We start from the raw sequence: 217,718 nt of genomic DNA, 5'->3' as shown, positions 1-217,718 counted from the left end.
GTCTCTACTAAAAATAGACAAACTAGCCAGGTGTGGTGATGCATGCCTATAGTTTCAGCTACTTGGGAGGCTTCAGGCAAGAGCATCACTTCAGCCCAGGAGTTCAAAGTTGCTGACAGTTAGGATGATGCCCCAGCACTCTACCCAGGGTGATGGAGCAAGACTCTGTCTCAAAAACAAACAAACACCCCCCCACCCCCGGCAAAAAATCCTCAGTAGCTCTCCCCATTATGTAATTAAATACTGGTTTATAAGTCTTCTCCTTGTCTGGCTTAATGCCTGATTTTACAGATGTGCTTCTTACTGGCAGATATGGGAGAAGAACCCCCAGTACCTTTTGTTTCTCACTCTGCCTTTACATCATCTCCATGTCAAAGGGCTCGGGACTTCTCTTTGGGTGGAAGACCCCTCTGAAGGGGTAGCCTAGTGACTTGGTGGAGTAGCAGCAAGTGCACAGGCCCTGCAGCCAGACCACTGGGGGTTAGATCCCAGCTTAATTCATTTACTGTGTAAAATGACCTGGGAGAAATTACCTAACCTGCCTAAGCCTCTATTTCTTCATCTGTAAGATGGCAGGATGATGATGCTATCGACCTCATGGAGTAGTTGTGGGAATCAATGAATTACACATGTAAAATTATTAGAACTAAGGCTGGCACACAGCACTTGGTCAGTTTAGCTGCTCTCTGCCTTACAAGTCAGCTTGAAACCTGTGGGTGGCCCACTGTGAAGGGTTCCCAAACTCACCCTACTGCAGTGTGAACTCTCCCCACTAGGTGTCACAATTCAGCAGCACTGTCCCTGAAACTTGACTTGGGAGGCTGGCTGGAGATTTTATTTTTGCTTATTATCATTTTTGATTTGATTTGGTGATTTCAAGGGGATAAACTGACATACTATCTTTTGAAGTCTCTGGGGATCCAGAGATTCCAGCAGAGTTGCTGACATCCAGGGATGGGAGGAGCTGTTTGGAGTCCTGGCTTTGTTGTTAGATAAAGTGGCATATAATTTATTGGCCACATCATGATATTTTCAGGGTGAATGGGGGACTATTAATAACTATGCCAGGACAAGAGAAATAAGTAGGATATGCCCAGGAACCTGGAGATAGTCATCCCACCCATAACTAAGCTGATATATGGTATTCCTCAAATTTTTCAGAATCTCCAGGACAGGAATTCAATGACATTTCTTAGAAACCTGGTACAATAAACTGTTACCTCATGCTTTGGGAGTTCCTTCTCCAAGGCTGTCTTGCCTCATTGTCAGGTTTATTTGAGTTTCAGTCCTCAGTGGACATGATCAGTGTGTCTGCCTCACTAATCACCTTGGCATTCTTTATGCTGAATAATCCCGTCTCCACAGGCCTCCCTCTAGTTGTCAGCCCTGCAGAGGCTCTGAGGCCTCCATCTCTGGATGTGTTGAAGGAGGTGAGCTTTGTGGCCACTTTCTGGGTTACTGCTGAGGGGATTCTTGTAAGGTTTCATCTAATTCCAAGATTTAGAAATCTCATTATTTCAGATTTGCTTATCTTTCTGTAAAGCGCAAGAGGAAGCTGGCCTTGTCGAGCACTCACCATGCACCAAATGTTTTGCTTGTGTCTCCATCATCTTGGTCAGCCCATAAACCCTATGGAATTGATATTCTTATCCCCCATTCCCCAGGTGGGGAAACTGAGGCCTACAGAGGTCATAGCCTATTAAGAGACAGACAGGGTTCAGACAGGTGTGTCTGGCTCAAAATGCCTGGGGCTGCCACCTCACCAGGCTTTCTCTTGCCATCTTTACCGTGAGATGATTCACTGACATACATCATTAGCACGTCTCTTTCCCTCTCTGAGCCTCAATTTCCTTTTCTATAATCTCAGCAGTGTTGGCAACATGTGCTAAGAGGCTGCTGCAGCAACTAGAGAGATCCGGGCAGGTGGGAGTTAGTCCAGGAAGACTTTGGGGCATTGAATCAGGTTTTGAAGGAAGTGAGAGTAGTTCACTTGGTGAGAAAGGGGAGTCAGAAGAAGATGGATTATAGGCTAAGCCTGATAGACAAAAACAAGGTTGTGTATGTATGAGTGGAAAGGGGGCCCAAGAAATGAATGTAAACTGTCTAATTAAGAGAAAGCAAAGGGACCCTTGGTGATTATAGTCAAGTTTTAAAAATTTGTCTCAAATCACGGAGGGCTACTGTGAGGCATGTTGGAAGCACAGAACGCATTTTAGATGACTGTAATGAGGAGGCGAAGAGATGGCGTTTTAGTGGTTTCTTTGGAAACAAGTCTGGAAACTCTGGTTTCAAGAATCCTGGCCTAGAAAAGTTTATAGAAGTGCTAGGCCAGAGATGTCTAACTTGGAGTTTCCCCTGCTTCAGGTCAGCCCCTCCCCACACGCAGTGCCCTTCCCCAACACTTGGAGGCCTTGTGCTTCTGGGAGGCTAAGGCTCCTCCAGCAGAGATATCTCTGCGCTGTATCTAATGCACACACTCGCGTTGTCAGCAACTCAACTAGTCCTTCCCAAATACCAGGGAAGGATTTCTTAGGTGTGTGTGGGGGGATGGGTTAGACCAGACAGCCTGGCAGGAGGGAACGCTGTGACCTTGGCCAGGGCGGGCCTTAGGTGCCATGGGGACGCGAAGCCCAGGAGCACAAACTGCCCGGCCCCGACCTCCTCCCTAACCCTGCGGGTGCTGAGTCCAGGCCCATTCGGGGTAGAGAGAAGAGCCGCCGATCCGGGAATCCGGGTGGAGAGGGAGGCTTCCAGAACCCCAAGAGGGCGCCCGTGCCCCGCGGACCCCGCGCTCAGACCTCCTTCCCTCCACCTCTAACCCCGGGGGCTCGGCCAGGGGGTGTAGCAGGCTCTAGGCTGCCGCGCCGGTTCGCAGCCCCGCACGCCCCTGGCCCGCCCTTTCTGCCCGCCAGAGGCCCAGCTCCCGGGCGCCGCGTCTCACCCCCTCCGGGCCGGCTCCCCTCTCACCGGACTCGGGCCCGCTCGGTCTCGCCCCGCCCCCGTGGCAGCCCCGCCCCACGGCCTCGCTGTTCGCGGGCAGGCCCCGCCTCCCGCCGCCAGCCCCCGGCCCCGCCCCCCGTTTCCGCTGGTGGCGGTGGCGGTGCGGGAGCTCCTGCGGAGTCGGGACCCTCAGTCCTGCGAGCTCGGTGAGTGCGGCCCCGCAGCGGGCGCGGCGGCAGGCGACGGTGGAGACTCGGAGGGTGGTGAGTTGCGCGGGCTCGGGCGGGCGCCGGGCGGGCAGGGCAAGCCCCCTACCCGGTTCCGAGAAGGGGAGCGGCCGGGACGCCCGGGAGAGGGGGCTCTCGGAGAGGCGCCGTGGGCAGGGCTGCAGGGGACCAGAGAACTAGTGACGTAGTAGGCGTCGTTGTTGGGGGGAAAGTGGGCCTAGAAGGGGGAGATGTGTGTGGGGCCCGGGCACCGAACGGAGTGAGGTCTCCCAGGGGAGGGGCTCGGAGGCAGACCTTTTGGGAATGGAGTTGCAGGAGAATGGGGAGAATGGACCGCGAAGCCCAGGCGGAGGGGTGGGAGGTCTGTGGGATGCAGCGGAAAGGGAGACTGACCAGAGCTGTCAAGGGAAGTTTCTGACTGTGGACGAGCGGACCGGCTTGGGACAGTCCATACAAGGCCCCCAGTGTGAGGGTCAAGGGACCTTAAGGTAGGGCTGGGATATGGCCTGCAGCCCCCTGAATTCCCTGCCACTTCTTGGGCCACTGCTGGGAGATCAGCACTCAGAGTGACAGGGCTTTGGCACACCCCGAGGTCCGAGATGTAGCCCATCTGTGCATTCAAGTTTGGGACTTTAAAAAACTTTCTTGTGGTTAAAAGAAAAAAAAAATCCAAACAAGAAACTGGCTTGTTATGAGAGAAGATTTGTACTTGGGCATGTCAGAACTAGAGCTTTAGATCCTCTTTCTTTGACAAAGTTGCTGGTCTTTTCTACATCTTCTCCAGAACGTCTGTAGTGTCTAGGGAAGTTTGAAGCGTGGGATAGTATGGGTTCCCCTGAGTTGTGTTGACCTTTCCTCCCCATCCTCCAAAGTGAGAGGAGAAGGCAGGGGCTATTAACCTCTCTTGGGTCCAAGGAGCAAACTCTTCTTTTGTGAGGGGGCCTTTCTGCCCTTCAGCTGTCCCCTTCTCTGGCATGGCTCAGTTATTTCCTCCTCCAGGAAGTTTTCCTGGACTTGTGGAGAAAACTGAGGACTCCTGAGCCAATCTTTATATACCTGCCCACTTAGCTCCCTTTTCTCTACTAAAAATAGCCACAGAGAAAGTAAAGATATGCAGTCAGCTTGCCATCATCGGTAATGGGGAAGGGAGGAGGGGGATTATGGATAATTTCAAACAATGGCCTGGACAAATCATTTATATTTAGCTAAGGAATGCAGCCAGAGAGGCAGACAATCACACCGCTTCCTACCCTCAGCCCGATCCTGGCATGGCCAATGCAGCTGGGCTGTGGGTTGGGGGAGAGGGAGGGAAGAGGACTTGAAGTGTAATTCAGTTCTGCTCTCACTCACTAAAAACCTGCTGCGTGCAAGGCCCTGAACAGCTGAGGGTGGACCAGAAAGGAGTGTGATTTTTGTTTGTTTGTTTGTTTTGTTTAGTCTGGCTTAATCAGATTTTCATCTTCTGGTGGGGCTCTTTATGAACAGATATTTAATATTAACAACAATAACTCGTGTTGATATAGTAATTTTTAGTTGGCCAAGTGTTTTCTTTCTTTCTTTTTTTTTTGTGGTTTTTGGCCGGGGCTAGGTTTGAACGTGCCACCTCCGGCACATGGGACCGGCGTCCTATTCCTTGAGCCACAGGCGCCGCCTGGCCAAGTGTTTTCTTTGCACACTGCTGTATATAATTTTGATTCATATATAATCTTCTGCAGTTTATGTAACTTTTAATTGCTTTCTTATAGGTTGGGAAAATAAAGCTTAGAGAGTATAAATATCTTCTCTAAGATTACAAAGCTTGTTAAGTGAAAGAAGCTGGCTTCTGACCCCTACGCTCCTTGCCTTGTGCTTTCTCCTATCGGGGGTCCTCAAACTACGGCCCGCGGGCCACATGAGGCAGTGTGATTGTATTTGTTCCCGTTTTGTTTTTTTACTTCAAAATAAGATCTGTGCAGTGTGCATAGGAATTTGTTCATAGTTTTTTTTTTTAAACTATAGTCTGGCCTTCCAGTGGTCTGAGGGGCAGTGAACTGGCCCCCTGTTTAAAAAGTTTGAGGACCCCTATCTAAGCCATCTGTCCCTCTGGCTCTCTTCCACCGTGAGCCTTGGCTTCACCCTAACATCGCTTACTTGTGCAACCTTGGGCAAATTATTGCGCATTTCCAACTCTCTGATTTGAAGGGATAGTGAATTAAAATGTTTTTAGAGTCTGTTCCAGCACCAGATAAATTAACAGAATAAGATACTAGCAGCCAAATCAGTCAATAAGTGTGCTTTATTAAAAACATTTTAAATTGTGGCAAAAAAATATAAAATTTACCATCTTCAGGTGCATTAATTATATTTGCATTGATGTGCAACAGCTCTCTAGAACTTTTTATCTTGCAAAACTGAAATTCTAGATCCATTTTCCCTTCCTTTTAGCTTCTGGCAAACACTGTTCTGCCTTCTGTTTAGTGCTCTTTATTAAGCTGTTACTGTCTGCTTAGGAAATGCCCCATTTAAGGAATTAATAAGGAGAGTTGTGAGAAGCAGTCCAGTTTAAATGGGGAGTCCTTGGGCCTGGGGACCCTTGTACTATAAAGGGAATGAGGGTTTTGGGCAAATGCCTTCAAGTCTTTTAGGCTCAACTTCCTGCTTGCAAAATGAGGATAACAATACCAAGTTCTCAGGGCTATGGGAAGGAGCAGTGAGATAATGTATGTGAAGCGTGTAGCTTAGGGCCTCATGTATAGCAGGTGTGCAGTAGATGGTGGATGTTATTTATAACCTAGCTGGGGAGACTGGACTAATATGCTTGGAACAAGAGAGGATAAGACTTCTTTTCTTCTTCCATGAAGGCCCTGGCCTGCTGTGCTTGTCATCCCTCCTGACTAAGAGGGTGTGGATCTAATCCAGGTGCCTTTGCCTGGCACTGGGAATCCGTCTTGTCCGGCCCCAGCCTGCCTGGCTAGCCTTGTCTCCCACTCTTCTCTCTCCAGGAACTCTTGGCTGTGGCCAGACTGATTTCCTAACCATGCTTTGCCCATTCCTTGTTTGCTCCTTAGTGCAACTTCTTCCACTTTCCTGGAATGAATGCTCTTTCCCATTCCTTCCTTCCCCTCCTTCAGGACCCTGCCAAGGAACTGAGGCTCCTTTCATGGAGCCTTCCCTGGCCACCCATCCTAAACTTCTTTTTCCTCTGACCTCCTATTCCACTTGTCTGTCTTGACTTGCCTCTTGGCTTTTATGCACCTCCTTGGGTGATTCTTTTTTTTTTTTTTGTAGAGACAGAGTCTCACTTTACTGCCCTCGGTAGAGTGCCGTGGTGTCACACGGCTCACAGCAACCTCCACCTCTTGGGCTTATGTGATTCTCTTGCCTCAGCCTCCCGAGTAGCTGGGACTACAGGCGCCCGCCACAACGCCTGGCTATTTTTTAGTTGCAGTTCGGCCGGGGCTGGGTTTGAACCCACCACCTTCGGTATATGGGGCTGGCGCCCTATTCACTGAGCTACAGGCGCTGCCCCTCCTTGGGTGATTCTTTAGTGAATTCCATAAACAGTGTATGTGTGTGTGATATATACAAGAGTCTGTGCCAAGTGCTGATGGTACACTAGTAAAAAAGGTAAAAGTCTTTGTCTTCATGGGGCTTATAATCTAGTAAGAGGTTAAGAAAGGAGTTCAGGCTGGACACAATGGCTCACGCCTATAATCCTAGCCCTCTGGGAGGCTGAGGCAGGAGAATTGCTTCAGCTCAGGAGTTGAAGATCAGCCTGAGCAAGAATGAAACCCCATCTCTCCTAAAAGTAGAAAAATTAGCCAGGTGTTGTGGCAGGTGCCTGTAGTCCCAGATACTTGGGACGCTGAGGCAGGAGGATTGCTTGAACCCAAGAGTTTGAGGTTATAGTGAGCTATGATGATACCACTACACTCTAGCCTGGGTGACAGAGCGAGACTCCATCTCAAAAAAAAAAAAAAAAAAAAAGAAGGGGTTCAAAAAATGACAATCTATAGTGCAAGGCAAGTGGCTTCTGAGAGCACAATGTTAAGTAGGTTCAAACAGGGGATCAGTCACCCTGGTGGGGGAGCAACACTTTATGCAGCAGGTGGCGGTGGACACTGATCTTATATTTTCACAGAGTGAGGGCAGATCAGCCTGAGGACAGCACTGAGAAAGTCTTGGGGTGCACAAATGACCCAGTGGGCCAGTGCATGGGATGTGTACAGGGAAGCTGATGGGGAACAGGCTGGACAGGTAGACAGTGATCATATTGTAGGTCATCTCAAATCTCCAGCCAAGAAATTTCATCTGTCCATTCATTCATTCATTCAAGAGAAATTTGCAAGGCAAGGTGGCTTACATCTGTACTCCTAGTCTCTGGGAGGCTAAGGTGGGAGGATTCTTTCAGATAAGGAGTTCAAGACTAGCTTGAGCAAGAATGAGACCCCTATCTCTACTGAAAACAGAAAAAATTAGCCAGGCACCTATAGTCCCAGCTACTCAGGAGGGTGAGGCAGGAGAATCACTTACAGTGAGCTAGGCTGATGCTATGGCACCCCAGCTTGGGGAATAGAGTGAGACTATGTCTTAAAAAAAAGAAAGAAAAAAGAAATTGGGTGCTCATCATGTGCTGGCATTAAGCTATTACGGTGGGGACAGCCGTCAATCTAGGGGGCCTTGGAAACTTCCCAGGAGTTGAGTAGGGGTTACAAAAGCAGGGCTGGGCTCAGGGAAAGTGAGTCTGAAGAGGGAATGTCAGGTGGGGAGAGTGGCCAGGTAGCTGCAAGAAGTGGTGAGCGGCAGTGAACCTGAGGCATTTAGAAGTAGGGTCAGGACCATTTGTGAACTGATTGAGTGGAGTAGTGAGGAGAGGGTGAAGGGAAATTGAAGCTGGTTCTGTCTGGGTGACTGAAAATGTCATGCCCTTTGCTGTTTCCAGTCCATCCTTCTCCTCCTTTGGGACCCTGCCCCATCTAAGCTCCTTTCATGAAGCTTTCCCTGGGCACCCATCCTAAATAAACCTCTTTTTCCCTCCAAACTCCTGTGGCACTTGCTGTCATTTGTCTCCTGGCTTTTATGCATGGCCTTGGGTGATTCTTTAGTGAATTTCACAGACAGTGTCTGTGTGATAAATTACAAGAGTCCAACCAGATTTTAAGCCTCAGGGCATGAATTCTAATTGCCTTTGGTGATCTCTTTGACCTTGTACTCACTGCTGAGAGGCACAGAATAGAGTGGGTGCAGTGTGGGCCCCAGATGTTTTTACGAATCGTGCACCTTTTAGAATCCCAAATTTGCATCCACAGCAATATTTGTATGCTGCCCTAGCTTTCACTGGAGTCATGTTTCTGCAGAGAGTCAAATGTTCCCTGTATATATTCTCACACCCCAAGTAAATTGCCCTTTCAACTTCTGCTGCAGTTTTATCTCTCACTTGATGGCCATTTTCCACCAAGTTTTTACTGTTCTGCGAGAGTAACTTTGGATATAGTAGAGTTGAAAACAGCAAACTGGCCTGTGCCTTCACATTAGCCTCGTAGCGAGGCTCAACACATATCTCAGTAAAGTTACATACTTTTACATATCTTGAAACTTTGGGTCACTGGTGAGTGGTCACAAATGTAAATGTTAAATCCTTTGATGCCAAAGGTGTATCCCAGGGACGGCAAATAAGTGGCGTGGACACTATTACTTCTTTAACTGCCCCTAGCAGACATCACTAATCAATTGCAGCTGTCTTTCCTGCAGAGCCAGGGCTCGGGTTCTTCTACTCTTAATGCTTTGCTTACCCACTACCAGCTGAGTGGGATTGGCACAGCAGCTGGGCCCTGTTTGCCATTTTTGGCCTTCTCCATTTCTTGAATGAATGTGTTCTTGGTGGGAAACTGCTGTTCCAAAGAGTGGTCATTGCTAGACAGAATTCACCTTAGAGTGGCTTCATACCAAAGTGATGACCTAATTTTTTATTTTCCTGCAGGAATATCCTGGGATCTTCTCCTGTTTTTCAGCAGCCAAGGTGTTTGCAGGAAATTGAGAGAAAACAGGTCAGTGTCAGTCTGGGTCTATGGTGTGGTAGGGCTTCTGAAAGTCTGTGTGTTAAAACCCTGTGGCCAAGCACAGGGGTTCATGCCTGTAATCCCAGCACTTTGGAAAGCCTAGATGGGAGGATTACTTGAGACCCAGAGTTGGAGACCAGCCTGAGCAATATAGTGAGACCTCCCCCATATCTACAATTAATAAAGAAAGAAATTAACTGGGCATGGTGTTGAGTGCCTGTAGTCCCATCTACTTGGGAGGTTGAGGTGGGAGCAACACTTGAACCCAGGAGTTCAAGGCAGCAGGGAGCTGTGATTGCACCACTGGACTACAGACAAACTCTGTCTGAAGTCAGAGGATCTTCTTGCCCTTTCACTGTGGGTTGAGGAGGATAGAATAAGATGTTGGCATTTCCTGGGTGCCCTTCTGCCCTCACTTTGACTTTATAAGCTCCTTAAATTGGGCTGGGAGAGAATGACTCTCCAAAATTTTTCATTGTTTTCCTTTTCCTTTATTTTTTTTTCTCTCTATGGAATCCTCCTCATTTCTAATTGGTGACCAATGGTACTCTTAGATTCTTTCTTGGCCTCCCCATTTTTTGTGGAGGAAGCCCAGGGAGAGGCTTGTAACTTCCTGCTTCCTGTCTCCTCCCAGCAGGCTTCGGAGCAAGGTTGGAATGGCCTCCCAGCAGCAGGCCAGAAAAGAAGCCCTGGGAATTTCGGCCAATCCTCTGTGCCTCTATTTCTCTGTATCTAACTGTTGCTGCAGGAATGCCCCAGAGTCCCCTCCCTGCTCTTCCAGGCTCCTCCTAGGCTTGTGCACCCAGGCCCCTGCTGAGCTAGAGTAGGCCGAGTTTCCAGGTTGGGTATGGATGGTACAGATTCAGGTTCCTTGGGGTACTGCTTATGGACCTACGCCTTTTTATGTTTTAATTCATGTGCATTTTATCCCCAGGGCTTCTGCCTGCTGGTTACTTTGTCAGTCCCTTACCTTCTGTGAACCCAGTGGTATGACTGGCAATGAGGTCGAAATGGTGCCAGCTGGTGGTTTATCTGGTCTGTGAGTTCCAGCAGGGACTACTTGGTGGCCTAAGAGTGGCCTCATATCTCTTACTGTCCTGCTACACTTTGCATGTTATACTTAGAATGCATGTTTTTATATTTGTCATCATCATCAGCCACAGTTTTAGACCCTTTACATATGTCCACAACTAATTTAATTTCATCGTATTAAATTGCCATTTAAAGCTCATTTAATTTTCATAAGAGTCCCTTGAGGTGGCTATCATTTCTTTGTAGCGGCAGCACCTAAGGTCAGGAGCGCCTTTTTAGTGTCAGGTGGTTCTGACCAGGTGCTCTGACCGAGGTGTTTGCCTTTCTTTCTTTCTTTTTTTTATATATAAAAATATATATATTTTTATATACTATATTTCTATCATAATTGTACATATACAATATTTCTATCATAATACTCCATTTCTATCGTGTTTGCCTTTCTGACTGCAGACTTGTGGCCTGTTCTCATCTGCTCTAGGTCCCTCCCTGAGTCTGCTTGTGGCAGGAATGTGTGAGCGCCCGTTTTAAGTCCTTCCTCCTCCCACCTCCCTCTCCCTGGGGCCTGGATGGGTGTCTTCTTTCATTCTGTAGCTCTGGGATTTGGGGCACTGCCTATCGTTGGGCTGTGCATTGCAGCTGGGCTCTCAGGCCTGAGCCAAGGAAAATCAGATTGGTGAAGATCAGGAGGCAGGGAGGGAGGGACCTGAGGATGAGGCATGGCAGTCCTGCTGCACAGCACAGTCTGTCCCATCCCAGGTCCTGTGGGGCCTGTTCCTGGTAGGCCCTGCCAGACAGAACTTGGTAGAGAGCTCCCCAGGAGGCCTGTCTGGCCCTTGGGAGATAGCGCCTCACGTCACCAGCCACTTCTAGTCAGGTGACTTGTGTCCTTCTGTGTGCGTGCATTGGAGCCCAAGGGAGGGAGACCTGAGGGAAGGCCTACACACAGCAGCTTCTTCTCTCTGATGCCTGTGGCCTCTGAGGGCTTTGGTTTTGCCATTTCTTGTCATGCTCTTGAGCCTTTGGAATGTTGACCTGCTCTGGGGTGGGAGGTTCTTCTCTTGGCTCCTTCTCCTTCCTGTAACTGCTGTGTGACCTTTGGCAAGTTCATTGCTTTCCTTAGACCAGTTTCCTTACCTGCAAGGCTGGAGGCTGCCGATCCATTGCTGAAGTTCCTTCTGGCTATGAGGGGGACTGAGGGAGCATGCCTGAGTTTGTGGCTTCCAATCCCAGGACTTTCCTGATTCTTTTTCCTCTGGTCTAGAAGTGGATGGTACTGGAAAGACCAAAGTTAATGAGTAAACCAGAGGCTCTGATTTCTGATAGGGGCCAAACAGGGCAGGGGTTGGGAGCAGAGGTTGTTCACAGAGATGATTGCCCACCAGTGAGTGGCAGGTTAGGGTTAGGGGTCTCCTGGCTGGCTTCGTCCTGTGCTGATGGCTCTATTGCTATCTTCATTTTAACTCTCTGCCTCCTGCTCCTGCCAGATGCAGTGAAGAGTTGGAAGCCTCCCTTGCTGGACTCCAGCCCTACAAGTTAATACTTCCAACTTCGGTTATAGACACAGCATAATGAAATATGACTGCCTGGTGCAGTTCGGCTTCCTAGCCCTTTGCTTGCTCTTGAACCAAAACAGAAACTCAGCCTGAGCTACGCTGGGGCTCTTGAAAATGGGCAGCAGACAGAAGAGGCCCTCTGCTGGCTTCGTAAGCTTCACTCTCCCCGTGTCTTAGTCTGTAGCCTGGAGCCAAACGTGTTCATAGATTTTTTAGACATTGTTTGGTGATACCTGTGTTTTGTGTTCGCTACACCCCTTCTTTCTGTCTTGCCTCATACCCCTCTTACAGTGGGTGGCTGGAAATTGATGATACATTGAATATTCACTTCCTGAAAGTCTTGTAACCATTTCTACTCTCAGTGGCCAGGATTTGTTAAAGCATCTGATCTTATGATGGCAACGAGAAGGGATGGGGTGGAGAATAGTCATCCAGGGTGTCTGAAGAGGCGGGAAGCTCAGGGTGTTCCCTCGGAGACCCTCCCCCCTTGTTGGAAAGGCTTGTCTGTCGCTGTAGGAAGGCTGGAGGGTCCCGTGGTCTCTGGTGCAGGATCTAGGTGAGGCCTTCGCCCGGGCCCTAGTAGCTTAGGGCTGCTGTTAACCCACCGTAGCCTTTGTACAAATTTGGAAAATGGCCCTTCTTCAGATTACAAAAAAAAAATTAAAGCAAATGCAAGCAGTTCCTGGGTCATGAACAAGATAGGTTCTGTAGTTCGTTCTTAAGTTGAATTTGTATGTTAAGTTGGAATAGGTACACTTACTTAATACCTGTGATAGTCTCCATTTGTAAGTGCTATACGTGTTCCAGTTAGATATTTGTATCTTGGGGACTTATAGTAGCTGCCGTTCGTAAATGTGAGTTGTACATAAGTCAGATGTTTGTAATTCGGGGACTGCTTGTATATTATTGTACAACTGGAGCAAAGTCCAACTCTGCGTGGGGCAGCCTCCTTGGGTAGTGACCCCAGCTGTGTGCCCACTGTGGGCACACCTCCCCCGTCGTAGGGTGTACTTGTTTCTGGCAGCATACATTGTCTGTTCCTTCCGCTCCTAATGAGGAGTGTCAAGTTCAGTGTTGGGGAGGGCCTTGAAAGCAGTGGATGGTGAGGGAAGTGATGTCAGGGTAGGGGAGGGGTGGTTGGTGCTCAGAGCAAGGTTGGAAAAGGATATGGCCTTGCACACTTGTGAGTGTATGTGTGCTTCCCCAGTGTGTATGTGATTGTGTGAATGTGTGTGCTTGTCCTCGTGTGTGTGGCTAGGTGTGCCCATATGAGTTTGTGTGGGAGGGTGATCTTCTGCATTGTTGTGGGACTCCGTGGGGAGGCCCCCTGTGCCCTCTCCATAGGTCCATATATCCCTGTGATGTGAGTGCCTCTTCCTTAGAGGGCAGGGTAAAACCCCAGCACAGTACCTGGTGACCCTGCCTGTGGCCTCTCCTCTGACCACCTATCATGGTGTGGGGACTCAGGCTTAGGGTCTCCAAGAAACTCCCTAACAAGCCTGGGGGTCATGGTGCCAGGGTACAGATCCTGCCTCTGCAAGTCCCTGTCCCCCTCAGGGCCAGGCCTGATGGGAGGGCTTACAAGGGCAGGGTGCTTGTCTGGGTTTGAATGGACTGTGTATTTCTGGGTGTGTGAACATGCAGAGTGACATGTTTTGTTTTAGAGAAAATGAAGTAGAGGTCTGGGCTTGCAATTTTCCACTTGTCTTAATCCTGGGAGATTCTAAACAGCTTTGTTTAAAAACTGGACATGCAGATTGCAGAGACCTGAGTGAGGAAGAGCTGTTGGGTCCCCCAGGAAGGCAATTAGGTTTGAAGCCAGAGTTTGGATCTGTTTGACCATTACAAGTGCTGTCTATAGCATGTGGGACTTGGGGGCTGGGGGGTGGGGCTGACAGCATCACCCATGGCATGAGTCACTCTAAATTAGCTGCCAGTTTGAATTGGCTTCCACTGACTTACCGTTGGGGATGGGTGGGGTTGGGGAGCAAGCTCCAGCATCTTGGCTCTGGGCAGCAGGGGGGTGGTGGTGGTTGGAACTACCTGTCTTGGCTCCCCGTACACCTCACAGCTGGTGGCTGTGACAGTCTCCTGTAAGCAGCGGTCAGTGGCCCAGTACAGGGGGAATAATGCAGGAAATGGTTCTGTCAAGGGCAAGGTTGGGTGGAACTTCATCCAGGATTATAAAGAAACTCAGTAAAGGTGGGGCTGGGCCTGAGGGAGGGGTGGGATTTAGGGATGTGAAGGAAGGGGCTCTCTGAGTGGTTGCAGGAGTGGCTTGGGAAGTTCAGGTCAGGGTGAAGACAGGCATGGCCTGGGTAAAGTGGGAGGAGTGTGGCTGCAAGGGAGGGTGAGCTACCTGGGGGCCCACACTTTGGAGGTTGCCAGTGGGGAGCTCATGTTGGTCCCCGAACAGTGGAATGAGAGGATGAAAGGGGTGTTACAGGAAAAATTAGCTTGTAGCAGAATTCAAGGTGAATTTTTTTTTTTTTTTTTTATTGTTGGGGATTCATTGAGGGTACAATAAGCCAGGTTATACTGATTGCAATTGTTAGGTAAAGTCCCTCTTGCAATCATGTCTTGCCCCCTTAAAGTGTGACACACACCAAGGCCCCACCCCCTCCCTCTTTCTGCTCCCCCCACATAACCTTAATTGTCATTAATTGTCCTCATATCAAAATTGAGTACATAGGATTCATGCTTCTCCATTCTTGTGATGCTTTACTAAGAATAATGTCTTCCACTTCCATCCAGGTTAATACGAAGGATGTAAAGTCTCCATTTTTTTTAATGGCTGAATAGTATTCCATGGTATACATATACCACAGCTTGTTAATCCACTCCTGGGTTGGTGGGCATTTAGGCTGTTTCTACATTTTGGCAATTGTAAATTGAGCTGCAATAAACAGTCTAGTATAAGTGTCCTCATGATAAAAGGATTTTTTTCCTTCTGGGTAGATGCCCAGTAATGGGATTGCAGGATCAAATGGGAGGTCTAGCTTGAGTGCTTTGAGGTTTCTCCATACTTTCAGAAAGGTTGTACTAGTTTGCAGTCCCACCAGCAGTGTAAAAGTGTTCCCTTCTCTCCACATCCACGCCAGCATCTGCAGTTTTGAGATTTTGTGATGTGGGCCATTCTCACTGGGGTTAGATGATATGTCAGGGTTGTTTTGATTTGCATTTCTCTAATATATAGAGATGATGAACATTTTTTCATGTGTTTGTTAGCCATTCGTCTGTCATCTTTAGAGAAAGTTCTATTCATGTCTCTTGCCCATTGATATATGGGATTGTTGGCTTTTTTCATGTGGATTAATTTAAGTTCTCTATAGATCCTAGTTATCAAGCTTTTGTCTGATTGAAAATATGCAAATATCCTTTCCCATTGTGTAGGTTGTCTCTTTGCTTTGGTTATTGTCTCCTTAGCTGTACAGAAGCTTTTCAGTTTAATGAAGTCCCATTTGTTTATTCAAGGTGAATTTTTAAAAAGCATCTTTTTTTCCTTGCAAAAGTAGTACAAACTCATTATAATATTCAAACATTATATAAATTGTAGAAAGGGAAAATCTCCCATAATCCTAGCCTTTTGAGATAATCACTGTTAATACCTTGGTTTGTATTCTTTTTGGATTTTTTTTTTTGTGATAGACTAGCATCCAGCCATCCATCTATTTACCTTCTTGATTTCCATAAATAGAATTGTTTTCGACTTACTGTTTTGCCACTTCTTTAGTCCTCTTCCCACATCAGTGTGTGCGAATAACCTCATTCTTCTCGATAGCTGCGTAGACTTGCTGAATGGGTTTTGTTTCAATGATCTCTCCTGCATAATAGACCACCCCAACATGTAGGGAATTAACACAGCCACCCTTTATATTGCTCCTGATCCTGTGTGTCAGCCATCTTGGCTGTGCTTTGCAGTCTCGCATAAGCTTACTAACTCTGTGGCAATCTGCTGGTGGCTCTGCAGGCTGGGACCCTCCAAGAGAGCCTCCCTCACATATCTGGTGGCTGGTGCTGGCTCTCAGCTGGGCCTCTCCCTTGCTGTGTGGTTTCTCACTGTCATGGAAACTATACTTTTAGGTGAAAACAGAATCTAGAAGACCTCTTAAAGTCTAGGCTGTGAAGCCTCACAAAAATAGTATCTATTGACTACAAATCCCAGGAGTCCCGGGACCCAGCGAACCTCTGGGGTGAACAGAGTCTCTACCTCTTGGTGGGAGGACAAGTCACGTCACGGCAAAGGGATGTGTGTTCAGGGAGGGGAGAGCATAGGTGTGCAACCCCTCCCTGTGCTGCAGAACAGGAGAATTAGAATATTTGCAAGTAGGTCTTTGGAAGATAGTGTAAACTCCTTTTCTTCCCAGCCCGTTGCTCCCAGATGGATCAACTAAGGAAGTTGGTAAGGGGAGGACGCGTATCTTTGTGTTGGGTTGGAGTATTGTTTGAGGTGGCTTCAGGGGTATGTGTGTGTGATGGGATGCTAGTGCTGGCAGAGGCTCAGGCTTTGTAATAGCCAGTGTCTCCTGCCCTCGGGCACCCAGAGCTGCAGCAGTGGAACCTTCCTGCCCTCTGAAAGCTGTGAAGAGCAGCTGCTGATTTTCATGGCATCTCTGAAGAATGTGAGTCAGTGAGTAATAGGTCATTAACAAAGCCAGTTGGGTACCCTAGGTCCAGGCCTCTGCTGGGATCTCATTCATTCATTTGTTGTACAGATACTGCGTGGGCTGTGCTCATGGCTCCTCCCTATGTCCCCAGCCTCAGCTGTGCAGTGAGGGGGCCTGAGCCTATGGGACTCACAGACTTCACTTTCCTTCTCAGGCAACTCCACAACAGACCCGACATTTTGACCTCCGTAAAGTGCTCATTTTTATAGTTTTCTCTTCTCATCTGCCGTGGAGGCTCTTCCCTTCCTGCGAAAAGTCACCCAATGGCAGGAGGAGGTAGGAGGCGACCAGTTGTTAACGAACCCCCAAATCCGAGTTTGGAGGATGCTGTAGTGGAGCTGCTGGTGGAGACGTTCTCCCCAGCCCGGTCATTCATCAGACTTCCCTCTCCCGGAGGATCTCAGGCCGGACTGATAGAGTCCACTGTCCTCACATGACATTGTTCTTTTGCCTGTCATCTGCCTGGTGGTTTATGCATTCATCGAGTAAGAACAAAGGCAGAGTGGGCTTTTACATTTGAAAACCTTGTGATGTTTTATTATCTCCCTACTCTCTTTCAGCATCTCTTGGAAAAAAAATATTTTGTGGCTGAAAAGGTTCACTATGAAAGCGTCCTGCACCCCTGTGGCTCAGCCTCTGGGCTGCTGCCCTCAACTCTGCTGGGGAGAGCTGCCGGAGGGAGCACAGTGAGAGGGGTTGCTGAAGGCTGCCACGGGAAGGGAGCATGGCCTGGCCCTGTGCCCCACTTGGGAGCTCGCCGATGTATCCAGGTGACTTAGGGGGCCGGCGTTGTGCTCCTATTGCAGGATTAATGAATCTTACCAACTTCTGGGCTTCATATTTACCAGGGGTGGATGTTGAGGAAAACAATGCAATGCTGACTCTGCAGACCTTTGAAAAATCTGGCGAAGCAAAGCAAGAAATCTCAGCAATTCCTTTTGGCCAAGGGATTGGAAAAACCAATGGAGAGCCTTAGCATACTTGAGCTACACTAATTTGAGGCACATTCTAGGTAAATGCCCTGTAAGCAGAGACCTAGGGGCCCCTCTCTGATTCCTGACTTCTCTGATCATGTCTCTACTCCCCCATTGCTGGTTCTTATTGCTGCGAGGTGGATTGAAACTTCAGCATGCTCAAGGATCGTTATGTCACTGATTCAACAAGTAATTATGGAGCATTTTGATTCCTCAAGGGCCTCGAGATGTCTTTTGGCCCAGGTGCTCTGTGTGATAGCAGCTTCAGTCAAGTGTAGGCTTAGGTCAGTCCCCAACCCTCTGTGTGCCAACTGCCTATTTCTGTTTTATCCATTTCTCTCATCCCCCTGCCGCCCTGTTTGGCCCCTTGGTACTGGTGACACCAGGAGTGGGCTGTGAAAGCAGCAAGCCAAGTAGGAAGGGGTAACATTGCTGTCGAAGCAGCCAGAGCCTTCCGTGTAGGACCCAGAGGAGATGCCTGCCGTGACCCAGCTGGGGAGTCTCACTGCTGTACCATCACACTGATTTGACATAAAAATGATGTTACCCAGTGTCATCTACCTTACCCACTGCTTCTCCAAAAGGACTCTCCATTGTTTAACCAATTTGGATGTCCCATAGGGACAAGGATAGCTCTCCCCTGAGCATGCCCAGGGGACTATGCTTGAGGGCTGAGGACTTTTCTGGGAACACAGCAGTGACAGCATCTCTGGAATAAGTGTGTGGCTTTCCCAGAGGGGTCGCTCTGCTGGTGGAGAGGGAGGTTAGAGAGGGGCAGGCAGGCCTCCCTGCCACCACTCCAGGGCTAGATGAACTGGTGGGTGCTGCTAGCCTGCTTGTGGCCTGGATGCTGCAGGCTGGAAACGGTGGACAGGGTGGGCCTCTCTCTGCAAGGAGCTCACATCCTGATACTCCGATTGAGCCTGCTGAAGGGGGAGCACTCAGAGCCTGGGGCTGGAGGCCCTGAAATGCTTACAGTGTCTTCTGCAAATTCTTCGAGGGCCGCTGGCCCTTGGGGAGCTAATGCTACTTGTATGTCACACTGGTTTCCTAGGTGCATGTTGCAGCTGGTACTGGTGCTGCTGTACCCGTCAGCTGAGGTAGATGGACTTGACTTTCTTTTTGTAAGCCAGGAGTTGGGGGGCAGTTAGTTCTTTTTTTGAGACAGAGTCTCACTTTGTCACCTTCAGTAAAGTGCCGTGGCGTCATAGTTCACAGCAACCTCAAACTCTTGGGCTCAAGTGATTCTCTTGCCTCAGCCTCCCAAGTAGCTGAGACTATAGGCACCTGCCACAATGCCCTTCTATTTTTAGAAACAAGGTCTCACTCTGGCTCAGGCTGGTCTCAAACCTGTGAGTTCAGGCAATCCATCCGGCTCAGCATCCCAAGTACTGGGATTATGGGCGTGAACCACTGCGCCTGGCTGGGCAGTTGGTTCTTGTAACACTTCCTCCCCCACAACCCTCAGGCAAGGGAGTAAGTAGAGGGTGATTCTTTAGACAGCAGGGCCTTTCTTTGATAGGGGTGGGTAGTATTCCCTGAACCAGATACATGAAGCTCTATGCTCTGAGGTTCTGGCTAGTGGGCTGGAGGAAAGAAGAAATTAGAGAGTGGGGTCTGGTCTCCAGTCAGACACGGAGCACCTTCAGGGCAGTGGGGAGGGAGTCAGCTGCAGACCCTGCTGCAGAAGTTGAACAGGGGCTCAAGGTTGCCTGATGGCCACCCCCTACCCTAACCACGAGCTTCTGTGGGGGAAGGAGGATGGGGGAGCTAGTGTCTTCCTAGGGGATATATGGCACACCTCCTGGACGAAAGGCTCAACTACAACTTGCACTTTACCTAACAAATGCAAACATTGTGACCTAATCATATGTACCCGTGTATCAATCTGAAATTTAAGACGAAATAGTCTCACATGAAAGGAGAAAAACAAAATTTCAGCTTCCCAAAGTCCTGCCATTAGGAATTTGTTCTTTTGAAGGCTCTCTGGTCTTCAGGGTTCTTCTCTGTGTGTGGAGCTATGGCGGTAGCTCAGCACGGCTTTGGGGGGTGACGTCTAGCGGTAGGGCTGGTCCATCCTCAGCCTCCTGCCTTTGCCACACCCTGCCCTGCATTGCCTCCAAAGGAGCAATTCCCCTGCCTTTTCCTTCTGCAGGAATTTGAGCAAAGAAGACTCTAGAGACCTCCCCACCCCCTCCAGAGCCTGACACTTACAGAGGAGAAATCCTCATAGGCATTTGCAGGACAAACGTGCAGCTTTAATGCAACACCTAAGAAGGCAGTTTCTATTTTGTGATGGTGGGTGGCTGTCTTACATTATATATCTCTAATACAGTCTAGATTCATGGCCAGAACTGAAACTTAGGTGCCACTGTGTCCTAGATTCAGTGGTGAAGGGGCTTCTCTGTGGACCCTGGTGTTTCTGAAACCCTGCAGCTGGGACTTCCCACCCTCCAGGACTCCTAACTGTGTCCTTGCTGCGTACAGGAGAACTGACTTATTATAGGCCCAGGGCTCTGCAGCCCTCACTGGCGTCCTCACATAGGCAGGGACGTTGCTAATGTCTCCCTTAAATCTCTCTGGCTGTACATTATCACTTTATTCCTCTGAAGAGCAGAGGCCTTGATTTCCCCTTCCCTGGTACTTGTTATCTTATTGCCTGGCACCCGATGGACATGCCAATGTCTTTTGAATGAATGAATGCCACACTTGTGGTCTAAAAAGATGTGTTCCTAATCTCATCCATTTCTCCAGGACACTTAGGGCACTGGCTTGCTTTAAAACCATCTATCTTCATAATTGCAGGAGTTTGAAACGCCTTGGGAGAGGAGGCAGGGATCTTTTCGTAAGTCAGGAGCTCCTTGTTAAAGTGTGCTTGGCTGTGGGAGGGGATGGTTATGCTGCTTTCCCCAAAGGAGGCAGAGAGACCTTGGGGGAAGGAGGCTCTGTTCAGCAGTTTCATAGCTGAGAGGACTAAGGCTGGATTGCCTTGTGTTTCTGTGCAGTTGAGCAGAGGAGACTGGAGCCAGGCTTTCTAGACTCTGACCTGGATTCTGGTGCTTTTGTCTCCCTCTCCTGCCCCTGCCTGTCATTGTCTTCCTCAACTCTGCCTCAGGGTGACCTCACAGAGCCTGTGGGCAGCTTTGGTGGAAAACATGCACGCACCCAAAATGGCCAAATCCACGAGGACTTGAGAGACGCACATGTGGGGTTATTTTGGGTTTGGTGGGCCGGGCTCAGATCTCTCTGGCATTCCGGGCCCCTGCCCTCTGAGAATTGACCAGAATGGAAGGATGATAAAAATTGAGGCTCCCAGAATAGCCCAAGGATTTGCTCATTCTTAACCTCTAGGAAGAAGTTTTGCCCAACCCAGAGCCCATTGGGAAGATGGGGCTGAGGCAGGGAGTGTGGCTCGGAGGGGGTGGGTGAGAGAAAGAAAGTTCAAGTCCATTTCCTTTTCCTTCTTCCTGAGACTTTCCCGGATGAAGGGGTGGTAGCCACAGTGCATGGCTCAGGGCCAATCTGATAAGGCAGAAGGATTTGGAGCCCAGAGGAATGCCCCCGCCCCCATCCCTGCCTCTTGGCCTCTTGGGGAGTTGCCTGGTAACAGCCCTCAGCTGGCTTGGTGGGTCAGTCTCTGCATCTCTCCACTGTCTTTATTTTTCTGTTCTTTTCAGAGCAAGGTCAGGGTGAGGATAGGATAGCTCTGGCCTGGAATCCTTGTCCATCCCTGATCCCTTCCTTGCTTCTCCAAATTCAGGTGGAGAAGCACCCGTTGTTCAGTGCACATGAGGGAGACTGTTGAGCACCCCCCCTCTGGAAGCTTGGTAGCTCAGTGACACTGGGAATCTGTCTGTGCCCTTGAGCTAGAGGGGACATGTGGAGACAGCAAATACGGACATACATAGATGCGTGGCGTGGACCAGAGCAGTGCAGAGTACCAGGGTGCCATGGGACTGTGACAGACAGAGTGGATCAGCAGAAAGCACAGCCCACTGGGAGTCAGGACCCCCAGCTGGCCTTGGACAAGTCATGTTGCTTCTCTGAGCTTCAGATTTTTTCATCTGTCAAGTGTGGGGTTTATGATACCTGAGGTCATTTCCAGCTTAAGAATTCATTTGAGGCGGCGCCTCTGGCTCAGTTGGTAAGGCGCCGGCCCCATACACCAAGGTGGCGGGTTCAAACCCGGCCCTGGCTGAACTGCAAACCAAAAAATAGCTGGGCGTTGTGGCGGGCGCCTGTAGTCCCAGCTACTTGGGAGGCTGAGGCAAGAGAATTGCTTCAGCCCAGGAGTTGGAGGTTGCTGTGAGCTGTGTGATGCCATGGCACTCTACCGAGGGCCATAAAGTGAGACTCTGTCTCTCCAAAAAAAAAAAAAAAAAAGAATTCATTTGAATCTTCTGAGATGGGTAGGATGTTTTTGTTGCAGAGGAGGGTCCACCTTGGGGCCCCATTTGAGCTGGGTCAACCTCTTATGGGGAGGGGCAGGCTGAGGGCCCAGATGCCACAGCTCGATCTCAAACCTCTCTTCTGTTCTCTGCACCCCCCTGCCTACGAAAACTGCAACATCTGCCTTTAGGTTCAAAAAATCAATTGCACTTGTCTGGTATGGGGGGTGGGGGGTTCATTGCTTGGCCTGCTAGGGGAGGTCCGAGGGAGTGCTCCCGTTGGGCCTCATTGTTCCTCTCGGAGCGCCTTTGTCTTTTTTGTTACTGTAATGCCAGGGTACTCATTCTTGTCTTTGGTGCGGTCTACCTTTCTTGAAATGCCTCCATCCGTCTTGCATTCCTTTATCTGCCTTGTTTTTTTTCTTTTTTTTAGCAAATTTGATAGTTCATTCAGCTGTTGTTTAAGAATTTTTTCTAACCCCATTTCTGTCTTTTTTTCTTAGAACTTCAATTAATATGTATTTTAGACTGTTTGATATTATCCTGTAGGTTGCAGAGCTCTGTTAATTTTTTTGTCTTTTTTCTTTTGGAGCTTCATTTTGAATAGTTTCTACTATTTTTTTTTTTTTTTGAGACAGAGTCTCACTGACACCCTCGGTAGAGTGCCATTGCATCACAGCTCACAGCAACCTCAAACTCTTGGGCTCAAGAGATTCTCTTGCCTCAGCCTCCCAAGTAGCTGGGACTACAGGCACCTGCCACAATGCCCAGCTATTTTTTGTTGCAGTTGTCATTGTTGATCAGCTGGCCCAGGCCAGGTTCTGGGCTGGCTTCTAACCCACCAACTTCGGTGTATGTGGCTGGCGCTGTCACCATTGTGCTATGGGGGCTGAGCCAGTTTCTTCTGTTATATCTTCAAGTCTTCTGCGGTGTCTAATTCAATGTTAATTAATTCCCTGAAGTGTATTTTTCTTTTTTTTTTTTTTTTTTGTAGAGACAGAGTCTCACATACCGCCCTCAGGTAGAGTGCCGTGGCATCACACAGCTCACAGCAACCTCTAACTCTTGAGCTTACGCGATTCTCTTGCCTCAGCCTCCCGAGCAGCTGGGACTACAGGCGCCCGCCACAACGCCCGGCTATTTTTTTGTTGCAATTTGGCTGGGGCCGGGTTTGAACCCGCCACCCTCAGCATATGGGGCCGGCGCCCTACTCACTGAGCCACAGGCGCCGCCCCCTGAAGTGTATTTTTCATTTCAGATATTGCATTTTTCATCTCTAGAAGTTCTATTTGAGTTTTTTAAAAAAACATCTTTTCTTTCTCTCCTCATCATGTTTACGTCTTTCTCTACATCCTTGAACATGTGGAGCATACTTATAATACTTGTTTTTCATCCTTAAATACTACTTTTATCATCTCTGTCATTTTGGGGTCTATTCTATTAATTGATTTTTTCCTCCTGTTTATGGGCTAAATTTTTCTGCTGTTTTGAATGCCTGCTAATTTCTGAATGCCTGCTGGACATTGTGAATTTAATGTTGATGGGTGCTGGGTTTTGTTATTTTTCTTTAAATAGTATTAGACTTTATTCTGGCATACATATAAATTACTTGGATCAGTTTCATACATTTGAGATTTGTTTTTTAAGGTTTGTTAGGGTGGATCCAGGGCAGCCTTTAGTCTAGGGCTAATTTAACCTAGCTACTAAGGCAACACCCTTCTGAGGACTCCACCGAATGCCCTGTGTATTATGAGGTCTCTCTGCTCTCACTGGTGGGAATGTGAGTTCTTTCTGGCCCTTTGTGTGCTCCACAGATTGTTTGGCTTATTATTTTCTAGTGGTTCTTGTCTCAGTCTTGTGGAATTTCACCCAACAAGTACGCAGATCAGCCAGAGGTTCCCAGGCACTCTTCTGCAGGGCACTCTGCGCTCTCTGTGCAGTCCCGTCCTCTCTGGCTTTCTGCCCTAAACAACCCAGCTGTATGTACTCTAGCTTCTGTCTCCTCAACTTGGTGAGACCTCCAGACTCCATCTGAATCTTTCGTCTCTGAGCTGCTGTCTGGAAGCTGCCTCTAGGCAGTAAGTCACTCCCTTTCTCTCAGGGATTGCAGCCTTGTGCTGCCTGTTGTCTAATGTCTGAAGTAGTTTCCTGTGTTTGTTACAGTTTTCTAGTTGTTTAAGGTGAGAGGATAAATCCAGACCCTTCTGCTTCACCATGGCTATCAGCAGGAGTCCTATATATTAAGACTCAACTCTAGGCATCATCTCCTTTCTTGGTGTCATCCTTCCCCAACTAGGTGGGTGCCTCTAGTAAGACCCCTTACGCAGTATGTTCTTTTCCCCATAATTTTTTTTTTTTTTTTGAGACAGAGTCTTACTCTGTCTTTTTTTTTTTTTTTTTGTAGAGACAGAGTCTCACTCTATGGCCCTCGGTAGAGTGCCATGGCATCACATAGCTCACAGCAACCTCCAACTCCTGGGCCCAGGCGATTCTCCTGCCTCAGCCTCCCGAGTAGCTGGGACTACAGGCGCCCGCCACAACGCCCAGCTATTTTTTGGTTGCAGTTCAGCCGGGGCCGGGTTTGAACCTGCCACCCTCGGTATATGGGGCCGGCGCCTTACCGACTGAGCCACATTATGGCTGTCTTTATTATGGCTGTAGTGCTGTGACATTATCATAGCTCACAGCAATCTCAAAGTCCTGGGCTTGAGTGACCTCCTGCCTCAGTCTCACGAGTACTACCCTGTTTCCCCGAAAATAAGATACCCTCTGAAAATAAGACCTACTTACAGGAAAGATAATACGTCCCCTGAAAATAAGACCTAGCGCATCTTTGGGAGCACACTGTCTTATTTTCGGGGAAACAGGGTAGGACTATAGGCATGCGCCAGTATGCCTGGCTATTTTTCTATTTATTTGTAGAGGTGGGGGTCTCCTCCTTGCTCAGATTGGTCCTGAACTCTTAAGCTGAAGGGATCGTCCTGCCTCAGCCTCCCAGGTGTGATCCACTGTATCCAGCCCCTTTCCCCGTAATTTTATCTGGTTTTGTTTTTATATGAGTTAGCTGTCTCCTTGAGCAAAAAGATGACATGACATTTTTCTCATTATCCCTTGTACCTAGCTCAGTGCTTGGCATATGGTGGGCAGCTAATGTTGTTAATTGAATACATAAATGAGAATAAATGGAAGAAAATATAAGCTAATCATACCATGTCATTGCTAAGAAGAACAATACCATCCTTGGTGTGGCACTTGGCTCACAAGAAGTCAGACCACATCTATAGAACTGGGTTTACTTAATTCTGGTTGGGACAACGGCAAATCTGAAGTCATCCAGAGAGGGTGGAAATTACACTATATGGAAGTAGGATGAAAGATTTGGGAATGTTAACTTTGTTTGGAAATGACTTTTATGGAATGCTATGGGAGAGGGCATTATGAAATAGTCTTCTAGCGTATGTAGCATTGATGGCCAAACCTGGGACCCATGGGTCATCAGATTTGGGTCCTAGTCTGAGAGGAGCTTTCTAACGGTTAAGCTATCCAGCAGAGCAGTGGGTACCCAGGAGATACTGAGCTACCCGTTGATGCTGGGATTTAAACAAAACCCCTGTGTCTATTGTTCATAGACGTTGTGTTTGGGATTGTAATGTTAGCTGTGATGTTGCATGAGACAACTTCCCAGGTACCATTCTACCTAATTCTAAGTCTTGCTCCTCCTGCGATCATCTCACCTTACAGACTCCCATCCCCAGTCTGCACATGCACATTCAGAAGCACACCTGGAACGTGCTCCTTACCAGTGTTTTGTGAAACAACATTCCCCTCCCTCTCCTTCCTTGCCTGAAGTGATTTTTTCCAGGGCCTCGGGGTTAAGTCACAGCCATCCAGTGTCTGTGTCTGTCGCCATCATTCTGGCTTCAGCCTGACTAGCATCCTTGATCTGGGCTGGCCCTGTGTCAGCACATTGTTCTGTTGTCTGCTGTGTCTGGACACACAATGCCTTTGAGACAGAAGACGATTCTGGTTGGCTCATTGTTCATGCACCTTCTCACCCACCTACACGGCAACCCAGGAGTCTCCCAGCAAAGGTTGGCTCCCCTGCTCCAGCTATGTCAGTGTTCAGGAATATTGCTCTGCCACTTGTGACCTGTTTATTTGCTTGTTTCTCTGGGTCCCTTTCTCTGGGGCTTCCCTCTTCCTTTGGGCTGGAACTCCCAAGGACGTGTCACCCCACTATGTGGAGGACAGCCCACTGCACACTGTGGAGATCAGTTAGCAGTGGTGCTGGCAGATTTCTTGAGAGAATTTTCGTATACCTGCCCTTTGCCACTTTTGAGTTGGCTTCCAGAGAGCTCCAGATAAGGTCTCACCCAGGAAGGGTGGGTGGGTGTGCCGTGAGGTGGCTGGAAGTGGGGAGTGGAGAGGCTGCCTCTGAGAAGGGGTCATAAGACTAGGGACCCTCTTGGTTGGGCCCAGTCTTTTGCTTCCCTGAAGCAGTTGCCCAACCTCTTGTGGAGGGAACCTTTCTTGGGTAACTTATGAACCGTGGTTGTTTACTAGGGAAATACATGGTGGCGCCTTTCTACCCTGCTCAGTGTTTCGGCATCAGTTTGCTTGGCCCCAGGGGTGGGGAGTAAAGTCACAGCTCAGGGGGATCTGAGACAGGGGTTTTGCAGATAGCAGGCCTGACGGAGGGAGTTCACCATGAAGGACCTCCTGTGAACCTCTGTTCCTGGCAGGCTCCTCTTTCCTTCGTTTGGCTTAGCCAGGCATGATCGTGGATGTGAAAGAGTGCTCCTGAACTGGGGTCTCAGGATTCTCTGGTCCGCTTAGCTTTGGCCACCAGACAAGTTGACATGAGTAAAGTGTCCATTTCTTCCTCTGCAAGATGAGAAGGATACTCGCTTCTTGGGAGCTGGAGGAAGGGCTCATGTGCAGGACTGTCTTCAGGGTCAAGGCTCCTGGCTTCTTGGAGAGGCTTGCCCTGTCCTAACGAATGTGGACTTGGCATCTTTCTCAGCAAAAGCTCAAGACCTTTTGCAAACGAGAGTCCTTTTTCCCGTAGTTACTTGAGGGCTGAATGTTCTGAGGTGCTCGAATGCATTTGGGCTCACAGAGGGCGCTCTGCCATTTGTATTCACTGCTGCATGTCCAGTGCCCAGAAAGGCATCCAGCACAAAGCGGTCACTCGGCTGATACCTGTGGAGTGAACAAGTGAGTCCCAGAGAAGGGAGTCCCAGCATCCAGGTGGCCACAACGGTGCTCTGCTCGCCTTGTTCATTTTATGGACGAGGAAGATGAATTCCCACGGTGAAGCACGTGGGAGAGGCTGACTTAGAACCTGGGCATTCTGCCCCCTCATTTCCAGCTTGTTCCAACAGTGGGTCAAGAAAATAATAAGAACAATGATACAATTACAGCCAGTATTGACTGAGTGCATTGTCATGAGCTGTGGAGTCGCAGTTTTGGCCTACTTCTTAAAGAGAAGTTTCCTGAACTTGTTCTCCATCCCCCTTGGTTGTTTTTACCAATTCCCTAGTGTCTTCCTCAGAACACATTTGGCTCTCCATGGGATTATAATTAAAATATATTCTCTGTTTTTGTCAGCCTTATCTGTGGTAGTTGTTGTCTGCATCTTATTCTAGGTCAACTAATATTTAATTCAGGATTTTTATATCGGTTATCTTTCTATTCTCTCCATGGTTATCTGTGTGGGATTTGTTCATTTCTGCTTTTGCCAAGCATTATTTGAATACTTATGATGTGTGCTCGCATTTATGGTGGGCACTAGGGATTCAGTAGTGAACAGGATTGGGTGTCCCTGTTCAAGGACCTCAGGCCCAGCTCAGCTGGACTCTTTAAGGCAGGAACTGTGTGTCTGTGAATCTCTCTGTGGTTATCAGCATGCAGGGCCCACAAACTGGGACTCCAAGTTGGCCTGAGGATGCTGCTGGGAGAGATAGTTTTGGGGGCTTTCATTTCTGCAGGGCTCCCCACCATGCCAAGCATGAAAGTATATACTTAGTCATTGTCTTACTGTTGTTATCTCCTGACAGTGACCTTGAGAAGTGTCTGGAATGAGGACTGTCTTGGTCAGAGGAGGCCATCGAGCCTCAAAGGACTGATGCCTTGTGAGTGGGAAGGTTGGCCTAAGGCTTGTGTTCCGGTCCTGCCTCTGCTCCGTTCACTCTTGAGTGTCCTAAGGCTCATTCATTCTACACATGTTTGAAGGGCTCCTCTGGATCAGGTGCTATTCTAGGCTCTGGATCTGCAAGAGTGAAGAAAAATCCCTGCCCGCAAGAGCTTGTATTTGGTTGAGGAGACAGATAATAAACAATGAAAATCTGGGGTATATTGGGTGGTGGCAAATACTATAGAGGAAAGAGAAGCAAGGAAGAGGGCAAGATGAGCCAGGGGTCAGGGAGTTCAGAGGCCTTACCTAGGAGGTGACATTTAAGGGTGATGGGAAGAAGGTGATGGAGTGAGCCTGTGAGTGTCTGGGGCAGGTGCCTCCCCAGGCAAGAGGTGCAAAGGCCCCGAGAAGGAGAACAGTGAGACTTGTTCTAGCCAGTACTCTAGATGGGATGGTTACAGACTTGATCACATAGGGCCTTGAGGGCTGTCGTAGGGCTGTAGCTTTTTATGGTGGGGAGTTGGGAGTCTCAGATGGATTTGAGCAGAAGAGCTGCGTTGCATTTCAAAAGGGTGGCCTGGCTGCTGGGTGGAGAACCAGCTGAGCAACAGCAGCAGTATTTGTAACTGTCACCCCCCACGTGTTGATTGAGTGCCTGGCGCGGTGTGGACTCTTTTATGTGTACGTCTGGCTTAATCCTCACAGCCACTTTATTGCCATTTTACTTGGGAGGAAGCGGAGCTTCAGAGAAGTTAAACATTTTGTCCATGGCTGCAAAGCTAAAAGGTGGCAGAGCCGGCTGTTAGTTTAGGTCAGCCTGATTCCAAAGTCTGTGCTCTGGACTCCTGCCCCTAGTTCCAGGGGGAAGGGACCCATTGTTTAGGACAACAGTGAGCAAATGTCTGGGTGTGACGGCTAGGCTGACCCTGTGCTGGGGCTTGGCTACTCTCAGGTGTCCTACTGGTCACCGAGGTGGGGATGGCATGGGGAGAAGCCCTCTCTTTTAGCTCACTTGTTTGGTGGAAGGAAAAGTAAATTGCTTCCAGATGAGGGAAGGCTGCTGCGTGGAATTTGCCCTGTCTGTAGACAGCAGCCTCTGTGGACCCGCAGAGCCCTATGTCTTTGTGTTGGGCCCCCCAGACAAGCCTGCTACTAGAGTCCTGAGCTGTCAGCTACTGACTTGGGCGCAGCACCACGAGGCAGGCAGGTGGAGGGCCGCTGCAAGAGAGCCTTCTTCTCCCCCGGGACAGAACCTCCCTTCATTTCTGAGTGAAGTCAGGGCCAAAATGCCCTATCTTATCCCTTTTCTTTCAAGTAGTTCAGATCACTTTCAGAATGTCACGTCCATAATCCTCATATTTATGGCTCCCTGAGGAAGTAGGGAGGATTTTTTCCTTGTCTTTAAGAAATATGCTATAGTACTACGGGGTGGGAAAGCTGGGGTCAGGCACTGAGGCTGGATGGAGCCCGGGCTTGAGTGCAGCTTGCCTTGAGAGGGCCAGGTAGGGAGGAAGTGAGTCAAGGGGAAAACTGGGCCTTCTGGATTTGGGGGTTGTTCCTTTTTTTTTTTTTTGTAGAGACAGAGTCTCACTTTATGGCCCTCGTAGAGTGCCATGGCCTCACACAGCTCACAGCAACCTCCAACTGCTGGGCTTAAGCGATTCTCTTGCCTCAGCCTCCCGAGAAGCTGGGACTACAGGCGCCCGCCACAACGCCCGGCTATTTTTTGGTTGCAGTTTGGCCGGGGCCGGGTTTGAACCCGCCACCCTCGGTATATGGGGCCGGCGCCTTACCGACTGAGCCACAGGCGTCGCCCGGTTGTTCCTTTTCTATTAAGCATGTGCTTTGGTGGGAAACGGGATGGGGTGGGAGCAGAGCTCTCTTCTTTACTTAGTAGTGGTCTTAAGGAGTGAATGTGGCCTTTGGGGGCCCAGGCCCTCTCTGTATAGCTCACCCCCCAATACCTTCTCTCTCTCTCTCTTTCACATACACACACACACACTTTTCATGCTCATGTACACTCTCACACGTGCCACACTCCACGTGTACAGTGCCCACTTTCTACCCTTTCCCCAGCACACGTATAGCATGCACACTCACTCTTGCACACAGGCTTATCATGTGCCTGCTCACACGCTTGCTCTGTTCAGCCTTGCATATGCCCTCTCGTACCCGCAGGGAGGTTCTGGGGTGCACACAGCGCATGTTTGTACCAGCGGCTGGCATGAGAATTTCCGATAGCAGTGGAGTCCCCAGAGTACTGGTGTTTAGCCTGCCACATCCCATGTCTCAGTTTATACCTCTTGTGAAAGAACATGAACTTGGTTCAGTGTTCTCAGATCTGCAGACTGAGAGGTATTGGATCTATAAAACAAGCAAAGGCGGAAACTGGCGGTGTGTCGCAGGGGAGATTCTTAAGAGAGAAGGCAGCCCCTCTGCTGGGCTCCCTGGCTGCATGGTGCCATCCTGGAGCTGAGTTCTCCAGCGCTGAGTGCTCCTCGACCTTGAATGTCTACCATTAGCACAACCAAGACCTTGGCAGCAGAGCTGTGGGGCCCTGGGGAGGGAGGGCGCATTGTTCAGCAGGGCGAAAAAGGATCATTTTGGGAAGGAAGGGCTCTCTGTTAGCTGCTCAGACCCCAGGGGGTTACCAGCCACAGAAGCAAAGCAGACAGGCCCCTGACTTTGTTTCTGTTTCAGAATCCTTGCTGCCTCCACCACTGCAGAGAACAAAATCATGGCAGGGCTGTGGAAACGCAATTAGACTTGAGCCGAGGGCGGCTTCCCCCTGTAGGGAGTAGGGGAGAGGAGACTCTATCTAGAAGTCTGCCTCCATAAATTTGAGTTAGAGTGGTGGAGGGCCTGACTATTACTCGTCCGAGATGGTTTCTTCTGACCTCGAAGTCCAGCAAGTAAAAATCTGCACGAAAACCTGAGGCGTGCCAGGCAGCACTGCAGGGAGCTGGGTGGCCTGGAGACGTATGGTGTCCCCAGCACGTTTGACTATCTGGCCAAGTGACCCTGGGCCTCCATTCCCAGCTCTGGGCTCAGGCTTTCATAGGTGGGTGTGGGGAGAGGGGGGACCATGCCAGGTGACCCCAGGCCAGCCCCCACATCCCGGGTGCCCCTCATCGGTGCTGCAGTGCCTGCCTCTGGTTTGTCGGGCTCCCCCTTTCTGTTTCAGGCATTGGCTTCATGGTGGCTGGTGCCTTATGGGGCTGGCAGGCTACTCTAGGGACTTTAGGTCACACCCAGAGCCAGGCTTTGCCTTAGTGTCCCCATTCTTCATTTCAGATTAGTATTTTATTTATTGTATATCACCTTGTTCTAGAAAAGGTGATTAAACTAAATCCAGTTACCTGCTAATATCACTGGAGCTACTAGAGCATGGATTTGCTCCTGCCTGGCTTGAGTTTCAAATGTCAACTAGGACTTGTTTGTGGTCATTGGACTGATGGATTGTGACAGGTCCCCAAGCCTTTGCACATACTCCTGCTGCCTGGACCCACATTGTGCCGTTTATCTTTACTTATCCTGTGGATTCAGTATAGACGTCACATACGCTGCTCCCCCCTAAGGTCCCCTGCCTCCTCCTCACTCCGCTGGGAGCCTTTGTTCCCATATAGAGGAATCCTACCCGGTCTCTACCCCAGAGCCTAGGGGGTTAGACAGTGGGCAGTCTGGCCTTTACAGAGCAGGGTGATAAAGGGGTAATGCAGTGGACCACGTAGAAGGTACTCTGTTAATATTTGTTGGCCTTGCAAATCTGAAAAAGGTGTTCATTCTATGTTCAAAATATTTACTGGTATTTTGGCTTTGTACAGGATCCAGGCTGGGTTTTTTATTTTTATTATTTTCTTTAATTCCAAGGTACTGTGGAGAAGTCTAATGCCATTCTGATTTTAATCCTTTGTAGGTAGCATGATCCTTCTCTCTGGAGTCCCTCGTGTTCTGTGTAAACAGTCTGCTGTGTCTCTAGTGTTCTGAAATGTCACATACAACGTGCCTTCGTGTGGATTGACTTTCATTTAACATGTTGGGTATTTGATGATCCTTTTAATCTTGAAAGAAATGTTATTTGGTTCTTGGAAATTTTCTTGTTTCCCTGATGAAGCAATTCAAGAAAATTTCTCCCTTTTCTCCTTTCTTTTGAAACTCCTGGAATTTGGATTTTAATCTCCTGGGTTGATCTTATGAGGTCTGAAAATTAAGTTTGCAAACTCATCCTAGAAAAAGGGCTACATACTTCATTGCTGAATACCTCTATGTCACGTTCGAGGTCCTCCCCTTGGGAAGCTTGTGCAACAACACCAGTGCCCGGTCCACCCTTCAAAGCAATTGTGGAACTCGTTTTCTGGAAGGGCATCAGAGTTATCGTTGTATGAGGTCTGACAGTTAAGTCCTCAAATTCATCCTAGAAAAAGTACTACATACTTCATTTCTGAATATCACTACGGTCACCAGATGGCCAAGGGGAGTACTTCAAAGATATCTGTAGTGCTATTCAGCAACGAGGTATGTACCCTGTTTCCCCGAAAATAAGACAGTGTCTTATTTTAAGGTGTGCTCCCAAAGACGCGGTAGGTCTTATTTTCAGGGGACGTCTTATCTTTCCTGTAAGTAGGTCTTATTTTCGGAGGATGTCTTATTTTCGGGGAAACAGGGTAGCACTTTTTCTAGGATGAGTTCATGAACTTAATTGTCAGACCTTGTATAATTTTATTGTCTTTTCTTCTCCCCTCCTTTCTTGGAGATTTCTTGAGCTTTATCTTCCTCCCTTCTATGAAGGTTTTAATTTGAGTTAGCATATTTTTAATTTCTAAGAGATTTTGTGTTTTCTAAATATTCTTCTTTTCATAGCACCCTGTTTTGGTTTTGTGGATACAATATCATCTCTTATTCCTCGGAGGAGATTAATGATAGCTTTATTTTGGAGAGGAAGCATGGTTCTTCACTGTCTGTGTGTATGTGCATGTGTCTATTTTTTTGTCTTTCGTCTGAAGGCTTTCTTTAGATGTGTCATGATCCTTGGAAATCTGCTTACATTTGAGGGAGGCATTAATAAAGTAATTGGAAAGCTCTGTGTCTGTGGTGTGTGTGTGTGGCTTGTGGATTCTGGGCGGGTGATCTGGTTGCTCTGTTTTATTTAGGAACCTAATAAGTTAATCTCCTGGGTACTTTCCTGGTACTCTCCTGAGCTGTTAGGATTTCCTGACTACCTGGAAGATCTAAGACACTCCCTGTGCCCGGGAGCCTGATGGAGGAAGAGTATAAGGTCTCACTTTCTGTACTTAAACCCACCCTGTCTTCCCTGTGTCTGGTTTCCCCTGTCTACAGATGTTGGTGATTCCCACTCTGCAGATGTCCTATCTTACCCTCTCCAAAGAAAGGAAGTCCACTCCTGGGTCTTGTGCTGGTGTGGAGGAGGGACATTTACCAGCTAAGGGGAGAGGGGCAGGGATCTGGGGAGTGGGACTGTTTCTCAAGCAGATATTTAATTTGTCTTCCTGTTTGCAACTCTCCTGTGCTGCCAGTCACTGAGCCTTTGGTGGGGGGCCTCCTTGGTGCTGGTGCTTTGGGATTCAGCTAGCTTGCTTTCTCTTTTCTTTTCCTTCTTTTTTTTTCCTTTTTGTTTCTTTCCTTTTCTTTCTTTCCTCTCCTCCCTTTCCCCTCCTCTCCCCTTCCCTCCCCTTCTCTCCTCTTCCCTTCTTGCCTTCTCTTCCTCCTTTATTTCCTCTCCTCCCCTCCCCTTCCCTCCTCTTTCCTTCCCTTCCTCCTTTCTTTCCTTCTTTTCTTTTGGGTAGAGACAGTCTTACTTTATGGCCCTCGGTAGAGTACTGTGGCATCACACAGCTCACTGCAACCTACAGTTCCTGGGCTTAGGCGATTCTCTTGCCTCAGCCTCCCGAGTACCTGGGACTACAGGTGCCCACCACAATGCCCGGCCACCTTCTTTTCTTTTCTTTTTTTTAGGATCTCTCTCTGTTGCCTAGGCTGGCGTGCAGTGGCATGATCATAGCTCACTGTATGCTCAAATGTCTATGTTTAAGCAACCCTCCTGCCTCAGCCTCCCAACTAGCCGGGACTACAGGGGCACACCATGTTGTCCAGGCTGGCTTCAAACTCCTACTTCAGTTTCCCAAAATTTTACAGGTGTGTACCGACAGATCCAGCCAGGATTCAGCTTTCTTGAGCCTGTTAACATTTGTTCTTCTACCCGCCATTCTCTAAAATCTCGTTGGAATCATCAACTTTTTTGCTCTCTTTGAAATTGCCTTAAAAAGTCTCTTTACTCTTGATTTAGTGAGGTGTCTGGCTAGGTCTTATCTTAGGGAGAGTGTTAGCCAGAACACTGTTGGCACATTTAGTTGTTTTTAACAGCCCGATGGGTATTTTTCTTTAGCCTTCATGGAACCAGGAGTAAAAGTGCGTTTTGTTATGTGTGTTTGTTGTAGGTTCAAACTCTGCTCTGAGGTACTGCAACTCTGCACCTGTCATACAGGCAACTCTCTAATAACATTGTTTCTGGCCAGTGGTGGGGACTTGCTGACTTTTTCCTGATCCTGGTTTATTTTCTCTGGCTGTAGCAAGCCTGTGTCATGTCTCTAATTTTTAAGAAGGAGTTAACTGGGGCGGCGCCTGAGGCTCAAGGAGTAGAGCGCCGGTCCCATATGCCAGAGGTGGCGGGTTCAAACCTAGCACCGGCCAAAAAAAAAAAAAAAAAGGAAGGACTTAACTGAGTCAGAAGAGGAAAGCACCCAGTTTAGAATGGAAGCACCCGCCAGTGCCGGCTGCGCCCACAGCCTTTTGCAGTCGCATGGAGCACTTTGAACACAGTTTCTTGTTGTGTAAAGCCTGTGGTTGGACTGGAGGCATCTAAGGTTTCAGTGTTAAGTCCATTGTCATCCTCTCTTGTTTGTGGCACAACAGTATAAGCTTCTTGTAGAAAAGAACTACTCCCACTTGTGGGGCCCAGAAGGACTTTCTTCCACTGGTCATCTGGATTCCTGTTTTTTATTTTATTTTATTTTATTTATTTATTTTTTACTAAGTCTTTTGTACATAGACCATAAATACATTTATGCCCATTTCAGTGTGTTGATTATTTATACAAATTGGAGTGCTTACATCATACTGACGTCATCTGGATTCTTGTACCCTCTTCAGCCCACAGTTCAAGTCCACTCCCTTCATGAACACTTCTCAGCTGTGGCAGTACCTGCCAGCTTGCTTTTTCTAGCCGCTTTCCTTACTTTTAGTTTGTAGTTGAATATAGAGAAAGGACATAGACCTTGAGTCCTGTTGGTGCCAGGCTTGAATTTCAGCTGTCACTTACTATGAGACCTTGGACAGGTTTCCTCATCTGTTCAAAAGGAACTTGTAATAAAACTATCTGATGGGGTTTATGTGAGGATTAAGTGAGATATGTATTAAAAAAACCTTTCCGTTAATGTGTTACACAAAATAAGTAATAAGCAGAATCGTTGGCGTTTGCCCATATTACCTTATTTACTACAAAATGGGTATGTTTAATATTTTCATTTCCCAAAGAAGAAACTGAGTCATAAAGAAGTCATATGCCACTGGCACAAAAACAGAGACATAGACACTTGGAATCGAATTGAACACCAAGAAATGAAACTAACATCTTACAACCACCTAATCTTTGATAAACCAAACAAGAACTTACCTTGGGGGAAAGACTCCCTATTCAATAAATGGTGTTGGGAGAACTGGATGTCTACATGTAAAAGACTGAAACTGGACCCACACCTTTCCCCACTCACAAAAATTGATTCAAGATGGATAAAGGACTTAAATTTAAGGCATGAAACAATAAAAATCCTCAAAGAAAGCATAGGAAAAACACTGGAAGATATTGGCCTGGGGGAAGACTTCATGAAGAAGACTGCCATGGCAATTGCAACAACATCAAAAATAAACAAATGGGACTTCATTAAACTGAAAAGCTTCTGTACAGCTAAGGACACAATAACCAAAGCAAAGAGACAACCTACACAATGGGAAAGGATATTTGCGTATTTTCAATCAGACAAAAGCTTGATAACCAGGATCTATAGAGAACTCAAATTAATCCACATGAAAAAAGCCAACAATCCCTTATATCAATGGGCAAGAGACATGAATAGAACTTTCTCTAAAGATGACAGACGAATGGCTAACAAACATATGAAAAAATGTTCATCATCTCTATATATTAGAGAAATGCAAATCAAAACAACCCTCAGATATCATCTAACCCCAGTGAGAATGGCCCACATCAGAAAATCTCAAAACTGCAGATGCTGGCGTGGATGTGGAGAGAAGGGAACACTTTTACACTGCTGGTGGGACTGCAAACTAGTACAACCTTTCTGGAAGGAAGTATGGAGAAACCTCAAAGCACTCAACCTAGACCTCCCATTCGATCCTGCAATCCCATTACTGGGCATCTACCCAGAAGGAAAAAAATCCTTTTATCATAAGGACACTTGTACTAGACTGTTTATGGCAGCTCAATTTACCATTGCCAAAATGTGGAAACAGCCTAAATGCCCACCAACCCAGGAATGGATTAACAAGCTGTGGTATATGTATACCATGGAATACTATTCAGCTATTAAAAAAAATGGAGACTTTACATCCTTCGTATTAACCTGGATGGAAGTGGAAGACATTATTCTTAGTAAAGCATCACAAGAATGGAGAAGCATGAATCCTATGTACTCAATCTTGATATGAGGACAATTAATGACAATTAAGTTTATGGGGGGGGAAGCAGAAAGAGGGATGGAGGGAGGAGGGTGGGGCCTTAGTGTGTGTCACACTTTATGGGGGCAAGACATGATTGCAAGAGGGACTTTACCTAACAATTGCAATCAGTGTAACTGGCTTATTGTACCCTCAATGAATCCCCAACAATAAAAAAAAAAAAAAAGAAAGAAAAAAAAAAAAAAAAAAAAAAAGAAGTCATATGCCCAAGGTTGTTGCAGATCAAAGACATTTAGCCTTTACGTTTTCATTAGGTGTTTCGTGTTTACATTTATTTATGAATATTCATTGAGAACTGACTATGTCAAGTTGAAGTGCTGGGAATACAGCAGTGAAAAAAAATGAATTTTCTGCTTATATTCATAAGCTTATATTCTTGTGTGAGAGCCAGTCAAGGAATGGGCAGACATGTGTGTCTCTGGCAGAGAAAAGCGTGAAGGAACCGGGAGGAGGGTAAGGGCAGAGAGTGGTGGGGAGGGAGAGCTTCTCAGGAGGGTACATTTCATGAACACCTCAAAGGATCACCGAGCAGTCCTGATGGATACCTCGGGAAGCACATTCCAGGCATTGGGAACAGCAAGTGCAATTGTGTTCGAATAGCAGGACCTGGCTCTGGTTGGCTCCTTGGGCCATGGTGAGAACTTGAGCTTGTTTCCTCAACTTGCTATTTTTTTCTTTGAGTTAAAAGATGACATCTGTTTTTTCTTTTGCATCCTGTACAATATTGGATAAAGAAAGGGATGGGGACTTTGTTAGGTGATCAATACTCATTTTTGTGTTGATTAATTCTTCCACCTTCCAGTTTTCTTAGGCCTCCTCGCCCGGGGTTTGTGTGCAGTTACACTCTCAGGTGGTTCTCAGCCCCCTTCCCACATTCTCCAGGGACGTGGGCCTGGGGCCGTGACCCCCCTCTGTGATGCTGGCTGCCCTGCAGCCTCATCCTCTAGTCCTTCAACCAGCTGCATGCCCTCCCTCCTTAGGACCTTTGTGGATATGGCTCCCTTCCACTTCTTCAGGTCCACAGTCAAGTTCTTCTGCAAAGAAGCCTTCCCTGACCCCTTGTCTGGGTCAGAACCCCTTATTCTGAGCGCTCACAGGGCTGTAGCTGCTTTTCCTTGTAGCAGCATTTATCTCCATTTATAATTGCGTACTCATCTGTACGATCCTCACTGGGGCATAAACTCCGTGAGGACAGAGGTCCTGACTGTTACTTCTCAGCCCTTTCCCTCCCCTGTGTTTCTGACATCCAGCACAGGGATTGGCAAGTTTTGACTGTAAAGGACCAGATTGTAAGTATTTCAGGCTTCAAAGACCATATGGTCTCTGTTGTGACTGCTCAACTCTGCCCTTGCCGCACCAGAGGGACTGTAGACAATACCTGAATGACTAAGTGTGGCTGTGCTCCAGCAAAATTTATATATGGACATTTATTTATTTAAATTTGCATTTCATGTAATTTCCACGTCATGAAATACTCTGCTTTTGATTTATTTTTCAACCTTATAAAATATAAAAACCATTCTTAGCTTGCAGACTATACAAAAATAGGCAGTGAGTGGGTTGGGTTCCGACCACAGTCTGTTTGCTAACCCTTTGTGTGGGGCAATGCAGGGCTTCTAGCATGTTTTAAATAAATATTGTTGAATGGTGAATGAGATCTTGAACACTGGCAAGAGATGGTGAGCTACTGCCTTCTCTTAATCAACTCCATAACCTCTGACCTTTGCCAGGTTCCCTATAATCTGTTAGCATTAAGATAGCCAGTGGGTTTGCTTTATTGAGATGTAATTTACATACCATAAAGTTTGTCCGTTTAAGGTACATGATTCAGTGGTTTTTCACGTAGTCTCAGTGTGTAACAGTTATCACTGTCAATTTTAGAACATTCTTATCACCCCACAGAAGAAACCCCATTAGCTGTCATTCCCATCCCTTCTCTAATTTTTCTCCCTGCTCTAGATGACCATTAATGTACTTTTTGCTTCAGTGGATTTACTTATTCTGGACATTTCATATAAGTAGAATTATACAATATGTAATCTTTTGTGACTGGCTTATTTCACTTAGCATAATGTTTTCAGGGTTCACCCATGTTGTATCATGGATCAGAATTTCATTCCTTTTTCAGGCTCAATAATATTCCATTATATATGGATAGGCATTTTAGTTATCCTTACCCATTCATCAGACATTTGCAGTATTACCATGCATATGCAAAATACATTACTGAACTCAGGCAAAATGCTGCTATGAACTTTACTGAGGAGTGGAACTGCTGGTTCCAAGCCTTAGCTTGGGCTGCGATAGCAAAGTACCACAGACTGAGAGGCTTACAAGCCACCGAATTTCTGTTGCTTAACAGAAATTTATTTCCCACAGTTCTGGAGGCTGGAAGTCCAAGATCAGGGGACCAGCATGGTTGGGTTCTGATGAGGGCTGTCTTCTGGGTTGTGGACTTACTGTTGTACAGTGGAAAGTGGGTGAGAGAACTCTCTGGAGGTCCCTTTTAAACAGAACCAATCTCATCCAGGAGGGCAGTACCCTCATGACCTAATCACCTTCCAAAAGCCCATCTTCTAAGATCATCACCCGAGGGTAAGAATTTTGGGGGAACATAAACATTGTGTCCGTTACACTGGTTCATGTGGTAACTGTGTGTTGAACCTTAAAGGAACAGCCAGACTGTTTTCCCAAGTGGCTGTACCATTTTGCATTCCCACCAGCAGGGTAAGAGCATTCTAGTTTCTCCACATCCTTGCCAGATGTTATTTACTTAACAACACTTTTTACTGTCTTTTCAGTTGGCTAACTGGTGCTTAAGTTCAAGAGGGTGGGCTGAACTTGAATATTTAGATAAAAGTTTATAGATATTTATAAATCTATAAATACATGTTTATTAGAAAATGTTTGGAAAACAGAACTTGGTACCTGTTAGTGATATCCTTGTTGCATTTGGTCACAGCTTGCCAGCTCTCTCTCTCTTTCCTTTCCTTTTTTTTTGAGACGGTCTCACTCTGTCTCCCTGGGTAGAGTGCCATGATGTCATAGCTCACAGTAACCTCAAACTCTTGGGCTTGAGCAATCCTCTTGCCTTGGCCTCCTGAGTAGCTGGGACTACAGGCATGTGCCACTATATCCAGCTATTTTTTTTTTTTTCTATTTTTTTAGTAGAGACGAGGTCTTGCTCTTGCTTTGGCTGGTCTCAAATTCCTGAGCTCAAGCAATCCACCTGCCTTGGCCTCCCAGAGTAGCCTGCCAGCTCTTTAACAGGTCTGGGAAGACCAGGGCAGCCTCCCCCATAAACTGCACAAGGAATGAGGACTCAGGTGCTGAGGGCTCAGTCTGGGTTGCTGTTGCTCAGCAACTTGACCTTGGCAGGCTGCTAATCCTCTCTCAGCTGCAGTTTTCTCATTGTTAAAAGGGATTTTTTTTTTTTTTTTTTTTTGGTGGGGGACCTGCTATGAGGGAGGCATAGCACCTGGGTTATGGTGAAGATTAGAACCAAGCAGTGCATATGAAGTGCTGAGTATGACGTGGGCACTTGGTAAACACTTAAGGGATGATAAAAACCAGTAGACCCATAAAGACTGAAGGTCACCCAGCTCCTTAGGGCTTGTAATTGTTATAAGGTAGTGACAGACCCTTGGAGGAGGTCCTGGTAGGCTATTCTGTCTACTGGTCCCCCACTCTGGGTTCTGGTCAGGTGGCTAGACTTTGACCATTTTCCCTGAGGAGAGCTGTCCCTCTGGAGCCATCCTTTGGCCGGCCTTTGCCTCCAGGGCCTGGGAGAGCGAGCCTGCTCCTTCGTCCACATGACAACCTGGGAGTATTTGACAACAGCTATCCCTCGCCTCTTCTCTAGTTCCATCAGCTGTTTCTCAGATCACTTCATTTCTAGACCCCAACACCCTGGTTGCCGCCTTTGGACACACTCCAGCTTGTTGTTTCCTGGACTGAGCCTCAGCTTAGAGGTCGATCTGAGGAATGGAATGGCATTCCTGCTGGAGATGCCTACAAACCGAGGGCTAGAAGCCTTCGAGGGTGATAGATCTTCACCTTTACCAGCACCACGGTTTTTTTTTTTTTTTTAATTTTTTTGTCATTTTTAATGCTAGACTTTTTTTTTTTTTTTTTTCAGTTTTTGGCCAGGGCTGGGTTTGAACCCACCACCTCCAGCATATGGGGCTGGTGCCCTACCCCTTTGAGCCACAGTTGCCACCCAAGCACCACGGTTTTATGCAAGAGAATGCTCAGCAGCGTCTTTCTAAATTATGGGAAAAATAAAGTTCCAGTGAAGGCTTGTCTAGTGTCCCCTCTGTTCCGAGCTCAATCTAGGAAGCTTGCACGGAGCCCAGGCTTTCTGCTGGGTGTTGCCAGGGCGACTCATTCTGCTGGAAGGGTTTGCAATTGCAGGGTGTCGAGTTTGACGCCCCGTCACTTCCGATCCTGATAGGGCAGAGTTGTTGATACTTTTTTTGGCTCTATTTTATAAGCTGCAGCAGATTGTGACCAGCGACCCATTTATAAAAAGCACTACAGAGGACAGAACAAGGGAAGGGAGAGGAATCAGTTGGATCATTTATCTGATTTTTGTGTCCTGTCCTAGGGCCTCTTTCATCTGTTGGTGGGAGAAATTCCAGTGCATTTAGCAATCCCTCTGCTGCGGCCCATGGGATAGGAACCTTGTCATTTTGTAATCAGGAGCAGCCTGGAAACCCACAACAGGCACAGATCTGCCCCAAGGCAGGCAGCCGTGGAGGAGCACTCATTCTGGGTATTTCCTACTTCCTTAGGCTGATTTTTTCTGAAAGGCTGTGCCTAATTTTCTCTAACTGTGTTCCAGGCCGATTTGCATAACTTTATTCTTCAGTGGTTAGTTACTCACTCAGAAATTACCCTGTCCATCCGTTCTGGGATTCTGAGTCTGTGGGAACAGAATATCCCAGTAGAATCCTGGCCTCCTTCTCCTACTCTGTCTCACCCGTGACTGGAAGCAAGAGGCAGAGCAAGGACCCGAAGTGTTCTGAATAGGAGGAAGCACCTTGGTGGCAGCAGTTGTCACAGGTCCTGGGACTGTGAGCCTGAGAGTTTGCCTGCCAGCCTGTCACCTCGCAGCCTGGAGGTAGAGGAGGTATGTGTGGGGAGGTGGTTAGCACCAGTCTCAGGGTCCCATCCTGACTCTGCCACTCCCCCATCCTGTGACTGTGGACAGGCAATTTAAGACCCTCTTCTTGTCTGTGAAGTAGGGTCAATAGGGCACCTGTTTTACAAGGTTATTCGAATGTTGGGTGATTTACTATGTAGAGCATTCAGAGCCCTGCCTGGCTTGTGGAAAGTACTGTGTGTCTGGTAGTCGTGGGGATGAGATGATCATGATTGCTCTTTCCTGTGGTATTCCCTGATCCTTAGTTTTTTAAATTTATTTTTATTTTTATTTATTTTATTTATCTTTTTAAGACAGAGTCTCACTATGTCACCCTCGGTAGAGTGCCGTGGTGTCATAGCTCACAGCAACCTCAAACTTTTGTCTTAAGTGATTCTCTTGCCTCAGCCTCCCAAGTAGCTGGGATTACAGGTGCCCACCACAACACCCAGCAATTTTTTTGTAGCAGTTGTCATCGTTGTTGAGCAGGCTGAGGCTGGGTTTGAACCCACCTGCCTCGGTTGTATATGGCTGGCGCTGTAAGCACTGAGCTACGGGTGCTGAGTCAATTTTTTTTTTTTTTTAAATGGAACAAGGGTACCGGTTCCATTTTGGGAAAACTGTCTGGGCTCAGCCTCACCACAGTTTGCAGCCCTTGGCTTTCTTGGCACCCCTGCCTTTCTGCCCAGCAGGTCTTTACCTTGTGAGAAAAGGCCTCGTGCTGACTGCTGGGTAGCAGCAATCTAATTTTCCTGCCTCGGTTTCCTCATCTGTGACCCATGGAAGACATTTTCTCCTCCAGAGTTTGTTCTTTCTGTGCCCCGTCCTCTCCAGAGATGTGAGTAGGGTCAGATGACATGTGTTAAGCCAGGCAGGCAGGCTACGAAGACAGACAGAGCTTTGGTGGACAGTGGGAAGCTGTGGACACAGGACTGAGTTCATCCTGTCTGCAGGAGTCCTGGGGCAGGGTTCGGAGTAGGATGAGGATGGAGCTTAGCATGCCCCTCAGGGTGCTATGAGCAGACCCAACCTCTTGAGCCATACTCTCACAGTGAGGGTAGGTGTGGGATATTGTTTAGAAAGTCAGTCCACAAATGAATATTCTCTGAGCCCCTCAGGATGCTTATAAAGTCACCATGGGAGGCTTAAATGCCAGGAAGATCTCAGTGATGTGAATGACCATCAGTTTCCGCCTTACTGTTCCTGCCTCTCTGGTCCTCCACCAGGCGCCTATTTCAGGGATGAGGAAAACGGACTCAGAGGGCTTCATTGGCTCTCTAAGATCATACCATTTGGAAATGCCAGCTGAGGGATTTAAACTCAAGTCCGGGGGATTCCGAAGTCTGTGCCCTCTCCAGGTGGGAAATCCTGGTTCTGAGCCCCTTGAGGCCTGCAGGAACTCCCAGGTCCCTCCTCTGCCTGCAGCAGCGTTCTTGGCAAATGCGCCATCCTCCAAATGATGTTTGTGCACTTTTTCCTGCAGGACAGTCTCTGTCTCCTCTCCCCACCCTCAGCCCTGCCATTCCTTCCCGGTGGGGTACTTGGGCCATGCCTTTCTCTCCTCCCTTCTCTCAGCTTAGCTCCTGAGATTTGGGGAGAAGGGTGAGTCATTAGCAGGTGAGAGAAACTTGGGCGAAAAGGTGTGGTGACCTTGGGCTTTTGCTAGGAGGTGTAGGGGGTGGCTTGGCAGACTGTGCTGACTGTGGCTCCTGGGGTGTCTCCAGGTAGAAAATGAGGTGGAACTTGGCGACTGAGGAGTGGGGTGAGTGCAGGGCGCCTGGGTCCTTGGGCACATCACTCTCCCTTTCTGGGTCTCAGGGTAATAGGAGGGGTTTGTACCACATGATCCCTGAGGCTCTTTCAGCTGAATTGTTCTAGAACTCAGATGACTTGTTAGGAAATACGTCTCCCAGCTCCTTCCTTCTCCCTTTCCCAGGCTGCCTCTTTGAAGTGGAGGTTTACTTTTCAGTAGTGTTAATTGGAAAACTTTAATATATGCTTTGGAATGAGCAGGAGGAATTCCAAGGCCATAGCTCCCTGAGCCCTCAAGGGTAAAAGGCTTTCCAGTAAGAACAAGTTCAAACAGGGCACAACCTTGAGGTACTCACTCACCTCCGGGGACATGGCTCCGTTCTTTGGAAGGTGGCTGGTTAAATCTGGAAGGACCTACCCCACATGCTGACTAATTGTTACCCTCTCCTGGTGGAAACCCAGGCCCCCTTCAGCCTGGGGACTCTCACCCTGCTGGTGGCCATAGCCTTCCTGCTCAGCGCAGTCCCTCTCTCCTCCAGCTGCACCTGTCTGCGCTCTGGCCCCAGGTGCACTTCGTGTCCTCTGCCCTGCCCACCTTTGCTCAGGCCTTCCCTGCCCTTCCTCCGTTTCTTTCCCTATTGATGTCACCCCTTCCTTTCATGCTCAGTCTCCACTTTCCACCAGTCCACTTTGAGCTAGGGCAGGGAACTGAGCTTACACAAGGTGAACCTGAGTGCAGGGGTGGGGCGGGTGGGGAGAACTGCCAGTGATAGTTGGCTCATGTTGACTGATTCCCTGTCCCCTGCCTGCTATGGGGCTGAGCTCTTCGTGGGAGAGCAAAAATGGGCACACAACATCTCCTTTGGGGGAGCTGCCCATCACGGTGGGGCGACCAGCGCTCATGAGGGACTCTTGCACAGTGGTAGGTGATGAACAATGTCTGTAACCAGGAGAGGCTGCTCAGGTCTGTGGAACTTAGGTGGGACTCAGCCCTACTTGTGCCGACGGCTCCTTTGCAGCCCACGAACCAGCCCCAGGACCTCTCTGAGGATTCCTGTTTTGTAAAGTGAGAAAGTTGGGGCAGATCTTCCTAAAGTCCTTTCCAACTCTGTTTAGTTAACAGTCACCATTTATCAAGTGTTTTTGGTGTGTCCGGTGGTGTGATGTGCTCTCATTTTACAGATGAGGAACCTGAGGTTTAGAGATGAGCAAGTGCAGTGGCCCTTGGGTCCATCCAGGTCTCAGAGGTATTTTGTTTGGGCTGCACTGATGCTATTGTTCATTAGAGCCAACATTTAAACATTGGACAGATGTCTCCAAATTAGGGATTTTGGCTTTTTTAAGTTGGAAGGGCTAGTTACATGGAGGCTGCACTGCCTGATGCCATCTGTTGGCTGGATCTGAGTCTCAGCCCCCACTCCCTGCCAGGCCTGTGCTTCCTGGCCCCTCTGTCTTGGCACAATGGGGATGTGCCTTATACCCAGCTGGCTTCATGGGCTCATGTTTTCCACCTGGCTCCTGCAGGCACTTGAGTTTGCAAACCTTGATCAAGGCTGTGATGAAACTGATGGTCTTTTTGGTCACACAGCTACTAAATGTGAGAGGCAGGATTACAGTTGGGTCTGTCTGACTTTGAGCCATAAAACACCCTCTTGCTCTTCTGAGTTATTTCTAAATCCCAGTAGGGATTTTTGGATCATCTGTCTGAGCCTGGGAGATACAGTTCAAGTCTATAGATAAGGAAGGTGGCAAGAATCCCTCTTTCCTGAGAGGTTTGCGTCTCCATCTCTGTTGGAATGTGCTGTTTCAGTGATGCGGCACCTGCTTACTCATGTTTTAATCCAGGGAAAACTATCTCCTTGCTCTGCAGTATGTCCTTTCTGAATTAATTAAATGTAATTGTTTTTTGTCTACTGGCTGTCTTCTGACCTTGGTTTCCTTTTACTGGCAGGTTGAATCCAGGTGACCCCACATCCCCACTCCTAGGAGAGTTGCCAAGAAGCCACACAAAGAGCTTGCATTTTGCTCCAGGCAAATGGAGGCAGGAAACAGGGATGTCTGTTCAGACTGTTGGATGTGTTGGGGTTGGTCAGGCATCCCTGGGGGACGGGCAGGCAGGATGCTGGGCCTCCCAAACAAGGAGGGGCCTCAAGGGGAGCCCTGGTGGAGGTTGAGGTTTCCTGCTCTTGGTGTCGGTCTGTCCAGCTGCTTCCTCCTGATAGAGTGGCTGGACAATGCCACAGTGACTCAACTCCAGCATCGTCCATGAACAATAGCAGATTTGTCCAGGGTCAGCTAGGGAGCGGTACCTGAGCCTGTCAACCTGCTCCCAGGCTCCTGGCTGGGAGGAGCCAGTGGCACCTTGAATCAGTCCCCTTCTTGCTCTTGATGCCCCAAAGCCCTGTCCTGGTTGGGTTGATTTCAGACTGTTTCTGGCTTCTCTGTAGCTTGTCCTTACCCCTGCTCTGTGCACGGCTAATCTAGACGTTCTGTGGCTCCACACTGACCAGCTGCCCACCCGCCATCCCAAGTCCAGCTTTGCCAGACCTCCCTTGCCCTTGGCCTGAGGCTTGGCGGGTTTGGCACAGTCCCTGGAGGTTCTGAGTCTGTCCCCAGGCATCCAGGGCCTGGGCGAGCTTCAGATGGGAGAGACAGCTGCATGATTTGTTAATCTCCTCTGGCGTGTAGAGGATTAAACAATTTTTTGGTGGGTTTGTTACTGGGTATTATGATTTGTTTTTCACAAATGTTATCTTTTATTGAGTGTCTTCTAGGTTCCAGTTATGGTCCTAAGTACTTACATGCGTTATGCAGCTCACTCCTTCTACTGACCGGTGCCATCACCCCCTCTTGGCAGACGAAGCTGAAGTGTAAGGGGCTCTCAAGAGCTGCCCTAGGTCTCAGACCCTTTTCCGTTCCAATCCTGGGATGTGTGACCTCCTAGAGAGGTATGTGGGCCTTTGGAAGAATTCAAAAAACAGTTTGAGAACTGTTGATGGGAGATGAGGGGTTTGAAAGAAGCTGTGTGGAGAGGCAGAGGGGAGCAGGGCTTGGTCCCTGCCTTCTGGGAGTGCACAGCAAGGTGGGGGAAGCCAGCATGTCACCAGCTTCCCCCAGCAGTACGGTTGGTGCTAGCAGTGGGGCCACCAGAGTGATTTGGGGTCATGTCTTCAGCTGGTATGTGAGCAGCTAGCAGAAGACACTTAAAAACAGAAGTGGGAGGCTTCCTCCCCACGAGAGGGGTTTAAGCAGTCAGCATGATCTAAACAGGTTCATGTGGAAAATACTGAGATACAGTGCTAGTTTATATCTGCATAACTAGAATCGCAAAAAGACAACGTTGCTTAGAATTGTCGTTTTTATTATTTATTTTCTATTTTTTAGAGACAGGGTCTCATTCTATTACCCAGGCTGGTGTGTAGTGGCATGATTATAGCTCACTGCAGCCTCAATCTCTTGGGCTCAAGCGATCCTCCTGCCTCAGCCTCCCTAGTGGCTGGGACTACAGGTGCCGCCACCACACCCAGATAGAATTTTTATTACAGGTTTTTGGCAATTTCTATCAAGAACTTTAGAAATATTCCTTCATAATTCTGTTCCTTACAATTTATACGAAGGAAGTAATCATATCTATTAATCTTATTGGAGCGTTATTTATAAAAGCTAAAAATTGGAAGCACACTAAAGATCCAACAACAGAGAATTAGTTCCATAACTTTTGATACATTTGGTCTACACTCATGCCACCCTGAATGTACCTGGTTTTGTGTGATCTCAGAAGGTAAGCTTAGTTAGTGCTCAGATGGGAGACTGCCTGGGAATACCACGTGTTGTATGTAGGCGTTAAAAAATAAATAAATAAAAACATTAAAGACATTTTAAAATATGATTACATGATGACTGACTTAAAAATAATGTCCAAATTTTATATATGACTCAGACTAATGCTTATGAAAAAATGTTAAGCAAATACTGTAAGAGATATAAAATTGTATATTATATGAATTCTAAATTTTTTTTTTGGAGACAAAGTCTTACTCTGTCACCCTGGATAGAGTGCTGTGGCATTATCATAGCTCACAGCAACCTCAAACTCTTGGGCTCAGGCGATCCTCTTCCTTCAGCCTCCCCAGTAGCTGTGACTATAGGCGCCTGCCACAATGCCCAGCTAGTTTTTCTGTTTTTAGTAGAAGGGGATCTCGCTTTTGCTCAGGCTGGTCTTGAACTCCTGAGCTCAGGCGATCTACAGGTGTGAGCCACTGTGCCCAGCCTGACTTGTAATTTTTTTTTAGAAAAAGTGAAGAAGTACTAGAGGAAATATAGCAAAAATGCTAATGGTAATTAGTGCTTATTAGTGATTTTTCTTTTCTTTTTTACGTTATGTATTTTCTTTAGTCAGCAATAACAAAAAAAATTAGAAATGCTTTGGGTGTCTGAGAGGATCTGGGGTGTTCTGCTACAAGGCTGATGCACCTTGTGGAGCCAAGTGAGGGTTCCAGCACTATCCAGGGCAGGGGCTTACCAGCGTTCAGGTGGCTTCTCTGCCTTTGAACTCTCACTTCCTTTCCTTCTCTACTGCATTCTTCACCCTCCAGTTTTCCCCCCTTAATTGGATGTAAATTTACAACTGAAGAATGTTTTTAAAGATGTATGATTTTTACTGGCTGTATTTCCTGAGTGTTGTGACAAGGGAGACATTTTGTATTTCTCGTTCTAAAGAAAACCCTAATTTAAGTCCTTTCCACTCCTGCTATCCTGATTGATTTTTTTCTCTGTTGTTCAGATGGTCTTTGTCAGATAGGAGAATTTTCTGCTCCTGCCTTAAATGGCCTTGGAAAGCTTAATTTAATATAATACCTCCTTGCCGGGCCCTGTTGGATATAAACAGAGCGGCCTGATTTCACCACAGAGGAACAGGGGAGAGGGAAGCTTGCTATTTGTTAGTGAAATTTCGTGGTTGACATTAAGTTGGAAACTGACCCTCAGTGAGCCCACAAAACACTTGTGATCATAACTCAAGGGACAGCCTCTTGTTTGTGTTTTGTAGATTATTGATCAGGACTTAGCACGTCACTTGGCATTTAAGGGCTCAGTACCTGTTGTTTGGATAAATACTGGCCTTTATAGGGGTATTCACTCCCAATAATAGAGACACCTATTGAGTTTATTAAATTAAAGTGTCCAAAGAAAATGGCATCCTATAGTGGTTAAGAAAATAGTTTTTGGGCCAGCTGCGATACCTCATGTCTGTAAGGTAGGCTAAGATAGGAGGATTGCTTGGGCTCAGGAGTTTGAGACCACTGAGCAAGATTGATACCCTGTCTCTACTAAAAGTAGAAAAATTTAGCTGGGTATGGTGGTGCATGCCTGTAGTTCCAGCTACTTGGGAGACTGAGGCTGGAGGATTGCTTGAACCTCTGCAGAGAGTTATAATTGCACCACTGCACTCCAGCTTGGGTGACAAGAGTGTGCTGTCTCTTAAAACACACACACGTGCCAGGCATGGTGGCCTGTAATTCCACCACTTTGGGAGGCTGTGCTGGGTGGATTGCTTGAGCTCAGGAGTTTGAGACCAGCCTGAGCAAGAGAGAGACCCCTTCTCTACTAAAAATAGAAACACTATCCAAGTGTTGTGGCAGGCACCTGTAGTCCCAGCTACCCAGGAAGCTGAGGCAAGAGGATTACTTGAACCCAAGAGTTTGAGGTTGCTGTGAGCTGTTATGCCACGGCATTTTACTGAGGGCAACAGAGTAAAACTCTTGTCACAAACAAAACACACACATGCACACACACTTTTGGATCAGAGATGCAGATGATCCTGGCTGACCAGCATGGTGATTGTGAACACTTCTTGGAACCTCACTTTCCTCCTCTGTAAGATGAGTATAATGTTAAAACTTCATAGGGACGGTGTAAGGATTAAATGAGCTAGTGCTTATAAAATACTTAACAAAGGATCAATAAATATGCAGTCATATGTTGCTTAGCAGTGGGGCTACGTTCTGAGAAATGAGTTGATGGGTGATTCCCTTGCTGTGCAAACATCATAGTGTCCTTATACAACCTTACTGTACAGCCTCCTACACACCTAGACTGTGTGGTGCAGCCTGTTGCTCCTGGGCTACACATCTGTACACCTATACTGTAGGCAGTTACAATACAGAGTTCAGTATTTTTTGTTTTTATCTAGTAGGAAATATATTTTGGTTATTATTTATTTTATTGTTTCAGGTTCATTGAGGGTACAAAGAATTAGGTTACACTATATGCATTTGTTAGTTAAAGTTTCGTTCTTATAGTTGTGTTCCCAGTGTTAAGTATTTATGTATAAACACAGGTAAACATAGAAACGGTGCAGTAACATTACCATATAAAAGATGAAAAATAGTACACCTGTATAGGTCAGAGGTAAGTGGCCTGTATACAGGTGTACTATTGAGTCAGTGAGTGGCGAGTGAATGTGAAGGGCTGGGCTGTTACTGTGTACTCCTGTAGACTTCATAAACACCGTACAGTTACAGGCTACACTAAATTTATGAGAAATACTTCTCTTTAATAATAAATTAACAATAACTTAGTTTTAAATGCATAAACTTTAACAATTTTTAAACTTTTGGCTTGGCGCCTGTGGCTGAAGCGGCTAGGGCGCCAGCCACATACACCAGAGCTGGTGGGTTCAAACCCGGCCAGGGCCTGCCAGGCAACAATGACAACTATAACAAAAAGAAGAAATAGGTGGCATTGTGGTGGGTGCCTGTGTTCCCAGCTGCTTGGGAGGCTGGGGCAAGAGAATCGCAGCTTGGGCCCGAGAATTTGAAGTTGCTGTGAGCTGTGACGCCATGGTACTCTACCAAGGGTGACATGGTAAGACTCTGTCTTGGAAGAAAAAAAATTTTTTTTTTTTTTTTTGAAACTTTCGACTCATGTAATAACAGTGACCTTAAACACAAACACATTGCACAGTTGTACAAAAATATTTTCTTTCTTTATATAAGCTTCCTATAAGCTTCTTTGTTATTTTCACATTTAATTTTTCTGTTTGTTTTTACTTGTTAAACTTCTTTGTTTTTTTTTTTTTGTAGAGACAGAGTCTCACTTTATGGCCCTCGGTAGAGTGCCATGGCATCACACAGCTCACAGCAACCGGTTGCAGTTCAGCCGGGGCCGGGTTTGAACCCGCCACCCTCGGTATATGGGGCCGGCGCCTTACTGACTGAGCCAGAGGCGCCGCCCCGTTAAGCTTCTTTGTTAAAAGCTAAGACACACATACACGGTCTCGGCCCACACAGGGTCAGGATCATCAGCCTCACTGTCGTCTGCCTCCACATCTTGTCTCTTTGGAAGGTCTTTAGGGGACTAACACACATGGAGCTGTCATCTCCTATAGAATAGTAAATATATAAACCAGTCCCATGGTCATTTGTTACCATCATCAGATATACTGTCAATAATTGTGCTAGACATTTTTTTAAAGGAACAATAGCTTATAATAGACATTTATTTATTTGAGACAGAGTCTTACTCTGTTGTCTAGGTTAAAGTGCTGTGGCATCAGCCTAGCTCATGGCAACCTCAAACTCCTGGGTTGTGATCCTCCTGCCTCAGCCTCCCAAATAGCTGAGACTGTAGGCATCCACTGTAATGCCCAGCTAATTTTTTTTTATTTTTAGTAGAGGTGGGGTCTTGCCCTTGCTTAGGCTGGTTTTGAACTCCTGAGCTCAAGGAATCCTCTACCTTGGTCTCCCAGAGTGCTAGGATTACAGACATGAGCCTCTACACCTGGCTGACTTTGTTTTTTAGACACAAGGTCTCACTATGTTGCCTAAGTTGGACTTGAACTCTTGCTCAAGCGACTCTCCTGCCACAGTCTCTTGATTATCTGGGACTACAGGTGCAGTGGTGCACCGGCTTGTGGCAGACTTTTATAAGACTGGCAGTGCAGTGAGTTTGTTTATACCAGCCCCACCACAAATTCATGAGTAACGCATTTTGCTGCAATGATGTTAACAACAGGTTTCAATGGCTACAGTGTGATAGGAATTTTTCGGCTCCATTATAATCTTATGGCACAATGTAGTTTGTTGGGTCTGTCGGTGACTGAAATGTCATATGGCGCGTGACTGTACTACTGATACTAAAATATTGCTTTTTTGTAGGAGAAGTCTCCCTCTCTCTGGTCTCAGTTCTCAACTTGCAGACTGAGCAGGCCTGTGGCCAGTGGTCCACTAGAGCATGGATCCAGGGCCCTGACCACTTTCTTTCCCCCACCTTCAAGCCTCCCTCCTTTTGGACCTGCAGACATAGAAGGGCTGATGCCACCTACTTTCTCAGATATTCAAACTTAGTGGAAAGTGAACTTTCAAAACATAGAAGGCCGATTTCAGATTATCTTCAAAGGAGCCTTAAACACAAATGGCTGAGTAAACACGTTCTCCCAAGAAACGTCTCTCTGGCTCTGTGATCAGCTCCCTGCCTCCCGCAGCAGGCTGCCTGGGTCACTGCTCTCTCTGTTCTTCACTGGTTAAAGCAAAGACTAAACATTTTAGTGTTCAGCAGGTTGTCACTATCACCACCATCATTTTTTTTTTTTTTTTTTTGTAGAGACAGAGTCTCACTTTATGGCCCTCGGTAGCGTGCCATGGCATCACACAGCTCACAGCAACCTCCAACTCCTGGGCTTAAGTGATTCTCTTGCCTCAGCCTCCCGAGTAGCTGGGACTACAGGCGCCTGCCACAACGCCCAGCTATTTTTTGGTTGCAGTTCAGCCGGGGCCGGGTTTGAACCCGCCACCCTCGGTATATGGGGCCGGCGCCTTACCGACTGAGCCACAGGTGCCTCCCCACACTACCATCTTTTTTTTTTTTTTTTTTTTGTAGAGACAGTCTCACTGCACCGCCCTCGGGTAGAGTGTCGTGGCGTCACACGGCTCACAGCAACCTCTAACTCTTGGGCTTACCCGATTCTCTTGCCTCAGCCTCCCGAGCAGCTGGGACTACAGGCGCCCGCCACAACGCCTGGCTATTTTTTTGTTGCAGTTTGGCCAGGGCTGGGTTTGAACCCGCCACCCTCGGCATATGGGGCCGGCACCCTACTCACTGAGCCATAGGCGCCGCCCTACCATCATTTTTTTTTAAGGAAACCTTTTATTGTAAAATATACATAACATAAAAACTACCATTTTAAAGTGATATTAAGTACATTCACATTACCTGACAGCCATCACCACTATCCATTTCCATAACTTTTTCATCATCCCAAATAAAAACTCTGTACTTATTAAACAATAACTTCCCATTCTTCCCTGTCCAGACCTAAGAACCACTATTTAACTTTGTCTTAATGAATTTTATTATTCCAGGTGACTCATATTTGTCTTTTTGTGTCTAGCTTATTTCACTTAGCATATGACTTTATATGTGTTGAGACATGTCAGAACCTCCTTCCTTCTTTTTAAAATTTATTTTTATTTTTTTTGAGACAGAGCCTCAAGCTGTCACCCTGGGTAGAGTGCCATGGCATCATAGCTCACAGCAACCTCCAACTCCTGGGCTTAAGTGATTCTCTTGCCTCAGCCTCCCAAGTAGCTGGGACTACAGGCACTCCCCATAATGCCCGGCTATTTTTTGGTTGTAGTTGTCATTGTTGTTTGGCGGGCCCAGGCTGGATTTGAACCTGCCAGCTTTGGTGTATGTGGCTGGTGCCTTAGCCGCTTGAGCTACAGGCGCTGAGCCAGAATCTCCTTCCTTTTTTATGGTTGAGTAATATTCCATTTTATGTCTATTCCACTTTTTTTTTGGTGAGACAGAGTCTCATTATGTCACCCTTGGTAGAGTGCTGTGGCGTTGCAGCTCATAGCAACCTCAAACTCTTGGGCTTAACCGATTCTCTTGCCTCTGCCTCCTAAGTAGCTGGGACTACAGTTACCTGCCACAATGCCTGGCTATGTTTTGGTTGCAGTTGCCATTGTTGTTTTAGCTGGCCCAGGCTGGGGTCAAACCCTCCCACCCCTGTGTCTGTGGCTGGCACCCTAGCTGCAGCTGCTGAGCTACAGGCATGGAGCCTGTACCAGATTTTGTTTGCGCATTCATCTTTTGATGGGCATTGGGTTGTTGCCACTTTTTGGCTCTTGTGCACCATGATATTTTAAAATTGGAATTCCCACCCCCTCCTTCCCAGTTGGACCAGTGGCTGTCAGTGAACGTCACATGTACATGCACTCACAGGACTTCATGTAATTGCCGTGATGGGTGCACATCTTGAGTAATGTCACCTGTATTTTCACAGGTAGCTTTTCTGTGCATTGGGTCCATATATCCCATTTTCTTTATCTAGCTGGAATTGCTCTGAGGCTGGGAACTATGCTTAATAATTCCTTATACTAGGTCCCGAGAGTCTGTTTCAGGAAGTGGTAAAGGCTCTTGGTTAAGAGTGTGGCTGTGAGGTCAGAGGTTGTGGGTTCCGGGGTTCGCATCCTGATTCCACCACATGCTGACTTGTCCTTGCCTGACTCACTTAACTCTTCCATGCTCAGTTTGTCCACTTGTGAAATGGTGATGTTGGTCGTAACTACCTTGTAGGGCCGTTATGAAAAGTCACGGAGATAATCTGTGTGCCGGGTTCAGCGCAGTGTCTGACACCTCATGAGCCTTTAAACCAGCGGTTCTCAACCTGTGGGTTGTGACCCTTTTGTTCCATTTGTCACAACGTGACAATTAGGAAGGTTGAGAACCACTGCTTTAAATATTAGCTTAAGAAAAGATTAAGATCTCAATATCCTTTCAGAATTTGCCTCTTCCACTGTCTTGATTTCCTTGCAGGGGGGCGGAAGAGGGAGCATGGCTTGGTTGTCTCTGGGCAGTGGTACCAGCTCTTTGGCTCCTTCAGGATAGTGCCGCTGGGGTGGCCAGTGGGTCACTTTCCTCTGCTTCTGCTTCCCTGGGCTGCTCTGGGGCACTGTCAGCTGTGTGCCTGTGGCTGGCCCTGTCATGAGGACAGTGCACCACAGGACCTGGGTGAGCGTTTGGCAGCCACTCGAAGGACCCTGTGGTTTCTCCCTAAAGCTGGTTGAGATGGTGAAGACAGAAGTCCCCCTATTTTTTTCTCTAGGTTACAAAATTTTCCCCGGTATTTACTAGCTCCTCTCACACCAGTTTCTAGCTTCAGCTTGCTGGCCCTGGCTAGGTGAGGAGAAGGCTTCTGCTGCCGGGGGCTGGAATTCTGCTCAGGAAAGACATCTCCAGGTGTGACTTACGGCTGAGGCGGGAACTAGGCAGATGGAGCCTGACGCTAAAGTCAGGGGACTGAATCCAGGTGACAGGGCTGCTTGGGGCTGTCCTGGGAGCATGGTGGCCAAGTGGGCACTTCCTAGCTGTGTGACCTCGAGCAAGCTTCAGCTTCCTTCTCAGTGGGACGGGGATAATAACAGTACTGTACACCACAGGGATGTGAGGATTCACTGAGATAATCTATATAAAATACTCAGCAGAGTGTCTGGCACACTTGGGGATGCTCTAAAAACATAAGTTCCTTCCATTTTTATTGGCAAACTTTATTTTTGCTGTTCCCAGTTTTTTGTTTCTTTACACTTTTTTTTCTTTTCGTGATAACTCTGATTCCTTGAGGATCCCTATGCCTTTGGATTGCTGCCGCCTTCTCTCTAGCACAGCCACTTCCAGTTTCAGGGTCAGAACCTTCAAAGTCGTCTGGGCCAGTGCCCATCTGACATTCTTCTTGCTGACTGGCTTTCCTCACCTCCTCACCTCCTCTGATGTTGTGCTCTTCACCTGCTGAGATAGTCTAGATTCTTTCTAATTTTCCCCACTTTTGGGAAAAAAAAAAAAATGGAGCCGAATGTTTCTGGAGTCTCTCTCTGTTTCAGGACCTGACCGTGTTGTTCTCATTTCATTGTCCCAGCAGGCCTTCTGGGTTGATGGTGGTGTTACATTTCCCACAGAGGACACAGAGGCTCTTCGTGGCTGAGGTCACATGCAAACAAGTGACAGTGGGGCTTGATTGAGCTTGGACCTCCTGATGCTGGGGCCTGTGCTCTGTGCTGATGGTTGTGTGTGGTGTGGTGGCTAAGTGTGCAGGTGTTCAAGTTTGAATCTCGGCTCCTCCGGTTGTCAGCTGTGGGCCAGTTACCTACCTTCTCTGAGCCTCAGGCTCTTCACCTGAAAGTGGGGAGAGTAGTGGCATCTAGCTCTTAGGGCTGGTGTGGGTATTACATGAGAAAATGCTCTACTGCTGATAGAACTTTGGCACCGTGCCTGAGACGTAGCAGGTGTGTGGTGGGTGCAAGATTGTGATGTTGGAGTTTGACTTCTGGAAGATCCCACACTCTGGGAACTCACAGAACAAGTCTCATCTTCTGACCACTACTGGACGTGCTTTCAAATATTTGACACTGAGTATCACGTTCCTCCCAAAGTCCGCTCCATTTTTTAAAATAATTTTTTTATTGTGATAAAATGCATATAAAATGTATCCTTGTTGTCTATTTTATAGTGTATGATTTGGTGGCATTAAGTACATTTATCATGTTGTAAAATATCACAAGTGTTCCATGACTTCATTATCCCCAAAGGAAACCCCATCCCCTATGTAACACCCTGTGCCCCTCACCACTGGCAGCCACTCTTCTCCGGTCTATGGAGTTGCCTGTCTGGATAGTCCACATAAATAGAATCATACACTATTTGGCCTTTTGCATCTGGCTCCTGTCACTTAGCGTGTCTTCAGGGTTCATCCATGTCGTAGCAGGTATCTGTGCATTTTTTTTAAGGCAGACTAATATTCTATTATATGTATATACAACATTTTGTTTATCCACTCATCTGTTGATGGAGTTTGGGTTGTGTCCACTTTTAGACTATTGTGAATAGAGCTGCTATGAACATTCATGGACGAGTTTTTGTTTGGACACCTGTTTTCAATTCTTCTGGGTATATACCTGGGAGTGGAATTGGATCATATGGTAATTCTGTGTTTAACATGTTGAGAAACAGCCAAACTGTTCCCCACAGCGACCGTACCATTTCATATTCCCACTGGCAACGTATGAGGGTTCCAATTTCTCCACATCCTTGCCAACACTCGTTGTTTTCCATTAAAAAAAAATTATGGTCATCCTAGGCGTGAAGTGGTATCTCCTTGTGGTTTTGATTTGCATTCTCGGATGCCCAAGGACGTAGAGTGTTCCCTTTCAGTCTTTACCTCCCGCTTTCTCTTGGCCCAGTTCTAAGTGTCTTCCCCGGCTCTGTTCACACTTCTCACCATGTGGCCCCATTTGTCTAGATCCTGTTTAAAAGTCTGGATCCCAGGGTAGGCCTCCCGCTAGTTTGGGACCAGCCCAGGAGACTCCCAGTTCCTTGGTTCCAGATATAGAACTTTTTCTTATTGTCTCTTCTGAGTGGCCCATCCCTCCCCGAGACCACAAAGCTCTTTGGGTTTGGATTCTTTCATTCTGAGTGTTCCCATTGCTCTCAGCCTCGTCCCCTGACCCTCAGAGGATGTGCTCTCTCTTTGCCTGTGGGTCAAGGTGAGGACAGGTGCTGCTCTGCAGACTGCCACAAAACTCCCCCTCATCACTTCCGGGGCAGTTATGACTCCACCAGGTCCTCCTGTCCCTAGCCTGAACTTTCCTGCGTCATCTGCAGTATCATTCTGGGAGATCTTGTAAGACCCTCACTTGCGTGGGACCACAACTTTGTTCCTTCTGAGTATGAATTGAAGGCTCCATTTTACATCTCTTGGGTGGGTTTACGGTTTCAGACCTATTTCTGACTGTGGAATCAAAGTCTGTCCCTCAGTTAAGGAATTTCAGGCATGAATGAGCAGATGGATGAAGTATTTTGGGGAGCAGAGAGTTTGTCCTCGTGCTTGAGAAACCACTCCACCACCTGCCTTCCTACAAGAGACCCCACCCCTCCCCATCTAGGCCCCGTCTTAGGAGACCTGTCCTGCCTCACGCACACTATCCTGTGAGTGCTCACTCATGTCATCTGCCGTCGGTCTATCTGCGGAAATTGTTCAGTTTACTTTAACATAAGACTCAATTATTAAATGAAAATCTGCTTGCTACAAAAAAATAAAATAGGGTGGCACTGTAGCTCAATGGGTAGGGTGCTGGCCACAGACACCAAGGCTGGCAAGTTCGAACCTGGCCTGAGGCAGCTAAAACAACAATGACAACTTCAACAACAACAACAACAAAAATACCTGGGTGTTGTGGTGGGCGCCTGTAGTCCCAGCTACTTGGGAGGCTGAGGCAAGAGAATCCCTTAAGCCCAAGAGTTTGAGGTTGCTGTGAGCTGTGACACCACGGCACTCTATCCAAGGTGAAAGCTTGAGACTCTGTCTCAAAAAAAAAAAAAAAATAAATAAATAAAATAAAATGACAGAAAGGTAACAGTAAAATGTGAGGGTCCCTGTTTGCACACCTCTCCCCTAATCCCAGAGCCCTTTCCATGGGAAATCACAGGTAAAACTTGTCCTTTAATTATGAACAAAGTCAACTCCAGCCCCAAGTGTGTCACGGTTGCTGTCCTGACCCGTGGGTATCAGGCTCCAGACTAGTGCTTTCCCTCCTGTGTCAGCTCAGCATTGACCCTTGACCATTGGCCTTCCTCATTGGCCTTTCCCCTGTGGGCTGTGTCTAGAGCAGAGCTAAGCAAGTCCAGAAAATAGCGATCTTACCCTACCGTATGGGTGTTCAGTGTTTTTATTATATGAGTAAATGGGTCATGGGTTGATGTCTTCTCACTCAGGATGAGTATTGTGGGAACAGCTATACAAGCTAGCTGTTAAAGGTCAGCGACACCCTAGTATGAATTAGTGTCATAGCTATATTGACCTGCAAGGAACCCAAGAGGTGATCGGGTGATCTTTCATTGTAAAAATGGCGAAATTTCAAGATTACAAGTAAGAAACTTGCCAGGCATGTCACATAGCCAGTTAGGGGCCAGTGAGGGCTGGAGCCCAGGTCTCTTGATTGTCTATCCAGCCTAATATATGTAAAAGCCTGCTTGCCTCTGCTCGGAGTTGCTGCTTCAGGCTGGAAAATCACCTAGGTCACCACAGGCAAGTCAACAGACACATGGGCAGGAGGGACAGAGAGAGGTCTAGGGACAGTGGTGCAGCAGATGGCTGGGGCAGCACACATCCAGGGCTCTGAGATCCAGTCTGGGCAGGCCTGTGGAGCCAGCTGCTCAGCTCAGCTCATGTGTGCGACAGGGAGCTGAGAGCAGGGGCTAGCTCTGCTGGGGGAGTCACTGTCTGGGGTCGAAGCACCCTCGAGAGAGGGTGATGGCATACAGCATGGAGGAGACAGTGGTGTCTGCACAGACAGATCGTCCAGGAGTGGAGGGAAGAAGAGGAACATGTGGGGAGAAGCATGGCACACCCAGAGGCTGGATAGCTGTGGGGCACTTGGGGGAAGGGGAATGAGAGGAGGAGAGGGGAGGTCGCCCAGGAAGGTTCCTGAGGTCCGGGCTGGCATCTGGTTTGCCTGTTCCTTCTTAGCACCTTTGCAGTGCCTTGCCCCAGAGTCAGGGTACCATTTTTTAATGTTGCGTGGATGTGTGGACTATGTTCTTCCTTATCAATTCCTGGCGGGCTTTGTTTTTTGTGGGATTCTTTTTTGCACCTTTTTATCCTTAACACACCCCCTACTTTTTTTTTTAATTTAATTTAATTTAATTATATTTTTTGAGACAGAGTCTCACTATGTCACCCTGGGTAGAGTGCTGTGGCATCACAGCTCACAGTAACCTCAAACTCTTGGGCTTAAGCAATTTTCTAGCCTCATAGCTGGGACTACAGACACCCGCCACAACACCCGGCTATTTTTTTTTGTTGCAGTTGTCATTGTCGTTTAGCTGGCCCAGGCTGGGTTCAAACCTGCCAGACTCAGTGTATGTGGCTGGTGCCATAACCACTGTGCTACAGGTGCTCAGCCACACCCTCTACTTTTCGATAGATTCTGCTTACCCAGCTGGTTGCTCAGTCCTGCTCCAGGCTTGTAGGGGTGAACAAGGTCTCTGGTCTCTATGCAGGTGGCCTTCTGGCTTATTGCTTGCTCTTCTGTATTTGGCCACAAGATGGCAGCAGGAAACCTATCGATTCCCAGTGCTCTGCTGGGTCACTTAGATGGCACGGGGCCTCAAATTCCATGTCTCACTGATTCCAGGATGGGTGTGAAGGGGACTGGCACGAAGCCAAGGTAGCTGTTTTGGATGTACCTGGTGTCTGAGTCTCCCACCACATTCTTGAGAAGCTGCGGTCTCCGCTCAGACAATCCCAGGTCTGGGAGATACCCTCTTAGGATACCTTAGTGTGACCTGGACTCTTTCAGCAGGGCTCCCATGGTTGCGAAGATCTTTATCACATGTTCCTGGCTGGGTTTTCAGTGCCTTAAAGGGACCAGAAGCCAAGCCCCAGTGTCACCGAGGAAAGTACAGTTGCTTCCAGGGGGTTCCCAGCTCGGTGGCCTGTGCAGGTACTAACAGGTATGGTGGTAGGATTAGGAGTGCTCACTTCCTCTTCACACAGCCCTTTCAGGGGCAGCGCCTTGTCCTCACTGCTCACAGCTGGGAACAGCTGAGCAGGGACTCCATCCTAGGCAGGCTAGCGCCACGGTCCCGGTGCTAAGGCACGTGCCACTCCCCTGGGCGCTCTTCAGCCATTCCGCGGCACTGGACAGCTCTCATTCTTCTTCATCTGTGTGGCCCCACTGGTCTTCCTGACAGCCCTTGGGTCAGGTACTGGTGTATCCTCCTTTTGCAGTCAAGAAAATTGAGGCCCAGAGAAGTAAAGAATGTGTCCAGCGTTGCAAAGCCAGGATGCTAAACCTGGTCTTTAGAGTCTAAGTCTAGGGGCATTTTTGTTTTCTCTTCCTTTTTGTAGTGAGGCAGGTCTGTGTGTGTGTGTGGGGGGGGTTGGCAGGAGGGAGAGAAGCACTTATCTGGATGTCCAAGGTCAGGGTGACTGTCAGAGCATCTGTTGTTACTCTGTGGTCACAGCCCAACACCTCTGTAAGAACAAAGTGTGTGCAGGTGCTGTGGGAAGCCGGGGAGTCCAGCCAGTAAGCAAATAGCAATTGGAGGAGCAAGTGAGCCAGAGTGAGGAGGTGGTCACCGCTGCTGCCTCCAACCAGGTGTTCCCTGAGCCAGATGCAGGAGTGTGGTGGGTGGGGCGAGACAAATGGCCCCCACTATGTACCGTGGCACTGGCGGGCAGTCCCAAACCTTCTTTTACTGGCCATTGTGCCGTGAAGGCTTTGGGCCTGGAGGGGCAGTGTGTTCTTGTGGTGAGAACTGAATTCCAGTTGACCTTTCTAGCCACCATTGCTGCTCTGAGATCAGCTGAGGCAAGTGAACTTTTTTTTTTTTGCAGTTTTTGGCCAGGGCTGGGTTTGAACCTGCCACCTCCGGCATATGGGGCTGGCGGCCTACTCCTTTGAGCCACAAGCACCGCCAAGGCAAGGGAACGTTTGTTGGGGGCCCCTTTCCAGTTGGCCCCCTCCATGGTACAGAACCTTCCAGACTTGGAGGCAGTAGGGAGGATGGCTCCTGGGTTTCTCCTTGTCTCTTTCCTGTACAAGATGGGTCATCTCGGCTGACGTCCTGGTCCCCCCATCCACATTCCCACCCTGTCTGGGCTAGAGATGCATGGCCTGAGTGGAACTGTCAGCATCCTCAGAACTCCAGTAGTTGGGTGGCATGGGCCCTTTGGCTATCTTCTCTTGGCCAACCCAGGAAAATCCAAGTGTCTGTCGCCAGAGCCCAAGTCACTGTGTTGACTCCCTGCCCATCCCAGCACCCAGCCTCCCTCATCCTGCCCCCAACCCCTGCCTTGGCCTTCACAGCCAGTGGGTTTGGCAAGTAGGTACCGTGCCAGTAAACGCAGTGCCCGTAGGCACATGCTCTGCTGTGCCTGTCCATATTTATGCTAGGCCCAGATTTGGACCCCAAGGGAGCATTGCCCCTGAGTTGCCAGTTCAAAGGCTTCTGCTTTTGATAGATGGGGAGGACCCATTCTGGCTGCAGCATCCTGCTTGGCTGGTCGCCCTCCCCCTGCTCCAGCTGTGGTCTCCCTGTTGTGCTTCTGGCAGTAGCCTGCTGGGGGTGGGGGAGGGCCCTTTCCTCTTGGCCTCTCCTCTCCGCATTACATCAGCTTACAGCCAGATACCCCTGGGGGCCAGGGAGGGAGCGTTTTTTATTAACATTTTTTTTCCAGAGGAAATAATTCCACTTCTTGTCACCCGGATTTCTGCATGCAGTTCTTCAGGGGCTCGACTTCCTCCGTCATCCTACCGTGGGCCCCTTGGTGCTCAGGAGAGAGGAAGCTTTGCTTCCTTAGTTGGGGGCTGCTGCTGCTCTGCACTCTGAGGAAGCTGGTGTGGGAGCAGGGAGTGCCCTGAGCTGGGAGTCGGTGTGGGGCTTGGCTCTCCTCTCGCTGGCTATGGGATCAAGTTGGGCCCTTTCTTTCTCTGGGCCTCTGCTTCCTTGTCAGGGGCCTAGGACTGCACCTGTCATCATGGATGGTAGGGGACAGTGCCCAGGTGCCCGGTTTGCCTAGTAGGGATGAGATTGCTCATTAATGCTTGGGAGGCCATGAGGCGTGGGCCACGCCAGAGGAAGAGTGAGCTGGGTGTCCCTCCATACCTCCTGGCGTCACACGTGTTAAGAGGAAGGGGCTGGTCCAGGGGTGCATCGGTCAGATGGGAATAGGCCCCAGTGCCCAGTCCTGCGTCTGCTGTCCCCTGCCGGCCTCATCTCTGTGCTGTCCCCTCTCCTGTTTTCTCTCTGTCTCTTCTCCCCCACTGCTCCTTTCCTCTGCTTCACTTGCTTTCCATGCCCTCCTCTGGCAGCTGACCCTAGACTCAGCTGCCTTCGGACAGGGTGAGTGCTGGACCTGCTGTTGGCCCCTGCTCTGTTCCCTTGTGGGTAAGTGGGAAGCCGCACCCTGCTCCCAGCACAGAGCTGGGGCTACAGGTGTGGATGCCGGAGTCAGGAGCCCATGAATGCTGAGCTTAGGCCCCAGCCCAACCTCCCCAGGGCCCACATCTGGCCCAAGTGCTTGGTTTCCTGGCTATAAGTTGCCTTCTGTGGCCCCTTGGCATCTCTCAGATTTCAGCTTTGGGGCTCTTTTTCTTTTTGGGGATGTCTTGGGAGGGGAGGCTCAGCTTGTCCCCTCCCTTCATCCAGCTGAGGCTGTGGAGAGAAATCTCCAGCAATATTGTTCATGATCCTTTCATCCAAGTCTTGGGTGAGCTGTGGTTTTTAGCAGGTGGCTCAGTAGGAAGGAGCCAGTTTTAATTATATTTCCCTCTTTTCTGTTTGTACTTTACTCTTCCCTCCTCCCCTCACCCCATCAGGGGCCAGCCTGCCCTTACTGTGCAGGGGAAGGTTTGTTCCCCAGGGTGAGGGATTCTCTCCACTTGCCCTTCCTCACCTCCGTGGTGCAGTGTGCAGCCTCAAGGGTACCCTCACTCCCTGTAGCCCTTGGATGGCTTTTCTCTCTCTCTCTCTCAGCTGGTGACACCCCAGCCCCTGCAACTGACCCATTGGGCTCAGGTCACTATGCCCACACTCCCTCACCTAGAAGCACACAGCAGACCCTTTCTCCTGCAGAGTTAGCTCTGCCTGGCCTCAGCACTTTGATTGTCCAGATGCCTGGGGAGGCCTGTCTTTTGGGGCTGAAGTGGGGTATCTGAGGGGTATCTCAGGGCACCCAGTGGGACAGCCTGTCATGGAGGCTAGTGCCACCCCATGTGTGGTCTACGGACCTGGTGGATCTGTGAGGAGGTGAGTCCAGAAAGGGAAAATAAGCACTTAGAAAAGCTCCTGGCTGTTGATGTGGCTGTGATGTTCTAGGTCCCCTAGGGGTAGCTCCAGGAGAATCTTGGAATTTGGTGGTTGGAACCAAGGAAACTGTCAGAGATTTTTAGTCACAGTGGAAGGACTTGTCTCCTCGAAGAGGGGGCAGGCCAGTGTGGGTGGGAGACGTGCTGCAGCCCCGCATAGCAGGGTCACGTATGGCGCAGGAAGGGTGGGAAGTGAAAAGCCTGGTATCCGCCACAGGGCGGTTGAGAAGCACTGCCCTCGGCATTCCAAGCCCACAGGGAAGTCTCTACAGGGAAACTTCGAGATGTTCTTAGGATTTTTAGAGTTAGTACGGGATGTTGAGAAGTTTGGGGTCTGATGGTGAAGGGCCAGGCCCCATCAGGATTTCTTGGTGGAATTTGAATGAGGTGGGTTTGTAACTTGATGTGAGAAGTTAAAGGGGCATTTAGTGGTGTGTTTGTAGCGGGAGGATGTTTGGGGTTTAGTCTGGGAGGCCCCGCGGGAAGGTTTTATGGTGGGCTCAGGGACGCTTTGAGGTTACATGGGTGAGGACAGGAGGAAATATTGTGTTTATGGAGAAGACCCAGGGTAGAGTGGGCTCAGCAGTGGGGATGAGTGTAAGTTGGGAGGTGTACGGTGGGAAGCTGAAGAGAAATTTGGGGCCCTAGTTGGCAGATTAGAAGGAGATTTGGATGTGTATTGGGTAAGGAGCTCAGGAGGTTGCAGGTCATTGGTGAAGGCCATAGGGATGTGCTGGGGCTTAGTGGAGAATGGCCATCAGCCTTGCGGTTCACAGGGGAGGCCACTGGGGGGTTTGGGACCCTGTGTGTGAGATTCAGTTAGTTGATGGGGAACCAAAGGGGTTTGGGGTCCTTGCCAAAGGGAAGGCTTGGGTTTTGTTCTTTTTTTTTTTTGAGACAGAGTCTCATTATGTTGCCCTCAGTAGAGTGCTGCGGTGTCCCAGCTCACAGCAATCTCAAACTCTTGGGCTCAAGCAATCCTCTTGCCTCAGTTTTTCTATTTCTATTTTTAGTAGAGACGTTATCTTACTATTTGCTCAGGCTGATCTCAAACCCGTGTGAGTTCAAGCTATCCACTGCCTTGGCCTCCCAGTGAGCCACTGTACCCGGCCTAAGGCTTGGGTTTTGTATTGCCCAAAGTGATCAAAACTTCTGTAGTCTCTTTCCCATGTCATCAGAAAGTCTAAGAAAACTTTTTTTTTTTTTTTGTAGAGACAGAGTCTCACTGTACTGCCCTCGGGTAGAGTGCCGTGGCGTCACACGGCTCACAGCAACCTCTAACTCTTGGGCTTCCGGGATTCTCTTGCCTCAGCCTCCCGAGTAGCTGGGACTACAGGCGCCCGCCACAACGCCTGGCTATTTTTTTGTTGCAGTTTGGCCGGGGCTAGGTTTGAACCCGCCACCCTCGGCATATGGGGCCGGCGCCCTACTCACTGAGCCACAGGCGCCGCCCCAGAAAACTTTTTTTTTTTTTTTGTTTGATACAGAGTCTCACTCTGCCACCCTGGGTTGAGTGCCGTTGCCATAGGTCACAGAAACCTCACACTCTTGGGCTCAAGCGATCCTCTTATCTCAGCCTCCCAAGAAGCTAGGACTACAGGTGCCCACCACAATTCCGAGATAATTTTTCTATTCTTGATAGAGATGGGGTCTCTCTCTTGCTTCGGGGAAGCCCCTCGCTCTCTCTGTTGTCCAAACAATCCACCTTCTTTAGCCTCCTAGAGTGCTAGGATTTAGGTGTGAGCCATTGCACTTGGCCTTCTAAGAAAACTCTTAACCTGTCCACTTAAGATTCGCTCCTTATGGGCAAAACCTTTTCTTTCCCCTGCTCCCCCAGCTCTCTGACTCACAGTCTCGGCCCTTCTCTGTGTGGCTCCAGAGGCTTCTCCAGCCCATTCCGCTCGGGTCCCCAGAATGGTGGTGGATGGCCTGCCTGCTTCTGTTGCAGGACCCTGGTACCTGCCAGCCCTCCTTCCTCCTGCCCGGCTTCTGTCCCTTCAAGGCCCACACATCTTTCTGAGGTGAGCAGGACCCCTGCTTCTTTGAGAAAGCCTTGGGTGGCTCCATCACCCTGTGTGCCCTCTGTCGTGTGATGCCTGGTCTTCCTTCCTCCAGTGCCTGTGGTGTCCCCTTGTTTGTCCTCGACTTGTGTTATGGGTGGTGACAGCTCTCACGTTTTGACCTGGCTCTTTAGTGTGCCCTTGTCTCTCTAACTAGATTGTAAGTGCCCCAGAGGCAGGGCCTGGGTGGCCTCTGGCATTGTGTCTGAGTTGCTTAGGACACGCAAGGCCATTGTAGACCAGGCTTTTCTCTGAGTTGACGCCACCTGTCCTCAGCACTGCCCTTCCTCCCCCAGCCTGACCCAGCTCTACTCTGTGGGTGGGCTGTTCTTGCCTTACCCTTGTCAAGAACAGCCCCACATCAGAATGAGTCCCCTCTTCCCTGGGGCAGCCACCTAAGCCATCTTATGTTCTCAGCAGTGGACTTGTGATAGCTACCTGTGAATCTCAGGCTTCTCCTTGTCCCCGTATTTTCCACTGAGCTCCAGAGCCCACTGTCTTGGCCACCAGGGTTTGGTGTCAGGTAGTATGCTGAGTGCTTTCCATGGCGTAGGCTCCCCATCTGGCAGGTGCATGTTAGAGATGAGGAGATGATGGTACAGAGAGGTTAAGGAGCGTGCCCAGCATCACGCTCTGGGGTCTGAGAACAGGTAAGCACCCTGTCCCACTGCTGCTGGGCCCAGATGCCCTCCTGGGAAGCCCCTCGCTCGCTCTCTCTTGTCCTAGCCTTTATTTTCTCCCACAGCCTTCTTACCCACCTGCACCACTGGGCTCTCCTCTTGGCAACTGTTTCCCCTTTTTCTCTGGCTGGGGGCCCAGCCTCTCTTTCTTGGAAACCGAAAAGGGTTCAGGTTGGCCCCTCCATGTGGGCTGGGCCCCTCCCCTGCCTCTCTCCCACTCCCTTCCCTGAAAAGGGCTGAAAGCATTCCCAGGCTGGTTCTAGATGTAGGAGAAGGTCTGGGGGCTGAAAGGTGATATATAAATGTAAGGCGATGATTATTTATTTGACAGGGACAGCTGCCTGTAGTAAAGAATGTAATCTAGTAATCCTTTTGTGAAAATCGGATCGGAGGCTCAGCGTGCCGCCTGCAACAGCACAAGGCTGTTTTCCCTACCCCCCTCCCTGCCGCCACCCCACCGTGCTCTCTTGCACACGCACTGGTATTCCCACATCATCCCTGCTCTTATGTGCCCTGGTGGCACATTCATACATGTACGAGGTTGGGTGATTAAGTTCACAAACTCATCCTATAAAAAGTGCTACTCACCTCATTGCAGAATATCGCTATGGTCACCTTCGAAGTGCTCCCCTTGGGAAGCTGTGCGCTGATGCCAGCATGTAGTCCACTCTTCAAAGCAATTTTGAACCCTTTTTCTGGAAAGCGAAGGTGACTGTAGTGACCTACAATAAGGTTGTAGCACCTTTTCTAGACGAGTCTGTGCCCTCAGAGGTCTGACCTCATGTGCGTTTGTGGTCTACACATGCATGAGCTCTCTCTCTCCCCCCCACTCTCTTTTTCTTGCTATTTTTTGTTTATATCATCTTACTAAACCATAGTCAAACTGTCAAAACCAAGAAATTAACGTTAGTGGAATGTTACTAGCTGAACTATAGACTTTTGTTGGGATTTCATTTTCTCCACTAATGCCTTTTTCTATTCTGGGATCCTACCTTGCATTTAGTCACCACCTCTGCTTGGGGCGCCTCCATCCTGTGACAGTTCCTTACCCTTTCCTTACCTTTCGTGACCATGACGGAATGGAGGAGTACTGGTCAATCGCCTTGTAGACTGTCCCTCACTTTGGCTTTGTCCAGTGTTTTCTCATGATGAGATCAAGGTTATGCCTTGTTGGTGGGACTGCCACAGAAGTGGTGGCATGTCCTTCCTAGTTCATTGTACCAAGGGGTACTTCATGTTAATGTGTCTTTTTACTGGTGATGTTGCCCTTGATTGTTTGGAGCAGGTAGTGTTGGCCAGGCGCTTCCACTATAAAGTTACTGTGTTTTTCTTTGTAATTAATAAATGGCCTGCAGGAAGGTAATTTGTTTTTCCTCAAAATTTCACCCATTAATTCGAGCTTCCATCAGTGGTTCTTGCCTGCAACTATTATTATTGCACTATTTGCCTAATGTAATTTTCCTATTTTCCTAATTTATTAATTGGAATTCTCCAGGAAGGAAGAGCTGTCCCTTCCTCACACTTATTTATTTATTCAGTCATTTTATTTCTGTCATTACAGACTCATGCATATCTATAAATACAATGTACAGGTTATATGATGTATAATAAATGCTATTTATGGTATTCTATAGGTTATAGTTATTATAATAACTTAGTTATTTTTATTGCTCAGATTGTTTCAGGTTTGGCCCTTGGGAGCTCTTAGAAGACCTTTCATATTGGTGAAAGGTCATTTTTTTTTAAACTCTTTTTCTTACATTCTGGCACCACAAGATGCTCCAGAAGATGTTAGATTTTTCCGATCCCAGCCCTGGAATCAGTCACCTCTCTAAGGAGCCCGATTCTTTTTGCTGGAGAATGGAGTTTAGAAACCAGGATCTGGGTGCTGGGTGTCCTAGAGAATGGAATTTAGACATCAGGATGTGGGTGCTGGGTGTGCTGGAGAATGGAGTTTAGAAACAAGGATCTAGGTGCTGGGTGTGCTGGAGAATGGAGTTTAGAAACCAAGATCTGGGTGCTGGGTGTGCTGGAGAATGGAGTTTAGACATCAGGATCTGGGTTCTGGGTGTGCTGGAGAATGGAGTTTATAAACCAGGATCTGGGTTCTGGGTGTGCTGGAGAATGGAGTTTAGAAACCAGGATCTGGGTGCTGGGTGTGCTGGAGAATGGAGTTTAGACATCAGGATGTGGGTGCTGGGTGTGCTGGAGAATGGAGTTTATAAACCAGGATCTGGGTTCTGGGTGTGCTGGAGAATGGAGTTTAGACATCAGGATCTGGGTTCTGGGTGTGCTGGAGAATGGAGTTTAGAAACCAGGATCTGGGTGCTGGGTGTGCTGGAGAATGGAGTTTATAAACCAGGATCTGGGTGCTGGGTGTGCTGGAGAATGGAGTTTATAAACCAGGATCTGGGTGCTGGGTGTGCTGGAGAATGGAGTTTAGACATCAGGATCTGGGTTCTGGGTGTGCTGGAGAATGGAGTTTATAAACCAGGATCTGGGTGCTGGGTGTGCTGGAGAATGGAGTTTAGAAACCAGGATCTGGGTGCTGGGTGTGCTTGTTGCTTCTGAGTCCTCTCTGAGAACCGAGTTAGGAAGGATACGTGTGCCAACTCATGTGTATGCACACATCTATATTTACTTCTGTTTCTTTTGTGTTTGTATCTTAAAGATCATGAGTTTGTACTGACTTTTATTTGTTTTTAATTAAGTAGTTTTGGAGGTGAGAGGAGCCTGGGAAATCAAGTCCAATCATCCCCTCATGGAAGTCAGAGTCACTGAGAGGGTTGGGGATCTGGCTTGAGGTGGCCTTGCCAGTCAGAAGTGGGTTTGGAGCGAGGACTCGGGACTCTCGGTGCCTGGTGTAATGTCTCTTCCCCACAGCAGGGGCATCTTGGACTCCATGGGCGTCTTTTGACAGTAAGTGTATTTACTGGGTTTATTCCTAAAGTTCATGTCTGCTTGGAGCCTGTAAATGTGATCTTATTTGAAAATAGATCTTTGTGTTATTAGCCTCAATTTCTTCCAGATCTTTGCAGATATGATCAAATTAAGATGGGCTAAGGTTGGATCAGGTGAGCCTTAATCTGATGACTGCTATTCTTATGAGAAGAGCAGACGTCCTCAAACTTTTTAAACAGGGGGCCAGTTCACTGTCTCTCAGACCATTGGAGGGCCGGACTATAGTTTAAAAAAAACAAAACAAAACTGGGCAGCACCTGTGGCTCAGGGAGTAGGGTGCCAGCCCCATATACCGAGAGTGGTGGGTTCAAACCTGGCCCCAGCCAAACTGCAACAACAGCAACAACAAAAAAAATAGCTGGGCATTGTGGCGGGCGCCTGTGGTCCCAGCTACTCAGGAGGCTGAGGCAAGAGAATCTCCTAAGCCCAAGGTGAGCTATGACACCATGGCACTCTACCAAGGGTGACAAAGTGAGACTCTGTCTCTAAAACAAAACAAAACAAACAAAAAAACTATGAACAAATTCCTATGCACACTGCACATATCTTATTTTGAAGTAATAAAAACAAAATGGGAACAAATATAATCACACCGCCTCATGCCTGCGGGCCGCAGTTTGAGGACCCCTGGAGAAGAGGGAAATTTGGACCCAGAAACACACAGAGAGAGCACCCTGTGATGATGGAGGGAGAGATTGAAGAGACTGGAGCGATGAGTCCACCAGGGATTTCCATCAACCACCAGGAGCAGGAATAGGCAAGGTCTGGTCCTCCCCCCTACAGCCTGTAGGGAGAGCAGGATGCTGCGGACACCTTGATTTTGGACTTTGGGTCCACAGAACTGTGAGGAATTAGATCCTACTGGCTAAGCCACCCAGCTTGTAGCAGTTTGTTTCGGCAGCTCGAGGAATCTCACGTGAGGAAGTTCTTAGAGAGCATTGCCCATGATCCTCTTGTCTCCCTGGGCTGTCCCCACCTGAAGTGAAAGCTGAGGTCTCATTAGTGTGTAATCCATGCCAGGTTTGCGTCTGGGCAGAATTAAGATCCCAAGAACTTGAACTTTGAACCAATAGCTTATAATATTTTTCCCGTTTCCCTATTTCCATAAACCTTTATGTTCCAAAAATAATCTGATTGTCAAATGATGTTTCTTAGCGTTTAATTTAACTTCAAGTCTGTTGTCTTGCTTTGTTTCTTTGCATCTGCCGCTCCAGGGCACCTCCTAGAAAATGCTCTTCCTTGATTTGAAGCATGAAGCGCGTCCCTGAGGCTCCTTGCACCCTTATGAGCACACCATGAATGCGGCAGCCCTGGGTGTCCTTTGGTGCGTGGCACATTTGTACACTACTTACACTGTGGGTCCTCTGGTGGGGATGGTGGCAACCTACCCCGTACGCAGTACCTGCGCTTGCCTTGGGGTTCACCTCCGGAGTTCTGAGCTTATGCCCACCTTCCAGCGCCAGCCCAAGGCTCTCTCCTGTCGTGTCTTTCCTGACTTTGCCAGTCCATGGAGCCCTTGCTCTGTATCGTTGACTTGGCAGTGCTCTTGTTTGGGAAATGACCTTTTCATGTGAGCTTGTTTTGATGCACCAGCTTGACTGAGAGCTCCTCCAGGGCGGAGGTCCTGCTGTCCCTAGAAGGTGCTTAGCTTGGATTTGCTGTGATTTTCTCCTTCTGTAAGCCTGGGAACAGAGGAATACCCATCTCAGTGCTTATCTTGCTGAGTTTGCAGCAGGAGATTCCTAGCTATACATGGGGAAACTGAGTTCCAGGAAAAGAGAAACGTGTGTATTACCCTGCATCTCCGTAGTGCACACAGCCTGGGCAGGAAGGCAGGGACCAGGTGCCCAGAGCTTCCCAGCAGTCCTCTTGGCCAGCAGCATCCTGTCCTGCTAGCTCCTCACTTTTGTGTCCAGATGGCTGGGGGAAGGCATGACTGGCACAGCCAAGGTGATGCAGGACCACACAGGGCTCAGAGCAGAGAGGGCTCAGACCATGAGGGGGTGTCAGGCTGGGAAATCGGAAATTAAAGGCATGGGACTGTGGCCAGCAAAACCTCCCCCCTGGTGTGATGTTCTGAAATCACCTGTGGCGGGTTTTATTAACATGGGCACAGGGGAGGGGAGGCCTCTTGGCAGGTGCAAGAGACAGATGGGCTGCGGGCTCTGGCCTGGCCCTGCACGCGGCCACAGGACACTAGGGCTTGGCTGTGTGCTGCAGTTTTCAAGATCCTGTGGGCACAGGCATGAGGATCTTTCTCTCTTTGAAGCTATGTGCCCCCTAACAAGCTCACTCCCCTCTGGGGCCTCAGTCTGGTCATCTGTAAAATGAGAAGATTGCATCAGAGGATCTTTGAGGTCTCTTTGGCCCTGCCATAGCCCAGCCTTGTGACTTGTGGTTGACAGGAGGATAGCTGATGGCAAAGGGGCAGAAAGGCCCAGGGTGCTGGGCCTCAAGTCGGAGCCCATGGGAGGAGCATAATTTCTCCTTAGAGAGCTGAGGGTGGGAAGACTGGGTAAAGATGGCGGCTTATGGAAAGGCGTAGAAGAGGAGGACTTTTTGTTTGTGGTTTTTTTTTTGTGCCAGGGCTGGGTTTGAACCCACCACCTCTGGCATATGGGACCAGTGCCCTACCCGCTGAGCCACAGGCACTGCCCTGAAGAGGAGGACTTTTTTTTCTTTATAGTCACCTGACACTTTGGTTTTCATTCTGCCCACCTGTCCGCTTCTTCACCCTTCCCCGCTCCTGCAGGTGTTTGTTGAACACCTACTATGTTGGAAGGCTGTGCACAAGACTGGGTCATGGTTTTCACTGCTCCCAGGTCCAGTGGAGGAAGACAGGCATTGAGCTAACAACACAGAGATAATGGGTTATGCTTGGGATAAGTTCAAATGCTTGTGTGTACTCTGGCCTTCCTTCCTGACTTTACTTGCTACTCCCCACTGTCTTCCTTTTTGCTCCCTCCTTATCCTCCTCTACCTGCTTTGTCTCTGGGGCCCCTCTCCACCTCCCCAATGCCAAGAGCTTCCTGGGAATCTGAGCTCTCTAAGCTAGAAGTGCGAAAAGCGCAGGGGCTTTACCCTCCTGCATCTGCGTCTATAGGGCATCTCCTGGGGCAGGAGTGTGGTGGTGCCTGCTCTTCCCTTGTCTGCTGTTGTGGAGCCCCTGGCCTCTGAGAGGAGTAATAGACTGTAAGCTCTGAGACCAGACTTTCTGGGTTTGCATTCAGATTGTGACACTAGCAAATGTCACTCGCCTTCTCTGAGTCTTAGTTCCCTCGTCTGGAAAATGGGTTTAACCACATTTACCTTACAGTATTTTTTTGGACATCAAATGGGAAAATGTAAGTGAAAGTACCTTGGTGGTACCTTGAAAATAGTAGGTGCTTGAATGAAACTAGCTCTCTCTTCCCTTTTCTCCTTCCTTCCTTTCCTTCTGGGTTTGCAGTGAGACATTTTGGAGTCAGGAAGCAGGGGAGCCCTAGCCCTCTGCAGGTCGCACTTCAGCCTGGAATTCAGGTGTGGGGTGGAGGAGCTATAGGGCAGCAGAGAGGGGCCGTGCTCCCTGCTCTGGGATGAGGTACAGACCTTGAGCTGGGGTAGGCCAGGAGCCCCCCAGGGGTAGGAGAGAATGGCAGGCGTCCCATGCATCCCAAAAATGAAGTGTAGTGTGACAGCTGCCTGCTGCATCCTGCTGGGTGTTGGGGCCAAGGAGACCCTCACTGAGGGACATGGCTGGTGGGCCTGCTGGAGTGTGAATCCTAGTGGCGTCTCCATGGAGGCAGTGGAAAGCAGCCCCTCCCTTCTTCACGCTGCCCCTGCTTCCTCCCCTGCCCCCTAAAAAGAGAGCATGGCCCAGTGCTGTGATGATGGAGACGTTCTGTTTTTCACTGTCCAGTGCAGTAGCTACTAGCTACATGTGACTATTGAGCATTTAAAATGCAGCTAGTATGCCTGAGAAGCTGGATTTTTAATTTTTAAATTTATTTTTATTTTTACTTTTTTTTTTGGAGACTGAGTCTTACACCGTTGTCCTGGGTAGAGTGCCCTGGCATCATAGCTCACAGCAACCTCAAACTCTTGGGCTTGAAGAATCCTCTTGCCTTAGCCACCTGGGTAGCTGGGACCACAGGCACCCACCACCATGCCCAGCTAGTTTTTCTATTTTTAGTAGAGATGGAGGTCTCACTCTTGCTCAGGCTGGTCTTGAACTTCTGAGCTCAAACAAACCCAGAGTGCTAGGATTATAGGTGTAAGCCACTGTGCCTGTCCTAATTTTTAAATTAAAATGGCCACATATTTCTAGTGGCTGCCACATTGGATGGTATTGTTTTAAATCAAGAGTTTTTTTTTTTTTTTTAACTTTTTTTTTTTATTGTTGGGGATTCATCGAGGGTACAATAAGCCAGGTTACACTGATTGAAATTGTTAGGTAAAGTCCCTCTTGCAATCATGTCTTGCCCCCATAAAGTGTGACACACACCAAGGCCCCACCCCCCTCCCTCCATCCCTCTTTCTGCTTTTCCTCTCCCCCTCCATAACTGTAATTGTCATTAATTGTCCTCATAACAAAATCGAGTACATAGGATTCATGCTTCTCAAATCAAGAGTTTTTAATTGCAATATTGCCCCATGTTGGGGAGGCCCTTTTGGTGTGAAGTACTTGGTAAGAAATTACTAAACTGGATTAATGGTGTATATGTACGTGTTGCAGAGGGACATAGCATGGCAGGTAAAGGGCTGGCTCTTGGGAGTCTAATTTGGGCACATATGGAGGGAGAGTGGAGGGGATGGATAGGAGGAGAGGAGAAGTATGGATAGGGAGGTATGGGTAGGGAAGGAGGGGGAGGTCTCAATCGCCTTCTATATCTGGGAGACACTGCAGAACTAGGGAAGGAATTTTGAGCAGCAATTTCCTCCTAGGGCCACTGGCTGAAAAGCTGGATGGACTTTGTCATAGCTGGAGGAGACATGAGAAACCATCTAGTTTAGCCGCTCATTTTACAGATGAAGAAACTGAGGGCTGTCATACATTGGGGTGTCTATCACGGACCAGAATATGGCACCTCTACTTCTAAGAACTGCCCTGAAAAGTAAATATTATCAGCCTCATTTTCTAGACAAAACCAGAAACTGGAAGGAAATCAAAGTTGCAAAGCTTTTTAGTGAAACAGACGTGTCCCCAAGTCACCATTTGATTTCTGTGACAGACCCAGAACATGGGCCCTCAGGTCGGCGTGCACATGGCTGGGTCATGGCATTGCCTTCTACCAGCTCATTCTGGGGGTCAACATCCTGGGCTTGCTCCTGCAGCATCCAAGGCCTGCGGGTGGCCAGTGGTGTGGGCCCCGGTCCCACATGGGTGGGATTATGGTCAGAGGGGTGTGGCATGTGGGCAGGGAGCACAACCATGGCAGCATGGGACTGCCTGCTGTGGGGCCTAGAGCGTGCACCCACACTGCAGAGTGGCCGTGCTGGTTGTAGAATTTAGAGACACCTGCCTGCCTGGAAGGGCCAGAGAGATGAGGGAGAAGGAGCAAGGTCAGAGTGTAGCTGAATACTCACATTCCACTCCTTAAAGAGAAGTGTGCAGAGGAGACGTGTGTCTCTTGTCTTCCTCTCCAGCTCCAGCTGGGACACTGCCCAGGCGGGGGGAGGGCCTCCCTCCATCCCTCCGTCCAGCTGTTGTCCACCTCCCCCCCACCAACAGCTGCAGCTGTCCCAGCTCCATCATTCACGTCAAGGCTGGGTGGGAGGAGGTTGATGAGGAGAAGAGGGGCCCTCTCGGGTGTGTCTGGCCAAGGTGACTTTGCCTTCTGCCCCTGAGAAGGTGTCTTCCGTTGCTGAAGGAGGGGCTGGGGTGTTGGCTGCCTGGTTCTCTAGAGAGTGTGGGGTGCAGGGTGCTGAGCTTTCAGCCTCTTGGCATTTGTTTCTCTGGGAGGACCTCTTTTATTGAAAAGACCAGGAATAGTTAAATTCTTCCTTCATCTCCATCTAATTCTGCCTGTTTTCTTGGCACTTCTTAGCTCTGCTGTCAAGTTTATGAATGAGTAAATGAATGGCCCCTCACCTACCTCCAGGATAGGGAGATGGGGTCTGTTCCTTCCGGCTTGCTGGTGTGATGTTGATGGGACCTTGTGTGTGGAGGGTAGGACTTGGGGATTGTGGGCCATGAAAGGACAAGTATATTTTGTCCTCCGAGTCCAGGTGGGAGGCAGGAAGATACCTGTTCTGGTTTCAGCATCACCTACAACCAAACAAGTACCTGGCGTTGTTCTCTCTTTTTTCCTGGAATTTAGCAGTGTCCTTGAAAGCTCTAACTGCCTTGCATTCTTCAGGAGTTAAAGGGGATTGTGAAAAGAGAGAAGTAGTTCTATTTCTTGGTCAGACCTCAGTTTGCTAGCCTCAGAATGGGACAAGCACTGCCATCTGTCTGGTCCAACAGGCAGCAGCATCACAGTGTAAAAAGTTGTTGATTTGAACCCTTTGGTAAAAAGGCCCCAGGAGCGAGGCGCTGACTTTGTTTTTGTTCTTAGTTTTATCTGGTCTCAATGCAGGACGACTGAATGGATGTTAGCCAAGTAATAGACATCAGTGATTCCAGACCTGGCTTTGAGTTAGAGACATCTGGGGAGCTTTTCAATAATTCAGACTCCTGGGCCCCTATCCCAGATCTTCTGAGTCTGAAACTCTGGGAATGGGGGCAGAAATCTGTGTTTTGAAAAGCTTTCCAAAAGATGTCAATGCTGAGTTAAGTTTGGGAAGGTCCGTCTCTCCCGCCTTGGAGCAGATATCTCATGGTGAACAGCCACCCATGAGTGCTTTTCTCTGAAAGCTGCCTGACTTGGAGGAGGAATCAATTTGTTCATAGATTCAATTGATTCAGCCAGCAGACACTTCATGAATGTCTGTAGTATGCCAGTCACAGCTCTAGGTAGAGGGGTTCGGGCAGAATTAGGTGGAACATCCTTCTCTTGGGGAGGGTACAGTCCAGTTGGGAGACAAACACCCCAGCAGTTACAATGTGACATGAAAGGTGGGGCACTCCTGGGGCTGTTGAACTTGGCCAGAGCTGTGTCTTGGTGTCCTTAGTCTCTTCAGTGCCTCTGCCGGTCACAGGCTTACGACCCTTTCTGTGTGTATCTGAATGGAAAGGGACCTTGGCAAGTGCCTCAGTCACCCCCTTATTTTCACACATGGGGGAACTGATGCCCAGAAAGATTAAGGGACTTGACTAAGGCCACCCATTATTTTTTTTAAATGTGACTCTGGGATGCCGAGGGTTTACTTTGGAAAATGGACTTTGGTGTCTCTGACTCTGCAGGTGGCAGACAGGCTTGGTGTCAGTCTTGGTTTTAGCCGCGTGATGGGGAGGCGAATCTCTCTGATTTGCAGATTTCTTGTCTGCACTATGAGACTAAGATGCCCACTTTGCTGCTGGCTCTTAGAATTCGAGATATCATGTGCTTGCTCCATGCTAGGTGCTCGGCGAATGCTAATTTTTCTTCTCCAGTGTGTTATGCAGTCTCCACTGTGTTTCACGGTCTCTTTGGTGGGGACAGCATGTTTGTTGGGGCTTCATACTTCCTTAGCCTTCTAGCTGGGGGGTGCCCTAGTTAATTTCCCCTTCAGGGCTGATTTTGGAGTGCCAAGTTCTAGGCCCTGCAGGAGAGTGTGTGCTGCCGCTTCTCCACTCCAGCCAGTGCTGGCTTTGGGGAGCCCCCTACTCCCGCCTGCCTTTGACTCCCTGACAGCCCCATGCAGATTGCTGGAGCACTCAGAATGCCTTGCTTCTCAGAGAGGTGCCTCCATCCAAGCCTTTGTCCTTCCGTTCAACATTAGACTCTGTCAACATTTTTTCCCAATGAAGTTCTTCCTCTCTCTGCACCGGTCCCAGTCTCCAGCCAGCTTCGCTAGCCAGGGACACAATTGGATTGCAATTGTTAGCACTTCCTGGAGCTCAGGTCTCTGGAGAGCTATAAAATTCCAGGAGTGTTTCTGGCCACCTCTCCCTCCATGTGGTTTGTAGTGCACTGTCGCTTGTGCAGGCCCGCAGAGCCTGTGAGTGTGCATGCGCGTGTGCATGTCTGTGAGCGTGCGTGCGTGTGTGCCTGCATGCGTGTATGTATTTGGCTCTAAGGGAGGCCCTCATATTGCATTACCTATGTTGCTGGTTTCTGGCTGCCAGTTTGAATTTCTTAAGCGGATTTTCTGATTCCAGGCTCCGGAGGGCTTGCCCCCACTGTATGTAATTGGGCACGAAGCCCATGGTAGGGTGGATTTGGGTAATGGCTGGGCTGCATTCCTCCCATTCTTTTCTCACAGGAAAAAGTGCCTGGCAATAACCCTGTGGTGGGGACCGCTCACGGGAGGAGGGGCCAGCTGCCTACCATCCGCCTTTGTATTTGGTCCCTCTTGGCTCCTCCAACCCTTTCCTTCTACTTCCCCTTGAGGCAGATGCCACAAACTGGCTGGGCACTAGGCTGCACATGACCTGACCCGCGTGGCTGCCCTCTGTCCACCCTTGCTTGCTGGGGCCATGGCTCCTGTTCCTGGGACTTCCTCTGCGCAAACCCAGATATGGACCAGAATAGGGAATAGGGCAGCGATGGATGAAATGAAATTTCCTCCTCCTTCCCTTCAGCCTTTTTACTTTCTCCTCTCACTTAAAAGAAAAAACAAAAACAAAAAACAACTAAGCCAGTCTTTGGAATTGAAAAGTAAAAGCCCAACAATCAGGCGTAAGTAAATTTCCCTGCAAATGGGAGGCCCTGATGGATTTGGGCTGTGATTTGGCCGCTTGGCTCAGACAATTTTCTGAGGAGGTTTTTTTTTTCGTCTCCAGCTCACAGTCCCCTGGGGAATCCACGGCAGGAAATCTCTCCCTGGGGAGTCTGACCAGATTAGAAGCTGTAGGTAAGGAAGGTTTTCTTTCTGTTTTCTAAGGCACCAGCCTCTGTGACAGTCTGTAGACTCTGCCACGGCCCAGCACTCCTGGCCTGGCCACTGGCGAGGATGCTGTGCCTCAGGTCTTCTGGTTGTCGCCAGGCCCTCGCCCACCCAGCCTCCTTCATGGGGTGTGACTGATGCCACGGTGAGCTAGGATTTGACTTCCCACTGGCCCCTCCCTTTGTCGGTCCTTCTGTCCTTCTGACACTCCTGTCTCCCTTGGTAAGCAGCCTCTTCCCAAGATTGGGTTCCTGAATCCCTAGCAGTGAACACAGCGAGATGTGTACTGTAAAGAATAAGTGAAGGACAGTCTTTGGGGAGACTGCTGGCCTGGCTGTTTCCAGCTCTGACGCCTCCATCAGAGGACAGGGATGCCGAAACCACTGCAGAAAGGACAGAGTAGCAGAGGGTCACGTGCATGTGATGGGGGGCCCGAGGACCATGTCCGCGCTCTGAGGAGCGTGTGTGTGTGCATGTGCACTGTCGGGGTGGGGGTGCTTTCTTCAGACTGATTGGTGGCACCTTTACCTTGTGCCTCAGTCCTTGTGGGACTCCCAGAAGTTCCTGAGCAGAGCAGACATGTCGGAGCTGTCCGTCATCATCATCTGTTTTTGGCTTGTGCTAGTTTATTTTAGGGTCAGGAGTGGCTGGGCATTTACAAAAAATTCTTTCTGTGTAAATAACACTGTATAATAAAAGAATACAAATCAAAGGAATAGGGAGAAAAAACTTCTCACAAGAAACCTCAAAGCACTCAAGCTAGACCTCCCATTTGATCCTGCAATCCCATTACTGGGCATCTACCCAGAAGGAAAAAAATCCTTTTATCATAAGGACACTTGTTCTAGACTGTTTATTGCAGCTCAATTTTCAATCGCCAAAATGTGGAAATAGCCTAAATGCCTACCAACCCAGGAATGGATTAACAAGCTGTGGTATATGTACACCATGGAATACTATTCAGCCATTAAAAAAAATGGAGACTTTACATCCTTCGTATTAACCTGGATGGACGTGGAAGACATTATTCTTAGTAAAGCATCACAAGAATGGAGAAGCATGAATCCTATGTACTCAATTTTGATATGAGGACAATTAATGACAATTAAGGTTATGGGGGGGGAAGCAGAAAGAGGGATGGGAGGGAGGTGGGGCCTTGGTGTGTGTCACACTTTATGGGGGCAAGACATGATTGCAAGAGGGACTTTACCTAACAATTGCAATCAGAGTAACCTGGCTTATTGTACCCTCAATGAATCCCCAACAATAAAAAAATAAAAATAAAAATAAATAAATAAATAAATAAAAATGAAAAAAAAAAAAAAACTTCTCACAAAACTGCCACCATGACAAATCAACTTCCCATTTTCCACGATGCCTTCAGGCTGTATTAACTTGCAAACCTAAGTTTACGTAGTTGTAGTCACATAGAATTTTGCATTGTATTTGCTTTATTTAATATTCAAAATGGATACATAGGAATTGTTGAGTATTTATCAGTTTTCCTATTGTCGAACGTTTAGTTGGTTTGCAGTTTTAACTTAATCTAAATAATTAATGCAAGAAACTAAATTAATACGTTGAAATATAACATATGTTTATGTATGTCTGTATTTATATCTGTCTCTCCTTTAGTACCATTTCCCTAGGACAATTCAAGAAGCAAGGTGTTCTTTCTTAGAGCAATGGTGGGATCCCCCTCTGGGTTGTTAAATACAAGTTGGAGGTCAGGTGCCTGAGAGCATCCTGGGGTTTAGCTCAGATCTTGGCATGAGTCTGTTCTCACAAACTGCCCTTGGGAAGTCAGGTAGCTGTGACCCTGTATTTTTCTTAGAGGTCTGGCTTTGAAGCCTGCTGGCCTGGTGCTGAGTATGTGCTGTTGCTTCACTCAGTCAGTCATTCCTAAGTGTGCACCCTCTGTGCCCCTATTCAAAGCAAGAGAAACAGGCCTAGCTCCCACTCTCAGGGAGCATGTAGTCTGAAATGACCTTGGGCTCCCCCGTTCAGTTGACTTGATGCAAGCCTGCAGACTCAGAAGATGAAGACTAGCAGGGCTGGGGTCTGTGACCACCTGAAGACCACATGCCCCGTCTCAGCCATTTGCGCTGTGCAGGTACAGCTGACTGTTACCACACTAAAATGTGGACCTGGTAATACCACACCCACTCTCTGTCCCTCCCTTTTTGCTCAGTGTCCTGTTTTTATTGCTTTGTAGCGGAATCCAGCATAGAACATGGTGCAAATACTGGGCTGTGCAGAAGAGGAGCTAGTGCTTCTGTGCAAATGGGAGACATGATACTTTGTTTTAAATAAATATTCAATTGCAGCTTGGGTCTTAAGTGCGTCTGGACTGTAGGCTTGAGTACTGGGGCTGCCTCGCCCATGTGTGGACTGTAGGCCTGAGTACTGGAGCTGCCTTGCCCGTGTGTGGACTGCAGGCCTGAGTACTGGAGCTGTCTCGCTCGCTTGTGGACCTGCAGTGATGCTGTGATCTGCCCCTTCCCTCATACTCAACACCTGGAATCGAGGTGCCAGTGTTCACACATGATCACCATGTGACCTTTTTCCAGAGACTTCTTTAGCTCTCCACAGACTTTATCTGGCCAGGACAAAGACAACTGGAATTTGTCAAAGGTCAATGTCTGTAATGGTTAAACTATTCCACTCTCTTTGCCAAGAGCTTCCATTTTTCTTTGTTTCTTTTCTTCCCCCCATTTTTTTTTGAGACAGAGTCTCACTATGTCGCCCTGGGTAGAGTACTGTGGCGTCGCAGCTCACAGCAACCTCAAGCTCTTGGGCTTAAGCGATTCTCTTGCCTCAGCCTCCCCAGTAGGTGGGACTACAGGCACCTGCCACAACTCCCAGCTATTTTTTGGTTGTAGTTGTCATCGTTGTTTGCCAGGCCCAGGCTGGATTTGAACCTGCCAGCTCCGGTGAACATGGCTGGAGCTCTAGCCACTAAGCTATAGGCTCCGAGCCAGAGCTTCCATTTTTCAAGAGAACTTTGAACTCCTGACTTTCTTTAGCTATTGGCAACTAATTAAAAACAAATTTAAAACACATTGCAGACCTAACAAGATGTGTCTGTGGGCTGGATTTGGTCTAGCGGTGCCAGTTTGTGACCCAAGCTTTATGTATTAAGGGTAAGGTGTTATTCTGGGTACTTTGGAAATTAAGGACAAGTGATAAAGTGAATAAAAATCACGGGATCAGGGGAGGAAGCGAACATGCATCATTATTACAGTGTGAAGCATGACAAGGTTGGTGACGCAGGTGAGATGGAAGACATGCTGTTCCAGAATGCTGGGCAGGGACACTTGGTTGTGTTCTGAGTTTTTAGGAAATCATCAGGGAGACAGCTCCTTTTTGCTATTAGAACTGAGATGTTTGAAGTAGGTATTCTCTGTGTACCATTCCCGTCACAGTGAGGAGACAGGGGTGTTTGTGTGTGTGTTTGCACCTGTTTTCCTCAGAATAAGAGGCCGCATTTCCCATTTCCAGTCCCTTTGGGAAGAGCTAAGCCCTGAGTGAGAGACGATTTGAAGTGTGGAGTTGGAAGTGGGAAGATTGGATTAGGTGGGTGCTAAGTAAATTTCCTTTCCTCCATTTTCCCATCTGTGCAGAGAAAGCAATTGTCCCCCTTGAGCAGTTAGCAGTATTTATTGTAGGCGCACTGGAGGTGGAGTTGCCAGGCCCCCTCCTCTCCTCTCTGATCGCTGTAGAGGGGATAAAGAGGAGCCTGGCTCAAGTGCTTTGAACTCCTCGGGAAGGAGAAAGGACTTGAAGACGCCAGTGTCGCTCTGTGCTTTCCCCAAATGACAGCCATGATGTACAAGCCTAGTGATCCTTAAGAAATATGACATACTAGGGAAATAAACACCCTGTGTTATTTATTGGTTATTGAAAAAACAAAGCTTTTCTCAGCTGGGAGGTTTCAGATCACTGACAACGTCAGGTTAAATTCTCCTCTGTTAATAACGGGTCGGTATCCTCCCTGGCTTGTGTCAGCAGCATCGAGGAGTGTGTCTGGGTGCACCTTTGGCATTTGATGACTCCCTGGGAGGAAGAGAGAATGATATTGAAGAATCAGAAGGCTGCACGGTGCCGGGTCATGGATCCTGATGTGAATAACAGTAAAGACAATCAGTGCCGGGCCCTGCATTCATAGCTGTATCAATATGCTCTCACGTAACCCCCGTCAGGGGTGGGCTGGGGTGAGGAGCAGCAGGTGAGGACCTGGCGGTCAGGAGGGAGGGTGCTGATGGAAGTGTCCCGACCTCTTCATGGGGGAGGTTCTTGAAGTTTAGAATTATGGTGAGACTTGGGCTTTGCTTCTGAGAGTCGAGTGGAATCCAGGGACTGAGAGCATCCTCTCAGTGAAAGGAGGAAGCAACAGGTCAGGATGGGGCAGGGTGGGCAGACTGGCTGGCCAGTTGGGAAGGATATCTGCAGGAGGAGGGCCTGGGCCAAGGGCCTTGGCTGAGTTAAGGTCCAGCCAACTGGAGGACCACTGCATTTTGACCTAGGGTCACTACACTATTGATAAGGATAGCACCTTCTCAGTTTGGAACCTCCTAGCAAGCAGGTGAGGGAGTGCAGAGCATTTTTCTTATTTCTACTTAATTTGGGAGTGTGGTGTGTTTAAGAACATGGGTTTTAAAGCTGGGCAGATCTGGATTCAAACATAGCTTTATGACCTTGACTAATCTCTCTAACATCTGAATCCCAGTTTCTCCATCTGTAAAATGGGGAGACTAATACCTCCTAGGGTGTTTTGTAAGAAATGGAAATCTAAAATGGTTCCTGGCACTCGGTCAACATTGAATAAGTCATGGCAGCTGCTGTTGCTGTTGATGTAGACTAAGAAACAGACCTAGAGAGATCGTGTGTCCCGCTCGAGGTCACAAGGGAGACAGCAGGACTTGAACCACGGTCCTCGGCTTTGTAGGCTATGCTCTGCCAGTCTCTGGAGGTCCCAGGACCCTTCCTTCCCCTCCACGATCAGATGGGTGGCCGCAGGCACATGGGCAACAAGGATGCATTTGTGCCTGAATTGCTTGTCACGGACTGTGTCCCTGCCTCAGATATGATTATAGGGTGCTGAGAGATTAGCACACCCTGGTTAAGACAATGAGCAAAAGCATACCAGAGCTTTTGTTCCCTGAGCAGCTCCATTGTGTCTTTCTCTCCTTCCCCACCCCTCCGTTTATCTACTAAAAAAAAAAAAAAAAAAGAAAAAGAGAATCGGAAAAGATGAAGGGCTGTCAGCTCCAGATCACAACACGGGCTCTGGGAGTTGGTGGCTTTCAGCGCCTGCAGAAAGCTTCCTCCTATTCCTGCTTTCCTTGTCTAATCGAGATTAATCTGAGGGCACCCCTAGAAGCAGGGGCTTCCTGCCTGCCTGTGTCCCACTGGAGCTTCCCCCTCGGCTGTATTGGTCAGTACCCTCCCCTGGCCTAGGAGTGCCTTGTATGAGAACTACCGAGTGGCTGCCCGACTGCTGCTTGTGCAGCCGCCTTTCCGTAGCACCCTCAGGTCACGCCACACTCCTGCCCCAGAAGCTTCAGTGGCTCCCTAGCACTCATCTCATGTCTCTGCTTCTGCGTGTGGCATGCCAGGCTCTGCAGAATTTGACTTCCGCCTGCCTTCACTTCATGTCCCCCACTGTTCCGTATAAAGGATACGAGTTATGCTTCCACTATATCAGCCAACTTGCTATCTCCTGAACAGGGCTGGAAATTACCTGCCTTTGCGCTTTTGGCCATGTGGCCCCATCTGCTTGGAAAGCCCTACCCCTGTGCAGTTATGCCCATTCTTCAGGGATTAGCTGAGGTGCCAACCCCTCTGTAAACCACATTGTGCTCAGGAACATGCTTCTGCCTTGCCTGGCACGTAGTAGATGCGAAATTCGTGCTGGATTTGCTCAAGGCCCTCTGCTTGTGACTGTGCAGGTCCCTTCAGGGCCTCCTCGGGCTGTGCTGTCTGCCTCCCGCCTCCTACCCCAAGCTGTGAAGCCCATTTGTACTCACACTGCATATGATCTAAGTTCTTAGGCATTTTTCAAGTTTAATTTTCTCCTACTTTTGCCATCGTTCTGTTTCACTTCTGAGCCTCAGAGGCCGTGGCGACAGGAGGGTACAGTAGAAAGCACACTAGGCTTGGAGTAGGAGCCGTGACTTCTGCCCCCAGGTATGCTGACTGTGTTTGCTCATTGTCATGGGCTGAGTTGTGTCCCCACCCCGCCCGTGTGTTGACGTCCTAAACCCCGTTCTTCAGAGTGTGACTGTATTTGTAGACAGGGTCTTTAAAGAGGTCTTTAACCTTAATTAAGGTTAAATGAGATCATTGAGGTGGGTCCTAATTCGGTGTGACTGCCGTCCTTATAAGAAGAGAGGAAAAGACCAGGTGACAAGAAAGACCAGGTGACAACAAAGGGAGAAGATGGCCCTCTACAAACCAAGAAGAGAGAGAGCAAGTGGAAGGAGCCAATCCTGCCAGCACTCCACCTTGGACTCCTGGCCTTCAGAATCACGAGAAAATAAATTTCTGTCATCTAAGCACACCAGTTTGTGCAACTTTATTATGCCAACTCTAATGAACTGTTGTGTCTATTTAATGTACAACGCAGTGGTTAGGTGTGTTCGGAGCTGTATATACATTACCACAGTCTAATTCTGGAACATTTTTACCATCCCACAAAGAAACCCCATACCCACTGGCAATCATTTCCAATTTCCCCCACCCCGAGCCCTGAACAACCACTAGTCTGTGTTCTGTCTCTGTGGAATTGCTTATTTTGGACATTTCTAATAAATGGTATCATATAGTATGGGGTCTTTTGTAACTGGCTTCTTTTACACAGCATCATGTATGTTTCAAGGTCCATGCATGTTACAGCACACACCAGTCCTGTGTTCCTTTTTCATTGTACGGGTATGCCACCATTTGTTGTCTGTTTATTTGATGGGCATTTGAGTTGCTTCAGTTTTTTGGCTATTATGAAAAATGCCAAATACTTATAATATGAATAAATGAACATTTCATGTGGGTGGGGGGCGGTTTGTGTGGACGTGTTAACGTGTCTCTTGGGTATATACCTAGAATCGAACTGTTGGGTCATATGGTAACTATATGTTTAACTTTTTCTTTTTCTTATCCATTCATTCATGAGGTAGGGCCTTTCTCTGTTGCCTGGGCTAGAGTGCCATCATCACAGCTCACTGCAGCTTCAAATTCCTGGGCTCAGTTGATCCTCTTGTCTCAGGTTCCCAAGTAGCTGGGACTACAGGTGCACACAACCATGGCTGGTGGAAAACAGGAAATAGTTTTTCGATTTTTTGTAGAGATAGAGTCTCACTCTTGTTCAGAGAAGTCTTGTACTCCTGTTCTCAAACATCCTCTGCCTTGGCCTCCCTAAGTTCTAGGAGTACAGGCATGAGCCACTGCACCTGGCCTCTCTGTATTCTTACTAAAGCATCACAAGAATGGAGAAGCATGAATCCTATGTACTCAATTTTGATATGAGGACAATTAATGACAATTAAGATCATGGGGGGGAGGAAAAGCAGAGAGAGGGAAGGAGGGAGAAGGGTGGGGCCTTGGTGTGTGCCACACCTTCTGGGAGCAAGACATGATTGCAAGAGGGACTTTACCTAACAAATGCAATCAGTGTAACCTGGCTTATTGTACCCTCAATGAATCCCCAACAATAAAAAAAAAAGAACCAACAAACAATTTTCCAAACTGCTGTACCAACTTATGTTCCCACAAGCAGCGTATGGAGCATTCTATTCTGATTTCTCCACAGCCTTGTCTGCAGTTGTTATTGTCTGTCTGTTTGGAGCCATCCTAGTGGGTGTGAAATGGTATCTCACTGTGGTTTTTTTTTTTTTTTCCATTGGCAAATAACTATTTTTTTTTCATATGTATTAGAGGTCTAATTTTTTTTTTTGAATCCCCAACAATAAAAAAAAAAAATTAGACCTCATTGTGGTTTTTAATTTGCATTTTCCTGATGGCGAATGATGTTGAGCATTTGTTCATGTACTTATTTGACACTTGTATCTTTTCTTTGGAGAAATGTCTGTGTATATACTTTGCCCATTTTAAAATTGGGTATTTGTTTTTATTATTGAGTTGTAAGAATTCTTTATATATTCTGGTTATAGGTCTCCTTGTTGATGCGTGATTTGCAAGTATCTTCTTATATTCTGTGTGTTTTACTTTCTTTCTTTTTTTTTTATTGTTGGGGATTCATTGAGAGTATAATAAGCCAGGTTACACTGATTGCAATTGTTAGGTAAAGTCCCTCTTGCAATCATGTCTTGCCCCCATAAAGTGTGACCCACACCAAGGCCCCACCCCCTCCCTCCTTCCCTCTTTCTGTTCCCCCCCCCATAACCATAATTGTCATTAATTGTCCTCATATCAAAATTGAGTACATAGGATTCATGCTTCTCCATTCTTGTGATGCTTTACTAAGAATAATGTCTTCCACGTCCATCCAGGTTAATACGAAGGATGTAAAGTCTCCATTTTTTTTTAATGGCTGAATAGTATTCCATGGTATACATATACCACAGCTTGTTAATCCATTCCTGGGTTGGTGGGCATTTAGGCTGTTTCCACATTTTGGCGATTGTAAATTGAGCTGCAATAAACAGTCTAGTACAAGTGTCCTTATGATAAAAGGATTTCTTTCCTTCTGGGTAGATGCCCAGTAATGGGATTGCAGGATCAAATGGGAGGTCTAGCTTGAGTGCTTTGAGGTTTCTCCATACTTCCTTCCAGAAAGGTTGTACTAGTTTGCAGTCCCACCAGCAGTGTAAAAGTGTTCCCTTCTCTCCACATCCACGCCAGCATCTGCAGTTTTGAGATTTTGTGATGTGGGCCATTCTCACTGGGATTAGATGATATCTCAGGGTTGTTCTGATTTGCATTTCTCTAATATATAGAGATGATGAACATTTTTTCATGTGTTTGTTAGCCATTCGTCTGTGGTCTTTAGAGAAAGTTCTATTCATGTCTCTTGCCCATTGATACAAGGGATTGTTGGCTTTTTTCATGTGGATTAATTTGAGTTCTCTATAGATCCTAGTTATCAAGCTTTTGTCTGATTGAAAATATGCAAATATCCTTTCCCATTGTGTAGGTTGTCTCTTTGCTTTGGTTATTGTCTCCTTAGCTGTACAGAAGCTTTTCAGTTTAATGAAGTCCCATTTGTTTATTTTTGTTGTTGTTGCAATTGCCATGGCAGTCTTCTTCATGAAGTCTTTCCCCAGGCCAATATCTTCCAGTGTTTTTCCTATGCTTTCTTTGAGGATTTTTATTGTTTCATGCCTTAAGTTTAAGTCCTTTATCCATCTTGAATCAATTTTTGTGAGTGGGGAAAGGTGTGGGTCCAGTTTCAGTCTTTTACATGTAGACATCCAGTTCTCCCAACACCATTTATTGAATAGGGAGTCTTTCCCCCAAGGTATGTTCTTGTTTGGTTTATCAAAGATTAGGTGGTTGTAAAATGTTAGTTTCATTTCTTGGTTTTCAATTCGATTCCAAGTGTCTATGTCTCTGTTTTTGTGCCAGTACCATGCTGCCTTGAGCACTATGGCTTTGTAGTACAGACTAAAATCTGGTATGCTGATGCCCCCAGCTTTATTTTTGTTACAGAGAACTGCCTTAGCTATACGGGGTTTTTTCCGGTTCCATACAAAACGCAGAATCATTTTTTCCAAATCTTGAAAGTACGATGTTGGTATTTTCATAGGAATGGCATTGAATAGGTAGATTGCTTTGGGAAGTATAGACATTTTAACAATGTTGATTCTTCCCATCCCTGAGCATGGTATGTTCTTCCATTTGTTAATATCCTCTGCTATTTCCTTTCTGAGGATTTCACAGTTTTCTTTTTCTTTTTTTTTTTTTTTTGTAGAGACAGAGTTTCACTGTACCGCCCTCGGGTAGAGTGCCGTGGCCTCACACGGCTCACAGCAACCTCCAACTCTTGGGCTTACCCGATTCTCTTGCCTCAGCCTCCCGAGCAGCTGGGACTACAGGCGCCCGCCACAACGCCCGGCTATTTTTTTGTTGCCGTTTGGCCGGGGCTGGGTTTGAACCCGCCACCCTCGGCATATGGGGCCGGCGCCCTACTCACTGAGCTACTGGCGCCGCCCCACAGTTTTCTTTATAGAGGTCCTTCACCTCCTTCGTTAGGTATATTCCTAGGTATTTCATTTTCTTTGAGACTATGGTGAAAGGAGTTGTGTCCTTAATTAGCTTCTCATCTTGACTGTTATTGGTGTACACAAAGGCTACTGACTTGTGGACATTGATTTTATATCCTGAAACATTACTGTATTTTTTGATGACTTCTAGGAGTCTTGTGGTTGAGTCTTTGGGGTTCTCTAAGTATAAGATCATGTCGTCAGCAAAGAGGGAGAATTTGACCTCCTCTGTTCCCATTTGGATTCCCTTTATTTCCTTGTCTTGCCTAATTGTATTGGCTAGAACTTCCAGCACTATGTTGAATAGTAAAGGTGACAGAGGACAACCTTGTCTGGTTCCAGTTCTAAGAGGAAAAGCTTTGAGTTTTACTCCATTCAGTAAAATATTGGCTGTGGGTTTGTCATAGATAGCTTCAATCAGTTTTAGAAATGTGCCACCTATGCCTATACTCTTCAGTGTTCTAATTAGAAAAGGATGCTGGATTTTATCAAATGCTTTTTCTGCCTCTATTGAGAGGATCATGTGATCTTTATTTTTGCCTCTGTTAATATGGTGGATAACGTTTATGGACTTGCGTATGTTAAACCAGCCTTGCATCCCTGGGATGAAGCCTACTTGATCATGATGAATGACTTTTTTGATGATAAGCTGTAATCTATTGGCTAGGATTTTGTTGAGAATTTTTGCATCTATCTTCATGAGTGAGATTGGTCTGAAATTCTCCTTTTTGTTTGGGTCTTTTCCTGGTTTTGGTATCAGGGTGATGTTTGCTTCATAGAATATGTTGGGGAAGATTCCTTCTTCCTCAATTTTTTGGAATAATTTCTGCAGTACAGGAATCAGCTCTTCCTTGAAGGTTTGATAGAATTCTGGAGTGAAGCCATCTGGACCAGGGCATTTTTTGATTGGAAGATTTTTTATTGTTTCTTTGATCTCGGTGCTTGAAATTGGTCTGTTCAGGAGCTCTATTTCTTCCTGGCTGAGTCTAGGGAGAGGGTGTGATTCCAAATATTGATCCATTTCTTTCACATTGTCAAATTTCTGGGCATAGAGTTTCTGGTAGTATTCAGAGATGATCTCTTGTATCTCTGTGGGATCAGTTATTTCCCCTTTATCATTTCTGATTGAGGTTACTAGAGATTTTACTTTTCTATTCCTCGTTAGTCTGGCCAATGGTTTATCTATTTTATTTATTTTTTCAAAAAACCAACTCCTTGTTTCATTAATTTTCTGAATGATTCTTTTGTTTTCAATTTCATTGATCTCTGATTTGATTTTGGATATTTCTTTTCTTCTACTGGGTTTAGGCTTAGATTGTTCTTCTTTTTCCAATTCCATAAGATCTCTTGTGAGATTGTTGATGCGCTCTCTTTCTGTTTTTCGAATGTAGGCATCTAAAGCGATGAATTTTCCTCTCAAAACTGCTTTTGCAGTATCCCACAGGTTTTAGTAGCTTGTGTCTTCATTGTTGTTATGTTTAAGGAAGTTAATGATTTCCTGTTTTATTTCTTCCTACACCCATCTGTTATTCAACAGAAGATTGTTTAATTTCCATGCCTTTGGGTGGGGTCGAGCATTTTTGTTAGAGTTGAGTTCCACCTTTAGGGCCTTATGGTCTGAGAAGATACAAGGTAAAATTTCAATTCTTTTGATTCTGTTGATATTTGTTTTGTGTCCCAGGATATGATAAATTTTGGAGAATGTTCCATGGGGTAATGAGAAGAATGTATATTCTTTATCTTTGGGATGGAGTGTTCTATATGCGTCTATCAAGCACAGTTGTTCTAGGGTCTCATTTAAGTCTCTTATATCCTTGTTTAATTTCTGTTTAGAGGATCTGTCCAGCTCTGTAAGAGGAGTGTTAAGGTCCCCTGTTATTATGGTATTATCAGATATCATATTGCTCAGACTGAGTAAGGTCTGTTTCAAGAATCTGGGAGCATTTAAATTGGGTGCGTAAATATTTAGAATTGAAATGTCTTCTTGTTGTATTTTTCCCTTGACCAATATAAAGTGACCATCTTTGTCTTTTTTGAAGTTAGTTGCTTTAAATCCACATGTATCTGAAAATAAGATTGCAACTCCTCTTTTCTTCTGAATTCCATTTGCCTGAAAAATTGTCTTCCAACCCTTGACTCGGAGCTTTAATTTGTGTTTTGAAGCCAGGTGTGTTTCTTGCAGACAGCAAATGGATGGCTTGTGTTTTTTAATCCAGTCAACCAATCTATGTCTCTTCAGTGGGGAATTCAAGCCATTAACATTTATTGAGATAATTGATAAGTGTGGTAGTATTCTATTCGTCTTATTTGGTGAGAGTCCATTGCTTAGTTTTATCTTTTGCATCAGTGTGGAGGTTAGGTTCTGTCCTTTAATTTCTGAGTTCTTATTTTGCCGCTGATCCACTGTGGTGGTCAGTGTGCAGAACAGGTTGAAGTATTTCCTGTAGAGCTGGTCTTGTTGTGGCGAATTTCCTCAATGTTTGTATATCCGTAAATGATTTGATTTCTCCGTCAATTTTTAAGCTTAGCTTAGCAGGGTACAGAATTCTGGGCTGGAAATTGTTCTGTTTAAGTAGATTAAAGGTAGATGATCATTGTCTTCTTGCTTGGAAAGTTTCATTAGAGAAGTCTGCGGTCACTCTGATGGATTTGCCCCTGTAGGTCAACTGGCGCTTACTCCTGGCAGCTTGCAGAATCTTTTCTTTTGTCTTGACTTTGGACAGGTTCATCACAATGTGTCTTGGAGAAGCTCGGTTAGAGTTGAGGTGACCTGGGGTCCGATAGCCCTCTGAAAGCAGTGTGTCAGAATCTTTGGTGATATTTGGGAAATTTTCTTTTATAATATTCTCTAGCATGGCTTCCATTCCTCTGGGGCATTCTTCTTCCCCTTCTGGAATTCCTATAACTCATATGTTGGAAGGCTTCATAAAGTCCCATAATTCTGACAGTGAATGTTCTGCTTTCTCTCTCTTCTTTTCTGCCTCTTTTACTATCTGAGTTATCTCAAAAACTTTGTCTTCTACCTCTGAAATTCTTTCCTCTGCATGGTCTAACCTGTTGCTGATACTTTCCATTGCATCTTTAAGTTCCCTAATTGACTATTTCAGTTCCTTCAGCTCTGCTATATCCTTTTTATATTCTTCATATTGTTCATCTCTTATTTGATTCTGTTTTTGAATTTCCTTTTGGTTATCTTCCACTTTATTAGCAGTTTCCTTCATTGTTTCCATCATTTCTTTCATTGTTTTCAACATGTGTATTCTAAATTCCCTTTCTGTCATTCCTAACATTTCTTTATAGGTGGAATCCTCTGCAGTAGCTACCTCATGGTCCCTTGGCAGGGTTGTTCTGGACTGGTTCTTCATGTTGCCTGGAGTTTTCTGCTGATTCTTCCTCATGAGTGATTTCTTTTATCTGTTTCCTTGCCCTAATTTTCCTTTCACTTCTTCTTGCTCTTTAAGTTCTCATGCCTGTGGAAGTTGCGGGCGGGTTTAGGCGGATTGAACACACGCGACCACTTGCCGGTTTTCCACTGTTTTAGTCCTCCTCTTGCGGTCCAGAAGTCTCTCGCTGACTCCCTGTATCCTCTCAGGGGTGATGATAGGCAGATCCCACCAGCCAGAGATGCCTGGAGTCCTATCTCCCCAGACTCATGGTGCCCAGATGCAAGGAAGGTGTTACTCGGCTGCCATCTTGCTCCGCCGTGTTTTACTTTCTTCATGGTATAAGAGTTTTATATTTTAATGAAGACTGGTTTATCTAATTTTTCTTTTATTGTGCCACCAAGAGTTATTTCTATGCTTTTTCTTCTTTATTTTTAAGACTTCTGATTTTAGCTCTTACATTTAGGCCCATGATTCTTTTTTTTGTTGAGACAGAGTTGTCCTGGGAGGAGTGCCATGGCATCATAGCTCATAGCAACCTTAAACTTCTGGGTTCCAGTGATCCTCTTGCCTCAGCCTCCCAAGTAGCGGGGACTAGCCTGCCACAATGCCCAGCTAGTTTTTCTATTTTTTTTAAATATATACGGGGTCTCACTCTTGCTCAGGGTGGTCAAACTCCTGAGCTCAAACAATCCACCTGCTTTGGCCCCCTGGAATGTTAGGATTACAGGTGTGAGCCAGTGCACATGGCCCATGCTTCATTTTGAGTTCATTTTTGTATATGGTTTGGGGCAGGGGTCCAACTTTTTTTTAGCATGTGGGTATGCAGGTGCCGCATCACCGTTTGTTGCAGTGCATGAGGGGTATTAAAGGACATCTGGAGCTCTGTAAAATCTTCTGTCTGAGAAGGAAGGGGTCTGGAAGTCATCTAACACAGGGCCTGGCCTAGAGAAAATTCTCTTGGTCGCCTTTCCCTTTCCTCCTGGAATGGCAACAGTGAGCAGATCCCCAGTCCTGCTTGACAGTCTTTTGTGTTGAGATTTCATAATTCTGTGCTTATTTACCTAGCTCTTCACAATTCGCAGAATGGTACTTGCTATGGTTTGATCCCAGTGTTGGAGGTGGGGGCCTAATGGGAGGTGTATGGGTCATGGGGGGTGGATCCCTTGTGAACGATTAATGTACCCCCACCCCACCCTTGGGGGTAAGCGAGCTCTCATGCTGTTAGTTCTTGAGAGAGCTGGGTATCAAAAAGAGCCTGGCACCCCACTCCTCTTGCTTCCTCTCTCACCGTGGGGTCCCTGCCGACCCAAATCCCCTTCAGCTTCTGCCATGATGGGAAGCAACCTGAAGCTCTCACCAGGTGCCCACTCTTAAACTTTTCCCAGACATCAGAACCATGAGCCAAATAAACCTTTTTCCTTTCTTTATAAATTACTCTGCCTCAGGTGTTCTTTATAGCAGCACAAAACTGACTAAGATAGTGTTGTGTGTAACTATGTGTTAAATAATTGATCAGGTGATGGTGAAGGTCAGAGCAAGAGGATGTGGGCTTCCATCACAGCAGGGGTGTCCCTGGCTTGAGAGACACACTGCAACCAACAGCAGAGAGGTTATCAAGTCTCTTTTTGCCTGAAGAGGTGTTTGAGGCCCCGGGGGCTAGTTGTGAGGCTCTTGGAAGCCCTTGATCAGGCTGGGGAGGAGAAGATAGTAACAGCCAATAGTGGAGGTGATGAATGCTTAGAAAAGAAGGAATTTTCAGCTTTCTGGCTCCTTTAATCCAGCCCTGGTTTGGGGCCAGAGGAGGCCTGTTTTTTTTCCCCTCAGCACTTTCTCAGCAGAGCTAATAGGTCCCCAGGGCAGATTTAAGGGAAGTTAGTGAGACAAGTTATGGTTATACCAGGCTCTAGGCTACATGTCCCTCTCTGTCCCCAGGCCTCTTGGGCTGAACTCAAAGCAACAGCTCCCCCACTGTGGGAATGGAGGCCCCACTGGCCTGCCGGGTGGAGTGTCCATGTGAGGGCAGCAGGATGTCGGAGAGGGACAGGCCTTCTCCTTCCTCCCACTGTGATAGCTCGGGAGGGGAGGGTCTTGCCAGTCATTGGCACATCTCTCCAGCAGGGCCCCACTGTCTCCTCCAAGCCTGTTCCCTGCCCAGATTGTGCCGAGCACACCCGTGCTTGTTGCTTGTTTCTCCTGCTCTCTGTTGAGTCCCAGCACCTAGAAACCACCTGGCACGGTTGTTCATGAGTGGATGAGTGCATACTTTTCTACTCAGAGCTAAGCCATGCCTTTCCCCTTGTTACCATTGCCCTCTGGCTGTGTTCAAAAGCCTATCGACTCTTCTGGGGCCTGTTTGAATATCTTGTCTGTAAGCCCCATAATTGATGATCTCATCTTTTGCTTTCCTCTCCCTGTTTCTACTTCTGTTTGCTACTTTCCACACTTCCCTGTGCAAAGATATTTGTACATAGGGGTTTTAAATTTTTTAACAGGGTCTCTGTCACCCAGGCAGGAGTGCAGCGGCCCAATCATAGCTCATCGTAACCTCAAATTCCTAGTTTCAAATGATCCTCCCGTCTCAGCCTCTCCCAAGTTCTGGGATTGCAGGTGCTTGCCACTGACCCGGCCTGTGTGTGTTTTTACTCTAGAATTAAAACACCCCTGTACAGGATAGGGACCATGATGTCCTCATTTTGTATTTTACTTTATTTTTCCTGTCTTCCACTCCACCACACCCAGGACGGTGTTTTACAGACCTTTGCTGCTCGACAAAGTCTGCTTAACTGCAGTGCCTGGGTCTCTGCCTCTTGGGTTAGTGTTCTGCCTACAGCTTTTGCCACCCGGAGGATTTTCCTGGGTTTCACATCCTGGAGTAGGAGGTATCTGGGAAAGACAGATGTCAGTGTGTGACGTTTCCTACCCATTGTGTATAATTTACATATCTCTGTGTAGAGAGCATTGGTGCGACTGCATTACTAAGGTATTATGCTTGACTCCTGGCAGGAAGAATGGGAGCAGATAACACATCAGTGGTAATCCTCTGCTCTGCCCTAGAGGATACAGAAAATCTCTGCTGTGAGTTGCTGCCTCTGGATATTAGAGACTCACCTGCTACTATTCATATCGTGGCTGGAATTCTCCCTCCCCATGCTTGGGCAGCTCTTTATTCTCTCTCCCTTGCATCCTCAACTCCCTCCCTACCACAGTCCCTCACCTGGGAGATGGGGCTGAGTGGGGTGGCAGGGAGGCCATGCAGGGTGCCGAGCTGCAGAGGTCCTTTGGGAAGGCCAGTGGGTGCTAAGGCTGGACTGCTTGTTGAGTGCAAAGGCCCCAGCAGGAGGAAGGAAATGACGGCCATACTCTGAAATTACATGGGGCTTTCTGTTTCCTAAGATGCTTTCATGTGAATTTTTGATTTTGATTCTGACAACAGTCCTGGGAGGTTTGTTAATCTGTTTTCAGACACGGGGTCTGCAGAGCAGAAAGGAAGGTCACGTGTGACTGGTTAGCAGCAGAGACAGGAGGAGAGTTCACTTTACACTCTATGGTACCTAGCATTGGTCAGGAAGCTCCACCATGGCCAGCATGTAGTGGGCATTTGAGACATGTTTGTCCAGGAAATGGATAGCAGGCCCTCAATTAATAAGTACTGATTTGAAATGAAACGGAGTTTTCTTGATTTTGTTTCCAACTTCCTCTGGTCTCCTTTGCCGCTTGCCTTGGTTTCTTTTCTTCCCATGGGGGTAGCTCCTCTCCCAGCCCTTGCACTTGTCCCAGGCCTACAAGGGCAGAATGGCTGGATCAAGGTGGTGCAGAGGTCTCTGAGATGACTCCTGGCAAAGGCTTAACTGCAAAGCCCACCTCCTGTGTTCCAGGTGGACGTTGCTCCTTCATCATCACAGCTGTCTTTGCTTTGCACTGAGTCTTGGCCCAGCCATCCCTGTCTGTATAGCACTCCAAGTCGCCACTATCAGTGGGCCAAGATGGCATTTTGGCTGCCGAGGCCACTCTGTCTTGGAGTATAGTAAAGAAAGTTAGGCCAAAGGTCAGACAACCCAGCTCTGAATCCTGGCCTCTCCATTTCTGCTTTGTGACCTTGGGATAATCCCTGAGTGTTTCAGAGCCTTGAACTTACTGGCTTCTCAGGTCCCTTATATCCCTGAAATTCTAGGATTCAGTGGTTTCCTCTGTCGGGAGGGAAGAGGCTCATCGTCTTATGGCCTGGCCACAGAGGGGTAGGATTAACCTCCAGGGTCAGGGAGTTTGCAGAACTCAGGAAATGCCTCTCTGTGATCTGTATTTGGTCCAGAGACAGGTGGTAGAGCATGGAGGAGGGGAAGTTCACTCACAGCCCTCCGCTGGGGGAAGGGAGGCCTAATTCAGCTGCTCTTTTCTTTGCCCCTAATGGAATGATGGTTTTCAGGCTTGAGTCCTCAGTGCATTTAGATTTTAACTAAGAAGCCCAACTCTGAATTAACTCTTCCATTGAAGGGGGAAATGGGAGGATTTCTTTTTTTTTTTTTTTTTTTTTTGTAGAGACAGAGTCTAACCTTATGGCCCTTGGTAGAGTGCCGTGACCTCACACAGCTCACAGCAATCTCCAACTCCCCGGCCCAAGCAATTCTCTTGCCTCAGCCTCCCGAGCAGCCGGGACTACAGGCACCCACCACAACGCCTGGCTATTTTTTGGTTGCAGTTTGGCTGGGGCCGGGTTTGAACCTGCCACCCTCGGTATATGGGGCCCGCGCCTTACCGACTGAGCCATAGGCGCCACCCTATTGATTAATGGGGGTTTGCTGGGAATCAGGGTGCCTTTGCTCATTTTTCAGTGAACTTTATGAAATACCAATTCCTTGGGGAGGTGCTGCTCTTTGGACTTTCAGCATGGCCTCTAGGAAATAATCTCCTTTGAGCCATTATTCCCCATGCTCTCTCTTGTTGGGTAGAGGAATCCAGAAATTAGTTGCATTATTGCTGTTGCAAAGCTGGATGAGATTCATGGAGTGTTTCTCCCCACTGTACAGAAGGAGATAACCAGGGACTGAAGAAAGTTGTCCACAAAGCTGAGATTGTGCTGGCAACCGAGAAGGGAGGTCCCTCTGGTTGTAAACTCTGAAGGCTGTGAGTGAGCCTTAGTCAATCTGTTTGGGTATTCATGAGGCGCCCATGAGATTAGCCATTGAGCAGAGGTTTAATTTATGATGGCGCCTAGAATTCCCATCCTGCTGCCTGCTAGAATCTGCTGTATCATTGGTGTTGCTGAGCTCCCAGGGGCGTCTTAAGTCTCCTAAGTAATCCGTGTCTCAGCCATGTTCGAAGGCAGTGTCATGCAGAGGACAGTCCTCAAGGAGTGGCATCAGCTCCCAGGGTCAGGCTAAGCTCAGATTTGCCCAGGTGTGGGGTGGAGCGTGTCAGTGTAACAGCACCAGGAGGGAAGTGCCCACTGTATGGGAGTACAGATGTTTCCTTCAACATTACCCCGAAAACTCTCCTTTGGTCACTTGTGATACAGCAAATGTAGTTACTTGGCATTCAGTATTCCTCTTGCTGAAAATTGTTGAAATAAAGACATAGAGAAGACACAGGAGTTTAATAATATCAAGCAGTATTAAGTAGTGTAAGCCTAATGTATATTGTAATTTTTTTCATTAACTTAAATTTAGTAGACATTTATATTTTGATTTTGTAAGGTGCTTGGTTTTTGCAAGCAGTAACACTGTCTTTCTTTAAACAAATGTTCCATATTTTGTACTTTTCACTAATTTGGGAAGGATTTCTTATTACTGATTAATGAGGTTTTGCTAAGAATAGGATCAAAGCGTCATACTATCCAGAGCTGGAAGGTTCCTTAGAGATTATCTCATATTCTTCATTTTAGAGATGGAAAAACACTAGTTATTATACATCCAGATGATTAGTGATTTATATTACTCATGTGAACAGCTTTTTCCCTTTATGTTAGAGGGCTATAGGGTGAATGAACGGACAGAAATGTTCAAATATTCTATTGAAATATAACATACATATGTAAAAATGCAGCCTTCAGTGAATGTTTATACATAGTGAACGCGTCTGTAATGGGATCAGCATCATTATCACCTCAGAAGTCATCCCCATTCTCTTTTCTGCCATTATTCCCAGTTCTGGGTAACCACCAACCTGACATGTAATAGCATAGGTTAGCTTTTGAACTTCACCATAAGTGGATTCATACAGTATGTATTCTTTTATGTCTGAGTTTGTTTTTATTTTTGAGACAGAGTCTCAGACTCTGTTGCCCAGGATAGAGTGCCACAGCGTCATAGCAACCTCAAACTCTTGGGCTCATCGATCCTCTTGTCTCAATCTCCCGAATAGCTGGGACTATGAGTGCCCACCACAACGCTGGTTAGTTTTTCTATTTTTAGTAGAGACAGGTCTCTCTGTTGCTCAGGCTGGTCTTGAACTCCTGAGCTCAGTCTACCCACCTCAGCCTCCCAGAGAGCTAGGATTACAGGCGTGAGCCACCGTGGCTGGCCTGGCTTCTTTTTCTTGACATCTTAAAAATGTAATTCATCTATGTTGCTACATGTGGCTGTAGTTCATTAATTTTTATTGTAGCATGACATTCTACCATAGGACTGCATAGTAGTTAATTTAGCCTTTCTATTCTTGATGCACATCTTGGTAGTTTTCAGATATGGGTTATTTTTAAAGTAATGCTTCTATGAACATTGTGATAGACCTTTTTTTTTTTTTTTTTCGTTTTTGGCTGGGGCTGTGTTTGAACCCGCCACCTCTGGCTTATAGGGCCGACACCCTGCTCCTTTGAGCTACAGGCACTGCCCATTCTTATATATCTTTTCATCAAAACCCATTTCATTTGGTTTATAAAAAATAGTGGAATTGCTAAGACACAGAATATGGGTATATTCCATTTTCATTGATACTACCAGTTTTCTGACAGCAGTTCACGAAAGTTCTGGGTGGCCTCTGTTCATCCCAGCACTTGATATTTTCTGTTGATTTTGTTTTAGCCATTCTGGTGGGTATATAGTGGCATCTCCCCCTGGCTTTTGTTTGATTTCATCGATGAACAGTGAAGTTGAGCAACAGGAATAGGATTTTGAGCACAGACTAGGTTTTTTAGCTCTTCTGTCAAGGTAGCTATACCAGCCAGTGAGGACACAGAGGGACTGAGACATATTTTAGGAGGATAAAGAAATGTATAACTTCCATGTAGTATTGGCCAGCTTCAAGTAGAAGAAACCGTAACCCCCAGAGGCTATGTCTTACGTACTTTTGCACCTCTTTTCCCCATCCACGGTTAGGGCAGGGCTCAGTATGTAGGTGCTCATTGAAGACTAGTGGGGGGTTGAACCAAGGTTCAGCTAGAGAGGGATGATGGACATGGGCTGGGGTGGATATGGGGGCATGGAGCACATGGTGGGCTGGAATTGGGGTGTACACAGCCCTCTCATTTGTGGTTCCAAATCTAGGCAGCTGCTGCCTAATTAATGTAAATATGGTCTCTGCAAGCTTGTGATGACGGGGCCAGGAGGTACTGGGCGCTTGGCTGTCACCTGGAGTGCAGGGCCAGGGCTGACTGGGTTTCTTCCACCAGCTTTGGCTGACACCACCTGGTAGGGGCTCGTGGAGCGCCTTGCACTGGACCTGTGGAGTCCCTGTGTGCTCTACTCTGGGACAGTGTGCTGCTTGCACTAACCACCCACCTGGGCCCATCCCACTGGCTCCTTTGGGTGCTCAGGGCCTGATTCTGCAGGGTCAGGTCATGGGCCTGTTGCCTTGCGGCGGGGCGGGGGAATGAAGTCAGTTGGGGTTTCATCCTTTGTGGATGAAGGCATAGCCTGGGGCCGAGGGGAACAGTAGCAGGAGGCAGTCCCGTGTTACACATTCTGTACCACAGAGTGCCACAGAAGCCCAGGCTTGGGAGGCTCTGCATTACCATTTAGCTCAGCTTCCTGCAAGGCAGGGGTAGCATCAGTCATCTTTGGCAAAGAACCACTCACTTTTTTCTCATCTGAAAAGCTTCATCCCTCTGTGCTGCACCAGCTCCTTCCACATGCTTCAAACCTGTTTAGTTGATAAGGTCTTCATAAAACCTCTCCTCTGGCCCTTGTCTTTATGCCTCCCTCAATTCAAGACCAAGGTGGGTGGTATAAGAGTTTCCAGTATGTGCCAGGTGCTGCAGGGGTACTGGGTGAGCAGGACCTGGGCCTGCTGCAGCTGTGCGGTGCCCAGCACACACAGCAGAATTCAGGACAGAGGCTAATGATTGGAGAGGGTTGTGTGCTGGGGGTACCAGGGCCAGGGTAGAGCAGACTTGCATTCTGTCTTTTTGCCCACCCCACCCTCTCTTTCCTTCTAGGAATCATTATTAATGTGCTTGTGAAGTGCACATCAATCTCTTTACCTGTGGATGCCTTGAGAGAGTTTATAAGGATTGGGAAGAATAGGGCTCTGAATGGGGAGGACCTGGTCAATCTTATTAATTCTCTTCCCAGGCTAGTCCCTGTCTCTCTGGGGAGCAGAGGCGACACTCTGTCCCTTCCCTTGTCTGAGTGTCTCTCTCGGTAAAGCACTTGGTGAGCAAATGAATGAATAAGACGTGGTGCGCCGATGGGCCCCGCCTCCTCTCCTGGCCAGCACTGATGTACAGATGGATGAGCTCAGGTTTGGACGTGACTCAGGAGGAAGGTAGTGGAGAAATATAAGGTGGTGATCTCATGTGGCATTCAGCAGAGCTGGGAACACGAAACACATGTACGCTTATCTTCTTGTCATTTCTCTCCTTCTTCCAGATGCCCTGGCAGCAGGCTGCCTGGACAGGAATCTTTTCGGTGTGCACTCAGAGAAGAGGAAACTGGCTCTAATCCCTCAGTTCATGCGCTGTCACTGACCACTCCAGCCTGTAGACTCAGAGCATTGGAGGGGGGCAGAGGCCACACCACCCGGGTTGCCTTCTCTCTCTGCCAAGTGCTGTGTCTTCCCCCTGAATGGGCAGAAGGTGCTTATTCTGTCTCTGGTGGTTGGGGGTAGGTTGACCTCAAGGCTAGGGGAGGTCTGACTGATTATGGCACTCTCTGTGGGTGGAAGAACTCCTTGCTCTAGGAAGAAACAGTGGACAGAGGGAGTTCATGTGGTCTAGTGGAAAGACTTCTGGCTTGGACAAGAGAAGCTCTGACCTCTAGTTCCGGTTCACATGTTAATTAGATGGTATCCTTGGAAAGGTGCTTTGTCTCCCATATCTCAGTTTCTTTCCTTGTCAAATGTTGATATGTGTACCTACCCTCCCTACTCCTCCCTGCTCCCCTAAAAGTAAAGAGTCCTGTGTAAAAGTCATGTGATAGCATTATTAATAGTAAACCCTATACTCACTCAGAGCCATAGGCATCAGCCAGGCTGTGAGGCATCTCAGCTAGAGAGGGCCGTGAGTGGTCATCTCGGAGGCAGATCCAAGCCCCTGAACTCACTGGAGGTGGGTTTGGAAGACGTATCAGGGAGGCAGCTTCAAATGATACTTGAAGAAGAAGACCTTGTCCATCTCATGTTAGGTCAGGTGGAGATGGAGGATGCAGGGCAGCCCTGAGATGTGCTCAGTTCTCTAAGTCAGACCCAGTTAGGTCCTTAAACCTGATTGTAGAGTCCCTTCTTTCTTTGTTTTTGCAATGCAGCATGGCAATGGAGAGAGCTTTGATTTAGGAGTTGGAAAGTCTTGGGGTGCAGCAGAAGGTGTCCTGAATCCCATCTTTACTCTTTGCTAGCTGCTATGACCTTGAGCAAGTCCCTTTACCTCTCCAAGTACCACGTCCATCATCTGGGAATAATAATACCTGTCTCACAGGGTTACTGTGTAGATTGAGCGATAAAGCAAAAGAACCTGGAAATAGAAGGTGCTCAATAAATGTCACTTAAATCTGATTTCTCTCCCATTCATCTCATTTATGGTGTTTGCAGGGAATATTCCAGAGCTTTTTGACTTATCTATGTTGGTCTGTGCCAAAGCTCAGTATTTTTCCTTCTTTTCCATGCATATAAACTTTGCAATTACTCCTGCTTTACACTTACAACCTACATTTCTGTAGTAGACATATCTGTGTCCAGCTTGTATCCAGATATCATGTAGCAAGGATTCTGCAGATCATAAATATTCTTGGGAAAGAACTCAGACTCTGAAGGCAACTTTTATGAAAGAACTCCCAGAAGTAGAGATATTTTTTCCCTCTTTATCATTGAAATTACATTGCTAGGGCCAGGCGCAGTGGCTTACACCTGTAATCCCAGCACTTTGGGAAGCTGAGGTGAGGGGGATCACTTGAGGCCAGGCAGTTTGAGACCAGCCTGGGCAACAGCCTCGTGTCTACATTAAAAAAAAAAAAAAAAATTACATAGCAGAAAACCGAATCTAATTTGGTGCAGCTGTGTGTTGTAGAGAAGCAAGCCCCAGATTCTGCTCTGCTGCCAGGTGGCCTTGGGCAAGATGTGTTTGTGGCTTTCCTGGCTTCTGGGTAGCTCATCTGTAGAGAGAGATGGCTGTGCAGGTCATGAGTATTGAGGGTGATGACGCAGACCTCCTAGTAGAGCAGAATGACCAGCATGGCGGTGGAGGTGCGGCTTCAGGGTCCACCATCACGTTGTCCTCTGCCAGGCGGGGACTCCTGGTTGGCGCGCTCTGCAGTGCCTTCAGTTTCCATCTTTGTCTCCTAGGAGCACAGCATTGCGTCTCTCCATGGGTGACTGATTCGTGTTTTAACATGTCAGAAGTGCACTGTTGGTCTTCTCCCAGCCTGTTAGCTTTGTAGATCAACCAGGATTCATTCTCCTCTCAGTGCTTCCGCGGGTGCAGCCCTGATCCCAACCACCATCCCTCCCCTCTTGCTTGGGTTGTTGTGACAGCTCCCTAGTGCATCTCCCTACCCCGCTCAGATGTATGAGGAGACCTTCCTGACCTTCCTGTTTAAAGCAGCTGCGCTCTCCTCACCCTGTATGGTCCCGCTCTTCCGTCTCTATTTTCCTATGTAGCATAGAAGACATGTATTCTCTCTGTCTCTCGCTCTCTACACACACACACACACACACACACACACACACACACGTATGTTTAATTCCTTAGTGTCACTCCCATGTCCCTAGATCAGGAGGTAAGTCACAGGAGGGCTTGCTTTTCTTTTCTTCTGGTTTTGCACACTGCCATAAACCCAGTATAGATCATGTAACTAATCCATAATCTTTAGATATTGCTTGCTGTCAATTGGTGAATTACAGCCCACCCTATGGTCATGTTTTCTGTGGTATCAGCCCCGGCCCCAAGGAGCCCCTGGCGCTGGGTGTCCTGATAGTCCCTATGGTCCACTCCCAACCCTGTCGTACCCACCCTGTCCTTCCTGTACTGTCACCCATCTGTCTCTCTGTGGATACATCTGGGAGATAAGATAATTAAGGACTTGGTCTTGTACTTCTGACCCCCATGCCCAGTACAGACCTAGTGTGTAGTAGATACCCAATAAATTCAGCATTCATTCATTTACTGGCATGTGTTTCAATGAATTGCTGTCAGCAGATGATTATAATTTAACCCCAGGAATGCCCTGGGCCTTTGAAAGATGTGTCTTACTGGCCTAAAGAAGGGGCAGTGACCAGACCAGATGGTGACTCTGTACTGGCGTGGATGCCCCAAGTGTTGGGGTGAGTTTCTGGGATTGCGGCAGTTTCTCTAGTGAGTCAGGTTCACCTCTGTCTGTGTCCAGAGTGGCCACAATTCCCAGGGGACAAGGAGTGCACCTGTTTTTCTTACATTCTGTGGAAGATCGAAGCAGCTCCTTGAGATTTTAAAATACACTGCACGGTCCTGCCAGTGTCAGGTAGCTAGTTTATGGGTCCCGTCCTGGTTGTGATAACTCAGGCTAAGCTGGATAATAAACGAAAGTGGGACAGAGCCGCAGGATAAATATTGCTACAGGGCATCTCAAGCGGCACAAATCACAGGGAAAATATCTCCTAGGCTTTTCATTTCTGTTCTCCCACTCTGGCCCTCTAGCAGCAGCCAGCAAAGCAGGATCCATCCGTCACAGTGCCCAGCCTCAGCCCTGGTGCACTGCTGGGGAATGCAGGGTGCTGACTGGTCCTCTGGTGCAGGTGGTACCCTGCCTCCTGTCCAGCTCTGGATGGAGCCCTGGGGAGCCAGTGTGGATGGGGGCAGTGCAGCCGTTCCTAGCTATGGACCATTGCTTAGCTTTGCAGACCTGTTTCTTTATAGATATAGTAATTGGTGATTCTTAATCTGACACGAGTATGCGAGTCACCTGGGGAGCTCAAAAGCTACTCACCGAGTCCCACCCTAGTGCTCAGAACTGGCATCATGGGAGTCTAGTCTTGAGTCTTTTCAATCACCTTCCCAGCCCCTGCCAGCCGGGGCCCCAGTGTCTGCTCCAGGCTGGGAACCACAGACTGTACAAATGGAGATTGTGAGATGGGTGGTGGGGTGGCTGGTGAGATGAGCTGGTTTGTTGACCCAATCTTGTACTAGATCCATTAGCACTGTCACTTAGCAAGGCTTTATTCAGTGTTGGAAGCGTGCTTGCTTTGTAATCAGTCGGCTGCTGGCGTTGATTGAGCCTGTGGGGAGTAGAGAGCTGTCTCAGGCATGCAGGCCGGGAAGGTGACTAACTGCGCAAGGCAGCAGGGTGTATAAACGAAGAGGATGGTCTCAGTGAAGGACGTTGCTAGTCCAAGGGCCCTCCTTGCCACCCGACATTTGGGGAGACATTCTCAGTTGCTCCTCTGCATGACCCTACATCCAGGTTCTGTTGACTGCACCTTTACACTGTCTCTGGACCCCATTTTCTGAGTGCACAAGGTCTCTTATTTGAACACGTGAAAGCTCCCCAATGAATCCTTTGCGATCCTACAAAGTGGCAGAGCCCACTGACCTGGTCACTTTGGCCTGGTGTGTTAAGGGCACCTACCATGCCTGGATGGATTAATTTAGCAGTTACCTGTCATTCCAGGGAAGGCCCAAGAGCCTTGTGACTGTGGCGCTGCCCTGTGCCCCCGTCACCTGTAAGCGCCTGCCACACCACTCTTGTCGTGCCTTGCTTTGCTGCACACTCCTGTCCTCTGTGTCTGGCCTGGGCTGTTTGCTGTCCTGGGTTGCCCTTTCTCCTTGCTCTGTTAGGCAGACTCCTGCTCACCTGCAGACCCCAGGGCAGGCACCCCCAGAGGAAGCAGTCACTGCCTATTCTGTGCCAATTCCCGGTATTGTTGCACTTACCTCATGTTCACACTGTTTAAAGAGTTTGCTTTGTTTGTAAGTTTTTGTTTGTTGAAACAAGAAACTCCCTTCCTCTTTTGTGCTCTCCTCCCTCCCCCTCCTTAAATTATAAGCTGCTTGAAAATAGGAACCAGTTATGTCTCCAGTAGAGGCCATGTGCTAAGTATAGTCTTAGACCAACTATAGACTGAGTGACTAGAGCATCGTGGGAAGGATGTGGATCAGGGAGGCAAGAAACTAAGATGTTCATGTTCTTCTGTTACTTTTTTTTTTTGAGATAGAGTCTCACGCTGTCGCTCTGGGTAGAGTGCTATGGATCATTACAGCTTATAGCAACCTCTAGCTCTTAGGCTCAAGTGATCCTCTTGCCTCAGTTTTTCTGTTTTTAGCAGAGACAGGGGTCTTGCTTTTGCTCAGGCTGGTCTCAAACTCCTGAACTCAAGCAGTCTATCCACCTTGGCCTCTGAGAGTGGTAGGATTACCAGTGTGAGCCACCATGCCCAGCCTGTTACGATCTTAATAGTGACCCTGGATAAGTTCATCTCCCCCTCCCCAACCTTATGAAGGTATATACCTAGTGATTTCTAGGCTGCCTTCCACCTCTAACATTCTATGATTCCATGTGTTAGAACAGTGGTCCTCGGCTCGGAGTCCGTAGTACAGTGGTTATGGTGCCAGCTGGTGGGTTCGAGCCTGGCCTGGGCCAACTAAACAACAAGGACAACTGCGACAACAACAAAATTGCTGGGCGTTGTGGCAGGTGCCTGAGGTCCCAGCTACTTGGGAGACTGAGGCAAGAGAATTGCTTAAGCCCAAGAGTTTGAGGTTGCTGTGAGCTGTGACGCTACGGCACTTACTGAGGGTGACATAGTGAGACTCTGTCTCAAAAAAAAAAACAAAAAACCCCAAACGGGTCCTCAACCTTTTTGGCACCAGGGACAAGTTTCATGGAAGACGGTTTTTCCACAGATTGGGGGCAGAGGGATGAAAGATGGAAAAGGAGGTGGAGCCCCAGCAATGATGCTATGTGGCCTGGTTCTTTACAGGCCACTGACCAGTACTGGTCTTTGGCCTGAGGGTTGGGGACTTCAGTGTTAGAAAACAAAGCAGTGTTTATGTGCTTATTTTCACCAGCGTGTGTGTCCTGTGTTGGGGGACAGGGGCTACTTCTTGTAACAGGCCCAACACGCTGGTCCTTCAGCATAGTATTAACTGACAAGACCACGGCCAGGGGAGTTCCGACTTGGTGTGAGATGGCTGCCTGGACCTCAAGCCCTGCCTGCCTTCCCTTTTTCCTTCCTTCCTTAGTTTCTGAGGAGGTGGCCAGAATGAATGAGACTTCGGTCACCAGCTTTATGCCCTGTGTGATACGAGGTGCTAGGGATGAGCCTCTGATGTCTCAGAAGTTCCGTGAATCTGACCCCTGCTAGGAGAAGCTGGAGGTGTTTCTCATGCTGTGGTGGACAGCTGCCTTAGAAGAGGTGAGATGGGGATCCTGGGGAGGTCAGAGGCCTGGATGTGGAAAGCCAGCCTCCTCGTGTTTTCTGTGTCTCTGGGTTCATTTCCCTTGGTTCTTAGCAGAATCACTTTGAATGATCCAGTCTATCTGACTATGCTCACGGGGGAGGTGGGGGGATGGGGATGTCACCTTCTAGCTGGTCTGGAGGGTCCCAAGGTAGAGGAGGGAGTGACTGTCTCCAGGAGAGTCTCTCACTGGTGCAGAAACCACCTGGTGTCTTGTTTCTAGGCCTCAGTTTCTCCTTCTGACCCATTCTGCCCCACCTCTGTGGAACCGGCATTGTACCACTGCAGTGAGCATTGCTTTATAAATAGAAAGATACTTAACACCGACCCTGGAATCAAGCAGGGAGGTGGCTCTGGGCAGCGGTGTTTTTAAAATGAGCATTGATTTCTGAGAATCTGCACAGTGCATATTAAACAGACACGTACTGGCTCCTAGGGCACTGCTCATTCCTGCTTCTAGGCCCTTCCTCTTTCCAGAACACACAGTGCTCATCTGAGCCCTCTGAGGGTCTGGGGAGCCACAGGCATGGGAGTTGTCCCAGCATTCTCCTTCGTGGGTGTTCCCTGCATCGTCTGATTGGCTCATGCCTTCTTTCGTTTGTCACCTCTTATGGGCCAGGCACTGTGCTAGGTTCAGGAACAAGAATCATCCCCTGTACCCCCTCTCCTCTCCAGTGTCAGCATCGAGCTCACAGAACAGTGACGGAGGAGCTCAGAGAGTGGAAAAGAGAAGGTCCAATTTCTCCTGGGGTGGGGAAGCGACTGAGAGCGAGAGAGGGGCATAGATTCCACACAGGGAGCAGAACGTGCGGAGGCACTGGGAGCCCTGTCCTTCCTGCCGCGTGCTGGCAGCTGGCACGTAGCAGGCGTCTTACGGCTGTCGCCTGAGTTACAGCTATGTCTGGGGATTGCAGCATACTAGGCCTGGCCCCTTCTGTCAGCCTCCTGTGGTATTGGGGGACATGCAGGCAAAGTGTGTTGATGGATTAAAGCATTTTGTTTCTTGGTATAGTCACAATTAAAAAGTTAAAAGAAGACTAAATAGTTTACTAATTTCACCATGGCTAAGACTTCCTTCCGTTCCATTTGGTGACTCTGACTCGATTCTGGGACCCAGTCACAGCTGAGAAGGTGTCAGAGCAGTGTTAGAGGGAGTTCCAGACCTGCCGCTGTGCTTCGGGTCCTACCCCTCCTCTGAGGCCCTCCGAGGCCCACCCCATCTTTTCCTGCTTCCTACCAGGGCTTTCATTTATGTATTCGAGGAAAGCTGGGGCATTGAAGTCTTTCGGCAGGGCCTGAAACGAGCAGTCCCGAGTGTTAGAAGATACCCAACATTTGCTGGAGAGAACCCTGGAGGGGAGGGCCAAGATGAGGAGAGGCCAGGAGGCTGGTTAGGGCTCTGTGAGTGAGGGCCTGGGGAGGTGGCTGGGGGTGGGCCCCTGAGGAGACCTGCCACACTTTTGCCGGCATTGGGTAGCCTTGAGTTTTTTTTTTTTTTAATTAACCTGATAGGTAAATAATGATGGCTTAGTGGTTTTATTTTTTATTTATTTTTTTGAGACGGAGCCCTGGGTAGAGTGCCGTGACATCACAGCTCATAGCAATCTCCAACTCCTGGGCTCAAGCGAGTCTCCTGCCTCCGCCTCCCAAGTAGCTGGGACTACAGGCGCCTGCCACAACGCCCAGCTATTTTTTGGTTGCAGCCGTCATTGTTGTTTGGCAGGCCCAGGCTGGATTCAAACCCATCAGCTCAGGTATATGTGGCTGGCGCCTTAGCCTCTTGAGCCACAGGCGCCGAGCCTGGCTTAGTGGTTTTAATTTGCATTTCTAACGTATGACTTCTAACATTTCTAAGTTTTTACAACAAAGAAAAAAAGGGGTGAAATTCCTTATCATAGAAATGACCCTGACAGAGCCCACTGAAGAGTGATTTTTTCAACCCGTGCCCCAGCACACTAGTGCTGTGAGAGGTCTTAGGTGTGCCTTGAAGATTTTTAAAGGTCATTAATTAAATTATTTTCTAAGGAAGTTCAAAGCACAGTAAGTATATTCTTTTTACTCTCTCTTTTTTTTTTTTATGTCTGTGATAGATAACTCTTTTTTTTTTTTTTGTGGTTTTTGGCCAGGGGTGGGTTTGAACCCGCCACCTCCGGCATATGGGACCGGCGCCCTACTCCTTGAGCCACAGGCGCCGCCCCTACTCTCTCTTTTTTTTTGATCAACATAATTTAAGTATGCCTTGGAAATGTAACTATAGGTTCAAGTGTGCTGTGAAATAAAAAAGGGTTGAAAAAACTGCTGTGGAAGGACAGGCAGGTCACAGCTAGTGTCCTTTCCACCTGGGAGTGTGAGATCCTGCTGCCTCTGTGTCTGGGAAGCATCTTGCCTGCTGACTGGTCTCCGGGCAGATCGCTGGCTGCTCATCTCAGGTCTTGCTTGGGAGCGGTGTTGTCATGGAGCGGTGCCAACCTCTCCTGTGTGGACCTCTTTACCTCTGTGATTCTTACATAGATCTTTTTTCCTGACCCCCCTTTTTCTTTGTCCCTGGCCCTTCTATTCACACCACCCTATAGCACTTAGCGTAATACAGTATTTGTTGTGAATTTTTTTCCTCCATTTGCATTTATCCTCAGCTGTGGCTGGTGACCCATAGAGATCCATTGCCTAACCCAATGGTCTGCATAAATACCTCTTCTTCCCTTCCTGGAGAGTTTAGTTGCAGTTTTCACAAAAAGTCAGGGAGACAGGTGGTGTGGAATCATTAATGCTTAGAGGACAGCATGTCGACCGAGAGTACAGATGAGGCACTGGCCATACCCACTTGCCCTTGGCTTGCTGTGCTTTGGGGGTGAGCTCAGCCCTGGCGGGGCAGGCGAGCTCTCTGGGCACATCTGTGTGTCCACTGCAGGGATCTGATGGACAATGGTGGAGACACCCTGTGGCTCCTGCCTGTCCTCTGTCCCCATCACACGCATGGATCTGGTTCCTCAACCTCTGATGTGGTTTCTCCTGGGAGCTTGGAGGAATGAGAGTTATTCAGCAGCTTTTTCTGAAGAGGAGTGTGTGATCTGAACAATGTGGGGCCCCGGGTGCCCTGGATTCCTCAGAGGACGTTGGCACAGATAGGAACAATCAGGAGCTGGAAATAGGCCGTGGGGCCCCAGGGGGAGGGCTGATTGTTTGTGGCAACCCCACATCCTCATCCTGCCTCATCCTGGAACCATGGATGCCACAGACAGGAAGGCACCTCCCAAAGTCATCTAGGAAGGAAGGGACCATGCTGCTGCTGTGCTGGGCGCATTACACTCCCTGACACTTGGCCCAGTTCTGACTCCAGGTGGGGTGGGGTGCAGCCAGTCCATGGTGGTAGCTAGCACCTGCTTCAGTCATCTGTTCCCGTCTTTAACAGCACTCTCTTCTGTAGGCTTCCTGTTGCATTTAAAACCCATTCCTCTCATTCTGCCCTAAATGAAACAAGAGATGAGGCCGTCATCCTCCCTGCACAGAGCCTTGAGACGCATGAGGGCATGATGTTTTCCTTCTGTTGTGGAGAACCAGTGGGAGGTGGTGTCTACTTCAGATTCATGAGGCAGACAGCTGGATAGAATTTGTAATGGATGAAATATTGGCTCAATTTAGAATTGGTTTCTCTGATTTAATAGGTTAGGAAGGTATAGTTCTGTACTACATGCATGTTTTAAAACCAACTTTGATTTGTTTCTGCAATCAAGCAATGAATAGAGGAACCAAGTGTTCATCATTATATATTGTTCATTGAAAATTTTGGGTATCATTCTCCCAATTTTGCAGGCTAGCACCTTAAGTCCAGATTGTTAGCCAGAGTTTTGCCCGCATGATGGATCAGCTGACTCAGGAAGACATTTCTACATTGACAAGATGTGCTCTGTCTCTTTTCATGGTGCACTTAGCTTTTTGACACATTTCCATCTTGGAGAGTGAGTCCAAGTGTATTTCCTGCAGCTGGGTAAACCTTCCTGATCAGGTGTGGATCCCTGCAGAAAGTAACTAGTTCTGAATTTTATGCCTAAACAGTACATATTCTCATGGGCGGTCAACCTGTGTTCTGAGACCCCTATATTCTTTTCATGTTACCATTAAAGATCCAGTGCATGTTTTTCAAACTTTGTGATTTAGTGCATACATACATACTTGTACACTACTACCCCCAGCTATACCTGAAAAAGAAGTTTTCATGAAATGATACTTAACCTTTATTGTGTGTGATGCATACTGGTATTTTCTGTCTTATTTTTAAAAAAATACTCTTCTGCCCCACTCAGCTGATTTTATAACCTAATAATGGGTTACAACCTGCAGTTTGAAAAGCACAGGTCTTTGGGAATCACTACAGATTAAAGCAAATGGAAACAATTAGCATTAATTCATTTGGGTCATAGTCACACATCTGTTAAAACTCAGATTCTTTATTTCTTGAAATTAGATTTTCTCCTTCTTTATCATCACCAATGCCGCCAAAGTAAGTGTCTGTCAACCAAAAACAAAGATCCCTATCAGTTAGACTCTCAGCATCATCTTTCTGAAATAAATTTGATCTTAATTTGAGACACAGAGGTTAGGTTAACAGAGGATTATTTTTCATACTAAAGTTATAAGCAGAGCCCTGATTTGTGAATTTGATAATCTATTATTTTGTGCACCTACTATGTGCCAGATGCTTAGGTGGGAGCTGGAGCTACTGCATTGGGGAGATTAGTTCAGGACACTGCATTTTAGGGAGGGCACTGGCAGATCAGGAGAGGTGAGGATGAGAGTGGGCAAGGGGCAGAGGATCTGTCAGCTGTGGCAGGAGTCATGGCAGGAGGTGGGAATGTCTGCTTGGGGAAGAGAAGACTCAGGGGCACATGATACCATCTTCTTCTTTCTTTTTTTTTTTTTTCATGATACCATCTTCTTTTTTTTTTACTCTTTTTTTTTTGTTGTTGTTGTTGTTGTTGCAGTTTGGCCAGGGCTGGGTTTGAACCCGCCACCCTCGGCATATGGGGCCGGCGCCCTACTCACTGAGCCACAGGCGCCGCCCCTCATGATACCATTTTCTTATGTGTAAGGGGTTGGCACCTGGGAGAGGAATTAGGCCTCTGCTTTACTACTCCTGAGGGACAAACTAATTCCATTAGCTAGAGTAAGGATGATGGTTGTAATTAAAAGAAATATCATCTACTGTGCATTAAGTGTAGCGTGTGCCAGGCGCTGAATCAGGCACTGTGCATAGATCATCAACTCCGAGCATTTTGGGACATTTACTGTACTTGTTATTCATATGGGGAAACTCAAGTGTAGAGAAGTGGAGTGACTTGTCAAGGGGCAGAGCTGGGCTGTGACTACTTATAGGACTGATTTGACCAGTGTCTTCCCACTACCTTTTCCACATTTCTCAGGCAGAAAGTGAGGCTGGCTGGTGGGGGCTCAGAGTCCTAAGGAAGAGCTCTATGGTAGTGATCGCTGAGAAGTGACAGCAAGGCTACTTGGTGAGCCCATGGCCTGGCGGTGCTTCAGCAGAGTGTGGATAGCTCTGTGTGCAAGGCATTCCTCAGGGGCTTTCTGCAGAGGCGAACAGATGAGACTTAAGTGTGTTATTCCTAGGGAGTTCCTTCCATCCTAGGACAGCCCAGAAGGGAGGTAGACTTTATGCTCATTTTGCAGTTGGGCTTAAAGTATATCTAGTCCAAAGTCATATAGTCCCCAAGAGACAGAAGGGGGACTCAAATAGGGTCTTCTGTCCTCTTCCCTGGTGACCTTCCTGTTACCCTGTATTGCCTCCCACCTTCTGTGATTTGCTTTAGTCTTTTCTCCAAATTCATTCCACCTGCCCCTGCCTGATCCTCTGCTGTATCAGATGGGCCATCTGAGATTTCCTATGGGTGCCTGAGCTCCAAACTGGAGCCACAGCCAGAAGCTGATTGAGAGGTGTTGCCGTGGTTGGTGCGTGCATGTGTGTTTGTGTTTGTGTTGTGTGCTGTGTTTGCGTGCTGGAGGCCTGTGTGTCTTGGAGGGTCATGAGGGGGCTTTGAGGTTTTTGAGGGACTGTGTGTGATATGGGATTTCTGGTGACTTCAGGCTGGTGGAGAAGTCTGTGGGATCCTGGGGACAGAAGGCCTCCCCCCCACCCCCACCCCCCGATTACCCAGCCCCTTGTAAGCCTTCTCTGGGTTGCTGCTATCCCTTTCTGAAAGGTGAGCTGGGAGAGAGCAGATTAGGGAAGTTAATCACTCAATTAATTCATCCAGGTCAGACCCGCTTTCTGCTCTGGAGATGCTCTTCTCATGGAATGAAGAAACTGCTGATTTGCAATTCCGGTTATTGACAGAGGTGGGGGCCAAAGGGGTTGGGTGTGGGAACGCTATTGCTGCGTCCCTCCCAGGGCCCCCCGGGCTGGCGGTCCTCTGAACTGATGGCCTTGTTCTTGTTGTTATGTGAGTGAGCTCTTTTTCTTTTTCACTTTCCCTCCATGCGATTGCCTTTCCTCTCCTTCCCTTTTTATTGCTTGCACTAGATACCAGCAGAACTGTTGCCTGGAGTGGATTTCTTCTTCCACTCATGGGTTCATTCATTCACCCCGCAGTGCTTGTTGAGTAACTGGCACAGGACTAGGATGTGGGGCACATTAGAGGGGACCCAGCAGAAACACAACTATTGCCCATTTTCTTACAGTGGTGGTCCATTTGCAAAGATACGGCCACTTGGGCTACCCAGGCCGAGTCAGTGAGGCTGCGTGATCGAGGGGCAGTGAGATGGGGAGAGTGAGAGGGAGGCATGTGTTGGGGCTGAGAGGAGTGGGGATCTGTAACTGGGCCATCAGCCCAAGGAGCCTCCCACATCAATGGAAGGGAAGCTAATTGAAGCCTAGAATTGGGGCAGGCTGGTGAAGAGCTGGCCGGCCAGCTACACTGCCCTCCCTGTGGTGGCAGCAGCTAGCCAGGAGCTGAGTCCGAGACAGAATAGTGGAGACAGGGTCAGCACAAGGCGGTCAGAGGCAGATGATAGGGGCAGGGTGAAAGCTGTCTTGGGGACTGAGGTTGGGAATATTTGGGATCTGCTTTTCAGCTTTGCTGGGGTTAGAGCACATCTGAAAGAGAACCATCAAAGGCAGAAGCCTGTCTTGATGGTGATACATAAGTGCAAGAGGGAGCAACTGCATTGGCCAGGCCTCAGAGAAAGCTTCCAGAGGAGCGGAGCCCCGGAGTGCCGTAAAGAAGGCAGCCCTGCAGTGACCCCATCGTATTATTCTTCTTTCCCTTCTCACAGTTTCTCCCTGTTCATTAGACATGTCGGGGAGTATGGGCTGGGGGTGAGCAGAGGGATTTTGGCAGATTTGTCCCTTCTTAAAGTGAGGAGGGGAGATTTTGCCAGGATTGCCTCCCCAGCTGGTGTGACTTCAGGTTCTTGACAGTAACATCTCAGGGTCACTTCGGTGATCATATGTGAATGTAACTTTAGGAGGTGAACCAAAGGACACCAATGGGGTCTTGTACTCAGAGAAGCTCTAGTTGTGGAAGATTTGCTGGAGGTTGTGGGACTTTGGTTGCTGCTTGGTTAGTGAAAGGAAGAGCCAGTTAGATCTAATCCCCAGCCTTCTAAGCAGCAGCTCTCAAAGGGAAGCATGTTTAGAGTCCTCTGGAGAGCATTCACAGCAGGTTATCAAGGTCCTACCTCCAGATACTCCAAATCAGTGAGGCCAGAGTGGATCCAGGAATATGCATTTCTTACCAGATACCAAGGATTCTGAAGTAGGTGGCTTTGGAAGCCACTTGGAGAAATACTGTTTTGGAAGGAACTCAGCATTTTGGAAAGAGCGCTGGTCCAGAAGTCTACAGACCTGGATTGCAGTCTGCTCAGTGACTGACCTCACGTGCAAGTCACTTCACCTTGGAAGTCAGGTGCAACGACATCCGTTGCAGGTACTTCCTAAGATTTTTATGAGGGTCACGTCCATGAAATCCCTTTGAACAGCATACATTTTTCTGTAGATGCAGCCTGTTTTCATTGCTTTCACAGTTAGGACAGAAATGTTCAGAAGAGTCTGTCTAGATTGATTGAAGGCAAGGAAGGGGAGGGGAAGAGAAGAGTGGACCAAATGATCCCCAAAGGCCCATAGCTTCTGAGATCTTCCTCTAGTAAGAAAATCCAAGGAATACCCTGGCTCCCCTCAACACAGGTGGTGAATCTGTCTCTTTAAGGTGTGGGTGGCTGGTTTGGTCTTGAGGCAGAAGGGTAGTGAGGAAACAGGTTCCAGAGCTCCCCAATTACGGCACCTCCTGGATCTCTTTTCCTTTTTCCCTGGTGCTGATGTTGCTTAAACTGAGCAGTTAGCTTCTGGGAGCTCCAGGCCTGTGTGACCTGTCCTGCCCTGGGTAGTTTTGCTGATGCCCTGTAGCATGGACTGGGGGCGGGAGTGGCTTGCACCTGAGGCTCCTGTTCTGCACTTCCCTTCTTCACTCCAAGTCCTGGTGGCCTGGCTGATGGATCAGAATGGGGCCACCATGTTGCACAACTAAAGGGGTGGGGGTCAGAGAGAATACAGCGTAACTGTGCCCCTGGGGTTGTCAGTAGCAGACTTCCTTCCTGGATGGCCCCCTGTTTTGCTACTAAACTCCATTGGTTCCTGGTTCTGTAGTCTTTATTCTCAGTTTTGGTGTCCAGTGAGGTCAGTAGAAGTGTAGATAATGATGCTAATGATAATAGCAGTCTAAGCTGTCCCTAGACGGCTTCCATCAAGTTTGTTTTTAGAATGCATTTAGAAATGCCATTTAGTTAGTATTGTTGAGTGTGGCTGTGTGCCTAGTGCTGTGCACAGTCCCGGGGGGTGGGGGGACTCAGTGGATGAGCCATTCTCAGATGGTAGAAGGTTAAGGCCTGTCTTCAGTCTGTATTTTTGTTGTTTGTCTCATATTGTCAGGACCTGGAAGATGGGTACTGTGCTTGCTCTAGCTTTGTTGGAATTTCTTGGGGGTGGCAGGGTGGGGCTGGAAGTCATTTTGCTGCGAACTCAGGGGTCATAGTCACACATGGAATCTGGACATGCCCAGTGCAGCTCCTGACTCATGTTCCCTGTGGCTGGTGAATTTGAGGGTGTGGGCTGGGAGTTTCCGGTCCCTATGGAGAAGGGCTAGTGTGAAGGGGGATGACCAGTGCCCCTAGGTCAGCGCTCCTTAGTGAGTTTGCTTCCCTACCTCCAACCCGGGCCACCAGCCTGCTGTGGCTACGTGCTACAGCTGGGCCTGCAGAGCTTAAAATAGCAGTATGAGCTGGCTGCTTTGCGTGTAGGGAGCCCGCTTGAGGCATGGTGGGGCAGCCGCCTGGGCTTGGGGCTCTGCTGTTCATGCTGTTGTATGAAGTCAAAGAAAGCACAGGAGGGATATTAAATGGAGTGCAGTGATGAAATTTGGTGTTGGGGGTCAGTGGTGTGTGTTCCAGGAGCCACAGGCCCTGTCCCTAAGGGCCTGTGATGTGGGCTGCTCCTGTTTTTCCTGGCTGGGGAGTCCTAAGGCATGAGCTCTGACTACTGGGGTGGAGGACATTCTTTTGGGGTTTCTTCTAGCCCCAGAGCTGGGGAGTGGGGGCTGGGGGTTCAGGTATAGCTGGTGTAGAGGGACAGCAAAGGGCTTGCCTTTCCTAGTCCTTATAAGGGAATGCCTCGAACCTGACCTCAAAGCCTCCCACAGTAGAGCTCAGAGGCCTTCAGACTTGGTATCCTATTTGCCCTTGGTACTGCCCAAAGTTTGCCATGTACAGCCTAAACAAAGAAAGAAAAATGAAGTGCAGAATTGGGATGGAGGGCACAGCTGTGACAAATCACAGGTGGTAGGGCCAGGGCAAGAATGCTGCAGATATCCTGAGTCCCAGCTGGGCAGGGACTGACCACTGGACTCCCTCAGTCTGCAGCTGCCTTCTCTTGGGAAACCAAGATGGCACCCAGGGGTTTGGCAGAGACCCGCTCTAGTTGTTCATTCATTCATTCAGTAAAAAAATATTTATTGAGCGCCTAACATGTTCTTGGCTTTGGAAATACAGCAGTGACTAAAATACACCAAAATCCCTGCCCACATGAAGCTTAATCCTGGTGTGTAGAGATATCGTAAACAATCCATGTAATAAAAAAGAAATTATATGTTAGGAATAAGTGCCATGAAAAAAGCAGAACAGGGTAGAGAGACTGAGTATGTTGGGGGGAGTACAGTGTTAAATGGGATGGTCAGGGAAGGCCTCACTGAGAGCGTGACTTTTGAGTACGGGTTTGTAGGAGCTGAGAGAGTTGGCAGTGTTGAGGTCCAGTAGAGGGACGTTCCAGGTAAAGGCCAATGTAGGGGCTATGATGTAAGACATAGCAGGGAGGATGCATGATGTGGTTGGAGTAGAATGGATTATATGTGTGTGTGTGTGTGTGTGTGTGTGTACGTATGTACAGATTCTCATAAGAACTTTTTCTTTTACCCAGAGAAAGATGAGAAGTCAGAGTGTTTTGCGCAGAGCAGTGACTTGGTCTAAGTGACAGGATCACTATAGTATAAAAGCTAGTTTCAGTTGTCTTTCTATGTGGGGAGGCCCAGGTGACTAGAGACAGGGCTGTCCCATCTTTTTCCTGTGTCTTGGACAGCCTCTGTTCCTATCTGACACTTTTATTCCTGGGGAAGAGAGGGTAGGATGGTTCTAGGTTTCTTCTTGTCTTGGTGTTTCTTTTTCTTTTTTTTTCCAAGACAGAGTCTTGCTTTATGGCCCAGGGTAGAGTTCAGTAGCATCATCATAGCTCACTGTAACCTCAAACTCCTGGGTTCAAGCAATGCTCTTGCCTCAGCCTCTCAAGTAGCTGGGACTATAAGAACTCACCACAATTTTCAGCTAATTTTTCTATTTTTAGTAGAGATGAGGTCTTGCTTTGCTCAAGACTGGTCTCAAACTCCTGAACTCAAGTGATCCTCCACTCTCAGCCTCCCAGAGTGCCAGGCCTGAGCTGCTGTGCCAGCCTTGGAGTTTCTTCTGGAGGGAGGAGAGATAGGTTTATTATAGTGGTTTGCTGGAGCCTACTTGTACAGGCTCTTGAAAGCCTCTTAGAAAGTAATCAGAAAATTTGCCAGCTGGTTGTTGAACCATTGGTAGCTTGAAATTGGCTGTGGTGGGAATATTTACACCATGAAAATTGGCAAACACTACAAATTGGGGCTTTTTTTTTTTTTTTTTTTTTGTAGAGACAGAGTCCCACTTTATGGCCCTCGGTAGAGTGCCGTGGCCTCACACAGCTCACAGCAACCTCCAACTCCTGGGCTTAAGCGATTCTCTTGCCTCAGCCTTTTTCACCCTGGAGAGTTGGCTGTTAAATACTTACCAGCCCACCATTGGTTTGTTATCTCCCCTGTGATTTTAGAGGCTTACATTTAGCAAATCACTTGTATTCATGCTGTTGTATGAAGTTAAAGAAAGCACAGGAGGGATATTAAATGGGGGGCAATGATGAAATTTGGTGTTGGGGGTCAGTGGTGTGTGTTCCAGGAGCCACAGGCCCTTTCCCTAAGGGCCTGTGATGTGGGCTGCTCCTGTTTTTCCTGGCTGGGGAGTCCTAAGGCATGAGCTCTTTTTTGCTCATGCTTCCTTACTTTCCTTTGCTTCCCTCAGTGCATGCAGAATAGGTTTGTGGATGCCTCAGTTGGGGTCGACTTCAAACATAAAAGCAGGGTCCAGGTCTGGACCCAGACAAAACCTCACTTGGTATCAGGAAGGCTCTCTGTCTTGTAGGACAGGAGACAGAGGTTCCTGTCCCAGGTCTGCTAACTAGCTTAGATGAATTCTTGCCTCTCTGTGGTCCTCTGCTTATTTTGCAGGGGTGTGTGGTGAGGATCAGATGTGATTATAAATATGAAAGCCCCTTGAAAAAGCTGCAAGAATCACAATTAACACGCCTGTGCTCATGATATTCAGGCAAGTGAGCCTCTCTCCTTTGCGTCCTCCTGTCAGGCTGCTGTGTGAGCCCGGGACATGCCCCACTTTCTCCAAGAAGCCTTCCCTGATAGGCTGGACCCTCCCTGGGCTGGTCCTCTGGGCACCCCATGTGAGCCCCATACCTGGGGACACTGGCACATGCTCAGAGCACTTCTACTACTGCCCCTTTTGTTTTGTTTTTCTTCACCCAGATGTGGATGGTGCATGCGTTCCTCAAGGGTTACACTGCCCAGGAACATCCACAGTGGCAAACCCGGGGTGGGGACCTGGTGGATGCCAAGGAACTCTGCAGTGATTAAGTAATAGACATCAGTGTCCTTTGCTTTTATTTAATTCCTAGGAAATATGATGGCGTGGGGTGTATGTGGATGAAAGGTTCTGGAGTATGGTGGCTTCTGTTTGATAAGTAGCTTCCCAGACACTGCCTCATGTGTCTGTCACGGTCACACTTAACCCCATCTTGTGGATAAGGAAATGGAAGCATGCTCATTCATTCACTCATTTGACGGATGTGTCCTGTGCTCAGAGTGCTGCAAGTCTCTTGCATGGGTCCTGCAGAGCTGGGATGGGGTGCCCGCTCTTCAAGCATCCTGGCTCCCACAGCATGGGTCTCCTTGCAGGGGAACGTGTGCTGGTGAAGGGCAGCAGGTGGTCCAGCGTGCTTGTCCGGCCCAGGCCTGAGTGGCGGAGGAAGGGAGGGGCAGCAGCAGTGTTCAGTGCCTGTCCCCGCTGTGTCTGGCTGGCATTTCCTTTGGCAGCAGTGTGGGGGAGGGGAAGAGCAGGTGTGCCCTGGCAGCTGGCCCAGCTGGGGCATGGAAGTGCCTCTTGGGGCCGGAGCTTGGGGGATGAGTGACATGCATTCACCCGGACACACTAGGCCTCATGGAGCCTGGCCGCATTCTCTGGGCTCCTGGCTGGACATCTGAGCTCCCCAGTGGTTTTGGTAAATGGCCAAATCTGGTGGGTGACCCCAGAGAGAGCCTCTGGAGCAGAGGATAAATGGTGGTGATCCATCAAGGTGAAGGCTGAAGGTGGTATTGGGGCTGTCTGATACCCGGGTGAGGTGAGTGTGCATTTACGTGGGGGTAAAGCTTGGGGGCTCTGTGCGTTGTGGGACTGGCTCAGTTAGTGTCCCTTCACATTTCTTAAGTGTCCACCATGTATTGAGCTGGGCTGGTTGCTGCAAGAGGAGCACAGGTGAGCTTGTCCCCACTGGAGCATCTTGTCTTATTCAAAGAAAAGACATTTATGCAAATAACCATGATACAACACAAGGAAAATTAGTGTCCAGAGGAGGAGTTCAGGATAAGAAGAGGGCCTCTTAGTTTGGGGGGATCTTCTTTGGACAATGTGCCCTTCAAATATCTGCTTGAGGCAGAGAGAGATGGGGAGCCCTGGGAAGCAGAGGCTGTGCCTGGGGGCACAGAAGTGGGGGTGAGCTGCAAGGAGCGCAGATTACTGGACGTGGAGGGCTCGGGTCAGGGATTCATGGGAAAGAAGGCCATGTGGAAGGTCCTGAATAACCAGCCTGAGTATTTGTGTTTAAATCCTACAGAGCTAGGGAAGATTTGGAGTTGGTGAGGGGCAGGGTAGCATGTCTCAGCTTCTGCCTTGGACCGATAGTGGTGGCAGCATGTGGCAGGATGACTAAGGAGAGGACATGGGGGCAGGGAGCCTGGCCTGGAGACTGGCAGGCTGGAGGCATCATGAGGAGGGAGCTGTGGTGGGGAACACATGCCTCTACCTCCAGGGTTGTGTGTGTGTGTGTGTGCACCTGCATGCGTGCGCTGTGCTGTCGGTGTTCCAGGTGTGTGTTGAGGACATGTGGGTTGGTGACATGTGGTTGGGCAAATGTCATGTATGATTGCATTACAACAGGAATGTGTCTCTGCTGGGAGACTTTGAAAGAACTTCCTGGAGTTTTGGTAGCCCAGAGAGCTGATTAAAGTGTGAGGTAGGCAGGATGCCTTTAGGAGGCCCCTTCAGCTGGAAGTGCTTTGGATGACTTAGTTCCATGGATGACAACCAGCCAGAGGTGGCAGGAGGGAAGAGGCGGCACTGGCTGCTGCTCCTGCCTCCCTTTCCAGAGCAGCCAATAGAGATTCAGAGACCACAAGCGTGACTTAATGCCCAAATTTGCACTCCACCTACCCTCCCCACTCCAATCCTGATACTTCTCAGTCTGTCAGTTAGCAGAGAACACACGTGGACTTCTCTGCTCTGAAGCCGCCAGAATCTTACACAAAGACAAGACATTTATGCAAATAACCTTGATACAATGCAGGGTAAAATCAGCACCCAAAAGAGGTTCAGGACAAGAAGAGGGATTCTTAGTTTGGGGGGAACTTTTGTGGTCCTGGTCCTTCTCCATCCTCACTTTAGAGCATCTCCATGCGTGCTCACACACTGCCCTTCCTGGCAGTGGTTCCAGCACCAGCCCCCTCACTGCCAGGCTTAGTGGAAGGTGAGAGGGATGAAGGTGGCAGTAGGCAGCAGCTGCTGCAATCAGCAGAGGGGTCCTAGTTACACAGGCAGGCTGGACGCTGGGTCAGAGAGTGTTGTCCCAACTGGCCAGTCAGCACCCTCCGTGGAGTAGTTTAGGAATATTGGATTTGCTGGGTCAGTATATTTCCACTGGTGCACGGCAATAAACCTCTGGCTTCATCCCTCTTTTCTGTGCCCAGCGGTCTGCCTTATCTCATCCTCCCCTCAGCCACCTGCCCTCTTTGATAAGTACTAATAACAAATGCTGACTTTCTCTCCTGTTTCTCAGAAGCACACAACCCAGGGTGTGCATACATGTAGGTACAGGTACATCTGTCTGTCCAGCACAGTGCCTCGCACAATAGGCCCTTCTGTGTACCTGACAAGGCTGCTGATTGGTCTTAGGATAAAAGATGAGGCTGGTATAGGACTTTCCTGGGTAAAAGGGTTTGAGACCCTGGGTGGGTGGGCCCCTAGCCTGTGCTCCCAGGCCCACCCTCTGCTGCCCCGTCTGCTCAAAGAGGAGAGTATTATCCTCCAGAAGTGGCAGTTCTTGCCTTTTGCATAAAGCCTCCATGTTCCCTGCCAAAGCTGACTTTTCTACAGAGTTGCTTTCACCTTTCTTAGAACACCTACAGAGGTCCTTACTGCTGCCACTCATGTGTCTAGCAGTGACTTTAGAGCACCAACGTACTAGGCGCCGTGCCAGTGTCTGGAAGACAAGGATGAGGGACGTAGTCCTTGCCCTCAAAGAACTCATGGTTTGGGATAGGGGAGAGAGTTCAGGGAATGGGTAACATCATGGTGGGATGAACGCGAGGATTAACCTAGTGTCTTCAGGAGACATGGTGGAAGAGGTGGTAGCAAGGCTGATAGTGATGGATGTTGACGTTAGCCATTCCGAAGGCCAGGGTAAGGGGCGGGCAGAGGGGCAGCCAGTGCAGAGGCCAGGAGGTAAGGCAGAATTTGATATGGGTACATTTTGGTGGGAGTGTAGGCCAAGAAAGGGTGGGGGGTTGGAGTCGACAGGAGGCGTGGGATGGGGAAGCTCCTACACAGATTTTAACTGGCATCCAGCCCTCCCTCCCCTTCAGCTTCACTTTCTGCACAGCTGTGGTCCAGTTGAGTGTGGGCACATCCCAGATGTCCTGGGCCCTCTGTTGCCTTTGGCTTGGCCAAGGCACTCTTTTTTCTCCTTTGCCTGTGTAGTCCTGCTCACCTGCTGGGACTTAAGTCAGCTCCTGTTTCACAGGGCAGCAATTTCAAGGCTTGAAGGAACCTCAGAGAACCAACTAGTCTAACTCCTTACTTTGTAGGTATAGAACTAGAGGTTGCACAGGTGATAAGTTAGCATCCTGAGGCCTTGTTCCCTAGGTGACCCGAGGAAGGCCCAGGGAGTCCTTCCCCACGACCCTGGCCTGCAGGGCAGCACACCCTCCTTTGAACTCCTGTTCATCTGCTCCTCAGGTTATTTCTTGGGCATTCCCACTGTAGGTCAGGCACAGTTCTGGGTGCTGGGTATAGGTTCTTGGAAAAACAAACCCACTGTATACTGTTCTGGGGTTTTAGATGGTAAATTGCCACTTAGAGAAATGTGAAACATGTACTTCCACACTAGGATGGGTGCTGTGAGAATATTTATTGAGAAGGAGGGTCTTTAATTTTGATGTTGGGAGGAGGCAGCCAGAAAACCAGAAAAGACCTTGTTTAAGAATTCACGAGAGCTCAGGGATGAGCAGAGCTAATCCAGGCAGCATGCTGGGGAAGAGTGTCCAGGCAGAGGGAGCTGATGGGTGCAGGCTCCGAGGAGGGATGGTGCTCAGAGAGGTCATGGCTGGGTACAATGCTTGAGAGACAGAAGTGAACGGCTGGGCCAGGGCTGGAGAGGTAGGTAGGGGCTGGTCATGCTGTCCCCCAGGTTGCTTTGAGGATTTGGATTATACCCAGAAAGTAGAATAGCAAACATGCATGCGTGCGCATGCACACACACACACACACACACACACACACACACATTGTAATCTAAGTAAAATGGGAAGCCGCTGAAGGGGTCAAGGTGGGAGGGGCTGTGAGTAGGAAGAGCACGCTGGTGCTCCTGGCTGGGGGGGGGACTTGGGGGGGCACAGGAGTGGGAAGCTTCATGGAGGCTACTGTGGAACTCCAGGTGAGTGGGATGCAGGGCTGTTTGAGGACTGTGCCTGCAGGGCAATGAGGTGGGGTGTTTGGCAGCTAGGACTTGGGTTTGCTTGGAGGTGGCAGCAAATGACACCTGGTAGTCAAGGATAGATCTGGGGCTTCTGGCTTAAGCCATAGGGTGGGAGTTTGGGCCTTTTGTTGAGAAGAGAAGGGTGTGCCAGGGGAGCAGGTCTGGGGCAAGGTCAGTCCCTCTGGGGCATATGAAATTGGAGCCACTTGTGAAACAGCCAGTGGGGGTGACAAGCCCGAGTTGGGTATCTGTGCTTGGGGCTCAGAGGACAGGGCAAACATTAGGTGACATCAGCATGCAGTGGCACTGGAATGGATGGGACAGGCAATACAAGAGTGCTGGACAGAAGTGAAGATGCCCCGAAACCGAGGGCCTCCTAGAGGAGGGAAAATATGGCATTTGCCCATAGAATCTGAGCTACAGAGCGTTATGGATCAGTCATGAACTATCTTATTTCTTTCTCTGTTCAGCTGCACTGTAGCTAGACAGGGACTGGGGCCCTGTTTACTATAATAATTATTGTGGCTGATAATGCTAATAGTGCCTCATTGTAGTGGACATTTTCTATGTTCCAGACTTGGTGTTGTGTGTATTACATTCATAATCTTTAATCTCTCTCTCGCTCTCTCTTGCATACTTCTGGGGAAGGTGTGTATTATCTCCATTTTATAAGGCAGAGAAACAGAACAGTTAAATGCTGGTTCTAGGTTATCTAGCGGTTGGGTGCCTCATCCCAGGTGCGATTTGGACACAGTCCATCTAGTCCCAAATCCCAGAGCATTTCCACTGCATTATTTTGCCTGAGCTTTATTGGCTGTGGTTGGGTTGGACAGCAGGTATGGACGGGGGTCACTGACGGCATCTGGGCCTGTGCTGTCCACCCTTACAGAACTGGCCCAGCTGATGCACAGTTACCAGGGCATGCGGTGTGAGCTGATTCTGGGGTAGGTTGACTTTGTTGCAGTCCATCCACACCCCCGGCCTGGTTCCTCGTGGTCTAGAAGTCTCATTTTTAGTACTTCTGGCTGGGGCAGGAGCATTATGGCTGGCTGAGCCTGTTTCCTCAAGGCTGAGCTAACTGGCCTGTTCAAGGTCCAAGCACTGTGCTTACCTTTCCCAGGTGGAGTGTGACCAAGGGGTTCCGCACAGTCATGTTTCCTCAGGGGTCAGGAGTGGCCTCTGATACAGGCTGACCACAGCCAGGAGCAGCTTTGCTCTTGGGCTTTGAGACGTGACACTCAACCTTGGGGAGTTTGTGCGAGCCTGCCACTGACCAGGAGTTGGAGGCAGAGGTGCAGCCACCTGTGCTCACTGTCCTTGTTTCTCTTCTGAAAGGCTCGGCTCACCCACAATGGGGAGGGTGAGACCCACTTCGCCCTGTCTTGCTCCCGTCTCAGTCTTTGCTGTTTTCCATTTCGCATCTTTTCCAGTTCCTCCTCCAAAATGGCTCTTTGGATCCACACGTGTGTCCATTCATCTTTCCATCCATTCCAGGCTGTGCCAAGTGCTGGGGACATTTGCACTCTGTCATCCGTAGCTGGTACTTCAGTTTCCTGCCTGGGTTCCCTCGTCAGGTTAAGATGTTCTCAGATTGTCTGCTTTCCAGGAACAATTCCATAGATTTCTGGCTTGGGTCCCATCCTTTGGTTAATGAACTCTGGGCCGTCAGGCTGTCCTCGAGGACAGCTCTAGATTTAGGCATGGTGGTCTTTCTTTTCTCTCTGTCCTCTAACACTGACTGAGTACTTACCCTGTGGGAGACACTGTGACAGGCACAGGGTTGGGTGAAATGACCAAGTTATAGCCCTGCCTTTTTCCTGAAGCCCAGTGACCAGAGCAGAGGCAGGCAGGCAAACTGTAGCTGCAGCCTGACGGAGGTTGAGCAGGAGGGAGGAGCCCTGGCCACCTTCCAGTGTGTTCAAACACTTCATCCCTCCATCTAACTGTGAACCCTCCCATTGAAGCCAAACTCTATTTGTTCCTTTTCCTTATTGGTCTGCGAGACTTCAAACAACCAACCAAACAAACAAAAAACCCTATAAAAACAAAAGTATCTTGGGCGGCGCCTGTGGCTCAGAGGAATAGGGTGCCAGCCCCATATGCTGGAGATTGCGGGTTCAAGCCCAGCCCCGGCCAAAAACTGCAAACAAACAAACAAACAAACAAAACGAAAGTATCTTTAGTTCTTTCCTTTTCACTGTCAATGTTACTGTCCTTTCTTCATCGTGGCCAAGTATGGTAACACATGATGTTCTAGCTGTTGAATTTCTGTAGTGGGGAGGAGAGTCGCCCCCACCAGTGGACCCTTCCCTCCACCCCCTGCCTAGTGCATCTGCATGCGAACATCTGGGATGTGGGCCCCTGCGAGGGACCTCTGCATCCTTTGGGCCTTTTGACACCATTGGTAAATGGTTTGCTCAGAAACTAAAGCATTTTTGGTGTAGGGGAAGAAGATCCCAAACTTGGAGTTTAAAAATGGGGGGAAGTGAGTAGCTCTCCCGTCTACAAAGGTGACTCTTTGGGTTGCAGGTTGCCCCTGTGTGCCTCACCTAACCTCTGGCTTTGCAGGTGAGAGGCTGCCTTATTTATGGCTTAAAAGTAAAGGATGCCTCACAAGCTGCACAGCTGTCAAATGCAAGAGTGTTCAGTGTGGGTCGAAAGGGGATTTGAGTTGGCCCATTGGTTCTGACTATGTGTGGGTGAGGGAAAGACCAAAGGTTGAGCGTGCTGCTCACAATGTAAGCCTGAACAATTTGGAGAGAGGCAGGGAGAGCTTGGCATTTACTCCAAAGCCCACATCTCCCCAGTTGCCAGTCAGCAGAGATGTTGCATGTTGATTTCACATATTCACTTTTCTTCCTCCCCTCTGAGAAAGCTGTACTTGCTTCACTTTTTTTTGTTGTTTAAAAAAATGAGAGAGAAAGCAAAGGCATCTTGCCTTGTTCACACACTCTGAGATCCCTCTGGGGCAGCCTGTACCTGCAAGCTGTTCTGGGCATGGTGGGCTGAGAGGAATCAGGAGTTGGCAGGAGAGATGGTGTCTCACATCAGCTTTTCTACGCGCTTGTTCTTTTTGCACCCTAGATCAAAGGCACTGGGGTAGCAACAGCAGCTGCTCTTTTCATATCATGTCTCACTTCCACCCTGCTGCCGGGCCCAGCGTCCGAGGGCGCTGGTTTTGTCATGGGCTTCCCTTGCTTGGGAAGCAGCAGGACAGAGTCCTGACCTCATGTGCCTCACGCAGTAGCTCCTTTCGACCCCCAGACCATCCTCCCACTTCAGGAAGGTCTTTGCCCTCACTGTCTCCTCAGTGTACCTTACCAGGCCTTTCTGAAGTGCCTAACTACTGCAGAGAGCCCTTCTCCAAGGGGCTGTTGAGGGACAGCCCACTGCCTGTTCTGTTGTGGTCTGTGCTCTGTGTGTCACTCTGCTCTGGGACTCCCTAGCCAGTCTCGAGTTGGGAGACGGGGCTGGTCTCTTCAGCTAGACTGTGCACCCCATGAGGCCAGGGCTTTGTCCTGCTCAGCTGCAGGTCTGCTGTGAGTTCTTGCTTAGTGTCCCGCCCATCTTGGACAGTACCAATGGATGGTTTGTTCGTGGTGGGAGAGGGAGGAGGAGGGGTGTGTTCTGCCTAAACCTCCCTTCCTGAGGCTCCTCTGCTACCTTTGTGCTGAGACAGCACTAGGTGACCACATTCTCCCCATACCCCCTTCCTCCTCCCAGCCCTCTGTGAGATAATTCAGGGCCCTTTCCAGGTGACTGACCTTGGCTAATTAGCAGCCCAGAAGCATGTGACCCTGAGGATGTGGTCAAGGACCACATCCTTCACTTTTGCCCCTTACTCAGGGTCTTTTTATATAACAACCTCTCATCAGGACATGCTATTTCAGGTTTCCTATCGTGCTTTATGATTCTGTTAGACTGGAAGATTCCCAAGGGCAGGAACTATGCTTAGAGTCCAAGAGAGTATAGGACGTGGACTTTGAAACCACACAGTTTCCTTCCTGTCAAATGGGGATAATGACCTCTATCTATCCTTTGTAGGGTTGTCATGGGGATTAAATGAGTTACTATGTGTGACTTTTGGTCCCTAGGATATGCAGGGGCTTATAAATTCGTGTTGCTCTTACTATTCTGATGACTAAGCTGTGTGCCCTGATGGGACTTCACTGTAACTTTGTTAATGGATTGACAAGTAGGACTTCAGAGCCTTTTTGACGAGTGTAATCAGGAGGGAGCATGTGTTACATTGGATAGCCTCCTCTTACCCTTCTCTTACCTGCCTGTTGTCTACCCCTCCCAGCTCAGGTCCTCCAGACCCTCAACCCTCTGAGGAAATGGTTAGGGGCACAAATTCATTCATAATCAGAAATGAAGGTGAGAGGATTCAGGTCCAGTAGGGAGACTATTCTGACTAGGTAAGGTGTGAGTTGGGGAGAGGAGAAAGATGAAAAAAAGATTAGAAAGTGGAGGAGGCCAGCCTGGAAGGGTCCCCACCTGAGATGAGGAGTAACAGCACCTCTGGTTTGTTCCATTTTATCTCCTCAAAGTGTTCTCATGTCTGCCAGCTCACTTTGTACTCACAGTTCCTCCGGGGGTAGGTTCTTTTAACTCCCAGGTTAAAGGGGAGCGACTGGAGCTTAGAAAGGCACACACTTTGCCCTTGATCACACAGGTAAAGGAGCTCAAAGTGAAAAATAGGCCTTTCTCCCAGTGCAGCTGGTGGATTATCTCTCCCTGCATCTGAGAAGTAATGTTGTAAGGATGAAGTGGCAGCTGTGGGGCCCTCAGGAGTGGCCAGGTGAGGATGCAGAGGACAAAAGGTATTAGCCATGCCAGTCAGGCAGTCCTGGTGTTCCATCAGGAACCAGCTGGACATCTGTCCCTTCATCTGCACTTAGCATCCATGGGACCTTGCTGTGCTAAACTGGGAGAGGATAAGCTGATGGTGGCTGCAATACACAAGGTTTTATTGCTGGGCTCTCCAAGTTAGGAGGGTGCTCAGAATAGTAAAACCACTGCAGATTCCTTACAGAAGCTCATTGGCACTCACCATCTCAGAGTTGTCACTTCCAGGTTACAGGCCTGCCGGGGGAGCTGGGGAGGGCACAGACCCACCAGCACAGGGTCACCACAGCACCTCTGTGATGAGGGTCTTGGAAGTCCCTCTGGTTGGAGAGGATGTCCCTTTTGCAGCGGTCCTCAACCTTTTTGGCACCAGGGACCAGTTGAATAGAAGACAATTTTTCCTCGGACTGGAGGAAGGGGGCAGGGGGCGATGGGACAGGAGGCGGAGGGGGCTTAGGTGGAGATGCTATGCAGCCCAGTTCCTAACAGGCCACTGACTTGTACTGGTCTACGTCCAGGTACCTTTCCAGCCCCTTTCCTCTGCAGCCCTGCCAGTTGTAGCACCTCTGTCTTGCCAGTCTGCATGGCCTTGGTGATTGATGCCTTCCTATCTTTCTGCCTAGATTGTGGCCCCAGAACTCCTCAAGAGCCTGGCCCTGTGCTCAGCTCACAGCACATGGCACTAGGTGTGGAATAAATGCCCAATGGGATCAGGGAAGACTTTCCTTACTCACAGTCCAATTGGAGCATGAATTCTGTCTGGTCACCCCTCTTGAACTCCTCCCAGAGGCCAAGCCCCATACTAGGTGTTGGGGTTACAGAGCCTGGTAAAACTTGCCTCTGGCTTCTCCCTCAGCCCTCTCTTGCTGAGCGACAGGGAGGGCGGCAGAAAAGAGCGGGGCTCCCTGCCCCCCAGTCCATCATTTGCTCTGGGTCCGCAGTGCAAACTTATGGGAGGCTCCCCTATTGCGGTGTTTCGCAGTAGGATGACAGCTGCTCCTGGATGTTCTCAAGCCCCTAGCAAGAGCAATCCTCCTGCCTCTCCTCTGATCAGCCCCTTTCCTGCACTTCTCACGGGGAGAGGACCCAGCCGAGAGCACTCCTACATCACTTAGGGCATAGGCAGGATGGAGAAAGTCAGGGGAGAACCTCATTTCGTCTACCTGCCCCTGCCTGCCAGGCCAGGGTCCGAGTCGGTGCGGCGTCCTACCCGGGAATGCGGGGGACAGAGGTTGGCGCAGCTGCAGGAGTCTAGTGGAGCTGTGTGTGTGTTCGCGCGCGCGCCGCGCGCCCGCGGAGGCCTTAGCGCTCTCCCACACCTCCCGCCTCCCTTAGGGTCCTTTCCCCTGCGCGCGATAGCCAGACCCACGTGGGGCTTGTGTGTGTCTGTGTGTGTGTGTGTGTGTGTGTGTGTGCGCGCGCGCGCGCGCGCGCGTAGGTGGGTAGATATAGTTCGGGAGATCGCGTGCCTCGGGGCAGATAGGCCCGGTGTGCACAGGGGGTGGCGTCCAGCTCGATAGTGGCGGCTCTTCTGTCCCCCTCCAGACCTTTCCTCTGGCTGGTTTCTTGGGTCATTGGTACCTCCAGCCATCACCTACCTCTCACCACATCCTTTCTCGGGTAAAAGAGACCAGTGCTTTCCGATGAAGATTCTGGTTCATCCCCAGCCACAGAGCCCTTGACATTTAGCGAGGGTTCGCTGCGCACTTGTATAGGCACAAGGCAGAACGCTAATCCTATAAAAGATATTGTGTCATTGGGGAGGGGGTGGCTCCCCAGCGGGGCCCGGCAGGCCTCGCGCCCATTGGTTGAATGCAAGGCAGGGGGTGGGGCCGAGGACTGGGGGAGGAGGCTCCAGGCGATTTCGGAGTCGGGAGTCGGGGTTGGGATTTCACAGGGAAAGCCCAGCGGTTGCAGCTGCGGCGGATCCCTCGGCACTGCCCGCCGCTCGCCGGGGCAGCCCAGGCCGGCTGCCGCTCCGCAAAGTCGCGGAGCGAGAGGAGGCGGAGCGCCGGCAAAGTAGTCGGGCTCAGAGCTGGGTCTGGGTTGAGAGAGGTGTGCTCGGGGAGCCTGGATCCCGTGTCTCTGCTTCTCGTGGAGCGGCGGGTGCAGCTAGGAGTCGAGCAGCCTCCCCAAAGACACTTAAGTTACGGCGGCAGCCGGTTCCCGGAGAGCGTTCGCGGACGCGCAGGGGGACGCGCAGGGAACCGCGCCGCGCCGCAGAGCCCTCCCGGGCCAGCCGGCCAGAGCGGGGCGCACTCCTAGAGGCAGCCTCCCCTGGGCGCGGGGGTGCAGAGTAGGGGCGTGCAAGGCTCCACCGGCCCGCTCGCAGCCCGCCCCGACTTGGGCGCCCCCTCCGTCCCACTCTGGGAGCGATGCCCCCCGTCCCCCGCGCCCCCCGGGAACGACGAGAGCATGGAGAAGTCGAGTAGCGAGGATTCTTCGATCCACCGGAGTCCATCTTTGGACAGCAAAGACTCGGACTTTGCTAAGCCGTCCACCTCGGGCCGCCCGTTCGGCCGCGGCTTCACGGCGGGCGCCTTCTACGGCACCGCGGGCTCCCGGGGCCAGAGCCGCGCCGAGGCCGGCGTTAAGACCGACAAGTACAATGCGCCCAAAGGCAGCAAGTACGTGGTGTTTTACCTGGACCTGTCCTTTGTGTTCCTCCTAGAATTTAAGAAGTGCAACATGGCCAGGGGCTGCCTCTGCTGCTTGAAGTACATGATGTTCCTCTTCAATTTGATATTCTGGGTAAGTCCTCCGTACCCCTGCCCTCCTGTCCTCTCTGCTGACCGGAGGGTGAATACCTTTTATCTTTAACGTGCTGCATTGCTTCTCTTTCTGCACGACCATTAAATGTGCTTTCCCCGCTTCCCTTTAAATCGTCCCCTGCCCCGCTTTCATGTATCTTTCCCTTCCTTTCTCCTCCTCTTTGGTGGCTTACTGGGGGCCTCCAACTTGCTTGTCTTCCAGAAGACTCACTCTACTCCTAGGAGGCTGGCAAAGTTTGCCACCACCTCCTTCCTCCATCAGAAAACCCACGCTGGGAGTGCTTCCCACTGGACACCCTGCAGCAATGGGTGTGGGGTCAGAATTTTTAGCAGTTGTGACTCCGATTTGGAGATAGGCACAAGTGAGGATGGTTTTCTGAGTTTCTTCTTGTATTCCTCCTGAAGGAGCAAGAATTCAATCTGTAGCATTTTATGAGAGTGGGATGGAGCCGCGGGTGTGGGACATAGAGACCACTTCTTCCCATTGCTTTCAATGAATCCCAGGAAAAGGAGGAGCAGCCCCTGTCCCACCTGATGGACTTGGTTGCCCTCAGATATGCCCCCAAGTGGGGGCTTGCATGGGAAAGGAGGGGTGCAGGGGGGATGCTGCCATCGGGTGGCTGGCTGCTGCTTTGAGGGATTGCAGTGGACTAGCAGGGAGCTGGCTGGCCATGTGCTCCTAGGTTCTGGGAGCCCCAGTGATTGGAAGGGACAGGAGAGACAATCTGGTGCCCCTGTCCTTGCTAAGCGATTATTTTCTAGAGAAGATATCAGCTGGTAGGGCATCTTGGAATTGTTCTCTGTTCTGTGTATGATTCTGAAGCTTGCGTGTGTGCACACACACGTGTGTGCCTAAGAAGTACTATCTAGGCAGATTTGAAAACTTCTTAAATTCATTTCTCATTGTTCTTTCATCCTGACTGCTGCCTCTGCCTTTCTTCACCAGAGTAGGGACATAGCACAGATGTTTGGCTCTGCCCCAGGATCTGTCATGCCCGAGAGAGGCCATCAGCTGCCCATGGTCCAGGAGGAGCATTGAGGGCAGGAGAAAGTCATTCAGAGTGAAGTTGGGTAGGGACGGTGCAGTTTTAGTATTCAGCTTTTGTGTGGAGTGACCAATTTTAGTTGAAAAACTTTTGGGGTGTGTGTGTGTATGGAGGGGCCAACTTCTCCTTCAGAAGTGCAAGATCAGGGCTGGGAAGGAAGGTGACTGGGTTCTGGCCTTGGTCCTGCATTAGTTTTTGTGTGACCTTAGACAAAGCACTTTATCCTTTAAGGACTGGGCTTCCTTTCTGGTCTGGCGGGGGCTGTTTGGTGGTCTCCCTCACTGTTCTCATGTTACTAGTTATGTGACATTTGGAGTGGGGAGGTAGGTGCATGAAAGCATGATTCTCTGTGGAGAGAAGTCCCCTTCCCCACCTGAGACACGGCTGTTTTTCCAAGAAGACTGGTTTGAGATTACTTAATCTCCATGGGCTGGGATCATCCAGCCATGGCTGTTAGGATGTCACCTGTCATGTGGTTAGTATTTTATGGAAGCTGGGGCAGATATTCTAATTGCTTTTTCTGGTGGCTAGCACCATTGGAATGTCAAGAATGACTTTGTAGCTGCCTTGTGGGCAAGTGCCTCCTGGTTCTTTGACTCATTTGCCAGCATCTGTGTCAGCCAAGTACTGGTGTGTATTTCTTGGGTGCCTTTGGTTTCACGTCTGTGCTGTCCTTTTGGTTGTTCACAGCTTTCTTCTCTGTCCTTTATCATAGTCTCAACCTGCTTTTCTATTTTGCCCCACCTTGTATGTATTAACGCTGATTAGAAAGACCCTTTGGGGGAAGCTCCGTGCCTTTGGCACATTAACCCTACTCAGCTGCACCAGCTTCTCCCCACCCCCACCCCGCCACCTGCTGGCCAGAGCTGGAATAACTGCTTATGATCCCTTCTCCCTGATGGGCCCAGCTTGGTTTAGGACCTCCTTACCGGCCGTGCCCTGCACATAGTAGGCACTTACTGTACATTTGTGAGTGAATGGAGGGCCAGAGTTGTAAATCGCAACATGTTATTGTGCGGAATGAGTTCCCCGACTCCTGCTTGATGGGGTAGAGAAGTTAGATGTCACACTTGCCTCTGATAAAAGCTGTTTTTTTTCTAGTACCTTTACTGTGGGTGACAAGTGATGTTTACATTTTCCCTGAAAAGCTTGGCAGAGGTTAATGAGCTAGTTGATGAAATGTCCTTTTATGGTCTACAGTGAGAGAACCTGCTGCCTTTTCCTAACTGGCAGGTGCCGACTATTCCTTCTTAGCAGGCAATGAGTTGCTCTCTCTAGCCTCTGATTTTTGTGATTACTTAATATTTTCAGAATTCCCATGACATGCTATAAGCATGAGTCTCAAAGATCCAGTTCTTTTATGCTAGTAGTATATGAGATAATGAAATAAGACACAGCCCTTAGGAGAGATGGGGGATTCAGAAGAGAAATAGGTGCTTGCGTGTGTAAGAGTTTTGGCCACTGTGTTTTTGGCAGGTGTAGCAGGGTGTTAGGATTTGGGGGTGGTGGTTCACTGTCCTTCATTCATACAAAGACTTCCTGCAGGCAGGTGCTTGGCCTGATACAGGGGAGGGAGCAAAGAGCCAAATGAGAAGAGAAAACCTACAAGGTGGGTAGAGTGTTGATGGGAAGGTCTCTGGGAGGCCTCTGTTGCTGCCCTGTGCAGGGGAGTCAGCAGCACTGGTCATGGCCAGCCCTCTGCGATTGGGAGCAGTTGTTAGGAATTATGTAGCCATCACTTGGTCTAGTCTACGGCTCCAATCCCAAAAGGAGGCTTTTCTGAAACATTAGAATTAAACCTGAGGACTGCAGTCAATAGATGTAGCTCTTTCCGTAGATCCTGGAGTCTACTTGGTAGTTGTCCAAACCCACCGCTGCTGCTGCCGCCACACCCCCTGTCTCCTCTAAGCCTGATGGGAGGATTCCCAGTGTGGAGGAGAGGCGCAGCTGCCTTATACTGCAACCCTCCCCGGTGTGCAGGAGCCTGGTTCCTGGCCACTGGGTGGAGCTTCTGGGTCACTGGTATTGGTGAGGGCCTGGGTGACGTCACTGGGGGCAGGATGGGAGGCAGAGCCCTGTGCTGGGGCTCCTCCTCCTCACTGAGAAAAGGGCAGGTGCCTTACAGGCTGCTGCGCGCCTGCCTACTGCTGGGGGTCCAGGTCTGCTCCTGGCACTGCACAGGACTTCAGCTAGACAGTGCTGGCCGTGTTTTTGCCCCATGTTCTGTAGAAGTGTGGAGCACCCGGGAGGGCGGCATTTGTGGGGCTGTGTACTCCTGACTGAGTCGTACCTCCTCTTTGTCTCTCGCATCTCCCACCCTGATTCTTAGGGCCCAAGAGAATGTTGGCTTCTCAGTGGATAGGGAATAGGAGATCTGAATTGGGACAAAGGTTTCCCTTTGCTAAGTCCTGTCTACCAGTGAGCACACTCCCCGCCCTCCAGGGTATTTCTCCCCGTAGTGGAAACCATTTGGAGCATCTCCCTCAAAGGACCCTGTTGCTATCTCTGGGTCCTTCAATGCTTATCTGGTCGAATACTCCAGGTAGAGATTAAACGAATCTAAGCCTGTCCAAGAGAGCAAATGAGGCTCAGGACTTGGTTTTTTATTTTATTTTTCTTTGAGACAGAGTCTCACTGTGTCACCCTCGGTAGAATGCTGTGGCGTCACAGCTCACAGCGACCTCAAATTCTTGGGCTTAAATGATTTTCTTTCCTCAGCCTCCCAAGCTAGGACTACAGGCACCTGCCACAACGTCCGGCTATTTTTTTTTTTTTTTCCTGTGGTTTAGCAGGCCCAGGCTGGGTTTGAACCCTCTAGCCCAGTGTATGTGGCTGGCACTCTAGTCACTGAGCTACAGGAGCTGAGCCGAGGCTCAGGACTTTACACGCTAGTAGAGGAGAGAGCACATAGAGGTGGGTTGGAATAGGGACCTCTGCATGCTGGCAGCATATGTCCCCTTCTTAGTCATGTCCACCCCAGCTCTTCCCAGCCTAAAATCAAGCTGCCATCTGCTGTGGAAGGGCGAGGGTGGGGTTAGGGTTGCTGGCATAGCTGCCACTCAGGATAATAGTCACTTTTCATGCTTGCCAGCAGAGCTATCCCATCACTTTAAATCATGGCTGGCAGAGCAGTGACATTCTGGCCCATTGGAAAGTCTATTCCTTGTGAATGGCTCCCTTAATGAAGGCTAATTAGCTGAGAAGACGGTGTGCAGTGAGCCTGCGGGGGCAGGGGAAAGGTTGGCATGGGGTAGCCTTGGGCAGGGTGCTGATGGGGCTCTGATTAAGCTCCCTAAGTGGGGTCAGGCCCTGCTCAGACTGCTCACTGCCTTTGGGTGCAGGCAGCGTGGTCATGACTTTCCAGCTGAGCTGATGGCATGTTTGGTACTAGCTTGGCCACATCTTGAGTGTTTCTGTGGGCTCTGAACTGTGTCAGGTGGCCTGGAGTGTCGTAAGGAGTCTGTGGGGTGCCTTTTGTCCAGAAGGTATGTGAGTGGGCTTGAGGGATTTGGGTTCAGATCCCACCTCTCCAGCAGAGGAAAAGCAGGCTAACCTGGGTGTAAGAGGCATTTCGAGCCTTTTTATAGTGCTCAGGGGCAGAGGGTTCCAGGCTTTCCCAGGGGGCTGCTGTAAGTAGATCTCAAGTGTAGATCGTACATGGCTCTACATGGGGGCACAGGGACAGATGAAAGTTGTAGCAGATACCCTGAGACCCCTGGAACATTGCCGTGAGGGGAATGCCAGCTCTGTGTTCACTTCCTTTCCACAGCATTAAAAATTAAACTTCCTTGTCTTAATATCTATTTTTAAATCATGTCAGAGCTAGCATTGGTGTCAATCAGGAGGGGGTGGGGAGGAGGAGGGTAGAAAAGAGAAAGTCCCTGGGTAAGCAGGTCTCTCTAGCTTAAGCAAAGGTCTCCTAGCCCCCTATCCTGGCCCTCCATGAGTGCAGGGGCCTCAGCCTCCCCTGCTCTACCTCTGTGTGCCTGGCCGCCCTTGGCTGAACTTGGCAGCAGGCTCTGTGGCCCTAGGCCTTCTGTGGCTTACCAGGCTGTTGGGGTCCCAATTGAGTCCATTCACTCACGCCGCAACTATTTACTGAATGCCCGCTCCGCGCACACGAGTCTCCAGTTGGTGAGAGCCTGGGCTTGACTGGGCTCACACAGGGCGGATCAGTTTTCTCGTGCCAGGAAGTCGTGGAATCGGGAGGTCATCTGGCCTGCCCTGCACTGGGCATTTGAACATAGGGCTGCCAAGAGAAGGTGACGGGGACACCTCCTGCTTCTCCCACATTCTAGGGTGGGGCGGTCACATAGGCCTGAACCCAGAACCTGGAGGCCTGACTTCACTTGTCCTTGCCTCTCCCGCACTCCTGCTTGGTTGTTGTCTGACCTCCCTCTCTAAAATGTTTGCTTCCATCAGAAAGAAAGGGGAGGAAAAAAGAGCCTTAGTTTTGCTTTTTTTTTTTTCTTAGTTTGAAAAAAAGAATTAGTGACTTGTGGCTTTTCTATTTCTTCTGTTGAAGGGCTGATGGACACTGTGGCCAGTGTGTACTTGATCATTTACTGGAGCACCTATTTTTGAATGGCTCAGAGCTGCATGGAGAAGTCAGACACATAAACAGATAATTACAGTTCTGAGCAGTAGGTGGTTATTAGAGCTCCTAACGGAGTATAATATTGCTGAATAGAGACAAGATGTAGAGATACCAAAGTGCAGAAAGTGACACCTGGATTTTGAAGGATGAATAAGAGTTTGCTGATTAAATGAACCATGGGTGCAGGTAAGGGAGAAGGGTGTGGGGGAGATGGTGAGCAGGTTGACCCAGAGCGTATGCCCAGGGAGAGCCAGCAGCCCAGGGAGAGAGATGGAGCCTCCTGCCTATGGGAAATAGACTGTAGGGAGTGGCTTCCAGGGGTGGAGAGTTTAGAATGGGTTCTGAGGTCGGGATGGTGCTGGCCTGTGGCTGTTTTGTTTTCCTGGCAATGACTGCCCTGACAGGTCTTGCTGTGTCACTTGGGCTCAAGCCGTTGCTGTAGGTAATCCAACTTTAGAGAGATGTCCCTGTTCTCTCCCCCTTTCCGGCCTCTCCCTTCCAGCTGTGATATGCCCGCTTATTTGGTTCCAGTTAGGAAGCTTTGAAGCTGAGCTAAACCCGTCGGGCAGAGTTAAGTCTTCTGAGCCAGCTTTGTCCCTGCTCACATTTGAAAGCTAATCTGCCAGCAGAAGTGATGGGGGGTTGGGGTCTGATCCTGGCAGGGACGTTAAAAATGGCACACTGTCAGGTGGGGGAGCAGATCCTCAGCTGTTGGGAGCAGCAAAAGGTTGAGATCTGGCTTCAGACCCTGACTCTGTCTGGTCATAGGACTTCAGGGGAGCTCTGAAATCTCTTCTAGTCCCTGGTTCCATTCAGATAGGGTCTTCTCTTCCCCTGGGACCCAGCAAGCTTTGAAGGCTCCCAGGAGAATTGGAGAGGCCCTTGGGCAGGAGAGGCTTCAGGGTTTCAAGTGTTCCCTTGCATTGTTTAGCTTACTGCATAGTACCATGCAGGGAGGCTTGTTTTTATTTTAATTTAATTTTTTTTTTTTTATAGAGACAGAGTCTCACTGTACTGCCCTCGGGTAGAGTGCCGTGGCGTCACACGGCTCACAGCAACCTCTAACTCTTGGGCTTACGCGATTCTCTTGCCTCAGCCTCCCAAGCAGCTGGGACTACAGGCGCCCACCACCACGCCTGGCTATTTTTTTGTTGCAGTTTGGCCGGGGCTGGGTTTGAACCCGCCACCCTCGGCATATGGGGCTGGCGCCCTACTCACTGAGCCACAGGCGCCGCCTAATTTAATTTTTTTTTTAGAGGCAGAGTCTCACTTTGTCACCCTTGGTAGAGTGCTGTGACATCACAGCTCATAGCAACCTCCAGCTCTTGGGCTTAAGGCGATTCTCTTGCCTTAGCCTCCCGAGTAGCTGGGACTACAGGTGCCCACCACAATGCCTGGCTATTTTTTTTAGTTGTTGTTGTAGTTTGGCTGGGGCCAGGTTTGAACCCGCCACCCTTGGTATGTGGGGCTAGGGCCCTACTCACTGAGCCACAGGCACCGCCCTAGGAAGTTTGTTTTAGTGGCAGGGAGTAGGTGACATGGGTGACTGGCCAAGGATAGGAGAGACCGGACTCTGTATCAGAGAACTCCCTGTCTGCTCTAGCATTTCTTCACTAGGGTACACATTCAAGTCAGCCAGGCAAGTCTTTACATGAACAAAATCCCTAGTCCCCCTCATGTACTGGGTAGAGGTCTCCAGGAAGGAAGTCTGTGTTTCGAAGGTGTTCTTTAACCTCTTGGTGTCTGCGTTTACCTCATCTGTGATCATAACAGTTCTCTTATAGGGCTGTGATGAGGCCCACAAGAGGTAACATGTTCCTTGTGTAGGTAGCCTGCCTGGCATGGTGGCTGGTGCATTGGACTCTGTGTGTAGTGGCTGCAGTTTATTACTGTACCTCCTACAGTGAGAGCATAGGAAGAGGAGGGTGGGTGCCCAGGGGCTGAACCTTGGAGGGATCCCCAGCTGTGTCCCAAGGTGAGGGTAGTTCTGAATGCCTTTGGCCTTGAGGGCATATGGGAGAAATGAGGGGAGCAGAAAGGTCCAGGGAGATGTGTTGGAAGGCAGGGGGGAGGGGGTGCTCTCTGACGCCAGGGCCTCCAGCTGCACCACCACACTCTACACTCGCTCTGGCCTCCCAGACAGGGCAGGCCTGCGTCCTTCCCCTGCCTGCCTTTGTTCTTGGTGTAGTGAGTCAGGCTGGGCCAGGGGTCACAGAGCAGGGCTCCCAGGGGCCTTCTGGCACACTCAGTGCCTGTGGTGCATGTTGGGCACACAGCCTGTGACCTGGGCTGATCAGAAGGCGGTCCAGGCCCAGGTCCCTTCCCCAACCAGAAACACAGGCACTTTAAGTTTTTCCAAATTATAAAATATATCATATGTACCATCATGTAATGCAAAAAAAGATCAAACAAGTCCCTGCTACCTCACTTATGAAATAGAGCACCTCCTGTACCCTTGATGCCTCTGTGTGTCCCCCCGTAATGCTCTCATAGAGAACCATTATCTTTGAATTTTATGTGACACATACTCCGCCTTTGTAGGCATCCTTAAACACCACATTATCCGCTTTGGCTTATTTTTAAACTTCCAATAGATGAAATCACATTGTGTTTCTTGACTCATTCATGATAGGTGTGGCCTTTGGTGCATACATTTTCACTGTTCTGTAGTATTTCATTATGAGTGTGCTCTATTGAGTATTTCATTATTGAGTATGTTTTATTGAGGATCATTTGATTTATTTTCTCTATTCTTCTAAACAATGTTTCTGTAACATTCTTTTTTTTTTTTTTTTTTTTTTTTGAGGTAGAGCCTTGCTTGTTGCCTGGGCTAGAGGGCCAAGCCCTCAGCCTAGCTCACAGTAACCTCAAACACCTGGGCTCAAGTGATCCTTCTGCCTCAGTCTCCCAAGTAGCTGGGACTATAGGCCCACATCGCAACGCCCAGCTAATTTTTCTATTTTTACTAGAGATGGGGTCTTGTCTTGCTTAGGCTGGTCTTGCACTCTTGAGCTTAGGAGATCCTCCTGCCTGGGCCTCCCAGAGTGCTAGGATTACAGACCTGAGCCACTGTGCCTGGCTCAACATTCTTTTTAAATATCCTGGTGAACATGTGTAAGAGTTTTTGGACAGTGCTTCTGGAAATATCTGTGGTGTAGGGCTTTCTTTTAGATTTCCACTTCTCAGAGGTGGTCCTGCTGTGCATGAGTAGGACACAGCTGGGAGCACTTGTGACTCACCTGACAAGCTTATTCATCTGCACCTGAGTGAGTCAACTGATTGTGTGCTGGAATGTTCTGGCAGTATCAGATTGCTATGAACGTTTCTAAGCCTTGAGCATTTCCATGGCCTGCACTTTGAGGAATGCTGCTCTAGGTGTACAGATAGCAAGGATGCAAGGGGCATTGCAGAGCTGTAGGGTATGTAGGTGCATTTCACCTTTACAAGATAATGCCAGATTGTTTTCCAGGGCGGATTTATCACTTGACATTTGCACCAGTGGAATGTCAATTCAAAATGGAAAGTTTTTGGCATTCTCCAAATCAGTGGGTGTAAAATGCTATATTTTAATTGTTTTAATTTGCATTTCTCTGATGACTGGTGAACAGTGAACATCTTTTCATATGTTCCTTCGCCGTTCTTCTGTGAATGCCTATTTAGATCTTTTGTCCATTTTTCGATTGCCTTGGTTTTTTTGAATAATTTTTAGGAGTTTTATTTATATTTTGGATACAAATCTGTTGTCAAATGTATTGCGAACACTGTTTATAGCTTCCAGTTTATAGTTTATCTTTTCACTTTCTTCATGGGGTCTTTGTATAGACAGAAATTCTTTATTATAGTATAGCTAATTTTATTAGTGCCTTTTCCTTGTTAGATTGGACTTTTTAAATTATGTATTAAGAAATACGTAATATCTCATGGATGTCTTTATCTCCTGGGAATAGGACAGTACTTGTCACAATATAATTAGCACTCATGAATTGTTGAATGAAGGAGCAAATGACTAACGATGAGTTCCTATACTGATTTCTGAAAGTTTTTCTTTTTATATGTAAGTCCTTCATGTATCTAGAATTTACATCTGTGTATGACACAGATGGTTGTCCCAACTCTGTTGATTATTCCCCCTTTTCCCCATAGACATGTAGTGGTGCTTGTGTTTCCATATATGCCTGGGTCTTTTCGAATGTGTTGTTCGTCTGTGCTGGTGCCACCCTGTCTTAATTACTAGAACTTTATGATGAGTCTCAATATCTGATAGGGCACAACCTCCCATCTTAGGCTTTTTCAAGAGTGTTTTGGTGGTTCTTGGCTCTTGGCTTTACATTTGCATACATTTTAGAATCAGTTTGTCTAGTTGCACCAAAACTCAATTAATCTATTAATCAGTTAGCAAACTCTGTTGGTATTTTGGTTGGCCTTTCATTGAATCTATTTATCAACTTGGGGAGAATTGCCGTCTTTGTATTTCTATTCGTGAATACAATTTATGTTCTATTCCCGTGTTTTTATTCATGAACATGGTATATTTTCCCATCTATTAGGCCTTCTTTAATGCCTTTCTGTAAAGTTTCCTGAAGGTTTTACACATTTTCTGTTATATAGAGACTTTTGATCTTCAGTGCTTTGCCATCCTCCTTCCCTCGGGGTTGAGCTGAGCTGTCATGTACATACACTGCAGACCTGATGAGTGAACAGGAAAGAGAGTGTGGAGGAGCCAGCTAGTCCTCTAGCCAGTTCTGGGATGAACCCCAGGGATAGTGCTGAGTACTCTCACTTAATTTGGTGGGCCAATTGGCAATGTTCATGTTTAGCACCTGCCATCTGTTTTCTGATTGGGGCAGGCTTTATGCAGGAGCCAGGCTCTCCAGGGAGCATAGGAGGGGCAGAAAGGAGAGGGCTCAAGATCTGGAGAGTGGAAGATGTAAAACTCAAGAGGAGGCAGGGCAGTGGGAGGAGGCCTGCAGGGGAAAGGGACTGTGGACAAGCAGAGGGAAGGAGGAAGAGGCGGAGGCGGAGGCAGGAGAAACGAACGAGGTGACATTGGAAGCTAGGGAGAGGGACTGCTGCAAAGGCTCTCGAGTCATCTCTGTAGCATACAAGGAATTGTTTGGGTAGAACAGTTTGCCTGTTGGAGAAGACTCTTCCCAGTGATAGAACCTTGGATCATACTGGGAAGGATGTTAGAAACCTCCAGGTGGTAAAAGGTCTAGAGAATGTGGGACCATGGCCTGCTGGCATAGGGGCCACTAAGGTAACTGTAGTTGCTGGCGACAAGGATCCTGAGCCTTCCTTTCTCTGTACAGTGAGGTCAGGTGAATTCTGAAGCCTGACCCTATCTACCACCCTCTCAATATAGCCTTTACTCGCTTGTTGGCAAGAGCTCATAGGACCCGAATCAAGAGTGACAGCTTGTCAGGCCGATGAGCCTGGGATCTGGGCAGGAGCTGTGTGATGTCTGAGCCATTTAGGACACCCATTGTGGCTGTCCCCAGGGCACACAGCCCCAGTTGGGGAGGAGGTTGGAGACCCTTGGGAGAGGGCAAGGGGGCTGGGGAGGAACGTTGATGCAGTCAGAAGAGGAGCCAAGTGCACAAGGGGCTCCCTTCATTACCTTTTACGGCAGCTCAAGAGAACCTCCAGGAGGCTCCATCCTTCTCCTCTCTGGCCCCCTTCTTTTGCCACTTTCTCAGGGGGAGGAAGGGTGTCAGTGTGAAAAGTGCAGGCTTCATAAAAGCCACTCTGTGAGGCCTGTGGGTCTGGATCAGGAGCTGTAGGAGGAATATTGATGAGGTTTCAGCATTGCTGCTTAGCTTTCCCTCTTCCCAACTCAGTGTAGACTCCCCACAACTTGTTGGGGTGGGGCAGGGCCACCACTCTGCACCCTGTGCAGTTCTGGGGTGTCCAGCCATGCATCCTGTATGCCCTGCCCACTTCTGGAAGGGCAGGAGTGCAGGTTTCACATAAGGTGTATGTCCGTCACCTCTCTGTTGAGCCTGGGATTGGAGTGGTGGAGTGGGAGAGGGCAGGGGATTGGTCCCAGACCTGGGTTCTAGTCCCAGATGTGTTGCTAACTAGCTGTGTGACCCTGGGAAGGTTATTTCCCTCTCTGGGCCTCATTTCTACTTCTGGAAAATGATAGACATGGACCAGCTCATTTCTAAGGTTCCTTCAGGCTTGGACATTCTGTGATGTTATATATTTCTTTAGTTCTTTTTATGTTTTTAAGAGCTGATGATTATTGAGATACATTCTGTGATTCAATGTATTTCTTTAGTTCTTTTTGTGTTTTTAACAGCTGATGATTATAGAAATACTTTATCTTCCTTACCCTTACAGTGGCCTTGGTAGAGCGATGGACTCAGGTGATTCCTTTATGTCTTGTAGGTGGGGAAACAGGCTGAGAGTGAGGGGATGACTCCCTGGCCAGGACTGACTGTCCTTACTGTGTTGGAATTTGCTTCCTGAAGGTCTTGGAAGTCGGGTGCTGCCCTGGGTCTGGGCTGGGCCGGGGCAGGAGCTCCTGGGTGCCAGGCTGGACATGCTCCTGTGTGCTTTTGACTGTTTGGACTTCGATTTCCTTGCTTAGTGGCAGAGATAGAATCTTCCCTGTTACAGGATTTCCCACTTCAGGGTAAGAAGGAATGGAAGTGGTTTCTGAGTCTGAATAGGAGAGGTTTGCACGCTCTGCTGCCTCCTGGGAGGGCTGTCACGCCTGCTAAGCAGGTAATGAGGGGGCGGGCTGCTTTATTAAGCACCCTCACTACTGGAGGGGAGCTCAGCACCTTGTTTGACACACAGAACTGTGGTAGCTCCCTTCCTATTGTTAGAAGCCTTAATTACGATTGTTCCAATTCCTCCCTCCAGCAGTCAGGAAGAGTGTTCTTGTTCCCCGCTGCTTTCCCCCAAGCCCCTGAACAGTCTTTGCTGTTCCCCCCACCTCTGTCACTCCCCTCTTAGTCGCCCACTTTTACCCAGGGCAGCCCCAGCAACAGCCTACCTCCCTCATCCCCTGACCCCAGTTTGTATGCCCAGCTGCACGCCGTTAGAACACAACATGCACCCCCCCCCCAAAATATCCACCACTAAACTCACCCCTCAAAACCAGGGATGCCTCTTTTATTTATTTATTTATTTATTATTAAATCATAGCTGTGTACATTAATGCAATCATGGGGTACAATGTGCTGGTTTTATATACAATTTGAAATGTTTTCATCAAACTGGTTAACATAGCTTTCACAGCATTTTCTTAGTTATTGTGTTAAGACATTTATATTCTACACCTAGTGAATTTCACATGTACCCTTGTAAGATGCACCGTAGGTGTGGTCCCACCAATTACTCTCCCTCCACCCATCTTCCCCCCTCCCCTCCTCAGGGATGCCTTTTAATTGTGACTTCAGGAACCCATCCTGCCCCTTCTCTGTGTGGTCGTGAGGAGGGTGCTTGTCACAGACCGGCAGGCACCCTGGGAGCACCGTTGGTTTTGCTTTCTCTCTGTAAAAGAGAAATTGCACCCTAGCGCCTGGCTGGCCAGCCTGGGAGAACTGTTGGAAGGCCACAGTGAGAGATGCTTGTGAAAATACTGAGGTCTTTCCCACTGGTTTATGAAGTGAGTGTATAATGCCCCATAATCATATCATTGTATACAGTTATGATTTAATAAAAATAAATAAATAAATAAATAAAAAAAAAAGAAAATACTGAGGTCTTACAAGGGTTCTGCGGATATCAGTTGGGACCACCTTGTTTTCCTTTTTGTGGTTTCCTGGTGTTCCCCATGTCTGTTTCTGTCACCACCTCTCCCTCTGCCTCCCTGTTTTTGGAGAGGGCCCACACCTGTGCAGCGTTTTGCTCCCTGGGGAATTTCTCTACCAGCAGCCACTACAGAGTCTGACTATGGCTCCTCAGCACTGGACACCCAGGCATCCCTACTTTTGGCCTGCCTGGGGAGTGTGCAGTGGGAAGGCACCCCCTTCTTTTTACTCCAGCTGCCCTGAGCCATGTTCCTGAGGGTCTGTGGTGTGTCAGGGGCAGTGCTCTGTCAGAAGGGAGGATGTGGGTTGGTTCGTCTCACTTGTTCAGGCTCATTCCTTCTGTTGGGTGGTTAACTAGGATGACCTCAGAGACTCCAAAATGTCCTGGGATCATGAGAGATGGCTCTGGGTTCCCAGCAGCTGATCCATTGTCTGTCCGCAGTGTGGCTCTGACCTCAGCTGGGCGGGGAAGTAATCTCAATCTGGCCTGGCCTTTCTCCCACCCACCAGCCCTGGGGCCATCTGTATGCCGGAAGTCTATGCTCTGAGTTTGAGAAGATTTGCTTGCTTGGGTTATATACCCTGTGGGGACACTCTGACTACTGACTGAACAGGCTGAGCAGCATCTGGCTTCTGCTCTGACCCTCCAGATGTGGAAACAGGTTTTGGGGACAGAGGCCCTCACCTGTGCCTGCACAGCTGTGAGTCTTCACCTCTTTCCCTCCCCCAGAGACATCCAAGCCCAGGCTGGGCACTCATTGGTCAGACTGGTGTCGGAGCATGTTTGGTGTTTGGCTACAGGGGGTCCTTGTGCCACCTCTGAGGCTCCCCCAAAACTCTTCTGAATGCATCTCTTCAGGGAGGGTTTAGCAGAGAGTAACGGCCTTATTTGCTTTTAGAGAGTCAGCCTGAGTTATAGAGAGGGAAGATGATGTTTCCACTGTCCAGGTCACACTGGGAATAAAACCTGGATGGCTGAAGTGGAGCCCATTGGAACCCAGAGTCGCTGGATGGGCATGGCAGCCCATATGTCTGTGTCATAAGTGTGATCAAGAGGTGCTCTTGCTTCAAGACTCAGCTATGAGGATTCCTAAGGGTTTAGCTGCTGCCCCTTGCCTGCCTTCCCAGAAAGTCCACATGGGCTGGTTTCTCTCCAGATCTGCGGGGTCCTGGGGATATAGAAATCTCCTTTGCCAAAGCCCCAAACTCCAGCCTCTAGATGTAGATACCTATAGCCCTTCCTTCTGTGGTCTCTGAGAATTCTCCTGGGCCCGTTGAGGGCTCCCTGGGCCCTGGTGAAGGACTGTGCCAGGCCACCTCCCCAAATCCCCTGTCGTGGGGGAGGCTAAGTCCCCAAGTGGACCTCTGAACCCTCTGTGGCAAGGGGTGAGGGGAAAGGGAGTGGGGTGGAGGGCTGAGTGGTGCTCTCCCAGGGCAGCCTGCTACCTTGCTATTTAATTTTCTGGAGTTATCCTTCCTCACCATCGTTTTTCTCTTATTTGGTGTTCCCAGATATCTCCCTTTGGCTCTTTCTCTTCTGGGTCCTCTTCACCTCACTCTGTTTAGGAGATATCCAAGGAAGTGAGCCTTCCTGCTGCTCCTGCACTGATGCCCCAACTGTGGATGCTGGGAACTGAGGCATAAAGGCAGGCTTGGGTCCTCTGATGCAGTGGCCTTGGACTTGGCTCTTGTACTCTAGGTGACTGGCAAGGGAGGGGGGGAAGCAATCACACCAGTTGCAGTTCCCCATCTCTCTGATGTTCATCTAGCTGTGGAAGCATCATCCAGAGAAACCCTGCCCAAGATGAATGAGCTATCTCCTTCCCTGTGATGTGCTGGGTCTAGAGGCCCCACATCACTGAGGCAGCAGTGAGGGCCCTTTTGGATGGGCGGGCTATTCTTGAGGAGGAGAGATAGACCAGCAGTTCTCAACCTGTGGGTCACGACCCCTTTGTAACAATGAAAATACATGGCAGCATTAGGAAGGTTGAGAACTGCTGCCCTAGACCTTACACTGCTTTGCAGGTACATTTCCCTCCCTTTCATTTTTCTTGGGAAATCAAGAGGCTTTTCTCTTCAGGAAGGGGAGAAGAAAACCAGAACATGCAGGGGCAAACCTCGCTTGGCTTCAGCCATTTCCCGCCTGCGTCCCTGGAGCCCAGCACCCCAGCATCTGATAATCTACCCTTCCCTTTTTTCCAGGGCTTCTCTCACTGCCTGGTTTGGGAAGGGTGAGGTCATATAGGGGAAAGAGCACTGTCTAGGAAAAGCAGGTGGGTTCGAATCTCGTTATTACCACTTGCTGTCGGTGATACAGAGCAAGGTGCTTATATCCTTAGCCTTGACCTCCTCTCTGTGAAATGGAGTGGTAATAAGCGCTGCCGTCTAGGTTGGTCCGAGGAATAGCTGAAACACTGTATGAAGAGGTTTCAGCCCATTGCGTGGCACATTGTGTGTGTGTCAGGGCCAACTGAGTTTTGTACAGGCAGGTGATGCCCACTGGGTGGTATAGCCATGCTCCTTATTGGGACAATAGAGACATGTGTTCAGATTTTGGAGCTGGGGGCCGGCTTTCTTTGCCCGGCCTGACTTCCTCTTTGCTTTGGCTCTCTCTCTCCAGCAGAGTGAGGCATTCTAGCCTCCCACCCTTCCCTTGGCTTCCTCAGGGCAGGGAGAGGACAGATAAGGAATGAGCTCATAGCACTAAGTGCTTTAAGATCACAGCTGGAGATGGGAGAGGAAATTGAAGGTGGGTGTTCTGTGCTTTTAGGGTGCTCCCTTGGGATTGCACATTTAAGCTAGATATGAAATCCCCTACCAAGCTCTCCAAAGGAGGCCTAGGAGGAGACCCCTGGGGAATGCATTGGCCAGGCTAGCCCGGGACCTGGAGGAAAAGGGCTATGACTTCCCGCCTGGCCTTTTCAGGCCTGAGGTTGGGGGGGTCCTGGCTGTCTTGCTTGGGCCTTGGCAAAGATGGAGTGAAAGATGACAGTAGGACCTGGCAGTAGGGAGGAGGAGAAGGAAGAAAAAAAAAAGCAGAGGAAAGGAAGGAAAAGGCATGGGGCTGGTTGGGGGGCAGGAGGGAGGGAAGCCTCCCCAGGTGTCTGGCACTGGGGGGCTGAGCCCGCCTGGCTGGGTGCCTCAGGCCCCCATCCCTTACTCTCTGCAGTGATTAAGACATCACCAGCTGCCTGTGTTCTTAGCCCCGCTGGCTCTCTGCTGCCAATAACAAATGCATCTGGCTGGAATCTGGGTCATTAAAAAAACAACCTGATATTTCTCTTCTTGCTTTACCCCCCGGCAGTCCATCCCCTGGAACATAGCTAGAGCCCACAAAAGAGGGGTTGGAAGGTGTAGGGAGCCACAGTGGCTGTGCCAGCTGTCAGGGCCGCTTAGCCAGCCAGATGGCCGCCCATGCTGGACGTCTTATTTCTGTTTTGTCTGTGTTGTTGGGAAGCAAAGGCCCTAGATGAAGAGTGATGTGCCAGAGTGAGGGCTTTACAGGTGGCTGTTCCCTCCCAGTGGTGGCTGGAGGAGGGCAGATGGTAGAGTGTCTACAGTGGGGGCTGTGAGTGTCAGCTCGGCATCGGGCAGTCTTGGGTGTGTGCCATGTCGACAGTGTGGTCTAGCAAGAACGCTCAGCCTCTCTAGGCTCAGTTTTGTTTCCTCTTATGAATAATGTCGGTGACGTGCAGCCTACTTCATGGGTTGCCGAGTGGGACACAGGGAATGTCTCAGCACAGCACTCAAGGAAGGTGGCCAGTGCCTTAGTTTGCCCTGTGATTGTTCTTTTGTCTCTATTGGGTAGCACCTCCTAAGGGAGCTATGTTTGCTTAACTGTGGTGTGGCCTCAATTGCCCAGTTTGGGGTCAGGTACCTGCCTGAGATGGACCTTCTGTGAGGATGGAGGAAGGGTGTCAGTCCCTCCTATGTCAGGAGCAGAGACCAGCCAGGCAGGCATCTATCTCTGTCAAATAGAGATCCCTTTTAAGACTATATAGATTTGTTTGTATATCTTTCTCTGGGATTTGGGAATACAGATGAATGAAAGAAATGGAAGAAATGTGGAAGAGATGATTAAAAAAAGAGAAAATGAACTCAGAAGTATCTCGAAAGAAGCCTTAATAATAGTTACCTACAGCAGTTGCCATTTTGGGGAGCTTGGTGTGAGCACTGATTCCAAAGGCTCCGTACCCTTGACCATTATTCTTCCCTTCACTGTCCCAGGCTAGTAACAGACCAAAGAGTCTGACTCAGAGTAAAGCACCCTCAGGGTTAGCAAGGCCTGTCCTGTGTCTGGGGTGAGTTGGCTGAACCTCACTTCTTCCTGGCTTTATAGGGGTATGCATAGTCAGCAGCACGGTGTGGCTCAGCAGATTGGTGGCTGAGGTGCTACTTTGGAGCAGGTAGAGGTGACACTTTGTTGATCAAGCTGAACCATTTGCTGGGAGATGGGGTGCATGGGGGAAGTCTGCAGAATAATCTGATATTGATGTGTTTTCCTGGAGGACCCAAGCCTAGAGCCTCAGTCCTGCTGTCCTGGTATGCTGTGTGGGGTATGACAGGAGACCTGTCTCCTGTCCCGTCAGGGAAGACAGCACCCCACTGCCCAGCACCAGGGCCTCTAGATGGGAAGGCACAGCCAAGAACAGCTGTCGTGTCTGAGTTCTGCCCTTCAAAGGACAGGGCCCTGCCTATCTTAGATCTTGGGTGAGAAACATGCCGGCCTTTTCTTGTGCGATGGTTTCTGACTCTGGAGCCATCCTTCACCCGTTGCTCTTTTCCAAAGATGCAGAGAGATATTTCAAGTTGCCTTTTATGGCTTGATGACAGGAGAGCCCCGGAGACTCAGCATCAGGCTGACCTTTTGCAGGTCTGCTGGCTCTTGGTGGGAGGATGGGGGAAGAGCCACAGGGACATGCAGACTAGCTCACCACTATGAGCACGACTGTCCAGGGCTTTCCTTGTCGCGGGTGGTGGTTAGGGCAGTCCTCTTGCTGGGCCCATGCTCTAGGTTGTGCACCCCATCCCTTACTCACTGCTTCCCTCATTCATATTCATTCATTCAAATCCCTAATTATTCTGGGAAAGACAGAAACAAGGAGGCAGTAGTCCTTGCCTGGTCATGGCTAGTCTGCCTTGACATGCTATGACAGGTTGTATTTGAACTAAAGGGACAATTTGAAGATATCAGGGCACCTAATTGAAGTTTTTTTTTTTTTTTTTTTTGATGTCATAAAAACATGTTGTGTAAAGAACATTGACCATAGCCTATTGGAAAGGGAGTGAGCCGCTGCCTGGGTACTCTGCTAAGAACTCACTTCCTTAGAACCACTCAGGATCCCCTACTGTTTTTTTTCCTGAAAATTCTTCCAGTGAACATTTATTGAACTTTTCCTGTGCTCAGAGCACACCTGGGGGCTGGGCCCTTCTGGGATTTAGAAGGGAGGGGTGTGGCCACAGTTCCCTCGGAAGAGGGGAGTGTGTGTGCACAGGAGACCCTGCCTCTGCACACAGGGCCTGGCTCCATCCCAAGTGAGGCCTGCTTGGTCTTGGGTACCTAATTGTACTTTCAGAGTCAGGGGAGCAGTTGCCAGCAGGCTCAGATGGCTGGGCAACAAGTACCTCTTGGGCCTTCATTAGCACATGTCTCCGGCCCAAGACCTTCTCCTTGCCATGCTGATAGGCCACCCGCGGCACCCCATGGACCTAAATCTGGATGGAATCACAAGAGGTCTCGTAGCCTCATTTCTTTTCCTCAAACCTGGCTGTCTCTTCTGAGCCTGATGCTGCCCAGAGGTGAGGCTGATCAGATTGTGTAGGGAGTCCTTTTGTGATGGGTGGCTCATTTTTGTGTCCTGGCTCTGTAGCTCACATGGTGCCCTTTCTCCAAGGGGTCCTCAATAAATCTGATTTGCTAGTGAGGACCAGAGTCTGAGGTTCACCAGTGCTGGCCTCCCCCAGTCCTTGTTTTCTCAGGATTTATAGCTCTGTCTTAACTCCTCCCCCAGGCCGCCTGCTGGGATGCAAGACTGGCTGACCTTGGCCCTCACTGCAGGGGGTGTCCTACAGTGGAGAACCAGAAGGAGCTCCCAGTCATAGCTCTGGCCATCCAGACCCAAGGAGCCATCACCAGAAAGTGCCATTCAGGGCAAGGCGAGGGGTGGAATATGGGCCTGGCACCCTGTGTCACCAGGCAGGTGAGGGACCTGCCGGAGCCTGAGATGCCCTCCTCTGTCTATTAACTCCCCATTAGCATTCAGCTGTGGCATTGCCTCTAACAGTTTGATTTATGCCACCGCGGTTTTGCTTACAAATTAGAAGCCGCTATTGTGCTAAGTCGGCTTTAAAATCGATGCAGAGTAATTGCAGTACATGAGTAGTTGGACGACATTAACATGAGAAATGTGCTGTAGTCGTCATCCTCGGAACAGACACGACCAATTACAGGGGAATTCTGTGCCCTTTCCCTGGCCAATTTGAACGTAGCTCACCGCCAAGGCCTCCTCCAGAGTGGCCAGCCCTCGGCAGAGATGGTCATGAATGGGTTTGTCAGGAATAGAGCTGGGGACCATCATGGGGAAGTCTCGTGGAGATGTGGGGCAGGGACCTCATTTGTTCCAGGGCTTGTCCCCGCCCCCCAGCGTGTACTTTGCTGCAGTGCCTCTCGGGTGTCTGAGTTACAGCCTTAATACCTTCGTGCACTTCTGGGCAGAGTCTGTGTGTGTCTGTGCATTGGTTTGTGTGTCTACCTTGCTTCGGAGTAAAAAAAAGTGCATCTGGGACCAGATCGTCATTCCACACCTGCCTCTCCAGCAGTCCCTTCATTTCCTCACCTACAAGTTGGGCAGAAGAATACTACTCATGGCTCTGGTTCAACTATTGAACAAGAAAATGGACTACATTTTTTTTTAACACTGGAGCATGAATTCAACGGTGGCAGCAATAGCAGTAGCTTGTTAGGAGAATGATTAGTCTAGGGGCTGATGGGGTGGTCAGGCATCTGGATAGTTCTCAGTCTTCTCTGTACATCGGAGTCACTCGGGAGATTTAAAACATACTGATGCTGGGTTCCATTTTCGGAAATTCTGGTTAATTGGTCTGGGGGTGGGAGTGTCCTGGGCATCTGGATATTTGAAAGCTCCTCAGGGGGTTCACATGTGTAGCCAAGGCTGAAAACTGTTCCCTAGTCTATTTCTGTGTTTTCAGATAGGTCTGGGCTTATTGAGACCCATGCTTGTCACTGTTAAAGATCTCTTGTGAAATTCCCAGCCCCGCCCCAGATGAGTAGGCAGGAAGTTCCTCCTTGTATCTAGCCAGAATCCCTACCACTTCAGATTTGTCCTGCTTCTTCTTTTGTTAGCTGAGGCGTGTGTTGTAGGTGGTCTTTGCGTCTCTTTGTGTGGTGTCAGGCAGCATTGTCCTTCTTGGTAACAGCTGGTTTCCCTTGGGGATCTTGTGGATTTGCAGATGGGCCATGAGGCTTTCTATTGGGAAGAAGCACAGTCTCATGGAGGACCATGCTGCCTTGCTGTGGCCCCTTTACAAGCTGGAGAAGTGGAGTCAGAGCCCTCAGAGATCTGTAGAACATTAGAGGGAAGAATTCTGAGCCCAGCAACTCTGACTCTTTGGTATACACGTGGGGAAGCTAGGACCCAGAGAAGGAACGGGACTTGGCTGAGAAACCAGTGAGTTGGTGGCAGAGGTGGGATTAGAACTCAAGCCGGCTCTTTGTAGGCTATTTTCCCAGCTGGGAAGAGGCAGTCCCTGGACTCTACGACTGAGGAGGCTATGCCCAGAGGGGCAGGCTGTGTGTGGATGACCCAGGCACAGACACTGCGCCGGGCTGGCTGCGTGATAGGCTGGGATAATGACAGCTGTCGGGTCTAGTTTGACGTCAGTGTGGGCCCCCTGACAGCTCCCCCAGTTCTGTCAGCTTCACTTCAGCAGTGTCCTTCCTGTCTGGTGAAAGCAAATCTGCCTTCCAGAGATGGGCCCACACTGGGGGCGGGGGTGGGCTGCGGGGGGAGCAGAGCTGTGGTCAGGATTACAGGGTGGCCATAGGAGTGCTGCTCATCCCTGGGCAGTCAGAGCTTCAGAAGTCATTCAACCATTTGTTGACACTCAAATGTGACTGCGCCTTTGGTATGTGTTTTTGGTGGGGCTCAGGAATCTCTGGAGGGGGCATTGCCCCTGTGGTCAGAGAGCTCCTGTTCTCCTGGGAAGAGACAAAGAAACAGTCACCATGACGCAGTGTGGTGAGAACTGGGGTGGGAATGAACCCAGGCAGCTGTAAGAGCTACCCTGAGGGGCACTCAGCCTCAAGTTGGGGAACTCCAGGAATGCTTTTGTCTGACCCACAGTGAGGGGAGGTGAGTGAGTTTAGGCCAGGCCTAACTTTTTCTTCTGGTGTCTCTGGCCCTTAGTACCACTGTCTAGGCCTACCCAAGGCACACAGCAGTGGAGGGCACTGGGAGGACTCACTGTCCTCCATGCCCACACAGGGCCAGCCAGTCCTGGGCTATGGAGGTCACAGCACTTTCTGCATCTTCCTTAGAAGTGAGGCCTGGAGAGACAGGAGGCGGATGGAGGAAAGGTTGTCACCTTCTTGGTGGAGTATGACCACTTCTGAGCAGAACGAGAGTCATGCATGTGCAGATGCTGGTCTGGGGGCAGTTTTTAGGCAGCTGCCAACTGAGGCTGGTGCCTGTGGGATGCTGGCCATTGTTGCCTCCTCACGGGAAGATGAGCAATGCAGCCCTGCACATTGCCTGACTCATGCTGGTTCTGGAGCATAAAGAAGGTGGGAGAACAGCCCCCTCCCCTCCACAATAACAGGAAGACAAGAGCCGAGTAATTGCTCTAAGTCTGGGGAAACTGAAGGGAATTTTTTCAAATAGGTTATGCTTATCAGAGGGCCTGTGACTAGGGCCAGGCCTTAGCCCCGAGCCACCTGGCTGAACTCTGAGGATAGGGAGACAAGTTCATTCTCAGCTGGAAGAACAAACCCAGGCCAGGAGAACCCAGAGGGACGTGTTCTTTGCATTCATTCCACCCGCTAGGCCTCCCTGGGAGCCAGCTGGGGGCCATTTTTTCTTTCTTCCGAAGCCACAAGAAAGCAGAGAGTTGGTGGCAGGGCCCATTGATACCCCAAGCCTGACTCAAGGCAGGAGGGGTTCAGAGTTGCAGTTCTGCTGTCTCTCTTGCCCAAGTCTGGAGGGACGGGTGATGTTAGAACAGGGTGGGAGCTGGGGGAAAGCAGAGGCAGGGCTGAGATGAGAGGAGGAGAGGCAGTGGCCGGGGATAGCAGGGCCAGGAAGGAGGGCCTTCTCATCCTTCGAGTGGCACAGGGGCAGAAACTCCTTTAAAGACTAGAGAAGATAACCCGCTGTTCTTAGTCTTTGTGCTCTAAAGAGAAGAGTATTCCTCATTTGTTCATGAGTTCAAGGGGATTGGGCCAGGATATTTCTTAGGGAATGATCCACTCCTGCAAGGTCAAATTCACATCTGTGCAGCCTTGGCCGTGGGGGTTCTTGAGGGGACCTCTAGTCTTCTTTTTCTCCCTCTGAATAACATGCTAAATGGTCTTTTCTGAGGGATGGATATTTCCAAGCCTCCCCATGTGTGCCTGAATTTTAGGGCTGCCTCCTAATTTGTGACTGAATTCTTCCCAGGGAGCTCAAGGGGTTTCCACACAGTAGCCCTGCCAGTAGGGAGGGGTGGGCTCGTCCTCCTCTTGCTTAGTGAGATCCTCTGTGCAGGAAGGGAGACCCAGCACTTCCCTGGCACGTCTGGATGGCAGAGGCTGGGACTGAATCCTTATTGCCCAGGCCTATGCCTGCGTGTACACTGAGCCCTGCACTGTGCCATATCTGGCCTCTGTACACTGGCAATAAGCACCACAGCAGGCAAATTTGAGTGATTGTTTAGTGGTGAAAAATTAAATGCAAGAGCTGAAGCCAACAGCAATTTCAAAAAACACAGGGAGACTGAGAGCCCCAGAGCAGCATTAGAAGTCATCTGCCACGCATGTGTCCTGGGCAGAATGTGTCCCACAAGGATGTGCAGCCAGGCTGTCTCGCACTGCGGGGGAGCAGGCTTCAGAGAGCTGTTGCAGCCTGCTGACAAGGGCTGGCCTCTGAGTCCGGCTGGGGCAGCCCATCCTGCCTGTGGTTCCCACAGTCTGTATGCCCTGGGCCTTTTGAGACACCAAGATCAGATGCCTGAGGGGACACAGCTGTTTTTAGTGGGGAGACTCCCAGGCGAGGGTGCAATTTGCATTGAGTAGAGAGCAACAAGTTAATGCTGTTGGCAGCACCAGGGAGCTGTAGGGACCTGTGGGCAGGAAGAAAGGATGAGCGTGTATGTGGCAGACAGGCTTGTGTGTCTAGGACATCCTGACGTCCACTCTCTTGTTGGCTTGACACCCCTCTCCATAGGGCACTGGCTCCAGGCAGACTATGTCTTACCCAGGGGGGGGCAGGGGACTTGGGTGCTCACTTACAGCTGGGGCCTGGTACCTTTGGGGACTTGAGGACAGGGGGAGACCCATTGGCAGGCTCTCAAGATGCCTTGTTAACAGGGAAGATTGGTCCTCCTTGTGTGGGTGTGGGGTGGGTAAAAAGCTCAGCGTCTGTGCAGGTTATAACAACAATTTAACAATGATTGGCTTTATGGGATGTTTCTCAGTTTGGAAAATACCTATGTACACATCTCTCATTTTATGCTCATGCTCCCTTTAGAGGAAATAACAAAAGAAGCAATTATTATGTGCCATGCACTGTGCTAAATGCTTTCCATGCATTTAAAAAAGTTCTCTCCTCACAACCCCTTGTAACATGGTACCAATATCATCTCCATTTTATCTACGAAGAAACTAAAGCTCAGTGCTGTTGGGTATCAAAGTCACACAAGGACTAAGGGGAAGGTCCAGGACTCCCCCAGACAGTCTAGCATCAGCGACTTTGCTCTTACTGTCCTCACCTCGTGGGTGGATGCTCTCATGGAAAGGCACACTGCTGACAGGCAGACCCGGAAGTGTGTGGTTCTGGCTGCAGTGCTGAGCTCTGTGCTGCTGGGCTGCAGGGATTAACGGGCCCCCTTAGTCTGGGCAAGAGTTGATGGCTGAGCAGCAGGTTGCTTGGAAGAAACTTGGCACACTCGCTTCCAGGGTCTGTTGGCTTCTTATGGCTGGTGTAACAAATTACCACAAACCTGATGGCTTACAACAACAGAAAATTATTCTCTCAGTGTTAGAGGCCAGAAGTGTGAAATCAAGGTGATCCAGGGCCATACTCCTATGGGAGACTCTAGGGAAGATCCTTCCTTGCCTCTCTCAGCTCTAGGGGCTTCCAGCATCCCTTGGCTTGTGGCTGCATCACTCCATTCTCTGCTTTTGTGGCCATGTCACCACCTCTTCCTCTGTGTATTTCCCTCTGCCTTTCTCTTATAGGGACGTTCATGATGGCATTTAGGGCCCACCCAAGTCATCCAGGATGATTTCCTTTACTCAAGATCCTTAACACAATCAGATCTACAAAGACCCTCTTCCAAATTAGGCCCCATTCACAGGTTCAATGGATTAGGATGTGGACATAACTTCAGAGCCACTGCACAGGGCATTTCCAGCTGCTGAGGGCATAGGAGGCAGAACTTGGTCTTATTTCAGACCTAGAGGGTGGTGGGGGCTCAGCCCTCCTAGTAAGGGGCAGCAAGTAGAAATAGGAGGATGACTCCCTTGCTTTGGGTGTCAGAATCAAGTCAGTAGCCTCATGCCATGGCTGTTGAGTATGCCTCTGACTGGGTGTGCAGCCCTGGCTTTGCCTTTTTTTCCTTTCGCCCAAGGAAGTTTTGCTCTTATTTTGCCATCCCGATTGGCTTTCTCCCAGTAAATCCCATGTATTCCCTCTGTTTTCATCCTCTGATGGTCAGATGCCTTCCCCTTCTGGCCAGAGATGCCTCCCCTCTGGCGTGCCTGCCTTCTGCAGTGTTCCTGTCTGAGGCTTGCTAATATGGCTTTTCTCAGGACCCGTCTGTGCAGTTGAGGGCCATGGCCAAACTGAAAGCCCTGGGGCTAGCTGGGGTTGGGGGTGCTTTGTGGGATTGCCTCAGAGGTTGAGCTGTATACTGTCTCCCTGCTGGGTTTTGCTGAACTCAGAGAGAGAGGAAGCAGGCCTGCAGCAGTACCTGGCTCCTGCCAGGTGCTGCTGGGGCTGAATGCAGATGAAACCCCTGCCCAGCCTCCTCTCTGCTCAGTAGCCTCCTCTCTGGCTGGTGGGTGCAGTTGCACCAGCTTCCATTGCAGAGACATCTCAGAAACTCGCTGCTGTCAGGGAAGCCAGAGTCAGCCCTGGCTCCCATGGGCTGGATGACTTTGCCTCTCGTTGGAAGAGGATGCAGGGCTTGGTCCCTGAACAAGAGATAAGGCTACAACTGAGCAGTGTGTGGATTCATTTCTGTCTCTCTGTTTATTCTCCATCCTTCCCTCTTCTCCCATCACCTGTCAGGTGCTTCTCTCCATGGGCAGAAAACCTACTAGCTGGTCAAGTCCTGGATCACTTGACACAAGCATCCCACACCTGTTCCTCCCCAGAATCACCTGGAGCCTGCCTGGGAGGAGGAGAACAGGTCAGGGGCATTGTAGATTGTCTAGGAGGATGCATATTTTTAAAGGTCAGGAAGCAGGTTTAGCTTCCAGGCCTTCCTGGTGTTTGGCTGGGAAAGTGGGTGAAGGTTCCTATCTCTCTGAGGCTTAGTTCCATAGCCAGCCTCTTTTCTCCCTGTGAGCCCGACTCCCCTGTCTGCATCCTGTTTCTTTTCCCTCCTCCTCCCACCACCATCCAGGGAGTCTTTTCTTTTGTAAGGTACCCCCCTACCCCCCACAGGGACTTTTCCTTTTGTGCCCTAGAACTGAGTGTCCCTGGAGAACAGTAAGTCACTTGCTTCTGCAAATGAAGGTACCTACTGAACATTCTTTAACTTTGGGGCATGGTCTTCTAGAAAGAGGTAGAAGCCCCTGGAGAGTCTGCCTCATACCCTAAGGTTTTCTACATGCTGTCCTGGGAACTGATAGGGTAAGAGTCCATCCTAGTCTGTCCCATTAACTGCCCCCAACTCTTTCGCTCCATCTCCAGCACATCCCTACTCTCGTTCATATTCAGCCTGACCCTCAGTCCCCTCAAGGAAACACCAAGTTCTTGGAAGGCTCACCTTTTCTTTGGCACCCTAGAAGCCCCTTGAGAACTCTGTGGAGCTTCCCTGACCCTGATCTAGATGCCCCCATCCAATGGGGTCTCTGCATACCTCCCTGCCTGGAACAGGAGTAGTCCTAAGGAACTGGGGGGCAGAGGTTGTGTTCTATAAAAGGCCTGGCATGACCTACATAAACCCTCCTGGGAAGTAAAGGATGCCTCTAATTGGAAGCAGTGCTTAGTCAAGAGAGTGCATGACTGGGTGTGTAAAGATTGTGTTTTTTTAAAAATAATTTTAATTTCTCACCAGAGAATGCCGTGCATTCTTTCTCTCTGTATCTTATGCAGCCTCTTATCCCTGCAGAAGGCAACAGAGCAGCAGGTGTAGAAACGAGAGGCAGGGGAGAGTGAAGGGAAGTGGGCCAGTCCCAGGTTCCTTGGCTCCATGACCTTGCACCAGACACTGGCCGTCCCTGGGCCTCAGGATTCCTATCCAAGCACTTGACCCTCATGATTCATCCAGGCAAAAAATTCTGGTTCTGCTGCCCACTGTAAATACCAAATAGGCTTTGACATGGGAAGTCGGTGAGGACAGCACTGTTAGGTTGGGCCTGGCTCTGGCCTTGGCTCAGACAGGCCCTGGCATCAGCAAGGGTGGAGAGGGAGCTAGCCAGACCCCTGCATCCCAGCCTGAGCCATCCCAGGCCAACCCACCTGAAAGAGGTTGACATCAAGGGGCAGAGGCTGGAGCCAGTATGGGTGGGGAGGGTGGAAATTCACGTGGAATTGGCCAGCCTCTGGGCCAGTGTAACAGATGTTCGCTTTGGAGCCTGGACGGGGTTCGCTCCAGGCCGTGGGCGGGCGGCGCCTTCAGATGATCTCCCATCTCAGATTTCTAGTTGGCTCAGGACAGGACCTTTCACTTTGGGGGCCGTCTGGCCTCCAAGATTCCTCCCACCCCTGCCTTTTCACCCGCCGTCGCGTGCATGCCCAGCCAGCAGAGTTGGCCACTTTGCCCCCGGCACTATGAGCTCCCTGTGCCCGGGGCTGGCTCTCAGTGGAGCTGTCTTGGTTGGGCCAGAGTGGCTTCTCCCCTCTCTCTGGCAGTACCCTGCTTATCTTGAATGCAACAGGACAGTTAGGTATGCTTGGAAGGACCGGAGGTCTGCAGGACATCTGGCCTGGCTCTTCCAGAGGTCACGTCTATCTGAATCTTTCTCTTTGGTATAATTCTTAAGGGCCTGAGCATGGCAAACTTTGGAAGTGAACTGGGCATAGATCCAGCTACCAAGGTGCCCTCACAACCAAGTACCTATCCTTCTTACCTGTAATGGTACGTCCTGGGAAATGTGTTTAGCCCTCTCTTAAAATACTCTCTCGCCAGCTCCTTATGTCATTGATTTATTTTAAAAAATTCTTCCAATAATCAGAGGATATGAAGTCGGTTTGATTTTTTTTTTTTTCCCCCTACCAAGAGACAAGAAAGAAGTAGGGTATGAGGACACACCAAGACGGATTCTGATGAGAGGATCAGGGTCACTGAGAACTGGAAGCATGTCCCCTGCCCGGATTCTTTCCCTCTCCTGCCCCTGCTCCCTGCCCACTGCCATTGGTCCACAGAGACTTGAACTAAGAGAAAACTTAAAGGGCATTAAATCTGGTGGTTTTGAGCCTAGCTGTTTATCAGAATCACCTGGGAAACTTGCTACTCTAGACTTGCAGTTTCCACCCCCAGGATTGAATCTGTTGGTTCGGAGTGGGATCTGTTTAATAAGGTTGGGTCTGGTTGGGTCTGTTTAACAAGGTCCCCTGGTGACGCTGGCACATCCAACCCTGCCTGATCCTTGGAGTGGTCTATTGTGGCTCTGGAGCCCAGCTCCAGCCTCTGTCAATGGTCACCCACCCAGGGATGCTCCCTGCCTCTGGGACCTGTTCGTGCTTTTGGGGAAGTTTTTACTATAGGACGTTCTTTCTCCCTGGCCCTGGATGGGTACCCCAGAGCTACACAGAAGGATGTCCTTTCCTTCTGTGAGGTCAGCATTCCCACCCCAGCTAGTTTTGTCCTTTCCATTGTACATGTTCTCTGCTCCTTCTCCTGCCTCTCAATGCCTTTACCTTGCCACGGGTGTGGGGAGGAATATCACCCAGGAATGGACGTGGGGAGACTGAGCCTCGCTCCTCTCCAGCTCCCCCGTCACCTCACTCCTTTGGTCTCTTCAGGAGGCTGTCAGCAGGGCTTTTCCATTGAGTTCTTTAGCTTCCACAGTCACATTAAATTATGTTATCAAGTAGTATTGAAAAAATACAAAAGAATACATGTAAGTTACAAAGGATGGTAAAAGAAACACTGGAATCCACCACCCTTTTTAAGGCTGATTATCTCTAATTTGTTATCTCCTGTCATGCTCTGCCCTGCCCCTTCCCCTGGCAGAGGGGACCCTCTTTTGTGGGCATTTTTATTAGCCTTTTGCCTTTTAGGGGGTAATAGTACCACTCATATGTATCCCTAAATGATACAGTCTGTGGCTCAATGTACTTTTGAGCTGGAGAGCATGGTGTTGAGCTAGATGTTGCTCTCTGTACCTGCATTTCTTTTACTAAATATTTACTAAGATTCATCCATGTAATGTTTGTTCTTATAGTTTATTCATTTTCCCTACTTTATAATAATTCATTTTGTGTCTGTTGTTACCTATTTTTTGCTGTCATGAGCCAAGTTGCCGGGAGCATTCTTGACTGTACGTTTTTGTGTTCATATGTAGAAGAGTTTCTTTAGGATATATATGCAGGGGTGAATTTTTGCTTGGTCATGGAGCAAGGACAAGTTCATCTTTTGACAAATACATTGGACCTGAAAGAAAGAAAAGACCCTCTTACATCCTGGGCTGATTGAGGTGTGGTTTTCTCCGAGGTTGTGGGTGACATGCACCTGTCCTACCCCAAGGAGCAGCCAGGTCCCTGCAGGGATAATTCCAAAGCTGGAAGCAAGATCTGGGTTTCCTCTAGCATCCTCAGCTCTGAGTCCCCAGGAGGCTGCAGAGAATAGCATGTTACTAAATGGCAGAGCAGGGATGAATGGAGGGTGTGTGAGTGTGGGAGCGTAGGGCCCAGACGTCCTCGCAGATCTAATTTACTGCTCCGCTTTCTCATCCTAGAGCCTCTGCCAAGTACCTATAAAAAAGACGAAATATTTAGCTAAGATTGGGGAAGGAGAGCTCAAGACAGGCTTTTGCATTAGCCCTGGTGTTGAGAAGGTAGTTTGGGTAATTTTCTTCTATACCATCCCAGATTTAACTCCTGGCCATCCTTTGATGTCTAGCTTAAACCCCATGGTGTGAATGAAATCTTTTGCCCCACTTGCAGCATCTTACCTTCCTCTGAATTTCTCGGCTGCACATATTGTCTGTGTTGTAGTTGAGGTGCTTCCTGCCTGGGCAGACTGTTCATGTCTTCTTCCCTCAGCCAGACCATCAGCCCGCTGAGGGCAGCACCTTTGCTTCCTACTCTTTTGTGGTCTTCTCTACCCCCAGGCCGAGCACACCCAATAAATATTATCATTAATTGACTAAGCGACCCCCGCCAGCCACACCCACCTGCCTGTGAGCTGCATGACAGGCTTCTTTACCATCTTTCCTGCTCCTTATCTCATGCCCACTCCAAAAATAACATCACAAGAGCCATATTTCTGGGAAACTCAGAGATCTTTTTATAAAAAGGCTTTTAGCTGCTCTGTATGGCGAAGGGACAGATTCTAGGCCAGCCCTGCAGGGCGAGCAGGAGCCTGAGGTGGGCTGTGCTGCTCTCAGCACTTGCTGCAGGATCAGTGGCTGGTGGCCACATTACCTCTGCTGGTGGGACTTGGAGCAGGGCTGTGTGCATCCTGGAAGCTCCATAGGAAAAAACAAAAAATGGCCATTGTGGTCTCCTGGGTTTCTCATGCAGCAGGAGAAGTAGTAACAAACAACCCAGAGGGTCATGAGCTGTGGCTGGTTAAGAACAAAACTTAGGTGAGTGAAGGAAGGGGTAAGGGACGTGCAGGGCGGGGTGATGAATGGATGACAGCACAAGCAACCAGCATGCAGGAGTGGCAGGAACCCTGGCCAAGAGCCTGAAGATGTGAGGTTTGCATCTTAGTTCTCAGTTTCCTCATCTGTAAAATGGGCACAAGTACAACCCCCTCAACCCCAGGGTGATCAAGAAGATCAGAGATCTCATTTGTCAGAGTATTGGTATCTACTTCCCTTGAGGCCATCTCTCATATAACGAGGGTCTCAGTGGATCAGCAAGACTGGGTGTTACTGGGTACATGCATACGAATTCCCCCAGAGTGGGTTTTAATTGGAAGGTGGCCGCTGCTTCCTGTCTCCATCCTCTGATGATTGCTGGCTGTTTCAGAGGACTGGGTTTGCACTGCAGCCAGAGTTTAGGAGACTGTGACTTTCCTGGTGAGCTAGACTGTGAAGGCTGATGCTGGCTCCAGCTGGTGGCACCTTCCCAGTTTGCCTGTGTGGAGAGAGCAGGTGCCAGTCTGATTAGCTTTGGGGGACTTCGGCAACAGCACTTAATTTGGCAGAGACGAGCCAGTCCTCTCTAGTGGAGGCTTGCTGAGGCCATACCTCATGTTCAGGATTCCCAGCGAGCTGCTGAGGCTGGGAAGGATGGAGGTGCCTGACCCTGTCCCATAGCTACTTTGGGATTGGACTTTCTAACCTCTGGAACTGTGAGAAATGAATTACCAGGAACACCATGCTATTTTATAGAATGAGATGCCGCCCAATAAAAAAAAAGAATTTCACCCAGTCAGTGATATTCTGTTACGGCACCACAACAAGGACTAAGACAGCTGCCTGTTTGATTTTCAATACACAAAATATCATACTGAGTCCTGGGCCTATGAACGCCGATTGGTTTATAAACCTACAAAGGTGAGGGCCAGACTTGGTAATCTGCAAGCCATCATAACAGAGCAAGATGCAAATTAAATAGGAATGAAAGTGAGTCGATATGTTTAGAAAGGAACTACCGGCCAGGCAGGGTAGCTCACGCCTGTAATCTTAGCACTCTGGGAGGCTGAGGTGGGTGGATTGCCTGAGCTGAGGAGTTTGAGACCAGCCTGAGCGAGAGCAAGACCCTGTCTCTACTAAAAACAGAAAAACCAGCCAGGCGTTGTGGCAGGTGCCGATGATCTCTGCTACTCGGGAGACTGAGGCAAGAGGCTCTCAAGATATTCTCTTGAGGTTGTTTTGAGCTATGATGAGGCCACAACACTCTACCCAGGGAGAGAAGGGGAGACTCTGTCTTAAAAAAAAAATTGAAAGGGACTACCTTAAAAGCAGAAGTGGTAAACAAGTGTGTTTTGGGGGGAGAGGCTAAGGAAAGTAAAAGTATAACTGATAAATGTGGGTTCAAACCCTGCCTGGCCAAAAAAAAAATTGCAAAAGTATAATTGACAAAAACAGGAAGCTTTTGTGACAGCTGTGACTTGAGGCTGTGAATGCTCCAAGGGCTGAGGGAACACTCTTTTGCTCTCCCTGTCCCCTTTGATGTCCCCTGCAAGCCTGAGGTATCTGGAGAGCAATGCACCACAAGTTGGGTTGAATTCCTGTCTCCGCCTCTGAGCAGCAGTGCTTTGACTGAGCCAGTTGCTTAACATCTCTGAGCATCACCATCCTCCTTGGTTGAGAAAAGGCAATCATTTCCTACCTCGAGGGACTGATGCAGTGATTTAATTTTTCGTTATCATTTATTGAGTACTTTCTAAGAATGCCAGACACTTTGTAAACCTTATTTCAGCAGCAAACCTGAGAGAGAGGTGGTAGGACCCAACACTGTCCAGATGAGGCAGCTGAAGTTCAGAGATGCTCAGTAACTTGCTCTAGGCTGCATGGTCGTGCAGGGCCTGTTCACAGCAACTGCCTGCCTCTGAGGCCCATGCTCTGCACTACTGCTGTGCTGCTTCTCCCGTACATGAGATGATGTGTGAAGATCCTTTGGTATGTGGTTGGCTGGGTCTGAATCTGAAACAGCCCATGGTATTTACTGTGAGATTAGTTGGGGCTTTCTACAGACTAGAAAAATGGGGCAGGGGTGCTTGGCTGTGTGCTCCCCACCATTTGTAGGGAAGTTGTCTGTGAGTCCAGGCCTTGGTGTATTTTTGGTAGGAGGCTGATGACTGTTCTCTGGGTTCAGCAGGAGGGAGGGAGTAGGTGATGATGTACAGGGACACAGCTCATTCTGCAAGTTTGTGAAAAGCGCCACAGGCCCAGATCCCATCGTCATCCCTGTGTTCCTTAGGAAGCACCTCTTTGTCAGATACAAGGATAAGAGTAAAGTGGTTGGGGAGTGTCATGGGGTAATGAGCAGGGCAGTGTGTGTGCATGTGTGTGTGTGTGTGTGTGTGTGTAGGGGTGTTTCTCCGTCAAGGAGGGCTTCCTGGCATGGGTAGGGCTGCAGCTGAAGCTTGGGCAGAATGTGAGCCAGGGGAGAGAAGGGACTGAGGCAGTGCGAAAATATCCAGAGTGAGAGCTCATTCGGAATTGAGGCCAGCGGCTCATTGTACACACATAATAATATCCTGACCATTGCTGTCCCCTTCATCTCATTTATAAAACATCCTGTATTGGCTGCTCTAATAGGAAGCTGGTGACACAGGAAGACTTGGGTCCCTGTGTCTTGATGGCTTACCATTCAGAAGAGGCTGATGCCAATGCATGTGAAATGTGACCTACAAAGCACTCTGCAAGCCACGAATGGGGGAGGAGGTCTGGTCCCTGTATTTTCCACCTCTTCCCCTTATACCAGGGTTACCTGTTGGCCCCCTGACAGAGGGTCCTTCTGGCAGGAGAGACCTTAGAAATGTGGCCTTGCCAAATCCCTTCCTTCCTTCCTCACCAAGGGCACTCCCAGTGGACTGCCAGCGCCACTGCAGCCCAGTCCCACCTCCTATGAAATGCTTTTAGCCTACTGGTTTTTTTTTGTTTTTTTTTTTTTTTTCCTTTAGTTTTGGCCGGGGCTGGGTTTGAATCCACCACCTCCGGCATATGGGGCCAGCACCCTACTCCTTTGAGTCACAGGAGCCGCCCTAGCCTACTGATTTTTGACTTGGCCTCCCCTCCTGGTTGGACTGGAATTAGAAAACTTGATTGATCTCTCTGAAACAAATGGCGATTTTATGGCTCAGGGTTTCAGCGTTCTGAAAGTCTCCCTCCCACCCCCCAGGCACAGAGAGGACATGGTCAGCTTGCCCCCTCCCCTTCCAAAGCCGAGGGTGGGCATTAGCACGGCTCCCTCCAGCTGTCCCCGAGTCCACACAGCCACTGCTGCCTGCTGTGAAGGGCATTGCCACTACCATCTGCAGCTCATTTCCCTGGTATGAATTTTGCAAACAACCTTTTTAATCATGTTTATGAACTCAGCATACATTTGCTGCAGGTCGAGTTTCCTGTGATGATGAAAAGGCTTGGCTGTAAAGCCTGCAGGTTGGGTTTTGAAATCTCAGCCTTATTGTGGATCTTCCCTCCTCTCCCCTCCCCTCCCCTCCCCTCCCCTCATAGGAGGAGGACTAGAATATTCTATTGTTTTTTTATGCTGCTTACAGTTTACAAAGCACTTTTTGTCTCTTGCAGAGTTGTGTTCCTCCCATTATGTAGGTGAGAAAAGCAAGGGTTGAGAGTTGAGTGGTCTGTCCAAGGCTCGCAGTGTAGGAGCCACTGAGCTGAGCCTTGAAAAACCTGGTCCTGCATCTATATCCTTTGCTATTCTTACTCTGCTGAGCAAAGCCTATCTGGCTGGCATGACAAACTCCCTCCCTGGGCTTCTCTCAGAGTCCCTGCCTGCCCCACCTGGGGACATGCTGGGCTGAGCACAGGCCACAGCTGCCAGAGGCCAGCCTGTTTGTGCTGAATTGTGGTTTGTGGCTTTTATCTGTTCCCGTGATGCCCTTTGTGAATGTCATTGAGTTTATCAAGGCTGGCTCCTTCTCCTTTGCTGGCCAGGAAAATCAGACCCTAAATGGTGCTGCTGTCCAGACAACTGCCAATTCTTCCACGTCTCATGGGGAGAGCCTTGGCTGGGAGTCGGGACTCCTGGGTTTACATTCTGAAGCCAGCTATCCTTCATTCCCTAGTCTAGGGTAAAGTCACATGTACCCATTTCCCCCCTCTACAAAGAGGGGTAAAGATTACCTCTTCATATCCCAGTCCATGGTGGGGCAGCCTGAGGGTCCCCTGGGAGAGGGCAGCAGAAGCTCTCTGACAGCAGCCACAGCACGTCACTGGGTGCTTCGCTCCTGTTGAACTGGAGCCACTGGGGACCTCCAGCCCATGTGTGTGTGGGCTGTGCACAGTAAATGTGGCTGGCAAGGGGACCGGTCCTTGTGTCTGTGCCACACCTACATCCTCAGGCAGTTTCCTTGCTTCATTTTTTTCTTTGATTTTCCCCAAAACATGACCCAAAGGCAGGGACCTCCCCGCAAAGGTGGGCCAGCTAGCTGTCGCCTCACCCCAGACAAAGGTAGGCGGGTGCCTACAGGCACCAGCATGGCAGGCTGTGGCTGGAATTGGGCTCAGAGGCTCCCGACTCCTCCTGGAGCCAACTATCCTGCCTTCCATTTTCCCAGCCAACTCCCACCTCCCTTGAAGGGAAAAGAGGGAGGAACCAAGGTGCAGCAGGGTACTGGGGTTGCCATTGAGTGGTGGGGAGTTCTGCTCCGGATCCTTACTAGGAGTGCCAGGCAGGAGTCTTTGCCTGCCTATGAATGTTGCCTCCCCAACTCATGCTCATCTGTGAGCACACACAGGTACTTGTGCAGGGGGCACCCCAACTTATTAATATGATCATCATGTGTCTACTCCTCTTTTCCCAGCCCTCTGTGGCTGAGGGATGTTTGCCAGGCAGTCACCATGTTCCTCGTTCCACTGAGCTGGATGCCAACAAACAGGATCAAAGAGAGAGGGGCTCTTCCTTTGCCTAGTGGAGGCAGCAGCAGCAGCAGTGACTTCTGAAGATCTCTTGGCTGGCTCTGCTGAACTTTGACTTGGTCTGTATTGGGCAGAGGCTAGTGGTGTAGGTCAGCACAAATGGTGGCCTTGCTGGACCTGAAACCCAGGAGCCCTGGCTCTTGGTCTGCTGCCCTGGACTTGGCCTTCTTGAAGGGTCATCAGAGTTTCTGACAGGGACTTGAAGAGAAGCGAGCGGAAGAAGCAGATAAGGAAGGAGCTGAGTTGGGGTGAGGAGAACAATTGGGCAATGTGGAAATTTTGAAATGGGGCAACGGCAAAAGAACCATAAGTACACGGCGGGAAGGAGGATCCCTGAGACCATAGGTGCAGAGAAGAGGTTTGACGAGGTGGGACCAGCTACAGTCACCGTATTGAGTGTTTCGGTCCTTATCACTTGCCTTGCCCCTTTTTGCTCTCTATTGTGGAAATTTTTAAATATGCACAAAAATAGAGCAAATAGTGTAGTGAACCCTGTCTCACCGTCACCACCCGCTTCCACTTTCGACTCTTCCTTGATTTCATTACTCTCACCCCCTTTTTTCTTCTGCATATTTTAAAGCACATCCCAGACATCCTGTCATTTTACCCATAGCTACCTTTCGAGCTCTTTAAGGAGTGTGTTTGCAGTCCCAAGGTCCTGCTGTAGGCTGCAGGGAAGGCGTGGAGTGAGGTAGAGGGGCAGTTGGGGGCATCGTGGTCACTGGGAAAGTGGACAGTCCAGGGGATGCCAGTCGTAAGTGTTACTGATTGAGCCCTAGCTGTGGTCAGGCAGGGTTCTAGCCCCTTCACATACTTCAGCTCACTCAATCCTCACGACAGTCCTATGAGGACAATTCAGCCATGATCCCGTTCTACGGGTATAGACTGATGGGCCCAGCAAGGTTAGGTTACAGGTCTAAGCTTGCATAGCTGGATAGTGAGGAAACCAGGACGTGAAACCCAGTCTCAGAACTCCAGAGCTCTTGTCCTTGCCCATTGTTACGCCCCTCAGGATGTGGGACAGGCTTGTCTACCTGGCCCTGTGTGTTTTTCAGGGCAGCCAGGGTTCTGGCTGGGAGAGGGCTTATTTTCTTGCTTAAAGTGTATATTTATTTATTTGTTTGTTTGTTTTTGCAGTTTCTGGCTGGGGCTGGGTTTGAACTTGCCACCTCTGGCATATGGGGCCGGCGCCCTACCCCTTTGAGCCACAGGTGCCACCCTTAAAGTGTATATTTAAAGATCGAAGTGATTCTCTAATGTTCTCTTGCCCAGGTGGGGGCATCTATTCCCCGTCTGTCTCTTCTTGCCAGGTGGGTGGCATTTTCCCTCATCTGCCTGTCTTTGGGCTGCGTGGACTCACCTGTTAGGGGTGGGGATGGGAATGAGGCTTTCTTCCTTGGTAGGTGGTGGAGTGGGAGCAGGGTTGTGGGTGTCGGGGTGTTGGTTAGCTTTCAAGTTTGGAGGAATATGCACTTCCCACCACCAGTCCTCATTGAAGGCAGGGAAGAGGGTGTAAGCCATGGGCTGCTTTATGGTTGTGGGATTTCTTTGATGGCTCTCCTCTCTCAGTTGCTGTGGGTGCAGCCAGAGCCAGTGCCACTGCAAGCACCAGCCTTTCCCCTGGTGGGTTCCAGCCCACTCCCAGTATTGCTCCTTCCCCTCTTCTCTGCCCTTAGGATTGACCCTCTACCCAGGGCTGGGAACCTCCTGAGCGGGAAGGGCATTGCCCACATAGCTACCCTTTGAAGCATGTGGGGCTGAACTTTTCTTCTGTCTCCTGGGGAGAGTCATGGAGTCCAGTCCCCTGCTTTCCCACAGATAGCCCCAGAGGATGAGGCCCTCTTTGAAAAGAGTGCCCAATGGGAAGACTGTCAGATAGTCCCTCTTTTGGATGTCACAGTGTGATTTGGTGTTATACCAAGGCAGCCCAATATTATCAAAGTCTTCCTCTCCGCCCATCTCAGGACAGGCGCTTTGCCTGTTGGGTTGTCCAGCAGTGGCCACTGTGGTCAGTGTTGCCTCTTATGGAGTGCCCTCAGGTGTGGGGCCATGCTGGGTGCTTCACCTGCGTCATCCTCACCTGAGTCTCACAGGGACCCTGAGAGGTGGTTACTGTTGTCTGGTTGACAGTTCCACGGCAGATGGTGCCCAGGGCAGGAGAGGTTTAGTAATTTTGCCAAAGTCACACAGCTGGTGCATGAAGGATGAGGTGTCTGGCATCAAAGCTGTGTTCCTCACTCTACTCCAGCCTGTCTCTACTGTGCTGTGGTATTTTTTTTCTTTTTTTTTTGAGACCCACTTTGTCACCCTCCGTAGAGTACCGTGGCATCACAGTTCACAGCAACCTCCAGCTCCTGGGCGTAGGCAATTCTTTTGCCTCAGCCTCCTGAGTAGCTGGGACTACAGGCGCCCACCACAACGCCCAGCTATTTTTTGTTGTAGTTTGGCCGGGCCGGGTTTGAACCTGCCACCCTCTGTATATGGGGCTGGCGCCTTACTCACTGAGCCACAGGCACCGCCCCTATGCTGTGGTATTAGGTGCAAGCATAGTATTAACTCCTGTGAGTTGAGGTGTGCTTTATAAATGATAACAAAAGCACTAAGTTGGTGTGGACATTGGAGAGTTGTGGCTTGCTGGATGTTGGCATGATTAGCTTTGTGTAAGAAGAAATATTAGTGATCAGTAGATACGAGAAAGAGGTAGAATATCACTAGTCAAATCCAAATTTAACATCTGTAATATGCTATTTTCTTGCCTTTCAGAGGTCCACAGATTTTTAAACTGATAATTGGTAATAGGATGCAGACCTCTACTACAGTGCTGGTGGCATGTAAGGTATCAAAACGTTTGTGGAAAACCACTTTGCAAAGGGCACCAAAAGCCTTAAAAATGGTACTATTTTCTGACCAGTAACTGCACTTCTAGTGATCTATCCTAAGAAAATAATCAGAAATGGTATCAAATATGTACTGGGGTGCTCATTAAGGAGCAATTTATATTATAATAAAGGAAAATTAAAAAACAATTTAAATATCCTCCATTAAGGGAACAGTTAAAGCCTGGTACATGTATAGATGAGTGAGTTTGGGGAATTATTCAGTGATGTGGGGAAAATGTTCACAAGGTACTCTAAAAGTTTATGTGCTCTGTATTGTATATGTGTAGTTATATTATGTATTGCAAACATGCATTCTTTGAAGTTTATTCTTTCTGGTGTACAATTCTCTGAGTTTTGAAAAATACACAGTCAAGTAACTGCCACCATCAATATAATTTTTTAGTTATTTATTTTTTTATTAAATCATAGCTCTGTACATTAATGCAATCATGGGGCACCATACACTGGTTTTATAGACCATTTGACACATTTTCATCACACTGGTTAACATAGCCTTCCTGGCATTTTCTTAGTTATTGTATTAAGACATTTATATTCTACATTTAGTAAGTTTCACATGTACCCTTGTTTTTTTTATTTTTTTAATTTTATTTATTTATTTTTATTAAACCATAGCTGTGTACATTAGTATGATCGTGGGGCACCATACACTTGGTTCATAGATCGTTTGACACATTTTCATCACATTAGTTAACATAGCTTTTGTAGCATTTTCTTAGTTATTTTGCTAAGACCTTTACATTCCACATTTACTAGGATTCACATATACCCTTGTAAGATGCACCGCAGGTGTAATCCCATTAATGCCCCTCCTTCCCCCTCTCTCCCCCCTCCCTCCCCTCCCTTTCCCCTTTCTCCCTATTCTTAGGTTATAACTGGGTTATAGCTTTCATGTGAAGGTCCTATATTAGTTTCATAGTAAGGGTGAGTACATTGGATACTTTTTCTTCCATTCTTGAGACACTTTACTAAGAAGAATATGTTCCAGCTCCATCCATGTAAACATGAAAGAGGTAAAGTCTCCATCTTTCTTTTTTTTTTTTTTTTTGTAGAGACAGTCTCACTTTATGGCCCTCGTAGAGTGCCGTGGCCTCACACAGCTCACAGCAACCTCCAACTCCTGGGCTTAAGCGATTCTCTTGCCTCAGCCTCCCGAGAAGCTGGGACTACAGGCGCCCGCCACAACGCCCGGCTATTTTTTGGTTGCAGTTTGGCCGGGGCCGGGTTTGAACCCGCCACCCTCGGTATATGGGGCCGGCGCCTTACCGACTGAGCCACAGGCGCCGCCCCCATCTTTCTTTAAGGCTGCATAATATTCCATGGTGTACATATACCACAATTTATTAATCCATTCATGGATCGATGGGCACAAATCACACCATAACAAAGATATTTGTATCAGAATATTTATTGCAGCCCTATTCATAATTGCTAAGTCATGGAAAAAGCCCAAGTTCACATGTACCCTTGTAAGATGCACCGTAGGTATGGTCCCACCAATCACCCTCCCTCTGCCCATCCTCCCCATTCCTCTCCCCTCTCATCCCTTTCCCCCTTCCCCGTATTCTTAAGCTATAATTGGGTTATAGCTTTCATAGTAAAGCTATAAATAATTTTGAGCAAGAAAAAATATCATATAGTATGTTCTAGTTTTTTTTTTTTAAATTAAATCATAGCTATGTACATTAATGCAATTATGGAGTACAATGTGCTGGTTTTATATACAATTTGAAATACTTTCATCAAACTGCTTAACATAGCCTTCACCTCATTTTCTTAGTTATTGTGTTAAGACATTTATATTCTACACTTAGTAGATTTAACATGTACCCTTGTAAAATGCACCATAGGTGTGGTCGCACCAATTACCCTCCCTCCACTTATCCATCACCCTCTCTTGCCCTCCCCCTCCTCTTTCCCCTTCATCTTGGGCTATAGTTGGGTTAGTACATTCTAGTTTTTAAGAACATGTATGCATATGAATATGATTTCCTGTAACTGGAAGGACGTAACTAAAGGGTTATCAACTTAAGTGGCCCTGGCTTAGCGGGGCTGAAGAAATGGCCTGCGTAATTTTAAACAGGCATTTTCCTTCTATGCCTCAGTTTCTTTCTGTGAAGTGGTGAGGTTGGGCCTAGAGCCCTGATGTCCGGGAGCACCCTCATCCCAGTCGTGGTCAGTATGGGGGGTGTGGGCTCCAGGCCGTGATAGGCCCTGACCTTGGGTGGAGTCCCTGGCCTTGCCAGTGTGCCCAGGGGGGCTGGGGAGGCGGGCTGGGCACAGCCTGCCTGGGGCTCTAGTGTGTGTCACTCGGCTCAGGATAGAACGGAATGCTGCTAGCTGGGGCCGTGTCCTGGCTGGAGATCAGTGGAGGACTGAGTCCTCTCCCCTGCCCCCTCCTCACCACGCCTGCCGGGCAGCTGCTTGGGACTTGGGGCTCCAGCAGGTGAGGGGGCTGCTGGCCCTGTAGGAGGAGAAGTCCACCAGCTCCCCTAAAGACCTAGAATTCCTCCCCCTCCTTCTGGTGAGGGTCAGCTAATCAAAGGAGAGGACGTTCTGCAGTGCAGCCCTCTTGCTGCCTCCCTGCCACCTCTGGTGTTCCTGAGCCTAGGGGTATTCCTTGGCCCCCAGGGTGGCTTGCTCTTATTTGGTTCCCAGTGGGACTGTTGGGTCAGCAGGCAAGGAGGAGCCTGCATGTGTAGTTGGCCTACACATCTAGAAGCTGCTCTATCAAAGTCATGAGCTGGTGGGATGAGGATGGGCTGTTTCTAAGCAAAGGGGCCCTTGCCAGCAGCCTGGAAGGGACTCTGCCACCCGCCCTGCTGTAGGTTGGAGTGGGGATGGCCTAGGCCCTGGCTATGTCTTCTGCCTGACGCCTAGAGCCCTGGGGTGCCCCTCCCCCCACCAAGCAGGGGATCACAGACTCTTAGCCACCGTGAGTGCAGCTCCTGTTCTGTAGATGTGGGGCAGCAGTCTAGACATGTCTATGGCCTGCCCAAGCCCCCATGGTCAGTTATGAGAGAACCCAAAGTAGAATCTGGGCCCCTGCTCTTGTCTGTGTTGCCCAGCTGACAACTTAGGGCCCTGTACAGGTATATAACAAACACACAGGGGCTTGGACCAGGCCCTGGTGGAGGGACCTGTTGCTGGAGTGGGAAACTCCAACGTGTCTTGGCACCCACTGATTAGATGTGATCTCCAAGAACCTTCCATGTTAGTTCCTTTCCTCAGGGGGTTTTGAGCCACCCCGACAGCTGGGTGTTGCATTTCCCTCTGTGGTGGCCATACCCAGCACCTTGCACGCATTCCCTGGAATTGCAGAAGTGAAGGGTGGTCTTTTCTTGGGGGAACTCTGTGGCAGGACATCCAGGCAGGAGCTCTGTAGGAGAACCAAGTCCCTAGGCCTCCTAGCACAGCCTCTGAATCAGCCTGAGAAAGTCGGGGTGTGGGTGGGCTGGTATACCGGGAGGCTGAGGGGGAAGGGAGGGATAACATCAGTGGGTCTTAAAATCCATTGTAGAAAAAAATAACCCAGCACAGTGGCATCCCTCAAGCCTATCATAAGGAAACTTGAGTTTCCCATGAGCTTTCCCACCCTTTTTCTTATACCCGAGACGCCATATAGTGGTTGAGTTCCACATCTCTTTGTGTCCACACCCCTGCCATCTCCCATGGGCGGGGCCCGAACTGGGTGCTGTACTACCTTGTTGAATTCCCACTAGAACCCCAGCAGGCAGAGGCCACTGCCGTGTTTCATTTTGCACATAAAGGGCCCGAGAGAGGTCACGTATCTCGCTAGGGTCCCACAGCAGTGCGTAGTCCTGCCTCTGTTGGCCCTAGGCCATGTTCCTCCTCCACCCTTGCACAGGGCGCACTGCTACTCCTGTCCCCCACATATCCAAGGCCCAAGTTGAGGAGATAGCTCTGTTGGCTAAGCAGCTTAGTCCATGACCAGATCATAGCCCAGGAAGCCACAGTCACGGGGACCAGAGAGGGGTAGAGGCACCAGGCGTCAGGCCCCTCCTCTCTCTCCCTCCCCCTCTCCCTCTCTGTGGGCTACCCTTACCCTTGGTTGGGGCCGGCGGTGAAGGTGCCATCAATTTCCTGTGTGCTCTGATACGGGCTGTCAGGCAGGTGGAGTGATGTACGCGGGGGAGTGAGAGGTGACTGAGCTAAAGGCCACCTGCAGCTGTCCTGGGCGCCCCTGCCCCCACATGCCCTCTAGCTCTGGACTCCTAGGAACCAGGGACTTACCAGCCAGGCCTTGGCCGAAAGTCACAGCTCTCAGGTGACTGGCACCTGGGCCAAGGCTGTCCTTTGACCTTGTCCATTGTGGACTGCTGGGTATAAGCTTTAGCAGCAGGCCTGGCTGGGGCCACTGTGCCCCCAACAGTGGACTCCAAAATGCTGGGTGCATAAATGATGTGGCTTGTGACCTTTATCATCTGTTCAGAGGCAGAGAGAGTTCTATATCTGTGACTCAGCCTTACTGACCCAGACTCTTGTCTCCTCCCAAAGAGCCTGTCAGCTGTGTGCACCCTGGTCTCCATGGACAAGTGGGTCAGGCTGGCATTGTCCTCCCCTTATACCTCCCTGGCTTTCCCTGGACCTCCTAAAGCCCTCAGCCATTCCCTGAAAGCCTGTGGATATCTTGGGGCATCAGAGTCCCACCTGTTAGCTCTCTGCCCCAGTGGGTAGGAGGCCAGGTCCTGTTGTCTGCTAGCTGTAGCTGGAAGCTTGGTCCCAGCCCTCCCCAGATGGCGCAGGGTGCACAGATGGGGGCAGGAGAGGCAGCTGGCAGCACACACTGGGGCCTCTGTGGAGTGGTCTGGTGAGGTCTGCTCTGGGAGAACACACTCTCGAGTCCCCTCATGCCTGGCTGGATCCTGTGCTGCAGGCAGACCACAAGCATCAGTGCCAGCAGGTCCCGCCAGATGGTGACCCCTCAGCTATCCCCCTACAGGGGACCATGTGGTTGATGGTCTCTTTAGTCACGGTGTGAGAGCCTGGGTAACGGGAGAGAGGGTTTGCAGGGACCAGATCTGGTTGGAGCTCAGCAGCAGAGAAGGGAGGATGCATGGTTCACTAGGTTTGTATCACCCCAGCTGGGCTCCAGAACCTTCTCTTCACGGAGCCAGGAACCTCAAGGGCTTTCTTGCCAGGGGTCCTCCCTCCCCTGCTCCTCGTAGGGCAGCTGATCCGGCCTTGTCTCTCATCCGGCACCATGTGGTAGCTTCAGGGACCCTCTCCTGCCAAGCCTCCATCCTTGTCTGTGCCTTAGCATTTTGACTCCATGGGCATCTGGTCTTTCTGAGGACCCTGTAGTAGTTGCCTCACCTAGGTGCTGAATGCTCCTGAGAAGAGGAGAAGAAAGAGACCACCTTGCATCCCCAGATACCACCCGTATTCTTCTCCAGTCCAGCCAGGTGCTGTCTTTTGCTTCTTGGGGGCTGGTAGTTTCTGGTTCTGGAACTTAGCACCACTCTGGATCATCCTGGGTGGCTCAAGCCAGCAAGCAGATGCCTGGACTGAGGCACGTTTTTTTGCACCTGCCAGCCAGTGGAACGGCCCTGGAAGGTGTCAAGCCCATTTCTGACTTTCAGCCTTCTGCCAAAGGAGGTGCAGGAAGGATATCCTCAGAACTACTTCTGGGCGTCCACCCTGAAGACGGAAAGGGAAACTGACTCTTGCCAAGAGACAGAAATGGTATTCAGTCTTTTTCTCAACTCCCCTTTGTGTGCTGCAAAGGAGGGAAGCAAGTTGAATGGCACCTAGGTGTGTCAAGAGGAGGGAGGGAGGCAGGGCAGGGTTTGCCCTTGATTTGCCATATGACCTTGGAACACCTCCCTGGGCCCAAGTCTCCTGTAAACTGAGTAGGAAGAAGGCTGCCTGCTGCCCTGTCCTCTCTATCTTGCCTCCTTATAGTGGGTAGGTGGAATGAGAGTCACCAAAACAGGCCATAGAGAGGGCGATGGAGGCCTGGGCTGCACTGCCCAAGCCCTAGTGCCCTTTGCTTACAGCACCCATCACGTGAAGTCAGCAGCAGCATCGATTTTGCATTGCATCTGTGTGATTTGCAGTTGGCTGAAGGTCTCCGGTTCCTGGCACTGAGGAGTCTTTGCCAGGCAGACTTGGGCCTTCTCCCTAGAAGTGTAAAGAGTGCTGGCCACCTGCCCACCCTGCCTTCCAGCTATGGGGCCTGCCGCAGTCTCTCCAGCTCTCCCTCTTCCCCTCCTTCTCAACTTTTCCCAGCACCAGGCACCCCTACTCCCAGAAAGCCTGGGGTCGGGAGAACTGCAGCTGCCTCGGCAGAGGGGCTCAAATGCTGCTTACCCACTGAGGACATGCCCTGCAGTGGGAGGCAAGGAAGCAGATGGACATCTGGCCAAAGTTTTCACTTGAAAAGCTTGGGATTCCAAGCCCCTTCTCCTGTGCTTCCCCAGCTGTTTCAAACCTCTGGGTCAACACGCTTACCTCCCTCCCAGGAGTAATCCTCCATTCTTGGGTCTAATAATGGCCTCCTTTTGGGTATAGCAGAGCCAAACTGGAAGTGGAGCTGCTGAGAATCATCTGACAGCTTTCCCAGCTCCCCATCCTGAGCGCTGCCTGGCCATCTGTCCAGCTCACCAGTGGCTCACAGGCACAGCCCAGGGGCTGTGGGGAGTGTGTTGCTGCCCCTGTTCACTTGCTTCCTGGGGGCAGAGGGGCTAAGGCCCAGCTTATTCCATGGGCAGTGGTATCCACACGAAGTGGGGCAGCTTCCCAGATAGATTTTCTGCAGTGTGTTTGTGACTGCTGGGGTGAGGGTCATCTGGAAAGGGCAGGGCCCTGGGAGAGTGGGTGAGAGGAAGGGTACTGGCTTGCTAGGGCAGAGACGAGGAGCAGCTTGCTGTGGGTGCGTAGTAGGTGCTCCACCAGCGTTGGCTGTGTTGAGTACCATTCATTTTGTGAGGCATCTTGGGAATGACCATGAGTCTGTCCCAGGCCTGGCCCTGAGCAGGTAAGATTATAGCAGAAAGGATTTGACAAAGACCCACTGAATCTACTGAAAGCAGAGTCAGAGAGAAGAGATTGTGTTATTACTGGTTATGACTGATGGACTTTGCTGGCCCACTCACCCACCCTCCAAGGAGCAGAGTGACGCTTGCCAGCCATCTGTGATGGCCAGAGTGAAGGCAGGAGTGGGCCCTAAAGACATTTGGAGGTCCTTTCTGCTCCTGCTTCTCTAAGTCTTCAGGACAGGAGAAGCCATAGGATTCCTGAGAGAGCGTCAGGCCAGCAAGGTCTCGGAGCCTCATCAGGGACTGTGCAGGACATTTGTGGAGAAGCAACGGCAGGAGGCCACGGCAGGAGACCTTAAGGGAAATGTGGGGTTTCTAATCTATAGAAAAGCAGCTCACAGGGGTACCCACTGAGCAGACGTTCATTTCCATTGTCATCTTCCTTCTGTGTTTGCCATCTGGTTTTGAGAGCTGGCCCGAAGGTTCAAATCCTGGGGAGCTGCCGTGCAGGTGTCTAGTCCCAGCCTTGCCCCTCTCCATGGACCCCACACGCCAGTTCCTTACAGGATGCAGCTGTTCCTTCCCCTGTGGGCTTCTCCCTCGGTTGTTTGTTTCCCACTGCCAGGCTCCCAGACCCACCAGGTGAGAAGAAAAGCTTCTCTACTGTCCTGCACAAATGTCTGTTGCTAGAACAGGGCAGCGTGTACCTACCATGCATGCCAGTGGGGAAGCACAGCAGGGCATGGAGGGTGATGGATTAGAAGGCAGCATCTTACTCAAATGACAGATTGCCTGCTCTGCCTGCCCCTCTCCTGTAGATCTGCTCGACCTCTCTGCATTAGAGCAACAGCTACTTCATTTTAATCAGGGAGCTAATGGCTCCCTCAATGGCTCTTTTGCGGACAGACATGGGATTTTGATGAGATGGCCCTTGCATGGCACTCACACCCCCAAGTTACCTTTCAGACTTTCGTCAAGGTGCTGTCTCCCTGTGTCCCCCCACCCCCACAGGGGCACACACTCTACTTACTGACCTTTGAAATTGTCCTGACTTTTCCAGACAGATTGGGAGGTGTCATTTCTCATGGGATAGACATAGAGTTGGTGAGGGCTGCAGAGGACACATGGCACATAGCTTTTCTTGGAGATATTGCTTTGTCTTTGACTTTTACTCCTATCTCCTTTGCCTTCTTGCCCTGGACTTAGTGTTCCTAAAAATTACGCCTTGAGTCCCTTGCCCTCTCATGTTGTTTTCTCTCTCCTCAACAAACCTGTCGAGGCTCTTGGTTTCAGCTATGAATTCTGATAACAACATTTGAACATTTATAAAATGCTTTTGTGGTTTATAGAGCATTTTTACATATGTTGCATTTGTTCCTTACCATAAACCTTTGAGGTAGATTCATTCATTCATTCATTTGGGGGGTGATAAAATTGAAGCACAAAATGGTTAAGCCGCAGTTTGGTTACATCCCATCCCCAGAAGTATTCGACTTTGAGTTTACATAGTACGTGGCTCAGCTGGGGGCGGACCTTTCTTTGCCATGTTTTCCGCTGCATCCGGTGTCTCTGTACACATCTTTCACAGGCCCTTCAAACACATTTTATCTTCATGCTTCAAAAGCCCTCCTTTGTCCTCTGTTACTTGGTTTGGTGATGAAGGCCACCACCTGCCCAGCTCCTGGGTCTGAAGCCTCTGTCTGCCCCCTTCCTGACCCATCCACCTCCCCGAGGGGTCTCCATCCATCCAGCTGTCCCTATCCGTTGTTACTGCCATTTCCCTGGGCCAGGCCTCACTCACCTCTTGCCCAGTTGTTTGGTTCTTCCTTGATCTCCTTGTCTCCAGTTCCTCTTAATTTATTTGATACACACGTGCTGGCTTCTTCCCAGAGTCCTCTCTCTGCTTCAGTGCAAGGCAGCAGACTGTCGCTCAGAGGCCAGCAGCAGTCACGCACCTGCCTCCGCATCTGGACCCTCCAGCCCTCACTCATTCTCTGGGTGACGCCAGGCACCCTGCAGGCAGTCACCCCTCTCGCGGCTCTCCCTTCCAACCTGGCACAGACAGAGAATTCGCAGGGCCTACAGGAAGTGCTCCAGTGTCATTTCCAGCCCACCTCCCTTTCCTCAAAGATCCCATTGCAAATGCAAATTCATCCAGGGAACTCCACTCACTCTCAAGGCAGAGCCTCTGAGCTCTCCTGGGGCTGTGTCCTTCCTACACTCCTTAGTGCTTTCTAGTCGTGCCTTGGTTGTGTGTCATCTTGTGTCCTGGAGGACAGACTCTATGTCTGATTTGTCCTCAAGGTAAATGAGGATTGGGGTTAGCAGCTATTTACTAAGCACCTCCATATAACGACCCTATCTCAGGGGTTCCTGTGTGTTATTTGGTTTATTCTTAGTGTGTTTTATTGGAAGCCTCTGAGTGGTGGTGGAGCTGGATCTAGGCTCTGGACATCCAGTTCCAAACCTGCACCCCGTCCTCTGTGCTGCGTCTTGTTAGTAAGTGGTGGTGACCACTCCTTATCCTGTTGCCACACACAGGGACAGGGCTGTCCTGACACATCTCATATTAAATGTATCAGTAGCTGTGTAATTTATTTGAAGACATAGGGCTACTCCAGCTGTAAGCAGCCCATCCATGGAGCCACTGGTGGGTGGGGCGTGGTGTTTTACCTGGGGCTGTCTGAAGGTCCGAGGGCCAGCATCCCTCCTTCCCTCATGGCCTTGGGCTTCTCCCACCACATGGTTGTGATTTCTGCTGTTCTCAGTGTGGCTTTATCTTGTCCCACCCACTGTGGTAATGAGCCCTTGCCTTCGCCCATTGTGTGATGTTCAACTGCCTTTTATTTGTCCTCAATTCTTTTGAGCTTCAAGGGCTGCCTAAGTTTCCTTCTCAGGATCTGTTGGGCAGGTCTGTGTTGGTTCGTCATTGTCCTTCGTGGCTTTGCAGACTTTGAAGCAGTTTGCTGTTAGCCTTGTTTTCCCAGAATGGAGTTGATGGCTCTTTAGGATTCACCCCTCATGACTCGTGGCTTCACTTACCTCTTGGGTGTCTGGTATGCTCCATGTGTGAGAGAGGGTCTCCCCAGCAGAGCTGGAGCGCACTGAGAGCAGCGTCATGGCCCACTTCCCTAGGCCTGCTGCAGCAGCACATGCAGGAAACCCTTCACACTACACAGATAGACCTCAGGAAGCCTTGTCTCTGTCCCTGCTCCCGGGCCCAGCCTGCTCATGCCGAGGTCAGCATCTCAGCAGCCACAAACATCACCCATCCCAGGTTGGCTGCCTCAGGGAGCCACGTCCGTGACGCCGAACCTTTCCTGGTGTTATGACGAGCGCTGGAGGTATGCTTAACTCGGCTCTCGGACGTCTGTGTGGTCATGGCTGCCAGGCTTGGGGAATGGCCGGGTTGATGGCCGTGATGAACATAGCAGTCTGCCCTGAAGAAGGGTTTAGACCCTGGGAGGGACTGATGTTGGCCCCGAGTGGGGTGGCACAGGCTCTTCCGGGTTCTCCTTTGTGCCTCTCCTCCCTCCTGTGCTCTCTTTCTTTCTCATTGTTCCCTTCTTACTCTGCCTCTGGGTTTTGGGAGTCACTTTCGTGGAGGGCATGATGGAGGAGCCCGTGCCCAGTGAGAGCTCTGAAGAACGTCCCAACTGCTGGCTTCACACAGCCGGGGGTTACAGAGAAGGTGTAGTTTCATAGTGGAAGGCTGTCTTTGGAGATGGTCAGGGGGCCTTGGAGGTCTGCAGAGCAAGAGCAGGGACTATCTGCTCTAGGGAAGGGAGGCGGCATCAGCGTGCACCCGCTGTGTGTGACACGTGGTCCATGGCCCAGCACCTGAGCAGCGCAGGAAAGCCGAGTGCCACGGCTTTGCCAGCAGTGAACTGCCCAAGTGATAGCAAGGCCTTGCACCGGGACATCCTCCCCACTGTGTGTGTACCAGGGGTGTCAGAAAGAGGAAGGGACAGGGTTAAGGCCTACAAGTGGCTGATGTCGACTAATGATGTGTATGTCTGAAGGGGAGAAGAGAGTTGGTTCTTTAAAAAAAAAAAAATCTGAGTATAACACTAGTCTGTTGTCATTAGAGAATGCAGAGAAGAGAGGTACAAAAGTAGCATAAATTAAAAGCACTCACAGTGGGCTCAGCTCCAAGGCTGGCGGTTCAAACCCAGCCCTTGCCAGCTAAACAACAATGACAACGACAACAAAAAATAGCCAGGCATTGTGACGGGCACCTGTAGTCCCAGCTACTTGGGAGGCTGAGGCAAGAGAATCGCTTAAGCCCAAGAGTTGGAGGTTGCTGTGAGCTGTGACACCATTGCACTCTACCAAGGGCAACATAGTGAGACTGTCTCAAAAAACAAAACAAAACAAACAAACAAAAAAACAGTGCTATCTGGACATAACCACTGTTCACCTTTTGGTGCATTTCTAAGTAGATGTAGGGGGAGGTTCTTTTGTGGCAAACGGCGCCTTTAGTTTTAAGGAACAGAGGGATAGAGAGGACAGTCAGTTCTCAGATCCCCCCCAAGCTGCCTGGGGCCCCTCACCCTGCCAGTTAGCACCAGCTATTCACCCCTAGAGGACTGGGCAGCTGGTTAGCACTGTGCTGAGCTCAAAGTTGGGGTAGAGAGCTGGCCTGGAAAGGAGACCTGCTCCTGGGCACTCCTAAAGTAAAGGAGAAACCCAGAGCAGGAAGAGGCTGCGGCTGCAGCAGTTCACATGTGCCCCTGCCCAAATCAGAGGGCCTGACAGGCGGCTGCAGGGTTTCTACCCAGGCGTCTTATGGCAGGGACCTCACTGCTCAGCTGCCATGTTGGTCAGCTCTGGGTCTCTGGGTGAGTGAGGCGGAGAGAGCTTTGTTACCTCGTAGGTTGTAGCACTTGGTCCCCATTCAGTCCTCCAGAACCTCATGGAATAAGCCCAGATAACTGTAAAGCACGGCAGTCCCTCTCGCGCTTAAAACTTGGTTTACCTCCATGTTCCTTGCCACCTCTCTCCAGCCCTCTCAGTCCAAATAGCTCTAGTTCCCACCCTAGTCCTGTGGGCAGGGTGATTTCTACACCCTCTGGGGCTGCGGTGGCCAAAGAGGGGTGGCCAGGCTTTGTGGAGCAGGTGAGACTAGAATGGCGTTTGGAGGGTATCGTGATGGCAGTAAGAGGGGAAGCCCATTCCAGGCCAGGGAATGGCATGCAGGAATGTTCATCCGTGGCAGGTGTGTCACATGCCTGTGCGGGTGGGAGTTCTTGCCAGGGCCAGAGAGAAATCCCAGCCCCTTTTGTTCCCCCCCAGCCCCATGCCCTTATATAGCCATCCCTGCACTCCCAGAGCTCTGGGGGTGGGGCCAGAGCCCCCCCTACTGTACACATGTGGGGAGCCTGCCTGCCGCTCGCTGGGCCCGGGCTGACCCACTCAAGATCGTCTTGTCATCACAGCCAGAGTCAGCTGTTGGTTTGGGAAGCCTTCCCTGGTCCGGCGATTCACGGTGCTCAGCCAGAAATATAACCACCCGGTTTGCCAAGAGCACTAGATCTTGGCAGGCATCCCTGTGGCCTATTTTAAACTGAAGGGAGTAAAGAGAGGTGCCTCCAGGGCTGAGTCGAAGACCCTTCCTTTGTGGGACCATGTGGGCTGCTGGGGGCTGGTTACTTTCTTCCTCTAAGGACCAGGGGCCACCTGTCCTAGGGGAGGGCATAGGGCTAGCATGCAGAGCTCTTTCAGGGCAGTCTGGAAGAGAGTTTTAGGGTCACATGGCCAGTCCTGGGCTGGCATTTGCAGACTTGGTTTGTTGCCTGGCCCCTCTGAATTGCTACACCATGTGTGCAAGTGAACGATTCACTTCCCTGTTCACTGGCCGACCTGGAAAGCCGGGGCTCGCGCCTCTCTGACCCGCCTCTCTAAGGCGCTCTGTGGGTAGATGCAGCATGTTCTGGAACACTTGCAAGGCCCTGTCATCCTATTTCCTTTGCTGCAGTCACTCTCCCCACCACCACAGCCTGCCCTAAGCAGACAGTCTAAGAGAACGCAATCAGGACCATTCAGTTGCTGAGAAGGCTACCTACTGGCCATGTACAAAGCAATAAGGATCACTTGTGAGGGATGCAGCATAGTCCGGTGCTTTAGATGCTGGATTCTGGAGTTGACCTGCCGAGCTCCTCTCTCAGGCAAGTTAATCTCTCTGGGCCTTGTTTTTCTTCTGTAAACAGGGACGATGACGATAGCACCTCATCGTAGGTCACAGGGAGGATGACATGAGATTATTGGTGGGAGGGATAGGTGACAGGTGTCTGCTGCAGGTTGTGATTACCAAACGTGGCCATCACCGCAATGTTCATAGCCGGGCAGAGTTCACAGAACATCCTCATGGGCAGACGGTGCCTGCAATGATGCAAGCTGACAGAGCACTGCAGTCCAGGATCAGATCTACTGAAGCCCAGGTAGAAAGTGGGCAGTCTTGGCTAGGCGCGGTAGCTCACGCCTGTAATCCTAGCGCTCTGGGAGGCCAAGACGGGTGGATAGCTTCAGCTCATGAGTTCGAGATCAGCCTGAGCAAAAGCAAGATGTGTCTCTACTAAAAATAGAAAAACTGAGGCAAGAGGAACACATGAGCCCAAGAGTTGGTGGTTGCTGTGAGGTATGACACCATGACACTCTACCCAGGGCAGCAGCTTGAGACTCTGTCTCAAAAAAAAAAAAAAAAGAAAAACAAAGTAGGCACTCTTCACTAAAGGCCCAGAGAGCAGCAGGTAGGGAAGGGGGCTTGGTCACAGCTCTCAGGACCGCTGTCATTGGGGTAGGGTGGTGGTGGTGACAGGGTGTTCGTTCTGGAGGGGACATGAGCAGTGGCCGCTTAGGAGGTAGCATGTGCTGACAATGTTTCTGTCTGCTTTGCATCAACCCAGGGGAGCTCCCTCCTGGCTGGACACCAGCATCACCATGGATCATCTCTTAGACACCCTGGATACGTGGTTGCAGCTCTGGAGAGTCCGTGCCCCACAGGGGAGTGGAGGGATAAGAATGATGGAGTCAAACAGGGCTGGGGTCCTGGTCCTGCTAATGAGGCTTGGATTGCAGTGCCCACTTCTTAGGCCTGGGGAGAGTTTAGATGGAATAACGTGTCAGGACACACCCCGAGCCTAGCACATAGGCCTCATTCTGTAGTAGTCCCTTAGAGTAGAGGCTCAGAGGGCCCACTCCTCTGATAGGGCCGGGTCCTGGCTGCCTTCAGCACTCCAGCTTCTCTTCCGCACCGTTTCCATGCTTGGATGCCCCCTTCCTCACCCTTCCCTCCCACCCCACATCCTCAATGCCCAGGGGTGTTAGAGGTAAGGAGAAGGGAGGGAGAACTACCTGTAAATGCCCCATTTTCCCCTTCCCCCTGGGTCAGGCTTGCAGGCATCTTCATAACAAACTTGTGCCTGGGTTGAGCATTTCAGGCTAAATGCTAAATGCTCGACATATTTCTTCACCAAAAGGACAGCCAAAGTAAATGCCTCTTGGGTTTTGTCTTGCCCATCTGATGACAACGATGATGATGACAGTGCCAGTATCCCAACGCCTGTGGGTACAGTTTTCAGTGCTTTTTGTTCATTAATCTATTTTAGCTTTGTAATGACCTTGACAGTGATACTCTTAGTAAACCCACTTAACATACATGGAAAATGAGTCACAGATGAGTTGCGAGTCGCTAAGGGCTCTGTTTACGAGTGTGCCTTCCCCAGTCCTGTCCTTTTAATACTGATGCCGAGTCAGTTTTCATAATGATCCATTAATGATGACAGGCATTGCCATTTCATGTGGAAATTTTTCTCTGCAACTTGTGACCCCTGCATGGGGTAGATGCTTCATGCACACATGTGTGTTGACTGTTGCCTGTATTTGTCGGTTTCCAGGGGACCGAGGGGAGAGGCTGGAGAGAGGGCAGCAGCTGCCTTGTCGCCAGGAGAGCTGCTCCGACGCCAGCTCCCCACCCTGTGGGCTTCCTGCTACAGCCTTCAGCTCCCCTTTGTCCCCCAGAGCCCAAAATAGAGCTCTCCAGTCAGGAGAGACAATGAGGAACAAGGCATGTGGCTGGGCTGGAGGCTTATGGGTGCAGGGACAGTCAACCTTGGGGCTTCCGGCCTGGCCCTGCCTGGCCCGCCAGCCCTGGGCTTTTTATAGAGAGACTGTGTTAGGCGAGCCCAAGGGCGCTGTGCACGGACCTCATCTGACTGTGGCATGCAGACCCTTTGCAGAGGTGGCCTAAGGAGACGTGGCTCATGGGCTGACCTGGGTTTGAGTCTCTGCAGCAGCTGACCTGCCCTGCCCACAGCCACATCGCGTAATGGGAGCAGCCGATCAGGGCTACTGAAAAAGGAAACGGGCTGTGCCCAACCCAGCTCTATTATTAAACTTTTCTCTAGCACTTTTTCCCCACTCAGCCCTTTGCCACCATATTTGTGAGATTGTCCCTGTGCCACCCCAAAGGAATATGGCCCTTGTAAGCTGGTATGGGATGGCATCCCCTGTGTTAGTCTGGGGGATGGGATTTCCAATGGGATTCCTCCTTTTTTTGGTGGCAGAAAGGTAACTATCCCATTTTCCCGAAAATAAGACATCCTCAAAAAATAAGACCTACTTACAGGAAAGACGTCCCCTGAAAATAAGACCTGGCGCATCTTTGGGAGCACACCTTAAAATAAGACACTGTCTTATTTTCAGGGAAACAGGGTAGTTTTCAGAAAGAACTTTGGGGTGTCTAGCCTAGTAATCCAGAAGCTGCATAGAAACCTTTCTATTTTAGGTTATCCTTAGAGTAAAGTGAGTACCTTTTAGATAAACATGCTTTAGGCAAAGCTTTGTATAGACAAATGAATGAACCCTTAAAGTTTGGCTGTGTTGGGAAATCTTAAAGTTCTCACTGGTCCACAGATGAGATTAAGGTTTGGTAGAAATATAGCTGGTGTGGGAGCGAAGCTGGCCCACCACCTCTTTGTGCCTCTGGAGTAGGGGATACCAGTAGTTAGGGCAGGTGCTCACTAGTTTCCTTGAGTTGAAGAACACTTTTTCTCTTGCCCACTGCATTCTTGCATGCAGGACTATTTTGCTGGTCACCCACCTCTTTTGCAGAAGGTGGGCGCACCTCCTGCACCCAGGACCATTTATATGAATGTCTCCCTACCCATTTTGCTGTTTTGCCCTTTCTTTGGATTTGTTGGGCTGTTAGGAGCCAGGAGGTGATGGAGGAATGAGAGAGGTGGAGCAGAGAGCTTTTGGGGGTTGAGGGACAGCACAGTCCTGAGGCCCAGCAGTGAGCGGGCAAGAGAGGCTGCAGGAGCCAGACCACATCTGACAGTAGGCCCCGTCCTCAGGGCCAATTGAGGGCCCCAGGAAAGTAAGGCCCCGCTGGACGCAGCACCCTGGAAATGACGGGGCAGGGCCTCTCGGGTTGGTGGGGAAGGCACCTCCTGCAGCGGGGTCCTGTGCAGGAGCTGCCAGCACAGCGGAGTCCCTGAGGCTGAGCCCACAGGCCTGGCGCCTGCACCGCGCTGTGACAGGAGGTGTCTGGTTCCCCCTAGAAGGCGGATTGGTTATAAATAGCTGATGATGGGCTGCAGCGAGAGCTGCCTCTAGCGTAATCGTCGATTTTGGGAGTGTCCTGGCCAGGATTGAGAGGGATGGATGAGGTTAAATTCAGCCTTGTTGGCTGATTGGCATTTCTTGAGCTGGGTGCTAATCCCTTCAGGAGGTCAGATAAGCTTCCTAGTGGCGCCCCTGAGCTTGACTTTGGAGGCCAGGTTAACTCTTTCGGGGGACTAAACAAAGAACCCAACATCGTGACTATTCCATGTTGCCTGAAACATAGCAGAAGCTGTCATGGACTTGGACTTCAAGAGGCTTCATCCAAGGGAGGGCTGATTCCTGAAATGCACAGTGGACTCTGCTCTGTGACCATTTTTCTGATAAGCCTGTCCCTCTGGAGGATTGTCCTGGGCCAGCCCTGTAGTTAATGAAAAAGACAGCTGCTTCTCCCTGGGGAGTAGCTGAGAACCAGGGAGAATCTGGCTTTGTTGGCTATCGAGGGTGAGTTGAGTGACAGGTGCCAGGCAGGTGACAGTGAAGGTTACAAGTTCTTTTTGTGTGTCCTGTCACCTTCCTCATGGTCTGATGAGTTAGGAGACAGGTCCCCACCAAGTTTCCGGTGATTCTTATCCCTCCCCCAGCCTTGTAAGCAAGAGCAGAAAGCTCTGCTCTGCAGCTTTGGGCTTTTGTACTTTCTTGTTCCACTCCAGTCTGCTGGCGGCATAACGCCTTGCCCTTTTTGCAGAGTAAGAGTAGGTTTCTAGCCCTGCTCTCTCCCTGGTGGGTGGTCAGTTCTCTGCTTCTTTTCCTTTCAGTGCCCTAGGGTTTTGGCCTGGTTTTCTCCTCCAAGTCTTACCCCATTTCCTCTGGAGTGGAAGATCCTGCTCTGTTTCCTGCTGGGATTTATAGACCATGCTCTGGGGTTTCTTGGAACCTCCGCTTTCCAGGACTGTAAAACCTGGTCCCTGTGGAGTGTCGCAGCCCCTGATGGGCTCTCTTCTGCCTGATGGCTGCTGTCTCTCTGCAGCATCCAAGAACAACAGCGACTGCTTGTTCCATTATAAACCCAACTGGCTGAAACCCGCTGAGACACCATGGGAATAAATTATCCCCAACAAGCTCTCCCGTGGAAAGCCAGGCCCCTCTCTGCCACCTCCTGCCTGTCCTCACCGGCGTCACAGCAGGGCTTCCAGAGGCAGGCTGCTGCCTGTCCCATCTCATGCCCTTTTTACCTACCGAGAGTGTTTCTTTCTAATCAAATGTGATGAGTCAGGAGATTTTGGGCAGAGGGCTTATGTGGCCAATGCACATAAATAGTGAGGACCTGATTTCATTCCTCTGGTTTTTTTTGTTGTTGTTTTTGTTTGTTCTTCATCAGAGAAAGAGACCTCCGAGGAGTATCTTAGCTGGTCTTGTAGGACAGGTCAGGAAAAGGAGGCTCTCCTTTCTGTACAGAGGCTTGGCATGAGCAAGGGCATATTTGAGGCAGTGATGGAACTCCCCTCCCTATTTTGCTGTAGTAGAATGGTCCACGTGAGGATCGGGACATGAAGCTATGGGCAACTCATGGAGGATCTTCACTGCCAGGCCAGAGGGTTTGGGTTCCCTGCCTGGGCAGTTGAGTGCCAGTGGGAATGGCCCAATAAAAAGCAGTTTCAGAAAGTAGGGAGAGAGGGGTGCTGGGATGGTGTTGATGAGCACAGGGTTCTCAGGGCTCTGCAGGTACAGTTTGACTCAGTCTTGGGCTGAGTCCACAGGCTTTGGGGGGGTTGAGAAGGGAACCTCGGCAAGGTTCATTTGAGTCTGAGTGCTGTGGGTCCAGGACATGTCCTTTCCACCCAGGGATGTATTCCGGGGTATCCTTGCCTTTGAGATGGGGAAGGATGGGGCAAGCCCTGGGTCCTTTGGGTTGGGGGAGACCTCCATGAGCATCTGTAGTCTGGGTGGTCTAACTTGTCATCTTCTTCAGGAGGCATCTAAGAGCAGCGGGGTAGAGTCTAGAGCCCTTCCTTTTTTTGTTTGTTTGTTTTGTTTTTGCTACTGTTTAGCATTTGAGACCAAGATGTTAGGGAATCTCACGGACATCATTTCTTATCTCCCCTCTTGCTTGGGGTAACTTTGAAACCCAGGCAGTGTTGAATAACACTATGCCTTGACCAGCTCCCCGTCCCCAAGTGCCTGACCCCAGACTTTCTTCCAAGCCCCAGGTGAGAATAATGGGTTGATCTGGGGACACACTTGCCTTAGTTACTCCCAGCAGAGATTGACTAGAATCTCAGTGCACGTACAGATGTGTTCATGGTCTCAGTGCACAGCATGCAGCTCCTCCAAAGCCCTCTGGCAGTGGTACCACACATACCCTCCCCCACCCCTGCCTCTTGTGTTCTAGGTGAGGTCCTGACGTATCAGTGGTGGTGACCCCTAAAGCAGCCTGATCCCCAGGGAGTCAGAAGATGGGCTGCTTTAATTAGAAGATGTGGGCTTGAGCCCCAGCATCCTTTGAAAGAGGGAATTTTATGTGAATGTCCATTTCATACTGAGCACTGTGCTTGTTCAGCCTCTGAGTTTGGTACTGGTGTCTGCATTTTGTGAACGAGGAATTAAGGCATACAGACGTTGAGTCACTTTCCTGCGATAGCATGGCCGGGGCAGGGACTTTCACCTCTCCAGAGTCCGTGGACTTTGTAGCCCGTGTTTCTCCTTATTTTCCTTTGCCAGAGCTTCCCACATCCTGCAACATTCTCTCTGCTGCCGCCACTCCCAGGGTCTTGGCGATGATGCTCTACAAGTTTAATCCCCGTTTACTAAATACCACTTCATAGGACAATTCTCAAGGACAGATTTCCTTGTCTTGGGCTCCTCCCTCCCGCTGTCCCTCCCCTTCACAGATATTTATTAAACCCTCATCGTGTTCCTGGCACCCTAGGGATGCACAAGGAACAGGACAGGGATCTCTACTTCCATAGGGCTCTCCCTTTAGCAGGGAAGATAGACAATAAGAAATAAATGCTTAGGGCGGTGCCTGTGGCTCAGTGGGCAGGGCGCCGGCCCCATATACCAAGGGTAGCGGGTTCAAACCCAGCCCCGGCCAAACTGCAACAAAAAAATAGCTGGGTGTTGTGGTGGGCATCTGTAGTCCCAGCTACTTGGGAGGCTGAGGCAGCGAGAATCGCTTAAGCCCAAGAGCTGGAGGTTGCTGTGAGCTGTGATGCACGGCACTCTACCTAGGGTGACAAAGTGAGACTTTCTCTAAAAAAAAAGGAAGGCAGCACCCGTAGCTCAGGACACTGGCCATATACACAGAAGCTGGTGGGTTTGAACCAGGCCTAGGCCAGAACAAATAATAAAAAAAAAAAGAAAGAAAGAAATGCTTAAAGTAATAACAGATCATGAAAGATGTGTTTAGATTGCGGCAGTAACAGAGAAGAGGTGGAGTAATCCACAGGGACACCTCCCAGTGTTCAGCCCAAAGGGACAAGACCAGGAACCAGGTAGTGGGAGTGGAGAGGCAGAGGTGGATGCCAGAAATTGGCAAGGATTTGGAGCTAGATGAGATATAGACGGGTAATGATGATGATGATAGTTAACATCATGAGTACTGACTCCATCTGAGGTCACGTTCATACTCCAAGAGCTTTAGAAATTCTGTCTAATCTTTACAACAGCCTCATAAGGGGAATACTGAATGTACTTTTTGGAGAGGTAGCATTATTATGCTTATTTGCAGATGAAGATTCAGAGTCACTGAGGTTAGCTTGCCCAGAGTTGCATCTAGTAAGGCGTAGAGCTGGGATTCAAAACTCAGCTGTGACTCCAGGGTCTGAGCCAAACTCTCAGGCTAGATGGAAGAATAGACAGAGAAACACATCCCCAAGGCAGGGGACCTGGCTGGAGGAGCATCTTTTCAGGAGACTAGGACAGACACCCTGATTAGGAGACTTTCCTCAGGGAGCCTCTGATACGCAGGAAGGGATCACTGACTTTCAGTGCGGTGAGGGGCCTGGGGCATTTTGTGACTTAAGCAGCAGCATGGGTACCCTGTTTGGGAAACTGATCATTATCCTCCTGATGAACTGAGAAAGGAAGACGCAAGGTGTTTCCAGGTGTGTGTACCTGGTGCTGGCGGCCAGATCCTGACCTGTGTCGTGTATTTCCAGCTTCCACCGTGTCATACCCACAGACTGATGACACGGTGCTTTGCGTGGCATTACATGCCCTGTCCCAGGAGCAGGCCTGGCACTGCTGTGGCCTTCTGGGTGGCACTGGCTGAACGTCACCTTTTGGTGACCCGCTTTCTACAGAAGGGGCAGAATCTAAAGGATTGCCTCGGAGGTTTGTTTTTGCAAAAGAGGTCAGCGTCTTCCGAAGCTGTAGTCAGGCTGTAGCTCCCCTGAGCAGCTGGTGCCAGGAACCTTAAAGGTTCCATCTCCAAGCAAAAAAAAATTGTTTTAATGCAAAGCTGCCAAGTGGATGGGAGTGGTACCTCTCTGTTAGTCTGACACTGTCTATCTGTGGGTACCCTGGAGGCAGCACCCTGAATCTTTCCACTTACAATGTTATTTCTTCTGACTCCTATGCCAGCCTGTATCTCAAAAAACACTCTTCTGAGAGCTTAAGGGAAATGCTGAGCCACAAAGTGCAAGCGTCTGCATTCTGCCGTGCCCTCCTCATCTCTCTCTGGCTACTGCTCGCTCTTTTTTTTTGTTTCTGTTGAATAAGCAAAAGCAAGAGCAAATTCATTCTTCCGATCTCATATGAAAACGAGTAGTAATTGTTTCTTTTTGCTATTGTCAATATATTTCTATTCCATTCATTAAACTTTGCTCTCAGCTCCTCCTGCCATCTCACAGTTTAACATATAGGTTATCTCCCTGCTCCCCTGACACTGTTTTCCTTTTATAAAACCACTTCATTTCCCCCCTCCAGGTCTTGATGGGGTGGGGTGCTTACCTTGCCTGGGGTGAGGGGGCAGGCATGTTGGAATCTACTGTAGAACCATCCCTCACCCCCTTGAACCTTCTCATTTTTATACTTGGTCCAAGGCCCTTCAGGGCTCGCTCCAGGTATGGGAAGCATCTGAACTCAGAAGTAATCAATTCTGATTTATATGCAGGTTGGGGTATAATTAGCAGTCTTGATTTAGTGTCATCGTGGCCTGAAACTTTGCCATCTTCTCCCTCTCTGTGTGGATTGAAATGGTCAGTTCCTGAGGCAGGGTGTCAAGTTGGCTTCAGACTCTGACCATCAAGACCTTAAACAAGTAGGTGGTGCCTGTGGCTCAAGGAGTAGGGCGCCGGTCCCATATGCCGGAGGTGGCGGGTTCAAACCTAGCCCCGGCCAAAAACAAGACCTTAAACAAGTCACATCTCTGAGCCTCAGTTTCCTTAACCAGGGGGATTGGATTGTGATGTCATCTCACAAGGGGCTGAAGAGTAAATGATAGCACTTCTCAGGCCCAGCTCACCTCGAACTTGGTGGACATAATTTTCCTTCATGCGCCCTTCCCTGGGAGAAGTGGGGCCACACGTGGGGAGGTAGTGGGGCCTACATCCAGCCTTCTTTGCTGCAGGCAAGTCACTTGACCTTGGCTGCCTCAGCCTGCTTACCTGTAAAACAGGATAATAGTAGCTGCCTTCCCTGTCTCATCCAGTTAGAAGAGAGGACTAAACAGAAGGGAAATCACAGGCTCTTAGGGCTGGAAAGGTTTTGGGTCATATTAGTTTCAACCTTTTGTTTTGTAGATGGGAAAAGCAAGGCTCAGAGGAGCAAAATGACTGGCCCAAGATGACCTGGCCAGTTTGCAGTGCATGGTCAGCAGGCTGTGCTGCCTGGGTTTGGGGACACTGCTTTACCTAAACGCTTACCTGTCAGTTACCTAGTGAACATATGTGGAGAGGCTCACTGCTCCGTGTGTGGTGGTGGACAGACAGATGGCCCTTCTCCTGCCATATGCTCCAGCCCAGTTACGAGGGTCGGGGATTGAAGGAGGTCGCGCACCATCACACTTGGTGGGGAGGCACTCCTGTTGCTGAGCGGAAGGGCTGCCTGGCTCTGGAGTTCCCACCTCCCTCCTGCCCTTGGGCTCAATGGTTCATATTTGGCCTCCCTGTGCCTAGCCTTGTGCTCAATGCTCGCTGGGGAATTGCACAGAGAAGCAGCTGCCTATGGGCAGATCAGGCATTGGCCAGGGTCTGTTCTGATGAGAGGAAGGGGAACTTGCGGCTGGTGAGTAGGCAGATAGTGGGGGCCACTGCAGGGCCCCTTGAAAAGCCTGGAGGAGGAGGTGGGGCTGTGGGTGGGCCTCCAAGGCCTTGGATTGGGCTGAGAACAGTGTGAAGGGGCAAGGGCAGACTCTGGGTGGGAGAGATGCTCTGAGCAGGGTTTGGAGGAGAGTCTGGAAGGTGCATTTGGGGGAACCAAGGTTCACACTGAGGGCTGAAGAGGCTCTGGGAGAAAAAAACAAAACAAAACTTTTTTTTTTTTTTCTGCAGTTTTTAGCCGGGGTTGGGTTTGAGCCTGCCACCTCCGGCTTACGGGGCCAGCACCCTACCCCTTTGAGCCACTGGTGCCGCCTGGAAAAAAAAACATTTTTATTTGCAGAGGAGGTTTTGTAGTATTAGTAATTGGGCAAGCAAGTGTCTGAGTGATTTAGCTCATCTCACACAGCGATTAGGATCATTATTTTGGCTCAGAGGGTTGCTGAGAGTCTGACTTTACCTGTCACTGTGAGGCTGGGTTTACATGTCCTTAGAATCTAACAGGGCCAGAGGGAGCCTGGTGACGTCCTGCGCCTCCCCCTCTCTGAGAAGCCCTGTAGAATGGGGCGCTTGGGGCTCGCAGCTGGGGGTGGGAACCCAGTCTTGCTTTGGCTTTGCTTTGGCCCCTTCTAGGTCACTGAGCGACTTCCCGCCTGCCTCAGCCCGCCTCCTCTCGAGCTGGCTTTCCGCTTATCTTAATTTATTGATGAAAACTTGTTTTACGGTCCAGAGCACAGACGGCAGCAGCTCTCTGCCAAAAGAAAGCGCCTGCAAATCGGGAAAGCGAGCCACCTCCTGGAGATGAGTGGCTGGGGACCGGGGATGGCAGTGGGAATGTAGCCTGTCTGGGCAGACGGGGGTGGACCGGGCTTAGGGAGGCCCTCGGAGTGGCCACCTGGCATGCAGGCAGGTGGGGACAGCAAGACCTCTCTGCCTTTCTCCACTGTTGCCTCCGGACTCATGGCTGCCTGGTCTCCGAAACCCGGGGAGTGAAGGCTGCAGGCCATAAATACTAATAATGGCTCCCATTTATAGCTGTGTATGAGGTGCCATGCTAGGAAGTTTATTTTCATGAATCTCATTTAGTCCCGACTACAACTCTCTGTGGTAGGTATCATTAATCCACATTTAAAAAACAAGCACTAGAGAAGAAGTCGTTTTTTGAGGTCCTGCCGCCTGGTAAATGAGGGAACCGGGAACTTGAACCTATTGTGCCTGGTCTCAAGGCAGAACTTGTCCACAGCCTTTCCTGACCCCCACCCTCCAACACTGGCCGATGTTCTCTTTTACATCGTGGCTGCTCTCTCCTGGTCTTGGTAGCCCACCTGGCTTAGAAGTCCCCAGTGGTTGGACAGCCCAGTGCTGGGCCCAGGGCGGATGCTGGTGAGGCACGGCGGACTAACTACCTGGCTGAGGGATCTGCTGTGCAGCACGTTTGAGCTGTTTTTGTGCCTTCCTCTGAAGCCTGTGTCCTTGTGGGTCAAGTAAGGATATACCTAACATCCCATCAGTTAGCTATAGGCATTGTATAGAAGAGCGCTAAACTCCAGTGAGTTCCAATATCCTTATGTGTAAGATACGATAACAACTCAAATGGTTCTTACAACCATCTGCCAACACAGGGTATGTGAAAGTGCTTTTTGGAAAACAAATGGCAAAGGGTTATTACTACGATATTTCCTCTGTTCTGTGGAGATACAGGAGCAGAAAGGTCCACTGAACTCCAGGTTAGTTTATTTTGTTCCTTCTCACTTCCTCTTGCAGAGGAAGGTGGAATCAGCAGAGCAGAGGGACTGCCTCAGTGGGCGGCCCCCTGTGCCTTCCTGCCTGGGCAGGCTCGGAGGCAGTCTCTGGCCCCACTTGCAACCCTCTTGCACCCTGGGACTGTGTTCTTGGTTCCCTACATTCTTTGGTGTGCTGTTCCTTCCTCCCTCCACTCAGGTGGGGTTAGAAAGTTACTGAAAATGTTTAATAAAATGAAGTTTATGATTTTTTTTTTTTTTTGTGGCATATACAGGTTACAATCACAAGATTTGTCATAGCAAATTGGATTAAAAGCCTAAGTCTGCCAATTCCAGGTGTCAGCTTAGACAGGATACTCAACCTCTTTGATCCTGAGTGTTCCTGTTTGTAAAGTGGGAGGAAGAGCAGCAACTGCCCCGTATGGAGGGGGCTGGACACACCTCTGGTGTGTATGTAATGTGGGCTCAGTCAGTGCTGGCTTCATCAGCAGCATCATTGCCTTCATCACCCTCATCACCACCACACTTATCACCCACAGTGCTTTATTTACTTATTTATTTATTGCAGTTTTGGCCGGGGCTGGGCTTGAACCTGCCACCCCTAGTATATGGGGCCGGCGCCCTACTCCTTGAGCTATAGGCGCTGCCCAACACTGCTTTTTTTAATCCTGTCCTACTAGTCTACAGGTAAACCTCCAGGCCACTGAGGCTGTACAAGCTATACCATAGCTAGCCTTCCTTTCTCAGAGTAGGGCCGTGTCTAGGGGCCCTTTCTGGGGTAAATGAGGAAGAGCCAGGGAGATGACCTAGGTCTGAGCAGTGGAACGTGGTGGGTAAGAACATGGGTTTTGGAGTCAGGTTTCGTGGATTCCTTCACTGCTTAACTTCACTATGCTTTTGTTTCCTCATCTGTAAAACAGGGAAGACAAAAATAGTGCCCCCTCTACTAAATGAGGCAATAAAGACAAAGTACTCAGAATGGTACTGCCCTGTGGCCAGCACTCAGGAGCACTAGTGTGTTACTGTCAATGGCAGCAGAACACCAGGGAAGGATGGGGGAGTTGAGCTGTGGCTGCTGGGAGCAGGCATGGCTCTGCCTTTAGGTGCTCCATGACCTTGGACCTGTTTATCTGGGAAAACCATGGACAGGCAGCGTATAGTAACATCAATTGCAGTGCACAAGTTACAAAGCTGAGGGCAGGCCACGGCCTCCTGCTGTACCAGTAGAGCCCATGGTGGGCAGCCCTGACACAGGACAGGGAGGGATCTCAGGTTGTCACTTAACTAGGTGCTGAGACCATCTCTGGCAGAGAGACCTGCGCTTACCTGGCTTGTGTCCCCCATGAAGCATGTCAGAAATGCCAAAATCCTGGCGTGGGTGGACGCGGCTCCCGCTGGCAGTATACATAATCAGGCCGTGGGTACTGGATCCCTGGAGAGAAGGCCCATCATCTATTGGCCATGTCAGAGGCTTATAGCAAAAGTGTGTGTGGGTGGCTGTCCTGGGGCCAGAGATGGGCCCGGTTGTCAGCCATCATCTTTCCTGATGTCTGTAACGCGTCATGCTAGATCACTGCTTGCTAAATGCAGGCCGTGGAAAACGCCTTATTATGTGATGAAAAGAGCCTCCAGTCTGAGATGGGCAGAATGACAGGTACCCAGTAATGAAGTATTTTCACTGTGTGGCTTTTCTTCACCTTTGGGGGCACCTTTGTCCCCCAAACAGGGAAAACAGCCCCTATTCCCTTCCCCATTCTGAAGGATGAGTTATAGCCTCCCAGATAATTTGAGCTCCTTGCCAGGAAGATGTAATGTGAATTCAAGGTTTCCTTGTCCCGCTCCCCTTTGGCTCTTCCGAGGAGTTTGAGTAATAACACAATTCCTTGTATAATATTTATATTCCGAAGAGCACAAAGTGCTCGGCAGACATAGCCTATTCATCCCCAGAGTCCCCAAGTGCCAGGGGGAGGGTGTGCTTTCCTTCTCCCTCGGTCTTTTATCAGGGAAACATCTCAGAAAGGTTAAGTGACTTGCCAGAGCTGCACAGCGCCTCCCCCCACCCCACCCCCTGGCTCTGAGTCCTGAGTTCTGGGCTGCCCATGGTTACCGCCTTCTTAGGGAAGCCCCTGTGGCTGCCCGTTTAAGTGCAATCCTTGAAGGGTGGTTTCTTAAGCCCATCACGCCTCCCACAGCAGCCCCTGGCTTCATGTACTGCTGTGTGCTTTGATGCTGTTAGAGATGCCTTTCTCCCCAGATGCACAAATAAAACAAATGCAGGGAGGAGGAAAAGTATGCCGGCGATTGGGAAATCGTTTCTACAGACCCCTCTGACAAGCTATTCTGAGTCCTTGGCACCTTCCTTCCCACTTTGTAATGACCTTGGGAGCTGAGGCAGTGCCCTGGCTCCTGGTCCCAGGCTGTCTCCTGCGGCTCTTGCCTGGCCCAGGAGCTCAGGCAGCCATGGTCCTGGGAAGTGCAGGTTGTGAGACCCATGGGTCTATCCCCCAGCTCTGCCCCCCAGCGTAGAGTGCCCTTCCTGCCCCAGCATGCTGGTGGGGGGTGTTACTGGGTGTGATGGCCTGAGGCTCCATGCTGTTTGTTGCTGAGTGTTGACAAGTTCCCTGTTTGGGGAAAAGGCATGTCCAAGGGTCATCGTACTCCCCCACTCTCCCAGGATAGGCAGTCCTCCGAGCAGCTCAGAGAACCGAAACCTCCCGTGGAGGCTGTGATGGTGGGTTGTCAGCCTCCCTCTTGGGCAGTTCTTCTGTGTGCCTCCCCCATCAGCATTTTAGCCCCTGAATTCTGTGTGTTTGTGAGTAGAGATGGGAAACAGCTGTGTCCTCTAACTTGCAGGCTCTGTCCAGGGCCTGCGCAGAATCTCATAGTCTAGGAGCCACATCCTCCCACTGCCAGCAGTGAGCAGGGGCTGGACGCGCTGGTGGGAGCTTGGGCACACTGTGTCCCCTCTTCTGGTACCCACGCTCACCCCCTTTTGTGTACAAACCCTGCATCATCTGTCTGGGAAGGGCCCCTGGCCCCTTACCCAGGCCCAGAACGTGCCTACTTGGGAGTAAAGTTTGGTTCTGCCCCTCATGCGTGGCCTGCCCTGGGAGGGCTGTGGTGGCAGCAGGATCGATGTTTATGGACTGGTGAGTGATGGCTTCTCCTTTACAAGGCTGGCAGGTGCTCTGCATCTTCCCCGGCTCTTTGCCATCCTGGCCACCTGTCACTTTGTGGTGCTTCTGGGGCTTGTTTCTCCTGGCTGCCTTAGCTCCGTCTTGGTTCCCCCTGGGGATTCTGACCTTGCCTCTACCTCCTTTTCCAGTTCCCCATGGAGGGAGCAGGCCTGTGGGTCAGTTAGAGAAGGTAGAAAGTTACTGGCCCCTGAGAAAGTGGACCTGGGGCCTGCTGTGTGGTGGAGGTGCAGGAGGAGAGCCGAGTTGTCCCATGACAACTTGGACATCCCAGAGGAATGAGTTATAAAGGGGCTGTATGGGGGCAGCACAAGGTGGACACCTCTGGCCCTCTCCATTTCTAGTCCTGCCCTCTAGCTCCCTGGGCATTAGCTGTCTTGGAGACTGTGCCATCTCTCACCCCTGACCTGGTCCTTGAAGCCCAGAAACAGATTCAGATTCTCCTTGGCTGTGCTACCCGAGAGTCACACAGGGAGTTTGGTTGGAGTGAGCTCCAGGGCAGCCCCATCCTCAGGCCAGGCCTGGAAGCCCAAACAGATGGACTATGCTTCAGCAAAGCTGACCCCACACACCCCTGGGGAGCAGAGAGCACCAGGCCCTTTGTGTAGCCTGCTAGAAGCCAGGGCTGCTGGGGCTGGACATTTACCCCTAACCAAGGCCCTTAACCCCCTGGAGGGGGACATGGGGCTGTCCCCACCTCAGATGGGAGCTCCTCCACTTGAGTGTGCCTTTCAGGTTTTTGGATTACAAGAAATATAGGTATAGTAATAGGACTTGCTCTCAACTGATAGGGAGTTTGGTGAATTAGGAGAGTGGGTGTAAAGTTTGCTGGAGAGAATTGTCACTCTTGGAACATATAATTCAAGAGCTTTATTAATTCTAGAGGCTTGTAGCTCCTAAACTCAACTTCCTAGAGTTTGGCCATGTGTAGACATTCTCTCCTAGAACCATCTTCTACAGAGAATAACCCCATTCAGGAATAATCAAAATGTAACTGGGTTGTAGGTATGCAAATGCTTTATGTAATGTTTATTTGGAGGAAAATTAGGCTCAGAAATATGGGTGTGATCTCCCCAACAGCTGTGCAAGCTGGTGATATTGGGGGCTGCAAAGTGGAATTGTGAAGAAATCAGAGGCTTTGAGAGAAGGTGTGGGGTCAAAAAAAGAAAGACCGAGGAATTGTGTCATTTGACTTTAAATTACGCACGAACTCAGGATGAGACAAAACTTGCTGTGGTTACTAGTCAAGCTGATGGGGGCTTAAGCTGGATTACTAGGAGTATAGAGCTCAGAGTGTGGGAGGGGAGAATTGGTCCTACTAAAACTGGAGTATGACTTTCATTTTTGAGACAGAGATGAGCCAGGGAGGTTGACTCAAAGGTGAAAGATCAAAAAGCCCTTTAATAGGCCAGAAGACTTGGGAAAGGACGTTGTTAGAAGCATCGCTTCCAGCGTTTAAAGGCCTGTCGTGCTTGTTCTTGGGGGGCTTCTTGGGCAAAAGTGGGACTGATGCATATTAGCCACAGGGAAATGGATTCTTGAGAATAGCAAATAATGGTTAGCTAATTAGAGTTTTCACAAAAAGGGATATGTTGTCAGATGGTGATCATGAAGACCCTGGGGGACCCTCTGTGGCTGCCTGTCCCTCTGATTTTACCAAGCTGTGTTCTTTCTACCTGTTTGGTGACTTTGGCAAAGATGTCTCTGTGACTTTGTCCCTTCATTTCCCTCCATGCAGAATTGGAGTCATTGTCTGGCTCGCCCCCGTCCCCAGCCCCTCCTGTTTCTCCCTTTATGGCTGTGAGAATGAATGAGCTTCAGGGTCCCCTGGAAGGCAAGGGGCGTCTGAAATATAAAGTAGCAGCCGCTCTCCTGGCATTGATATATTGTCTCCGCTCCTTGTGATGAAGTTCTTGGCAGGTTGGCTTCTCCCAGGGCCAGGCAGGTTCATTATTAGCCAGCATGTCAGGCTGTAAAGTTAAAGCCGTTTTGGTTTTCTTTTTTTATTCTCCACATCAACTAATTTATTAAATGCTGTTAAACATTGGGCCTGGCCCTAGCTCATAGAAAGCATAGAGGGGTGCTGAGGCCTAGCATTTGAAAATCTCCTGCAAGCGAAGAAGTGTTGAGGATGGCAGGGGGCCAGGGGATGTGCTGGGGTGGGGGACACCAGTGACACCCTACTCCAGGAGCCCTGGTTCTTGTTGGAGTCTGCAGAGACACACGAGGCACCGAGGAGTAAAATAGTCAGGGGTGTGATGGGCTCTGATGGGGACGAGGGCAGGTGAGAGGGTGGTTCACACCAGGTGGGTGATGAGGAGCCGGGGGCATCTGGGGGTGAGGGTAAATTGGGGGTACACGGGGCTCCAGGAGTGGGGAAGATGGAGTACACAGTGCTTCTCCTTCAGGTGGGCTTATGTGTCTGTGGCTGGTCCTGCTCCTGGGCTATGGCTCGCTCAGGTCTCCCCAACCCCCATCTTTCATTCATTCCTCGAACAAATATTTATCTAGTATTCCAGGAGGCATACTCTGTGTCCTATGCTGGAAGAAAAATGGACATGACATGAACCTGGGTCTGGAAGTACTTGCATTTTAGTGAAGGTGGGCATCAGGCCTACATAGAAGCCTCAGGGGGTGCCCGTGGGAGACTGTTGGCAGCTATGGTGGGACATGGGTGGTGACTGTCCCTGGGTTCTAAGCAGCATGCAGCTGGGAGGGAGGGTGGTTTGAAGACCCCACCCCAGAGAATCGTGCTGGCTGCATAAGGACACGTGGCAGAAAAATATGTTAAAACTCCAAGTTAGTGTGGTTCAAACTAAAGATGAGGACAAATATCATGGGGCTATTAGGCCAATTACAAGACTTAATAAATGAAGTGAGTCAGGAATGTGGGCTGATGATGGGGCCAGGGCTTGGCTGGGTCTCAGTCCTCCTATTGGGCACATGTGGGTGGCCCCACAGTGACAGGGAGGGCCAGAGACAGCCTGTTGGCTTGAGGCTCCTCTCGGTGCTGAGGGGCCTGTACCTTCTCCCTTCTGCCGACTTACGGCAGGACCCAGACAGGATGGCCCTGTAGGAGGAGGACTCAAAGGCATTGCCAAGGGTGAGGCACTGTTCTCGGCTCTGAGAATTTAACTGTGAACACAGCAGGCCCCAATCCTGGCCATCATAGAGGCCATGGGCAAATGCAAGGATGGGAGTTTGTCTTTTCAAGTTTGGAAGTGAATTTGTTCAGAACCCTGGATTGAAGTTATTGGGGGGAGTTGACAGGGGGTGGAGGAGACTTGGTACTCAGAAAGGTCCATAGACCTGTCCTGTTTAGAGAAGGACACTGGTCAGGCCTGGACCACACCAGGGTGGCTTGTGACCTCTGGTAGGTTGGTGCTAACATTGGCTGGGTCCTGATCCCCTGAGTCACCCTGCCTTGCCCCAGATTCCCCTGCCTTATAGCTTGGTCATCTCAGCTGAGACAACCCTCCGGTTTTGGAAGGGAATTTTCCCAAATGCCACCAACTAAGCTCTCTGACTCTGAGCTTTAGCTATGCCACCATTGGCCTTGTCTCATTCCGGGGCTGGGCAGCCTCCACGTGGGATGGCTTCCCTGTCCTACTTCTCCCCGCTCTGGCTTCAGGGGTCAGCTTCCTGTCTTCCTGCTCCCACACCTGTGCATGGCTGGGCCTGGCTCTCTTAGACCCTGTGGCACACCTGTTTCTACTGTTGACCCTCCCTTCTGCCTACTGCCATCCCCCAAGTCCCAGCCCCATAGCTATCCTGGCCTGGCCCTTCCGAGCACTTTCTTCCCCTTGGGTTGTGTCATGCCTTTCAGAGCCAGCAGCATCTTTGGCCACCTCTGCCCCACCACTGGAGGGAATATACCAGGTTCTTTATCCAGTGGCTGTGCTCTCAGGGGAGATGACAGCCCCAGGTAGGTGCCTGGCATGAGGTTGTGACTCGGGGCAGGGTCTTTCAGCTTCTGTTGACATTTGGGGCCAGATTATTCCTTATCTCGGGGCTTCCCTGCTCACTGCACGTGTTCAGCGGCCCGAGCCTCTCCCACCAGATGCCAGTAGCACACACTCCCTTAACTATGACAGCCCAGAATGCCTCCACACATGTCAGATGTGGGGAGTGGACTTGCTCCTGACAGAGAACTGCTGAGCGGAGCATGGGAGCACCATGTCTCAGGCTTGACTAAGACCACACCGGAGGGACCCGAGAAATCACATAGTCCAAATCCCACATTTTAAAGGAAATTGGGCCTCAGAGGGCCAAAGGACCTTAAGGTCACACAGGGGAGCAGCATGATGAAAAAGGCGTCTTAAGGCCAGGTGCAGTGGCTCACGCCTGTAATCTGGGAGGCCAGATTGGATCGCTTGAGCTCAGGAGTTCGAGACCAGCCTGAAAAAGTGTGAGACCCCTGTCTCTACTAAAAATGAAAAACTGAGGCAAGAGAATCTCTTGAGCCCAAGAGTTAGGTTGCTGTGAGCTGTGATGCCACAACACTCTACCAAGGGCAACAACGTGAGACTCAGTCTCAAAAAAATAAAAATAAAGAAAGAGGTGTCCTAGAAAAAGGATTCAGGCAGCTCTATCTAGGCTGGGCTGAAACACAGAGGCCAGGAAAGGGAGGGCAGTGAGGCCGCAATCTGGGCGTGAGGCTGAGGGCCAAGGTAGTTGTCTTGGTACCTACCTGCGCTGTTAGTTAGCACCCATCATGTGGGGAGCACTCCCAGGTCTCCTGGAGAGTGGGGTGGTAGAGAAGGGGTCTGCGCAAAAAGCCAGAAAACTTGTCCCGGCCTGGAGAGGGCCCAGGCTCTGAGATCTGGGTTTGGGGTGGGGGGGTGGGGGCCTGTGCTTCTGCAGCGGCAGGGTCCCAAGGTCTACCTGTAGTGAGTATCAGCCCCAGCAGGTTTCCTGCTTATTCATTCAGGGGTCTGGCTTTTGAGCCATAAATCTTCAGTATGAAGATCATGAATTTTCTATGGTGTGATTAATGAAAGCAAAATTGAGACGGCAGCATATAAACTGACCAGATTGAACAAAGTCAGAGTGACAAGCTGGAAGAAAGTTTCAGCTTGGAGCTGGCCAACCCAAAGCACTTCTGAGGCGGGCTGAAGCGCCACCTAGTGGTCATAGACAGTGGTGGGCCCCATTCCCCACTACGGAGCTTGGTGATGCCACCTGTTAGGCAGAAAGCTCAGGGTCTGAGTGTGCCCCTGCCTTGGGAACCTTGACTTGCTTCCACCCACAGCTGCTGCAGGGCAAAGGAGGTTCAGGACCCTCTCGACAGTGCGGGGGACCCAGGTAGCTGCGTACCGTACTTCTGATCCTCCTGCAGCTCCTCAAACCATTTCTAGTTTAGTAATACATGGAAATATCCCTGCCCTGTTTTTTTTTTTTTTTTTTCTTTTTATTTGCTGTCTGGACCACCTTTCTGTTTCCCAATTTACTAAAATCCAACTCATTTTTCAAAGCCTGGCGAGGCCTGCCAATATTGCCTTCAAAATACATCTCAAAAAAAAACACCCCATAGCGCCTGTGGCTCAGTCGGTAAGGCGCCAGCCCCAAATACCGAGGGTGGTGGTTTCAAACCCAGCCCCAGCCAAACTGCAACCAAAAAATAGCCGGGCGTTGTGGCGGGCACCTGTAGTCCCAGCTACTCGGGAGGCTGAGGCAAGAGAATCGCTTAAGCCCAGGAGTTGGAGGTTGCTGTGAGCTGTGTGAGGCCACGGCACTCTACCGAGGGCCATAAAGTGAGACTCTGTCTCTACAAAAAAAAAAAAAAAAAAAACGCCCCACAACATCTCAAATTGGACCATTTCTCACTGCTCTGCTCACCTAATCACAGTCGCCTCTGCTTACTCTCCTGGCCACCCCTCACCTCCGATGGTTCTTTTCTGAACAGCAGCCAGAGTGATCCATTGAAAACGTAAATCAGATCATGTCATTCTCCAGATCTGGGCCTTCCCATCACACTAAGGACATCATAAGTGCTCTTTACCTGTAAGGTCCCAGGTACCTGGCTGCCCCACCTACTGAGTCTCCTGCCACTTGTCACCTCCTTTGCTCTGTTGCGGCCACAGGGCCAGCTTGTGCTTCCTTGGTTGGCCAGGCTACTCATTCTATCCAGGACATTCTTCTCCCAGATTTTACATGGCTTAAGTGCCACCTTTCCTGAGAGGCCTTCCTGGCTCACCCTCACCCACTTTCTGACTTTTTACACATCCTCGTTTTTCTTCGTTGCACGTGTCAGCCCCTGAAATTCTGCCGTGTTTGCTAATGTAAGGGCTGTGTCCCCTGTAAGAATCCACTCTTCATGAAGGCAGGGAGCTTTGCTGGGGGCTGTTTACTGCTGTTTCCCCAGCTCTGAGAGCAGGGCCTGCACAGGGTATGCTGGGCGCTCACTTTGGGTTTGTGGACTGAATGTGCCAGGGAAACGTCCTCTCCCCAGGGCCTTGTCCCTTCCCCTCGCCTTCTAGAACACAACCACAGCCCTCTCTGCCTAACCTCAGGCTGCCTTGTCTCAGCCCCATGTGTCAGGGTTTCCTCTCTGGAGCCAGAGCAGCATGAGAGCAGGGCTGTGCCCGATGCATGGAGTCACAGCAGTCAGCACAGTCCCTACACATAGTGGCCACCCAGGAAACAGCTTTGCAGTGAGCAGTACCTGGTCCTGGCCACCCACTTCCCATACTTTATTTCATTTAAATTCTCACAATCTAGCAGGAAGATGCTGGTATTCTCATTGTGCATAGGAGGAGTTAACACGGTCACACAATCCGGACGAGCTAGAACTGAGTATCTGGTGCGTGTCTGTGACTCCTGAGTCCTTCCCTTCCCATCTCATGTTTGCCCTGCACGGAAGGCTTCCATCCTCCAGCTGCTCTGTGTCCACCCATCTTATAGGGACTGCCTCTTCCAACTGGCTTCTCTGGCCAAAACAGTGAATGCCTCCCCTGAAGGCCTGTAGCATTTATTTGGCACCAGTGTATACTTCCTGGGGGTGGTAGGTGCTGCATTTTTATTGCTCCCATCCAGCCAGAACAGAGGCCCCCGGAAGGCAGGTCTCTGTAGTGGTTGTAGCTTTCTGGCGCAGCATGTGGTGTGCTGTAGGTACTTAGTACATGCTGACTGATTGGCCCCTCAGACTCAGCAGACTTCCCCCGAGCAGGCAGAAGGTGCTGGGGAGTGTCAGCTATATCGAGCATAAAATAAGGCAGATGTGGAGATTTGTAGCCAATGAAACAGAAGCTTCCCCAGGTGATGCTGGTGGCGCCGGCAGCCCCAGGGGTGCTGCAGAGCAGAGTTGGTTCTTGCTTTTCAGGCTGATTGTGCTGGCAGCTGGCTCGAGGGAGGGGGCGATGACAAAGGCAACTGTGGACTCCCACATCCTGCACACTGGCCAGGCCTCAGCCAGCCTGATGAGTGCTTTTCTTTCTCTAGCTGTGGGAAATTTGTTGTTTAGACTTCTGATAACAGTGGCAAATGGCCCTTCTGATGAGGGCAAGAGGACAGAGTCACTGGAAGCTCTGGCTCCAAGAAATTGGACTCTGGGTTCTACCCACTCCCAGCAGCAAGTCCAGACTTTCTTTCCCTGGCCACAGTGCCCCACTCCCAGCTTCCTTCCTGAACGTCAGGGCCTCTTCTCTGTCAAGTGAAATAACCTCAAGCCTCTAGTAGTTTCAATACACTTGTTACATGCTTTGGGCTCTCGTCTTTACCCTGACCCTCAGAGTGACCCTGCAAGATTCATGAAGCTGGTCTAATTCCATCTACCAGATGGGGAGACGGAGGCATGGGGAGGCTAGGGGATTGATCTAGATCATGCAGCTGACATGCCCTGGGTCTGTGACCATGCCTGACTGGTAGTCTGGTTCCGTCACCATTTTGTGTCTGAGAATCCGGGATTGGTGGGGGGGGGAGGGAGGCGTGCAGTATTTCCAGTTCCCAGTTTGGCGGAGACGAATATGAGAGTGAGGCTGGTCTAACAGGTTTTCCTTCCTCTCCAGCTCTGCGGCTGTGGGCTGCTTGGAGTGGGCATCTGGCTCTCCGTGTCCCAAGGCAACTTTGCCACCTTCTCCCCCAGCTTCCCCTCACTGTCCGCGGCCAACCTTGTCATCGCCATTGGTACCATCGTCATGGTGACTGGCTTTCTGGGCTGCCTGGGGGCCATCAAGGAAAACAAGTGCCTCCTCCTCAGTGTGAGTTGGACGACCATATCCCCGGCCCTCTGAACGCCGAATCTCCCTGCACTTGCACCACTGAGATAGGCACAGCCTGGAACATCAGCCTAACCGTGTGCCCAGCTGAAATTGCTTCTAGAATGTTGTACGCCTGAACATACCCGTCTTCTCCTGATTGTTGTCCCTGCCCCTAGCTGTCTCCCTACTTCCTGATTATTCATGTGCTTTATCCCCTTCCACCCCACGTCCCATCTGGGCTGTCTGGGTCGCCTCAGGAGGTGGCCCTAAGGCCTGGGGAACCCTGCCCAGGGGCCAGCTCTCCCAGCTTCCCTGCCACTCTTCCCACGTGCACCCTGTTCCCAGCTGTCACCACTGCCACGTACCTATGCCGGGATCTTTCCTTTCCAGTTCTTCATCGTCTTGCTGATCATCCTCCTGGCAGAGCTGATCTTGCTCATCCTCTTCTTTGTCTACATGGACAAGGTAAGCCTCGGGAGAGGGGAGGGGCCAGACAGAATTTCACTGCCCCGAGGCTTGGGCCGTGGGCCTTCCCCTCAGAGGGAAGGTGCTGGCAGATAGTACCTGCAAAGAAAGGAGGATGGAGCCAGGGGTTCGGGAAACTCCAAATGGAGGGTTTGGTGGGAGCATCATGGGGCAAGTTTGGGGGGGGACTAAGGACTCATTACTCTGTGCAACCTCAGCAAGTGGAGCCCTCTAAATTACCAGGGATGGCCTAGACTGCCTGTTCTGTAGTGAGCTCCCATCACTGCATGTATTCAAGCCACATGGCTCCTGTCTGTAATCCACCCAAGCCAGGTGGATCACCTGAGCTCAGGAGTTTGAGACCAGCCTGAGCAAGACCAAAACCCTATCTCTACTAAAAATAGAAAAAACTAGTCAAGCATTCTGGCGAGCACCTGTAGTCCCAGCTACTGGGGAGGCTGAGGACCTCAGATTAAAGTGACCTGTCTGTCCTTGTCTTGTTCCCAGCATGTTTTGTGAGGGGCAGTCGTGGGGAGGATGTTGTGTCTCTGTGTGGGGGTGTTGGCTTGTGGGTGTGGCTCATGCAGGCACAGGGCAGTTGGAGGTGTGGGTCTGTTTCTGCCTTTTGGTGGCACAGCCCTGCCCTACAAGTTTAGCTCTTCTGGGACTCAGTGGATCCATCAGGGTGCTGCAGGCTGTAGCTGGGATCGTCAGCCTGTCCCCACTTCCACCCCTGCTGGGCCGCGGAGCCTCCCAGTAGGACAGGGCCCCCTAGACCATTTGCCTCCCCTCCCCTCCCCTTTTTCTTACGTGTCACCAGCAGTGTGACCTGTCATGGACTGGGGAGAGGATCTGCATTCTGGTCCCCACAACCTGCCATGTCCCTCTACCTGACAGGTGAATGAGAACGCCAAGAAGGACCTGAAGGAAGGCCTGCTGCTGTACAACACCGAGAACAACGTGGGGCTCAAGAACGCCTGGAACATTATCCAGGCTGAGGTGAAGGCCAGGAGGAGGCATTGCAGCCCAGGGCTTCCACTTGCCTCTCCAGGGGATAGAGTTGGGCACTTTCTGGATTTTAGCCAGGAGTAGGGTTGGGGTGACAGGTCCAGCAGGGCATTTGTCTAAGCTGTTAGGTCAAACAGAATAACAGATAATGCAGGAGAGGGGCGAGGATGTGAGAATGGACAGGCCTAATGGAGATGTGGGGAGTGGCTCAGCTTTGGGATAAATGAGATAATTTTAGATTCACCTCCTGGATTATGCTTGGCTCAGGCGAGAAGGTGTTCATTCTCTGGGGAAAACAATTTCCTACACCCAGATGTCTCATTTAAGCCCTGGGGGAGGGATCAGCAGGTGGTTAGCTGGCAGCCAGCTTGCAATGGTCAACAAGGAAAATGAGGTGGCAGTGGGTAAGCAGAGGACTGAGTTCCCCTGCCCGAGGTCTGGTGCCAGCCTGAGGGACAGGTCACATCGCCCTCCCCTGTCTTGGTCACTCACTTTCCCAGCTAAGGGCCCTTGGTCTCCTCCCTGAACTCCAGAGTAGTGGCTTTTGTGGGGTTGGGAGAGGATGGGCGGGCTTGGTGGATCTGACTGCCCCTATCCATCCTGTGGGCAGATGCGATGCTGTGGCGTTACCGATTACACAGACTGGTACCCGGTACTAGGGGAGAACACAGTTCCCGACCGCTGCTGCATGGAGAACTCACAGGGCTGTGGGCGCAACGCCACCACACCCTTGTGGAGAACGGTGAGGCTGCGTCCTGGGTCTGCCTGTGTGGTGGATGGCCTGGCCAGAGGCCTTGGGGAGGGTGGGTGCAGGAGCTGGCCTGATGTGGGGTGGAGAGGGGCACAGGTGGAAAATAGGCCCTGGACCTATGGTTGGGAGAGACAGGGAGGGAGGGGTGGCTTGGGGGTGCAACTATGCAGGCTCTGGGGGGCCAGGGCTGAGGTTGTGGTGGGAGGTGAGAGGAGGAGTGGAGCTAGACCCTGACCTGCAGGCCTCGCTCTCCAGGGCTGCTACGAGAAGGTGAAGACGTGGTTCGAGGACAACAAGCACGTGCTGGGCACGGTGGGGATGTGCATCCTTGTCATGCAGGTAGGGGGTGTCCTAGCCCAGGGCAGAAAGGAAGCGTGGTGGACCTAGCTGGTTGGTACCTGGCGGAATGTCAGCGATTTTTGTAAGTGCTTTGAAGCTGAGCCATGAGCCTGCTGTCGTGCAGAGTGCAGATGTGAGAGCAAGATTCTATTGAGTACTGAGAGTGGGGCTCGTGTCGGGGCTGCCCGTGGCCAGGCCGAGACCGGAGCACTGGGCTCCCCCAGTTGTGCCAGACCTTGAGCTGTTGTGTTTTGTGCACGTGGCACACGATCTATAGTGACCACGAGGCCAAGGCCAGCTTCCTGTTGCACCCTGCCCTTCTCTGCAGCCCCACCCCTTTCAGGATTCGGATGCGGAAGGCCACAAACAAGTACTAACCACCCTAAGCTCAGCATGGATGGTGGTCAGACGTCACTTCACGTGTTCAGAACCAAACCAGGCACTGGGCATGAGTCTTTAGGGATCCTGCCACCTTCCTCTCCCCGCCTCATTCCTGTTAGCTCCCATGTCAGGCCAGGTTCTGCGTGTCCCCTCTGAGGTGGGCGTGCTGGTGCACCTTGGCAGGGCTGAGCCAGAGTTCACCTATGCACAGCCACAGCTGAGTCACCAGCTGACCTCGTCTGCTCACTGTTGTCTTCACACCTGTCCCCAGTACACAGTGGTTACACCCACTTGCTTCCAGTGCCCTGTGACGTGCCAAGACCTGCTGGGCTGAGGTTAGACCTAGGTTCTGGCACTTCCGTCTAAGGCCCTCCCCCCATGTCTTTCAGATTCTGGGCATGGCCTTCTCCATGACCCTCTTCCAGCACATCCACCGGACTGGGAAAAAGTATGACGCATGAGTGGGCCGACTGGGAGCACCCCAGCCCTGCCCAGACGCTCTGTGGAGGGAAGAGGATTGAGCTTTGTGTCGCCTGCCTGCATTCTCCAGACTGTGCCCTGCACCCACCCACCCTGCCTGCCCTCCCCTGCCCACTGCCTCAGCCTCAGACTTCTGGGTGGGTGGAGGACCAGGGAGGAGGAGGCTCGAGGAGACCTGGGCCACGGGCACCCGCATTCCTGCACCTGCATCTGTGTATTTGCCAAAGACGACGGGGTGGGCTGGGGACGCGCTCAGGAGGAGCCTCCGGCACTGATGGTTTCCTGCCCCCCACCCTTCCTCACACTGACTTTTGTCCCTGTGTGGGATGGGGCCTGGTGGAGAGACTGCCCCAGCAGGGGCCACTGCTGTCCATGGCTGCCGTGGCAGGGTTGGTGGGGACGGGGTCTGACCGCCTTTAAGCAAGGCCCCTGGAGCATCTTGCCCAGGCTTTTTATACCTTTACAGTGTAACTTTTTTATTTTATTTTACTCTGATTATGATTATTCAGGAATATTATCTCAGATAAGTTTAGGGTTAGCTTTCTGATGTATAACTTTTTACTGTGTTGATTTCTTTAATGGTTTGCTTTGTTCCTGAGGGTGGGGGACGGGTGGGAAGAAAGGGCATCCGTCCAATTTCGTTCGGGACAAACCACTGTGTGACATCCTCAAGGTTCTCACTCAGAATGCACTGAAAAGGAAGGAGCCGGGAGCAGGGTATGGGCCCTGCCTGGCCTGGTGTCTGTGGACAGGGGCCTGGAAGTGGCAGGTGGAGTGTGGCAGCGTGGAGGAGCGTCCTGCACTGGTGGTGGTGTTTGGAGGGGGTGTCCTCTGGGGGCTGGTGAAGCACCTCTCCGCAAAGGCAGCCAGAGCCAGCAGGTCCTTATGCTTTTTGTTGATGGGCAGTTTCTGGTGTTTTTCCTTCTTTCTCCTGCCCTCTGCTGGTGTGGGAGGCTTCCCCTTGTCCCCGTGCGGGCGTCATTCCCGCGACAGGTTCTGCACACCCCAGTTACTCTCACAGACATTCCTGCTAGAAATTCTCAGACAGATACCTCTCTAGTTCAGATGCTGCTCACTTTCTCACCTTGCTTCTGGAAGGGGAAGCAGTCCTGTGTTTTGCTGCCCACAGCAGCAGAGGACCGTGGCCATCAGGAGAGGGACGTAGAACTGGTGTCCACCATCTCCCTGCTGCCTTCACTGGGCTGCTGCTGGGAGGGAAGGAAAGGTGTCGTCCAGGTCCCAGGACCCTCCTCACTTCCCCCCGGGTTCACTGACGTCAGCAGTGGGGTGGGTGGTGGTTACATCCTGCGTGATCCTAAGGAGAAGTACAGAGAGCCCGAGAAAGGAGGGTAGACTGGCTCTTGTCGTGAAGTCCCAGAAGGAGAGCAGCCTGAGTCAGGACATGGACAGACTGGGCATGGGAGGTGGATGGCAGGGTATTCAGCTGCAGCAGGATGTCATCCCCTCTCCTCCCACTCAATGCAGGTCCAGTTTAATGTTTTACAGTTAAGAGTCAAGAGTGTGTGGGACTGAGCTTGAGGGGGTCATCCACTCACTAGCCAGGGTCCAGCATCCTTTGCTGGATGTGGCCTCATGTGGGGCTTTCTCCTGACTCCTTTGGCTTAATACTCTGGTTAACTCCTAGGCCTGGGTCTCTCCTCCAACCTCCACCTCCCTGACCCAAGAGCTGAGGTATGGCCATCCACCTGCCAGTGACTCCTCCATCCACCTAAGTAACATACAAATCGGGACCAGGAGGATAAGACTTTCAGTGTATCCAGGATTCATGTTTTTGCGGGGTGGGAGTGGAGAGTAGGATGGTCTCAGCAAGGCCAAGTAAAGTTGGCGTCCCTGAGACGGGAGCAGTGGTGCCGATGGGGGTCTGGAGGGACAGGTCCTGGATGGAGCACAGGGCAGGATAAAACTGCCTTCCCCTCATCCTCTGGCCTGTTTTCCTGTAAGGAGCTTCAGTTGCCTCCCTGAGAACCCCAAAATGCAGATTCCAGAGCAAACATGCCACTGCAGAGAGACGCTCAGCAAACGAGTGTTAGAGCCGCACATGCGACCTGGTACATAATGCATTTTTGCCCTGGGTGGACCGTGGAAGGTTTGTTCATGCCAATCAATGCAATTTTTAATTTTTGTTAATGTCAACAGGAAAAGCCTAGTGCACCTGGAGGTGGGTAGCCTCCCTGGCAATCTTGTTTCTGGAGTGCCTCTAGTGTCCTCTGGCCCCAGAGCCTTTGCCATAGTTTCCTGCCTGCGCCAGCCCCCACCTCACCTGAGTTGTTTGCAGAGCCTTGCCCACAGCTCCCAGAACTGCCTTTTCACCTCAGCCTGTGCTTGGCTGTTTGTCATTTGGCTGAGTCTACACTGGGCAGAAATTGTGCACAGGGTGGGTATTTGCCAAGCCCTGGGCCCGTCCTGCCGACTGGTCCTCAACCACACAGAGGGCCATACCTAGTGAAAGTGGCTCAGAATCTTCTCAGCTTCTGTTGACTATGATTTCACTAGGGCAGAATTCCACTGGGTGAATTTCTTCCCTGGTGGCTTCCCTTGCCAAAGCCAGAGTTCATTCAATCAGATCTGAAGCAGGCAATTTACAGACTTTTACCAAAAGTCTCTTAGGGGTTTGTACATGACTTCAGGGGAATGTCAGATACAGACTTAGTCTTTCTCTGCAGCTATCTCACAGAGTGGGTGAGCAGGCAGGGGCTGAGAGCTGCCCTCGGGTGGCTGACAGCAGGTGTCAGGGTGCAAGCCTTCCCCTGTGCTCCCATGCCCTCAAGCTGGAGCATCACCCTTTTTGTGTGCACCCTGGGCTCTTTGGAAAGGCTGCCAACCCCATCCCTGGTTTGCCTTGGAACTAGGTGCCGTCCTTCCAGGCTGGCATGGAAGTCGAGGTGGGTGGCAGTCCAGGTGGATGGAAGTGACTGTCCCCTCCTCTCTGGCCCCCTGCCCACCCACTGGTGGAGGTGCTAACTAGCAGGGACGTGGCATAGGACGGGAGCTAGGTGCCAGGTGCTTGGGGTCTTTTCTTGTCCCTCAGCCCTTCAGAGTCCAGCCAGCCCCTGTGTGTCCCTGTTCTCCCCACTCACTGCTCACCACAGTGAGGCAGCAATCCGGGGTAGGTCCTGGGCTCCCTGCCCACCTGATGCGGGCAGGGCGGGGGAGCGGGCGGGGAGCACATGCTTGTTGGTTTCAGATGCACTTCTCTGCTTGTGATGCCGTATCTGTGCGTTTCCTTCATCCTGGTCCTGGCTTTATTGAACACCATGTTTTTAGCATGTTTTTAAATAAAAACGATAACACGTCAAAAGCACAAGCAGGCTGTCTCTCAGTGGTGTTTTGTTTGCTCAACCACGACTGTGACTTATTTCATGTGGTTGTTGGTACATGGGGATCAGACACCAGTCCCACCCTTTATCCGGGACACACCCCCACAGCCAGGGCCTCAGCTCCCTGCTAGGGCGCAGGTTTCAGGTCTGCAGGATCTCAGTCCTCTCTGGGTGGCTGAGGAACCCACATGCCCCTCTACCTGGGGACTTGATGCAGGCTTGATCAGGGTCAGTCCTAGTGCCTGAGCCCTCTGCCTGAGTGACCAGGCCTCCAGCTTGGTGTCTTCTCCCATCCCAGATGGGCCAGGTCAGCGGTGGAGGCGAGGAGTGTTTTAAGTCATTCAGTTGATTCAGGGGCCTCTGGTAGGGCAGGCCTGTCAGTTTTAGGTACATTCTCTTTCCAATCCCTTTGACATTCCTGGGGTTCACTGGAGCCCTGTAGGAGTTAGAGGACCTCACGGTATGACTTGGCCCCCCCAGAATGCCTCTGAGACAGCCCAGAGAAGGCACAAAATCAGTATGAGGATGGGCAGTGGGGAGGGCGGGCCGGAACCACGGGGATGGAAAGAACTGTGCCTCGCAGGGCAAGGCTGCCGGCTGCCTGGTTGGGTTCTGGTTTGGGGGTTTTCCTTGGCTATCATAGTCATAGTCACAAGTTGCAGATGAGAGAAGCTTACAGTGTGTCCTTATCCTGGGTCACTGATGCACCATGTGTCCCCAGCATGTGGTGGGAAGCGGGGATGCAGCGTGAGTGCCCGTGGATCTGGTGGCAGTCAGAGGCACCCCTAAAGTCCTCTGCATGTGGAGGTCTGTCCCTCACCCTCCTCAAGGAAGTGGCCAGGCCTATATGGAATTGTCCCAAAGCATCAACATTTGGGGCCCCATCTCTAGCTGCTGTGTCCTGTGGAGACTGTCTCTGAGTCTAGGATGACTGTCTGTCAAAGGCCCACCTGGAATGGGATCCCTGAGAGCCTCCACAGGAAATGTACTGAGAGAGACTTGGTGGTTATAGGGTTAGGATTGGTCCTGGCCAAGGGGCAAGTGGCCCCCCATCATCTACAGAGGACCCACTGACTCACAGGAATGTGGGCGGAAGCCACCTGTCTCTGCCAGTCCTTGCTCTGGCTCCTGTGCACTGGGTCTGTGGAGGATGCCACCAGGATGCCCTGGGTTGGTATGATGTCTGCTGTGGCTCCCAGGGCAGTGGAGGGCAGTCTTAGCTCTGGCCCTGGTCACACAAGCTACATTGTGGATGTAGGGGGGCAGAAGTTCCTATTGGGATAGGAGCTGATCATCATTTTCCCTGGGACTGTGAAAACGAGGCTAGCACCTTCTGAGATGGGTTCTGGGCTGTTCAGTCTGGGGATCCTGCCTTTGCTCCCCATTCTTGTGTGATTTTGTGGGATAACCCTCCCCCCCAGTTGGTTCTCAGCAAAGGCAAGTGAGAAAGGCTGGTCTGTGAGCAGCAGCAGAGCAGCCCTGGCACCCCATGAGGACCCTGCCCGCACTGGTGCCTGCATGGACAAGAGGTCTATTCACTCAAAAACTGACCGAGTACTCACTCATGCTTGTGGAGCCAGCTGTTAAGTGGGGGCACCAAGCACAGTCACAGCCACATACACTAAGGATGGCAGCACCAGCCACATACACTAAGGATGGCAGGTTCGAACCTGGCCTGGGCCTGCTAAACAACAATGACAACTGCAACAAAAAATAGCCAGGCGTTGTGGCAGGTGCCTGTAGTCCCAGCTACTTGGGAGGCTGAGGCAAAAGAATCGCTTAAGCCCAAGAGTTTGAGGTAGCTGTGAGCTGTGACACTACGACACTCTAACGAGGGTGACACAGTGAGACACTGTCTCAAAAAAAAAAAAAGTCACAACTCCTTAGCTTTGGTGGCTGTGTGGGAAGGGTGCTGGCCAAGCTCAGGAAGGGTGAGGCCCCCAGAGGAGGTGATGACAAAGCTAAGAGCTGACAGTGGGGCATCAGCTCTGGGTAAGGAGTGGAAAGAAATATGTCCAGTGGATGGATGTCATCCACAGAGCTGGGGCACAGAGGACAAAGGTGGAGTGGAGAGCATGGCCACCGCCAGGTCACAACCTTGACAACCAGGTCAAAGAGCCTGCAGTGGGAGGCACAGAAAGACTTACTGAAAGTGTGACAGCTATTAGAAAGACAGCATTGCTGCAAGTGTGGACAGTGGCCAGAGGGACAAGGGTGGCTGCAGGAAGAAGGAGCACAGGTGTGGCAGTGATTTAGGCGAGAGATGACAGAGCCACAGGAAGAAGTGGTGGAGCGGAGACAGAGCTGCCAGATTTGAGAGACAGGGAGGAGAATTGATGATCCTTGGTGCTTAATTGGACTTACTGGAGGATGAGGGGAAGGAGCATGCCATTCACCCAGCATGACACCCTCACCCAGACAGGTAGATGATTAACTGCACCAAAAGGTAGATGGATGTGTTTTCTGGGCTCAGTGCTCTTGTGCAGGAGATGACAGGCACCAGCGTGATGGAATTAAATCTGTTTGTATTGAGATTCACAGCTTGCAAAATGCTTTCATAAACATTTTCTAGGTTCCTTCCGACTGTAGCTGTCTTATCAGCTGTCACTGGGCTTGAATGTCCGCCACGAGAGATGTATCATGGTGTGGCTGGAAAGAGTGATGGTTTGGGAGTTGGAGGACTTGGATTAAATTCCCACTCTGCATTTGGTGTCCATCTGAGCCTTGGGGTCTCTTTTCCTTGAGGTCTTGTCATCCACAAATCAAGGATAGTACCTATTTTATAGATTTGCTGTGGAGATTAAATAAAAGCATATATGTAAAGGCATCCATCCAGCTTGTTCCTGGACCAGGATAGGTGCTTGGCAAGAAATTGGTAGAATCTGGGTCTCCAAATGAAAGACAAGACCCAAGGAAAAGAGACACAAGAGAGTGATCTGGGCAGAGGAGTTGGTGTATCGGGGGGCAAGCAGTTCAAGGAGCTCAGGACACAGGCTTCCCTGTGCCTCTGTGTCCCTCTGGGCTGCCTCAGCAGCAGTATTCAATAAACCACAGGAGCAGGAGGGAAGCTAGATTAAATAAGTGTCGTTTGGACACAAAAATATTGGCATTGCAATGGCTCCTTTCTAAAGGATTCAGCAAAGATTGTGTGGCTATTGATTTAGCCATCTCGTTTTTGCTGAGTTTAATGACAGCTGCTCTCGCAGTTCTGGTGTCCTCAAACTAACAAAAAGAATATCAACACTCCACAGGGCATGCTCTAGCCAAGCTCTCCTGATTGAAGCTGCTGCTTGAACTTCTCCACTGTAGCCCCAGAAGCTGCCAGGTAGCTGCGAGCCAGATGGGGCAAACCTGGGCACTGCCCCATGTCCCTTGGTGCCCTGCTGCAGAGGAGAGAGGTGAAGTAGAAGAAGGCCACACAGTGATCTGTGGTCAGTCTTGTGGTCAGTGTTTGTCACCCAGAGAGTCTTCTTTTGGTTAGGGAAGAAGGGCTCATTCAACATGTGGCCCAGGGGAGCTGCAGCCCGTGTTCTGTGATGTAATGAAGTCAGGAAGTCCTGGTGCTTTGCTCCTCTAATCCTCCCCCATCCTCTCCCCTCAGTGAGCTCCTGAAATCCCAGTACAGATGGCCGTCAGCTCGTTATGCTCCACTTAACATTCTTGGATTTCACCATAGTGCAAAAGCAATACCCATTCAGTAAACCATACTTTGAGTACCCATACGGCCCTTCTGGTTTTCACTTTCAATATAGTATTCAATAACTTTCATGAGATATTCAATAACTTTATTAAAAAACAAGATTTGTGGGCTCAGTGCCCATAGCTCAGTGAGTAGGGCACCAGCCACATACACTGAGGCTGGTGGGTTTGAGCCCAGCCCAGACCTGCTAGACAACAATGACAACTGCAACCAAAAAATAGCTGGGTGCCTGCAGTCCCAGCTACTGGGAAGACCAAGGCAAGAGAATCCCTTAAGCCCAAGAATTTGAGTTTGCTGTGAGCTGTGATGCCACAGCACTCTACTGAGAATGACATAGTGAGACTCTGTCTCAAAAAAAAAAAAAAAAAAGCTTTGTGTTTGAAGCTTTTGTCCAACTGTAGGATAATGTAAATGTTCTCAGAGGGTTTTGGGTAGGCCCGGCTAAGCTACAAGGTTTAGCAGCTAAGATATATTAAATATAGTTTCGACTTGATAACACTTAAGCTTTTATAACATGTATGTGGGGATGCAAGCCCCATTGTAAGTTGAGGCACATTTCTTTCTCTGGCAAGAGAACCCACTTTCAGAAAGGACTCAGCCTTCTTAGTTTCCAGTTGGCAACTCAGGGAAACTTGTCGGGTTCGATCTCTGGTCCCCCACTCAGGGCTGAAAAATATTCAGAGGGGGACTTAGGGATGCAGGAGCCACTCTGAATGTTTTTAAAGTCCAATAGATGTTGTCCCTGGGTCGTGGGAACTTTAAACCTCTTGGCTCTGACTGGCTTCATCTCCATGCAGCGACATTATTTGTGTTTTGCTGATGGAGAGGGCTGGATTCCGGCTTCACTCTCTCCCTCTTTTGCCCTTGGCTAATGCAGAGGCTCCTACTGGGTGCCCCGGCAGCGTCATCTCCTTCCTGCCCAAGTCACTACCAGACACAGTGTCCACTAGAGGCAGAAGCAAGAGCGAAAGGGAGGCAGGGGCTTCTCCTGTGTTTGCTTTTAAGAAGAAAATAGGGGCCAGCGTGGTGGCTCATACCTGTAGCCCTAGCATTCTGAGAGGCTAAGGCGGGAAGATCATTTGAACTCAGGAGTTCAAGCCCTGCTACTACAAGGATTTCTCTACTAAAAACAGAAAAATTAGCTGGGCATGGTGGTGGCACCTGTAGTCCCAGCTACTTGGGAAGCTAAGGCAGGAGGGTAATTTGAACCCAGGAGATAGAGGCTGCAGTGAGCTATGATGACTGCACTGCACTCCAGCCTGGGCAACAGAGTGAGACTCTGTCTCAAAAAACAAAAACACCCCCAAAAAACAAGAAAAAGAAGAAGAAAATACAGGCTCTTAGCCTTGCATCCTCCCCTCCCACTGGCAGCTTCTCTCTCTTCAGCTGTGGGGAGTGAGTGAGAACAGGGTCCTCAGTGTGGAGCAGCCCCCCCGCCACGAGGCAGCAGGGCAGCCCACCCCATGGGGCTGACACAAGGCGTTGGAACCCACTGGGAAGTAATGGCAGCTGACAGGCCAGCCAGCAGCCACCAAAGGAATAGCTCCAGTGACAGCGACAGCTTCGTGCTGTCCACCCTGTTGACAAGGCCCTTGTTGGCTGCCGGGGCTGGTTAGAAGCAGTTGCAAACCACCAACAGCGCTGCCTGTCTGCAACAGGGGAGGGCCCGTGGTGGCGCTTGTCCCTCAGAACGTTTGTGTGCTTGTGTACCCAGTCTCACAGTAATGGTGGAGACGAGCAGACTTCCCGCTCCAGTGGGATGAATGACCATGAACATGCCCTCCAGGGGCCATTTCCTTGTCTGACATCCACAGAACAGAGGGCTGCTGCTGTGACTATTCACTGAACAACTGTCAAAGAGGTCAGGGAGACACAGGAGAGCAGGGCAGGGGCCGGCAGCCTCCCCTGCGTTGTGGGCCTTGGCAGGGGACTTCCTCGGGTGCACTCATCTGTGGGTTCATACCAAGTGTGATTCAACTCTCAGCTGCCCCCCAGACCACCCTGTCC

The 217,718-nt window shown here is 49.7% G+C and overlaps 1 protein-coding gene across 10 annotated transcripts; it reads left to right on the top strand.

The window, feature by feature from the left end:
* The first annotated feature begins 3,015 nt into the window (after positions 1-3,015).
* On the top strand, positions 3,016-209,217 carry TSPAN9 (tetraspanin 9). Of its 10 annotated transcripts, none has more exons than XM_053555263.1 (10): positions 3,016-3,146; positions 9,127-9,193; positions 78,037-78,107; positions 130,720-130,799; positions 205,058-205,249; positions 205,640-205,714; positions 206,612-206,713; positions 207,333-207,464; positions 207,729-207,812; positions 208,583-209,217. In XM_053555263.1, the coding sequence occupies exons 4-10, from the start codon at positions 130,737-130,739 to the stop codon at positions 208,652-208,654; spliced, it is 720 nt and encodes a 239-aa protein (XP_053411238.1). In that variant the 5' UTR covers positions 3,016-3,146; positions 9,127-9,193; positions 78,037-78,107; positions 130,720-130,736; the 3' UTR covers positions 208,655-209,217. The 10 variants fall into 10 exon arrangements, with proteins under 10 accessions (XP_053411238.1, XP_053411233.1, XP_053411236.1 ...); XM_053555261.1 differs by having other exon boundaries at positions 3,065-3,203; XM_053555262.1 differs by lacking the exon at positions 78,037-78,107 and adding an exon at positions 46,400-46,573 and having other exon boundaries at positions 3,065-3,203.
* Positions 209,218-217,718: the final 8,501 nt, after the last annotated feature.

The sequence above is a fragment of the Nycticebus coucang genome, chromosome 12 (assembly GCF_027406575.1).
Source record: "Nycticebus coucang isolate mNycCou1 chromosome 12, mNycCou1.pri, whole genome shotgun sequence".
Lineage (NCBI taxonomy): Eukaryota > Metazoa > Chordata > Mammalia > Primates > Lorisidae > Nycticebus > Nycticebus coucang.
This window is presented reverse-complemented; position numbering and strand designations above follow the sequence as displayed.

What these genes read in the sequence shown, in the direction of transcription:
- TSPAN9 (XM_053555256.1), top strand. Translation starts at nt 130,464, where the DNA reads ATGGAGAAGTCGAGTAGCGAGGATTCTTCGATCCACCGGAGTCCATCT. An exon ending in TCTTTGTCTACATGGACAAG is followed by an intron (nt 205,715 to 206,611) that starts GTAAGCCTCGGG and finishes TCTACCTGACAG; the next exon opens with GTGAATGAGAACGCCAAGAA. An exon ending in CCACACCCTTGTGGAGAACG is followed by an intron (nt 207,465 to 207,728) that starts GTGAGGCTGCGT and finishes CTCGCTCTCCAG; the next exon opens with GGCTGCTACGAGAAGGTGAA.